The 252023-nt window shown below is 41.3% G+C and overlaps 5 protein-coding genes across 7 annotated transcripts; 2 read left to right on the top strand and 3 right to left on the bottom strand.

Annotated features, from left to right (window-relative positions):
• Positions 1–9682: 9682 nt before the first annotated feature.
• Positions 9683–55940, bottom strand: NCAPG (non-SMC condensin I complex subunit G; the record flags this gene model as incomplete). The annotated part of the gene is made up of 21 exons (XM_082837571.1): positions 9683–10056; positions 10971–11046; positions 13287–13370; positions 13738–13876; positions 14102–14263; positions 16756–16930; positions 17203–17384; positions 24949–25176; positions 30936–31055; positions 33492–33602; positions 36279–36458; positions 36786–36875; positions 38071–38194; positions 38792–38932; positions 42697–42846; positions 43309–43501; positions 44511–44595; positions 51992–52137; positions 53897–54125; positions 54638–54841; positions 55830–55940. The coding sequence occupies 21 exons, from the start codon at positions 55938–55940 to the stop codon at positions 9957–9959; spliced, it is 3030 nt and encodes a 1009-aa protein (XP_082693697.1). The 3' UTR covers positions 9683–9956.
• A 303-nt stretch (positions 55941–56243) lies between these two features.
• DCAF16 (DDB1 and CUL4 associated factor 16) lies at positions 56244–68362 on the top strand. The gene is made up of 2 exons (XM_082838599.1): positions 56244–56394; positions 65363–68362. Exon 2 carries the CDS (start codon positions 65988–65990, stop codon positions 66636–66638), a length of 651 nt encoding a protein of 216 aa, XP_082694725.1. The 5' UTR covers positions 56244–56394; positions 65363–65987; the 3' UTR covers positions 66639–68362.
• Positions 68363–84941: 16579 nt separating this feature from the next.
• On the top strand, positions 84942–199143 carry FAM184B (family with sequence similarity 184 member B; the record flags this gene model as incomplete). 3 transcript variants are annotated; one of them, XM_082838230.1, is made up of 18 exons in its annotated part: positions 84942–85088; positions 132858–133610; positions 134373–134508; positions 135653–135792; positions 136357–136563; positions 145282–145392; positions 147224–147331; positions 162783–162889; positions 174890–175019; positions 175820–176011; positions 183084–183237; positions 186178–186341; positions 189152–189330; positions 190978–191124; positions 193216–193333; positions 195008–195112; positions 195940–196139; positions 197968–199143. In XM_082838230.1, 18 exons carry the CDS (start codon positions 84942–84944, stop codon positions 198059–198061), a joined length of 3192 nt encoding a protein of 1063 aa, XP_082694356.1. In that variant the 3' UTR covers positions 198062–199143. The 3 variants fall into 3 exon arrangements, with proteins under 3 accessions (XP_082694356.1, XP_082694357.1, XP_082694358.1); XM_082838231.1 differs by lacking the exon at positions 175820–176011; XM_082838232.1 differs by lacking the exons at positions 162783–162889; positions 174890–175019; positions 175820–176011.
• Positions 198512–205334, bottom strand: MED28 (mediator complex subunit 28; the record flags this gene model as incomplete). The annotated part of the gene is made up of 4 exons (XM_082838233.1): positions 198512–200720; positions 202013–202125; positions 203098–203164; positions 205176–205334. 4 exons carry the CDS (start codon positions 205332–205334, stop codon positions 200523–200525), a joined length of 537 nt encoding a protein of 178 aa, XP_082694359.1. The 3' UTR covers positions 198512–200522.
• Positions 205335–209261: 3927 nt separating this feature from the next.
• LAP3 (leucine aminopeptidase 3) lies at positions 209262–234129 on the bottom strand. The gene is made up of 13 exons (XM_082837569.1): positions 233948–234129; positions 231455–231570; positions 230092–230146; positions 229526–229631; positions 227688–227847; positions 226214–226378; positions 223379–223537; positions 218578–218702; positions 217286–217374; positions 216300–216402; positions 212206–212285; positions 210297–210406; positions 209262–209838 (listed from the first exon to the last, which is right to left on the bottom strand). Exons 1-13 carry the CDS (start codon positions 234047–234049, stop codon positions 209649–209651), a joined length of 1560 nt encoding a protein of 519 aa, XP_082693695.1. The 5' UTR covers positions 234050–234129; the 3' UTR covers positions 209262–209648.
• Positions 234130–252023: the final 17894 nt, after the last annotated feature.

The raw sequence follows: 252023 nt of genomic DNA, 5'->3' as shown, positions 1-252023 counted from the left end.
ACATTTGTTCTAAGTCATGCCAGGTTCGGTGATCTTTTACAGTTAGTTGGCATTATTTTAGATAAACAACTTGCTAATTGCTTTTACTTTCATATTAGTACTGAAGTTTTCTATTTTATTTTTATAAAGGTATGCGAATCACATGTAGTTACTGAATATTTGAATACAGTACTGCTTTAGGCACAGTTGTGTTGTACTAATTTAATATACAAGTTCACTGAGAAATTCAGGGATCCCTACAAGGCCAAGAATCATTTCTAAGTCACGTAGCAATGCAAACTGTTCATTGATTCCTGGAGAGAATTTGTTTTGTACCTTTGATCTGACTGCAATCTCCTTCATTCCATTCAACTAAAAATTCAGGTAGATTATCTCATTTCTCAGTAGAAATGATTCAGTTCTAAATGTTTTCTTTTGAATTCTTGATTACCATGGTTTGCTCTCTGATAATCATGGTAGCACTTACTAATTAAGCACAGACTATGCACCATGTGTTAATCTTTCTTTTTTTTTTAACATCTTTATTGGAGTATAATTGCTTTACAATGGTGTGTTAGTTTCTGCTTTTTAACAAAGTGAATCAGCTATACATATACATATATCCCCATATCTTCTCCCTCTTGCGTCTCCCTCCCACCCACCCTATCTCACCCCTCTAGGTGGTCACAAAGCACCAAGCCCATCTGCCTGTGCTGTGCTGCTGCTTCCTACTAGCTATCTGTTTTACATTTGGTAGTGTATATATGTCCATGCCACTCTCTCGCTTTGTCCCAGCTTTACCCTTCCCCCTCCCTGTGTCCTCAAGGCCATTCTCTACATCTGCATCTTTATACCTGTCTTGCCCCTAGGTTCTTCTTTTTTTTTTTTAGATTCCATATATACGTGATAGCATACAATATTTCTTTTTCTCTTTCTGACTTACTTCACTCTATATGACAGACTCTAGGTCCATCCACCTCACTAGAAATAACTCACTAGAAATGGCTGAGTAATATTCCATTGTATATATGTGCCGCATCTTCTTTATCCATTCATCTGTCCATGGACACTTAGGTTGCTTCCATGTCCTGGCTATTGTAAATAGTGCTGCAATGAACATTGTGGTACATGACCCTTTTTGAATTATGGTTTTCTCAGGGTATATATGCCCAGTAGTGGGATTGCTGGGTCATGTGGTAGTTCTGTTTTTAGTTTTTTAAGGAACTCCATACTGTTCTCCATAGTGGCTGTATCAGTTTACATTCCCACCAACAGTGTAGGAGGGTTCCCTTTTCTCCACACCCTCTCCAGCATTTATTGTTTGTAGATTTTTTGATGATGGCCATTCTGACTGGTGTGAGGTGATATCTCATTGTAGTTTTGATTTGCATTTCTCTAATGATTAGTGATGTTGAGCATCCTTTCATGTGTTTGTTGGCAATCTGTATACGTGCTAATCTTTTATTGAAAAAGTAATTTTCCTAAAATTGGTTGCAGTAAAATTGCAAATCTAGGACTCTAATCCGAGACTCTCAGATTTCCAAGTCTTGCTCTTAACCACCAGGTTCTTCTGCTCCTCCAGTAACCACATCAAATAATCAAAAGCAAGTCAGAAAAAAATGGCTGACTTAAAATCTCCCCCTTAACAATCTGTCAAAGCCTTTAAATTCATCCATGTCTTACCAAACGGAAATTTTACTCTTGAGATAAATTAAGTCTTTTAAAAAAACCAAAAAACTTGTACAACCTAACTCTTAGAGAGTTCGCCAACAAGAGAAAGGATCTATTTGGTCGTGTTAGACCTCATGGTTCACTAGTGGACCATGTTTACCTGGCTACATTGTATGGCTTTTTTACGTTTGATCCCCTTTAAGCCCAGAGATTCAAAATTAAACTGTCATATTATTATCTGACTATACAAATTATAGGAACAAACTAGTATGGTGAACATTGTAGAAACAAATCATACACATTATCTGCCATACTTTATTCCCACACATGTAATTTTTTATTTTGATTTTTGTTATTAGTACTAACATTTATTGACTCCTTACTATGTGTCCAGCTGGGCACATTACATGCATTCTCTATGCCAGGTGCTTTATCTACATCAACTCCTTTAATAATCACATTACCCTTAAGATGGTGGTATTCTATCTTCACTATCCAGTTAAATTGAAGCTTAGAGGCTAAGGAATGTACACTCAGCGGTGAGTGATTTGATTCAGGATCAGAACTCAGGCTCTAAAGTCTCCCTCTGTCCCACTTTCCTAAAATCCTCATCCCTAAAGACCTATTTCAAATGTTTTTCCCCCTCATCTCCCCACTTCTGGGATTCATCTTTCCCTTCTCTGTAATCCCTTTGCCCTTAGCTACTCCTTTTTTTACTGCTTTTAATTCTGGTAACTTATGAATACTTTTTCCCCACTGTCTCCTTACCAAGCTGCAAAACCCTTGAAGACAGATACCATCACAGTCTTTTATATTCCTAACATATTAGGTAGGTACTGGTTAAGGATTTAACTTTACTTAACAGCGGACCTTGCTGATGAACACATGCCAGCTCCGTATAGAAGTGAAACATTTTGCTCTGTGGCATGGTCCTCTATACTGGCCTCCTAGAACCTAAGAACCATCACATTTAGGGTCCAGTAGACCAATGACTTCATTTTTATAACTTCTTATTACATCCAAAACATGGGAATACACTTGTCTACTTCAGGAAGGTTCTCTGCTCTAGTTTTGCAAACTGACAACCATATCATGATATTTGGTCAGATTTGTAGAGAGATCAGGGTCAAAGACAGTGCTGAGTTACAACTATTCAGTAAACTTTTTACTGAATTAACAGTAATTAATTCAGTTAATTATTTCCAAAGGAAAATAAACCAGTCACCCACTGGCAATAAGTTCAAATTCGATGGTTTCAGCGACATTATAGCAACTATTCAAATTCCAAATCCTATATCAGAATTGTTTATCCATGCATACAACTGAGTTCTTTCTCTCTTTGAAAAGATAAACTGTGTTCCCTGAAACCCTTAACCTAAAGAATAGTTTTATGGTAGCTCTCATGTCAGTCTCTGCCCTAACGTTTTTTTTCTTTTTTCACACTGAGAAATTAAAAGTATGACTGGCAGCCCCCTCTTTAGTTAAACATAAAGAAAAGTCATGCTCTAAACATATAGGTCTCCTGGATAAGGTTATGGTCGTAGGCCAGACATGTGGCGTATGTTAAGTATTCTAAAGAAATAGATAAATGGATATTAACACGAAGGGAGAATCATGACAGAATCACAAACCAAGAGTCAGTGTGCAGGATAGTGTAAGTAGATCACAGACCCTGAAGACTCACTTAGTTGTGTGACCTTGGGTCAGTCATTTTACTTCTTTGAGCCTCAGTGGATGATTGTTAGAACTTAATCAGGTAATGTGAAAATGGCTTTTAGCATAGGACCTGGCATATAGCAACTGCTCTACAAATGCTATTTTCGGACCTGTCTTGATCACACTAAAATTTGTTTCCTGCAGTGTGGCTCATCTTAAGTTTATTGTCTGTATGACAGAAATGAACTATCACATATCTCCAGTAATAAGTAAAACAAGTTTAAATTATAAGTTGTATATATTAAAAATTATTTTTGTTAGAATTATCAGTATCATTACTTTAAATCACAGATGATGATTGTTTGGATTTTCATAACTCACAAATGATTTTTATCTTTGATACTTTCCAAATGCACATATTCTATAAACTTTCATTCAGATGGTGGAGAGGGGCTTTGTCTTAGGGTGAGTGAAATTACTGGAGTATTGAAAATAGGCTGAGCTGTCTGCCATAATCATTGCAGGCACCCTTTGCCCTTATTCAGCCTCACTTGCCATCTGGGTTCCTGGATGGTAGAGATAGAGTTAGAAGGGGACTTACTTCGGATAAGTACCTCTCTCCAGCTTCTTCCCCCTTTCACCAAAGTATGTGCGTTTGCATTTGTTTATAGCTCCATATGCTTATTAAAGCATGTTAACTGACTCTAATTAGATCATCAGAAACATGTAAGCAGGGAAGATGTCATTTACTTTTGTTTTTCTACAGATGAGGAAAGTGAGGCTGAAGGAGGCTAAGGTTACATGTCCAAGGTCATAAGGCTGCTTATTAATATTGTCAGAACTGGAACCTGGGTCCTTACATTATTTTCCCCAATTCTTTACTCTCAAGAGTACCACTGGATACACTATTGCTGGGCTTTCATTAGAATCCTGGATATGGACATATAAAGCCACTTTATCAGATGATTCAAATGCTGCTCCTTAAGCTTTTTAATCATGATGTAAAACAGAGAAGCCATGAAATAAAAGACTGATAAATTTGATGATATAAAATTTAAAATGGATTCATGACAAACTCACTGTAAGCAGATACAAACAACAAATAAACTAGGCAGGGTGGGGAGGGGTGGGATTCGATTAATCCCACCCCTGTGGATTAATCACACAGAACACAGGATTAATTCTTAACTGCCTGGCAATACGAGAGAAGTCATCGTCTCAACTGGCAACACAGAAAAGGAAATACAAATGGCTTCAAGATATGAAAATAAGTGTACTGAGAAGAGAAATGCAAATTAAGCCAGGGCATACAGTTTTTTAAGCTTCCCTAAATTTTATTATACATTGTTATAAGAGTTTGAGGGAAGACATTTTCATATATCATTGGTCAGAGTGTAAAAATGTACACAGTCTGTGAAGGGAATTTCGGTAATATCTATCAAAATTTTTAAAGCACCCGTTGACCCAGCCATGCCAATCCTAGACATCAGTCCTGAAGATGTACTTGCACATATACTTAAAGAGACACACATAAGAATATTCAATACATTGATATTTTTAAGCAAAAGATTGGAATAGCCCAAAAGTTTGTCAGTTGAAGACTGGCTAAGTCAATTATGACATAGCCGTAGAATGGAGTTCTATGTAGCTATTAAAAGAATCAAATATTCATTGTACAAATAATATGGAACAATCTCCAAAATATATAAGCAAGATACAGAACAGTATTCAGAATTGTGTAGGGGGAAAGGAGATATTTGAAACAGACATATATACATATATATCAATGCAGAGAGACTATCTGGAATAATACACAAGAAATTGGCAACAGTAGTTGCTCCTGGAAGAGGGGCTAGGAGCAGTGAGAGACTTCATTGTATAACATTTTGTAGTTATCTATTTTTAATTTTGCAAATTTATTACCTATTTTTAAAACATGAAAAAAAAATCATTGTTTAAAAAATACATTAAGTTGATGAACATTAATCTTTCACTTGGTACAAATGTATATGATTCTGTGACAAATTTCTAACATTAAACCTAACTAGTCAAAATTTTAATTTCCAAATATAAAGGTATATTTGTTAAAAATTCCTGTAGACTGCAAATTTTTTGAAAGCGTGGACTATATCTTCATCTTTGTATCCAAAAGTGCTTTCTGATGGGTATTCAAAAACTGTTAATTTGATTGGTAGAGAAGATGGAATTGAAAAGTGCTCTGGTAAGTACTGGATTATAATTAGAGATCGAGATTCTTATATTAGTTCTCATACATCTGGTTGGTTAGAACACTCTGAAAAATAGCAGTTTATTTTTCTATTTTCCTATATCTTAGTTTCCCTATCATCTCTTTTAAAAAAAAAAGCGGGGAAGTGGGGACTAGAAAGGTCACTTCTAGCTCTGCTGTTCTAATGCCTCTGGTTCTAGCACTTCAAGATCAGTAGTGCCCAAACTTCAAACACCAGCTAGTTTTGTTTTTGTAGGTATATATTTATGAATTAAACATGTCAATCTGTATATTGGTACTAACAACATTTAGTTCTTTTTCTTGACTATTTTCTTCCCATGCATGTGTATAGTTTTGTGCATCCCTGGCATTTGTGTTCCCAAATTTGGAGTACACTCTCTAGAAAAGTAACTTTAAAAGTCTTTAAAGTATTGAAAAGAACAATAGTGTAGTTACTGAATAGTATTCTCTGATGAATACACCTTTGTCAATCAAATAGCAAACAGAAAACAGAAAAAAAAATCGTTTTTAGGACTATGATTTGTTGCTCCATGCCGTTGTTTTATTGTAGAGTCTGATGCCTGATATACTTACCTACCAAGCTACCTCAATTAATATCATTGTATTTTTATAGCTTGCTTTAGAGTTTCTCAAAGAGTCATACATCAGACTTTCTTGTTTTGAAAATACAAATAAAAATATGAAGACTAGCAGTCCTTGGAGGAAGGAAAAAACATTACTGTTGTTATTGATCATATCTCTAGGTTTTGGATATTTTTTTAATGATGATTTACTATTTTTGATGAACAATCTTTTAAGCTGTCATTTTGTTTCATTATTTATAAAAATTGAAACCATGTCATTCGGTGGAACTGGGACTGTTTGGGGAGAACTCAACTCAGTGAAAATATAATGGCTGTTAAAATATGGTTTAACAGGTTAAATCTCTGGCTTATTGAATGGCAAGTGAGTCAGTTGTTTGAAGTTGTAAGGAGAGAAGTCTGGATGCTGCTGCCATTTACCAACTCTAATAAGCCACTAAAATACTACACAACTCAGCTTCCTCTTTACGAGTGGGAAGGATCATTGACCTGCGGTTGAAGAAAGCTTAGGAATGATGTAGTCTAACTGAACTAATCAGTCGTGTCAAATGAGCTAATGTATAGCAAGCTATTAAATCATTTCTAAACGTAAGGATTCACATTGGAAGATGTGAATTGACTTTAATATTACACATGTGGAGTGGCTAGCTATCCTTTGGACTCTCAAGTTTCTGTGGTTTTAGAGAAGATTCTCATCAGAGAGCTAGTAGACAGGCATAAGGGAAAGAGCAAGGACTGTATTCCAGTTCCAGCCCATTCGACTTTATTTGTACTGGAACTCTGTGACTCACTTTTATCGTTTCTTATGAGCTTACAGTATACCAACCTTGCTTGGTGGTTATGAAATTTGAGATTATGCATGTGAATGTGCCTAGAATATGGTAGGCATTCAACAAAGGTTAATTCCTTCTTGTCTCAAAGAGGCTGTGATCCTGGTCCGTTAAAGGAAAAGTTAAAAGAAAGGTTGAATCCGGCCAAGCTCAGTAGGTTAAATATCCTTTCTGATGTACACTGATGAAATCTGTATATGCTAATTTTGTCCAGTGGTATCTGAGTGACCTCTCAATTACCTGTGTTGAATTCAGTTCATTAAGGAGACAGGAGCTAAAGAAAACCCATCAATCATCTCTATTGTTTAGAGGTCTGAACAATAAAACTACTGAATTTTCTTTTACAAGGTTGATAGTTTCTTTGAAATTAAAGTAAAAACTAAAGTGCTTTACACTTTTTTTTTTCCAGCATGCTACAAGTGAAAACTGATGAGAAAGTGAATTTGTCTGATGGGAATACAGCAAGTTGCCCTTTGAGCCCCATTAAGATGTGCCTTAATCGTCCCATTGAATGGAATCTGAATTTGACAGCAGCATCTCTAGCGAGCTGTACAGTTCATAACCAAAATCTCAAAAGTGAAGAGAAATAGGTTGCAGTTCTTCTTGCACTATCCTTATTTTGTACGTCAACATTCTTCCTGCTGATAAGCATTTATCGATTGATTTTGAAATATTTCTAGTCTTGTGATTTGTCTATATATTAAATCATTAGCATTAATCATTTTGATTATATTCTTTGTATGTCTTTTTACATGTTTTACACCAGACCATTGTGGAATTTTGCAGTACAAATGGATTTTTGAAGTTTCTCTTTTTAATGGTATTTTGTGAATTTTTTACTCCCTAAGTTTAAATATATAATTGTCCCCAGTTTTATTTCCGTGCACAATGTCTTAATATATAATGCATTGTGAGATTTAGAAGGCTAGTATTGTAAAGATTTGTGATTACCTGACCCATGAACAGTTGTATAACAGGTGGATACCAACTACCTCGAAGCAAATTGGTAAAAGGCAAAGGTATCTCTTAGAAGTATATCTCTTTCAAAGTTATATATGTATAGAAAAATTGATCATAGTTTATCATCAAGTAGCATGTTTCCATTCATAAGGAGAATTTGAACTGATCAGTTATTTCTCTGTACTTTTAAACCTATGAAGTCTGGGTTTTAAGAGCAATGGCACAATTGCATGTTGACTCTTCAGCAAATCTGTGCCTCTTGCAGATAAGAATACTGTTTGGTTTTCTTAAGTTATCCATTTTGAATGAAAAATGGTAAATGGATTTACATCCATTGATTTTACTGTATTTTAGCCATTTATTTTAAAGTGTAAAGGGATGTCCTAAAATGAGGATAATATTCCTTACCTCTTTAGTAGTACAAAAGCATAGCTTTTGTGATTGGCTTGTGTGATTGTGTCCAAAACTTGAATAGTAAGAATACTCAAAGTCTGATGCTTAATTTTTCCCATGGCTGAGAAGGAAAGCTTTGGTATGGTGGTCCATGTAAAGTATGTAAGAACATGGCTCCTTCCCTTTGGATTGCCTGGCTATGGGTTAAATGGGATTTAGTTTAGTGTGTTTCTAAAGACTTTTACTTATGGCACATTTTGTGTACCTTCTAAGTCCTTATTTCTCCCAGCCTACCCCAACCCCCAAATTATTTTTAAAAAGACAGGGATTTAACAAAAAGGCTTACGTAAGGAATTTGAAGCACAGGAAAAGACACAGAGCCAACAGAATGAGAAACAATCATCTATTTTTCATTGTTTTATATCACCACCATATCTGCCTTTTCCTTTTTCTTAATAAGCATTCTTTGTAACCTTCAGACTCCTTTTATATTTCTAAGTTTTATAAAGCACATATACATATGTAATGTAGCAATTTGGCTCAAAAAAGCACAGCATTCTTACTTTAGCTCCATCTTAGAACATCACCTTAAATGGCCTCTGGTAAATAAACCTAAAAAAGCACAATTATTATTAAAACCAATGTATTAGATCTGATGTTAGGGTATTTCTGTTCTGAATAATAGAGATGATTATCAGAGGAGTAAAAGGTGTTTGGTTGGGAGTTACAGAAGGAAAGAGGACTGATTTGACACAGTTTTAAGTTTCTTAAGTCAGGCCAGTGCCAATTCAGAAAATAAATTTACAGTGAAGAAATAGTGCTCATTCACACATTAGTATATAGTGGACTTCCTGTCACATTCTTTTCCTACTAGTATTTTCTATTACCCACAATAAATATTTTGTTATGCCAAAAACATAGAGAACTCCATGATTAATATGTATATGTGAACATTTCCCTAACCCAGGAACCATCGCAACATAAGCAAACTTGGGCTCTTATATGCAAACATTCTATGAAAAAAATTACTCATGCATGTAGCATTATCAAAATATTTTTAAGTGTAAGAATCACAAAATTATCAAAATGATAACTGTTGAACTTGGATGCTGGGGACTTTGGTTCATTATACTAGTCTTTCCTGGAAGTAAGCTCCTCTCTAGCCAGTTTGTGGTACTTCATTTGCCCTTAAGATGTCGTTTTTAAAATGTGTTCTGAGGTGTTTTTATCTATGTTGGATCTGCCACATCTAAGTCAAACTTTTCAAATGCAAGTTACCAGCTAGTTACATTTAAAAGTTGTCTATAATGCCATGATATTAAATGTGAGAACTCATAAGCATCACCTGGGAAGGCTGTTAAAAAGCAGGTTCCTGGGCCCACCTTAGATTCTGATTAAATCCATGACTGATGGAGATGGTCTGTGGAGCACACTGATGGACGCTGTCTCACTGCTTCAATACAGGCTAAAGTAATGTGGAATCACACAGCAGGAAGTTCTACAAGAATCAGACTTCTTCTAATTTTCATACAAGGGTAACTTTATTAAAGCAAAGAAATGAATATAATTTTAAAGGACATTTTTCAAAGGACTCCACCTCCATCATATCTTCTCCTAATTTTTATCTTCACTGAGAAATTATGCAAGGTTAAGTTTACTTTTTTCTAGTGCTGCCGTCTTTGCTCGTCTTGGTAGTCTCATCTTCATTTCTGATTCTGGCTCTGGAACTTCATGATCACTAAACAGATGTTGAAATACACCAATTTAAATACAAGCTTTAAAAACAGTTTATTTATAAATAAAACTTTGTTTCTGTCATTCTATCCGTGTGTGATTGATATCCTGATTCCATTAAGCTTAAAACTAAAATCTCTAAACCAAAAAACACCGATTGGCTATCCAGCAAAGTGAACCATGGAAAACCTAACTAATTTTTTTTTATATCTACATGGAACCTGGTATTATACAGAAAAAAGCAAAAAACAAAAACCCAAACTTCTATAATGAAGCTTGTAATTAAACAGGAACCATAACAACTGCCCAAGAGTTTTTTTGGAAACTCAAGTAGTGAAAAAATAAGTTCTATTTATTTAGGCAATACATTCTTAAAACACTGTAAACAGCAAGCTTCCCCAAAAGATACTTTAATTAAAACTTGATCTAAAGTTACAAACTGAAAATATATACATTTTACCTATGAATGAATGAATGCAAGACAGCTGTAAACAGCTTCCAACAATGGCTTATTGGCAGAAACCAAAAATAAACTATATAATATCATCCAAATTATAGGCAGAATTATTCTATCATTATAAATGTAGAAAATCTGAATCTCAATAGTTTGCAAATTCAAGTTCAGAGAAGTCATACATACATGATCTTATAATTAGAGGAATACATGGAAATACAATTTGAAAGAACATAAAGATAACTACCTAGTACTAAAAGCCATGTCAACGAACAGGAAAAGCACACAAGCCAGAGGAAGTCAAATGCTCTTAGATACATAATCTAAAAAGCTGTAAATTTTCACGGATTATCTTGTTAAATAATCACAGTATAAACAAACTACAATTTTTTTTTTTTACTTCTAGACATTTTTTTTTAAATGACAATAAACCTCTTTACATATTGCAGATGTGCATGGCATACCTTTCAGAGTCAGCCTCAGCCTCAACAGTCTGACGTCTCCTGTTCGTTCTAGCTGAAGCTATCACTTTTCTCCGTCCTTAAAGACAGTATATAAATCATTATCAAAATCTATTATCAATTGCTCATTTTTAACCTGTTTTCTGGGCTACCCAAATCCTTTATTTTTCCCTCTTCAACACCCTTTCCTCCTAGTTCCCAGCCACCTTGATACAAATGATCAACACCATGGAGAAAAGGAACCCCAGCAAGATCAAAATTTTACTACTTTCTTTTGTAAGCTCTTATAATAGGCAAGGGAAAAGATGGAAATTGAGTTATAGGTGGCAAATTTTGTTAAATTTATTTGGGGGAAAGAAGCATGTGAAAAATGTTATATAAAGGAAGTACCTCATAGCACAAGGTATATGGAGAACCTAATGAAAATTAAGGTTAAAAAGAGAGATTAAGCCCATAAAACAGATCCTAAATAAATAGAACTTTAATCAGTAAGGTATAGTTTATTATAAAATATTCGAACATATACATGGTCAATTCAAATGTGTGTTCTAAAACATTTCAGTATAAAAATTAAAGCCCTTTATATGCTGGGGGGTTACAAAAATTCTAGCTAGAAATTCACAAGGTTAAGCAGTGAAGTGGCCTGTGATGCTCATTTATGATAATAAAACAGCATATATAAATGAAGTTTGAGCTATTAAAAAAAAAAGAGGTGTAGTTCTTATACCTGATTAAAAGCAATCTGATCAAAAGCAGATTATTCAGTATGATCATTTGGTTGAAATTTATATACCCTACTTATTCAAGTGAGACTTTTTCTTTCTGTTTTCTTCCAACTGTACATATTTGCTTGTAAACTTCTAATGCAGTTATACCCAAGAAAACATCCAACAATATGGGACTAATGTGAAACAGTTAGCCAGCAATTAGCATTTAAATAACTGATTGGCTACAAAACAATATTACTTTTTTCCATTTAGAAAAAAATTAAGTCTACACAGAAAAGGGCCTCAAAAAATATTTTTCAAGGATTAAAATAATGGTTGGTTCATAGGTGGAATTATTAGCATTCTTTTGATTAGTTTGCTTGGATGTGTTTTCTGATTCTTCTGTAATAAGCATGCATTGCTTTTGTAATAAGAAAATAATAAAAGATTAAAAAGACCTTGAATTTCACATTTTTTTTTCTAAGTGATCCCCTAATAGTCAACATTTACTTTATTCCAGCAAATCCCCTATTGTTGGATATCCCTTTGAAAATAAATTTATGTTGGGAAAATATGAAATAAAACGGAAAACAGAAGCCCAGAAATATACTAGGAGGATAAAAGGGACAAAAATGCTTAATAATATAAAGGATAGACCACAAACAACTGATAATATAAATATAAAATCATTGTTCATCATTTGATAATAAAAATCTTAATTTAACCCAAATAGTCCTTTGCAGTATGATCTTTTGCATCATATTTCTTTCAATCAAAAGCACTTGAAGCAACACTGATGTCTTTTAGACACAAAGCAAAACCTAATATCAGCTAAAACAAATCAAAAAGAAAGTTAAGGATACTGAAGACAATGAATGATCTTTATACCTATCTAAGGAAACAAAGTATTTCACTGGATAACAAAACTGAAAAGTTTTATTATAAGGTTAGTCAATCCAGGGGACTTCCCTGGTGGCGCAGGGGTTAAGAATCCACCCACCAATGTGGGCGACATGGGTTCAAGCCCTGGTCCAGGAATATCCCACATGCCGCGGAGCAACTAAGCCCGTGTGCCACAACTACTGAGCCTGCGCTCTAGAGCCTGCAAGCCACAACTACTGAAGCTCGCGCGCCTACAGCCCATGCTCCACAACGAGAAGACACCACAATGAGAACCCCGCACACCGCAACGAAAAGTAGCCCCCACTCGACGCAACTAGAGAAAAGCCTGCATGCAGCAATGAAAACCCAATGTAGCCAAAAATAAATAAATAAATTGAAAAAAAAAAAAAAAAGAATCCGCCTGCCAATGCAGGAAACATGGGTTTAATCCCTGGTCTGGGAAGATCCCACATGCCGCAGAGCAACTAAGCCCAGGCGCCACAACTACTGAGCCTGCACTCTAGAGCCTGCACACCGCAACTACTGAGCCCACACACAACTGCTGAAGCCCACGTGCCTCAAGCCCGTGCTCGGCAACAAGAGAAGCCCCCACTCACTGCAACTGGAGAAAGCCCATGTGCAGCAACGAAGAATCTAATGCAACCAAAACTAAATAATTAAATAAATAAATAAATTTATTTTAAAAAAAGCTAGTCAATCCATATATTACCTCTGTTGGTCTTTTGCTGAGTGGATTTCATTCGGGTTGCTTTTACATCCTTGACAGGAGTTATATATACTTCTTTGTTGTTTTCTATTAAAGGAAATACTACAATTATTAATGAACTAAATTAAAAGTAGCCTCATGAAATACTTTAAATGATCAAATCAAAGACAACCAGTCTCAATAGCAGCTATTGAAAATTTATCATAAATAAGTGTTCCAAAAAAATGTGAACACTGGAAAATAAGCAAACAAAACTCTTAGGAACATAGTATGCATGGTTATATGGTGAGTGAACACTTCTCAGTAATACACTTTCCTGAGGGGATTTAATTAGAAAAACTTTTCTTCCATTTCTGACATACAATCACATATATGTTAGAGGAGGAAAACAATGTATCTCAGTAAAGATGAAAAGGACAGAATCTTAAAAATACTCAGGTTAGTATGTCATTACCATCTTCACTTTGAAAAACAGCTGTAGTTGTGTTGTCATCCTGTGCCGCTACAACTTGGTCACCATGTTCTTTATTTCCTTTTTCTAACTGAACCTTGATTTTCTCCAAAGCTCTCACACACATTCTATCTTTTACTTGCTGTAACAGAAAACTTTTTTTAATGCAGCATTTTCTAATCTTCTTTCAAAAACGCTATATACTGATAATACAACATTCTAAAAATTCTATTAAATTTATGAAGGAAATATTTACTTCAAATGAACAAAGTCACAGCATACTAATGTATGCATAAATTAATAGAATCATGTAAATTCTACTTTGATAAAAATTTATACACATTAAGAGTAACTAGAAACTACTTACCTCCAGAATCTCATTCAGCAGAACCAGAAGATCTTTAGCAAGACTGCTAGTGAGTTCTAAAGAACTCAAGGCTTTCGTATAGACCCGAATTTCTGGTGAATATGGACATGTTAGGATCTCATTGCAAATTTTTATAGCCAGATTGTCATGAACTGTCAAGGCCTGGAAAATCAAGAGAAAAATCCTTGTCAATTGAAATGGTATGATTACAATACAGTCTGACACATCTATCATTTCCAACTAATTATCTTGACATAATCCAAAATGTCTAAAACAAAATTATCATAGTCCTACCCATGTGAGCTCCCCTTCTTGTAGAGTGGATGCCATGGTACAGGGCTCAGATCCATCTGCTTTACTACTGACCATTCATTCTCCAGGCTACCACGAGTTATGGAGGCTAAAAGTTCCCAGGTGCAGAACTGATCCAAGCTGAAGACAACGGGCTCTGCCTAAGGTCACACCTTCCCCGCAACAGTTAGTCCACATTCAATAACTGGCAGATGTACAGGTACAACAGCCTAGCCTTGTTTCAATTCTGGACAAAGCAAAGAACTATCCCAATTCTGGAACTTCTGTGAGATCAGCTGGGACCTTAAGACTGCATGACAGGGCTTCCCTGGTGGCGCAGTGGTTGAGAGTCAGCCTGCCGATGCAGGGGACACGGGTTCGTGCCCCAGTCCAGGAAGATCCCACATGCCACGGAGCGGCTAGATTCATGAGCCATGGCTACTGAGCCTGCGCATCTGGAGCCTGTGCTCCGCAACAGGAGAGGCCACAACAGTGAGAGGCCCGTGTACCACAAAAAAAAAAAAAAGACTGCATGACAGTTCAACTTCTTCCTCTGCCCAATCTATTTCCCTCACTCCTCCAAGATGCTGATCATGAGAGTACGCCCTAATGTCAACAGCTTCTTTGAAGTCTTCTGTCACCCACACTTAGGACCTCAGAGTTATCTTGGATTCCTCCATCTCCCTTGCCTCACACAAAGTTCGTTCTTCTAGGCTTTTCTACCCGTAATTTTTTTTCTATGTCAATTTCTACTACTTTTTTCTGTCTACTTTCTACTACTACTACTACTATTATTCTTTTTCTGTAAGCTTTTATCTCCTAATTATATCAACTTTTAACTGCCCTCTTTATTAATATTCTCTCCCTATTCCTCTTACCAATTCACCTCACCTAATGAAACTGACCACCAAATTAATCTGCCTAATAAGTAACTGTCATCCCATTAACCCTTTCATTATACCCTTTCATTATACGCCCTGCAAACAGAGTCAACTCCAAATTCCCTATCCTAATGTTCTTCCCTAAGGATCCCTGTCAGGATCCTTAGCTGACAGATTTTTTCCACAGTTCCCCAACATGACTTGTACTACCAGCTACATTTAATCACCTTTACTAAAAGTCTTTCTCTCTATCCAAACCACTCCCCAAATCCCAACAAGGTCTAAGTGAATTTTACTCAGTGAGATTTAAAACTAGTAATGCTGTACTCATCACCCATACCACATGAAACCTGCCATCTTCTAAAGCGCTAAAGCACTTAGTAGCTATATCACTGACCCTTACTATATTTTGCCTTAATATCCATTGTAATCTTCTTTCCAATAACATGTAACATAGTAACTCAAATGAAGTATGCAGTCACTAAGTAACAAAACAGAAGACCAATATTTTCAACTTAATCAGCTGGCATCTGAAATAATTAACACATTAATTTTCAATATGGTGAATGTTTGATCAAATGATATTAAAGGGTTAAAAACCAGCTACATGTAATTTGTGGGAGAGTATGCACTTACTATATCTTCTTTGAATTAAAAACAAAACTAAGCCCGAGGTGAGTTTCAATCTTTGAATTCTCCTTCCTTGTATCAGAAACAGAGCAGGTAAGCCAACAACTGAGGACTCAATGAGTCCTACATAACAGGTCATTATTCAGAATGATTAACAGCCAGAACTAGGTGGGGAGGGGGTAGTAAGGATGATGAATTTTCGGTAACTTCTTTTCAGTAGCAAAAATGTTAGCACTGATTACTTCTATTTTTATATGATTATCTCCCCATTTCCCAAAAGATTTTTTAAAAAATTATAGTTGATCTACAATATTATATTAGTTTCAGGTGCACAAGAGAGTGATTCAATATTTTTATAGATTATACTCCATTTCAAGTTATTATAAAAAAATGGCTACATTTCCCTGTGCTGTACAGTAATCCTTGTACAGTAATCCTTGTAGTTTATTTTATACATAGTAGTTTATGTCTCTTAATCTCCTATCTCTATCTTGTCCCTCTCCCCTCCCCTTCCCTACTAGTAACCACTAGTTTGTCCTCTATAACTGTGTGTCTGTTTTGTTATATTCATTCATTTGTTTTACTTTTTAGGGTCTGCATGTAAGTGATAACAGAGTATTTGTCTTTCTCTGACTTACTTCACAAAGCATAATACCCTCTAGGTCCACCCACATAGTTGCAAAAGATCTTTTTCTTTTTCTTGCTTTGTGTTATGTGCTACCATATAAACTAGAAATCTCAAGATCTATATGTAGCTTCTCACTATTTCAAAGAATCTGTGAGAGGGGTTATTTTACCAAAGCATGCTAGTTACCATCCCTAGACCATCCACAGGCTAACATACTCACCTACCTGATAATCTTGGGAATTCTTGGCCTGAGGATTTAATCCACTTGGTCTTGTCAAATCTACAAGTAACTCAGCAACATTAGTGATGTCTATTTCAGCTAAAGGAGAAGATGCAGGGGCATTGGCCAGTATTTGTAGAGTTGGAAGAAAGGCTTCTTCAAAACATTCCTGGTTAGTCCTATTGAAAAACAATTTGAGGTATGTTGGCAAAGAAAAAACATGATTCTTTAAAAAGCAGCAACAACATTATATATTAAATGCACCCCACCAAGATAGAGTACATATTCATCTAGGAAAGAGCCAAATGATTCAGGTAGATAGAATCTAAGTAAGTTCTTCACTTACCACTGAAGAAAAAGAACATTAACAACAAAATACTATAGATATGACTCATAGGGAGCCTGAATTTAAATTCAAGTTAGATTTTGATTTATCGATATGACTAAATACCTGCTTGCATAAGCAAACATTGGGAAGAACACGCCTAGGCAATGTCGAAGTCGAACATCCTCTTCAGTCACAGGATTGTACCATAACAAGACAAGACGAGAAAGAATCCTGCTGCTGACCAAAAGCCCAGAGAACATCAGCTTGGCTAGTCCTTCTGCAGCTCCTGTCCTGAGTTCAGACACCTATTAAAAATGACTTTCATTTAAAAGAAATTTTTTATTTGTATTTCCTTTTTAAGCCTTACACTGTAGCCCAAAATAAGTATTTGTACATAAACTATCCAAAATCATTCCTGTTATTATGAATTATTTTAAAGGCATATAAAAAGATTTTGTTTTTTCCTTTTAGGTTAAGGCTATGTGACAAATTATTAGTCTAGCTATGAAAACTTCAATTCCTTTTAAACTCTTTAGAAAAACCAAAAGATCTTATAATATTGTGAAACCAGAAATCAAAACTATATGTATTAAACACTTATCATGGTGCTAAGATATAGAAAACCTTCAGTAATGGTCTCTGCCATCAGAGGTGCCTATAAATGAAAGCTCCAGAGGTGGGTGTGGCAATGTGTGTGAATAATAGGTAAAATGTGAATAGAACGTGTACAAGTAGAAAAAGGCATTCCTAGAAAGAGAAACCAAAACAAACCTAGAGAAGAAAATGGAAAAGATGTAGTGGTATTCAAATGCAGGTACAGGTATAAGAGTAGTAATTAAAAATATTGGTTATTGAGCCTGAATTAAATTCAAGCCTCTGACACTTCCTAGCTGCATGATCTGATCCTGTGCATATTACTTAATTTCTTTGTGCCTCACTTTTTCCATATACAAAAAAAAAGGGATAATAAAACTACTTATCAAAAAACACAAAGAAATAATACATGTAAAGCTCTAAGGAGTGCTATCTACACAGTAAATCCTCAACAAATGTCAGTGATTATTATTATTGATGGAAAGTAAGTTTGCTCAGTGATCAGATTAGAGAGACCTCGAAAATTAGGTAAAGAAATATGGTTGAAGATTTTTGAAAGGGTAGGGAGATAAGATTTGAATGAGATTTCAGGAAAATTATCTAGACAGGCCATAATCTGGGAATGAAAGACAAGTCTAAACTAGAGGGGACAGGAGGAAAAACAGAGGAATGAGCAGATACAAGAACTATTTCAGAAATTTTTCAAAACTCAAAAATAAGAAGAAAAATGTAGAGGTTGATAAGATTAATAAGTGCCAGGGTACTGGCATGTGCTTTCCACATACAAACTCATTTAGGGCTCACAACAACCATGAGAGCAGAGACTTTGTTCCACTCAGCATTGAACTCTCAAGAGCATATAATGACCGGCACATAAATAGCTCTCAAATATTTGTTGACTAAATTAAAGAATTATCCCACTGAATAGGCATCATTATTTCCATTTTAAAGATAAGGAAACAGGACAGAGACAGTAAATACCTTATTGAAGATTCACAGACATTACCAGAACACAAATCTTTAAGTCTCCAACTCCAAAGGCTGCATGCCCTCTGTCTTTTTAAAAATTTCTAATATGGGAATTTTAATTGGGACAGGACTGCAAGTCTTTAAAGCATGTGAAAAACTATTATTTATGGTCCAGAGGACAGTCAAGGAAGTCAAGATTTTTTAGTGTTTATGACAAAAATAAAATCAAAGCCACAGAATCTAGTTTAGCCAAAAGAAGATTAAAGTACCTGCACTATTTAAAAAAACAAAAACCATTCATCTACTGTCAAACAGTTTTCATGTGCAACAGTTTTCCATCTATGCAATGTCAGCAAGCCCACAGCACTGGACAACTGCCAATGAGAAGTCAGTCTATCACTTGGCTAATAACTCAAAATTTAAGAAAATACTGATACAATTATACTCCAATAAAGAAAAAAGAAAATACTGATAAGGAAGGACTTATTTCCACTATTCTGCAGTCCAAATGTGAAGTAAAAAACTGTTACAATATACAAAAGACATTAAATATTGATTTAAAAAAGGTCAATCCATCAAAGAGATAATTATAAACATATACACAACAAACAACAGAGCCCCAAAATATATGAACATACACTGACAGAATTGCAGGGAGAAATAGACAGCTCTATAATAATAACTGAAGACTTCAATACTCCACTTTCTGTAATAGATAGAACAACTAGACAGACCAATAAGGAAATAGAGGACTTGAACACCACCATAAACGAACTAGAACTACCAAACATATAGAACGCTCCACCCCAAAATAGCAGACTACACATTCTTCAGGTGCACATGGAACATTCTCAAGAACAGAGGCTATATTAGGCCCAAAACAAGTCTTAATAAATTCATAAAGAATGACATTATACAAAATATCTTCTCCAACTACAATGGAATACACCTGAAAAGCAACAAGAGACGAAAACTGTAAAATTCACAAGTCTGTAAATTAAACAATACACTCTTCTTACACACCAAAGGTCAAAGAAGTCATCAAAATGGAAATTAGAAAATAATTAGATGGGGGCTTCCCTGGTGGTGCAATGGTTAAGAATCCGCCTGTCAATGCTGGGGACATGGGTTCGAGCCCTGGTCTGGGAAGATCCCACATGCCACAGAGCAACTAAGCCTGTGTGCCACAACTACTGAGCCTGCACTCTAGAGCCCATAAGCCACAACTACTGAGCCTGCAAGCTACAACTACTGAAGCATGCGTGCCTAGAGCCCGAGCTTGCAACAAGAGAAGACACCACAATGAGAAGCCCGCGTACCACAACGAAGAGTAGCCCCCGCTCGCTGCAGCTAGAGAAAGCCTGAGCACAATAACAAAGATCCAAAGCAGCCAAAAAAAAAAAAAGAAAATAATTAGATGAATAAAAATGAAAATGCAACAAACAAAAACTAATGGTGTGCATCGAAAACAGTGTTCAGAGGGAAATTTATAGCAGTAAATGCCTACATTTAAAAAAAAAATCTCAAATCAATAACTTTACACTTTAAAGAACTAAAAAAGAGATAGAAAATCGGGGGTGGGCCGGAGAGAATCAATGAAACCAGAAGTTGGTTCTTTGAAAAGATGAACACAATTGAAAAACCTTGAGTTAGACTAACAAAGAAAAAAAGACGATGCAAACAACTAAAATCAGAAATAAAAGCAGCAACATTACAACTGACCTTACAGAAATAAAAAGGATTATAAACGAATAATAAGAACTGAATACCAACAAATTAAACAACCTAGATGAAATGAACCAGTTCCTAGAAACACACAAATTACAAAAATAGACTCAAGAAGAAATAGAAAATCTGAACAGACCTATAACAATAAACAGATTGAATAAGGAAATTAGAAACCTCTCCAAAAGAAAAGTCCAAGACCAGATGTGTTCACTAGTAAATTCTACCAAATATTTAAAGAAGACTTGACACCAATCTTTCTCAAAGTCTTCGAAAACAATAGAAGAGGAGAAAACAACTCCTATCTCAGTTTATGAGGTCAGTATTACACTGATGCCAAAGGCAGACAAAGACCAATACAAGGAAACTACAGACCAATTTCCCTTATGAATACAGATGTAAAAATCTTTAATAAATTACTAGCAAATGGAATCCAACAACATATTAAAAAGATTATACACCATAACCAAGTGGGATTTATCCAAGGAATGCAAGGGTGGTTCAACATAAGAAAATCAAGCAATGTAATGTACCATAGCAATTAAAAAAAAAAATCATGGGCTTCCCTGGTGGCACAGTGGTTGAGAGTCCGCCTGCCAATACAGGGGACACAGGTTCGTGCCCCGGTCTGGGAAGATCCCACATGCCACGGAGTGGCTAGGCCTGTGAGCCATGGCCGCTGAGCCTGCACATCCGGAGCCTGTGCTCCGCAACGGGAGAGGCCACAACAGGGAGAGGCCACAACAGTGAGAGGCCCGCGTACGGCAAAAAAAAAAAAAAAAATCACATAATCATTTCAATTGATGTAGAAAAACCATTTGACAAAATTAAACATGCTTTTATGACTGGAAAAAAAAAACAGAAGATAACTTCTACATCATACTCAATGGTTAAAGACTGAAAACTTTCCCCCTAAGATCAGAAACAAGACAAGGATGCCTGCTTTAACCACTGCTATTCAAGATTGTACAGCAAGTTCTAGCCAGAGAAATTAGGCAAGAAAAACAAATAAAAGACATTCAAATTGCAAAGGAAGAATTAAAACTGTCTCTTCACAGATGACTTGGTCTTATAGAAAAAATCCCAAAGAATACACACACACACACACACACACACACACACACACACACACACGGAAACTATTGTACAAGAGCTAACAAATGAATGCAGCCAAGTTGCAGGATATGAAATCAAATCCACACACAAAACAGTTGAGTTTCTATACAACAAGAATGAACAATCCAAAAAAGGAAATTAAGAAAACAATTCCATTTACAATAGCAACCAAAATAAAATATATAGGAATAAATTTCATCAAGGAAGTAAAAAACATGTACCCTGAAAACTATATACCATTTCTGAAAGAAATTAAAAATGACCTAAATAAATGTAAAGATATTCTAGTTCATGGATTGGAAAACATAACATTAAGATGGCAATACTGCCCAATGCAATCTACATATTCAATGCAATCCCTATCAAAATTCCAATAGACTTTTTTCCAGAAATGGAAAAGCCAATCCTCAAATTCATAAGGAACTGCAAGATACCCCAAATAGCCAAGACAATACTGAAAATAAAGAACCAAAGTTGGAAAACTCAACTTCCTGATTTCAAAACTTACTATGAAGTTACATGAATCAAAACAGTCAGGTAATGGCACAAGGGTGGACACAAACAATGGAAAAGAATTGAGAGTCTAGAAATAAACCCATATTCCTATGATCAATTGATTCTCTCACCCTCCACAATGGTGCTAAAACAATTCAATAGGAAAAGAATAGTCTCTTCAACTAACGGTGCTCAGACAACTGGATGTCCACAGGCAAACCAATGAAGTTGGACCTCTACCTCACACCATGTACAAATATTAGCTGAAAATGCACCAATCCACCTAAATTAAAAGCTAAAGGAGTAAAACTTTTAGAAGAAAACAGAGATAAATTTTCATGACTTTTGATTTGGCAATGTATTCTTAGATATAACACCAAAAGCACAAGCAGCAAAAGGAAAGATAAATTAGTCTTCATCAAAATTTAAAACTTTTTAAAAATCTAAGGACATTATTAACAAACTGAAAAGACAACCTATAGGAGAAAATATTTGCATATCAGTTATCTGATAAGGATCTACTACCCAGAATATACAAAGAATTCAGAAGGATACCCCAATTTAAAAATGAGCAAAGGATTTGAATACATATTTCTCCAAACAAGGTATACAAATAGCCAAAAAGCACATGTAGATACTCATCATTAGTTATTAGGGAAAGGCAATTCAAAACAAGATGGCTAAAATTTTTACTAACAATTTTTTCTTATTAATAAAACAAAATTATTTTAAAATAACAAGTGTTGATAAGGATGGAACCCTGTTCTTTGTTGGTGGGAATGTAAAATGGTTCAGCTGCTATGGAAAACAGTTTGGCAAGTCCTCAAAAAGTTAAAGAAATTACCACATGAAATCATGAAACGCCTACAAAAAACAGGATAGTCAGCTCCTTAACATAGGTAACAAAAGCAAAAATAAACACATGGGACTATATCAAACTGAAAACCTTCTGCACAGCAAAGGAAACTATCAACAAAATGAAAAAGCAACCTATGGAATGGGAGAAAATATTTGCAAATTATATATCTGATAAGGGATTAATATCCAAAATTATATATAAAGAATTCATATAACACAATAGCAAAAAGCAAATAATTTGATTAAAAAATGGTCAGAGGAATTGATAAACATTTTTCCAAAGAAGACATACAAATGGCTGACAGATACATGAAAAGCTGCTCAATATCACTAATCATCAGGGAAACGCAAATCAATACTACAATGAGATATCACCTCACACTGTTAGAATGGCTTTATCAAAAAGACACAAGAAGTGTTGGTAAGGATGTGGCGAAAAGGGAACCTTAGTGCAGTGTTGGTGGGAATGTAAACTGGTACAGTCATTTTGGAAGGCAGAATGAAGTTCCTCAAAAAATTAAAAACACAATCCAATTTGGGTGTATATATCCAAAGGAAATGAAAATAGAATCTCAAAGAGATATCTGCATGCCCATGTTCATTGTAGCATTATTTACAAGAGCTAAGATATGGAAACAACCCACGTATCAATCAATGAATGAATAAAGAAGATGTGAGATATATAGTGCAATATTATTCAGCCATAAAAGGAAGGAAATCCTGCCATTTGCAACAACAGGGGTAGACCCTGAGAACATTATGCTAAGTGAAACAGCCTGACAAAGACAGACAAATACTGCATGATATGACATATGCAGAATCTTTTTAAAAGTCAAACTCATAGAAACAGAGTAGAAAAAATGGTTGCCACAGACTGGTGGGTGGGTGAAATATGGAAAAGGGTATACTATCAGTTCTATTATACCTAAAAAAAAATAAAAAGAAAAGAAAAAAAAGAATAAGTTCTAGACACCAAATGTAAAACATGGTGACTAGCTGATAACACTACTGTATTACTGAAATTTGCTGAGAGAACTTAAATGTTCTCACTCAAAAAAAAAAAAAAAAAGATAAATATGTGAGGATGTATTAATTAACTAGTTGGGATAGGGATCAGGGGTAAAATCCTAAAAACCACAAAAAAGGATTAATATATGACCTAGTAACCCCACTTCTAGAAATATACCCCAAAGAATTGAAAATAGCTACTCAGACAAATACATCTTCATAGCAGCACTATTCACAATAGCCAAAAGGTGGAAACAGCCCAAATATCTTTCAATGGATGAATGGCTAAACAAATTCTGGTATATACATAAAATGGAATATTATTCTGCCATAAGAAGGCTTGTGATATAAGCCACAACAGTCTTGAAAACAAGCTAAGTGAAAGAAAGCAGACACAAAGCCACATATTTTCTGATTCCATTTATAGGAAATATCCAGAAGAGTTACATCCATAGAGACAAAATGCAAATTGGTAGTTGTTAGGGGCTGGTGGTAGGGGAAATAGGGAGCAACTGCTTAATGGGTAGTTTCCTTTTGGGATAATGAAAATGTTTTAAAAATCAGAGGCAGTGGTTACACTATATTTTTAATGTACTAAATGTCAATGAATTGTTCACTCTAAAATTGTTAATGTAATGTCAATTTCACCTCAACAAAAAAACATAAAAATTTTATAATTTAAATGTTTACATATGCTATAAAAATGTAGTTCATGAGTACCCTAAGGAAAGAGATCTAATCCCATATCATATCTTAGAACTTCTACCCACCCAATGTAAGATTATTTTAAATTATTTCTTAAGACCCTTGGGGGGGAAACTTGTAAGTCACAGATCACAAAGACAGAGAAAAAAGATGAAAAAATAACCCCCCCCAACAGTCATTTCATTTTTGTTTACACTTCAATTCTCTACACAATGTAATTTGATAGTGAGAAATTAGATATATTAGAAGTGAAAGTAGGATTTAATTATAATATTCAAAAGGCAAATTTAAAAAAAATGTTAGCCAAGTTTAAACTTCAGCCTAAAAACTACAAAGAGGATAAACATATATATGCTGACAATTACCTTTCACAATAATAGGGCTATGATTATTTCTTACCTCGCTATCTAAAAAATCAGAAAGTAGTTTTAGAACATTCTTGGCTGTATCAGCCTCTTCTTCAGATTCTTTTGACTCTTGCTCTTCATTACTGTTTACTTCTGCACCTTCACTTTGAATAGCTTTGATTTTTTTCGTTTTAAATGGTTGAAATCCAAATGCCATCAGTTGGTCAAAGATTGCCTTTAAAGCACTTATTTTTATTGTCACATCATCAATTTGCAAAACCTAAATCGAAACATGCCCCACCAAAAGCAAATTAGGTATATTTTTATTGTTTATGCTACATAAAATTAACATATATCTTATTATTAATCGAACTGCAACAAGTGTCAAGTCTATATAATATTTTTTAAAACTTAAAAGTTTATTTTAGTTATTTTTTTATTTATACCATGACACTTTTATATTTCCTTCAGAAAAATTCTGTCTTCAGTCAAAAAAAATCCCTGAAGTCAAGCTGAATTATATTATTTGTTCCTTTTATATACAAAAAAGTATATGTTTAACTATGATTTTTTTATTTTTTTAAGATCTAGAAAAACTGTTCAATATATTGCAATTGTTTGGGGCCATCTATCAAGATAAAAACATTACATTCTAACCAATGAAAAGCATTCATTGGAACATCAGTACTCTTCTAGGTTATCAAGTTTCATTAAAGAAATTTTTCTTATTAGCTCAATAAATTCAGATTTCATTAATAGTGAATTCAGTTTTCATTGAACTGGACTTCTTTATAAAAGGAAGTGAACCATAAAACCCAGCAGTTTCTATGAGCCTATCCTGAATCCATAAAACCCAGCAGCTTGTATGAATCTATCCTGACTTAAGAAAACCAAATTCTTACATACCAAATTTCAAAGCCATGAAAAAATAGAGCTGAATATTTCTACTATGAAAAGATTTACTATATTTTTTAATACACTTAAATTTTGGTCACTGATAAGCTACTTGGCTATACAGCTTAGCCCATAGAATGAAGAAAAATCACCCACAAGTTGGTCAAATGAATGAATCGAGAAAAATGGCTCAAAATTACAAAACTTTGAAGGAAATTTCAAGACACATCTATTACATACTTTCTTATGGCAAGACTTGCAAATCTGCCAAAGCCAAATGCTTATTTATAAGAATGTACTGTCATGACTATTCACTACAAATTCTAAACATGCTACTCTCAACAGCATCTTGGTTTTCCTTGTCCTTCTCAGTCCCTCACTGGCTAGCAATAGCTCTCAATATTGGATATTTATTTAAGATTTCTAAATGAAATAATTTCCCTCTCCTGCCTTTCTAACAAGTGTGGATATATTTCTTAAGTCAATTTCTATTACTAAAACTTGATTAAAAAAAAAACTGATTTCTTACTCCCCCAAAATACTGCTCTTTTCCCTTAATCTAAAATCTTCCAATGATAGCTCTGAAAAAACCTTTATAAAGATAAATAATTGAATCTACTCAGTGGTTAAATTCTTTTGATTGCGAACCCCTTTGAGGACCTAATAAGAGCCCACCTCAAAATAACAGTCAAAATATAGGCAAAATTCCACAAACAATTTATTTTACTGCATTTGTATCTGGTATCATTCACATTTTTTTTTTTTTTTTTTTTGTGGTACGCGGGCCTCTCACTGTTGTGGCCTCTCCCGTTGTGGAGCACAGGCTCCGGACGCGCAGGCTCAGCGGCCATGGCTCACAGGCCTAACCGCTTCGCGGCATGTGGGATCTTCCCAGACCAGGGCACAAACCCGTGTCCCCTGCATTGGCAGGCGGACTCTCAACCACTGTGCCACCAGGAAAGCCCCTAAACTTTCATTTTTAAAAATTTTAATTCTATGACAAGGCTGCTATTAACTGTTTTGATTTGAAATTAAGGTAAAATTATGGAATGGTCTTGATAAGAAACATTCATTTATTTTTCACATGAACTTGATTTTGACAATTCTTTTTCACTACAGAAAATTATATAGGAGCAAACAGTATCAAGGCTCCTATAGCTCCGTCAAATGGGGTATGAGTTAGTATTAAATAGCTTCCTAATGCTCCAGGACACTTGTAAGCATTAAATTCATATTAATTTCTTCTGTCTGAAATGACCAAAACACTTATTATTGATGTTATGTCAGCAAAAATTAAAAGGATCAAAATCCACATTTCATCTTTAAAAGTCAAGTGAATTTATGTGTCTTTGGAAAGAGTTCTATGGTATTTCTTTTGCTGCAGTACTAGAAATTTTATATAGTTGTCTAACTCTAATCTCCTCTACTTGAAAACAACAACTTCTCAATACAATTTTTCAGAAGTACTCATAATGGTATATAGGGTATCTTAATGAACATTTTACCACATTTGTAGAGTAAAAAGCGCTATACTTAATAAGCTAGACATAAATGAACCCTTCACTATCAAATTTTCTAGTAAGATTTTTCTTCCACTTAAATAAAAAGTAATGACCAGGGGTCAATCTAGCATTTAATGACCCATCCTCTAGAAAACCAGGAAATTGAAATAGAGAACTTACTGGTTTAATTTCTTAGCAAAACCTCTTTGAAAATGTAGTATTTTATTTCCTGGGCACCTATAAAGCCAATAGATTTCAAAATAGTAAACAAGACTCCCTTTAGAATTACTACCAGAATCACTCATGCCAGTACCTGCTGATATAAATAGTAATGACTTTGTATAACACAGGGAGATTCATTCATTCATCCTGGAGCAAAACCAGATGTATGGCCAAGCACTATAAATGATTCATCTGGACAAAGTACCAAGATTTTTCTTCCAGTTTCTTTGAAAAGAAACTGTACACCATTTTAAAGATAATACTTGACATTCTAAGTTTCCAAAAGGATCTCACAATAATAGAAATTTTTCTCTGATAACAAGCATGGGATGATAAATATAAACAAAGCACTGTCAGGAATTTAATCGTTGCACATTAAATGAACTGATTAGATGTCAAGTACTCCAAAAAAGGAAATTACAACAAAAAGAAATTTCTGAGGACTGCCTTTTGACAAAAGTATGGTTTAATTTTCTTCCTTTGATACAAGTCACAAACAGTTTGACCATTTCCAGAACACATGACTTCCCCAATTTCTCCCTAATTGTATGTTTTCTTTTTCTTGGCAATGTCATATGCAACATTAAAGGATGCTTCAAGATAAGGATTTTATGTTGGGGGAAAATTCAACTATTGGTTGAGTCTTTTAATATAATCTTCATAAAAATGATAATCCATGTTGTCATGTGTTATTTTCATGTTGAACATGCAAAGCACTCCCATTCACCTGTTGGCAAGCAATTTGCACTAAAATTCCTTGCAGCTTTTTTATCCCATTACGTTTGACAACACCAAGAGGCTACATGAATCACACTGTCTTTTTACAGGGGGAGGTGGAGGGAAGTATATTTTCCAAATAAAACTAGGCCCAAAAATGTTAAAAACATGTCCAAAGGAGTTAAAAAGTCAAATGCATTCTACTGATACACTAGACTTAATCCCCTCTTGTCTACTCAGTAGCACTCTAGCAACTGCCCTCTCTTCCCTATATTGTTTTTTTCCTTTCAAATGGGTCATTCTCATTAGGATTCAAACAGGCTGTAATTTTCTCCATCCTAAAATAATTCAAACCAAACCAAAAACTCTTTTTACCCCATATCCTCTCTTGCTACCACTCCATTTCTCCATTACTCCTAACAAAATAAAATCTTGAAAGAGTAGTATACACTGGCTGTCTCCAATTCCTCTCCCATAATTCTCTTTGGACCACTCCAACAGGCTTTGCCCTGTGCATAAACTAAGGCACATGAAAGTCACCAAACACTTCCTTACTTGCCAAAAATGGTCAACAATGAATCCTTATTAACCTGTCACCAGCATTAGACAGTTAGGTCACCCTGGCCTCTCTAAAATACCATCTTCACTTGCCTTCTAGGACATCACACTCTCCCCTAACTATCTACTTCACCTTGGTCTTTACTGGTTCCTTTTCATCTCTCTTACCTTAAATGTTACCTGAGGCCTAGGGAACTATAAAGTTGAGATCTCCTCTCCAACTATACTCATTTGTCAGGTAACATCCAGTTTCTAGGCATTGGATACTATTATAGAATAAAGACTTCCAGATTCCTCTCCCCAGCCTGGGCCTCTCTCCTATCTCCAAACCCACTTAAAAATGCCTATTCAATATATCCACTTGTACCTCAAACTTCAAACTTACCATGTCCAAAACTGAACTCCTTACCTCACCTATCTGCCGTAAAACCTGTTATTCTGTTTTCCCCATCACAGGAAAGGGCAATTCCATCTTTCCAGTTATTCTGGCCAAAATCCTGTTTTCTTCCACTTCTTTCTCTCACACGCCACATCAAATTTATCAGCAAATTCTATAGACATTGTCTTCAAACTTAAATTACCATCACTTCTCATGACCCCAATAATCACAACACTGGTCCAGGTCATCATCACCTCTTTCCTGGATTATTGCAATAGCTTCCTTATGAGTATCCTTCCTTCCATACTGTATCCCTATAGTTACTATAAGGGATCTGCAAACTATGACTCATGGGCCAGTTTGTTGCCTGTTTTTATACAGCCTCCAAGTTAGGAATAATTGTACATTTTTCAATGGTTAAAAAATAATATCTCATTATATGCTAAAATTATAAGAAATTTAAGTATCAGTGTCCATAAATACAAGTTTTACTGATCTACAACTACGCTTATTCAATTATGTATCATCTATGGATGTTTTCATACTACCACAGCAAAGCAGTAGTTGAGACAGACCATATGGCCTGCAAAGTCTACAATATTTACTCTCTAGACCTTTAGAAAAAAGGTTTGCCAACCAACCCATGGTCTAACCAACACTATATCCAGTCACAGCATAAAAATCCCCTACTCAAAATCTTCCAATTCTGGGACTTCCCTGGTGGTCTAGTGGTTAAGAATCCACCTTCCAATGCAGGGGATGCAGGTTTGATCCCTGGTTGGGGAACTAAGATCCCACATGCCGCGGGGCAACTAAGCCCTTGTGTTCTAGAGCCCTCAGGCCACAATTAGAGAGCCCGTGTGCTCCAACGCCCGCACACCACAACTAGAGAGAAGGCTGCATGCTGCAATGAAGAGCCCATGCCACAACAAAAGATCCCACATGCCGCTACTAAGACCCGACACAACCAAATAAATAAATTTTTTTAAAAAAAAGAAAATAAAAACTACCAATTCTTTCCCATCTCATTCACTGTGAAGGCTACATCTTTACAGACTAGAAATCCCTAGAAGACATGGATGACCAGCTGCCTGCAAATCATTTCTCCTACTATTCTCCTCTTTGCTCAATCTGGCCTAGCCATATGAGCTCCCGCGCCTTTAATATGTGAAGCAGTGTCCTACTGATGGACCCCTTCCCCTGCTCTTTCCTCTCTTTGGAAACCTCTTACCCAGATCTACAAAGTTCATTCTCACTTCCCTCTGGTAACAGCCCAAATTTTGACTTATTAGTGAGGTCTTTCTAAACCAAACTGCTCCTTTTCCCTATTTCCAGTCCTCATTCCCCTTCTCTGCTTTATTTTTTTCCATCTGACATACTACATATTGTTTATTTTTCATTGTGTATTTCCTCTTCTAAAATGTAAGCTCCATTAGGACAGCAACTTTTATGTTTTTCATTACCTATCTTATTGTTTTCTAAAGTCTATAATAATGCTGGGCATATAATATACACTCAATAAATATTTGCTATATGATTAATTTTTTAAATACCTTAAATAATTGACATTTCATCTTTCTTCTACAAAAAAGTTTTAATAACAAAAAAATCAAAACATAAAAACTGAGCCCTTAAAAGTCATCCATAATCATCATCGTCAACAAGCCCTGGAATCAATTAAACTTAATAACACTAGCAAAATCACCACAGATTGAGTATTTATCTCAAGAAGTATAATTAAGATTTTAATCACAAGATAAATCCTACCTGCAATAGTAATACAAAGTGTTTACTTGCAAAGTCCTGATTCTGTAGTCCACAGCATCCCAAGCACAAAACAGCCAGATTTCTTACTGTAGGATGAACACTTATTATTCCAGGAAGAATCTAAAATGAATTAGAAATTAAAATAATTTTGACTAGGATAAGAAATTTACAATAGTATATTTTAAAAAATGCAAATTTCTGTATGATTTTGCAGACCTACTCTATTTCCATGTAGTCTATTAACCCAAAAAAGTCAACTTTTGGTTTAAAAAAAGGTAAATATTAAATCAGTAAAACAGAAGAATACAGTCAGAGCAAAATATAGTCTGATCATGAGATACCTTCCCTCCACCTGCCGAAACTGACTCAATGGCTTCCCAATGCTCATAGAAAAGATAAAACCCCTTAACATAATATATGATACACCTCATTCTGTAGTCTTTCCCAGTATCACCTTATACCATGCTATCTCTTGCTCTCTGTTTATTCAATTGAGCTGATTTCAACGCCTCCCATTCAGTGCTGTCCACTAGAAATATAATGCAAGCCAAGTATGTCATTTAAAATTTTTTTAGTAGCCACATTAAAGTGAAAAGAAAAAGATGAAATTAATTTTAATACATTTTATTTTACTCAATATAGACAAAATATTATCAATACAACATGTAATCAATGTTAAAAAATTGAGATTTGTTTTTTAGCTGTGGCTTTTTTCATGTTTATAAAAAATTGAGATAATCTCTGTTGTCTGTACTAAGTGTTTGAAACCCAATGTAGTTTTACATTTATAAATATGTATAAATATATATATATATTTGGACTAGATTTAATAGCCACAGGTTTTTAATATCCACATGTGGCTGGTGGCTACCATACTGAAGAGAGTAGGTCTAGATCATTCTTCCCTCTTTGTCACATAGTTAACGTCTAACTCAAACATCACCTCAAGGTCACCTTCCATAAACAGATGAAATCTCATTATCATAAATTCACATATGACCATAAAGCTCTTCTTCATAGCAACTATCAATGGCATAAGCTTTCACTTGTTTATTTGATTGATGCCCCCCCTCACTTGACCGGAAGATCCAAAAAGGGCAGTCTATATGTGTTCTGTACACCATGTGCACTCTGTCCCCAGCACTGGGTGTATAGATGTTCAATAAATATTTGTTCACTTAATATATGATTTTTATTTAAAGCACAGTAATTTCATTAAAATATTATAACTCCTATATTTAAATACCTTACTCACTTACATCCCTCTATAGTCTCTTTCAATCTTTAGAAAGATTGTTTTTATATACTTAAAATCATTATGACCATTCAATTTTGTGTTCTTTCTTCCCTCAATAGTGTTTCCCCACATATATATGTAAGTCTTCATATTTACTACTTCAATTGTGCAATTAATTATACCATCATTTATCATTCTCTTGCAATAGAACCAGACATAAAGTATACAAGCAGAACTTTAACAGTATCACTTTTCACTAGACATCTGCTTTGTTAAAAATAAAACTAAATTCTAACGGTTTAACAGATCTAGTTTTAATCAGCTCTGGACTGTTATAAACAATAATTGGTTTTCTTTACTACATTTAGAAACTCATGACAATCCAAGGAACTAGATTTTAGATCACATTCATTGGCTGTTTTTCACTAATCCCAAGTAAAAACAATTTGGGGAGAATCCTGGAAGAGGTTGGATACATTCAAAATTTGCTTTGGATAAGTAGCACTATTAAAAAGAATACTCTAAAGCTGCATGTCTAATACTGTCGCCATTAACCACATGTGGCTACTGAACACTTGAAATATGACTAGTCCAGATTGAGATTGTGCTTTAAGACTTAGTATGAAGAATAGAATGTAAAATATCGCAATAAAATATTGATTAAATGATGAAATTATAATATTTGGGGTATACTGGGTTAAATATATTAAAATATATTTAAATTAATGTATATTAGAATTAATTTCACATTTCTTTTTAATTTTTAAATGTGGCTACTAGAAAATTTAAAGTTGCATGTGGTTTGCATTATATTTCTATCAGACAACGTGGTTCTAAAGGCTTGTGGTATTTATATCCCTCTGGTCAGTAAAATGGAGATTACCTATGAAGGGTTACTTTAGTAAAGTCCTTAAATATATAATAATAAACAAATTCCCTTCACAGGGCTTACAATGTAAACTTCTTCTCAGTCTTTCTACACAGCAAGATTCTGGTACTTAAATATTCCTTATGTACCTCAGTATTTCCTCTTACTATTCAAAAAATGAAGATATTCTGCATCTCTTTCCAGCATAAAATAATTTTTTCAAATTTTCTAAAGGAATAATTATAACTTATATATCAGGTCATTTACATGCATTATCTTAATCTAATCCTCACAATATGAAGCAGCCACTGTATTACTTTTTCTTTTTTACCATTTATATTTATCAGATGTTTAAAATCGTCTTTTCATTCTTTTGAACCCCAAGGAACATATTACTTATAAAATGATGAAGGCGCGAGCTAAAATAAAGCCTCAAAGTGCACCAACATACCAAAGATTCAATGATGCCATTCATGGTTGCACCTATACCTGTTGAAGTGCACATCTGTTTCAACAGTTCATAGCACAAAATAAGACACTTCTGTAGTGTTTCAGCATCATTCTAAAATGAAACACAAAATATTCAGCATTAGTAAAAATATATTCTGCCCATCCCTTAAATGTTTACTTTCTCCAGGCTTTTTGTCCAAGATATGTTGTCTCTATACACACTCCCTGCACAACCTTATCCAGTCACAAAACTTAGCATTTATAAGCTGGTTCAACTATTTTCTAAGTTTCAGATTCATATATAAAACTGCCATAAGACATTTCCTCTTGTATGGTCCACAGGCTTCCCAAACTCAAAATGGCCAAAAGGGAACTAACCAATCATTACCCAAATTCCTCCTCCTGTGCTACCTCCATAAATTTCACTGCCATCTACCCAGCTGTCCAAACCAAAAGACCTAGGATACATTCTTGACTCACTCTTCTCCTTGTTACTAATTCTTAAATACTTCTCAAATCCATCACTTCTTTCCATATCCACCATCATTATCTTGTTCAGACTGCACTCATCTCAATCCTACATTACTGTTAACAGTCTTCAAACTAGCATGCCTGCCTGCAATTCATTTCCTGAGTAACAGTGATCTTTATAAGACATAAATCTCATCTTTAGTGGTTCACCATGATCTTTGGGTAAGGGACAATTTTTAAAATATTGTTTATACAAGGCCTTACATGAATTGGCCCTTAATTTCTTCCCCCCAGATTTATCTCTTATCTCTCCACCTCAATTCTTTAGTCATGTGGACCTGAAGTTTTTAAACACAACAGGCACTCTTTAACTTCTAGGCCTTCACACACGTCATTCCATCTGCCTATAACATTCCCTTAACAACTCACTGAGGAGAGATGACACAGAGTGCATTAAAAGCACAATCAAAGCCACTTGCCTGGGTTTGAATCCTGCCTCTACCATTTACTATCTGTATAACTTCAGGCAAGTTACTTGCCTTCTATAAAGTAAGGATAATTGTACCAATTCCATTAGGTCATAATGAGAATCAAATGAATTTATACTAGTGAATACCACAAAAAAAGGATCCTGTAACTACTTGCTTATATTATTTTTATTCAAATCTCAAGCTGAAACATTTCTTTTGGGGAAGCCAATACCACCCTCTCCATAAAACTCCTATACTTACCTGAACATAGCATTTATTATACTATACTGTAATTATACTGTAATAGATTTATAACCCTTAAAATAGGACAAATGAACAGATAAATGGTCAAAGCAGGTAAAGTTAAACAGATAATAATAACCATGATAGATCACCCTAGTTAAAATTTTCCTAATTCAGACCTGCAGTTTATATCATTTTTCAGTTTATATTTTCATTTTTCACTTTAAATTTGCTCCTCAAATTTAAGAGCCTATAACGATCCACTGACTTGGTCAAACAAAAGAAATAAGCTACTTAGCTATGAAAATAAAATTCAGGCATACCCACTGGGAAGGTAGGGTGTTAGAGCAGGGATATCTATGGCTGCAGAGCTCAAGGACATAACATAACTTACAAAACTCTCCTGTATAGTAAACTCTTCCCTATCCAGCATTCTCTTTCTAAGAATAATCAGCACTTCCCAAACCAAAACTACAGTAATAAATGATGTTTACTACAAAAGGCAAGATCCTAAAAGACCTCCTGAATTAAAGTTAATAGCAAATATTATAGTAATTGATACCATTTTACCTTACATTAAAATAATATTCACGTATCAAATACAACTAAGTTAATTAAAAAAGACTGCTGAAACGAAGCTTTAAATGTTATTAGATATATGTTTAGTATTTCTTTTTTTAAAAATTTTTATTGGAGTATAGTTGGTTTACAATGTTGTTAGTTTCAGGTGCACAGCAAAGTGAATCAGTTATACATATACATATATCCACTCTTTTTTTTTTTTTTTTAAGATTCTTTTCCCATATAGGTCATTAGAGTATTGAGTAGAGTTCCCTGTGCTTTACAGCAGGTTCTTATTAGTTATCTATTTTATACAGTATTTCATTTAAAATAACAAAGTTACTTAGCTTTTTCTAAAAACAAAAGAGTAATTAAACTTTAAAAAAATATGTGTATAATTGCACTGTTACTATAGAAATTCTTTTCCTAGCAGTGGAAAGGTCATGAGTCTTCCACAAATAAGTGAAAGATGCATTTTCCTTTTCTAAACCATTCAAGACAAACAAAACAGAACAAAACAAAGAGAAGGAAACCACTGGAAAGCAGGTTTCCTTGGCAAGGAAGAAAGACTTCAGATTCTAGGGATTAGCATGACAAGGGAGCAAATCAAATAAAGTCTTAGCTACAATAATTAAAGTTCATTAAAGCCTTTCGAAGTCCAAAATAGAAAGGAACAGGCGGAAAAATATTATTTTTGTATTAGTTCATGGTATTGTTAAAAATCCCTCCTAGGGCTTCCCTGGTGGCGCAGCGGTTGAAAGTCCTCCTGCCGATGCAGGGGACACGGGTTCCTGCCCCGGTCTGGGAAGGTCCCACATGCCGCGGAGCAGCTGGGCCCGTGAGCCATGGCCGCTGAGCCTGCGCGTCTGGAGCCTGTGCTCCGCAAGGGGAGAGGCCACAATGGTGAGAGGCCCGCGTACCACCAAAAAAAAAAAAAAAAATCCCTCCTAAGTGAATATATTCCAGCAGCTGAGTTAAGAAAACAAGGTTTAGTTGAGATGATTAACAGTAGCTGAAATTTAATATGAAAAATGTATCTATACCTTCTCTATGTGGACTTCTTTAATTTCAAGTTGCTCTGTCTCTTTCAATAGGTTTATTTTGGCATCTTCTAATGCTTTTACTTCTTCTTTTAATTCTGATGCTTGATTAAAATCCTGTAAGTTAATGCAATTTTCCAAAGCTGCTTTTGCCTCAATAAGTTTAACTTTTATTTCAGCCATCTAAGAAAAGATATAAATTGTGTAAACACCAAACAAAAACTATTAATGTGAAATCTGTAGCAAACTGAAGAGTATTATTTAAAACCATTTCAACCATCTAGAAGTTAAGCAGTCAGGTACATACAGAAAAAGTGGTAGTCTTCCTGAAACAGAGACTGGCAAATCTTTCAGACTGACATAATCTGATAACATTTTAGATACTCTTATATAGTTTAATAGTTAACCAATAATTTGACTTTGTGCAATTTTGGAAATGTACAAGAAGAAATAAAAGACTTGCACAACTACAACATACTCAAGCATTTCTTTAATTTAGAAGACAGTTACCTTGAGTTCCTTCTTTCTTGCATCAGCTGGATCATTATTAATACCAACAGTAACAATGGGTGCCCGAATCTCTGAGATAATTTCTGTAACCTGATAAGTTATAATTCAGAATACATGCTTTAATATATGTTATATATCAGAAAATGACATCGAACTGTTATACAAAACTCCAAACTGTATCCACAATCTCTTGAAAAATAGAGCAAAATATACAAGCAAAAATGGCACACATTCTATTTGCTAGACAATTTTAGAAAAAAAATGACCAAACAATACATCTGACTAAAAACTCTTAAGATTATGGGAAGGTAAATAGGCACATAGACACTGAAGATAAATTCTCTTTCATATAGTGCTTTGAAACAGAAAAAATGAAAAGAGCATCTAATCTTAGCCACCATAAAACTAAAATTTTCTGCCTAAAATCCTCAACTCCCTCCCTTGTTCAGCTCCAATGGAAGGGGAATATAAAAAATTAGAATACTCTTTTATTCTTCCTTTGGGTATACAAGGCATAAATAATGACAGCAGATTAAACACTTTTCTTTCAGAGCCACTAGGCATCGGGGTTGGCCAATTCAGGAAAAAGCTGCATCCCAAAGGAAGGTACCTTAAGCAGGTGCTGGATAACCACTAACTGGGGATGTTGTAGAAAGAATTTATGTTATGTATATCTATATAAGGAAGGAGTGGAAAAGACAACCTTTGAATTAACTCGCAACTCCAAGACTATACGATTTTATGAAAATCAACGATACAGGCCTCTCTTTTTGGGCTACCCCAGAGAAAATAACACTTGAATATAGTAAAATAATAGATAATATTTATTTCTGTATTTACCAAGCACTTTATGAACATTGCTTCATTGAACAATGAAAGATAAATTTCATTGTTCTGATTTTGCAGACAGGTAAAAATTCTAAATTAAATAACTCAGGCAAAGCCACAAATCGAGAAAGCGTCCGAGGGGATTTGAACCCAGGTATGTATAAATTCAGTCGGCCCTCAAACCTTCTAGCAACCAATGCCTATATGTCACCTCTTCCCTAACCTGCTCCATTTCAAACTGATTCAACACAATGATAGATATGGTAAAAGAAAGGAGATATTTTTTAAAATGTGTGTGTGAGAGAGATTTGGTTTTAAGAAGTTTAAAGACTTGATAAAGAGACAAAACTAAAACAAAAGCAATTAAAGCCAAAAGTACTGAAAAGAGAATAAGACAACCCTCAATGTTATTGACCAAAATCTTTTATTTTTATCAAGAATGAAGAAAATTACTTACAATCTGTGTTCTCTTATTATCATCTATAATAATGTGGAGCAGTCTCTCAACAAGAAAAGAAATTAGGGATATTGGGGTGGTGGGTAGAGTAAGAATCTCCTGTAAGATAGCCAGCAGTCGTTTCCTGCATTCCAAAAGAACTATTTTAATTTCAGTACAAGAGTAGAAACACATTATATCTCTAACGTTTCACCTATTCTGCAGACTTAATTACAGACTTAATTTGTCTTCTTTTTTATATTTATCACTATAGGTACAAAAATATATGTACAGACTTTAGACCAAAATTCACATTCTGAAAAAAAATTTATAAATGGCCCTATAATCTTTCATAAATCAACATGATGAAATGACAAAATACCATAAGTGAATCAAATCTTTTAGACTGTATTTATTAGAGAGGACTAGTAATACTAATAGAAACTTTTAAGCAAAAACTTGCAATTTTATTGATTTATTCTCAAGGAACTGAATTAGAAACTTATATTTCCATATATACATATATTCATATAGAGAGAGAGAAATTAGGAGAAAGAGAGACAGTATATAAATATATTTCCTCTTACATACTCCATATATATTATATAAGAGGAAAGAGAACACTTCATATAACACTTTAGGGAGCTAGGTTAAATATATTTAATCATATTGTAACAAGACTATATTTCAACACATAAAATTAGAAGCGCAAATAAGAACAAGGGTTTACATTTAAATGTACCTTCCTCCTTCTTCATTGGTATCCAAAAACTTGATAATTAGAATCAATTGTTGACCTATAAACTCTTTTGTCATCAAATTGCCAATATAAGAAAAATCACCTCTCTGTTCTTCATTAACAACCGGAATGCTCTGAATATAACTAAAACAAGCACAATTAATAAGATGTAGAATCTGTTTAGAAACATTAAACATTAAACAGCTCCCCATTAAGTCAGAAAAGGTCATTTTCTGCTCATATCAGTCCAAATATACGGATATTTATACCATGTTATACTAATCCAGATCTACAGAGTAACTTCTGTGTTATTGTCATGAACTTCTGTGAACTTACTGGCTTGATTCAAAAGAATTTGGAAAATATATTTTCATTAAAGATTCAAATTTCCTATGGGAAATTTTCAAAAGGTACATATTTGTATCTCTCAAAATAACTATTTCAATGTCACTAGTATTCTCAATTATAAAGTTCTAAATCCCGTCTCCAAAATCCAATTATTCAGAAAGAGCTAGTCTTCCCTCATCATCCTTAATTAACCATTATTTTGTTTAAAAGAATAGTAGTAGAAATAGTAATTACATAAGTAATGCATGAATACAACGACCTTTTTAAAAAAATCAGAAAAATATAGATAGCTTCATGAATTTGTAGTACCATTGCTTAGGGGCCCTACTAATCTCTATATTGTTCTTATTTTAGTGTAGGTGCTACTAAGCAAGCACCGTCAACTACCCTTTTATTTTTACTATCACTGCCCAAATTAAAGCCTTTTACAACCCTCACCTAGATAACATTCGAGTGTCTACCAGAAGGTCTCCTTTTTTGTGTGGAACAAAAATAGCTGCTTAAAAACAGAATTAAGAGTTTAAGTAGAATTAAGAGTTTAAACCTATACAACTAGGTGCCTTTAGGTTGGAAGTAATACATGAAATGATAATCCTGATGAAAAATGTCATTTTAAATTGTCAACAAAAATCAAGTTATAAACACTGCAGAATAATGATGAATAAATGAACTGACTCATAAAATGACAGCCAAGAGTAAATAAAAGCTCATAAATCTCTGGCAATGATATTAGGACCTTCAAGGCCATCAGCCACCCTTTGGATTCTAGCAGGAAACTAAACAAAAGCTACAAAACTGATAATTATCAAAATCAATAAATCAGTAGAGTTACTGATTTCTGACAAGCTAAGAAACCTTCACTCACCTTTGAATCCCTCCTACTTCTCCATCCCAGCTTTAGCACAATGCATAGTATCAAGACTTTGAATTTATTTTTAAAAATACCTAAAGAGTAGTTGTTTCATTAATAATTACAAATCCTGAACTGCATAAATACAACTTAAAATCGACCTACCAATTTTAATTACCATGAAATCGTCTCTTTCCAACCATTTTTAAAGGTAGTCATTATAATGAAGAGACCACTCAAGAAAGTCTTTTTTTAAACTCTCTAAGAATTTAAGGTAGATTTCTTAAAATTCTATTAGTGTCCCTTTTTCTTACTCAAATTTGATAGGCCTCATTTAACATCCCCAATTTCTCTCTTTATGTGAACACCTCAATTAACAGGAAATCATTTTGTATCAGCATTCTGAGTCATTAACTCTTCCTGCTACAAAATGTCTGAGAATACACTTGAGATTATCAAGAAACAATTTTTCCATTTAATTTTGTCTCTGTTCTTGAGAAAACGAATCCTATCTAGTGACACTGCTCCAAAAAGAAAATCATCCTATTTCTTAAGTATTCTTTCAATAATTAAATATGATCTTTAAAGTTTTCCTTTTTATATGTGAAAAAAACAAGTTGATCCAAGTAACTTATTTCAAAACTCACAGATTAAGTGACAAAGGAAATATAAGAATCCCTGACCTCTTAAAGTTAGAGGAACCAAGCTCTTTACATGTCAATTTTCAGTAACTAAGAATTAATCAATCTGTGAACCAGTCTTTGAGATGCTCACCCTCTGTTATTTAAATATAATATTTAACATTTCCTCATATTTTCTTATATTTTTTCAATCTTCTATGAGCACTTATTACTTTTATATAAACATATATTATTAAGCATTGCATCAAAATTCATTCCTTTTGGGTACATTTCAACATGGCCCAAACACCATTATAATGAATACTCCAGTTAAATATTAAAGCCTGAAATAATTACCCTTAAAACTCTAAGTAGATTCCCACGTTTTTCATGTTACTATGAGCTCAAGCTATAAGTCTCCATATTGGCTCACATTTAAGATATTTATGGATTCAATGTTTTGCATACAAAATTCAAATACGTTCTTAGCTTCGCTCCCTAACTTATATGTGGGGCCATTATACACAAAAGCAGGACACTATATTTCACACCAAGAGAATTCAGGCCCATAATCCATATTATACGTAAAGCTTTTTAAAAAATGCATCAAAATCATGAAGTTAAAAATCTACACACCAATATCTATTGAAAAAATATATAACCTTTGGCCCAGCAATTCCACTTCTGGGAATCAACCCTACAAAATCCCAAACATACATAAAAATGTAAAGAAAATTTAAAACACCTTCATCAGTGAAAACTGAAAATACCCTAAATGTCCATCAGTAGAAAAGTAAATTAAACATTATCACCGTACTATGGAGTGATAGGCTGTTATTAAGATTGCGATAGATTTGTACTGATATGTACCAATATAATGATCTCAGATAGTAGTCGAAAAAAACCAAAAATATGTATAATGTGTTATATTTTTAAAAACCATGCACTTAGTATATGTGTATGTGAATGTAGAGAAAGAGGGTTGAAAGTGTATACCCCAAATTGTTTAGATGTTAACTCTAAGGAGATTAATGGGATTGAGGAATTAGGAGTAAGAGGAAATACCGCATTTTTATTCTGTATACTTCTGTATTTGAATTTTGACAAAAATGCATTCATGTTTTACTTGTACAATTTTACTTGTATAATTTTGCGGTATGCGGGCCTCTCACTGTTGTGGCCTCTCCTGTTGCGGCGCGCAGGCTCAGCGGCCATGGCTCACAGGCCCAGCCGCTCCGCAGCATGTGGGATCTTCCCGGACCGGGGCATGAACCCACGTCCCCTGCATCGGCAGGCGGACTCTCAACCACTGTGCCACCAGGGAAACCCTACTTGTATAATTTTAAAGTGAACCAAGTAGAAACTAGAGTAATTCAAATAATTTAAGAAAAAGATATTTTGAAAAAACTTTTTAAAAAACAAAAGCCAAACCGTAACAGTTTTAATTAATACTAAAACTGGCCAGAGGTCCACCCTGTCAGTTGGAAAACTGTGGCCCATGCACCAGAGAGAGCCTGCTGCTTGTTTTTGTACAGGCTGCAAGCTAAGATTTTTACATCTTTAAATGATATATATATATGTAAATATATGTGTAAAAATTATATGAAATTCAAATTTTAGTGTCCATAAAAGTTGATGAAAGATTGATCAGAAAACAATCACACTTATTCATTACATATTTTCTGTGGCTGCTCTTGCAGTACCACAGCAGAACTGAGTCGTTGCGACAGAGCATGGTCCACAGACTCTAAAATATTTACCGTCTGGCACTTAGAAAAAGTTTGCCAACCAATTTCAAAGAGCAACACATCATCATCAACTTTATGGAGAAATGTTCATCATTACATCTTACCAGTTTTAAGGAAATGTCCCAAAACATATTGACTTTGGTCTTTCAGTATACTGACCAGCACAGGATATTCTTTAGAAAGACTCAATGTGTATACCTATTTATCCTTGCCTGTCCAAAAAAATGGTTTTCAACTTATTCTCAATCAAGCATTGCTTTGAGGGAGGGGGCTGGAAAGTTAATACACACAACAACACAAGTACAACACAAGTACATCCCAAACCAAAGAAAACAATTTTACCTTAGTAAATACTCAGCATATACTACAGGCTCTGGCAAAATCTGCTCTAAAAATTCTTCACCTTCATCTCCTTTTGATCTCAAATATTCACAAAGGACACGCCAATACAAAGCAATTTCAGGAGTTAATGTATCTGCTGGAATCAATTTCCTTCATTTAAAAGGGAGACAGAATGTATCTTAATATCCAGTAAAAATATGAACTGAGTAGAAAAGTGGGAATAAGCAGACTTGATTTATAACCACCATCATTTTAACTGCAGAGTCATTAACTTATCCACACAAAAGAGAATGAAAATATTTAAACCAAAAGAGAAAAAAAAAATCAAATGAGCAAACACAATAGGGATCCATGCTGTTGGACTTTCCATGGTAAGCTAATGCAAAAATCAAAGTAACAAAACAAAACAAAAAACGCAGCTAAAGTAGTCTATGATAAAGTAGTGAGTTCTAACACAAGGAGGAAAAAAAGGGAAAAAAGACATCCACCAGACTAAAGAAAAGACATGTAGATAAAAAGTACTGATACAATCTTAAGTAATGCAGAAGAGGACTAATTTTAATTGCAGAGGTTCATCCGTATCATATTTCAAATAATGAATACTTTACATACCTGCCATCATTATTTTTACAGATTTCTGCCAGTTCATTAAGAGGAGTCACTGAAAATAAGGCATTGAGAACAGAGACTGCCACTTCAGAAGAATTTTCCACATCTAACCGATGAAGCAACTCTAATATACTTCCTTCAGTGAAACGTAACCAGCCTTGGAGAAGATGCTTCTGCACTGCTTGTTTCACAGCATCTGTTAAGTCATTTGAAACACAGGTGAACAAAGTCTCCCTCTAGCTTCCATTTCCTATATTTTGTCTGTTTTAATTAACTCTTATCAGATCAATGTTAACTAAGTCCACATTTACTAGAAAAATGGGACCAGACAGAGGCAAAACAACGCATACTAAAGAAAAACTTAAAAGTACAATGATATTGTAAAAAGTGAAAAGTCACTGTGATGCTCACTTCCATATGAAAATGGAATAGGTCAGAACCAAATATACAACCACTACCACAGCCTACAAAAATATTTTTGCATTCCTTCTCCCCTGAGTTCACTGGGCTTCAGGTACTAGTCTAGACTATATATAACACCTATTATTTTACTTGTTGCCTGACTTCATCCATTTATTACATGATTGATATGTGCAGTAGTGAATCATACAGGCATATGATTGAAAAACCTTATTCTTAGTTTTTAAAGTCATCCTAGTCATTAGTCCTTCAAACTCATGTTTTCTTGCTACAGCAAAATTAAGCCATCTTAACCTTCTCATGGGGTTTGGAAATTTAAAATATATCATTCTTCATATCATTGCTATAAGTTGATTCTCCAGCTGTAACAAAGAGAAAAGGTGGGGGGGACTAGAAAAATTATACTGGTCTGACCATTTCTAATTGTTTCGGATACACAGAACACATTCATAGGAGGATATACACAAAAGGGATAAGACAGCATTTTTTTTAAAGGAAGCGAAAGCGGTGAAAAAGAGATCCTGCCCTACTTCTGATGTTATTTTTATAGCCTTAAGCTTTAGTTTCTCCACACATAAAACACAGAAAAATTAAAACAAACTGCTACTTCTAAGTACCAAGACCTTTAACCCTAGAAAATGTATTCTATACAATACACGTAGATAAACTTTGACAGGCTGTGGGAATGATAGGCTTACCTGACCTAATTTAGGACACTCTCCTAAACCTTTTAAATCTAACCTCAAAATCTACTAATGTTTTGTCTATAATGATATCTAACTTACCTGATCTGTCATTAAGACCTTGTTGAAGGAGCATTACTCTCTGAGCAATGGACATAGCTCTCATGTGAACCTTTTCAGCTAAAACCTTAAAGAGATGATAATAAAAAAATGGCCATTAAACTCAATATAATTTATGTATTTTATAACTAGTAATATCTCCTTCACCTAAGAAAATTATCCAGAATTTCCAAAAAAATTAATATCTGGTAACACATTAATGCAGTAAGATTCTACCTAAATTATCTACACTCTCCGTCCATAAAAATCTCAATTGAATTATTATGTGCCAAATATTTTTCAAAAGTATTTTAAGAGGGATTACGGCAGGGAAGATGGTGGAAGAGTAAGACACAGAGATCACCTACTTCCCCACAGATACATCAGAAATACATCTACACGTGGAACAACTCCTACAGAACATCTACTGAACGCTGGCAGAAGACCTCAGACCTCCCAAAAGGCAAGAAACTCCCCCACGTATCTGGGGAGAGCAAAAGAAAAAATAAACAGAGACAAAAGAATAGGGACGGGACCTGCATCAGTGGGAGGGAGCTGTGAAGGAGGAAAGTCTTCCACACACTAGGAAGCCCCTTTGAGGGCGGAGACGGCGGGTGGCGGAGGGGGGAAACTTCGGAGCCACGGAGGAGAGCACAGCAACAGGGGTGCGAAGGGCAAAGCGGAGAGACTCCCGCACAGAGAATCGGTGTTCACCGGCACTCACTAGCCCAAGAGTCTTGTCTGCTCACCCGCCGGGGCCAGGGCTGGGAGCTGAGACTCGGACTTCGGTCGGAACGCAGGGAGAGGACTGGGGTTGGCGGCGTGAACGCAGCCTGCAGGGGTTAGTGCACCACAGCTAACCAGAAGGGAGTCCGGGGAAAAGTCTGGACCTGCCGAAGAGGCAAGAGACTTTTTCTTCCCTCTTTGCTTCCTGGTACGCGGGGAGAGGCGATTAAGAATGCTGCTTAAAGGAGCGCCAGAAATGGGTGCGAGCCGCGGCTAACAACGCGGACCCCAAAGATGGGCATGAGACGCTAAGGCGGCTGCTGCTGCCGCCACCAAGAAGCCTGAGTGCGAGCACAGGTCACTATACAACCCTCCCTTCCCTTCCGGGGAGCCTGTGCAGCCCGCCACTGCCAGGGTTTCGTGATCCAGGGACAACTTCCCCGGGAGAACGCACGGCGCGCCTCAGGCGGGTACCACGTCACGCTGGCCTCTGCCGCCGCAGGCTCGCCCCGCACTCCATACTGATCCCTCCCCCCGGCCTGAGTGAGCCAGAGCCCCCGAATCAGCAGCTCCTTTAACCCCGTCCTGTCTGAGCGAAGAACAGATGCCCTCCAGCGACCTACACGGAGAGGCGGGGCCAAATCCACAGCTGAGCCCTGGGAGCTGTGCAAACAAAGAGAGAAAGGTAAATCTCTCCCAGCACCCTCAGGAGCAGGGATTAAATCTCCACAATCAACTTGATGTACCCTGCATCTGTGGAATACCTGAATAGACAACGAATCATCCCAAATTGAGGAGGTGGCCTTTGAGGCCAAGATTTATTATTTTTTCCCCTTTTCCTCTTTTTGTGAGTGTGTATGTGTATGCTTCTGTGTGAGATTTTGTCTGTAGAGCTTTGCTTTCACCATTTATCCTATGGTTCTATCCGTCCGTTTTTTTTTTTTCCTTTTTAAAAATTTTTTTCTTAATAATTATTTTTTATTTTAATAGCTTTATTTTATTTTATCTTACTTTATTTTATTTTCTTTTATCCTCTTTCTTTCTACTTTTTCTCCCTTTTATTCTGAGCTGTGGCTCTTGGTGCTGCAGCCAGGAGTCAGTGCTGTGCCTCTGAGGTGGGAGAGCCAACTTCAGGACACTGGTCCACAAGAGACCTCCCAGCTCCATGTAATATCAAATGGCGAAAATCTCCCAGGGATCTCCATCTCAACACCAACACCCAGCTTCACTCAAAGACCAGCAAGCTACAGTGCTGGACACCCTATGCCAAACAACTAGCAAGACAGGAACACAACCCCACCCATTAGCAGAGAGGCTGCCTAAAATCATAAGAAGTCCACAGACACCCCAAAACACACCACCAGACATGGACCTGCCCACCAGAAAGACAAGATCCAGCCTCATTCACCAGAACACAGGCACTAGTCCCCTCCACCAGGAAGCCTACAAAACCCACTGAACCAACATCAGCCACTGGGGAGAGACACCAAAAACAATGGGAACTATGAACCTGCAGCCTGCAAAAAGGAGACCCCAAACACAGTAAGATAAGCAAAATGAGAAGATAGAAAAACACACAGCAGATGAAGGAGCAAGATAAAAACCCACCAGACCTAACAAATGAAGAGGAAATAGGCAGTCTACCTGAAAAAGAATTCAGAATAATGATAGTAAAGATGATCCAAAATCTTGGAAATAGAATAGAGAAAATGCAAGAAACATTTAACAAGGACGTAGAAGAACTAAAGATGAAACAAGCAACGATGAACAACACAATAAATGAAATTAAAAATACTCTAGAAGGGATCAATAGCAGAATAACTGAGGCAGAAGAACGGATAAGTGATTAGGAAGATAAAACAGTGGAAATAACTACTGCAGAGCAGAATAGAGAAAAAAGAATGAAAAGAACTGAGGACAGTCTCAGAGACCTCTGGGACAATATTAAACGCACCAACATTCAAATCACAAGGGTTCCAGAAGAAGAAGAGAAAAAGAAAGGGACTGAGAAAATATTTGAAGAGATTATAGCTGAAAACTTCCCTAATATGGGAAAGGAAATAGTCAAGTCCAGGAAGCACAGAGAGTCCCATACAGGGTAAATCCAAGGAGAAACACGCCAAGACACAAATTAATCAAACTGTCAAAAATAAAATACAAAGAAAACATATTAAAAGCAGCAAGGGAAAAACAACAAATAACACACAAGGGAATCCCCGTAAGGTTAAGAGCTGATCTTACAGCAGAAATTCTGCAAGCCAGAAGGGACTGGCAAGACATATTTAAAGTGATGAAAGAGAAAAACCTACAACCAAGATTACTCTAACCAGCAAGGATCTCACTCAGATTTGATGGAGAAATTAAAACCTTTACAGACAAGCAAAAGCTGACAGAGTTCAGCACCACCAAACCAGCTTTACAACAAATGCTAAAGGACCTTCTCTAGGCAAGAAACACAAGAGAAGGAAAAGACCTACAATAACAAACCCAAAACAATTAAGAAAATAAGAACAGGAACATACATGTCGTTAATTACCTTAAATGTAAATGGATTAAATGCTCCCACCAAAAGACACAGACTGGCTGAATGGATACAAAAACAAGACCCATATATATGCTGTCTACAAGAGACCCACTTCAGACCTATGGACACATACAGACTGAAAGTGAGGGAATGGAGAAAGGTACTCCATGCAAATGGAAATCAGAAGAAAGCTGGAGTAGCAATTCTCATATCAGACAAAATAGACTTTAAAATAAAGACTATTAGAAGAGACAAAGAAGGACACTACATAATGATCAAGGGAGCGATCCAAGAAGAAAATATAACAATTGTAAATATTTATGCACCCAACATAGGAGCACCTCCATGCATAAGGCAAATACTAACAGCCATAAAAGGGGAAATCGACAGTAACACAATCATAGTAGGGGACTTTAACACCCCACTTTCACCAATGGACAGATCACCCAAAATGAAAATAAATAAGGAAACACAAGCTTTAAAGGATACATTAAACAAATGGACTTAATTGATAATTTATAGGACATTCCATCCAAAAACAACAGAATACACGTTTTTCTCAAGTGCTCATGGAACATTCTCCAGGATAGATCATATCTTGGGTCACAAATCAAGCCTTGGTAAATTTAAGAAAATTGAAATTGTATCAAGTATCTTTTCCAATCACAATGCTATGAGACTAGATATCAATTACAGGAAAAGAGCTGTAAAAAATATAAACACATGGAGGCTAAACAATACACTACTTAATAACGAAGTGATCACTGAAGAAATCAAAGAGGAAATCAAAAAATACCTAGAAACAAATGACAATGGAGACATGATGACCCAAAACCTATGGGATGCAGCAAAAGCAGTTCTAAGAGGGAAATTTATAGCAATACAACCCTACCATAAGAAACAGGAAACATCTCGAATAAACAACCTAACCTTGCACCTAAAGCAACTAGAGAAAGAAGAACAAAAAAACCCCAAAGTTAGCAGAAGGAAAGAAATCATAAAGATTAGAGCAGAAATAAATGAAAAAGAAATGAAGGAAACGATAACAAAGATCAATAAAACTAAAAGCTGGTTCTTTGGGAAGACAAACAAAATTGATAAACCATTAGCCAGACTCATCAAGAAAAAAGGGGAGAAGACTCAAATCAATAGAATTAGGAATGAAAAAGGAGAAGTAACAACTTACACTGCAGAAATATAAAAGATCATAAGACATTACTACAAGCAACTCTATGCCAATAAAATGGACAACCTGGAAGAAAGAGACAAATTCTTAGAAATGCACAACCTCCAAGACTGAACCAGGAAGAAATAGAAAATATGAACAGACCAATCACAAGCACTGAAATTGAAAGTGTGATTAAAAATCTTCCAACAAACTAAAGTCCAGGACCAGATGGCTTCACAGGCGAATTCTATCAAACATTTAGAGAAGAGGTAACACCTATCCTTCTCAAACTCTTCCAAAATATAGCAGAGGGAGGAACACTCCCAAACTCATTCTACAAGGCCACCATCACCCTGATACCAAAACCGGACAAGGATGTCACAAAGAAAGAAAACTACAGGCCAATATCACTGATGAACATAGATGCAGAAATCCTCAACAAAATACTAGCAAACAGAATCCAACAGCACATTAAAAGGATCATACACCATGATCAAGTGGGGTTTATTCCAGGAATGCAAGGATTCTTCAATATACGCAGATCAATCAATGTGATACACCATATTAACAAACTGAAGGAGAAAAACCATAGGATCATCTCAATAGATGCAGAGAAAGCTTTCAACAAAATTCAACACCCATTTATGATAAAAACCCTGCAGAAAGTAGGCATAGAGGGAATTTTCCTCAACATAATAAAGGCCATATATGACAAACCAACAGCCAACATCGTCCTCAATGGTGAAAAACTGAAAGCATTTCCACTAAGATCAGGAACAAGACAAGGTTGCCCACTCTCACCACTCTTATTCAACATAGTTTTGGAAGTTTTAGCTACAGCAATCAGAGAAGAAAAGGAAATAAAAGGAATCCAAATCGGAAAAGAAGAAGTAAAGCTGTCACTGTTTGCAGATGACATGATCCTATACATAGAGAATCCTAAAGATGCTACCAGAAAACTACTAGAGCTAATCAATGAATTTGGTAATGTAGCAGGATACAAAATTAATTCACAGAAATCTCCGGCATTCCTATACACCAATGATGAAAAATCTGAAAGTGAAATCAAGAAAACACCCCATTTACCATTGCAACAAAAAGAATAAAATACCTAGGAGTAAACCTACCTAAGGAGACAAAAGACCTGTATGCAGAAAATTAAAAGACACTGTTGAAAGAAATTAAAGATGATACAAATAGATGCAGAGATATCATGTTCTTGGATTGGAAGAACCAACATTGTGAAAATGACTCTACTACCCAAAGCAATCTACAGATTCAATGCAGTCCCTATCAAATTACCACTGGCATTTTTCACAGAACTAGAACAAAAAACTTCACAATTTGTATGGAAACACAAAAGACCCCAAATAGCCAAAGCAATCTTGAGAACGAGAAACGGATCTGGAGAAATCAGGCTCCCTGACTTCAGACTATACTACAAAGCTACAGTAATCAAGACAGTATGGTACTGGCACAGAAACAGAAAGATAGATCAATGTAACAGGATAGAAAGCCCAGAAATAAACCCACACACATATGGTCACCTTGTCTTTGATAAAGAAGGCAGGAATGTACAGTGGAGAAAGGACAGCCTCTTCAATAAGTGGTGCTGAGAAAAATGGACAGGTACACGTAAAAGTATGAGATTAGAACACTCCCTAACACCATACACAAAAATAAGCTCAAAATGGATTAAAGACCTAAACATAAGGCCAGACACTATAAAACCCTTAGAGGAAAACATAGGCAGAACACTCTATGACATAAATCACAGCAAGATCCTTTTTGACCCACCTCCTAGGAAATGGAAATAAAAACAAAAACAAACAAATGGGACCTAATGAAACTTCAAAGCTTTTGCACAGCAAAGGAAACCGTAAACAAGATGAAAAGACAACCCTCAGAATGGGAGAAAATATTTGCAAATGAAGCAACTGACAAAGGATTAATCTCCAAAATTTACAAGCAGCTCATGCTGCTCAATAACAAAAAAACAAACAACCCAATCCAAAAATGGGCGGAAAACCGAAACAGACATTTCTCCAAAGAAGATATACAGATTGCCAACAAACACATGAAAGAATGCTCAACATCATTAATCATTAGAGAAATGCAAATCAAAACTACAATGAGATATCATCTCACACCAGTCAGAATGGCCATCATCAAAAAATCTAGAAACAATAAATGCTGGAGAGGGTGTGGAGAAAAGGGAACACTCTTGCACTGCTGGTGGGAATGTGAATTGGTACAGCCACTGTGGAGAACAGTATGGAGGTTTCTTAAAAAACTACAAATAGAACTACCATATGACCCAGCAATCCCACTACTGGGCATATACCCTGAGAAAACCATAATTCAAAAAGAGTCATGTACCAAAATGTTCATTGCAGCTCTACTTACAACAGCCAGGAGATGGAAACAACCTAAGTGTCCATTATCGGATGTATGCACAAAGATGATGTGGCACATGTATACAATGGAATATTACTCAACCATAAAAAGAAATGGAATTGAGTGATTTGTAATGAGGTGGATGGACGTAGAGTCTGTCATACAGAGTGAAGTAAGTCAGAGGGAGAAAGACAGATACCGTATGTTGACATATATATATGGAACTTAAGAAAAAGAAAATGTCATGAAGAACCTAGGGGTAAGAGAGGAATAAAGACACAGACCTACTAGAGAATGGACTTGAGGATATGGGGATGGGGAAGGGTAAGCTGTGACAAAGCGAGAGTGTGGCATGGACATATATACACTACCAAATGTAAAATAGATAGCTAGTGGGAAGCAGCCGCATAGCACAGGGAGATCAACTCGGTGCTTTGTGACCACCTAGAGGGGTGGGATAGGGAGGGTGGGAGGGAGGGAGACACAAGAGGGAAGAGATATGGGAACATATGTATATGTATAACTGATTCACTTTGTTATAAAGCAGAAACTAACACACCATTGTCAAGCAATTATACTCCAATAAAGATGTTTAAAAAAAAAGTATTTTAAGAATACAGCTTCTTGTCTTTTAAGAACATGTCTATATAAGATATTGGACTTATTTACCTGATAAGCCAGCTTTCTGACAGCCTCTTTCACATCCTTGGTGCGCCCTACAATTTTTGGCAAAGTCTTTGCTGATGGCGCAATACATGATAACACTGCCCGCCTAACTTCTGGATTTGAATCATTTTCAATCAAAGTAGCATATGCTAAAAATAGAGCAATACATTTTAGTACGCTAACAACATATTATTTAGTTAGCCATAGTCATAGATAACCCACATTTTGATATTTAATCTTTAAAATGATAAAAATCATTTTTTAGTCTTACACATTTAATTTTAGCTGAAGATTTTTTTCTGCCAACATCCCTTAAAAAGGACAGAATTAGAAATTAGTCAATGGACTAGGCAGGAAGGCTAAAACTGAAAATAAATAACCCTAAAGATCATGGAAAATCCATCATTCAGATTATGTCTTTGCTACTCTTTAAGATTTAGAAACAAGTCTAGGATGGAAGCCAGTTTATTTTAAACGGATATGGCTTTATAAAGAGCTCAGTATTTTGATTTTTAATGAATCCTAAAAAGAAATAACTTCTGATCTTATCATTGAACAAAACTCATTTCCTGTATTTAAATATTTATTCACCTCTATTTCTCAGATTTTCCCATGCTTTATAATCAAGTATATGTTGACTACTAAACATATATGTTTCACATATTATTATGCCCCTCATTTAACACCAAAAAATACCAACTACCACCAGTTATCAAAATTATAAAGGTAGTAACAGGGACAAAGAGAAAAACAAACCAGAAGAGTTCCCAAAATAAACCTAGGCATATATGGAAAACTGGAATATGACTATCTTTATGAGCCCAGAGGTAGAGAAAGATTTCTTAAATAAAAGAAAGTGCAAATCATACAGGAAGAGACTGGTAATTCTGACATTAGGAATTTCTGCCCCAAAAAAGACATAGTGAAGACAGTGAAATAATCCATCGAAAGCAGGAAGATCTAACAATTCATATAACCCAAGGATTTCCCTTCAGAATATATAAAGAACCCCAATTAATAAGACAAACCAATAGAAAAATGAGAACACGTTAATAGGCATTATACAGAAGAAACAAAATTGGCTGCTAAATATATGAAAAGATGCATAACAATGACATATGATACACACAACCTGATTAACAAAAATTTAAAAATCTGACAGTACCAAACACTAGAGAGGATATGGCTCAATGAACAAGTTTATGCACTGTTATTGGAAATATAAATTGATAAATGTTTTGTAGAACACTTGTACCTCATCTAATAAAGCTGAATGCACATATCCCAACAAGTCCACCCTTAGGTACATATCCTAGAAAAACTGTGCACCAGAAGCCATGTACTGTGTAAGAAAGTTCATAGCAACGACACTGTATTTTAAGAGGAAAATAACTGGAAACAACTAGAAGGTCCATCAATAATAGAAACAATAAAATTGTCTTACATTCATACAATAGAACAGTATATCAGTAATGTATCAACATGGATGAATGTTACAATGAGAAATAATGTTGAGAGCACAGAAAAATATAGTATGATCCACAAAACATACAAAATGATACGCAAAACTTAAACATTATTTAGAAGTATATACATGTGGTTAACTGTTTAAACAAACAAACAAAAGGGAACCCAAAATTCAAGATATTCGTTAATTCAGAGGGAGAGTAATATAACTAGAAAGGGACATAAGATAGGCTTCAGAGGTATTGATGATGCTCTATTTATTTTTAGGTTGGATGGTGGCTACTTGGGTATTTTTTTTAATCATATATTTTTACATACATGTATGTGTGTGTGTATATATAAACTATGCTCTTCCATAATATTTCATAATAAGAAAATTCATCTGCTGAGAATTTAACAAAGTCAGTGAAACTGAAAAAGGATTTAAGGAGCTATACATACCATTAACCACCAGGCATTCATCATCTTTGGGATCCTGAAGGCGTGAAAGAGCAAGAACTGCCTGTATCCTTACATTTGGAATTTTATCTTTCAATCTAATAAGCATGGCTTCATTAATTTTATCAAACAAATCATCATCAATCTGGGCATTTTCTGGCATATTTCCCAAGAGCTTGTTTATGAGCTGGCACACTCTAAATCTAACTGCATTGCTGTTTGCTTCATGAGACTAAAACAGAAACAAAACAAAATTTATTCCAAGTCACATACCATTACTAAATAATGACATACCATTTGAATTCTATGTTTAGAATTCAAGAATTTATAGCAATAATTCATTCCTTGCAGAAAAACTATAATGCTACCTTGATCCATATATACATGCTAAATACACATTACATAACATAAAAGTCTCAAAATACACAGTCTAAAGTATCTGCTAAATTACAAGAGCATATTCCTCTTCGGAGGAACTCTTTACTTTTGAACTAGAGAACCCATTTCAAACAAATGTATGTAAGAACTGGTTTAGAATGGTCATTAAAAATTTAATGCTGGAGTTTTTAAAAGTTCACTTTTTAATCTTAATGACAGTTCTAATATTTCCTATAAAAGGCAGATTCGTTCAGACATTTTCTCAATTACCAGATATTCATTCTCTAAGATATACAAACTCCCATGGCCCTTTTAAAATAGTAAAATTTTCTACAATATTCCCTCGAAATTCTAGTTTTCGTATACCTTTAATAGAAAAGTAAACAAATAATTTAAAATGCCACCATCTTCCTCTTCTTCATCATCTTCCATATCTGATTGGTGAAATGAAGTAACAAACTTTGCTGCAAATTCTATTATCCTCTCCACAGCTGGTTCTCGTTTATAGACCACCATAGCATATTTAAGGTAATTAACAAACTCCTCATAAAAACCTGTTTTGTCATCCACCTGAAAGAGAAAAGAAACCCTTCACAAACTGCAGGGATAAAATCCTTTTTTCTCAACATTACTCTAAGACACTGAAAACACCAGCCCTAACGCAAACAAACTAAAATCATTATTTAGTAAACTCTCAATTATCCAAACCATCAAAGGGGAAATAAATTTGCACTAATTTCTCTCCAGAGAAACTTATTTCTCCCAGGAAGAAAACAAACATGAATTTTGACAGTGAAAGGACTCCTCTGATTTTTTTTTTTTAACACCCTTGAATTCTCAATATGATGCCTTGGTACCAGTTTAGTAAAAATCTGCTTCTTCATGAACAACCCAAAATCAACCACAGCGTTTGCATTTTACCGTATTACCCTTAATATTACACAGCAATTTCCTTTTGATATAACTCACATCCTACCTCATATCCTCAAGCCCTATACTGACTTACAATTTTTCTCGGACCTCAAGATAATTTATTCTCCCGAAATTCATGGTCCTATTCTTCTTGAGGTTTCATTTAAAAACGAAACAAACAGTAAATTCATGGTCCTATTCTTCTTGAAGTTTCATTTAAAAACGAAACAAACAGTATTTACATGACTAAGAAGAGCCAAGTCCTAACGATTAATTTGCTAATTGGTGATTTGATACAATTTAACAGTGGGGCGAGGTTTACGTAATTAAATGTGGGCGGTGATCTGAGGGACAACACCGCGTTCAGGATCCACGCTGCGGCCCTACACTAGATGCCCGGTCGCCACGGTACGCGCAAACTCTTCTCCAAGTTCACCGCCAGTGGATTAACGGTCCGCGCCGGAGGCCGCTGGGAAGAGGCGGGGGGGAGGGGAGGGTTTGCCTCTCCGAACCAGGTCGTGAAAGTTAAGGAGGTTGAAGTCTTGGTGCGCGGAGTCGGGAAGGTCGCGGGAAGCCCCCGGGAGAGGCCAGGCCGAGCCGGGGAAGGGAGGGGCGGGGGCCCGGTGCCGCGGGCCGCATCGCTTACCGAGTGGTAGGTGCGGCTCAGCGCCACCACCAGCTTCGCCTGGTTCTGGTGCGGCTGCTGCGCCAGCTGGAAGGCCTCCTTAATCGGCAGCAGCCTCTTCTCCGCCCCCATGGCGCCGGGACCCTGTCCTGACGAAGCCTGTCAGCGCTCGGCTTCAGCTGACCGACTGACCACGGTCAGGGACTCCACAGGTACGCTTCAGTCTCCAGTCTGCAGGCGGCCGACAGCCGAGGGCGTGGTAACCGCCAAAGCGTTCAAATAACTCCCGCGGGAGAAGGAAATACGCGAGACTATCGCGAGAGTTTAGAGCGGCGAGAGTGGGAAGAGATGGGACCACCCCCCTCAACCCCACCGATGGGGCGCTTGCGCTTAGGGTCTTTTAAACCGTTTTCCGAGTGGGAAGTGGCGTTTCTAAGAGGAGGAGGAGTTGGCGCTCCCGGAAGTGGTATCCACCGGAGTGCGAGCCTTACGGCGGAGTGACTGTTGGATCAGAGCTGGTGGCGCCAGGCTTAGTCGTGTCTTGAGGCTGGGAGTGAGGCGAGGAAGAAGAACGGATCCTTCTTGGGTGAGAAAGGGAATCTGCTGAGGGGACGAATCCCTGCCCCCGCTGAAGGGGAGGAGGGATTCGTTCGGAGATCCGTCAAGAAGGGAGAGCTAGGGAGTGCTGGGCGGCGGCCTGGTTTCTACTGGAAGGGAGGATGTTCCGAGGTCTCCAGATGGAGGCGGGCCGCAGTATTTTTAAGCCTTAGGTCCGCGTCTGGTGGAGAGTCTGCAAACGTGTAAGGCAGTATGGGAAGAGAGGCACGGGTTAATTTAGGTACAGCTTGTTCTAGATGTACCGGCTTTCGAGGCCTGTTTACAGAGGTGCATAACGGCAATGTTTTCAACACAGAATGGAAAAAGAGTTTAGGGTAATGGTAAGATAAAGAAATTTGGAGTGCCTTCCGGCAGGAACTAAGTCTTTAGTTAAACTGTTCTTTAATGGAATTATTTGAGACAATTATTAACATCTAAAGAAATAGATTACAAAGCAGCCTGTACGCCTTTTTTCCTGTTGAACTACCTTTCCTCCCTAGCAGCAATGGATTTTCTGAACTTACTGTTAATTTTTATGTATTAATGATATCTGAATAAATCTCTGAATAAGTATCTTGTATTGTTTTCATGTTCTAACATTATATGAATGATCCTATGTATGCAACTTGCTTTTTTCACTCAGTATTATTTTTGAGGTTTATTCATATTGATATTTTCATAACCATAACAACACCTTTTGGACCCATCCATTGTCGAGGAAAAATTAACCAATGGTTGATCTAGGAAAGAAATGGAGAATTTTATTCAAGCCAACCTGAGGGTTATAACCTGTGAGACAATCTTTCAGGAAGCTCAGGACTGTCCTGCCCTTTTGAGGTCTTAAGCACAGTAATATATGGGGGATTTTTTGTTTTTTTTTGTTTTTGCGGTACGCGGGCCTCTCACTGTTGTGGCCTCTCCCGTTGTGGAGCACAGGCGCCGGACGCGCAGGCTCAGCCGCCATGGCTTACGGGCCCAACCGCTCCGCGGCATGTGGGATCTTCCCGGACCGGGGCACGAACCCGTGTCCCCTGCATCGGCAGGCGGACTCTCAACCACTGCGCCACCAGGGAAGCCCAGTAATATATGTTTTTGAGACAAAGGGTTATACGTCAAATGACGTATTATTGACAGTTTACACAATCCAGATCTATAGTTACAAAGAGTAGTAGGTCATGGGTCATCTTGACTCCTTACAAGATTAAGAAGGAAGGTTATCTCCTAAGGAGGTTTGGTTAGTGCAGATACACAACACACACTAAAGGGGAGGGAGGAGGCCCAAAACAGGCAGAGAAAAATTTTATGTTTAAATTTTTCTTGTCTTGCCATAAAGTATGAATTTTATTTCATCACCTTATATGCCAAGACACTGTTCTAAGCACTTTACTTCATTTAATCCTTAGGCACAACCCTTGTAAATTCTTTCCGTCTTTTTAAGAAGAGGAAACTGAGGTACATATAGGTTGCTCTAGAATTCTATTGTATGAGCATGCCATAATTTATTCATCTATTCTCTTCATAGTCCTAATTCCTGAAACATTGCAGGTATTCAAATGCTAGTTAAAATAGTAAATATGGTAGCAGCAATAGTAAATATTGGGTTGCCCATAATTTCAAAATTATCAAAATGTCTAATTTCTGAAAAGGCAAGAGGGGTGGGTATTTTAGGTTAATCAGCTAGAGGGAAAGCAGAGGTTTAAGAGTGCATGGAATATAGTCGATAACATTTATAATCTCACTATAGCTAAAATGTAGAATACCTAGACAGCTGTGGTGAAAGAAACCTAGAACGGGCATTAATTTTTTAACCAGCTATATCCAAAGTATCATTTCAACATGTACTCAACATAAATTATATTGATGAGATAATTTACATTCTTTTTTTTCCTATTAAGTCTTTGGAATTGGGAATTATTTTACACTAGCTACATTTCAAACTGCTCAATAAACATGGGGCTAGTGACTACAGTATTAGATAGTGTAGAACTATTCTTACTTTGGGAACCACTGAATATACCATTTGTTTTTCATGTAAAATCAACTGGTGAACTAAAAGTTAGAACAAACTAATATTTGGAGAAATTTTTCTTATTTTGTGGCCTTTAATTGCTCAGCTCTCCTTATGCTTTGGGTGCCTGCTACCTTTGTTGCTTTGTTTAACTGTGAAATTTCTAACAATATTATTTCATTTACCATATTTTATTTGGTTACCCACAAATGAGAGGTGACTTCATACCATTTTGTCGTTACTGAGGGATGAGGCATCTGGCCACCAGAGGTCAGCCTAAGTATATTTTGACCATCTTGGGCAGGGGGGATTAATAACATGTTTTTGTTCAGTATTTTTGGAACATTATCTGAAAAGTTAAAAAAAAAGATACTAGATTACAAAAATGGCAGCCTTTGGAATGGAAGAAAATATTTTCAAGCCATATATCCTGTAAGATGTTAATATCAAAAATATATAAGGACTCATATAATTCAGTAGCAAAAAAATTAATAATAACCTGCTTTAAAAATGAGCAAAGGACCTGAATAGACATTTTTCCAGAGAACACCTACAAATGGCCAACATGTATATGAAAAGGAGCTCAACATCACTTATCATCAGGGAAATGCAAATCACAACCACAATAAGGTATCACTTCACACCTGTCAGGATGGCTGTTATCAAAAAGTCAGAAGATAACAAGTGTTGGTGAGGATTAGGACCCTTAAACACATTGGTGGGAAACAATATGGAGGTTCCTCAAAAAAGTAAAAATAGAGCTATCATATGATCCAGCAATCCCCCTTCTTGGTATATATTCAAAGGATAAAATTACTATCTCAAAGATATATCTGCATTCCCATGTTTATTGCAGCATTATTCACATCTTAACCTTGGTTAAGATTGGAACCAAGATATGGAAATAATCTAAGTGTCCATCAATGAATGAATGAATAAAGAAGATGTGACATTTATATACATACACAATTAAGTCTTTAAAAAGAAGGAAATCCTGCAACTTACAACAACATGGGTCAACCTGGAGGACATTCTGCCATGTGAAATAAACCAGACACAGAAAGACAAATACTGTATGATCCCACTTATATGTGGAATCTTAAAAAGTTGAACTCATAGTAATAAAGAGTAGAATGGGAGTTATCAGTGGCTAGCGGGTGGAGGAAATAGATATCAAAGCATACAGACTTTCTGGAGACCTAATGTACATCATAATGACTATAGTTGATCATGTATACTTGAAATTTGCTGAGAATAGATCTCGAGTGTTATCATCACATGCAAAAAAAACACATATAGTAACTGTGAGGTGATGGGTATGTTAATTAGCTTGATTGTGTAACCATTTCACAGTGAATACGTATATCAAAGCATCACATTGTACATGTTAAATATATGTAATTTGTTAATTATACCTCGATAAAACTGGTAAAAAAAAAAAGATGCTATATTAAGCTTAAACTCACTGCCTTTAGGTTACCTGTGTCTTGACTTTTTCTCTAAATGCTATAGGGAAAAGAACACACTGTAGCAACTAAACTAAGCAAACTAACTAATTCGTATGGTAAGGCTATTTAGTTCTGAAATTACAGAAAAATGGTTCTTTCAAAGTAAATTATGCATGGGAGTGTACAGAGTAAGTGGTTAATTCACTTTTGATATGAGGGTATTATTACTCATGGAATGTAAAGAGGTAACAGTGATGGGTTCACTCTAGAATTTACATATGCCTTCAAAGAAACTTTGTTTTATTTTTGCTTAACAAAAAAAAGTAGGGTGAGCCTTTTAAAGAATGCTTTGAGCAACATAATTACTGAAGTATAGCCAATCAATAATCATGCAAATGGAATCTGGTTGAAATGAAAATAGTAAAAATATAAGAGGACAGAAGAATTAAAAGCTAACCCCTGGGGACTTCCCTGGTGGTGCAGTGGTTAAGAATCCGCCTGCCAATGCAGGGGACACAGGTTCGAGCCCTGGTCCGGGAAGATCACACATGCCGCGGAGCAACGAGCCCGTGCGCCACAACTACTGAGCCTGTGCTCTAGAGCCCGGGAGCCACAACTACTGACCCCGTGCTCCGCAACAAGAGAAGCCACCACAATGAGAAGCCCACGCACCACACCGAAGAGTAGCCCCCGCTCGCCACACTGAAGAAAGCCCGGGTGCAGCAACAAAGACCCAACACAACCAAAAATAAATAATTAATTAGTTTTTTTAAAAAAGTTAACACCTGTCTCAATAAAATACGGTATGTTTTAAATTTTCCTTTTGTTTTCAGATTGAAGTAGGTAATAATATTATAAACCTTTTAAAGTATTTGCACTCATGTTCTTAAAGATGAAGTTATAAGCCGTGACCTTTATGTTGCTTTAGTAGCATTATCTTTGTTGATCTTGTTTAAAAAAATTATTTCATTTGTCTTTGTACAACATACTACCAAATCACCTGAATATAATTTAGGAATTTTTGTCTCCCTAGAATAAAAGTGAAACATGCTTGTATAGTTACTTACAGCAGGCCTTCATCATTCTCTCATTAATTTTTCCAAAAAATTTGCTAAGCCCCTAATACGTGCCAGACACTGCAGAGAACTAAATTAGATAAAGAATGAGTAGAAGCCAGAGAAATGTTTTTTAGAGGAATAGTACCGACACGAAGCCAGACCATATCCACTTCAGTGTGTATTTGAAACTAGAGATGTTTGCTAACTTTCATTTTGGAAATCATTCCTACATGATGGCATGAGTGGGATCTTGATATTTTGGTTTTGCTTTTTTCGTTCAGACCTATGCCTTTAGTCCATCCACGTTGCTATGTATACTTCTAATGTGCTTTTAACACATGTTAACCTATCCACTCCTCCAGTAATGGAAGCCTGGAATGCTTCTATTTCTTTACCATCAAAGATGACTCCCCAGAGTACATGTTGGTCTTATGGAGAATTTCTCTGCTATATATACCCAAGAGTGGAATTCCTACATCATGAGTTGTGCAAATAGTTTGACTAAGTAGTGCTGCCAGATTGCTCTTCAGAAAGGTTACCCCAGTCTGTAATCCCACCAGTAGTGCTGGTTTCTAAGGGAGTTCCTTTAGTCCCCTCACGAACACTTGGCTTTTTCCAGCTTTCTGATTTTTACCAAAATAATAGAATAATGTGATATCTATTTACTCATCATATAGTTAATGGCCTGTGGATTTTCTCTTCTGTAAATTGGATATTTTTGTCCTTTGTCCATTTCTTTATTGAGACTGCTACCTTTTTGGTTGCTGTTGATTTGTAGTTAACTTTGTTCTTGATGTGTTTAGTTCAATCCAAAAATACTAATTTTGATGTGATTGAATTCATCGTATTTTGGTCTTGTGCATTATGTTTTTTTAAGAAGTGCTTCTCTGGCCCTAAGTCACAAAGATATTCTCCTGCATTATATTCTATTAACTATATAGTTTTACAATTCTCATTTAGGTCTTTAACCTGTCATGAGTCCTCCTTTGTATGTGGCATTATATAGTTATACAGTTTTATTTTTCTTCATGTAATGAGCCAGTTTTTACCAATATTACTATATACTAAATGCATTCATTCCCCCTTGATTTATGTGCCAACTTTACTGTATACTACATTCTTAAGTCTTATGTGGCTCTATTTCTGAGCTTTGTTCCATTGGACTATTTGTTCTTATACTAACCACCCTACTTTAATTTCTGTGGCTTCTGTAACATGTGTAATAATATGTGTTAATATCTTGTAGGCCATGATATTTACTTTACTCTTGTGCTTAAATAGTTTGTTTAGCTATATGTGGAATTTTATTCTTAACATATTGGAATTGTACAAATTAATTTGGAAAAAAGTTCTTTATAATATTCATTGTTCCATCCAAGAGCATGGAATGTCTGTCTATTTTAAATCATCTATGTCCTTCATTAGAATTTTACAGTCTTCTTCATAGAGGTCTCGCATATTATTGATTAGTTCTTAAATCCTTTATAGGTTTTTTATTTTGCCCCTATTGTGCAAGTGATGTATGTAATACATTTCATGGTTAGTATTGCTGGTGTTAAGAGTGCCTGGGGTCAAATCCTGATTCTATCACTTAGTAGATATATGACCTTGGACAGGTAGCTTAAGCCTCATGTATAAAATGGGGTCAATAAAAGTACCTATCTTATAGGATTGTTAGGAGAATTTTAAATGAGTTAACATTTGTGCAGTTCCTAGAATAGTACCTGGAAAATTTTAAGAGCTATATAAATAAATTAATGAATAGTCATAGGTTAATCTCAGATCCAGGAACTTTGTTGAACTCTTTTATTAGCTCTAATAGTTTATAAGTTAGGCTTTTTTTAATGTTAGATGACCATATCATCTGTAAATTAGTAGTTTTATATCTTTTTTCCAGTTCTCACACCTTTTTTAAAAAAAACATTGATTAGGACTTTGGTACTTTGTTACACTGGTACTTTGTTACACAATATCAGTCCTTACATCCTTATCTAATTTCTTTTTTTTAATTAATTTATTTATTTTTGGCTGCGTTGGGTCTTTGTTGCTGCGCTCAGGCTTTCTCTAGTTGTGGCGAACGGGGGCTATTCTTCCTTGTGGAGCACGGGCTCTAGGCGCGCGGGCTCTAGAGCTCAGGCTCAGTTGTCATGGCGCACGGGCTAAGTTGCTCCGCGGCATGTGGGATCTTCCTGGACCACAGATAGAACCCTTGTCCCTTGCATTGAGAGGCGGATTCCTAACGACTGCACCACCAGGGAATTCCCTAATTTCATTTTTAAAGGGAATATATCTGAAGTTTCTCATTTAGAATATTTGCTGAAAGTTTTTCATAGATAATTTTTACCTTGTTGAGAAAGTAACTTTCTCTTCCTAGTTTGGTAAGAGCATTTTGTTTTTTAAAACATAAATAGGTGTTGATCAAGAACCAAGAACGGTTAAATGTCCATAGTTAATAAAATTATCTATTTTATTGCTGTAGTGACTTATATTTATAAATTTTATGAAGTTGAGATATTCTTGCTTTCCTACGATAAGCTCTATATGATTGTGACATTCTTTTTTTCTTTAATACACTATTACATTTTGTTAGGTAATATTTGAAATTTTTGCAAGTGAAATGAGCCTTTCTTATTTGCTTCATCTCTAGATTTGGAATTAATATTTTATTATCCTCATAAAAGGAGTTTTATGCTATTTTTCTTTTTTCTGGAACAATTTATATAAAATATGTATTAATTTCCTTGGAAGTTTAGTGGAACTCTCTTATAAAACCATTTGCACCTGGTGTTTTTAATAGGTTGTTACCTTTTGAGTTTCTTTAATACTGGTCTGTTTTATTCAAGTTATCTATTTCTTCCTGTACAAATTTTAGTATTTTATATTCTTCTAGAATTTAGCCATTTTATCTAGGTTTTCACATTTTAGCATATATTATGTTTTTAATTTTGGGGGGGTATTTTAAAATCTCTTTCCTGATAACTCTCACCAGTTTTGTTTTTCTTATTCATATTTTCAGAAAACCGTCTTTCAGTTTTATCACTCTATTATTCTTTTATATACTATTTAATTTTTGCCTTTATTATTTCCTTTCAGCTTATTTTGCTGTTGCGCTTTTCCATTGTCTTGAATTGAATGCTTAACTTGTGCGTATTTAAACTTCCTTGTTTCCTCATCAGTGTATTTAAAGCTATAAATTTCTTCTAGGCACTGGTTTGGCCATACCCCACAAATTTTTGCTTGTGAGGTTATATTATTATTCAGTTTTATATCTAATATCTTTTATGATTTCCATTTTATTGATTCATGAGCTATTTAGTTTCCTAACAGGATTACTTTTAACTAACCTTTAATATCTACTTTTATTGCATTATGGTTAGAGAATTTAGTCTAAATGAAATTGACCCTTTGGAATCTAGTTATACTTTATAACCTAATGCATGAACTATTTGTGTGTGTGTGTGTGTGTATGTGTGTACTTAATATCTGTTCTGTTTGGTATAGAGTTTTGTATACTTAAATAATATAATACCTAAAGTATATTAATATTTTAACTTTTTCAGAATGCTTGTATCCCTGCTTATATTCCCCTGTCAGTTCTATTAGTTGTTACTAGAGAAATTTTGAGGATGTGCCTTTAGGGTCATAGATGTTTATGATGAGTGTATCACTTTCATTGTTTTCCTTTTACTAGTATTATCATCAGTCTTTGTCCCTTATATTTTTTTGCCTTGAAATATTTCTTGTTGGATATTAAGATTGCTGTCCCAGCTTTGTTCTGGTCCACAGTTACCTGATATATATTTTTTCATATTTTTAGCTTTGACCTTTTTTGGTTCTTTTTGCTTTAAAATATCTTTTGTTAGCAGCATATTGTTAAATCTTGTTTTGTTTGGTTGATCCAGTCTGAGTGTCTGCCTTTGAATTGTCAGTTTAAGCTGTTTATATTCATTTTAACTCCTGCTATATTAAGATTTATACCTGCCATCTTCCCTCATTATCTGTAGAGTATGGTCATAGCACCACAACCTCTGGGGTCCCAGCAAGAGTTCTACAACCAGCTCTACAACCAGCACAGGTCCCCTAGAAGTAATCCCAACAAGCACCTCTAAAGATAAAAAAGATATCTTTTATAGCTCCCTATTTGGAGTTTGGAGCATAAGGGATCTGCTCTTTCCTGGGCTAGAACTGCATGATAAAAAAACTAGCCCAGATATGTACCAACAAAAGATTAAAGTGGCCCCAGGTTCTTCTTCCCAATTTTGTCTTGGTAGGATCCATTCCCAGTAGGAAACTCTGCCTAAACTTATGTGCTAGAGATGGGAAAGCTGATAAGGCTTCTTGCTCAACACCATGTGCTTGGATAGTCTATGAAGTTAGATGGATAATAATGTTACCCAGTGCTTTCAGGCTTTAATATCATGTCTCTAGTCTTCTCATTCACAGGTTAAGGCTACCTTTCCAGATAGTCCAACAACTAAGTCACCAGTTTCCAAGGACATTTGCACCACCTATGGAAAACATCAGATCCGTGCACACCAGACAGATCCTTGACACCTCGTCCCACCATCTCTCTGCGCAAAAGTTGCTGCACCAGCGGACAAAGAAGGCGACCACTGAGTTTCTTTTTATTATGAAATAGATATAATATCTCTGCCAGCAAAAAAGAGTACACAAAGTGTCTCTTCATAATTTCACAACCAGTTGAGACCATGCTAAGAAAATCAGCTTGCCTAGATGAGGACCCCTTCTCTTCTTGGGTAGCCAGGATTTGAAGGAGAGACTCTGACCTGTGCCACTGGTAAGTGACTAAATTTTACACACTGAACTGGTCCTGAGAACTGAGCTGTCTTCTTTGTAAGTGAAGAATATACAACATAATCTTGAAGAACTGCACAGTGGTGCAAGCCAGAGGCATACTGTGTGTGTGTAACAGACTGAGAAACAGACAAATGAATCCTATTGAAAGGATTTCTCATCTTCTGCTTCTATTTGCCAGTGTTAGTGTTTTACTGGCTTAGATTGTTACCTTTTTCTGTTACCTTTTTTTCTATACTGTTGTTCTATTCTAATGGGTCCTAGAAATCCCTCTCCTGACCCCTTATCAGAATCAGAAAGTGAGGAAGAAGAAAATGCTAACTACCTAAATGAGAGTTCTGGGGAAGAGTGGGATTCCTCTGAAGAAGAGGACCCTGTGGTGCCCAACCTAACACCTCTTGAGAGTCTTGCCTGGCAGGTTAAGTGCCTTTTAAAATATTCTACAACTTGGAAACCTTTAAATCCTAATTCCTGGTTGTATCATGCTAAACTCTTGGATGCTAGCACACCAGTCCATATACTACGAGAGATAGGACTAAGACTCTCCCATTGCTCCCATTGTGTACCCAAACTGGAACCGATTCCTGAATGGCCTCCTCTAGCTTCTTGTGGAGTCCCACCTTTTCAAAAGCCCCTTATGAGTCCCAGCCGGCTTTCTAGAGATCATGCCACTCTAAATGGGGCACTGCAATTTGCCACCAAACAGTTAAGCCGAACATTGAGTAGAGCCACTCCCATACCTGAGTACCTAAAACAAATTCCTAATTCATGTGTTTCTGGTTGTTGCTGTGGCTGGTTAACTAAAACAGTTAAGGAAACGACCCGCACTGAACCCATCAACACTACTTACTCCTACACTGACTTCCAAAAGGCAGTTAACAAACTCCTAACTGCATCACTATAAAGATCCACCATTCCTTCTCATATCTCTCGTGTTGCCAGTTGAGAAAGGAATACAGTTACACAGCCCACAGTTGAGGAACTAACAAACATCCTCTCAACCAAACTGTCCTGATATGCCAAAATACGATCAAGTACTGAATATAATACCCAAGAGTCCTGTAACTCCAGTACAGAAGATGTGCATTGTGAGCATTCACTTTGAAAGACCCTGTGGTTAAAATGAGAACTTCAGTAGAGAATTAGTCAAAAGGGACCTTATTACAAGAGATAAGTTGACTATTCTCCACACTTAGTTCTCCCCGCAGTTTGCTCTGCCTGTCTAATGGACTTAACTAGATACCTAATTATTAATGGGAAGGAAAAGGAGGCCACTACCCCATTTGTTACCCAACTTTCAGAATAGCCATTGTGGAAAGTGGTAAGTTAGCTACTCCCAGTAACACCTTTCTGAGCATACTTTTCTCTGATACTCATTTCTAGGGAGGTAGCTGAGTTAAATTGAATAACTAGATAAAAGAAAATGGTGGGAATATGGATTTATCTCCCTCTTTTTATATTGGTAGACCTATATATGGCACCCTTTAGGAGTTCCTGTTTTGGGGGGAGGGAGTGCAGTAGTGTAGTAGTAGTCTACACTGCTCCAAACCTATTATGGAACCTGCAGTTACGGCATAAACATTTTATAGGCTCCCACCAGGCAGTCTCTAGCTAAAGTGGCTTATAAGATCATACCTGGGGATTAAACAGACACCTGTTCCATAGGCAATTATATTTCCTGCATCTTGGCATCCAGACCTTAGTCAAGAGCAAATAAAACCCATTCCAAAGACCAATGGGAAAAAATTAAGAGAGCATTTATGTTAGTGGATTAAAGTATTTCATCTGTATGATGTTCCCTGGAGCAGTACTTCATGCACTTTCCATGTCCATTGCAAACTTTTCAGGAACTTTACTGCAGAAATTCTCAGCCTAATACAGTCTGAAGTTGAAGAGTTTTTTAGCATCATTGTTTTCCTACATCTAGCTTTAGATTTTTTTTTTCTGGCTGAATAGAAAGCATATGTACCCTTGTAAATGAATCTTGCTGTGTTTATTTAGATGAGTCAAAACGTAGAAATCAACATACATAAAATGCATGAGACCAGTAAGTCTTTTCACACACCTACAATAAAGAGTGAAACCTTTGTGTGATCCTGGTTGACTGGGCATCTAAAGGGAATCAGAAAACAGATTGTTAAAGATATATATCTCTCCTTATTTTAGTTTTGCTTTTTCCTGTTCTCCATAATTAAGTGCTGTATACAGTGTGGCATCAAAAAATTGAAGCATTAATGGAATCACAAATTCTATAAATGTATAGCAACTTTAAGGAGAGAGGAGAATGTTTATAACCTAATGAGTAGTTTCTGCTGAACCTTAGTTGTCTCCTCTTAAGGAAAAAGGAGGGAATTATAGTAGGTAGAAAAAAATACTTGTTAATGGAAAACTTGTTACTGAACTGAAACCATATAATGTTAGTGTAACTGAATGTATCAGTAACTGTTCCTATGTAGATGTTCTATGAAGTTGGTTTTTAAAATGTTACAAAAACCTGTTTCTTTCTTTGTTTCTTTTTTTTCTTTTTTTTTTTTTTTAGGGGAAGGTGGGAAGAGGTAGAGGGGTCTAAAAATTAAAATCTGTTGATGTTTATGTAACCATCATATGTTCCTGTGTGTGTGTGTGTGTGTGTGTAAAAGTGCCTTGTTCATGAACACATTTTTGCTGTTCATTCCCAAAGGAAGCCTTTCCCCAGCTTCCCAGCTGAATAAACCAACAGCTTTGTACATGCTGAACAGAATATGGTCATTTATTCTTCACAAATGAAATAGATTCTGCTTTGCTTAAGGCATATTCAACATTCACCAAGTGCTGAATAGAGTCCATAGAGATACAGTGTATCTGATAGGAGGTGACTTGGCAGCTCTAGAAAAGAAACATACTTGAAGAGGGAAGTGTCAGATATGTAGTCAAGACCCAGATTTGAACCCATTTGTTTGTATATAAGTAATTCCAGGTTGCACAAAATGATTGATAGATACCTAAATAAGCCTTAAGCCTTTACTTCTTTTTGTGCGCCATGGTGTGGGGTTAGGGGTGAATTTACCACTTTCACACTCTCCCTCCATGGGCCTTTGGTTAAATGCCGTCCCCATAATTAGGATAAAGAAGGATGAATTTATTCCCTATTTATAGAAATATGTATCAAAAGAGTAAGGAAACAGAATTTCTAAACCAACAGACATCAATGTTATTTAAAGGTATTGTTCTGTCTTGGTGCAGATAGTCTCTTTTTCTTGAAGCAGTCCAGATACCTTGAGCCCAGAAGACCATAAACATGTTTTTTTAAGCCCATCAGCTTCCTAACAGAAGAAATCTAGACATGGCAGGAGGAGGGCAGATGTTAGGTCACCTTTAGGGAATTATTTTGCTGAGACTCCAGTCACAACTATCCATCTAAAACATTTTCTCTATGGTGAAAACAGTGTTTTGTTATTAGAGTAGATTCTTAAAGCAGTTAGGACCTTAGAAGTCACTTGGGTTGTTTTCTTACTGAAAACATAAATTCTCTTACATAATAAATGATTTTCTACTTTTGGCTGCATTGTTAGAGAATTCAGTATCTTTTGGAGCAGCCCATTAGTTTTAAATAGAAATTTAGTCATTTAATAACATTATGGAGTGCCTACTATAATCCAGACACTCACTGGGAGTGCAAAATTAAATCAGATGATATACATAAGAAATCAGTTTTAAAATAAATTGAACCAATGTGAATTACCCCAAGGCTTTTGGCCATTGATGCTCATTTACTGTGAGCTAGGGTCACAGAATATAAGCTTACTCCTTACACTGACCATTAAATATTTGAAAATGAGACAGTCATCGAAGTGTAGTGGGAATTCAGATGGAGAGCACACTCCAACAATTAAACCCCCCAAGAGGTAGTCAGCTAAGGGAATACATAAAATAAATAGGTATTTTATACACAGATTTAAATTGTATATACTAAATTCACAAGGCAGTAGCACACAAAGATCAGGACCAGAAGTGTTATGCTCATATGGCTGGGGTATGTATAAAAGCCCAGAAAGTCTGGATAACTACTCAGACTTCATGAGACAACTTTATACAAGCTGCTGGCACATAAGTTCTACTAATGAGTGGTATCCATTGGACTGAGGAAAATTGAAGGAGCTACACTAACTGACACCAACCACCAGGTATTTCTTCTGTGTCTACTTGCCGTCATCAAAAGGAAAATCTCTGTGGTGTATCTTTGCCAGTTTTGGACAAAATTTAGTTAATGGCTACATGTTTAAGTGTGATCCTTGTATATAATCGTCTAATCTCTTTCTATTGGTGGCAGCAGTGGGATTATATACTATACAATTTTTGGATATGAGACTAAGGAAAGGGAGAGGGTAAAGGTATCACAGTGATCTGATCTACCCAGCTCCTCTTAGCTGTAAGAGCTATGCCAGCCCTTCTCAATAAGGTATGGAAAAAGAATACTTGATTTTAAAATAATGATTTAAAATAACAATGTAGCAGGCAGACAGTACTAGAGTTGCTTCTAAACTGTGGAGTCAGTTTAAAATATAGCCTCCAATGAAGAACCGTTATCAAATGTACTAGGAATATACATGTTTCATTTAAAATGTCAATCCTGAATTAACTTATATTCAATTGCTTAAAGCAATTAGGACTTTAGAAGTCACTTGGGTTGTTTTCTTACTGAAAACATAAATTCTCTTACATAATAAATGATTTTCTACTTTTGGCTCCATTGTTAGAGAATTCAATATTTTTGGAGCAGCCCATTAGTTTTAAATAGAAATTTAAATCACTTTTATTCCAGCCCACACGTGACATAAAATGTAATCCATTTAATTCCAAGAGAATTTTGTTAATTTCTAAAAAGAAATATTCAAAAATAAACTTTTGTGGCACAGTGTAAAAATCCTTTCAACTCACATCTTCACTCAGGTTAAAAAAAAAAACCCTTAATATTATGTATAAATGCAAAAATATCTTACCCCATCTCAAGGACCACTTTCAGGGCTTGGGTTGAATCAGAGAACAAGCCTGTAAGCAACGAACATTGAAACTGAGGCAGAAGCGGGGCATTGGTGAAAGCCAGTCCTCTACCTTCTTCTAAGACCTGAATACTGTGGCTTTTGCCTTTTTTTTTCCCTACATATTGAGCATAGACCTTTGTGAGGAACCTCTCCCCTCATCCCCTGCAGCTGCTGCATATGGTTGATCATTTCTTATTTCTCATTGACAACAGCTCATTATAAACCTGGAAATGACCTTCCACAGCTGGGCAGTATTTACCAAAGTCATAACTAATGTTCATCTGTTTTCTTTTTTAATCTTATAGCACCCGTTGAAATGACACTATGAAAGACACTTTAAGATAATTTCCAGAGGTGAGGAATCTGAAGATGAGAAAAATTAAGTGACTTGTCCAATTCAATACAAAGTATTTAAATATTTGAGTCTATTAATAACCCACTTAAGACATGATAATGTATATAACACTGTACAGTGAACAATAAACAATTCAAGCTCAAAAAAATGTTAGTGACAGCTTAGGGTTGGAGCATAAAACAGTAAGTAGTCTGGAATTTGGGTAGTTTATCTGGGAAGAAATAGATGACCCTGAAACATGATATGAAAATTCCTGAAATCATTTGGAAAGTTATGCTGTATTTCCAAGCATAGGACATAACCAGTATTCACCTAGGAGACAGGATCCCAGCCAGCCTAACAAGATTGTAACTGAGTTCCTAGTATACACAGAAACTGAGCTGGTATGGTATCAAACTAGATATCAACAGAAACCAGATGAAACAGTCTTAAAATATTACAGCTTATAAATGAAGGAGCTAGTAATATTTTATTGGGGGGAAATTATTGTATTTGGGTTAACTACTAAACCCGTGCTTAATGCTCCCCTTCAATCCATGGTGTCAGCTTATGAGACCTGACACTCCAATACATCAACTGATATCTTGCTGTGTGTGTATTATCTAGGTCTGGTTGGGGCAACTTTGTTTGGGAGGTGCACAAATAATTGGAACTGTCCAAGAGTATGGCCATCGTCCATCAAAAAAGACCCTAGATTGGCTTTATGATTGAACCCTGAGCAACCAAAATGGCTTGATAGAGTGGCACAGCTCTGGTGACACAAGGGGCTGACCACACTACCTAGAGAATCCAAGTTCCTATAGTAATTGAAAGCATTAATTTTGGCCACAGCCAAGGCATTGTACATTGCAAAGTGGGTGCATATGGGGTTGCCCATGGCTACCTGCCTGGTAGTAATGTAGACTTGCCCGGTGGCTTGAATAGCTTTGGTCCAGATCCCAGTTTCCTTCTTTAAACCCAGTTTTTCTATGTTGGTCACTTTCTACTTATGATATACTGTTTAAGTAAATGTGTTGGATTGCCAGACTTAGCAAAAATACAGGATGCCCAAGTAAATTTGAATTTCAGATAAACAATGAAATAGGGGCCATACTTATTCGAGGAAAAATAATTAATTATTTGAAATTCAAATTTATCTGGCATCCCATATTTTATCTGGCAACCCTATGAATGTGTGAGTAACACTGATTAAATTTGGATTGTAGTCTTGTAGTTGTTCCCAGGGAACACTGGTTCTTTCCATTGTGTTGTATTTTTATCTGCGAATACTTGATGCAGGAAGAGAGAGGCTAACACATAGTTGACCCAAGATTAGAACTGTTGTTAAGAGATAAAAGAGGAAGGTCAATTGAGATATGAGCGCTTTTATAGGAGACACATTGTCTTTGGCTAAAATTATCACATAGCCATTAAAACATTTCCAGACGTACAAATTTTCAAAATGATGTCTCAGTAATAGGTAGTTTGGGGGTTTGTTGTTTTTCGTGTGTATTTTAAAGTTACTTTCTCTTTTACCCTGAAGGGAAAGATTAAGTGCACTACTTTTTTTTTTTAACATCTTTTTTTGTTTTGTTTTTGTTCTTTTTTGTTGTTTTTTTCTAACATCTTTATTGGAGTATAATTGCTTTACAATGTTGTGTTAGTTTCTGCTGTATAACAAAGTGAATCAGCTATATATATACATATATCGCCATATCCCCTCCCTCGTGCGCCTCCCTCCCACCCTCCCTATCCCACCCCTCTAGATGGACACAAAGCACTGAGCTGATCTCCCTGTGCTACGCAGCTGCTTCCCACTATTTTACATTTGGTAGCACTACTTTCTATTTTTTTTTTTAATACTTGATAGGTAGCACAGTTCTCACAGCCACTCTTCATTGCAGAAAAGGTCCACAAATTTGGAACACCTATCTTTTCCTTCCAGAACCCCCCAAAGAGTCAAGGATTTGGGGGCACAAGGTACCCTGGGAGGTGAAGTTGAGGAGCAAAGTTGAAAATAAGGGAATTATTTGAAAGTTTATTTTTGTTCTCCCTTTGTAGCCAGGCAGCTTTCCCTTTTTCTAGCAGAAGGCTAGAGGCTTATTCTCTGGAGAAATTGAACCAAATGGATCAGAACTGGGGCCTGGGCGGGGGGGAGAATGGTGGTGGTAGTGAGGTGCTATTCTGAAAACAGGATGATTGAGAGAAGGTCAGTATTCTGAACATTATAATCCTTCAGTGCCCTTTCACCACCTCACTACAGAATCTGGTAGCTGGGCTTATCCCCAGCCCTGACCAGCCCATCTGAAAAGATGGACAATTTAAAAAACAGTTTGCCACTTGATTATTTGTTACAGTGAAACCCAGAGTTCACAGCCCTGCTCATTCATACGTGGCTTTCAGTCCCTTGAAGTCATGATAAGCTGATAGCCAAGGATCACTAGACATTTGAAGATACGTTCAACAATGAAAGATGAAGACCAAAACAATTAAAAGTACCTAAAACAAAAAAAACTGAAAATGAGGCAGAAAACATAAAGCTCTCAAAGATGCTATGATATTTTCAGAAACATAGAATATATTACACCCATGAAAATTAAGAATAGGGTGCTATAAAAGATGAACAATCAGTAAATAATAAGAATATTGGAAAAATAGGAGAGCCAAAATTAAATACGAAATAGATGTGTTGGGAGATAAGCTGAAGAAATTTCAGAAATTGGAACAAAAAAGCAGAGGTGAAAAATAGCAAAGAAAAAAGAAAGAAGATCAGAATGGGATGCAACATCTGATTAATAAGATCTCCAACATGAGAGAACAGAGAAAGGAGGTGAGGATAAAAAATTAAAGAACATTTCCCAAAAATGTAAGACATCTGGTTCCTAAATTAAAAGGATCCACTGAGTGCACGGTACAATGAATTAAAACACACACACACACGCACATGCACACGCACACACACAAAGGCATATGATGATATTTCAGGATGCCAGGGTTAAAGATCCTAAAAGTTTCCACAGGGGGAAAACAGGGTTACATAAAAGGATGTTTTCAGAATGGCATTTTGACTCCTTGGTAGCAACACTAGAAGATGGCAGAAAACTATGAAAGCAAGGTCTTCAAATCTAAGAGGAAAAATGATTTCCAATCTAGTATTCTCTCTAGAATATAGACAGTCCAATCAAGTATGGGGCTAAAGTAAAGGTTAGGCTAGCACAGTCTCAAAATTTTATCCTACCATGTACCCTTTTTTAGGAGGCTACTGGAGGATGTGCTTCACCAAAACAAAGGAGTAATCTAAGTAAGAAGACATGAGATCCTGAAAATATACGATCTCACAAAGGAATGCCATGAAAGAAAGTCCCACGATGACTGCCGTGTCAAGTAAGTAGAGTGGGGATCTCAGGAAGCAGGTCTCTAGGAAACTTAGAACAAAGTGTGTGAGTACATGGAACGTGTAAAAAATGCAACAGATGTTGGGACAAGGGAAAAAAATTTAAAGATAAGTACAAGGGTAACTAGAATAATGATAAAATGAAGCAATTCGAAGTACACCAAATACAAATTTTTGGATGAGTGTCTCTGTGTCACAAAAATATATCTGCAAATTTTATTTTTTAAAATGTAATCATTCTGTTACAATTTCAGTAGTCAGATTTTAGAAGTTTGACATTAAAAATATAGGAAAACTAGTATTGTCAGCGATTAGATTGCTCCTTCAGGCATCATACACCACAATTGCAATAGGTGCTCACCTTCAATAAGATGTGCACTGCGGAAGACTTCTTCAGAAAAACTTGTGTTCAGTGACTTGTTTTGTAAAAGGAACTATGCCCCTTGCTTAAGCAAATCTCAAACTTTTTAAAGAAATGATGCATAATACATAGCAATCATTTCAACCAGCTTTTTGTTTAAATTTTAGCCTCTGTAGACTCAAAAGCATAAGGAGTTATTTACTTCTTTACAAATAATATTCTGAAATTTCATATTTTCATCTTCTGTACTGTTTTTGCTATCAGGATATAGTTATTCCCATATAATGCTTTAGATTTTTTTTCTATGTATTATGATTGAGGTTTTTTCCCTATACTTTGTTTATATTAATATTATATAACTTAATAAATTTTGATCTAACTGCAAATAATTATGTGTGGTGATGTGGTTTTTTCTCTGTCATCCAATCTATTGAGTAAACCTTGCCAGGACAATTTGTCCATGTGCCTTTTTTTTTTTTTTCTTTTTTTAAGTAAGGGATAATCATACCTACACTAAAATACATAAAGTGCAATAATCATTAAGTGTACTTGATTTTTCACATAATGCATACTCTCATATTAAGATGTATACACTCAGATTAAAGTATAAAAAATTTCTGATTCCCTAGTGCCCTTTTCCCTGTTTATACCTCCCCCAGAAATAACCACTCATCTCTTCTAAAGATTGATTAATTTTGCTTGTTCTCAACTTTATGTGAATGAACTCATCCAGTATGTATTGTTTTACACTTGGCTTCTTTCATCAACATAATATCTGCGATTCATCCAGGAGTTTGCACGTATCCATGATTCAGTTTTTTAAATTGCTGTAGACTATCCCATTGTATGAATATGCCATAATTCTTTTATTCATTTACCTGTTAGATGGCATTTGAGTTCTTTACAATTTGCGGCTATTACAAATAAAGCTGCAATTAAACATTCTTCTGTGTTTTTTGTGGCTGTAGGCACTCATTCCTTTAGGGAATGAGCCAGACTGCTGTGTCATAGAGTAAAACTGCCAAACACTTTCCAAAGTGATTGTATCATTTTACATTCTCACTAGCAATGTATGAAAGTTCCAGTTGCTTCACATCCTTACAAACACTTGTTATTGTCAGTCCCTAATTTTACCGATTCTGTTATTGTATAGTAGTATCTCATCGTGGCTTTAATTTACGTTTCCATGATTTGCAATATTGAGTACCTTTTCATATGCTTCTTGTCCTTTCAGATACCTCTTTTGAAAGTACTTTTTCAAGTCTTTTGCCCACTTGTAAATTATGCTATCTTTTTCTTAATGATGTGTTCTTTACATATTTAGTATACAAGGTTGTTTGTCAGATATATGTATGTGTGTTACAAGTATCTTCTACCAGTCTATGCCTTTTATTTTTACTTTCTTAATGGTATGTTATGAGTGGAAGTTTTAAATTTTTATAAAATCCAGTTTATCAGGTTATTTTTCTATTATTGTTAGTGCTCTAACAAATCTTTGCCAACCTGAATGTTATGAATATATTCTTCTATGTTGTGTTTTTTTTGAAGCCTTATAGTTTTAGCTTTCACATTTAAGTCTGTGATCCATCTCAAGTTAATTTTGTATATGATATGAGGTAGAAGCGGAATTATCTTTATTAAAATATTCTTATTACAACTGACATTTTGAAATTTAATGACTGAAAACAATACTTTAGGTATCTCATTTTTCTCTATTACTATCTTCTTTTTATTTTTTGGTAACCTTTACATTTATTTTATCCAGGTTAAAGGTCATTTATCATAGATGTGGTTTATATATCTTTGGAGTTTGTCCTTTTCATGAAATCTGAGGTAGGAGAGTTGACATTCCATTTTTCAGTTATCCTCAAAAGACTGAAGAATTCCCAAATTGGACTTTTTCTTGAAAATTAATTATCTAAATGGTATAAATTAACTAAAATCTAATACTAGTTCTTTGTCTAAAATTTTGAATTTTAGTATACCAATTCTACAGCTATTGGAATTATAAACAATTGAATCTATTATTCTGCCTTGCACTGTTATTTAAATGTTTTTATACATTTAAGGTATTCTTCTAGACGTTATCTAGTCTAATAATGTTCGTGTTCATCTGTTTCCCTGTTATTCAGCTACCAGAATGTTCTCAATATCTGTTTCTGTACATAAAATTAACAGTTTTCAAATCAATTATTTGCAGCACTTTACTTTTGCAATACATACACATGGTATCTGACCTGATTAATAGAATTTCAGTGCATAAAATACATTCATTCAGTTGGTCATTCAGCAAATATTTACTGAGCATCTACAGAGTGCCAAGTACTATTCTAAGCCCTAGGGCTTTAGCAGTCAACAAAAAGACAAAAATTTCTGCCTTCATGGAGCTTACATTTCAGTGTGATTTTTTCACTTCAATTTATATCCCAAATGTTTACCTGTACTAGAAAATATATATTCAGATATTAACAGTAAGTCTGAATTATTTGTAATAGATAATTCTGTGTCCATCATATTGTGTGCTCCCCTTTTCAGAGTGTAGAGTTCTTATGAGAAATTGCTACCCAGCCAGGAATTATATTTCCAGACCCCCTTATATCTTAGTCAGTTCTCGCCTATAATCAGTTTTTGCCAATGACTACAGAGTTGGTATGTCAAGTCCAGGCCCCAAGGTATTTTAGAAATGGATATACCTTCTCTATATTCTTTTTGCCTTTTACTGGCTGGATGCAGATGACTATGTGGTCCTGGAGGATCTTGGAGCACAGATAGAAATAGCCAACTGCTGATTCACTTTAGATAGGAAGGGGGTCCAAAGACAAGTAACTCAGACTTTCATGTGAGCAAAAAAATAAACTCTACTGTGTTAAGCTACTGAAATGTAGGGTTTGTTTATTTTAGCAATTAACATTACCGTAACTAATATACTTGCCTTGTTAATAATACAGATGTTGTTAATCTGAATAGGTGCAATGTTCATCTGGAAAAAAGGACCATTATCATTGATCTGGTACAATTTCAGAGTTGCCAGAAATGATAGTGAAAGAGGTAGTCAGCTCTTCAGCCTCCCAAAGGGCAAGGCCAAAGCCTAAGAGCAGGTTTTTGCTGAATACTGAAACCAACACACACTTAAATCTATCCTTAGCAGTTAGCGAATTAAAAAAGAAGACAAAGAAGGATTGTGTAAGAAAGTAGGAGTAATTTTGAGCACACTTTGGCCCATGAACCATATTTACATTGTTATCATATTAAGTGATTACTATTGGAATTCTGATAAAACTGAGGAATGTGGAAGGGATATGGTGTAGGAAAACCACATCCTTCCTCATTCAGTATGGTAGTAAGTGTAAAATGTGTCAGAAAATTAAATATACACATGCTTTTTATGCTCATGTAGGAATAGAATTTGTTGCTTCTGCAGGAGTGGAACCAGTGACTAGAAACAGAGGTGGAATGAAGTCATTTCATTTTTTCACTCTTGAATATTGTACCATATGAATAATTACCTATTTAAAAATACATATAGAAATGCAACATTTTATGATTAGCTTGTGAGAATTGATTGGTATCAAGGAAGATATAACTTTACTGAATTTCAACAAAATTTGAGCAAAATCCTTTATGAAAATTGGTGTATGGGATTGCAAAATTGATAACCATAATTTAGTAAGTAACTTTAATAATATCCATCCCTTGAACCTGTGAAGTTTCATATGTTTTCAGTTATAGCAGCTATTAAAATCAATGTTGAAATAAACTGAACTTAGAATTAGACCTCTGAATCACAATATCCTAAAATGATAAATCAAGATTTTTTAAAATGTTGAAGCATATTCAATTAAATTGCTTCATCTAAAATACTATATCACAATATATTAATAATATATACCAAAATTTTTGTCAAATTAACAATAATTTGTCATATTTTCTTTAATTCATCTGTTAACTTTCTCTTTTGGGTATATTTTACAGTGTATATAAAATATTAGTACAGTACAATCATAGGTCAAGAAGTACATTATTGGAATGCATGCTCAAAAAGTTTCTTCTGATCAGTTGCTGAATCAAAGTTTAGAGAGGTCTGCTGTATACTAAGTGCCATGAGAGCTCAGGGAGAGCATCTCTGACTGGAGTAGTCAGGTCAGGGCTCCCTCAGAGTGCTACCTGAGCTGAGACATGAAGGCTGATAGGATGTGAATAGGAGAAAGGATGAGGAGGACGTAATAAAGCAGGACGACATAGAGGGAACTGTTAAGGCTTATTTGAGACATTAAAGCAATTCTCAAACTGGGGTCTGGTACCATCCACAACAGCATCACTGAAGTGATTGTTTAAAATGCCTTACTCAGACCTGAATCAAAATTTCTGATGAAGGAGTCAGAATTATTCATTTTTATCAAGCTCATGATAATTTTTATGTTTACCAAAATTTGAGAAATTCTAAATCCATGTACATATTCTAGGTGATACTTGGATTTGTATTGCAGAGACACCAGATGACCTTAAAAAACAAAAACAAAACAAAACAAACAAAAACAGTGGTCAATTCAGGAAAGGGAAATTGAAAAACGACTTGGCTAGGTTGAAAAATTGAACCATAGGTCATTCTATTACCACTACTTAATTCAGTTAAAAAACTTTTTCGTTTCCATTAAGTAGAGAGCACTCTACTGCTGTGTAATAAAGAGAATTTAAAAGCATCAGTTCCATTCCTTTTTCGAGTTTTGGAGAGTTCTATTGTTTATTTACCTTTGAACTCTAGAAAAAGACCAGAAAGGCAGCAGTATTGAGTGGCCAGATTCCCTTTCTGCCTGTTTAAAGTGAAGTCAAATGTACTTTGCAAACTGGCTGTTAAATGTTTCAGGTATTGGAAAGACTACTTGTGCGATTAACTGCTCTTAGCCCATGTACTCAACTCTTCTTTTATCCCTGTGCTTCACACCTCTGTTACCACAAGCAGGATTTTCAGGTATGAAGATGAGAATAATGACTACCAGTGCTCGCATTACTAGACTCATCGCCCACTAGCTGCTTCCAAAACAATTTGTGGCACTCATGGTGATCATATCAATATTTAATATAATCTGGCTAAAATTTTGCCACCAAACATTTTATTCCAAAATATGAGAAAAGATAAACAGATTTACCTATGTAAAAATTCAAGATATTCATAGAGCATAAGAAACGTAAATTGCTAACTGGGGGAAATGTTTGCAATATGTATGATAAGTAAAGTGCTCAAAGCCCCTGCAAAGAAAGATCTTGTAATAAGTTTTAAAAAATGATTAAAGACAATTTTGGTGATACAAACTTTAGCACTTTATGAAGTAGAATAAAATGGGGTGGAAGGCAGGAAGCTTTTATAGGATAAAGAATAAAGAACAAGGAAGAGAAAAATAGAAAATATCTGATTGGCTGGGGTCACCTAGTCAACCTTGTTTAGAGTAAGAAGAAACTAAGTAGAGAGCCCAGAGCTGGCTTGGTGTTTGGGGATTGGCTGACTGGATATACTGTGTTTCTGGTCGCACAGAGCATTACAGGGACACAAAAATTATCTAGGTGTTGGTTTGCTGACATGGCACCCTACACAGTAGCAGCCCTATCTTGGGTCTAGAAAGTTACTTCAACATATAGAAGACAGCCAGACAAAAAGAGTGCACAAAAAGTTTAATTCCAATGACTGATCAATTTGTGGAAAGGTGTTTTAACAGCCCTACTAGTAATCAAACAAATGGTGTAGGGGAGACGCTCTTCCCCTTTTAAATTGGAAGATATTTCAAGATCACAAGCATGGGAAAACACACATTTTTGAGCACTATTAATGAGTATAATTTGGAATAACTATTCCAGAACAGTATAGAATATATAAAGATTTAAAATTTGCATACTCTTTGAAACCAGTTTATTCTAGGATTTACTCCTATGGAAATACTTGCACATCTGTGCAAAGATCCGTGTATAATGTCGTGTAGGAAGTTTTCCTGATGCAATGGTAATCTCCAAACACACTACCAGACAGACTATCCCAGATGTCATGGACAGCAAATCCTTACAGCCCAAATTAAGATGCTCAAATCCCATGGTTTACTGAATCACTTTTAAACAGAAGTCAATTGGAAAGTATAGTGAAGGTTAAGACATTTAGGACAGGGTGCCAGGGAGGTGGAGGACCACATTACCAGAATCCTGGGGTATGCAGTGTTGTTGTCCTGTCTGCTGCAGCAGCCTTGACTTCTGAACGTGCAGGGTTTTGTTCTGTTTTGTTTTGTTTTGTTTTTTGCGGTACGCGGGCCTCTCACTGTTGTGGCCTCTCCCGTTGCGGAGCACAGGCTGCAGACGCACAGGCTCAGCGGCCATGGCTCCGTGGCATGTGGGATCCTCCCGGACCGGGGCACGAACCCGTGTCCCCTGCATCGGCAGGCGGACTCTCAACCACTGCGCCACCAGGGAAGCCCTGAAAGTTCAGTTTTGAGAACCACAGTTGAAATTGAAAGAGGGGCTCAGCAGGTGGAGGATGCCTAGAGTCAATACGTGCTTGCTCTGTTAGAAATGTGCAAAGGCATGTATGCCTGGATAACGGCCTGCTGAGAGCCATGTTTTTTATCTGTGTTTCTGGGGCAGGACATTCACGGGGCCAGAATGAGTGTCAACAAATGGCATTTTAGGGATGATACAGCTGTCAGCCTGAAGGTGGCATTATCTTTACCTTACATCTTTGGTCTTTCCATCTTTTTCCACCCATTAGTAACACTCTTGTTCGTTCCCTCCTTTTTACATATATTCCATTCTGTCTTTATCCTGTCTTACAGTATACTCTGTACTTAACACATTTTAAGAATTCTATCCAACATAAGTTTCATATATCCTTTTTGGTTTTCCTGTCCTTTAGAACAGAATTGAATATTCTCATAATACAGCAAACATTATAAACATATATGAAGCATTTTGCTTAAAATATAAAAAAATAAAAGAATTGTTCAATAATGGGTGGGGTAAATATGTTGTATATAATGGAATACTGGCTGTTTAAAATGGGAATGTAGATTGTTATTGGCAAAAGGAAAATAAGATTGAGTGAATAGGGTTCAAAAACATTATTACAGTATCTCAGTTATTTTAAAATACATATACGTACTTAACATTTTCTAGGTGTTTTCAGAGAGATGTCTAGAAGAATCTTCAAAATATTAACAGCAATTTTCTTTGAGTGTGGGACTTGGGGTGATTTTTGCTTTCTTCTTATACCCATTTTTTGTATTATTACAGGTGAGATTGAGGAGAGGGGTAACTAAAAGAAGCTTATATGTTTATAATCTAAAGAAAAAACAAATTGATTGTAGTTTTAAAAAGTTTCGGATTGCCAGCACTGTGCTCTGGGAAGAACAGCCTTTGAAGTTGGATAGACTCAGATCCATTTACTAGCTGTGTAAAATTGGGTGTTTAGCCTCCCTTAGCTTCAATTTTCTAGTCTGTAGAATGAGAATAATAAGTGCCTTAGTGGGGGTGAGAACATGTGCAAAGAGCATGGCATAATTCCAAGACCACATTAGTGAGCTAATAAATGCCCTGTATTAGACAAAGCACATAGTCCTCTTCTGCCCTCTATTTCACTCCTGATAGTGTGAAAAGACCTACTAGTCACGGTGCTAGAAAACCCCAGCAAACTGCAAAGGACTCTTTGCAAGACAGGCCAGCTTGTGGTACCTTGATTATAGTAACTGCAGTCCAGCAAAGCCTGATAAGGGAATCTGCTTTCCCCACTGTCTGCCACTATAAAGTTGCAAGTATAATATATCCAACTGGAAAATGTTTTGGCCCCCAGACTTAATAAGATCATAATTAAATAACTAAAACTTGGAGTTAGAAAGCAGTCTTACTAAACTTTAGTGTGTATAAGATCATCAAGAGCAGTGGTTCTCAATCCTGTTCACACCCAATATCACCTTTTCTATAATGTTCATGGTATTATCTTGAAATTCATAGATAATTTTTTAAATTAGTAAACACATTTTAAAACTCAGTATAATTTCTTGACAGTAATAGAAAGGAGAAATAAAAGGAAAGCAATTATAATTAAATCATTTCAGTATGGAAATGCTCTGGCTTGATTAACTTTATGACATAATGTAGTACTCAGATGCTTGCACATATTGGCAGACTCACCATGAACGTGGCAGTTACAATACAAGTGTGTCGTATCAGCAACCAAATATGAGCCACAAAGCCACTGATGATGTGATTTTCCACAGAGGAGAACAACTTTTGATAAAGTTCTGAATCAAAAAGGCTAATTTTCTTCTAGTTTACAAAGTGGTTGAATTCCTGTAAAATGTATTATATATTAAAACCCTGCAGAAAATACTCTAAATTTGGAATTAAGTAGGACGCTCGTTTAAAATGTGGATTCTGGATCCTCACCTCCAGAGATTCTGACTCATGGAATCTAAGATAGGACCAAGAGTCTACATCAACATCCTGGCAGTGATTCTGATTCAGGCATTCTGTTTTCTAATTGAATTGGGGGAAGGGGTAGTTGTCCTGGAGAGGGAACCTAAGAGGATAAACTAGGAACCAAAACCCAGGTTGGCTATGCCTATGAAGTATAATGTATTGGGGTGAAAGTAAGGAATTTAGAATAGGAATATCTCTGTTTCAGACACAACTCTGCTACTTGTAATTGCCTTGCTTGGTACAAGTTTTCTGTATTTCCTCATCTATAAAAATGGGTAGTGTGGAGGGATGGGATCGTGGTTTCTGAGACCCCTTGAGGTTTGCTTGGTTTTTTTCAAGATTATTAAAACTTCTGATATAAAGCAGTTTGTAAAATGAAATATATTAACCATGCAAATTGCTTATTATTTTGATGCTGTTATTCACACTTTAGGAAATTCCGATCAGGATGTTGTCACTTTCCCCAAAGCCCACTGTTTGAAACCAGAAAAAGCAAGTCACAAAGAAATTTGGCCCGCTAACCCCTCCACTCACCAAACAAACGAAAACCACACAAGCTCGTAATCCAAAGACTTGACAGGATTCTGGCTCCCGGTGGCCGGTGGCCAGGTGTGTGGCTGAGTCGCTTCACTTTCCCTGGGATCGGTTTGCTCAGACTTTCAGCTCCATTTGTTACTCACCTACTCCTTCATTCCTCTTCGCTTCCTCCTTTCCCACACCTGTCACCATCCTTTCTACCCGTCTTTGACTTTTTTCTCTGCTTTCTTACACTACACATTCCCTCACTACGTACTCTGCACTTTCTCGTCCCAGATTTCGGTCACCAGCTCCTCGGCAGCCCTTTTGGCTTCTTCCCTTTGGTAATCTCCTGCAATTCTCCCGCAACGTCCGGGGTCCTTCTTAAAATGGGGGAAGGGGGGCTCCCACCCTCAGCCCAGGCAGGGGCCCAAAACGTATGCCCGGGTCCCCGCACCTCCTTGCGTCCCCGCGACTCGCTTTCCCCTCCCCGCCCCTCTCTCGGCACCCCGCCCCCCCCACCCCCAGCCCTCAGCCCTCAGCGCCCAGCTCCGAGGCTCCGGAGTCGCTGGCTGAGTGCACCCGTCAAGGTGCCCGGTCTCTCGCCATCCATTCGCCAGCAGCACGTCGCCAGGGGTCCCTTCCCCACACCAAACGCCCCAGCTGCCCGAGGCTGAGGCCGGCTCTTCTTTCTCCTTGGCCTGGGATGCCCACCACGGGCGGGGTCCGTCGCCACTGAGTCCGGAGCCCGGCGCCACCCACGTGTCCCAGAGCGCCGCGCCTGGCCGGCGCAAACCTCTCCAAGGCCACTGGCTTCTCGTCGCTGAAGCTGATTGCAGGCGAAACCCGCACGGGCCCGGGAGCTGCGCGCGGGTCACGAGCGGCACGTGCGGTTTCTCGGCGCTTCGCCGCAGGGTGCGGGTGCCCGCAGAGCCAGCAAGCAAGCGAGGGCCGGAGGAGGAAGGGTGGGCGCGCGGGAGCCACGCGGTGGCGCGGGCGGCGGGACTGCAGTGCCACCTCTCCCGAGAAAGCCCACACACTCACACGCCCGCGCGCGCAAGCACCTACACACCGTGGGCATCGAGAAGCCGAGCCATCGAGAGGCTTTGAGTGCCTGACGCGTTTCAGCGATGGCTTCTGCCCTCAACAGCAAAATTCACGCTCCCGGGACTTGCCCGGGCTCCAAAGCCGATGCCGGAGGTGGCGCCGACTGGAGAATGGACTGTGATCCCGAGATGCACGTGAAAATGTGCAAGAAGATCGCCCAGCTCACCAAGGTAACGTGAGGCGCTGCAGGCCGGCCAGCTGCGCGTCCGGGGCGCCCCGGGCCGGGGAGGGAGTGCGGACGCGCCCGAGGGAGGCCCAGGCAGAATCCGAGCTGAAACTTTGCCTCGGAGGCCAACCCGGAAGGGAAGCGGTCCTAAATCTTGGTGACCTTCTGGAGACACCATCCTAAAGCAGCTGAGAGAAAGGATCCTTGCCAAGGAAACTCCTACAACCTCCACGCTGAGCAGGTGGCCTGTGCTCCCAGGGTGGGAATGTGAATCGAGTTGAATCAGTGCTGTGTGTGTGTGTGGGGGGGGGGGGGGGGGGGAATTGCAGGCTCTGCTCAAGTGATGGTGCCTGGAATGTTGTGATTTCATTCATCGCCGTACTTTACAGGCGGGGAGGAGGTCATGTGGGCTATTTAAACATTTGATTCATTTGTTGAGCGCCAGCAGCTTGCGTGTCACCGTAGTAAACCTGGAAGGCAGCCCAGGGGACTTACTATCAAACTGGGTACAGAGCATAAATGGGGAAGTGAACGATTCACCATTTAATTACTGGATTACAAAGGACCTCGGGAGGTCAGCCCCTCCATCTCCCTACCTCATCCCAGAGCCCTGATTGAACCTCCAGGAACTGTGATGTCTTCCTTATGAAGACCAGCAAGAAGATGGACACCCTGTCCTTTGTTAGCCCACTGCAGCTTCCCAATTAGGAGCTCCTTGTGGTAGGTTCCCCTCCTGTGCCTGTTGTGTAGACGGGAAAACAACATCCCTCTCTGTCTTTTATACAAGGTCCCGAGTGCCTGAATTTAGCTAGTTGCCTTGGGGTTTCCTTTCAATCTCATAATAATTACTCCTGATAACATGCCTGCTAGTGGAACGTCCGGTCCAGGTTCTGAGTATGGGACATACTCTTTTCCCCAACTATCTTCCTCCCACTTCCCACACCCACTTTTTTGTGGGATCACAGGCATTTTCCTCCCTGACTATTTTTCCAGAAGGAAGAGAGCACAGAGACCTGGAATTGGACACCAGCTGCCTTCTCCTATCCCTCCCATTAACTTCTCCACATTTTTTGCAAATGAGCCGGTATCCAAACAGTGATCTCTCTCTCTTTTTTTTTTTTTTGCGGTACGCGGGGCTCTCACCGCTGTGGCCTCTCCCGTTGTGGAGCACAGGCCTCGGACGCGCAGGCTCCGCGGCCATGGCTCACGGGCCCAGCCGCTCTGCAGCATGTGGGATCTTCCCAGACCGGGGTACGAACCCGCATCCCCGGCATCGGCAGGCGGACTCTCAACCACTGTGCCACCAGGGAAGCCCAGTGATCTCTTTAGTCAAGGATGGAAACGGGGAATGGAGATACTCCTTGGAGGCCTTGGCATGTGCTGCTTGGCACCCCAGATCTAATCTGGAGTCATCCAAATAGTGACATCGACCCAGAAAGGTACTGATTTGAGGCGCTGCGCACAGTATAAGGCATCTTCATCTTCAAAGAACCTAAAATATTTTTGGAGAAACAAGGTTGGAGAGAAACCTAAAAGACACTGCTCTGTAATCAGTTGCTAAATTGGATGTTTCAAGTTGTGAGTGCTATAGAAGTAGAAACAAAGGATAAGTCATTATGGGTAAGAACATTTAGGAGAGACTTTATGGAGGAGATGAACCCTGAACTCAGTTTGAATTTATGGAGTGCCTATTGTGTGCCAGGTGCTGTGCTCAATATTGATGGCATAAAACTGAGTAAGATAGGAACCCTGCCCTTGTGATGAGACAAATGCATAAACAGATCATTTCAATATAATGTGGTAATGGTAGTCATTCTGCCCATTAATATTGATATTTTGGCACAATTATGATGTGCCAGGCACTGAAGGAAACGGCAGTGACGAAAGCAGCCATGATCCCTAGTGCATAGTAGGCAGTGTTTCTCAAAGTATATTCTGCATTAGAAATCACAGTTGATTCTTATTATGTAGGGCCCCTCTTTACCATTTTTCATGCTAATTGTTTAAATTAGACATTTTTAATATTGATATTGATATGCCACCTTTCTTTTGGCTACCTTTTGTATGTGATGTTTTCCATCTCTTTATATTTAATCTTTCTGTAAGTTTTATTTTAGTTGTATCTCTGATAGGTGAATTTAATCCATGTGCGTTTACTGTGATAACTAACATATTGGGACTTATTCTTCCATCATATTTTGTGTTTTTCATTTACCATCCTGGATTAGTTAAATGATCTATATTCCCTCATTTTCCACTGCTGGTTTGAGCACTTCTGGCATTATTCCTATTCTTCTCAGCCTTGTCTTTTATTTTTCCACATACATTTTTTTTTTTTTTTTTTTGCGGTATGCGGGCCTCTCACTGTTGTGGCCTCTCCTGTTGCGCAGCACAGGTTCTGGACGCGCAGGCCCTGTGGCCATGGCTCACAGGCCCAGCCGCTCCGCAGCATGTGGGATCTTCCCGGACTGGGGCACGAATCCGTGTCCCCTGCATCAGCAGGCGGACTCTCAACCACTGCGTCACCAGGGAAGCCCCTCCACATACGTATTTAACTATAGTTTTTCTAACAAAGTTATCACATAATTCTTTCTCCCTACAAAAGAGCTTTGCATACTTTACCCATTTAACAGCCCTCCCCTTTCCCATCTTGTCATTGTTGTCTAAAGTTTTTTACCTTTTAAAATTTACAATCGTTTTTATACTTGAGTTCGTTAAATTTACTGACATTTCACCAATTCTTCTAGTCCCTATTTTTTTCTTGAATCCACAGCCTTCTCTTTCGGTTCACTTTTCTTCTAGCTGAAGTTCATCATTTAATAGTTCTTTCCGTAGGGGTCTTGGTGGGGTAAGAAATTCTTTGTATATTTGAAAATGTCTGTATTTTGCCCTCACTGTTGGATGGTTGTTTACTTGGGTATAAAATTAGTGATGGGACTTCCCTGGTGGTGCAGTGGTTAAGAATCCGCCTGCCAATGCAGGGGACATGGGGTCAATCCCTGGTCCGGGAAGATCCCCCCACATGCTGTGGAGCAACTAAACCCGTGCGCCTCAACTACTGAGCCTGTGCTCTAGAGACTGCGCATGCCACAACTACTGAAGCCCGCACACCTAGAGCCCGTGCTCTGCAAGAGAAGCCACCACAATGAGAAGCACATGCACCCCAATGAGGAGTAGCCCCGCTTGCTGCAACTAGAGGAAGCCCACGCACAGCAACAAAGGCCCAACACACCCCAAAATAAATAAATAAAATAAATTAAAAAAAATTTCTAGTGAACAGCTATTTTCTCATAGCACAGTGTTGATAGTGTTCTATTGTCTTCAGATACTAATTGCTGCTGGTAAAAATCCTATTGCCAATCAAATTTTCATTCCTTTGTAGATAATCTGCCTTTTCTATTGGTAGCATTTGTGTATGTGTATTTTGACGTTTAGCAGTTTCATTAGAACTCTCTAGTTGGTAGTGAATGTACTTTCTATTGAAGACTCAGGTGCTCTCTTTAATTCTGGAAAATTATCAATGATTTTGTGTTCAGATATTGTTTCTCTGTCATTGCCTCCATTCAGTTTTCTGCAACTGCCATTAGGTGAGTTAAGGTCGCCTCTCCATCCATATCCTAAAATGTTATTAAAGATCTTTTTGTCTCTATTGTATCCTGGTGAATTCCTTAATCCTGTCTTCCTATTTCCCAATCCTCTAAATAATATGTCCAATCCAGAGTTTTTCCCATCTATTAAGTTTTATTTATTTTTAACATTTATTTATTTATTTATTTTTGTCTGTGTTGGGTCTTCGTTGCTGCACGCGGGCTTTCTCTAGTTCTGGAGAACTGGGGCTACTCTCTGTTGCGGTGTGTGAGCTTCTCATTGTGGTGGCTTCTCTTGTTGCAGAGCACGGGCTCTAGGGGAATGGGCTTCAATAGTTGTGGCATGCAGGCTCAGTAGTTGTGGCTCGTGGGCTCTAGAGCACAGGCTCAGTAGTTGTGGCGCACGGGCTTAGTTGCTCTGAGGCATGTGGGATCTTCCCGGACCAGGGATCGAACATTTGTCCCCTGCATTGGCAGGCAGATTCTTAACCACTGCGCCACCAGGGAAGCCCCATCTATTAAGTTTTAGAATTACATTTTTCATTTCTAAGATTGCTGTTCTTGCTTCCTTTCGTCTGATTTTGATAACTTCTTAATTTTTATGGCTTTATTGAAGTATAATTTACATACCATAAAATTCATCTAAACATACAATTCACCATCTTTTAGTAAATTTACAGAGTTGCTGCTCCATAACCATAATCCAGTTTTAGGACATTTCTATCACCATCCTTTGTATCCATTTGTAGTCAGTCCCTGTTCCTACCCCAATGCCAGGCAACCACTGATCTACTTTCTGTCTTCATAAATTTATCCTTTCCATTTATATCAGTGAAACGATACAACATGTATTTCCATCTGGCTTTTTTCACTTAGTTGCTAAATCTCAGCATCATGTTTTTGAGGTTCATCAATTGTTGTAGCATATGTCATTCATTCATTGCCTTTTATTACTCAGTAGTATCGCATTGTATGGATACACCATTTTCTGATGATCACATTCGCCAGTTAATAGGCACTTGGATTGTTTCCACCCTGGGGCTATTATGAATCACGCTGCTACAAACATTACATTCCTGCGCACACATTTTTGTTACTCTTGGGTAACAAAATTACTCTTGGGAATGGGATTGTTGGGTTGTATAGTAAATTTATGTTTGACTTTCTAAGAAACTGCCAGATGACTTTCCGAAGTGACTGTACCCTCTTACATTTTCCAGCCTACTTTTCCAGGAGGATCAAGTACCACCCCAGGCACCCAGTTCTCAAATACAGTGAAGTGCACTTCTCCCTTTCCTCCTCTGTGCACTCACTTCCCTCTGATATTTCCTCTCCTGAAATGACTTCATCTCTATAAGTTGAATTCTACTTATCTTTTAAGTCTCACTTCCCCCAAGACAAATCTTTGAAAAAAATCTCACTTTTGTAATTAATCATGTATTCATTAATCACTAATTGTATACTCGTTATTTCTTTCTTATTGATCTGTTTTTCCAGAAGTTTGTACAATGTCTGCCACATAGTAGACCCTCAGTAAGCTTGTTAAATTTAAAGTTTCTGCCTACGGATTTGGTTAATATTTCTTTCATCATGCTTATCCATCTGATATTGTAGTTGATTTGTATATAGTATGTCCCTTAAGATAATAAGCTCCTTAATTTATTCACAATCCTTTGCACCTGGTAAACACTCATTATGTGGGGTTTTGGGGGGGGTTGTTTTTTATATTTATTTTTGGCTGTGTTGGGTCTTCATTGCTGCACACAGGCTTTCTCTAGTTGCGGTGAGTGGGGACTACTCTTCGTTGTGGTGTGCGGGCTTCTCATTGCTGTGGCTTTTCTTGTTGCAGAGCATGGGCTCTAGGCACGTGGGCTTAGTAGTTGTGGCTCGTGGCCTCTAGAGCGCAGGCTCAGTAGCTGTGGCACACAGGTTTAGTTGCTCTGCGCCATGTGGGATCTTCCCAGACTACGGCTCGAGCCCGTGTCCCCTGCATTGGCAGGCAGATTCTCAACCACTGCGCCACCAGGGGCGCCCTCATTATGTGTTAGTGTAGCAAATAAATATTCATTTACACGGTGGTCCAAACTCCAGGATGCACATTAAAATCACCTGGAGAGATTTTAAAAACACACCAGTGAGACGATAACTAAATGCAATGCCTGATCCTAGACTGGGTTGTATCCTGGAGGTAAAAATGCTACAAGGAGATGATTGGGTCAGTTGACAAATTGAATATGATGATAGAGAAAATTTAAGTATTCGTATCAATGTTAAAGCTCCTGGCGTTGACAAGTATACCATGGCTGTGCAAGAAAAATATCCTATTCTAAGAAAATGTACCTTGAACTTATTTTTAAGGAGGTGAGTGTGATGTCTTACTCTCAAAGAATTTTATTTTATAAATAAAATAGAGAAAATAAAAATAGAGAGCAAATGATAAAACAAATGGGACAGAATGTTAAAAATAGGTGAATCTAGGTAAATGGTATGTGATGTTCTTTGTACTATTCTTTTTCTGGCAGGTTTTTTCCTAAGTTTGAAATTATTTCTAAATAAAAGTTAGAAACAAACAAAAGGAATACAATGCCCCGGGCTCCATCTCAGAAGGAGAGGAGAGAGAGGTGACAGGCACTGCTATTTTCTGAAGCCCCTTAAGATCTCTAATGTTCACACATTGTTGAGAACCACCAGTTTAGAACAACTAAAGGTTTAAACAGTAGAGTGGGCACAGAGGAGTTAATTGGGAGAACAGGAGGTTCCAAATCCATTTCCCCTTAAAGTCTGTGAGATGCTTTGGTCTTGAAAGCATCAGGCATGTTTGCCCAGCCCTGTCCCTGGGCCCGTTCAGCCAGTCCCTGCTTTTGCACCTGCCCAGAAATCTCCAGCTGATTTTTCCTTTTGTAGGTCTCTCCACATCCTCATATCCAGAAGCGTTGGCATCCCTCATACCCAGAGATTCCCCAATTCCCATTTTCAAGGTGGGGTGGCGTGTCTTGCTCCCCAAATACAAGTTTAGCCAAGACCCTTTTATATTAGAACATGAAAATGAGTGGGAAAGCACGTGTTCCCTCTCCATAAAGCCTCCCTTGAACTGAAGGCTGACTCTTGGGAGCCCAGCCCACAAGCATGACTCCATATACCCGTGGGACAACCTCTCATCTGGAGCAGTTTGAGGAAAAGTACCCAGGAGGCAATGAGAGTCCTCTTAGTGCCAGAAGCTGCCAAGCTGAAAGTATAAGAAGTAAGATAACCCCGACAGACCCCCTCCGTCACCCTTCCTAAATGATGTCTGCCAGGATCTCGGAAGACCCTGTAAGGGCTACGGTGGAATCAAGTGCCTGCAACTTCTGCACATTAGTAACGCCTTATGATTCCCTAGTATTTGTGTCCTTTGCACAGCCTTTGACATACTTACTCATACTCTGTGTGCACAGCAGTTCTGCATGGCAAGGAGACGAGCATCATCTCTAATTGAGAGAATTAATATCTGAGACCCAAGAAAGGGCCAGTATTCTTGCCTGACATCACATTAGGATGTAGTGACAGAACCAGGGCATCCAGAACCCAGTGTTAGGTGTGTGTGTGAGGGTGATGCTTCTTCCCTGGTCATCCTTGTGTTTCCGTAACCTCTCTCAATCATCTTTAGTGCTCTTTCCCAGGTGAGGGAAAATGTAGATCTAAGCAGTGAGGCTGAGGGCTGGAGCTGGGTCTGCAGAGCTCTTTCCTCTTTCTCCCTTGTTTCTTATGGAGTGATCTGCCCATAGACGCACACATTCTTCTCTGTCAGCCGTGCCGTCGATTTTACAGGGGTAGGTGTGGTTCCGGGAGGAAGAAATGCCGTGGCCCAGTATTGTGACTAGGTGGGTAAATATCAGGAATGCAGCCTGCCCGTAGGTATGTCACATTCTTTAATATTATATCGGTAATGTGTTATTTTGGTCTCAAAACAGCCTCACGCCTTGGTCTTGTATTTCAATTCGTTCGTTGGAGAAGAAGGATTTTGTTTATTGGGCTTTCCTAAAGACCCACCACACAGATCTTAGGATGAATTCCGTTTTGAGGAATTTGGTAAAGTGTTATAGTAAAAACGAATTCTGTCACTGGGAGAGCATCCTCACCCGAGAGCAGGGGACCTCTGAGTTGCAGTGTAGCACTTATTTGTAGATCCTTCCTTCCTTCCTTCCGTGGGAGGTTCTGGAATTCAGAGTCACCACTCCCAGCACAGTAGCACAACCAGACCAAGCGAACTGTGTCTCCCCACGTTCCAGAACCTTACTGAGGTCTATGGAGACACATTAGCGGGGACAGTCATATTGGATGTTGAGGGGAGATAGTGGATTGTTTAGGGATGGGGTAGGGGGACTGCTGTTATGGAGAATAGACCCTGAGTATAAAATCAGAAATATTAAGGAAAAGAATTATAATTTCTACTCCAGGTTATCTTTTAAATGAATTTAAACTTGATTTATCTCTAGAGGGGTGCTTCTTACTCTTATTTATATTAATAAATATAAAAGAAAATTAAATGTGAATAAAAATGAGGTCACCTGGAGACCTAACAATTTGGGGGTTACTCTTGGAACGCTCTTACTCGTGATCCCTGGATGGCTGATATCAGCTAAAATGCTGTCTCTTCAGAGAGACTTTGGTGACTTTCCAGTCCAAAGGGGCCAACCTGCTTTATCTGTAATTGAGAAAAATAGTCCTTTCTTCCTTGGTGATTTGTTGTGAGGGTTCACTAACTTAAGGAATGTAAGTGGAGCATCTCACCCGGCGGAGGGACTATTGTAAGCCTGATAGATGTTGCTTTCCCTTCCCTTGCTGAGCTAGAAGAATTGCAGAGGGGCAGGACCACTGCCCAGTTGTCAAAACCGGCAACTAGGAACAAAGCCAGGCCTTCCCTGGACTGAGAGGCCAGGGCAGTGTCCCAGGCAGTAGGAGTGACACTTACTGCCACACGAGTCCTCAGCAGCAGGCTGCCACTTGAGCCCTGTGTTTTTATGGCTTGAAGTTGTGGAAGTTTCATTGCACCCACTGACTCCCTTAGTTTCTCTGAAAATACCCTCCTGCCTGCAGGAGGCTGCGTAGGGACAGATGTTTAAACAGTTCCATACCAGTTTGCTTTAGGATTCTAGATTTGAAAACTGCAGATCTGTTTTAACAGGCCCTCTCTGTTGGAATCTTTTAATTTAACAAAGTGACGCATAGGGTGTACAGACAGCTATCTCACAGAAATCTTTTTGCCATCAAACAGGATGAAGTACACCTTAAATTGGGTGTCTTTGAACCCTACTAAGATGCCTCTACTTTTGCGTAACCATTCTGATCTCTGCACTTCCCCCCAGCCTTGCTCCAATCCTTTCTCCACACAGCAGCCAGAGTGATACTAAAATTGAATCATGCCCTCCTACACTGCTGTAGAATGTTGCAGCTGCTTTGGAAAACAGTCTGGTGATTCCTCAAGTAATTAACAGAGAGTTATCATATGAGCCAGAAATTCCATGCCTAGGTATAAACCCAAGAGAAATTAACTTGTACACAGTATTCAGAGCAACATTATTCATAATAGCCAAAAAGCCAGAAATAAATGAAATGTCCATCAACCGAAGACTGGATAAATAAAATATGGTACAAAGTACAATGGGGGTAGTGACTGAGGGATGCAAGGTTTCTCTTTGAGTCATGAGAATATTCTTCAGTTGACTCTAGTGATAGTGACACAACTCTGTGAATATACTGAAAGCCATTGAATTGTACAGTTTAAATGGGTGAATTGTATGGTCTCAAGAATGATATCTCAGTTAAGCTGTTAACATTAAAAGAAACGAAGACAAACTGAATTTCCTCTTGTTTGAATCCAGTTCTGAAGCAAGTCCTGATGACTTTACCCCAATGAGTCAGTCCACCTCCCTTCCGCATTTCTGCCTCCGCCCTGGTCCAAGCTTCCTTCCCCTCTGGCCCCCAACCCCTGCTGCGGCCTCCTCGTGGTCTACCCTTGCCCCCCGCTCACAGCGGCAAGAATTATCTTATACAGTATAAACCAGAGCGTGCCATTCTTCCGTTTAGAACCCACAAATGGCTTCTCATTTCACTTGGAATAAAATGGGTTCACCTAAACTAAATTCTTTAATATGGTCCCTTGACGTGGCTGCTGCCTACTTCTCAGCATCATCTCCTTGGCCACACTGGCCTTCTTTCAGGCTTTCAGATGTGCCAGGCTTTTGCCACCTGGAGCCTTTGTCCTCGTGGTTTCTTCAGCCTGCTCCTGGCTTGGTTCAGATGTCTTCAGGGAGGGCCTCCTTGCTCACCTAGACCATGAGATTTCCTCAGCTGCATCTGCTGTTTCCATTTTTTTCCTCTATCTGTTAATCTATTTATGGCCTTCTCTTCCCCACTAAGGAAGTTCCTTGAGGGCAGAAATTTCTGTCTGCTCTGTTCTCTCCTATACCCCCTGGTGCCTAGAACAGTGCCTGGTTAGTGATCGGTGCCCAGCAAGTGTTCGTGGATGGACTAAATGAACAAAACCCTTCCTGGACCTCCCGCGGCTCCTAGGATAAAATAGCACATTTCAGACACAGCCTAGGTACAGTCGTCTTATGGGAGAGTGGGAAGGCTCCTTTCTCAAGGCCAGAACTCAGGAGGTGCTAGCATCTAATTTCTAGTTTTCTGAGCACAGTGGAGAACTGGCATATCTGACAAATAAGTGGACATCCCCCATGCCCTCCCAGGCCAACATCTGACTTAGTCACTCCCAGCACCTGACCACAGACACAGGGTTGGACCAAACTTGGTGCCTCCATGTGGTCAGATCCACATTCCTTCAGAACACTAGAATTACGAGGTAGAATAAAAACAGCGGTGACCAATCATACACAGAAATTACAACCATTTTAGAAAAATCAAGAATACAGAGAAGCAAAAAGAAAAAGATTTTAAAGTATCCCCAAACCCATAATAACTACAGTGATGCAATAACTAATACCATTTTTTGCAGAGCCTACTATCTGATTTCTCATACAAATATAGACATGTGATTTTTAAAAAGAGTTATATCACACATAACTATTGTGCTAGCTGGGTTTTTTCCCCTTCACGGTAAATCTAGAACCCTTCAACACAATTTTTAATGGTTGTGTCAATAGTCCATTGTATAAATGTTGCATAATTTAACTTCTTTCATTTATGACACACTTACTGAGTGCCTTTTATGTGCCAGGTAAAATCCCTTATCTCATGGACCTTACAGAGAGAAGTAGAAAGCAGCTCTCAAATACAATAGAAGCCCTCCTATTCAATGTCATGTGAGCATTTTGAATAATTGAAAATGAAAACTATAAAAGAAAAAAACCTAACATACATAACTTTTTAAACTTAAAACAGGTGTCAGCACTGAGTTCCAGTGGGCAGGTGCAAACAGTTGTTAATTAAGGAAGGGAGGGGATGCAAGACAAGGGAGGAACAGTCAAGAGAAACAATAGTACAGCCTTGGGGCAGGGTCCTGGTTCCCATCAAGGGATACACACAACAATATCTTGGAGCTGTTTTGCAGAAACTGAAACCTCCACAAGGTGGGAGAAGTTAACTGTGTGCTGCCCACAAGCAAGTAGACCCAAGACTTTTTGGAGCCAGAAGGTTGATGATATTGACTCCCACTTACCTCACCACCCACCGATCAGAAGAATGTCCACCAGCTGATCATGCCCTCTTTGAACCATTACTATAACACTTCTCGCTGTACCCTACAGGTTGGGACACACAGTTCTGAGGGCATTAGCTTGCTGTGGCCCCTTTTGCCTGGCAAAGCAATGAAACTATTATTTTCTACTTCACCCAAAATTAAAAAAAAAAAGGGTCAGCAAACCATGTCCCAGGCCAAATCAGTCCGCTGCCCATTTTTATATGGCTTGTGAGTCAAGGATGGTTTTTACATTTTGAAAAAAAATACAAAATAAGACCAATATTTGGTGACACATGAAAAGTACATGAAATTCAAATTTAGTGTCCAAAATAAAGTTTTATTGGGACACAGCCATGCACGTTCACTTAGAGATTGTCTTGGGTAGCTTTTGTGCTAAAATGGCAGATTTGAAACATTGTGACAGAGACTGACTAAAGCCTAAAATAATTACTGCCTGGCCCTTTACAGAAAAAAAGTGTGAGGATCTCTAATTAAAACATGTGGGTGTTTTGGTGGCACAGTGGTTGAGAGTCTGCCTGCCGGCACAGTGGTTGAGAGTCCGCCTGCCGGCACAGTGGTTGAGAGTCCGCCTGCCGATGCAGGGGACACGGGTTCGTGCCCCGGTCCAGGAAGATCCCACATGCCGTGGAGCGGCTGGGCCCGTGCGCCTTGACGGCTGAGCCTGCGCGTCCGGAGCCTGTGCTCTGCAATGGGAGAGGCCACAACAGTGAGAGGCCCGCGGACCGCAAAAAAAAAAAAAAAAAAAAACCAAAAACATGTGGGTGAATACTCATTCACTAATCATTTCATGTGAGGCTCAGTTTCAATTCTTTGGGACGGCCTGCTGATTGACATTTACCTTATTTGTCTTGTATAAACTACAGCTATAGTTAGAGTGACCTTTTAATTAATCATCCAAACTGAGACACTTCTGAGAATTAAAGGGGGCACTAAACCTATTTATTTAAAAAAAGTAAATAGGTTTCAGGTGTACAGCATTATAATTCAACATCTGTGTACACTACCAAGTGATCACACCACAAGTATAGTTGCCATTCATCACCATACATTTGACCCCCTTCACCCTTTCACCCACCCCCAACCCTTTTCCCCCGGTAACCACTAATCTGTTCTCTGTGCCTATGAGTTTGCTTTTGTTTTATTTTGTTTGTTTTTGTTTTTTTAGATTCCAGATGTGAGTGAAATCATACAGTATTTGTTTTTCTCCATCTGACTTATTTCACTTAACATAATACCTTCAAGGTCCATCCGTGTTGTCCCAAGTGGCAGGATTTCATTCTTTATTATGGCTGAATAGTATTCCACTGTGTGTGTGTGTGTGTGTGTGTGTGTGTGTGTGTGTGTGTGTGTGTGTGTGTGTATCCATCTTCTTTATCCATTCATTCATTTATGGACACTTAGGTTGTTTCTATATCTTGGCTATTGTAAACAATGCTGCAGTGAACATCGGGGTGCATATATCTTTTCAGATTAATGTCTTCATGTTCTTCAGGTAAATACCCAGAAGTGGAATAGCTGGGTCATGTGGTAGTTCTGTTCTTAATTTTTTGAGGAATCTCATACTGTTTTCCACAGTGGCTGCACCAGTTTACAGTCCCACCAACAGTGGGTTCCCTTTTCTCCACATCCTCACCAATATTTATTTCTTGTCTATTCAATAATAGCCATTCTAACAGGTGTGAGATGATATCTCATTGTGATTTTGATTTCCCTAGTAATTAACGATGGCGAACATCTTTCCATGTGCCTGTTGGCTACCTGTATGTCTTCTTTGGAAAAATGTCTATTCAGAGCCTCTGCTCATTTTTAAAATCAGGGTTTTTTTTTGTTGTTGAGTTGTATGAGTTCTTTATGTATTTTGGATATTAATCCCGTATCAGATATATGATTTGCAATTATTTTCTCCCATTCAGTAGGTTGCCTTTTCATTTTGATGTTGGTTTCCTTTGCTATGCAGAAGCTCTTTAGTTTGATGTAGTTCCATTTGCTTATTTTTGCTTTTGTTTCCCTTGTCTTTAGAGTCACATCCACAAAAACATCACTAAGGTCCATGTTAATGAGGTTATCGCCTATGTTTTCTTCTAGGAATTTTATGGTTTCAGGTCTTACATTCAAGGCTTTAATCTATTTTGACTTAATTTTTGTGTATGGTGTAAGATAGTATCTAGTCTCATTCTTTTGCGTGTGGCTGTCCAGTTTCCCCAACACCATTTATTGAAGAGACTGTGCTTTCTCAACTATGTATTCTTTGCTTCTTTGTTGTAAATTAATTGTCTATATATGTATGGATTTATTTATGGGCTCTCAATTCTGTTCCATTGATCTGTATGTCTGTTTTTGTGACAGTACCATATGTTTTGATTACTATAGCTTTGTAGTATAGTTTGAAATCAGGGAGTGTGTTACCTCCAGCTTTGTTCTTCTTTCTCAAGTCTGTTTTGCTATTTGGGATCTTTTGTGCTTCCATACAAATTTTAGAATTATTTGTTGTAGCTCTGTGCAATATGCCATTGGAATTTTGACAGGGATTGCATTGAATCTGTAGTTTGCTTTGGATAGATTGGACATTTTAACAATGTTAATTCTTTCAATCCATGAACATGGAATATCTTTCCATTTATTTGTCTTCAATTTCTTTTGTCAATGTCTTATAGTTTTCAGTGTACAAGTCTTTCACCTCTGTGGTTAAATTTATCCCTAGGTATTTTATTCTCTTTGATGCAGTTGTGAATGGGATCATTTTCTTAATTTCTGTTTCTGTTAGTTCATTATTAGTGTACAGAAAAGCTATAGATTTCTGTATATTGACTTTGTATCCTGAGACTATACTGAATTCATTTATTAGTTCTAACAGTTTTTTGATGGAGTCTTTAGGGTTTTCTATATGTAACATCGTGTCATCTGCAAATAATGACAGTTTTTTTCCTCCCTTTCTTATTTGGATGCCTTTTATTCCTTTTTCTTTCCTAATTGCTAATGTCTATGTTGAATAAAAGTGGCAAGAGTGGGCATCCTTGTCTTGTTCCTGATCGTAGAGGAAAAACTGAAAGCTTTTCACCATTGATAAAGTTCTGTTGGTTTAAACCACAAGTTTGTAGTGACTTGTTATAGTAGCCATGGGAATTGGGTCCATTGGCTAACTTTCACAATATCCTCTTCATCATTACCAAAGACTTCTTCCTTCTCAGACCCTAGTGAGGTTCTTGCCTCTGATAATTGTCAGAATCAACTAGTGAGCATTTTTAACAAAAATTGAGACCAGTGCATCAAAACCTTTGGGTGGGGCTCAGGCAATTATGCGTTTTAAAAGCTCCACTGGTGACTGTGACTTTAGCCTGACTCTAAAATCACTGCAACGGGTCCTTGGCCTTTGGTCTATATAATATGTCCAGGTCTGTTGCCTGGCCCTGGACTTGCTCTGTCTGGTAGCAGAGAGACTGTGTGTTTGTCTTATTTCTTCTGCTTCTCTAGGAGCTCTTTAGGCCAGTGCTGTTCAAATGTTAGTATTAAACACAAATGGCTAGGCCCACCTGCAACATTTCTTATTCATTTGATCATGGGTGAGGCCTGAGAATTTGCATTTTAAACAAGCTCAGGTGATGTTGTGGACTACAGTTTGAGAAAGCCTTTAGGATCATCAGGGCTCTCTCTTTTGCCTTCCTCATATTTGAACTTCCAGAAGCTTCTAGCATAGTGTCCTGCTCTCAATAATATTAATAATAGGGGCTGAATTACTTAGAACTGTGAAACCCTTGATGACAAGGACCTTGCCTTATAACTTTTAAATATATCTTTAGCACCTCCATTAATGCCAGGACACAGGGGGTGACAGTAGGAGACATATTAAACGGTGGGTGCACCAGCAAATCTCCCATCTATAAGGGATGCTAATGCATCTCTGGGTGCCATCACATCACAAGAAATTCAGAAGGATGCCAAAATGGCAAAAAAAAAGACCCTGAAGAGAGATATTGTGCACGCCTCAGTGGCTGTTTCCAGTTTAGGTGTGACTTGGAAGAGGTTGTGAAACAATGAGGAGCACAATAAAATGCTTTGTGAAGGAGGACACCACTGGTTAACCTCAAGGCTTCAGTTTTGCTGAGTAAATATGCAGGTTTGGGGCTAGAGCTGAATTGCTCCAGACAGTAAAAGAAAGATTAATCTCCCCTCAGCAGTTCTGCTCCATCCTTTTCCTCATGTTGCGTTCAGTCTCTTAAATAGGCATTGACCAATTGCAGGTTTGAAGGAATGATAGATGTTAGCCTGCTAGTTTACCCACGTGTCTTGGTCTAGCTTTGCAGTCTGCTGATGATTTTGTTATGATTAGGATTACAGAAGCATTTGTGGGTAGAGTAAGGATCATGCAGATAGGATGTGGTGGGTGGGTTGCATGAGGAGTGATAGCTTCATATTTTGAAGACAAAGTTTATTTAGATCATAGTTTTGGTTAAGCCAAACTAATTTCAAGGAAGTGAAAAAGAAGCTGTCACTGGTTTTCATCTATTTTCTTCCCAGGGTGCTCTGCCCAGGGTGCTCTGCCCTTGAGAAGCATACCCCTCAAACATCTGCTTTTCCTTGCACTTGCAAGCTCATTAATGGCCGTTTCCCAGAGAGAGACCCAGAAATAGCCAATTCCATTAAAAGGCTTATCATTAAGTACAATACAGCTCTTTATGTGGGAGGATGGCCTCTGAATAAGAGTCCATTAGGGCTGTGGGCTAGAAAAATGGGTCAGCTTTTTTTTAAGGGAGAAATTAATTCAGCAAGCAAGAGCCAGAAATACTGTGACATTCATCCTGTACAGCTTTTCCTTTTCACGCTGCCAAAGTGCGTCTGTCCAGACCTGCTATTCCTGTCCTCAGGCCCCTGGAGCAGGGCCCATTTGTCCTGAGGAAGCCAGTGAATTGTATGGTGACAGCCTAAATAAACATGAGCAAGGAGATCAGAACTGAGTATAGGGTGTGTGTGTGTGTGTGCGTGTGTGTGTGTGCACGCGCGTGTGCGTGTGAGCACACGCACCCTGAATATAATCTAAACCAAGAAAACAAAAGTTAATCAGTAACTTATTCGCTGACCTCTTTCCCCTTTGCTAGGTCCTAATGTCAGTTTCATGAGAGATGGCTCATAGCCAAGTCCATGTGGTGCTGTCCCCAAAGAAGAGCTGAAAAAAAGAAGCTTGTTTCCAGTATAGGAGGCAAATGCTTGAAAGGACGGTCCAGTGTCCAGTCTCCTCCTGCTAACTTAGGCAAGCTGATTCACAGGGTGTGGTGGGCCCTTGGTAGCTGCGGTCAACAGGCGGAGGAAGAACTAGAGCTGAACAAGTGGGAGCTGGGGAATAAGCATCCTGTTGAGAGTAGCCAGGGACACAGTGTCCAAGAAGTACAGAAAACACAGGAATGAATCAGGCACATATCTGCAGTGGGAGAGCTGGTCAGCTGTGTGGGCCAGGACAGTGAAGGGTTCCAGAAGGTGGATGATTCAGAATTCAGAAGAGCTGCGAGTCAGAAGTGGATGTTCTGCCCAAATTCAGCAGGATGCCCTGCTAGTAGGTTATGGACATGAAGACTCAACTCTACAGAAGGAGGGAATTGGCAGAGTGGCAGGTTCTTGGCAAACAACATAGAAAATTTAACAAACTTGTAAGACATTCAAGGAGGAGATGTCTTGTAGGACATTGTTGTCTAGTTGTGCTAGATTGGATTTTGCATTATTGTTCAGTAAATATTCACTCACTCTTATTGCCCTCCCCTACCCAAAGAGCAGAGTCTGTCCTCATCCCATCCATGATGGGCTTCTTGAGATTTGCTTTGGTCTGTGGAATGTTAGAGAGCGTGAACACAGGCAGAGGCCTTAAATATGCTCGTGCAGTTTGGTGATCACCATGAGAAAAGCATGTGCTGATTGGCCTCTGCCCCTACAGCCTAGTGCTAGTAAGCAGACCCGAATCCAGCTCACAGCCTCAAGCCAAGCCCAGACAATACAAGACCTGAAATGCAGGGCAGATCCACTCAGCCAAGCCCAACCACGGTTACCCTACATGAGAATAAATGCTTCTTGTTGTAAGTCATTGAGTTTTGGGGGTAGTTTGTTATGCAGCATTATTGTGGGCAGTCCCTGACTAAGACAGAAGGGCTAGAACTCAGAAAAGATATCTCAACTAGAGATGCAGTTTTAGGAATTATCAACTCCTAGGGGTTAGTCCATTTATTTGTTTATTTACTCATTCACTCAGCAAATATTTGGTATGAGCTGATTCTAGGCTGGGTACTTATTCATTGATATGGAGGAGATTGTCCAAGATCCTCATGGAAATAGGTCTCTTGGTATCTTTCCCAGGGAGAATTTGCCGAGTAAGAAAATTCTATCAAAAACAGAACCTTGGGGATTGCTAGCCCATGAAAGAGAGTTTGAGAAAGAGCCTTCTGAGAGGTACCAGGAGACACAGGTGAAGGTGGTGTTTCATCTGGGAGAAGAAGCCTTCAAGAGGGAGCATTGACTGGTGGTTGGTGCAAAGAGGGAAGATGGGTTGAGGCCTAAAAAAAATGTCATTATGAATAGTCATTGGTGGCCTGGGTGTCTTTAGAGTGATGGGCCAGGGTTGGGAGAGCCTGGTGCTGAGAGCCATGTGTTGGCTTCTGTATTAGTCAGCTTGGGCTGACGTAACAAAATGCCAAAGACTCCATGACTTAAACATCAGAAATTTATCTTCTCACAGCTCTGGAGGCTTGAAGTTCAAGATCAAGGTGCCGATAGTGTTGGTTTTTGGTGAGGGGTCTCTTCCTGGCTTGTAGACAGCATCCTCTCACTCTGTCCCCACATGGCCTTTCCTCTGCACACATGTGGAAAGAAAGAGATCTATGGTGTCTCTTCCTCTTTTTATAAAACACCAGTCCTATCAGATTAGGATACCACCCTTATGACCTAATTTAACCTTAATTACCTCCTTAATTGCCCTCTCTCCAAATACAGTCACACTGAGGGTTAGGGCTTCAACACAGGAATTTGGGAGGGAACACAATTTAGTCCATAACAGCATCAGGAGACTTGGTTCTGTTTCCAGCCTTACCACTGCCTAGGCCACCCCTTGAACTTTCCCCAGGACTCCCTGTCATGATCTAAAAGGCACAGCAGCCACCTTACCTACCTGCCTCAAGGTTGCTGCAAGGAGAAAGTGAAATAAATTCCTTGTATCTCTGGGGCAAGTCAGGGGTACAGTCAACGTTTACTTAGTTGCAAAAGGGATCCTGGATAACCACCCCTACCAAATTCTATCCTCCCTTTCCCTGTGGGTCCTGGATGGGCATCTGTTTTCGTGTTGGCTTTTCATGCCTCTTCGCTGCTGCTGCTGGTTGCCTTCTCCATCTGTCCTCCTTGGGAAGAGAGGCTCCTCAGAATTTGTATATGAATTCTTTATGAACTGAGCATGTCATGAAATTCTGAGATGTTTACAGGGCGCAATGTGATGCAGGGAAAGAGCCCTAGCTATGCAGTCAGCCAGGCCTGGATTCACATCATGGGCCTGCCACAGACTGTCTGGAGCCTTAGAAAGTTATCTAACAGATTCCTTAGATTCCTCACCTGACGAATATTGGAAGGAGTGCCCACCTTGGTGTGTAGAGATGGCAACTAAATGACATAGTAAATGGATGAAAAACACACCAGCGAATGGATGAAAATTTTCATGGCTTAACTTTAAGAACCTAGATGCCTGGTATCCAACTTTGAGCTGCTTGCTGAGCTATGATGCTGTGCAGTGTGACACCCCTCCCAACGATGCAGGCTAGTCCTACCCCTGTAGAGATGGTCCTTGGGAAAGTAAAGGTGTCCAGGCAGTGTCCACCACTTGGCAATGTCTGCAGAGGCAGGACAGCACATCAGGGCAGTGAGCTGATCCCTAAAGAGAATGAGTCCAGTGGAAGCAAGGATGTGGAGCTAGAGGAGACTGGGACAAACAAAAGCCAGTCCCATGAAAACCCAAAAGGTTGATGGTGCTGAATGTTTACTGGAGGTTCAAGTCACATTTCCTTTGAATCTCAAGGACAGGAAAGGATGCAAGCAACCTGTGTCCATCAACAGATGAGTCGATAAAGAAGATGTGGTATATATGTGTGGTATATATATATGTGGTACACACACACACACACACACACACACACACACACACACACACACACACACACACACACAGGGAATATTACTCGGCCATAAAAAAGGATGAAATTCTGCCATTTGACAGTATGGATGGACCTAGAGGGTATTATGCTTAGTGAAATAAGTCAGACAGAGATAGTCAAATACTTTATGTTATCACTTATTTGTGGAATCTAAAAAATAAAACAAACAAATGAATAAAACGAAACAGAAGCAGACTCACAGATATAGAGAACAAACTAGTATTATCAGTGGGGAGAGGGAAGAGAGGAAGGGCAAGATAGCAGTAGGGGATTAAAAGACACAAACTACTATATATAAAATAAATAAACTACAAGGACAGATTGTACAGCACAGGGAATATAGCCAATATCTTATAATAAATTTAAATGGAGTATAATCTATTAAAATACACTATTTGTACACCCGAAACTAATATAATATTGTAAATCAACTATACTTCAATAAAAAATGGATAGGATAGGGCTTCCCTGGTGGCGCAGTGGTTGAGAGTCCACCTGCCGATGCAGGGGACACGGGTTCGTGTCCCGGTCTGGGAAGATCCCACGTGCCATGGAGCGGCTGGGCCTGTGAGCCATGGCCGCTGAGCCTGTGCATCCGGAGCCTGTGCTCCGCAACGGGAGAGGCCACGACAGTGAGAGGCCTGCGTACCACAAAAAAAAAAAAAAAAGGATAGGATAGGATGCCCAAGCTGATGTGAGGCTTATATTGCCTCTGAGGAAAGATAGACTGAGTTTGGTCACAGCTTCAGAAGTTTGCTCTGTAAATCACCTCCAATGCCTTGGTGGTTGTGGTACTTAACAGTTCATAGTGCTGCAGAAGATCTGTGTCATCTGCACATTTCAAGTATATTTACCCCAAAAGGTGTTAGAACTCAGTTGAATTCATTCATTCCTTCCCATATTTCCAATGTGTCTAAAACTATCTCCTCTCTATAACACAGAACAGCATTGACCAATTTCATGGCAACGTTTTTGAAGGTAGAGCTTGGGGTGGAACCTTGGCAGTTTTATGAAATATTTCACACATATAAAAATGCATAATACCTATATGGAAGGTACAAAGAATAATGATAAAATAAGCACATGTATTTACTATTCAGCTAAAGCAACAAGACATTATCAATTACTGTGTCCCTCCCTAACTGTATTTCTTCTCCTCCCCAGAGGTAACCACTGACCAAACTTTTGTATTTGTCAATTCTCTTGCTTCTCTTTAGGGTTTGCTACATTTATCTAAACACTAGTAAACAATATTTGGGTTTTCTCTTTTATAAGATTTTTATATAAATGGTATATTCTTCTGGAACTTTTATTATTACTTAATATTGAGAGTTTCATTTTTAAAAAGGATAAACTGAGTTTAAATGCATTGTTGTTACACCTGGGGGAGTTCTGAATAGGCCAAAAGAGGCTGAGCCACTTTGTCTCCACCTTTTTCCAACTACCTTTTATTCCCCTTTGTATTAGGCTTACTTGACTTTTTTACTCCGTTAAATCAGGTAAACCATCTGAGCGGAGAGAAAATGAAGTCCAGCAGCGCCACCAGCATGCAGCGTAGGGAGCCACAGAAAGGAGGAGGGTGTCGTTGTGATCCCTGAGCTGTGCACAGCTGTCGCTCAGGCACCTCCTCCCACTAAATGCCATTTAACGGCCCCCGAGAATCTTATTTATCACCCCTTTCGCTTCACTGTGGGAGTACCCTCACTTATGCAATAAAAATGACAAGTCACCCTCTGCAGATGCTTTCAACAGGCACTAGAGGTCAAAGCCGTCTCTTCCTCTTGCCTTGGAAAAAATGGTACCTGTCACATTTCTGAAACAGATACAAAAACAAAAAAACCCAGCCTTCGAAATTATCTTCACACCAGACAGCTCCTTGGCCACAGAGAGGCAGCTTTCTGGCTTGTTGGTTCTAGGATGCATGCGCCCATACTGAAACCAATTATGGGCTATTTGAAATTTCAGTCAAATATACTGCAGTCGCCGATACTGAATAAATGATCACTAATGGCTAAACTGACGCTAAGATCATCATGAGATAGTGCTGCTTCTAAAAGTATATAGCCTAAGTCCCTTTTTTTTTTATATCATGGCCTTCCTCTTTTATTTTTTTTAATTTTTGCTTTATTTATTTACTTATTTATTTTTGGCTGCATTGGGTCTTCATTGCTGCCCACGGGCTTTCTCTAGCTGTGGACAACACGGGCTACTCTTCGTTGCGGTCCCCGGGCTTCTCATTGCAGTGGCTTCTCGTTGCGGAGCGCAGGCTCTAGGCACGCACAGGCTTCAGCAGTTGTGGCTTACGGGTTCCAGGCTCAGTAGTTGTGGCGCAAGGGCTCAGTTGCTCTGCGGCATGTGGGATCTTCCCGGACCAGGGCTCGAACCCGTGTCCCCTGCATTGAGAGGCGGATTCTTAACCACTGGAGCTAGCGATGACCTGGAGATGATTTAGTCATTCTCCCAGTTCACACACTAGAGACTAGGGAAGCTAAGGGGCTTCTCCGAGGTCACACAGCTGGTTAGTAGCAGGGGAGGGTTAGTTGGAGGGAGAACATTAGTTTTGGTTTTGGTGTGTTGAGTTTGGAGGTCCTGTGAGACATCCCAGTCAGGTGTCAAGGAAATAGTTGGATATTTTTGATGGTCCTTTAGGAGAGAGGTCAGGGTTTGAGTTATAGATTTGAGGGTGGACAATGTTGAACATTTCACTCACATATTTCAACCCTGATTCTGATGTGTGCTGCAGAGGCTGGAAAGCTTAGAATTATATTTCTCAGAATTCCTTACTGCTGGATTTCTTGATGTGATTTTGGCGATACCAATCATGTGCTCCCCAACAAGACATTTATTGTCATTTTATATAAATTTTGCCATGAAAATTTCAAGTATTGATATATACAACATTTCAGTGTACTGTTTCCCTGTTGCCCAGTTTCAAAAATGACTAACATATGTTAACTTTGCCTCCTTTGGACCCATATCTACTCCCTACTTCTGTATTATTTTAAAGCAATCTCAGAAGTATTTCATCCATAAATATTTAAGTGTCTATCTTTGGAAGATAAGTATTCTTTTTTTATAGCATATCCTTAATACCATTATCACACTGAAAAAATTAACAGTAAATCCTCAGTATCACAAAATATCTGTTCTGTGTTCACATTTCACCCATGTTTTCTTCTGGTAGTTGTATTGTTTCATAGTGTTGTCTGATAAAATTTTTACGATTTTCTTTTCAAATCGGGATTCAAGTAAGGATTTATATATTGCAGCTCAACTGGTTGATACGTCTTTTAGGTTTCTCTTTTTTTTTTTTTTTTTTTTTGCGGTACGCGGGCCTCTCACTGTTGTGGCCTCTCCCGTTGCGGAGCACAGGCTCCGGACACGCAGGCTTAGCGGCCATGGCTCACAGGCCTAGCCGCTCTGCGGCCTGTGGGATCTTCCCGGACCGGGGCACGAACCTGTGTCCCCTGCATCGGCAGGAGGACTCTCAACCACTGCACCACCAGGGAAGCCCATCTCATTGTAGTTTTGATTTGCATTTCTCTAATGATGAGTGATGTTGAGCATCCTTTCATGTGTTTGTTGGCAATCTGTATGTCTTCTTTGAAGAAATGCATATTAGGTCTTCTGCCCGTATTTGGATTGGGTTGTTCTGGTTTTTTCATATTGAGCTGCATGAGCTGCTTGTCAGTTTTTAAAGGCCTCCAGGGAGTGACAGCCAAAACGCTCTCTGGGCAGCCAATCCCAGCATTTAATAACCTCCTCTGAATTACATGATTGTATAAATCATTGACAGCAAGAGAGCGGGCTTTAGTAAGTGGGAAAATTGCCTTATTTTTAAAATAATGCTGTGTTCCATTTAAATACATTTATGAACTTTTTATTTGAGTAAAATATACATACAGAGCAGTTTTAAAATCCTGTTTTAATAAAACTTGGTCCTAAAATTTCAAGCTGACTTATTTATTCCTAAAACATTTTTGAATTCCATTTTGTGCTAGGACCTGGGTTAGGAATAACCTGATGGGACCCCTGGTAGATGAGGAGACAGATTCTGATGGGTGTGACATAACGGAGGGGTGAAGAGGAACCCACAGGAGGGACCCCAGTGGAGTGGGTGGGGAAGGATGAAACGTCAGGGTAGGGATCAAACAGGTGTGAGAGGAAACAGCACCAAAAGCCCAGCTACCAAAGTTGAAAGGACATTTTGGTTTTGCTGACTGAAGGACGAGCAAGCAAATTAAAACCCTGTGAGCAAATTAGGCGTAGCTGCTCCCTTCAAGGGCAAATCGCTGAGGTTAAGAGAGGAACTCAGGAGTCGGTCACACTACCTGCCAGTGGAAAAAACGTGCATTGCTTTCATTTTCACTGTTCTTTTAATTTTAACAAGTGCAGCTATCTTGGATTCGGTATAGGCCAAAGCTTTTTTGCAGTGATACTAGATTTATGAGTGCGGTCCTATATATCAGTTTGGGAATTCATCTGCAATTCTCATTTACATGCCTGACTTGTAGAAAGTGTCTTTATTTCTTTTTACTTTTATAACATTTACAAGTTTTATGTCGTAGACAGTTGGGATACCCTGGGCATCCTCTTGAGGTCTAATTTTGGGGATGTCTGTGAAATGGAGCCACACTTAAAATGTGAATGTGGCCTGCTGAGATCTCCAGAGGTTCCTTTCCTCTTTAAGAATGTGGCTCTCTGTGAGCAAAACAAAACCCAGAAAGAGTTGTCGTTATTCACTTGTTCATCTGTCTAGTTACCCACTGCCCCTCCATTCCCCTGTCCCATTCACTCACTCACCCACCCTCCCATCCATATTCTTCATCACTTTCTCACCCATGCAGCTTCTGCCCAGCCCCTCCTCTATCTGTCTGCCCTTCTCCCCACTTTCCTATCCATTTACTCACCCATCTATCCATGTCAGACATGGGTTCGAAATCTCTCTTGAAACTCCACTTCCCAAACCCTTGTTCTTTCTCTTGTACTGCGATGCTCTCCTCCCAGCAAGGTATGGTAGCACTAGTTCCATCAGCTTCTAGCTCCCCCAGTTACTGGTATTGGACACCTCCAGGCTCAGTTCTGCCCACTCTGAGCTAGGAAACACAGAGCCAGTCATTGTGTGTCAAGAGCTTCTGTTACTTTCCATGGTGGCCTTGGAAGTCATCTACTTCCCTGAGCTCCTGGCCTCTGAGGAAGAGCTTCCATCCCACTATTCCTCTACCTTTCTGGACCTGCTTGCCTGGTTCTGTAGGGTCAGAATCAGCTCTCCAAACTCCCTGATTTCACCACATCTCTTAGGTACTGTGTTTGGGGCTCCCAGATAGCCAGTTAGGATGCAATTGTGGAAGACACAACAGTCTTAAAAGTTTAGAGGTATGTTATCTCACATAACAAGAAGTCAGGAGGTAGAGCCTCTCCGTGGCTGGTAATTCAGTGTCTCAAGGATGTCACCACAGGCCACGTGCTTGCCATCTTCTCCGTCCTCTGCATATCAACACTTTCCTCCTTCAGAGTTTCTCAGTGGCTGTCGCAGTTCCAGGCAACACACAAAGACAAGACAACATCTCCTGAAGAGGAAGGGCATTTTCTCCTTTGTGCTTCTTTTTATTTATAAGGAAATCTTTCCCAGAGGTCCTTCAGATGTCTCCTTGGGTCTCCTTGGCCAGGACTGAGTTCCACACCCAAATCAAAGTGAGTCATTGATAAAGGAGAAAATACTGTAAGGCCTGGTTTAGACCAGGCATAATTCACCCTCTGAGCCCATGGGAGGGGACAGCTGAACAAAATTGGGGTTTTCTTGCCAAGGAAGAAAGCAGGAAAGGGTGTTGGGTAGGCACTATCAGGTCTGAGATACTGAAGATCAAAAGTTTAACACTGGAACGGAAACTTGGACTAACAGAGCTCTGTGTTTCTCATTAGTCAGGGGCTATTTTCTTCCCAGGGGACATTGGGTTCTCAGTTAGGGGCTATTCCTCACCCCCTGGAGGACATTAGGCAACATCTGAAGCCAATTTTGGTTGTCACAATGGAGTAGAGGAGAGCTGCTGGCATCTAGTGGGTCAAGGCCAGGGGTGCTGCGATGTCAAAAGTGCCGAGGTTGAGAAACCTTCCATTAAAAATATGAGAAGATGAAGCATGATGAAAGAATAAAGCTGTATTTATTTTTGTTTGTTTGTTTTTGTTTAATTAATTAATTTATTTTTGGCTGCATTGGGTCTCATTGCTGCGCATGGGCTTTCTCTAGTTGGGGCGAGCAGGGGCTACTCTTCATTGCGGTGTGCGGACTTCTCATTGCGGTGGCTTCTCTTGTTGCAGAGCACGGGCTCTAGGCGCACGGGCTTCAGTAATTGTGGCTCGCGGGCTCAGTAGTTGTGCCACAGGGGCTTAGTTGCTCCACAGCATGTGAGATCTTCCCGGACCAGGGATCGAACCTGTGTCCCCTGCATTGGCAGGCAGATTCTTAACCACTGCACCACCAGGGAAGTCCCTAAAGCTGCATTTATGAACGTTAATTAAAATGATTTAGCCCACTTTTTACACATCTGTGATACTTATTTGTAATGTCTTAGTGGCATCTCTGGGAATTGAGGTTCTAGGGATTAAAACAGGACCATGGGAAGTAAGTCAACAATTTTTGCCAACAAACTTGTAAAGGTTAAAGAAGAGGAAACACACAATAGTGAGGGTGTGGTGATGCAAACATTTGTTTAGCCTGGTGGCAGTATGAAATGGTCCCACTGTTCTCAAAAGCAGCTTGACAATGTGTTGATAACTCTTAAAAATGTTCTTATTCTTTCATCCTCAAATTCTGCTTCTGAGAATTCATTCTAAGGGGAAAATCCAAAGTATGAAAAAAAACTTTAATGCAAATCTTTATTCTAAGCACCATTATTCATAAGAAACATTGAAAATGACTTAAATTTCCAGCGATAGGTGTATATAGCAATAAAATATAGAGGTACGTGATGGAATTTTATGTCCACATTAAGCATGATGTTTAGGAAGAAAAAAATCACTCATAATGGTAAATGCAAAAATGAAGAAATGAAATTGATTACATACCATGATCATAGTTATGAAAATAAATAACTTAAAGCATATACATATAAAAGCAACCTGGCAAGAAACACATCAGAATGTTAGCGAGACTATTTCTTTGTACCAGTGGGGATACAGGTGATTTTTATTCTTCTTTTGACTTCTTTAAGGTAATGCGACCATGTTTATTTTGGCTTATTATGTTCAAGGCAACAAATGCTGAATCTATAGGTTGTACTAACAATTCAATATTTAGATCTGTTTCTGTTGTGGGTTCTTTTTTTTCTGATCCCTTCTGTCTTCCTTTTTCCTTTCCTCTCAAGGACTCCTGAACTGTGGTACCTTGACTGTAAGAGACTTAAAGATGCACTTCAGAGCACGCTTAAACCTCTGAAATTGTAGAATATATGTACTCCTTTTTTCTTTTTTTAAAAAAGGGTCTTTTAATTGGGAGTAATTTTTTTTAAGATGTTGGGGGTGGGAGTTTATTAATTTATTTATTTTTGCTGGGTTGGGTCTTCGTTTCTGTGCAAGGGCTTTCTCTAGTTGTGGCAAGCGGAGGCCACTCTTCATCACGGTGCGCGGGCCTCTCACTATCGCAGCCTCTATTGTTGCGGAGCACAGGCTCAGTAGTTGTGGCTCACAGGCCTAGTTGCTCTGCAGCATGTGGGATCCTCCCAGACCAGGGCTCGAACCCGTGTCCCCTGCATTAGCAGGCAGATTCTCAACCACTGCACCACCAGGGAAGCCCCAGGAGTAATTTTTAAATAATTGTTCTTTTGATTTATTTTTACCTTGATCATGTACTATTTTGATAACAAAAAATAAAATGATTTTTAAAAAATTATACAGGGGATTGAAGTGTAAGGGACAAAACCATATGTCAAACCCAAGGACGACTATGGATCAGCTCTAGGGACTATAAGGGGACCAAAGGATCCTCACTTCTGAACAGGGATCAAGGGGCTCAGATGCCCTCACTGATAGTTGAGTCCTTTGCATCAGGTTAACCTTGAGAGACAGTGGGGGGTTTCCAAATTAGACGCTCGCTCCTGGGGCTGTGAGATGCCCCAGAATACAGCACACGCCTCAGGGAGCCAGAGCAGAGGTCCCACAGCTTCACAGAGAGCCTCTGATCAAGTGCCATTCTAAATTCTGGCACGTGTTATGCCATGGAAGAAAAAACAAATAGCATTTACTACTTCTGACTCTTTCTTAACCTTCTGTTGACATTGTGTTTTATCTAGGTAAGAGGGCTGTTCCCTAAACTTCTGAAGTGATGTTCTCTGTCAATATCACAGATGTTGAAAATAAAGTCCAAGGTGGTAACTGAGTTAAAGCAGAAGGTCCATATTCCCTCCCGTAGTCTTCCCTTCCATTGCTGACCAAATCCAGGACTCCTCGGCTCCCCTGCCTAATGTGACCTAAGCATACTGGGAGTGCCTTCACCATGTTATTGGCTGGGGGACAAATTCCTTCTTATTTTTTATGACCTGCTGCAAGAAATCATCACCTATGAGAAATCATCTTGGAGCACCCTGCCCCCCACCATGCAGAGTTAATGACTCTGCATAGCTCCACACAGCATACTATAGGTTCTCAGTAAATAATTATTGTAAAACTTAAGAAAAATACAAATTTACTTTATCGTAGGTTCTCATTTCTCAGAGTTACTCCATGACCTACCAGCATCAGTCACTAGGGAGTTTGATGAAAAGGCAGATTCCCAGGGGCTACCACCCTCCTCTTGAGTGAAGCTGTTTTGGGGTTGGGTCCAGGAATCTGCCTTTTATAAGGTACCCCCAGGGGCCTCTTCTGCACACTGAAGTATAAGAACAATTGGTTAAGGCAAAACGATGCTTCAAGCCATGTGTAGAGTTTTCAACCAGTCCCTGAAATGTTTATAGCCATTTGAAACTTTGCCCAGAATTATTTTCCTTGTTTGTTAAGATATTACCAAAAGGCTGGGATAAAAATCAAAAAGAGCAATGATCATAGGCCCCAAATAGTTGTAGATTAGAGATCTAGATGGTCAGCCCTCTTTCTCTTCTTTCATCAAACAGGTGTAACCTTGTAGAATCTCCCAAATAGGTGGAATTTTAGAGCTAGAAGGGACCCCAGAAATCCAGTCCAAGTTACAGATGAGAAATAGAGTTTTGACATGTGTGTCCGTTTGGATCTTCCAAAAAATGAACGGCAAGACAAATTTAGATGTGCAAGAGATTTATGGGGAGAAGAGTCTGAAGAGTAATGGGAGAAGAAACAGGAGTAGACAGGCAGCACCTGCTGACCATGCTTCAGGTCTGACACCTGTGAGAGGCAAGAGGGAAGGACTGGGTAGAAAAACCTACAGACTACAGTCCCGCTAAGAAAGAGTCCTGGGCAGGCCGATGAAGAGCTCCTGAGCAGAGAGGGAACATTAGAGGAGTCTTGTGTTGGATAGAAATAGCCCAGCCTTGTTCCTCCCCCTGGGCTTGGTTGTTGGCTAGACGCAGCTTGGGGGGATCATTGCCTTGGCAGGACTGTGATCGTGAATCTCAAGGTATCAACTGGCTGTACTCCTCACCTCAGGTTCTCAGGAAAAGAGACCTGAACAGCCGACCCCACCACATGCTCCATATCGCAGTTAGTACAGAACAAGGACTAAACTTTCATCCAGAATTCTTTCTGGATTTTTCTACAGAGCATTATTCCTTTAACTTCTTGATGCATCCCACATCCCCAACTGTTGTAGGTTTGAACTTAATCTTGTGGATTCTAGAACTAGACCTCATGAGGGGTGGAGAAGGCAAGACTAACTGTCAAGTAAGAAAAGGAAAGGGAGAGATGCAGAGGGGATTTAAGGTCTTTGTGGGTAAGAGTGAGACAGCTGAGTACGGTCATAGTTGGTCTATTTGTCTATCCAGCAAGCTTTCCATTTCCCTCCTTTGGAGAACTCTTCCCCCTTTCCACATGGTTCTCAGAGGGCTCTCAATCTTGGTGCTCTACTTCCCATCCCAGCCAGGAGTACTTGACCTAGGCTGGGGGAATCCTTTGGATTGATATTCAGTCATTAGGGGAGAGAAATTCTCTTTTTGCTGGAATAGCAAAACTGTGATTGCAGGAACTAGGGCAGCTGATCGTGGTGGTCTTTCTTGTTCTATGGGGAGAGGAGCTCTGCTGAACTGAGACAAGCAGAAGTCAGCAGAGATGAGAGGTGAGTAGAGAGAGTGTGAGTCATGCGTGCTCTGAGGCCTTGCCTGGCTCCTATACCTCTTCCTTCCATTCTCGGAGGTCCTTCCCAGACACATGGGAAGTGTGCTCCCTTTTACCTGGTACTTACCTAGTGTACCTGGTACACTAGGCAGATTCTAACATAGCCCCAAATTCCCAGCCCCTGGTATATATACACCTTCTTTTAGTTATTCAATCAAACACCAATCTAGATTTCTCTGGAAGGGGTTTTGCAGTTGCAATTAAGGTTCCAAGTAATCTGATCACATGAGCCCCGAAAGCCCCATCAGAGATTGCAGATGGAGAAATCAGAGAGACTTGAAATGTGAGAAAAACTCAGTGAGGGAGATGGGGGAGCCATGTAGCAAGGAACGCAGGTGACTTCTAGGAGCTGAGAGCAGTCCCAGATGACAGTCTTAAGATCACAAGGAACTGAATTATGCCAACAGCCTGAATTAGATGGGAGACACATTTCTCCCCAAATCCTCCAGATGAGAACTCAGCAGGCAACGCCTCAGTTTCATTCAGCCCTTGAGCAAGAACCTAGCCACGCCATACTGGTCAGTTTGTGGTAATTTCTTTATCAACAGTAGAAAATAAGCGTACTTGGATTTGCTTTGCTTACACCTGAAGAAGTCCCGACTGAACGCTGGGGAGAACGTGGACCCCCTTCAGCCAGTGGAGACTCTACAGACTGTTGTTCTTCACTCTGCTTTCCTTGGGTATAAATCTGCTCGCAGTGGCAGCTGTTGTTGACTAGTGTGACGGAAGAATCCAAAAATACATTTTGATGGGGACAGAGGGAGCACGAAATGGCTCTTGGTCTGAAGCGGTCTGGGGAGGAAGATCACCAAAGGAATGAAGAGGGAGGGGAGGGGGCTTCCCTGGTGGCGCAGTGGTTGAGAGTCCGCCTGCCGATGCAGGGGACGCGGGTTCGTGCCCCGGTCCGGGAGGATCCCACATGCCGCGGAGCGGCTGGGCCCGTGAGCCATGGCCGCTGAGCCTGCGCGTCCGGAGCCTGTGCTCCGCAACGGGAGAGGCCACAACAGTGAGAGACCCGCGTACGTCAGAAGAAAAAAAGAGGGCGGAAAAGGCTGGTGGGACCCAGAAGAGACACGTGTCCTGATGAATCTCCCTGCTTCCACCATTCTCAACAGCAGCCAGAGTGATCTTTATAAAACGTGGATCAGATCACACTCTGAGCTCTCCAGGGCTTCCCCTTTCACACAGGGTAAAAACCAAAATTCTTCAAGGAGACACGGGTCCTCCACGACCTGGTCCTGTCACCTCTCCTGCCTGCTCCTTGCCCACACCACTCACTCTGCCCCAGCCACGCTGGCCTCCTTGCTGCTCCACAGCCCAACGCACATTCTTGTGTCTCTAGGACTCTGCTCTTAAACCTCTGCTGGGAGGGCTTTTCCCTGATACCCTTCATTCTTCACTCTTTCGTGTCCATCTGCTCTTCACTCAAATGTTACTTTCTCAGTGAAGCCTTCCTTCACTGCCTTGTGTAAAATTTTAACTCCATCCCCCCCCCAAATATTCCTTCCTTGCTTTATTCTTTTCTTTTTTTTAGCATTTATCACATCCTACAAGATTGTTAATTTCACATGTTTGTTGTCTGACTCTCTCACTAAAAAGTCAGCTTCATGCACACAAGGATTTGAGTCTGTTTTGAGCATGCTGGACCCCCTGTACTGAGTACCGTGCCTAGTATATTTGCTAAATGATTGACCGAAAAGGGGATGTGTGCATAAGGAGAGATATATTTTACTTCGTAAGGGTGATTTCTTTCCCCTTAAAAGAAATTGGTGGTGAGTAATGTGATCCAGCAATCCCACTCCAGGACATATATCCAGAAAAGATGAAAACTTTAATTCTAAAAGATACAGGCACCCCAATATTCATAGCAGCACTATTTACAATAGCCAAGACATGGAAGCAACCTAAGTGTCCATCAACAGATGAATGGATAAAGAAGATATGGTGTATATAAACCATGGAATATTACTCAGTCATAAAAAAAGAATGAAATAATGCCATTTGCAGCAACATGAATGGATCTAAAGATTGTCATACTAAGTGAAGTAAGTCAGACAGAAAAAGACAAAAACCATATGATATCACTTATATGTGGAATCTCAAATATAACACAAATGAACTTATTTACAAAACAAAAACTGACTCACAGATGTAGGAAACAAACTTACAGTTACTGAAGGGGAAGGTGTGGGAAGGATAACTTGGGAGTATGGGATTAACAGATACATACTGCTGTATATAAAATAAATAATCAACAAGGATTTACAGTATAGCAGGGAACTATATTCAATGTCTTATAATAAACTATAATGGAATAGAATTTTAAAAGAATATAGATATATACATATGTATAACCAAGTCACTTTGCTGTACACCTGAAACTAACATAGTATTGTAAATCAACTATACTTCAATTTAAAAAAAACAAAGAAATTGGTGGTGGGTATATTTTTAAGAAAACTAGTGAGTTGGCCATTTATTCCCTTTAGCTACAAAAGTCCAGGACAGCAGACCATATGGTTTTGCAGTTTGCTTTGCATATGGAGCTGACAGTAAAGACTGCTGTGATAAAAAAGAAATATTGCCAGCCCGACCTCAGGACTCTTCCAAAAGCAAGATTATGTGTGTTATTTCAAGAAGTGAGGGGTGTAAACAACAGCTCAACTGGATCTTAAAAGCTACAGTGAAAAATCCCTAGCAACTCCCAAAATAATCCCTGAAATATAAATAGCTACATATATTTTATGTATATATGCATAATATTCATTTTTATTGTGTTGGTGGTGTGGGCCATTTAATACAAACCCATTTGTTTATGATTCATCAGACACTTCTCATGAGCACAGATTTTGTGCCAGATACAATGCAAGGTACAGGAGATATAAAAGTGAGCAAAATAAATGGGCTTTTAATTACTTGGGATTAGGTTCAGCTACGTATAACAGAAAAACCCAAACAGATGAGAAGTGTATTACTCCCTTACATAAAAGAGGACCAGAAGTATACAATCAGAGGTTGGGATGGAAGATTCATGCTGTAGGGAGCCAGGCTTTTGTATCTTTCTGCTCTGCCTTGCCGGCTGCAAAGCTTCATTCTTGATGTCTCCTCATGGTCCAAGATGACTGCTAGAGCTCCAGCCATGGCAACTCCATGACAACCCCATCAGAAGGATGGGGTTCTATCAGTAGCCAGCCAAGGATACCTACTCGTCCCTTTGGCCAGGGGTGAGAGTCTCTCACAGATGGTGGGTGGGATATTACATTTTCTGGGAAAATAAAGTAGTCACCACCCTGTATCCTGCCATCATGTCATCTTGCATCACTTCATGGTTGTTTTACATATTTGTTACTAAATTGTGAGTTTCCTGGGGCAGGGACCATGGCTTCTATATCTTCACATCCCTCCACCCCAGCACGGTGATGGATGAAGGGAAGGGCTTCTATAAATGGAAGTTATTGAATTGAAGGTGAATATGAGTCAAATAAGAGAGTAACAAATTCTGTAGATAACACCTGAGGAGAGAAAGTGGGACTTCCTGGGAGTCTCACGGGTTCCAACTTTAGGCTCTTCTGAGACCCATTATCTCTCTCATGAGGGACTTTGAGATTCAGTGAAAGGAACACTGAAAATCAAGAGATAAAGGCCCCATTGTGGCTCTTCCACACAAGCTGTGTGATGGTGTAGAAATCAGTAGACTCCTGGGCCAAAGTTGCCTTATTTATGAAATGAAAAAATGGTCTTTGTGGTATCTTGCTTATAATCTTAAAATTCTAAGAATATAGTCTTTCTTTTTGACATTTTACTGGCTCCTTTTGAATCTCTGTTCAACATTTGAGCAATGTCACAATCTGGTCTCATTTTTAAAGGTCATTGTATTTATCTGGCACCGCTTAGAAATTCTATGGTAACCTTTTCAATTTAAACCAAAGACTCAATTTAGAGAAAAAGAACATGGGACTGAAAATCAGGGGACAAGCTCTAGTTTCCATTCTGCCCTAATGGGATGAAGGATGTTGGCAAGATTGCTTAAAATCTCTGAGCCCAGGCATCCTCATTTGTGTATAACATAGCTGGTATAGATTTGGTAAAAGGCAAGATTGTAACTTTCTAAGGTACTGGCACAGGGGAAACAGCCTGTCTCTCTTTTTTCCTGTTAGTAATAGAACCATCTATATTCTAGCTAAGCACAAGGCAGCCCAGCCAGAGACTGCATCTCCCTGACTCCTTTTTGGCTCTGAGATTAAGTGTAGGCCTATGGGTGCTGAGAGAAGTGATATATACATCTTCCAGTTCATCCCCAACCTCAGCACAAGCTGCTCACCCTGGACCTCTTCTATGATGCTAATAGTAACAACCATAGCAATGACCTTGGGCCCAGTAAATGGAACACTCTAGTGAGGCAAGGGATGAAGGGGCCCTAAAGTAGAGTAATCACAAGGAAGGTGGTTTGGAAGAAATGATTCCAGACATTTTTAGGAAGTACAGAGAGCAGGCGTGCCTTCAACTCTATGAAAGCCAAATGCTCTTTCTATTGTCGCACGTTCATTCCCAGGAGAAGTTTATTCGAGGTTGAGTTGAAGAGCTTATTTCTGAAAGCAGAGAGTGGCTGCAACCAACATGGCCTGTGGCTTGCAGCTCCCTGTCACCCATATCGAAGCTTCAAGCAGCACCTTGCACACCTCGTTACACCCACAGCAGCAACAAGACTACCTTAAACTCCTCCTCCACTTTTTCTGCTATTAAGTTCACATGATTTTGTTTGTATCTGTAGTTATAGATTTTGATGCTCCTACCTGGAGTACTTCTCTGTTAAAGTATTTCCTGTGAGAGGTATTAAGATTTCTTTGTATTGAGTTTTTAAAGAATTTTTTGTATTGGTTTTGTTCACAAAGGAAGTATTGCAACACATATGCATAAATATTGACCAGGTTGGCTCACCAAGGGAGCTAGCCCTAGTCTTTGTGTTCCAAGAAGCTGTAAGCAAGTCATTGGAGCTTCAAAATATGGTCCCTCATCTTTTTTTGTTTGTTTTTGTTTTTTGGTTTGGGGTTTGTTTTTTTGTTTTTTTGTTTTTTTGCAGTACGCAGGCCTCTTACTGTTGTGGCCTCTCACTGTTGTAACCTCTCCCGTTGCGGAGCACAGGCTCCGGACGCGCAGGCTCAGCGGCCATGGCTCACGGGCCCAGCCGCTCCGTGGCATGTGGGATCTTCCCAGACCGGGGCACGAACCCGTGTCCCCTGCATCGGCAGGCAGACTCTCAACCACTGCGCCACCAGGGAAGCCCCGGTTTTGGGGTTTTTTTAAAGCTTTTAAAAAAAAATTTTTATTGGAGTATAGTTGATTTACAATGTTGTGCTAGTTTAAGGTGTACAGCAAAGTGAATCAGTTATACATATATCCACTCATCTTATGCAGAGGGTGATACTCCCTGGAAGGCAGGCGGGCCTGTATCTGTGAGTGCTGGCCTCCGCTAGTGAGAGGAGGGGCTCTCAGTAAGAGCCTTCTGAAGAGACTGCCCTTACCTTTCAGCTAAGTCTCAGTCTAAACAAGTTTGGGAGACAGTTGAACTTCAATTACTCAGAAGCTTATGCCTCACAGCTCAGTGCCATGTGCAGCTAGGTGTCTAGCAATGGCTGTCTGATGGGTAATGATGAGATTTTCTTTAAAAAAATGAGTATCTTGGCCTCCATTCCAAGCCCATTTGCTTGCAGGAGCCCAGCCTTGTTTGGGACCTGTTTTAACCCATTTCCATAAAGAAAGGAACAGCAATCACAAGACCTCTGCTCTTCCCAGGAGTTTCAGCACCCAAATTCAGGACTTCCTTCTTAAGGTTTAGCTAGTCCTCTGTTCTGACTTGGTGCCAGGAGAGTTGGAGCTGCCTCATGTGCAGGGACATGAGTCAAGCAGTGACCTTGGCCTATGCATGTTCTGGCATCCCAGGATGCTATGCTTCTGAGGTGGGGTAGCATGGACACCCCCCGACCCGCTCCAGTCATGCCAGCTGGAGAATCCACTGGACTCTTCCGTCTCCCCTACCCCACACCTAGTGAGTCTCTGCCCTGCCACTCTTGCTGATTGGCCACTCTTGAACCCACACCCCTTCCCATTTCCCCTGCTCTGACTCCAGCTCACCCCGAGCTCATCCCCCTGCCTCCCACAGTTTTCTCCCTGCCCCATCGCATCTGGACTCCACACTGAAGTCAGGGCAGTGGTCCCCAAACTTATGAAATGGAGAATGTCTTAATCAAGATTCTCCAGAGGGACAGGGCCAATAGGATATATATGTAGAAAGAGATTCCTTATGAGAAAGTGTCTCATGTGACTATGGAGCAGAAAGGTCCCACAGTGTACCATCTGCAAGTTGGAGACCCATGGGAACTGGTGGTGCAAATTCCAGTCTGAGTCTAAAGGCCTGAGAACCAGGAGAACCGATGGTGTAAATCCTAATCTGAGGGCAAGAGAAGACTGACATCCCATCTCAAGCTGTCAGAGAGTGAATTCTCCCTGACCCAGGCTTTTGTTCTATCCAGACCCCCACTGGATATTGGATGAGGCCCACCCACACTGGGGAGGGCAATCTGCCTTACTCAGTTGACAGATTCAAATGTTAATCTCATCCAGAAACACAGACACACCCAGAATAATATTAACCAGATATCCGGGCCCCATGTGGCCCAGTCAAGTTGCCTTGTAAAATTAAACATTATGGAGAGTTTTATTCCCTGTAATTTCAGAGAGGTAGAATCTTGTAAGAAAAGCTTCCTGCGTGGCATAGAAGCCACAGTTCCTCAAAGTATGCACCCATATGCTTTTAGAGCCTGAAGCCCTGGGCAGCCGAGTGTTAAAAAAATGTAGGTCCTGGCCTCTCCATGCCCCAGCCGTACCACATCAGGATCTCAGGGCAAGGTATGGGAGTCTGCATGATCACCATGTGCTATGTAAACAGGATAAAGTCTAAACTCCTTAACATGGATGCTGGACCCTTGAGTGTCTGACCCCTGCCCACCTGTCCAGTGCTGGGTCATGCTGTCCTCCCCGTCTTGCCAATGCCCCTCACCAGGCTCTGGCCAGGAGGACTCCCCTTGCATGTCCCCTCCCAGTCCCCCCTATTTCATGCCTTTGTGCTACTTCTTGCTCCTGGCACTCCCCCTACCTGTATTTTCTTCTCCTTTCTCTTCACCTGGATGACATTTGCTCATCTTTTCATACCCAACTCAAGTATCCTCTGCACTCTGATGCCTCTCTGCTTGGATAAAGAGATTTTTCATTCATTCAACAAATAGTTACAGAGTCCTTTTCACACGCCAGGCACTGTTCTGGGATCTAGTAGTGGACGCAACAGACAAAAGAACCTACCCGCGTATAACTCATACTCTAGAGAGGAAGACCAATAAGCAAATCGAAAAAAAAACAACATGTAAAATATATGATATGTCAGATAAAGGTGACATGGAGAAAAATAAAGCAGGAAAAAGTATGAGGAGAGCAATGATTTGGGGGGTAATCAGCGCGGGTCTCACTGATAAGGTGGCAAATGAGGAGAAACCCAAAGGAGAATGGTCCTCCCAGAAGAGGCAACAATATACACGGAGATGCAGTGAGAGAGTGAGTGTGCTTGGCATGATTGAGGCACGGCAAGGATGTCCATGTGGTTGGAGTGGAGGGAGTGAGAAAGAGAAGAAGATGAGGTGAGCTCAGAAAGGGCCTGGGGAGCCAGAATATGTAACCCCCTTCTGGTTGCCGTAGGCTCTGACATTTTCTGCGTGGTTAGTCATCAGAAGGTTTTGAGCAGTGGGGAGACATGATTTGACTGACTTTTTTTTTTTTTTTTTTGACTGACTTTTAACAGACTTTAGATGGCAAGGTAGAAACAAGGGTTGAGGCCATTGTAATGGTCGAAGTGAGAGGTGCTCATGACTCAGATTAAGGGCAGGATGGGATGGTGAGAAGGGGCGAGATTCAGGATTGGCTGATGGAGTGGATTTAGGATGTCAGAGACAGATTTGAGGCAGAGACGGCTCTAAACTTTTTTTAACTGTCTTTTTTTAATGTGATAAAATATAAATGACATAAAATTTACCATTTTTAAGTGTACAGTTCAATGACATTAAGTACATTCACACTGTTGTGCAACTGTCACCACCATCTGTCTCTAGAACTTTTTCATCTTCCCAAACTAAAACTCTCTACTTGTGAAACACTGACTCCCCAGAACCCCCTCCCCCCAGCCCCTGGCAACCACCATTCTACTTTCTATCTCTGTGAATTTTGCTACTCTAGGTACCTCATACAAGTGGAATCATACACCGCATTTGTCCATTTGTGACCGGTTTATTTCACTTAGCTTAAGACCTTCAAGGTTCATCCATGTTGTTGCATGTGTCCGAATTTTTTTCTTTTTAAGGCTGAGTAATATATCATTGTAAGTATATACCACATTTTGTTTATCCATTTATCTATCAATGGACACTTGGGTTGTTTCTACCTTTTGGCTAGTGTAAATAATGCTGTGAACATGGGTGTACAAATATCTATTCAAGTTCCCGCTTTCAATTATTGGAATTGAAATTCCAGAAGTGGAATTGCTGGATCACATGGTAATTCTACGTTTAATTTTTTGAGGAGCCACCATACCATTTTCCATAGCAGCTGAACCATTTTACATTCCCACTAGCAGTGCGCAAGGGTTGCAATTTCTCCACATCCTCATCAACACTTATTTTTTGTTTTTTGATGATCATCATCCTAATGGGCATGAAGTGGTACCTCATTGCAGTTTTTTTTTTAATTTTTTAAAATTTTAAATTTTATATTGGAGTATAGTTGATTAGCAATGTTGTGTTAGTTTCAGGTGTACAACAAAGTGATTCTCATTGCAGTTTTGATTTGCATTTCCCAAATAATTAGTGATGTTCAGCATCTTTTCATGTATTTATTGATAGCCTCCAAAATTTGACGTAAGCAGCTGGAAGAAGGGGGTTGCTATGGAGCGAGATGGGGAATAACGTGGGAAGAGCAGGTTTTGAAGGAAAAATCCCCAGAATTAAATCTGAGGTGCATGTTAGATAGAGGAGATATTGGTAAGCAACAGGACATGAATCTGACATTCAGGTGACAGGTCCAGCCTGGACACATAAATTGGACAGTCATTAGCAAAAAAAAAGCATACATAAAATCATGAAATTGAATGAGATCCCAAGAAAGTGTTTGTAGAGATGCGAAAGTCCGAGGCCCAAGTTCTGAGGCCCTCCTATTTGAAGGATGAGAGGTGAGGAAGAACTAGCCAATCAGATGAGAAGGAGTGGTCAGTGGTCAGTAGTAGGGAAGCCAAGTGAAGACAAAGTTTCGAGGAGAAGAAAGTGATTTCTTATGTCAAATGCTGCTGAATAGTTAAACAGATAGATTGAGAATTTTCTGTTGCTTTAGCAACTTGGATGTCATTAGTGAAACAGTGACTGTTGTTTTGGTGGATTAGTGAGGTTGAAAGCCTGACTGGAGAGGGTTCAAGAGAGAAGTGGAGGTGAGGAATTAGTGACAATGGGTATTAACAAAGTATTTGAGGAGTTTGCTATAAAGACATGCAGAAAAGTGGGAGATGTGGGATCAAAAGAAAGATTTTTGTTAATGATAAAAATTATAATACACTTATATGTTGATGGGAGTGATCCATTAATGATGATGCAGGAAGGAAGGGAGAGAATTACTGGAGCAATGTGATCCTTCCCTGTGACCCTTGTGCCTTTCTCTAGAAGATTTCTAGCAAAGCACCTCAAATACCACTGAATGTACTAATTGGCTTACTTGTCTCTCTCTTTTCATGTGTTAGTCAGGTTTTCTTGCGATAATGCTGTGTAACAAACAACCCTAAAAATCTCAGCAGCCTACAAGAGCAGTGCTTTATCTCCTGCTTAGGTTGGCTGCTGTACAGCTGCTCTCTACTGGGCTTGGCTGAGCCAAGCTAACTCCAGCCTTTGGGTTGGGGTCCAGCCTGTTCCACGTGTCTCTCATTTTGGAACCCATGGCTACCCTAAATGTACTCTTCTAGAAGCAGAGCAAGCCAAAACACATAAACACACTTAAAGCCTCTGTTTGCAACAAGTTCACTCTCATTCCATTGGCCAAAGCAAGTCACAGGCAAGCCCAAAAGGAAGGAAATGTAAATGCTGTCCACAGACTGGAAGGGCTATAGCAAGGAAGGAAAAAATGGAGAAACAGGGCAATCTACCACGTTCTGCTAACCTATAAGCCCCTCAACAGAATGATCTTATTTGTTCTGTTTTTCTAGTGCCTAGCACCATGCTGAGCGTGTAGTAGATGCTATAAAAATATTGAATGAAAGAATATCACCAGGTTTTTTCTAAACAAGCTAATTGTTCTATTTCTTTTAATTTTTGGATCCAAAAGGATTTGGGTTTCAATCCCAGCATCTGCACTTTTTAACATTATTTTATTTTATTATTTATTTTTAACATTGTCTTTTGGCAATAATAGTAAAAACAATAGCAGTCAGAATTTCTCGAGTGTTTACTCTGTGCTAGGAATGCTGCTAATGGTTTTACGTTCTGTATGTCATTTTAATCTCCAAACAAATCTATGAGGTAGGCATTGATCTCCCCATGTTATAGATGAGGTGACAGAGTCAGAGAGGTTCAATAACTCCCTCAAGCTAGAGAGAGGTGGAGCTACAATGTGAACCCAGGTCCAGCAGGATCCAAAGCCTCCTTTTAAGCACCATGCTCTGTCCCTCCTAGATGTTCAATTAACCCCACCCAATGTCAAACAGGAAGAAGCATGAGAATGTCCACTTTGTAAAATTGTTAGATTTATTGACAAATAATATGTATATCACCTGGCCCAGAGAAGTTATACTCTGGGCACTCAATAAATATTATTTCCTGTTTTCCTTTTCCATTTCACTTCTGACTCCTGCTGCCAGACTCGATGGAAACTTTCCGTACGATCTGATGCTCAGAAACCATTCATTATAGCTCTGTTAAACCTACAATACTTGACCCCTAAGACCTTAACAGGCCCGCTGCAGAAATTTTCTCTGAACTCACACCATTAGCAGTGAATTTCTAAAACCCTTGGGAAGACATTGCAACTTGCTCAGTATTTCTCTTGGCTCCTGAATTATTCATGTCCCTTGATGGATTCTGAAGTTGGCCTCCTCCTGAGGGAGAAGATTCACAAATAAGGCTTGGGTCAGTCACTTTGAAGTTTCAGTTGAGTAGGTGGTGACTGAAAGAAATCAAGCAGGTGGCAGCGGAAAGGTTGCCAAGTGACCTGTGAGTCATCAGGCCCAGGAGAAGGGTGGGTATGCTCAAAATCTTCTCAACAATTTCAGACTTGAGGGTGGGGTAGGGTGGGGAGGTAGAGCAGATTGTGTCTCCAAAAAACAAGCGACGTTCCTTTTGAGGGCATAGTGTGAGAAAAGAGAAGACAAAAACATTTAATAAGTACCTACTATGTGCCAACAACTAAAAGACGTAATCCTATTTGATCCTCAAAAAAACAGGTCTGGGTTATCTCTCTTTTACAGGCAAGAAACTGAGGCTTCAAGAAGTGAAATAACTTAAGCAATTTTTAAAAGATCAGAGTTGAGAAGTATATGTATCAAACAGCTAGTTTGTCTGTGAATGACAGAAAACCCAGTGCAATCCTGTTGGAATCACTGCAGGGCTGGCATGGTCTTCCACTGTGTCAGAGACCCCGGTTCCTCTTATCTTATTGTCCTGCCAACCTTAGCCTGTGGCATCCCCTTCATGGTTCAAGATGAACGCTTGAAAATAGAAGATTCATCTCGGAAGAAATAATGACACATCTGCTTATATCCAACTAGGCAAGACTTGGTCACTTAGCTGCTCCAAGTTAGAAGGGAGGCTGAGGAATGTGGCAGTGTGCCCACAGACAAGTTAAGGTTCTATTTCTAAGGACAAAGGAGAGAAACAGATCTTGGGTCCACCAGCAATCTCTGTTACCAGGAAGTTAAATCTAGGTCTCTCTCACTCCAGAGGACCCCTACTCCACCAGTTCTACTATACTGCCTTCCCTAAGAGGAGTGCCATTGCCACAGAAGTCTCCATCAGGCTTAAAGTGCCCTGTGGACAACCATAATAGGAACAGCCAGATCCCATAGGTGCTTACGGTGAGCCAGGCATTATGTGATGTGCCGTATAGCACTGTCTCATTTTATCCTTCAGTAACCTCATGAAGCAGGAACTTTATTCTCCCCATTGTACAGATGAGGAGACTGAGGCCCAGTGAGATTATATGGCATGCCCAAGGTCACACAGAGCAGATAGCATCTGGATCGATATGTTGTATGGCATCCATGCAATGGCAAAGAGGATCTGCACTCAGGCAGTGTAGACTCCAAAGCCTAGTCTTTTACTTGTTATGCTTGTCTGTTTCATGTGTGTTCCCACTTCAGGGCCTCTACGCCTGCAGGTCTCTCTTCTGGAATCCTATTCGTTCAATCTCTTGCCACCCCTTACAAAGTTCTCGTTCAGTCTAACAGGAAACACACTGAGAGTCTGGATCAGGCCAGCCATTGTGCTAAGTGCTTGGGGAACTAAAGAATATATCAGCTGAGGTCCCTATGCTTATGAAGCTCACATTTTACTTTGACATCCAGCATCTAAATGTCCATACTATGATATGAAAGGGCCGTAACAACCAAGTGGTTCACAGTGCACTGGAGGACAGATGAATGGGATAAGTTTCTATTATCTGGAGGGAGCTAAAGGACACTTTACATAGGAGGTGAAATTCTTTATGCTTTCCCCCAGCTGTTCCAAGTAAAACTCATTTATCTTGAGTTATACCATTTCTTCTGTTTCTTTTCCTTTCTACTAAATCTTCTCATCTGCCTTTCTCTAGTGCCCTCCATGTTACTTTGATCCTGTTTGCCCATCTACTCATCTGCCTACTCTATCCCTATTCCCTTCACCAGTGGTTTTGGGGAAGAATGGCACACATTCTTAATCTCCCCTTCCCCAACCTCCATTCTCTCTTTAACCACACCAGTCTGCTTCTGCCCCCAATACTATACCAAGAATGACCAAATGCTCTGGCTTTTTCCCAGCCTGCAGTTAAAAGTCCAAGTCCTTTTCTCTGGACAGAAGGTAATATTCATTATGTAGTTATTGGGTATCTGGTGTCTCTATGCAATATCTCATGTAGCCCTCAATGTAGCCTTAGGAGGTTGGTGCTATTGTTAATCCGATTTTACTGTTAGGAAACTGAGCTCCAGACAGGTTGAATCACATGACCCAGGTCACCAGCTAAGAGACAGTGAAGCTAGGACTTCAGCTGAGTTTGGCTGGTTCTGGAGTCCAAGTCCTTAATCATTACTCCTTCAAAAAAAACAGGAGAGGGGCTTCCCTGGTGGCACAGTGGTTGAGAGTCCGCCTGCCGATGCAGGGGACATGGGTTCGTGCCCCGGTCCGGGAAGATCCCACATGCCGCGGAGCGGCTGGGCCCGTGAGCCATGGCCGCTGAGCCTGCGCGTCCGGAGCCTGTGCTCCACAATGGGAGAGGCCACAGCAGTGAGAGGCCTGCGTACCGCAAAAAAAAAAAAAAAAACCAGGAGATAACTATGCTAGGAGAGTAGCAGTGGGCCAGGATTTAGGGTCGTAGCCCTGAGAAACATGGTAGAAAATTGAAATAACCCTTGTGGAAAAAAAGAATAGGGAATTACTACGACAACTCAATTAAATGTTATCCGCATGGAGAGCACAGATGAGGTTGGAAATCTTAAGTACCAGTTAGTATTATTTGACAAGAGCTGAGGTGGGTGGGTTGATCTGGTGTTCATAATATGAAGGATGTGAGGCTAAAGATGAGGTGGGCAGGTGATTTGAAGATGTCAATAAGAAGGTAGTTGACATGATTGGTTGTGGCTTTAAAGGAGAGAAATTAAGGTAAAAAGAGACTATTGGGCTAGGGGAAGAAGGAGGGCAAGCTCAGAGATCAAGGTTGTGGGAATGAGGAAGTGGAGAGAGTGGAAAAAGATGAGACTGACTTGAGAATAGGCAAGATGACCCAACAGAGTAGTGCCAGGAGTGCCCTTGCCATGGGCACAGTTGTGAACATTCACAAATATCTCCATGTTGTTCAGGGAAATGAGTTTGATGCTTTTGAACTGAAGAATTCTAATACAAATTCTTCATATCAGTTTTATGATGGAAAATGGCATCTCTCCCCACCTACGGCTGGGAGAGGAGACACCTCTTTCATCTCTTTCCTAAGATTCTATACTAACTGTGAAGATTAGTTTTTTAAGACCAAGCTCTGGAATTTCATTTGTTGCATTCATAAGCAAAAATTGGACCTCAAGATTACCAGGAGGAAGGGAAAAAAAGAGTAAGGAAAATTTTATTTAATAACACCGAAGTAAACATATTGATGATCTTCCACAGAGAAACAACTTAATGTCTATCAGCAGGTAATGGAGAAATAATTCATAGCACATCCATATGATATGGCATAGGAAGTAGCCAAAAATAAAAATGAGGAATCTCTTTATATATAGAAATGGCATAATCTCCAAGATATCTATGAAATAAAAAAAAAATCATGGTGCATATGAATGTATATGTGTATAAAAAAGGATGGTGACTAAAATATGATATGAATAATAACGTATCATACTTTCCAGGTTATGCCTACATACCCTTGGAGTAACCTTCTAAGGAAGGTCAGGAGATGGTGGGTCTGGCACGTCTAGAAAGCCAAAAGTTCTGAAACCAGATCTCAGCCTAAGAGAACAGTTTGGGCAGGTCTTTGGTGGGGATTGTTTGGGGACTTTAATTGCAAGACACCACGAATAAAAGTGTACATGCCAAAGTGCCTTGAGCCTCGAGCCTAGTGTGAGACCCTCTCTGCTACCTCCAGCCTGAAATCTGGTCTTGTGTTAATTCAAGGGTGTGCCCATGGGGAGCATTTTCACAGACAGGGCAGACTCACATGAGTGAATGCTGGAAAAAGCTGAAGTCCTTTAGACCCTGATCCAGGCGACATGGTTCTCACTCAAATGGGTACAATGTTTGGGTTCTTTCTTCATTAAGTGCTTTAGTGGCATCAGAATATACTGGATCTCCATCGAAGTTTTCTGTTGTACAGGTATAGTGAATATAGGAACCGCAGTTCCCAAGATCACCACCACCACCACTCATTTATTTTATCCTCAATGGAATAACCAATGCCAAATTTCACGGAATAAACTTTACAAGGATGTTTTGTTCTTCACCGTGAGAAAACCCCATTTACGTTAAGATTTGATCTGCCACAGCTTGACTCCACTGAAAATAAAAGTCAATCTTTTTTTATCAGTTGGGGTGTCAGGTTGCAGAAAAGTTAACATAGCACACCTGAGACTGCTTATCCTTAGAATGGTCTGTTTGCAAAATTGACGCTAGGCTGGCGTCTGGGAACGTGGATTTCCAGAGAGTTCCCATCACCCACACTAATAAGAACATCTCAGCAGGCCTTAACTGTTTGTGCAAACAATGTGATTTATGTGAGCAGTTTCCTTCTGGGAGTCTGGAATTCTGGTAATGCCGAGAAGAAGTTGTCTACCCGACTGGTCCCCAATAAAAACCTTGCTACGTCTTCAATGAGCTCCTTTGGTAGGCAGTATTTCACATGTGTTGTCACACCCCCTTGCTGGGGAAATTAAGCAAGTCCTGTGTGACTCCACTCGCGGAGGATTCTTGCAAGCTTTCACCTCGTTTCCTCCAGACTCCCCCCTGACCTCCACCACTGCCAAGCTCGTTTTTCCGCTTGCTGATTTTGCTTTGTATCCTTTCTCTATGATTAATCATAGCCATGAGTATGACTATATGCTGAGTCCTGTGAGTTCTCCCAGGGTGATCATGGCTGCGGTAACAAATAAATGTCAAGACTTCAGAGGCTCAACACAATAGTCTATTTCTTGTTCGTGTAGAGGTCAAGGCCAGTGCTCCTGGTGGGCAGGTGGCCTTCTACTCAGTCACTGAGGACCCAGGCACCTTCCATCTTGCACTCCACAGTAAGTTTGCAGTTGGAAAAAGAGACGGGAAAGGACATGCCTCCTTCTTAACCCTCCCCTTAACCCTAACCCCAGCGTTGGCCCTGAGATGACGCACATCCACCTCTGGCCACATTCCATTGGCAATCACTAGTCATATGGTTCCATCTAGATGCAAGGGGACTAGGAAACGTGGTCTCTGCTTGGTGGCTGTTTCTCTGCAGCAACTCTGTGGAAAGAAAGCATGAATCTTTGATGACCAGCAATAGTACGTAATAGATACTTATCATGAACCTGTCGTGGCTCAACTTCATACCAAGTGCTATGATACAACACAAAGAAGTCATATTGTTCTTACCCACATGAAGGTTGACATGTAAAAGGGAACGGGTCACCCCCAAGGATGAGGAGACAAGGCTCCCTTTTTCTGGGAAGTTGTCTTTTCTACTAGACCCTCCCTCTGTATTTTCCTAGTAAGTGGTGCTGATCCCTCACATAGCACTTAGTGCATTGAAACTGACCTATTCTTGTCAGACTCTCCTGACCAATTATAATATTTTTGAGGTCGCAATGTCAGTTGCCTTATTTTTTTTTTTAATTTTTTTTTTTTTTTTGCGGTACGCGGGCCTCTCACTGTTGGGGCCTCTCCCGTTGCGGAGCACAGGCTCCGGACGCGCAGGCTCAGCAGCCATGGCTCACGGGCCCAGCCGCTCGGCGGCATGTGGGATCTTCCCAGACCGGGGCACGAACCCGTGTCCCCTGCATCGGCAGGCGGGCTGTCAACCACTGCGCCACCAGGGAAGCCCTCAGTTGCCTTACTGATCAGCACATATTCCTAGTGCTCAGCACGGAACATGGTACATCTGAGATATTCAGTAAATGCGTAAATGAATGAATGTTCAAGAGGGATGGTGAGATACAGTGCAGTACCATGCTGTGAGCACAGGTTATTCAAATCTTCTTATCCCTTGTGACCTTGAAAAAGTTGCTTAATTTCTCTGAACCTCAATGTTTCATTCTTAGAATGGGGAGAAAAATACCAACTTTGCAGGGCTGCCATGAGGATTTTCTGAGATTCTGAATGTGTATTCAGCACCTAGCCCTCAAGTTATGGAGAACAGTTTTTCACCATGGAGTACGATGTTAGCTGTGGGTTTTTCATAGATGCCCTTTATTGGGTTGAGGGAGTTCCCTTCTCTTTCTAGTTTGGTCAGTGTTTTTGTTACGAAGAAGTATTGGATTTTGTCAAATGGTTTTCCTGTGTCTGTTGAAACAATCTTGTGGGTTTTGTCCTTTATGTTATTCACGTGGTGTGTCACATTGATTTTTTTTTTCTTTACTATTTTCGGTTTTCTGTTTATTCTGTCTTTTTTTTTTTAAATATTGAGGCATAGTTGCTTTACAATGTTCTGTTAGCTTCTGCTGTACAGTGAAGTGAATCAGCTATATGTATACCTATATCCCCTCCCTCTTGGACTCCCTCCTTCTCTGCCCGCCCCCTGCCCCCATCCCACCCATCTAGGTCGTCACAGAGCACAGAGCTGAGCTCCCTGCGCTATAGGGCAGGTTCCCACTAGCTCTCTATTTTGCACATAGTAGTGTATATATGTCAATCCCATTCTAAGATGTTAAATCAACTTTGCACTCTTGGGATAAATCCCACTTGGTCATGGTGTGGAATCCTTTTTTTACATTGCTGGATTCTACTTTCTAGTGTTTTGTTGTATTTTGTTTTGGTTTGGTTTTGAGGGGCTCTTTTTTGCGGCCCAGATTGTTTCAGACCCTTCACTGGATTCCCATGGTGCTTCCCAGAGGTCCCAATGGAACTCCTTACCGGTTTCTCCTGAGGACAGTTTCTAATCACTTCCACTCAAATCCTCTTCTCAGGTGCAGCTCGTGGGGATCAGCCTACCTCACGGCAGGGTCACGGCCCTCTCCGGTCACGTGGCCCCTCAATCACACCCACGCCCCTCCCACTAACCCGGCTCTGCGAATTCTCCCACAGGTGATCTATACCCTCAACACCCGCCAGGACGAGGCCGAGGCGGGCATGGAGGCGCTGCGTGAGGCCCACCAGGAGGAGCTGCGGAAGGCGGTGGCCGAGACGGACGCCAGGCTCCTGCAGGCGCAGGGCCGCGCGGGCGAGGAGGCCCTGAGGCAGCGCGTCCAGGCCCTGGAGAGCGCCCTGGAGCTGCAGAAGCGGCTGACGCAGGAGGCGCTGGCCCGGTCGGCCGCGTGCAGGCTGGAGACCCAGGAGAGGGAGCTGAGGGTGGAGGCCGAGCACGCCGAGCGGGTGCTCACCCTCTCCAAGGAGATGCTGGAGCTCAAGGCCGACTACGAGAAGAGGCTCCGGCACATGAGCGGCCACGAGGCGCCCGGGTGGGGCGGGCTCGCCCAGGAGGGTCCCAAGCCCCAGGCCGAGCCGGGCTGCGGCACCGAAATGCGGGAGGTCCTGCTGGAAGTGGAGCGGCTGCGAGCGGAGAACCAGCAGCTGAGCAAGGACTATGCTCGGAAGGCTGAGGAGCTGCAGGCCACGTACGAGCGGGAGAACGAGGCCGTCCAGCAGGCCATGCAGCAGTCGGTGAGCGAGGCCCTGTGGCAGTGGCAGGAGAAGGAGACCGACCTCCGGAAGAACTTCCAGGCCCAGGAGGCGGCCCTGCAGGCCCAGGTCCGGAAGCTAGAAGGGGATCTGGAGCACAGAGGCCGCAAGATAAGTGACCTGAAGAAGTACGCCCAGAAGCTGAAGGACCGCATTCAGGTAAAGCAGGGACTCTTCCTACCTTCCAAATGGGAGACTAAGCATGGCCCCTAGTGTCGAACACCTGCCGTGTGTCACGCACTGTGCGAAGCCCTTGACTTCTGCCAGAGCGAGCATTATTACCTCTATGGAGTTCAACCACATTCATTCAGCAAGTGTGTGTGCAGCACCTACCATGTGCCAGGCCGGGGCTGTGGGCAGGAGACACACGGTGAGCCGGCCTTGATCCCTGTCCTCTGAGAGCTGAGAGACTTACAATTTAGAGATGAGAGGATAAAACTGAAATTGAGAAGCTTAAGGATGGGCCTAGCTGGTCACACAGCTACAAAGTGTTTGAACTCAATTCAGCCTAGTTCTAAACCCCCCACTCACTCCATAACAACTTGCTGTCCTAACATCCTTGGGACTTTGTATTTGTGGAAAGCCAGACCATTGACCAGTCAGTTACATGAGGCCCACAGACTCACAGAGCCCCATCTCTAAAAGTAGCAGCAGCTAGTATCCTTCATACTCCCTGAGCATTTTTTTTTCCATCCCAGACACTTTATCTCATTTGATCCTCACTACAGAAAGGTTAAATAACTTGCCAGAAGTCACACAACCAATCAGAGGATGAGTAGGGATTTGATGAACCCTGAGCCACTGAATTCCAGAGATTAAAGGCATATGCTGTGCACTTACCCACTTTGCAGATCTGATGTACATAGGATGTCTTTACCCAGAACTGTAACAAGAGAAATGAGACCCTTTCTGTCTGTTTAGGACCTGGATGTGCAGCTCAAGGAGGCTCGACAGGAGAATTCAGAGTTGAAAAGCACTGCAGAAAAACTTGGGGAGAAGCTGGCTGTTGCCAAAGACAGACTAATGTTGCAGGAGTGTCATGTGACACAGAAAAGCGGTGAGATGTCCGGAACTATTTCCTTACACAGCAAAGGTTGGCCTGACGCTGCTTGCAGCCTTGAGACTGTTGAGGGAGCAGAGTGGAGGGCAGGGCTATTTGATCTGACCTGCCTGGTGGGCAAGTCCCATCCATGCAGGACACAAGTGAGCCGACATCCAGAGCTGCCGCAGGTCAGGTATTTAAAAGGCATGATGCAAAAGGATGTCTGGTCCCCCAGAAAGTTCTCCACCAGATCCACCATAGTGCCTGAACTTCTCAGCTCTGGCTTTTCCCCAGACTTAGACAACGCTTTATACTCTAACATCATTCACACAGTGATGTTACTGGGTGTTCCCAATAATGTTGTGAGTTAGGTATCGTCAGTACTCCATGTCACAGATGAAGACATGAGGCTGAGAAAGTTAGCGTGGCTAGCTCAAGGCCAGCCAGCTGCCTGGTGATAGAGGTGGTGTTTGAGTCTCAGATTATCTGACTCCAAAGTGCTTTCCACTGAGCTCCCTCATCAGAAAGTGCTTGAGTATGTACAGTGTCATCAGCTTGACACTGGGAGATATAACAAAGGCACAAAACATAGGCTCTGCCTCTAGGGAGTTTATGGGACTGCTACTTTACAGCCCACAGCATGCCTTGCTATCATGGGTGCGGCCCAGGCAGCAGTGAGGTGTCTGGGAAAGAAGAAATCACCTCGGGCTGGAAAGTACGAGTTGGAACCAGAGGGTATGGAGGGTTTCCAGCAGTGGTCTCAGAAGTAGGGCATATGGGAAGAAACTGAGCAATTGTAACTATATTTATTTTTTGTCTTATACTTGAAATCTCTTTATTTAAATCCTTTGAATGTACATATATCCAGGAACGTCCTCAATTTCTTTTTAAACTATGGAAAGCACAGTCAAATAAATTTGAAGATGACTAGTTTAAGAACGGAGAGCCGGACAACTGTTTGAACTCAAGATGCTACTTAGGCAAAGGTGACAATCACCACTTGGACCCTGCTTGATGCCAGAAGGCCATGGAGCAGGGATTACATAGGGGAGTCAAGGGCAAAATAGTTGAATAGCAGAATGGCAACCCAACTGCAGAGGCCTCAGGCATGAGGCCAAGGCCAAGGGCATTCCCAATGATGTTGACACTGTACTTGCAGATGACATGAAGACTGAGAGGGTTTCAGAGAATAAAGTCCTAGGGAAAGAGAATGATTTGGAAGCCTGCAGTCTCCATCCTCAGCAGGATCAGAACTTTCCCAAGGAGTGTCCATGCACGAAAGGAGGCACAGATACACAGGTACTGTCTGACTCAGTCCTGGGGATGGAGCAGTCACAGGGGGACTCTGCTGGAATGAGCTTCAGATGGAGGCCAGCCCCAAACCATGACAGGTCCACTTGGAAGCAACAGGTCCCATAGTTTCAGGGGTGCATGCATGGGTGTGAAGTTCCAGCCAACGTCCTGCCAACTGCATGTCATTGTATGTCAAGCCAGGAGACTGAGAATGTAGCAGAATTCCCCCAACTCCTTATCATTAGCTCCTGGGAAACTGGAAGCTTGCTTAAGATTCCTGCTATATGTTCCCAGTCAAAACAAAGAAAACATTTTTTAGAAACTGCCATAGTATGGGCTGGAATATCTGATCCTATGACAATAGATACACTACTCCAAAAAGCCCTTTTCCGATGGTGGATAAAGTGAAGTCTCTTACAGATATCAAACGTGATTTTATAAACTTTATTGTACCTTGTGATACATGCTTTGAAATCAGTAATCAACATTGTAGAAGTTACACAAAAGAGAAATGGTGATCTCCTCCTCTCCCCACCCTGGCAGTCTTACAAGCCCTTTTTCTTTTTATAGACCAAGAAAGAGGCATGTATTGAGACAGAATGTATGAAGCAAAAATATGAAGAAGACCTTCGTAAAATCAAAGATCAGACAGAAAAGGAGAAGAAACATCGCAAAGACCAGCTGGTGAAGCGCCTAGAAGACTTGGTGAAGAAGCACATGGTGGAAATCCAATTAGTTCGCTCATCAGTGGAAGCTGAGAGGCAGAGGCTACAGAAGGTGAGATCCCCTTTCAGAGATACCGTTCCATTTGTTTTTCCTTGCCTCTACCTCCCTTCTTTCCTCTTTTGTTTCTTTTTTCCTTCCTCAAACATTTACTGAGCTCCTGTTGTATATAGATCTCAGCTAGTTCTCTGATCAGAGGGAGTTCACAGTCTTCAGGAGGAGACAGGGCACCCCAGGGCCGTGAGACAATAGGGCCTAGAGTTGTTGACATGGGGTGGAATTGTGTCATATGAGTGTTTAACTTAGGGAAATTCAAATCCTCTAATCTGCAAAAACAGAGAGAAATAACATGAAGTGAACACGCAGGCCTGGCAGACTGCCTGGATTCAAATCCCAGCTCTGCCACCCTCTAGCTCTGTGACCACAGAAAGTTATTTAACCTGGACTCCTCACAGGGAAACTCTGCGGGGGCCCCAAGTTACTCATTTATAAAACAGATGGTGATAATAGCACCTCACAGAGTAGCTGCGAGGATTGCATGAGGTAATCCACGTGTGAAAAAACGAAGCACATCATAGTGCCTGGGGCCTAAGAGGCATTAGGTAGATGAAGGTAATTAATTAACCAGTGGGAGAGAAGTTTCTCAGCCTCTGAGTACTGTTCCAACATCCCACCAAAGGGGGCGTTTTCTGCTGAGAGGGAATGCAAAGCATCATCCCTCATGTTTGCTGAGGAAAGCAAATAACATGTATATGAATGCTTTAGGAAAAGAGTGAAGTATATCAGTATTATTGTGAGCATAGGTGGTGCTTTAATTATTATAAGAAGGCTTCTTTCTAATCTAAGAACTTGCATTATCACTATGAGTTTTCACTGAAAGATAATCATATATCACTGAGGAATACAATGTGTGGTGGTGAAGAGTAGTAGATACTCAATAAATATGTGTTGGATAAATAAATGAACTTAAGAAAGTCTAGTCCTGGGTCCAAGTCCTGACTCTTTCACTGGCTTTACTACCACGGACACGTCACTTAATCTTTCTGAAACCTGATTTTGAAAATAAGGATAAATACTTTGGGGGCTTGTTATATGAATTAAATATGGTGGTTTTTAAATTATTTATTTATTTATTTACTTTGGGCTTCGTTGGGTCTTCATTGCTGCACGCGGGCTTTCTCTAGTTGCAGTGAGCAGGGGCTACTCTTCATTGTGGTGCACGGGCCTCTCATTGCGGTGGCTTCTCTTGTTGCGGAGCACGGGCTCTAGGTGCACGGGCTTCAGTAGTCGTGGCCCTCAGGCTCTAGAGTGCAGACTCAGAAATTGTGGCGCACAGGCTTAGTTGCTCCGTGGCACGTGGGATCTTCCTGGACCAAGGCTCGAACCCGTGTCCCCTGCATTGGCTGGCGGATTCTTAACCACTGGGCCACCAGGGAAGCCCCTAAATATGGTTTTATATATAAACTCTTATCTCAGTGTACAACATGTAGCAAAAGTTTGATAAACGGTGGCTGTGATTAGTTACCATGTGCATTAGATGACATCATGTGTGATAATATTATTTAGTGTCCACTATACTTTATAAAGCACTTTATTCTTATGAACACATTTAATCCTCCCAACAGGATTACAAAATGAGTGTTCATATCCCCATTTCAGAGATGAGAAAACTGAGGCTCAAAGATGTTATGTATCCACTCACACAGACAGTGAGTGGTGCAGCTACATTAAAACCTGACAGCCTGACTCCAGAGGCCATGGTTTCCCATCCCTGCACAGAGAGGGAAGCAGCTGTATTGAAAGCACTTTCCTCCCTATGAGCAGTGACAGGTTGCACAAATCCAATCCTCATTGGAGGAAACCTGAAGTCACTTTCCATCGTGAGCCACAATCAATGGGAGGGACAGTAGCTCTCCCAGAGCTACAGGTTGCCCTGGTAACCTGTCAGCCAAGCCTGACTCTGAGTGTAGAAATCCCACTTCAGCTTTAATCAGGGGCATGGATCCATTTGGGAAATGAATCATGTAGAAATAAATTGCATTTCCTCCTGGTTTTTTATTTTCTTTTTAAAAATTATGGTCATTTCTACAAACTGAGGATATAAGTTATATAAATTAGGCCATGCAGACTACAGGAAGGTAAACACTTGAAGAGGTCCCAGATCTGGTGTTCATGGACTAAAAATAGATACCGGTTTCCCCTCTAGAGTTAAGAGCACACTGTTCCTTTGGGCCCTTGAGTATAAGTATGTTGTGTATCCTGAATGCTACCTTAACCTGAAAAAGACACCACAGGAGATGGGCTGGAGTTCACCCAGACAGTTTATCTGCCTTTCCTGTCTGTAGGATTAGATGATATTACAACTTAATCTTCACAGACAGAGCAGAGTACGTGTCCTATAATTAGCACTTGCCCACGTTGATACCTAGGAGAGTGTGGAAAGATTTATTGAGTCCTCACTGAGCTGTTCTAGACACTGCTGCGTTCTACACCTCATTTGTATCACTTAGGATTCTGGGTGGCAAGCATCACAAACCCACCCTGGGCGGTTTAGGTAAGAAAGGAATTTAGTAAAGGGTAATGAAAAGCTTTCTGGAAAACCAGGGAACTGGGCTTGGCAAACTACTCAGTGATGAAGACACCCTTGCTGCCATGTCTGAGCCCAGACCTTCTGTTTACACAGCTGACACCACCAACACTGGGCCCTGGATGTTGCCTGCAGAACTGCAGTGTCCAATATGGTAGCCTCTTGACACATGTCGTTATTTACATTTAAATCAATTACAATTAAATAATATTTTAAATTCAGTTCCTCAGTGGAACTCGCCACATTTCAAGAGCTCAATTGCCATATGTGGCTAGTGGCTCCCAGATTGGATAGCACAGTGTTGAGGGATTTCTACACATTAGCTACATGATATTTTAGAACATTTCTATCGTCACGGAAAGTTCCGTCAGTCAGAGCTGCTGTAGAATGGCTGCCCCTGCTGCCCCTGGGAAGTTCAGTTGCCAGATCCTTTATGAGTCCAGCTTGTACGTATCGATGGCTTCCAATTCAAAATCCGGGGTGGGTGTGTCTGATTGGTCACATGCCTTGATCACATGCCTCAATCACATGCCCATGCCCTCATCACAAGGGAGTCTGGGGAGGTAAGTCTGACATTTTCTGGTTCTGTGGTGGAAAGATGGCTCTGATGTATCAGATAGAGAATTTCCCAAACATTCAGAGAAGGATCAGAGGCTGGGCAGCCAAAAGGAACAACAGCTCTCCACTCCATGATTTAATTCTTACCTCAGCCCTGTAGGCAGGGGTTGTTTTCCCATTTCACAGATGAGGAACCTGGGAAATGAAGTCACTTGAGTATCACATGAATTGGGTGTGAGTCAGGGATGCCTTGACTCCAAAGCCACTAACTTTTGCCCTCTGTCTATGTAGCAGAACAGAATAAACATTGTCCTGGACCTTGGAGAGCAGCCTTCAGGTCTTCACCCTGCCAATATCCATTTATGGTTTATTTATCATTCATTGAATGCATGCTTGGTGTTTTGAGCAATGCAGGGATACACGAATCAGCCATGCCTACAGGGAGCTCACAGTCTGGAAGGAGGAACAAGACATGCACTGAAACCATCTGTCAAGTCTGGGTGTAAGAAGTGCTGTGCTGGGGAAGCAGCCACGTTGTCACCTTGAAGAAGTCACCCCAAACCATTCTAGGCCTCTGCTTTCTAATTTCAGTAATAATGTGAATGTGAATGATTTTGTCTAATTCTTTTCAACTTTTTATTTCTATCAACTCCAAAAATACTCTTCATTATTGAGAAATAGGTTGCTTAATTTCCAAATATTTGGAACCTTTCCAGATGTCTCTTTGTTATTGATTTCTAATTTAGTTCTCTTGTGATCAAAGAACAGATTCTGTTCTTTCCTTTTCAATTAGCTCATATTATTGTATGGCCCAGGGATGGTCTATCTTGATGAATGGTCCAGGTGCCCTTGAAAAGAATATGGATCTGCTGCTCTTGAGTGGAGTGTTTCATAAATGATAATTAGGTTAAGTTGGTTGATAGTGTTGTTCAAGTATCTTATTTCCTTACTAATTTTTTCTCTATTTGTTCTGTTGATTATTGAGAGAGGAGTATTGAAATATCAAATTTAAGTCAGTTTTTATATTTTCCCTTTTAGTCCTGTCAGTTTTTGCTTTAGATAAATTCAAACTTATTTATGAGGTACATACACATTTAGGCTTATTATGTCTTCTCAATGAATTGGCCCCTTACTCATTATGGAATATTCCTTGTCCTGAAGTCTACTTTGATAAAAATACAGACATTCTATCATTTTTGTGGTTAGTGTTACAGTCTATTTTAATCCATTCCTTTACTTTTAACCTACCTGTGTCTTTCTAGTCAAAGTGCGTTTGTATTGGGTTGGCCAAAAAGTTCGTTTGGGATCCATAAGATGTTACAAAACCTGAACGAACTTTTTGGCCAACCCAGATAGGATAGCTGGATTTTCTGTTTTATTCAGCTTGGCAGTCTGATTTTTGAGGGTCATTTAGACCATTTACATTCAATGTAATTATCATTAAGTCTACCATATTGCTGAGGTTTTTTTTCTTTTTGTCACATCTTTTTTTCTTTTTGCCTGTTTTCCTGTTTATTTTTGATTACTTGAATATATAGCTTTTGGTATTCCCTTTTTTTTTTTTTTTTTTTTGGCGGTATGCCGGCCTCTCACTGTTGTGGCCTCTCCTGTTGCGGAGCACAGGCTCTGGACGCGCAGGCTCAGCGACCATGGCTCACGAGCCCAGCCGCTCCGCGGCATGTGGGATCCTCCCGGACTGGGGCACGAACCCGCGTCCCCTGCATCGGCAGGCAGACCCTCAACCACTGCGCCACCAGGGAAGCCCTGGTATTCCCTTTTTTATCTTCACTAGTGACTTGTTAGATATTCTTCTTTTGGGGAGAGGATGGTGTGCCATGGTTGCTGTAGGATTTACAACATGGACTTTATCATTGTCTGCCATCGAATAATATGATGTTACTTCATACATATTGTGTTGCTGTAAGGTTTGTATGGAGAAGCAATACATATATACTTCACTGTATAAACCTTACAGCAACACACTATTTTTATTTAGCCTTTCCTAACCTTTGTGAAATTGTTGTCATATGTTTTATTTTACATATGTTATAAACTCTACATCACTTTTCTATTTCCTTAAATAGTCAATTATCTCTCAGAGAGAATTTTTAAATGAGAAAACTAAAGTCTTTTATATTTTCTAATTTACCATTGCTACCCTCTTCATTCCTTTGGCATATTCAAGCACCCCATCTGGTATCATTTTCTTTTGGCCTGAAGAACTTCCTTTAATGTTTCTTGTAGTGTCAGTCTGCTCACAGCAAATTCTCTCAGTGTTTATATGTCTGAAAATGTCTTTATTTTGCCTTCATTTTTGAAGGTTATTTTGCTGGATATAGAATTCTAGGTTAACAGTTTGTTTTCTTTCAGCACTTTAAAGATGCTGTTCAACTTTTTAAAATTTTTGGTTTGTATTTTCCTCAGATGAAAAGTTGGTAGCCACTCTCATCTGTTCTCCCCTGTGCATAGTGTATCTTTTTGTTTTCTGATTGCTTTTAAGACTTTTTTTCTTTATCATATCACAATTTGATTATGATATGTCATGGTGTGATATTCTTTGTGTTTTTCTGTTTGGGGTTCTGTTTGGACGTCTTGGGTCTGTAGGTTATAGTTTTTTTCTGTATTCAGATTTTTAAATTGAAGTGTAGTTTATTTGCAATGTTTTGCTGTGGGTTATAGTTTTTATACAGTATGGAAATTTTAAGATCATTATCTCTTCTGCCTTCCCCTTCTGAGTGACATTTCAGGCTTTGTACTGGTTTACTGTTTCAGCTACACCAGGAACTTTACTACAAATACATACCAAAGAGTGATTTTTTCTTCTTGAAAAAAATTAACGTGTTTTCCTTTAAAATGCCAACTGAAATCTCTGCTTGGTGATTTCCTGTGGCTGCTTATTTGTTGTTCCCGTCACAGTGGCTCCCTTATGTGTCTTTTCTTAAACTGCCAGTAATTGTGGACAATCTAGACAAGAAAGCAGAAAAAGGGTGGGAGTCCTGCTTTTGCCTCTTACCAGCCATTGGATTTGCTTCATGTGAAATGGATGCAATAAAGCCTTTTTCCATAAGTATTATGAGAGTTAAATGAGAACAGAGCTTATGAAAGTACTCTGTGAATCCTGTAAATTCATAGCCCATGGAGCCTTCTTCCAGGGGTGGGATGCAGCAATTTATATATCTGAAAGCACTCATCTCCTTCTTTTTCCTCATGTTCTTGTCTTTTTAGTTGTTTTTTCTCTTTCCACGAGTTAGGAAGAGAATGTTAACGCTTCCTGTTGAAATCCTCAAGGTCACTTGAGGAAATTTGTGGGGAAATTTTTTCCCTCTAGGTCCATTTGTCAAGGCAACAGCTGAAGCTGTGATTGATTACATATACCCTAGGACGTTAGGCTGTGCAAGATTAGAAATAGCCACTGCTTTATGCTAAGCATCTTTCTCGCAGGGCGTTTCCACTGTGCTGTTACAGCGAACATGCCTTGGCAGAGTTAGCGAGTGTCTGCACCAATAAGCATGTTAAACAAAACTTCTGTTCAATAAAAGATTCTGTGAATGAGGGACTAAATAATGAAGTAAAAAAAAAATCAGAATCTTTGCTGAGGAGACGGCCTTATTTCTGATGGTTGCTTAAGTTATCTCAACTTGTTTTAAACAAAAAATTTATCTATCATCTTCAGAAAATGAACTCTCCAAAGCAACAAGTCCTGCAAAAGGAGATGGTGGATTTACTGAAGACACTATACATTGGCCTAAGTGTCCACATCATGCGACCCTTACAATCTAATCCCAGCCCTCTTTTCTTCTCTTTTAAATGACTGACCCCAGGGACAATGTGAAGCGCCACCCCAGGGCCACTGGCCTGGCCTGGGGCTGGCCTCATAGAAAGTGTAAAGGTGTCATCCAGATGATCAGTAGCAGCATCTTTTTAGATGATCAGGTTAGAAATCCAGGAGTCAGAAATCCAGAAATCCATAATTTCTCTGTCATCCCTCACATTCGATCAGCCATAAAGTCCATTCATTCTGCAGTTGACCCTTGAACGACGTGGGAGTTAATCCAAGTATAAGTTATAGTAGGCCCTTTGTATCTGCAGTTCCTCCACATCCACAGGTTCAACCAACCACAGACTGTGTAGTACTGTAGTACTTACTGTTGAAAAATGTCCACGTATAACTGGACCCATGCAGGCAGGGAAGAAGCACAGCCAGGGGGTCATCCTTTGCAGAGTTTGGATCTTGACTCTTCTGCTTACGGGCTGCATGGCCTTGGGCAAGTTATTTAACCTCTTCAAGCTTCATTTCTTCATCTGTATAATGAGCTTTATCAATACTACCTAGCTCATAGGGTTTTCATAAGGATCAACGAGATGATCTGTGAAAAGTGCCCAGAAAATGGTACACACTCAGTAAATGTCAACTGCTAATATGTCATCTACTTCCAGTTAGACCATAAAGGTCTGTAATCAATTATCACCATCCAGCATGGTATCTACTGCGTTATAGCTGTTGAGTTTGCTGCCTATCTCTTTCACGCAAATGTGAGCTCCTGGTGTGTAAGCATATTGTCTGTTTTTATCCCCAGCTTCAAGAACAGTGCCAAGCACATGGTAGGTCTCAATAAATATTTGTTGAACAAATAAATGACTTAATATCTACCTAAAATTCAGCTATGAGGAACAGAATATTTCATCCACTGCTCTAGACACTTGAAAAATTTCCCCAGATATTAAGCTAGATCAGAAAGCATAAGCATCTGTAAGAATAGTACTACTTAGCATTTATCGATCCCTTACTATGTACCTAGAACTGTGCTAAGCATGTAAGTAATGCATTGAATCACAGAGAGGTTAGGAAATGTGCCCAAGATCACACAGTTAAAATGCAGCTGCACCACTCACATGGGCTCCAGAATGTTCTTTTATCTGGATCTGCTTTGTGCTGAGACTGTGAGGCTGTGGGGAGGGACCATGGAGGAAGCAGCCCTATGAATCCCATCATTTTGGCTAAAGTAAGGATGCTGTTGAGAAGGCCAAAGAAGAAATTTCATTCTGCTTTTGGTATTTCCCTGCAACTGAGGGTGTAGTTGGCTTTTTGATTTATAGAACCATGAGAACTTTGTCAGTAATGAGCATTCTGTTTTCTTATTTGACACTACAAAACTTAAAGCCAGGAGTTTACTCTGCCCCCAGTCCCCCACCCCCCCACCCCCAGTATATATTCGACTTTGTGGTGTGAATTTAGCACCTGTTTTCTTTGGACTTTCTCATGTATTTCTAATTTATGTTTTCTTTTTTCTTTTTTTTTTTTTTTTGTGGTACGCGGGCCTCTCACTGTTGTGGCCTCTCCCGTTGCGGAGCACAGGCTCCGGATGCGCAGGCTCAGCGGCCATGGCTCACGGGCCCAGCCGCTCCGCGGCATGTGGGATCTTCCTGGACCGGGGCGCGAACCCGCGTCCCCTGCATCGGCAGGCGGACTCTCAACCACTGCGCCACCAGGGAAGCCCTCATTTATGTTTTCTTATAGTAGTTTATGACTCTTGTGAGTTTCTTTGAACCCCTTTGGGAATAAGGCAGGGTGTGTCCTGTCCATGTTTTCGTGGCTTGTGTGGTTAACTCTTCCATTCATCATTTAGGAAGTAGAAGCACAGTTGGAGGAAGTGAAGAAGAAATCAGAAAATGAAATAAAGCATCTGCAAGAAGAGAAAGAGGCCCTAAGCGTGAAGCTCCAGAATTCACTGCTTGAGGTACGTCCCGAATAAAAGCTGTTCTTGGAATGATGGTTCTGGGCTCCAGGAGTTTTTGATGAACTGAGATGCTAGGAATCTTGGGAAGCTTCCCTGACCTCCTTACATTTAGCATCCTTGGAAGGAAGAAAAAGACTTCATCCTGACAGGAAGGCTGTCTCAGGGGCATAAATTCAGCTGCAGATAAGAGAGCCTGATTTATAGAGGCTTAACAAAGAGGCACTTAATGTCACACATAAAAGAGGGAGGCAGGAGGCTGCTGGTGTTGATTCTGTGGCTAAATGATATCAGGCCTGGAAAATCTGCAAACATCTTGGTCCTGCCCTCTCGCCACCCCTGGCTGTGTTATCAGTGTCCTGGGCATTAGATACTTCTGCCTTCCTGGGCTCTTTTCTTTATCAAAAAGAATTAAAAATTATAATTTGTAACTGCACTGTTATAAAGGTGAATATGGCCAGGCTGCAGTTTTTTATTCTGATTCTGAAAGAAATGAAAATATTTTCATGGCCCCTAAATGCATCGTAGGTTCCTAGCACTGCACGTAGGAGAAGTTGGCTCAGATTCCCCTTGGCTGTGAGAATGACTGTCACTGTTCTAGTTGTCATGCCCCAAGTTAAAGCAGGAAAGAAGGAGGGGCAGGGATGACCAGGCCTGCCCACTTCATCAGGAAAACAGAAGCATGCGCAGAACCCCCCAGCTGACTCCTACTCCCATTGGTAATATCTGTGCCACGTGGCCAGCCTGGGAAAGCAAGGATTTAGCCGTCAGGCCTCCCTGGTGGAGGCAGGCAAGGAGAGCAGGGTAAGGAATGGATGTAAACCAGCTGAACAATGGAGTTTTCTTCTTGGGCCCACTTGTCCAAACCACCGAGGGACCAAGTTCAAAGTTTAAAGGCGTTATGGACAGTGTTACTAGGGAGAAGAACTTGCCACTGACGGACTCCTATTCATCCTTCAGTGCCCTTAACACTGTGCTGGAACTCCCTGGGCAGAGTTTATTGCTGTAAGTTCTCTGCGGTAGTACCTACCTCATAGTAATTGTTAGGAGAATTAAAAGAGTTAATACTGTAAAATGCTTAGGTCTGTGCCTGGCACAGAGCAAACACACCATTAATGATGCTCTTATATACTGTACATGTGTCTACTGAATGTTATTGTGATTGTAAACATGCATCTGTCTGCTCCATAAGATGACAGCTCCTTGAAGGCAGGGACGATATTTTATGATCTTACCATCTTGCTCTCACTCTGTCCCATCTCCCCACTTCACACCTGAGGAGCTGCCTGAGGAGTACTAGTTTTAGCAACATCTGAGGTTCCTTTATGGTTATTGACCTTGTTCTTCTCAAAGTCTAGAGCAGGGAAACCAGACCGTTTAATTGACACTCTACAATTAGTTAATAATAATCATAATTAAGGCTTTATAATTTAATAGCAGCTTTTAGCCACTCTTCTCTCATATTATCTGTATAATTCTTAAATATTGTTCCTTTTCTTTACCAACTAACTTTGTAAAAACGAAATAGGGTGGCCTTCCAGGAATGGTATGAAAACTAATGGAAACCATGCTACAGCCCTGGTATAGTTATGTGGATGTGAATAATTTAAAGAGAAGTGTGGAATATTGTGAACCTGCCAGGCTCATCTTCTTCTGGAGAGACGAAGCAACTAGCTAATTAGAAATGGCCTCTCTAGAAGCGTGTCTGGGATTTGTCTAGTGGGGCACAGTCCCCAGAACTGATTGACCCAAGGGAATGGGTCCCAGATTAATGACCACAGCCGGGTGATAGGACTTTGTTTCATTGCTGAATGTTTCTATTCTTCCGTTTTAGGTTTTAAGGCTGGAAGAATTTATCCAGCAGAATACTGTACGTCCCCCGAGAGGCAATGAACGGCCCCAAGAATTGGACTGCCAACAAGGCAACATTTTAGAGACCCAGGTAACCTCTAGCTTTTTCTGCTTTAACTAAGGATATTTTTCTTCTTCTTTTCAGCACTTTGGTGTCCCCAGTGACACATGCTGGCATTAATGGGCTCTTTTATTTCCCCCCTTAGAGCTGCCAAAATGCCTGAAATAAAAAATCATTATAAAATCAATTTGCAAAAACCACGACAAAAATAGAGTTCTGAGTAATTATCCACATGGTTTGAAAAAGAACAGGGCTTGTCAGATGACTCTTCTCTCCCTCTCTGATTGCAGCCTGGCTGGCAGATCAAGGGGCACTGGACTAGAGTGGGGTCTTTGGTTCTGCCCAGCAAGAAGCGTAACAGTAATCATAACTCCCCCTCAAATGCATGTTGAGAAGCTTGGGTTGTTTCACCATGAAACTCGGCTCTCATCCGACCCTCCTGGGTCTAGACCATGATCCCTCCATGAGCTTAGTTCTAGAGAGAAGTACAGACCCCTCCTACATAGAGTTGCAGGAGGAACCTTGATGAGTATCAATTCCACTTGATTCAACTCAACATGCATGTTATTCTTTCATTCTGCAGTCATCTGTGAAATACATAACAAGTGCCAGCCTCTGAGCTACATGCTACACGGGAGAAAAATATATAAACAAATAGCTTTAACACAATGTGGACATTTAGTAATAAAACTAAACATCTGGTGCTGTGTTTTCTATTAGGCAACTGTTATGTACTTTACAGTATAGTTTAAGTTAATTAATTTATTTATTTTATACAGCAGGTTCTTATTAGTTTTTTATTTTATACATATTGGTGTATATATGTTGTCAATCCCAATCTCCTGATTCATCCCACCACCATCACCCCCGCCCCACCGCTTTCCCCCATTGGTGTCCATACATTTGTTCTCTACATCTGTGTCTCTATTTCTGCCCTGCAAACCGGTTCACCTATACCATTTTTCTAGGTTCCACATATATGCGTTAATATACAATATTTGTTTTTCTCTTTCTGACTTACTTCACTCTGTATGACAGTCTCTAGGTCCATCCACGTCTCTACAAATGACCCAGTTTCGTTCCTTTTTATGGCTAATATTCCACTGTATATATGTACTAACAACTTCTTTATCCATTCCTCTGTTGATGGGCATTTAGGTTGCTTCCATGACCTGGCTATCGTAAATAGAGCTGCAATGAACATTGGGGTGCATGTGTCTTTTTGAATTATGGTTTTCTCTGGGTATATGCCCAGTAGTGGGATTGCTGTGTCATATGGTAACTCTATTTTTAGTTTTTTAAGGAACCTCCATACTGTTCTCCATAGTGTCTGTATCAATTTACATTCCCACCAACAGTGCAAGAGGTTTCCCTTTTCTCCACACCCTCTCCAGCATTTGTTGTTTGCAGATTTTCTGAGGATGCCCATTCTAACTGGTGTGAGATGATACCTCATGGTAGTTTTGATTTACATTTCTCTAATAATTAGTGATGATGAACAGCTTTTCATGTGCCTCTTGGCCATCTGTATGTCTTCTTTGGAGAAATGTCTATTTAGGTCTTCTGCCCATTTTTGGATTGGGTTGTGTGTTTCTTTAATATTGAGCTGCATGAGCTGTTTATATATTTTGGAGATTAATCCTTTGTCCGTTGATTTGTTTGCAAATATTTTCTCCCATTCTGAGGGTTATCTTTTCCTCTTGTTTATAGTTTCCTTTGCTGTGCAAGCTTTGAAGTTTCATTAGGTCCCATTTGTTTATTTTTGTTTTTATTTCCCTTACTGTGGGAGGTGGGTCAAAAAAGATCTTGCTGTGATTTATGTCACAGAGTGTTCTTCCTATGTTTTTCTGTAAGAGTTTTATAGTGGCTGGTCTTACATTTAGGTCTTTGATCTATTTTGAGTTTATTTTTGTGTATGGTGTTAGGGAGTGTTCTAATTTCATTCTTTTACATGTATCTGTCCAGTTTTCCCAGCACCATTTATTGAAGGGACTTTCTTTTCTCCATTGAATATCCTTGCTTCCTTTGTCATAGATTAGTTGACCATAGGTGCGTGGGTTTATCTCTGGGCTTTCTATCTTGTTTCATTGATCTGTATTTCTGTTTTCATGCCAGTACCATATTGTCTGGTTTACTGTAGCTTTGTAGTATACTCTGAAGTCAGGGAGTCTGATTCCTCCAGCTCCGTTTTTTTCCCCTCAAGATTGCATTGGCTATTCAGGGTCTTTTGTGTCTCCATACAAATTTTAAGATTTTTTGTTCTGCTTCTGTAAAAACTGCCATTGGTAATTTGATAGTGATTGCATTGAATCTTTAGATTGCTTTGGGTAGTATTCATTTTCACAATATTGATTCTTCCAGTCCAAGAACATGGTATATCTCTCCATCTGTTTGTGTCATCTTTGGTTTCTTTCATCAGTGTCTTATACTTTTCTGAGTACAGGTTTTTTACCTCCTTAGGTAGGTTTATTCCTAAGTATTTTATTCTTTTTGTTGCAGTGGTGAATGGGATTGTTTCCTTAATTTCTCTTTCTGATCTTTCATTGTTAGTGTATAGGAATGCAAGAGATTTCTGTACATTAATTTTGTATCCTGAAACTTTACCAAATTCATTGATAAGCTCTCGTAGTTTTCTGGTGGCATCTTTAGGATTATCTTTATATAACATCATGTCATCTGCAAACAGTGACAGTTTTACTTCTTCTTTTCCAATTTGGATTCCTTTTATTTCTTTTTCTTCTGTGATTGCTGTGGCTAGGACTTCCAAAACTATGTTGAATAATAGTGGCGAGAGTGGACATCCTTGTTTTGTTCCTGATCTTAGAGGAAATGCTTTCAGTTTTTCACCATTGAGAATGAGGTTTGCTACGGGTTTGCTGTATATGGCCTTTATTATGTTGAGGTAGGTTCCCTCTGTGTCCACTTTCTGGAGAGTTTTTATGATAAATGGGTGTTGAATTTGGTCAAAGGCTTTTTCTGCAACTATTGAGATGATCATATGGTTTTTATTCTTCTATTTGTTAATATGGTGTATCACATTGATTGATTTGCATATATTGAAGAATCCTTGCATCCCTGGGATAAATTCCACTTGATCATGGTGTATGATCCTTTTAATATGTTGTTGGATTCTGTGTGCTAGTATTTTGTTGAGGATTTTTGCATCTATATTAATCAGTAATATTGGTCTGTAATTTTCTTTTTTTGTAGTATCTTTTTCCGGTTTTGGTATCAGGGTGATGGTGGCCTTATAGAATGAGTTTGGAAGTGTTCCTTCCTTTGCAGTTTTTTGGAAGAGTTTGAAAAGGATGGCTGTTAGCTCTTCTCTAAATGTCTGAGAGAATTCACCTGTGAAGCCATCTGGTCCTGGACTTTTGTTTGTTGGAAGATTTTTAATCACAGTTTCAATTTCATTACTTGTGATTGGTCTGTTCATATTTTCTGTTTCTTCCTGGTTCAATCTTGGAAGGTTATACCTTTCCAAGAATTTGTCTATTTCTTCCAGGTTGTCCATTTTATTGGCATAGAGTTGCTTGTAGTAGTCTCTTATGATGCTTTGTATTTCTGTGCTGTCCATTGTAACTTCTCCTTTTTCATTTCTAATTTTATTGATTTGAGTCCTCTCCCTCTTTTTCTTGATGAGTCTGGCTAAAGGTTTATCAATTTTGTTTATCTTCTCAAAGAACCAGCTTTTAGTTTTATTGATCTTTGCTATTATTTTCTTTGTTTCTATTTCATTTATTTCTGCTCTGATCTTTATGATTTCTTTCCTTCTGCTAACTTTGGGTTTTGTTTTTTCTTCTTTCTCTAGTTCCTTTAGGTGTAAGTTTAGATTGTTTATTTGAGATTTTTCTTGTTTCTTGAGGTAGGATTGTATTGCTATAAATTTCCCTCTTAAACTGCTTTTGCTGCATCCCATAGGTTTTGGATCGTCGTGTTTTTGTTGTCATTTGTCTCTAGGTATTTTCTGATTTCCTCTTTAATTTCTTTGGTGATCTCTTGGTTATTTAGTAATGTATTATTTAGCCTCCGTGTGTGTGTGTTTTTTTTATGTTTTTTTCCCCCTGTAATTGATTTCTAATCTCATAGCATTGTGCTCGGAAAAGATGCTTGATATGATTTCAGTTTTCTTAAATTTACCAAGGCTTGATTTGTTGATCCAAGATGTGATCTATTGTGGAGAATGTTCTGTGTGCACTTGAGAAGAAAGTGTAATCTGCTGGTTTTGGATGGAATGTCCCATATATATCAGTTAAATATATCTGATCTATTGTGTCATTTAAAGTTTGTGTTTTCTTATTAATTTTCTGTCTGGATGATCTGTCCATTGGTGTAAGTGAGGTGTTAAAGTCCCCCAATATTATTGTGTTACTGTCTATTTCCTCTTTTATAGCTGTTGGCATTTGCCTTATGTATTGAGATGCTCCTATGTTGGGTGTATATATATTTAGAATTGTTACATCTTCTTCTTGGATTGATCCCTTGGTCATTATGTGGTGTCCTTGCTTGTCTTTTGTAACATTCTTTATTTTAAAGTCATTTTATCTGATATGAGTATTGCTACTCCAGCTTTCTTTAGATTTCCATTTGCATGGAATATCTTTTTCCATCCTCTCACTTTCAGTCTGTATGTGTCCCTAGGTCTGAAGTGGGTCTCTTGTAGATAGCATATATTTGGGTCTTGTTTTTATATCCATTCAGCAAGCCTGTGTCTTTTGGTTGGAGCATTTAATCCATTCACATTTAAGGTAATTATCGATATGTATGTTCCTATTACCATTTTCTTAATTGTTTTCAGTTTGTTTTTGTAGGTCCTTTGCTTCTCTTGTGTTTCCCGCCTAGAGAAGGTCCTTTAGCATTTGTTGTAGAGCTGGTTTGGTGGTGCTGAATTCTCTTAACTTTTGCTTGTCTCTAAAGCTTTTGATTTCTCCATCAAATCTGAATGAGATCCTTGCCAGGTAGAGTAATCTTGGTTGTAGTTTCTTCCCTTTCATCACTTTAAATATATTGTGCCACTCCCTTCTGGCTTGTAGAGTTTTTGCTAAGAAATCAGCTGTTAACCTTATGGGAGTTCCCTTGTATGTTATTTGTCATCTTTCCATTGTTGCTTTTGATAATCTTTCTTTGTCTTTAATTCTTGTCAGTTAGATTATTATGTGTCTCTCCTTGGGTTTATCCTGCCTGGGACTCTCTGTGCTTCCTGGACTTAGGTGGCTATTTCCTTTCCCACGTTAGGGAAGTTTTTGACTATAATCTCTTCAAATATTTTCTCAGGTCCCTTCTCTCTCTCTTCTCCTTCTGGGACCCCTATAATGTGAATGTTGGTGCGTTTAATCTTCTCCCAGAGGTCTCTTAGGCTGTCTTCATTTCTTTTCATCCTTTTTTCTTTATTCTGTTCTGTGGCAGTGAATTCCACCATTCTGTCTTCCAGATCACTTATCCGTTCTTCTGCCTCAGTTATTCTGCTATTGATTCCTTCTAGTGTATTTTTCATTGCATTTATTGTATTGTTCATCTCTGTTTATTTAATTCTTCTAGGTGTTTGTTCTTTAATTCTTCTAGGTGTTTGTTAAACATTTCTTGTATCTTCTCGATCTTTGCCTCCATTCTTTTTCCAAGGTCCTGGACCATCTTCACTATCATTATTCTGAATTCTTTTTCTGGAAGATTGCCTATCTCCACTTCATTTAATTGTTTTTCTGGGGTTTTATCTTGTTCATTCATCTGGTACATAGTCCTCTGCCTTTTCATTTTGTCTATCTTTCTGTGAACATGGTTTTCATTCCACAGGCTGCTGGACTGTAGTTCTTCTTGCTTCTGCTGTCTGCCCTCTGGTGGATGAGGTTATCTAAGAGGCTTGTGCAAGTTTCCTGCTGGGAGGGACTGGTGGTGGGTAGAACTGGGTGTTGCTCTGGTGGGTAGAGCTCAGTAAAACTTTAATCTGCTTGTCTGTTGACAAGTGGAGCTGAGTTCCCTCCCTGTTGGTTGTTTGGCCTGAGGGGACCCAGCACTGGAGCCTACCCGGGCTCTTTGGTGGGGCTAATGGTGGACTCTGGGAGGGCTCACGCCAATCAGTATTTCCCAGAACTTCTGCTGCCAGTGTCCTTGTCCGTGCGGTGAGCCACAGCCACCTCCCGCCTCTGCAGGAGACTCTCCAACACTAGCAGGTAGGTCTGGTTCAGTCTCCTATGGGGTCACTGCTCCTTCCCCCTGGGTCCTGATGTGCACACTACTTTGTGTGTACCCTCCAAGAGTGGAGTCTCTCTTTCCCCCAGTCCTGTCCAAGTCCTGAAATCAAATCCTATTAGCCTTCAAAGTCTGATTCTCTGGGAATTCCTCCTCCCATTGCCAGACCCCCAGGTTGGGGAGCCTGACATGGGGCTCAGAACCTTCACTCCAGTGGGCGGACTTCTGTGGTATAATTGTTCTCCAGTTTGTGAGTCACCCACCCAGCGGTTACGGGATTTGATTTTATTGTGATGCCGCCCTTCCTACTGTCTCATTGCAGCTTCTCCTTTGTCTTTGGATGTGGAGTATCTTTTTTGGTGAGTTCCAGTATCTTACTGTTGATGATTGTTCAGCAGTTAGTTGTGATTCCGGTGCTCTTGCAAGAGGGAGAGAGCACACGTCCTTCTGCTCCACCATCTTGAACCAATCTCCTAGTCTGTTCTTTTAAACTGGGTTTTCTTTTCAAAAAGATAACCTACCTACAAAGCACAGAATTCATAAGGTGCATAAAGGTATACAGTGAAAAGCGTGCCCCCTCCCCCAGTTCCCTGTTTTATCTTGTTTTACCCCTTCTTGTATCTCCTTTCATATGGTGCATATGCAGGCATCATTATGAATATATTATTTTCTTCTGAAAATGATAGAATTCTCTCCTTCACTCTGCTTTTTTCTAAACTTAAATTTTTATAGCTTGGTGATTGTAACACAGCAGTACACTTCCATATCAACTTCATTTTTTTAAAAAAAGAGCAACTGTCTAGTGTTCCCTTGAACAGAAAAACTGTAATGCATGTACCTTTTCCCTTATGATGAATTTTTTGGTTTGTTTCTAATTTTTCACTATAGATAATACTTAAATGGATAACACTGTAGAGGGATACAGTGTAGCATAGTGGTTAAGCGAGCTGTCCCCTGAACCTGATGCCTGGTTTCTTACTGGCTAAAGAATCTTGGACAATTGATTTAAAGTCTCTTTGCTTGAGCTTCTTCGCCTGTAAAATGGGTCTGATGATAGTACCTACCTCCCAGGGTTTTTGTGAGGACTAAAGGAATTAATATATAAGCAGTGATGAAAACAGCACCCAGCACGTGTAAATGCTCCGTAGGTGCTAACTCTTACCATCGTAGCATTTGCTGGGTCCAGCGGTATGAGTGGCTTTAACTTTGATAGATTTGCTGCATTGCCTTCCATCAAGGTTGTCAGTGTACCCCCACGGCAGCACGTGCAAGTGCCTGTTTCCCCACAACCTTGCCAACACAGCAGGTTACACAACTTTCTGAACTTGATCAATCAGAGAACATTTGTAATTTAATTCAGATATTTTTGGCAAGCCAACTCTATATCAGCCAAGTGAGTCAAACCTTTGCTGAGGCCCTGGAGGTGCAAAGTCCAGGCTCATGCAGAAGGTGTGTGAGCAGCACACTGCAGTGTGGTGAACCCTGCACCCACGTGGGACGCGACAAAGGTTGTTCTTTGCTGTTCTGCCAAAGCATTTCAGTGAGTCAAGAGAGATATAAATAATAAGGCCAACTGAGAGCAGACTTTTCACTCCACCCCCAGAATATGAAGAGGGAGGGTTGCCAACCCTGGGTATGGCTCTGTCCCCGTCATAGACAGCTGAGACTCCACTGAGCCGTTTGTCCTGGTCTCTGATGTCTAGTCTCCTTGATTCTCTTAGGTTCACAATGTTCTTCATTGGTTTTCAGAAAGCCATGTCAGTCTTGGTAATTCTAAAGGAAACTTTTTTCCTGGAAGTTTCTGGTGCCTGGGTCACAGTGAACCGGGGGCAGAGAAGGGGCAAATTTTTCATAGATTCCTGCCTGCACCGTCTCCAGAAGAAAAAGGAGAGTCATTTGTGGTCATTATTAATCAAGTCATTTCGCCTCAACAAGTATTTATGAGTGCTATCACTGTGCAAGGCACAGGGCTGGATGCCAGGGTGAGTGAGGCCCAATCCTGGTCCTTGGAGAGCTCCATTTCAAATGCAGGAAGTAAATATTATGTAATTATCTCTCTGAGATCAGTTTCCTTACTACTCCTAGTGGCAAACATAGATCAAGTACCAATAATGTAGTGCAGTACACAGTCCCACAACAACCCTATGAGGCAAGTGTTATTTATTTATTTATTATTATTATTTTTTAATTTGGCCCGTGCCGGGTCTCAGTTGTGGCATGTGGGATCTTTGCACGCGGGATCTTCGTTGCGGCATGCGAACTCTTAGTTGCGGCATGTGGGATCTAGTTCCCTGATCAGGGATCAAACCCGGGACCCCTGCACTGGGAGTGCAGAGTCTTAGCCACTGGTCCACCAGGGAAGTCCCAAGGCAAGTGTTATTATTATCCTTGCTTTACAGATAGGGAGACTGAGGCCCAAAGAGCAGCACCAGGGCCCAAACCACGATTCCATACCGCTTCTCATTAGTAACGTGGCAGTGATAGTCCCTGCCCTCCACCCCTCCAGAGACTTGTAATGAACAGAAGAAAGCACATGAAGGCACTTTTCAAAACTGTTATAGAGTCTATAAATGTAAGGTGACTTTGTAGTATCTATTACAGTCCCCTGTAATCATTTCAGCAAAACCCCATTGCATTAGGTGTTCTATTTTAAGATGTACGTAATGCTACCTTTGAAAGATTGTCAAATGAACTTGAGAATGACTTTCAATATTTCCTTCCAGGAGATTTCCTGGGCATAGGTATTCCTTTAAAATAGAAACAATCTAGGTGAGGTTCATTGCCTAGAAGATGAAAGATGAAGACCTAATGTGAACGTGGGTTTAAAATAACCAGCCATTTGCTTGGGGGGAGTTGGGAGGAGGCTTTTGCAGTGGATGGTTGGAGGAGAAGCAGAGTTATTTATTTTTCTGTGCACACTTTAACAATGGAGAGAGCCCTGGGCAGAACCTGAGAAATGCCTGATGGGGAACCCAAGAGTGTGAATTAGGGGCAATTAACTCAGAATCCACCGAGAGTGGCTCAGGGTTGGTCCTGGGAGGAACTCACTGGGATCGCAAGCAGACAAACAGAAAAGGGAGGTTGGAGAGTCCGCTCCATTTGGAATTCAGAGAAATGAGTATTGACGGGCTTGAAAGTGCTCTTTCAGCCAACTGTTCATTTCCGTGGTCAAGTCCGTTTGAGGAATATTCAGATGGCATCCCAGCTCCTTTTGAATGATGCACTTTGACCCAAAACACCAAGTACAGAAGGAGGGTGGGTGAAGGAAGGGAATGTTTTTGCCATTTATATGGTCTGTTGGTCCCCTCTGCTGAACCATTAGTTTGTTGAAATCAAGAACTGTATCTCATTAATCTTTATCCTTCCAGCACTTAACATACCTGAATGAGGCAGATGTTTACACTTCCTTGTACATTAACTGATCCATGACATGACAACTGAATGAATGGGACTGAGGGTGCCATTCTGAGTTAGATTAGGAACACCTTCAAAAATTAACCTTGGCCAGAGGATGATTTAGAAGAACACTGGGGTCCTTCAGTTACTTGCGGGGAGGGGGAGGATTCATCTCCCTTTTGGGAGGAAGGATGCTCTTGTCTCTGGTGTCATGGGGGCTGGAAACAACTGAACAGAAACAGAAAAGATTACCGAGTTTACCTCCCTGTTGATTTGGGAAACAGCCTTCATCTCTCAGGTTGATTTTGAGTGTCTCTTTTTAGATACTTCTCAGCAGCACTTTTGTACCACCCAGTCTGAACTCACCCAGTTAGGCCCTGACACTGGCAGCTGGCGATCATGCTAACAGCACGGCCGAGTGCCAGTGCAGTCACATGGAATGACACGAATGGTAGTGGGACGACCCAGGAGTCTAGTCCTGTGCTGTTCTCCAGTGGCTGTGTGACCTGAGACAAGTCGCTAGACTTCTCTGATTTTAGATCCTGCTCTATAACACAAGGATGGGGGTGTCTTTCCTGCCCACCTCACTGAGTTGCAGGCATCCATGAGTTAATGTATGGAAATGGATGAATGCTATGTAGTGGGGGGCTGGTGTAGCCATCCGAGTGCATCATCAGCCTTTTTAAGCATTTTCCATCCTCTCCTGTTTCTGGACTCCTGCCCAGGATGCCTTTAAATATATCAGTGGTTGACAAGGTAGCCCAGAAATTATATCCTGCACTTTCTCTTTCATGTTCTTCACAGTGGCTCAGAGTACATTTGAACTTCTTTTTCATCTCCATAATAACTGTTGTGAGATATTTGCCAATTATTCATGTTGCTTTAAGTTCCTTCTCCCTCTTTCCTTGATCAGTCTTACTACATGTTTGATGTGTCTTTTCAAAAAGCCAGCTTTCAGGTATGTTGGTCAGATCTATCTTTTTCTATGTCATTAATTTTGTCTTTCATGCCTCTTTCCTTCTACTTACTTTGGGTTTATTATGTTATCCTTTTTCTAACTTCTTAAATGTTCTCTAATAAATACATTTAAGGCTATCAATTTCCCTCTAAGTATATATCTTTAGCTGTATCCCAGAGTTTTGAAGTTTGTCTCATTTTTAAACCTACTTTCTTATTGTTTTCTAATTTTATTGCATTGTCATTAGATAATATGGTCTGTAGAATGTCAACACTCTGAACTATGTTGAGATTTGCTTTGTAGCCTGCTGTGGGGTCAGTTTTTTTTAATGTTTCCTATGTGAGAGCAAAGAAGTAGTCTCAGTTTGGTTGTTAAAGTTTATATATTTGAATTCTAGTTCTGTGCTATATTCACTGTATGACCTAGGGCAAGGTACATGTCCTCTCCTGCTTCAGTTTCATCACCTTTAAAATGGAATGATTCACACCTCAGAGAGTTGAGGGCCTGGTGCACACTAAGCATCATATAAACATCAGCAGTGATTACTATTCTTTTTAGCTATTAGGCTTAGCTTATTAATCTTGTTCAAATCTTGCCTATCCTCGCTTGTTTTGTGCACCTGATGTATGAGTCTCTGAGAGGCATGCATTAAAATCTCCCGCTATAAATTTGCTTATTTCTCCCTACATTTCTGTACATTTTGCCTTATGTTTTCAGTCTCTGTTGTTAGGTGTCTACAATTTCATTATTAGAGCTTTTTAGTGAATGATTCCTTTTACCAGGGTAGAGATGTTCATGTTGAATTGAGCCAATTCTTTTTTTTTTTTTTTTTTTCTTTGCTGTACGTGGGCCTCTCCCTGTTGTGGCCTTTCCCGTTGTGGAGCACAGGCTCCGGACGCGCAGGTTCAGCGGCCATGGCTCACGGGCCCAGCTGCTCCACGGCATGTGGGGTCTTCCCGGACCGGGGCACGAACCCGCATCCCCTGCATTGGCAGGCGGACCCTCAACCACTGCGCCACCAGGGAAGCCCAAGCCAATTCCTATTTATTGTGATTGCTGGTACCATTTAGATTGTTTTGGCCACATATTTTGTGCTTTCTTTTTACTAAAATTTCCTTGTAACCTTCCATTTTCCTTTTGAAACCTGGACCTAATTAACTTTGGTCATCATATATGTATTTATAGTGTAGTATTATGCTATTCTGATTTTTTTTTGTTCCATATTTACTGTGCAATTTTCCCCACATTATACAGAACATGTGTTTATAACAGTTGTCTCACAAAGCTCTTTTGCTTAGATTATGATCTTTGCTTCTGGGCTTTATAAGAATTGGAGAGCTCCAAGATAATTCAATGCCCAAAATACCTGAAAGTACAAGGCAAAGGTGGTCCTTTTAGCCTCAGGTCCACGTGGAGGTTGTAAGCTGGTCAGTGACATCATTTTTGAAAGTGCACAACAATGAACCAAACTCACTGGGTCCTGCACCTAGAGCATGTCAACCAGTTAGACTTCAGTGTCCAGTTACAAACACTGAAGACAGAGGATTCAGGCAATGGAAAATGGCCATGCTGAACGTTCTTAGTTACTGGCTGTAGGACTTATAACAATTTGAAAACTATATCTGGGATTACTTTTACCCTCATTTATCTTCCAGGATGGGAGAGAGAGAACACTTCTATAACTAATACAAAGCAGAAAAACTTTTGTCTGTTTCATTTATTGCTGTGTCCTGGAACAGTGCCTGGAACGTAGTAAATGACCACTAAATATTGTGAACAAATTATGGTACCAAAATAATTGTTATGGGAACTTTGAGAAGAAAGAGGGTAATTGCAACAAAAGAGATTGTGAAGGCTTCATGGAGGAAGTGACAGTTGAGTAGAGCTTTGAAGGATAAATGGGGTCTGGAGATTAAAGAGTGTGCATCAGTTAGGGTTTGACCAGAGGAACAAATTACTAGAAATGATGTAGAATATGGAATTCCTTTTGGGAAATAACCTGACACAATTGTGGGAGCCAGCTAAATACTTTATCTTCAACTGTTGCTCTGGAATCTGGTGTGGGGCTTAAAGTGGGCCTAAAGCAGGGCAGGCAGCCAGAAGGAAAGAAGGACAGATGTAGAATGGGGAAGACCAAGGGCGAATGCAACCCTGAAACTGAGGTGGAACAGCGTCAGTTTCTGAGGCTGACGAAGCTCCAGCTTTGGTGATACGTGTGACCTGTGGGAGAGTCTGGCATCCTTCATCGTAGAGCCAAACATGCCCTTGGCCCAGGACACGGAGAAGCCTAGGGATGGTCCAGCAGGAGGCAGAAGAGCTGAGAGCTCCCAAACTGCCCGGTCCACCAAGCTGAGCCAGCAGATTGGTGACGGTGAGCGTGAGCTCCAGCCACCCCTGGCGCCCTGCATCAGGCATCCAGAGGCTTAGAAAGATAAAGCGTGATGCTTTGTGCTCATCTTCCAGACCTTGCACAAAGTCAGCTGGCCCAGAGTATGCAGGGAAGGGATTCCTGGGAAATGTAGCTCTGACTTAACTACGTTGGCTCAGAACACATCACCCGCAAAGGGAAGACAAGGGCTTAGGTAGAATGGCTGTGGAGGCAGAATGGCCCCTTAGCCTCTAACAAGCTGTGCTGCTGGGCACTCTGGACAGGTCCTCCGAGCAGGGGTGGACAGTCACTTCCCAAATGCCCCGCCACCCTGATTCTTCGGAGGGGTCCAACATGGGATCAAGATTTTGTCCTACTTAGAGACACCACAAAGTTCTCAGAACTTAAGAATTATGAAGGCACTAAGGGCTCCTGAGCAGAGCTGGAAGACACCCAAAGTTTGGGCCACAGCCATCCCTACACCCACACCTTCCAGCCGCGTGCCCTGCAGATTTCTGACGAGAAGTGCAGTTAGTCCCAGCTGTTGCCCCCAGGGGACGTGATGGGAACGTGGGGTGAGTGTGGGAGAAAATGGTCCTCCTGCTGTCCTAGAGTGGCCCATGAGTTATTTGGGTTTATTTATGTCATGTTTACCGAGCGTAACCACGTGCCACACACTGTCCTCGGAACCAGGAAAACATGGTGAAACAGAGCAGAGTCCCTGCCCTCATGGGGCTTACCTTCCAGTGAGGGAACCAGAATAAAAAAGTAGACAATTAACGTCACCGGAAAACAAACAGTGAGGTCGTACAGCAAGGTGGGAAAAAGAAAGTGAGAGGGGGTGTTATTTTAGAGAAGGGTAGTCAGAGAATAACCCTGGGGAATGTTATTTTGAGTACTTACTGTGTAGCTAATACTGTTCCAAGGATGTTACATTCGTTTACATTTACATGCATTTAATCCTCACGACAACCTAAGTAATTTTCCCAAAGTTACATCATCAATAAGAAGAACTGGGATTTAAACACAGGCAGTCTGCTGCCAGAGCCCAAGCTTTAAACAAGGGAAAGATTCTTGGTGGTGGTGACTGAAGTGAGGAAGCACATAAATATCACAGGGTAGAGCATTGCAGGCAGTGGAAACAACCAGTGCAAAGGCCCTGTAGCAGGTACGTGCTTGTCGTTTGGAGGAAGTGAGACCAAGTGTTCAGTTCTGGACATGTGACAGTTTTGAGAAGCTTATTAAGCATCCAAGAGATATCTGGAGGGCAGTTGGATATACAAGTCCAGACTTTAGGGGGAAACTTGGAAATAGAGATAAATTTGTTTGTCATCAGTATCCATGGAATTAGATGAGACACTAGGGAGTGAGAGAGAAAAGAGAAGTCCAAGGACTGAGGTCTAGGGCAGGGGAGGAGGAGGTTTTAGCAGAGGAGACCGAAAAGGAGCAGCTGCAAGAGAGGCGGAAACCCAGGAGAGGGGGCTGCATGGAGGAGGGAGTGATCAGATATTTCCAATTCTGCAGAGAGGTCCCGTTAGCTGAGGCCCGAGGAGTGACCATTGGATTTGGCAACGTGGAGGTCATCATTGGCCTTGACACTGGTGGCCTTTCATAGACATTAGAGTACACGGAAGGCAACCAAAGCAGTTTCATTCTGTGTCAAGTGGGGAGGGGAGCCCAAGGCCCCATCTTCCAGCCTCAGCCTTGTCCCTCTCACCCCCGAGGGCATCTCCCAGGGGTGGAGCACAGTTTGAAAACCACAGATGTCACCAACCCCTTTGTTTTACAGCTGATGAAGCTCAGGTCCAGAAAAAACAGACAAGACTGGCTCAAGGCCAGGCACATAGTTAGCAGGAAGCCCAGGTTGCAATTTATTATTATTTAATGAGATTTCTCAACAAAGAAATCTGTCCTAGCCTGTCTTACCCTGTTTTCCATGGACAGTGGTTACTGTAACAAGTAGAAGAATCAAAATAAGAAAGTCTTCACCTTTCTATCTCTGCAGAAAGGGGAAATGATAACAGACAAATTCAACCTCATAGAAAATTCCGAAGCCTCATGATTACCTCATGGTTTCCACATTGTCCTCCCACCATACCCCATTTCTCGAAGCTTCTGGTCAAGTTCCATGTTTTCTGATCCTGTGTGATAGGATGTAGCAGACTGCCACCTGTAAAATGCGTATAATAATAATACCAGTTGCTCCCACTTACAGACCAGTGGCTGTTGCTGGCACTGTTCTCAGATCCCCACAGCAGGGTCAGATTCGCCAATGGCATTTCGTTTCCACTCCTCACTGGTGGGAACCGTGAACAAGCTGCTTCCTCGCTCCGCGGTTTAATTTCGTCAGCTGCTTGATATGCTTGGTAGACTGGAAACAGGACACAGGGATAAGGGCTGACACTGCTCCTAAGCGAGGCAGGGGGCTCAGCACTGAATCATCACAGGCCTGCGAGCTGGGCACTGCCACTGGATTGCAGGGGGCTCTTTCTCCTCCACCCTCTGGTTTGATAAACCACAAATTGACTCAGAGAACTGTACGTCGTCTCATCTTGCAACTGTTTTTGCCTTAGGATCCATGCTTGAGGCCGAATGAACCCTCTCAGACTCTGCGCAGAGGAGAAGAGTTTCAAGATAAGTTAGCAGCTGAAGAAGGAACCAACAGCGATGAAGAGGAAAGGTACAGGAGGACAGGCAGGCTTCTGAGGGCTCCAGTTAATGAGGACTCAGACTTGGAAGGATTCATTCATTCATTCATTCTGTCCTCACGTGTTTATCACCGCCCCCTGCATGACGCTTAGGGAGGGAACAGACATGTCTTGTATGCCTCCAGCACAGCTACGGACTTTACCTGAATTATCGTATTTAATTGTCACAACAACCCAGAGGGACCCTTTTGTATATTAAGAACCTGAAACTCAAAAGGGTTAATAAATTGCCCCAAATTCAGACAGACCTGGACTGGCCCCAAACCTCTGCTCCCTATTCTTCCAAGTGTTCTTAACTAAGTAAGGGAGATGAGGGAGCTTAGTCACTGAGTGGAAATCTCCCACCTTTATCACCTATATTAGTCAGCTTTTGCTGTTGTAACCAACATTCCCCAAATATCGGTGGTTTTAGCTCATAGGTCAGCTATCTTTATTCTTGGCTCTGCCAAGCTCTGCTATTTTTATGAGCTTGGCTCCTGACTGAGAGTCAGCTATTATTGCTCTGCCCCAAACCATGGGTAGAGTTTAAGTCTGCTCAGATGCCTTCCCATGCTGGGACTGAGACTGATGGATTAGCCCCTCCAGGGCATGTTGTTGTCATGGTAAAGGGAGGAAACTCAAAAAAGCTGATGGAAACATGCAGTGCCTCTTAAAGCCTACACTCAGAACTGCATTCTCTCATTTTTACCCACATTCCATCGGCCAAAGAAAGTCACATGACCAAAACTAATATCCCTAGGCAGAGGAGAATATGCTTGCCACATGTCTTAGTTAGCTTGGGCTGCTATAACAAAATACCATACAATAGAAGAAGTTTATTTCTCACAGTTCTGGAGGCTGGGGAGTCCAAGGTCAAGGTGCTGGTCCATTCAGTTCCTGGTGAGAACTCTCTTCCTGGTTTGCACATGGCCATCTTCTTGTGTCCTCACATGGTGAAGAGAAAGGTGGCAGACAGTGTGGGAGGAGGTCTCTCTTGTGTCTCTTCTTATAAGGACGCTAATCTCACCATGAGGGCTCCACTGGCCTGACCTAGTTACCTCCCATGGCCTTATTTCCAGATACCACCAATGGTGATTGGAGCTTCAACATGTAAATTTGGGGAGACACAATTCAATCCATAGCATCACACAAGGCAGAGGAAGGGGAGTGAATATTTGCTGAACAATAATGATCTGTCACACCACCTCACAAGATTCTGATACAGTGGGTCTGGGTACATCCCAGCCCTATGTCTTTTGAGAAAGCTTCCCAGGTGATTCTGAGGCCACCACAGTTATAATCCACTGCCCCACACTAATCAATGGCTATGTGGGGTCCTGACAGATGACATGGAAGCCATGCTACCACCTGGCAGCTCTTCAAGTAGTTGGTTGCCATAGTCCATTCGGACTGCTTAGCAGTGGCTTATGAGCAACAGAAATTTATTTCTATGGTTCTGGAGGCTGGAAAGCCGAAGGTCAAGGTGATGGCAGGTTCTGTGTCTGGTGAGGGCTCACTTTCTAGCTTATAGAAGGCATCTTTTCACTGTGTCTTCACAAGGTGGAAGGGCAAGGGAGTTTTCTAGGGTCTGTTTTATAAAGGCACTAATCCCATTCATGGAGGTTTCACCCTCATGACCTAATCACTTTCCAAAGCCCTCATTTCTTTTTTTTTCTTTTTCTCTTTTTTTTAAATGGGTATTCACATTTATTTATTTATTTATTGAATTTTATTTTTTTTTTATACAGCAGGTTCTTATTAGTTATCCATTTTATACATATTAGTGTATACATGTCAATCCCAATCTCCCAATTCATCCCACCACCACCCCCCACTGCCACTTTCCTGCTTTGGTGTCCATATGTTTGTTCTGTACATATGTATCTCAGTTTCTGCCCTGCAAAAATTGTACCATTTTTCTAGGTTCCACATATATGCATTAATATACTATATTTGTTTTTCTCTTTCTGACTTCATTCTGTATGACAGTCTCTAGATACATCCACGTCTCTACAAATGACTCAATATCGTTCCTTTTTGTGGCTGAGTAATATTCCATTGTATATATGTACCACATCTTCTTTATCCACTCATCTGTCTGGACACTTAGGTTGCTTCCATGTCCTGGCTATTGTAAATAGTGCTGCAATGAACATTGGGGTGCATGTGTCTTTTTGAATTATGGTTTTTTCTGGGTGTGTGCCCAGTAGTGGGATTGCTGGGTCATATGGTAGTTCTGTTTTTAGTTTTTTAAGGAACCTCCATACTGTTCTCCATAGTGGCTGTATCAATTTACATTCCCACCAACAGTGCAAGAGGGTTCCCTTTTCTCTGCACCCTCTCCAGCATTTATTGTTTGTAGATTTTCTGATGATGCCCATTCTGACTGGTGTGAGGTGATACCTCATGGTAGTTTTGATTTGCATTTCTCTAATAATTAGTGATGTTGAGCAGCTTTTCATGTGCTTCTTGGCCATCTGTATGTCTTCTTTGGAGAAATGTCTATTTAGGTCTTCTGCCCATTTTTGGATTGAGTTGTTTGTTGTTTGTTTTTTTAATATTGAGCTGCATGAGCTGTTTATATATTTTGGAGATTAATCCTTTGTCCGTTGATTCATTTGCAAATATTTTCTCCCATTCTGAGGATTGTCTTTTCGTCTTGTTTGTAGTTTCCTTTGTTTTGCAAAAGCTTTTAAGTTTCATTAGGTCCCATTTGTTTATTTTTGTTTTTATTTCCATTATTCCTTTGTCATAGATTAGTTGACCATACGTGCATGGGTTTATCTCTGGGCTTTCTATCCTGTTCCATTGATCTATATTTCTGTTTTTGTGCCGGTACCGTATTGTCTTGATTACTGTAGCTTTGTAGTATAGTCTGAAGTCAGGGAATCTGATTCCTCCAGCTCCGTTCTTTTCCCTCAAGACTGCTTTGGCTATTCGGGATCTTTTGTGTATCCATACAAATTTTAAGATTTTTTTGTTCTAGGTCTGTAAAGAATCCAAAGGCCTCATTTCTTAATACCATTATATTGGGCAATAGGCTTCAAAATATGAATTTTGAGGGGACAGAAACACTTATAGCATTGAGGAAGCAGAGCCTACACTCCTAAATCATATCAATGGCAGTGTCGGGTACCCTGTAGTCCAGTGAACTCTTCAGCTAATAATACTTCCACAGGTCCCTCCAGATTCTGTCTCAGGATCTATGAGGTGTAGAACCATAGAAGTTAAAGAGCACAGACTCTGGAGTCAGGCCTCCAGACTAAATCCTGGTACTGTCACTTACCACTGGCATCCACAAATCTTGTCCTGTTTAAAACTCACAATTCCAAAGGGAAAGAAATAATCTTTACTGTGAAAATACTGGCAGGAATTTGAAAGAGTTTTCTAAGGGGCCCAGCTTGGGGCACATGTACATCTCTGAGCCAGTCTTTCTGGCCAAGGAGCTGCCTGGCTCTGATTGGCCAGGTATGTGTCACATGCCCTTCCCTGGGGCCAGCTAATGATGAGGGCAGAGTTAGCTGCACCCAAACCCTGTGGACTAAACAGGACCACCATGGAAAGAGGAAAGGCTTCCTCAAGGAGAAGATGCTGGGCAGAGCAACAGCAGTGGTGGTCACAACAGACTTGTCTTTTTCTCCCACATAGCTATATTGATAAAGGGGTTCCTCAACTATAGAACAAAATGAGGAGGTGTGGGGTCTGTAAGCTTCTTCCACAGTGGTTTTAGTGGGAGTGTAAGGACTAAGCAGTGATGAGAAAGGAATAGAAAGATCCAAGGTTAGAGGCTGCAGGACAGAACAAACGCATTGGCTCCTTTAAGGGGTGAGGCTGCGTATTCAGTAGTTAACCCCTTGAAGGATGCTTGTCAGGAAACTTTTGGCATGGTGGCTGTAAGAGGGAGGTGGCTTTTCCAGTGGCTGTTGATTTAAGGTGGGGGGTAGCAGGTCACAATCAACTTCAAAGGGAGCATGGGGAGTCAGGAGAGTTAGCTATGGCTTGCTTTGTGAGAGATGGTAGGATAAGATCAGGTTTTTAGGATATGAGGGAATTTGGGGCAATAAAATGGAGTAAGAGAGGGGAATTCCCATTAGTGGTGTTCCAGGGAATAATGATGATGATGAAAATAACAAATATTTACTGAATGGTGGATTAACCCATTTCATCTTCATTAGGTAGACACCATTATTGAAGTACTTCATTTTATTTTCTTTTTTAAAATATTTATTTATTTATTTATGCCTGCGTTGGGTCTTTGCTGCTGCGCACGGGCTTTCTCTAGCTGTGGCAAGCTGGGGCTACTCTTCATTGTGATGCGCGGGCTTCTCATTGCAGTGGCTTCTCTTGTTGCAGAGCACGGGCTCTAGGCTCATGGGCTTCAGTAGTTGTGGCATGCGGGCTCAGTAGTTGTGGCTTACGGGCTCTAGAGCGCAGGCTCAGTAGTTGTGGCACACGGGCTTAGTTGCTCCATGTCATGTGGGATCTTCCCAGACCAAGGCTCGAACCCATGTCCCCTGCATTGGCAGGCGGATTCTTAGCCACTGCACCACCCGCAAAGTCCCTGAAGTACTTCATTTTACAGATGAGGGAAACTGAAGAACAAGAGAGGTTAAGTAACTTGCCCATCTACTTACACTGCCAGTAGATGGTAGGATCCAGATGATAGTTTCTCTGGCTCCAGAACTCACGCTTTTAACTACATCTCAACTTAGGGCAGCTGTTCTTATGTGCCACATGAAGTTCCACAGTTTTTCTACTTTTCCAAGGTCACTCTCTCCTTTAATACTCAATAATAAGGACTGAAACTTCCACTTCCAGGCATGACAGGGTAACTGGTACTAGACTTTCCCTCTTTCTGTAAACAACTATAAACTGAGCAAAATATATGAGACAGCTCTTTTGAGTAATAGGACAATATGCAGAGAAGGACCATGTCCTTCAGAAGGGAAACATGAGTTGAATCCCATAATCACCCCACATTTGCTCCTGTCTCTCTCCCTGGGGACAGTGCCAACCACAGTGCAGAGAATTGGAGGCAAGCTGAGCTGAGCAGGCAGATGTCAGGGCTCAGGGCTGCCAAAGCAGCTAGACTTTGTAAGGTAGGATACCAGAAGAGAGGATCCTATGTGGGGGGGATAGAGGGCAGAAATCTATGAGAGTTTTCTATAGGTCCTTGCCAGGGGCTTGAGTGAGCATGTACAAGATGAGACTCCATGAGGCCTAGGAGTGTGCTGCTGCCATGGTGCTGAGGAAAATGAAGATACCAGAGATTCAATGCTAGCAGACATTGGAGTCTCAGCTCAGCCAGAATAAAAAAGCCTTTCTGAGCTCTCTGAGCATTTAGTTGAGACCTCAGAAAAGTAACACTTTAGGAGTAAGAAACATACCCTATAGGGTAAGGGCCACACCCTAGAACAAAGGACAATGTTGAAATATACCTGCTCTAACAAAAGACAAATCCAAGCATAAAAGGATCAGAAAGAGCCTTCAGTAATTTAACTGGCTGTCATAACAAAACTAAACACTTTTGAAAGGAATTCATAATACAGACTCCCTACATTGTATTATCCACAATATTGAGCATTTGATGAAAACATTATGAGACATGGAAGGAAGCAGAACAGTGCGACCTGTAATCAAGAAAAAGACCAGCCAATAAAGCTGCAAATGACCTAGATATTGGAATTAGCAGACAAGGACTTGAAAGCAGTTGTATGAGCTATGTTCAGGGACATAAAGGAAAAGATTGTTATAATGAGTGAACAAATAGGGAATTTCAGCAGAGAAATGAAAACCTTGAAACTAACGGAAATTCTAAAACTGTAAAGTACAATATCCATAATGAAAACCTCATTGGATGGGCTTAACAGCAAATTAAAACCATGAAAGAAAAGTTAGTGGCTTGAAGACAGATCAGTAGAAACTGTCTTGTTCAGAGAATTAGGGGAAAAAAAGATTTTTTAAAAATGAAGAGATTCTTCCTGACTCGTGGGACAATGTGAAATGGTCTAATATGCATGTATTTGGAGCCCAAGAGAAAAAAGGGAAAGAAAATAGAGGAGGAAAAAATATTTGGAAAAATAATGACTGAAAATTCCCCCAAACTGGTGTGGGACATCAATTTACATACTCAAGAAGCTCAGTGAACTCCCCACAGAATAAATCCAAAGATAACAATGCCTGGGTACACCACAGAAAATCTGCTGAAAAAAAAAATATCCCCCCCCCAAATCTTAAAGCAATCAGCTTTTTAAAAAGACAAATTACAGGACTTCCCTGGTGGCGCAGTGGTTGAAAGTCTGCCTGCCAATACAGGGGACACGGGTTCGTGCCCCAGTCCAGGAAGATCCCACATGCCGTGGAGCGGCTAGGCCGGTGAGCCATGGCCATTGAGCCTGCGTGTCCGGAGCCTGTGCTCTGCAATGGGAGAGGCCACAACAGTGAGAGGCCCACGTACCGGAAAAAAAAAAAGACAAATTACATACAGGGGACAGGTGACTTTTCATAAATACTAATGACAATTGACTTCTCGTCAGCTTTCCAGCCTTATTTTCTTCTGAAAGCCAGAAAACTATGGAACAATATCATTAAAGTACGAAAAGGAAAAAAAAAAACCTGTCAAGTCCAAATTTTAAATCCAGTGAAAACATCCTTCAAAAATGAGACTGAAATAGAACATTTTCAGGTATATAAAAGCTAAGAGAATTTTTCACCAGCTAAGCTGCAGTATGATAAACGGCAATGGAATTTATTAAAGCTGAAAGGAAATTACACCAACTTTAAACATGGATCTACAGGAGAAAACGAAGAGCATCAGAAATGGTAAATGTATAGGTAAATATAAAAAACTACTGTTTTTCCTTAATTTCTTTAAAAGACATCTAACAGCTTAATAATAATAAAAAAAACATTGTATTATGGAGTTCATAATGCATGTAGTTGAATAATATATGACCACACTAGCACAAAGAACAGGGATTAATGGAATTACTGTGTTATAAGGGACTTATATAAAGAGGTGAAATATTAACTCTTAAGTAGGCTGTGATAAGTTAAGGATAGAAATTGTAATCCATAGAGCCACATTAAACATGAATACAAAGAAGAGCTAAAATAAATCCAATAAAAGAACTAAAATGTAATCCTAAAAAATGTTTGTCAGGTAAGAAGATAGAAAAAGAAGAACAGAGAAACAATAAGAAAAAGGATTGGGCAAATAGAAAACAAATAGGAAGATATAGATTTAAACCCAACCATTTCAATAATTACTATGTAAATGAAACAAAGACATCAGTAAAAAGAAAGAGATTGCCAGAGAGGATAAAAAGATAAGACATTACTATATGCTGTCTGCAAGAGAGATATTTAAGCATAAAGACACTGTTATTGGCTGAATTGTGCCCCACCCCCCAAATTCATATGTTGAGGCCCTAACCCCCAATATGTTAGAATGTGAATGTATTTAGAGATAGGGCTTTAAATAGATGATTGAGTTAAATGGGGTCATTAGATTGGCCCTCACCCAATATGTCCTTATAAGAAGAGGAGATTAGCACACTGGTAATGCCAACAGAGGGACAATCACATGGGGACACAAGGTGAAGGAAGATAGCTATCTGCAAACTTCAGAAGAATAGAAGCCTTAGAAGAAGGCTTAGTGAAACCAAACCTGCTGACACCTTGATCGTGGACTTCAAGCCTTCAGAAGTATGAGGAAATGAGTTTCTGCTTTTTAAGCAACCCAGTCTGTGGTATTTTGCATGCCAGCCCTAATACAGGCACAGATAGGTTTGAAAGTAAAAGGGTAGGAATAGACATACCATGCAAATATGAAACATAAGGAAGCTAATGTGGCTATATTCATATCACAGTAGACTTCAGAACAGGGAGTATTACCAGGGATTAAAATGGGATATTTCATAAGGGTAAAGGGGTCAATTCACCTGGAGGACATAACAATCCTGAATCTGTATTACCTAATAACAAAGCTTTAAAAATAATGAAGCAAATACTGAGAGAACTAAAGGGAGAAATTCTCAATCACATTTGGAGATTTTGACACCCTTTTCTGAGTATTTGATTGAATGATTAAACTAATATCAGCAAGGACATAGAAGATTTGAACTACACTTTTAACTAACTTAATCTAATTGATACCTATAGACAATATGCTGAACAACTACAGAATAAATTTTTGTCAAGGCACCTAAAACATTCACCAATATAGACAAACTAATATTCTTCATGAATGCAAAATCCTCAACAAAATGTTTGAAAATAAAATCAAGCAATATATAAAAAGAATAATACATCATGACCAAGTAGAATTTATCCCAGGAATGCGTGGTTGGTTTAACATTTGAATGGTAATCATGTAATTCATCACATTAAAAAATAAAGGGAAAAAAGAATCACATCGGGACTTCCCTGGTGGCGCAGTGGTTAAGAATCCACCTCCCAGTGCAGGGGACACAGGTTCAAGTCCTGGTCCAGGAAGATCCCACATGCTACGGAGCAACTAAGTCCTTGCACCACAACTACTGAACCTGTGCTCTAGAGCCCGTGAGCCACAACTGCTGAGCCCGAGTGCCACAACTACTGAAGCCCGCATGCCTAGAGCCCATGCTCTGCAACAAGAGAAGCCACCCAATGAGAAGCCCATGAACCGCAATGAAGAGTAGGCCCTGCTCGCCGCAACTAGAGAAAAGCCCACGCACAGCAACAAAGACCCAAGGCAGCCAAAAATAAAAATAAATAAATAATTTTTTTTAAATTATTAAAAAAAAGAATCATATCAATAGACGTACAAAAGCATTCGACAAAATTTAACATCTTTTCGTGATAAAAACTCTTCAGTCCATGAATAGAAGAGAATTTCTTCAACCTGAAAAAGATCATCTATGATAAACTATGTAAACATGCATAATGGTGAAATGTTGAACACATTCCTCCTAAAATTTGAAACAAGGCAAAAATTCTGCTTTCACTACTTAACATTGTCATGAAGGTCCTAGCCAGTCCTATAAAGCAAGAAAAAGAGCTACAAATTAGAAAGGAAGAATAAAAGTATATTTATTTATAGACAGAATGATCATGATTGAAATATTCAATGTTGTTAAGATCTTAATTTACTCTGAATTGAGCTATAGACTCAGTTCAATCCCATATAAAATCCCAATAGCCCTATTTGTAGGAATAAATAAGCTGTTCTGAATATTGATATGGAAAAGCAAAGGACCTAGATAAAAGAAGAATCTTGAAGAACATAGCTGGAGGACTCAGGCTTTCCTGATTTTAAGACATTATGAAGAGTAATAAAGACTATATGGTAGCAGTATATAGATAGACAAATAGGTCAATGAAAAACAATGAAGGTTCTGGAAATAGACCTGCACAAAGATGTTAGATTAATTTTTCTTAAAGGTGCTGAGGCAATTTAATAGGGAGAGGAAAAGTTTTTCAACGAATGGTGTTGGAACTGGATAAACATATGAGAGGAAATAAACTTCAACCTCTACCTCACCCCATGCATAAAAATTAATTTGAGATGTTCCTTAGATCTAAACATAAAGTTAAAACTATAATACATAGGAAAATATCTTTGAAAATTTGGGGTAGGAAATGATTTCTTAGGACATGAAAATACTAATCATCAAAAACAATTGATAAATTGGTCTTCATCAAAATTAAAATGTATGCTCATTAAAAAAATGCCAGTGAGAAAATGAATAGACAAGCCACAGACCTATAAATCAACAATAAAAAGACAAGCATATTTTTTAAATGGACAAAATATTTGAATAGACACTTCCATAAAAAAGATATATGAATGGCCCATAAGCACATGAATATGTACTCAACATCATTAGTCATTAGTGAAGTGCAACTTAAAACCAAAAGGAAATACCATTTCCCACCTACCAGAATGGCTAAAATTAAAAGACTGACAGCACAAAATGTTGGCAATGATGTAGAGTGATTGGAACTCTCATGCATTGCTCCTGGGAATGTGAAATGGTACAACCACTTTGGAAAACCATTTGATAGTTTCCTAAAAAATTAAGCATATACCTACCAGCAATTCCAATTCTAGGTATTTAAGCAAAAGAAATGGGAACATATATCCACAAAAATATTTGTACAAGGATGTTTCTAACAGCTTTATTCATAATAATCCAGAAGTGAAAACAGCTGTAATGTTGTTTATCAGTAGGAAAATGGATACACAAATCATGGTGTATTCATGTAATGAAATACTACTCAGCAGCCAAAAGTATGAACTACTGACATTTGCAACAATGTGGTTGAATTCCAGAGACATTATGTAGTACCAGGTGATTCTGTTTGTGTGATGCTTAAGATCAGGCAAAACTAATCTATGGTGATGGAAATCAAAGCGTTGGCTGCCTGTGGATGGTGGATTGACTGGAAGAGGGTGCAGGGAAGTTTTTGGGTAATGAAAATGTTCTATATTTTGATTGGGGTGTTGCTTTTATGGTTGTGTGTATTTGTCAAAACTCATTGAACTGTACACATAATTTCAATAATGTAAACTTTACCTCAATAAAACATTTTTTAAAATAATAACTGAGCCCTGGGAGAAAGTCTGGTCCCCTCCCCAGGGAAAGTTTACCTGTTCCACACATCCAGCCTGGTAGTGTCACTTATCATTCTTGCTCTAGACTGCTTCACTGTCTATCACCTCTGGCTTCTCCTAACCAGGGCTCAGACCAAGGTATCTCCCCTTTATTGTTCCTTAAATATGGTTATGTTTAGCATAGCTTCCAAAAGTTTGAGGATAACCTAAGAGAATTAGGATGCAGAGAAAGAAAACTTCTCAATTTACTAAATGTTTGATTAATTTTTATGTGATTATTAACTATGTGCCAGACATAATGTTAAGCATTTTTTAAGATATTTACTCTATTAAGCTTTATAACAATCTATGTGAAAGGTACTATTATTAACCCCGTGTTATGGAAGAGGAAACCCAGACACTTTGAAGAGCTCAGCCAAGGTCACATAACCAGTGTAGTAGAGCTGGAATTTGAACCTGGGCAATCTGGCTCAAGTGTCCATGCTCTTAACCACTTTGCTATGCTGCCCTTAGCATCCTGCCCTTCCTTTCAAGGGTCCCCTCTGTCCATGTTGCTGGGCCTTTTCACCTCTGCCAAGCCAGAGTCCTTATCATGGCCTTTCTTCGCAGTCCAGGGCCCTAACTCCCTAACCTCTGGTCCTCTGGCCTGATGTCTTTGCCAGAGGAAGCAAAACGTCATTGAGTCCCAGCAATCTTGGCAGAGATGCCCACCATGTGGCATCCTTTTGCACTGTTAAACAGGATAAATACTTAACTTTACAATCTCAACCAATCACATTTGAATTTCTCAGCTGGTTTAAAAGCCCAGAACTGAGTACAGGAAAGTCTCCTCCAAAAATATTTGTCAGCATCTCTTCTAGAATACAGAAACTACTGGAGCTTTAAACCAGCGTTTTCTTGTTCTTGCTACACATACGAAAAGGCCTATTTATAATCCTCCTATCTATAGCTGGGAACAGCCAGTAAAAGTTTTGAGTGTGCTTTGAAAAGTGTAAAGTACTGTATTCAAGTAAAGCATCATTGTTTTGTTATTTTTTTCCATATGCAGGAGAAGTTGTGAAATTAGACCACAGAGACCTCTTCTTTTGAAGCCCCCAGGGACCCCATATAAGTAACTCTAAGCTCTCAGTCATTCTGACAATTAATCATCATTTATTAAGCACCCACTAAAACAGATGCCGGGTGATTCCAGCTGAATCTTGACAGTATCCCAAGTGCAATAGCACTGAGAATTTGTAGTCAAGTGGCTTTTTAAAGTCCAAGTGAGATGTCTCTCATTCAACTAGCCGCCATCGGAGCTCCCTCCCCCCAGCCAGAGTGGCTGAGATGCTATCAGGGTGACCATGTCATTTCCAGCCTGGGATCTTTTGTGATTTTGGCCTCCATATCTTCAAAGGATCAAAGTGCCCCTCAAGGAGGGAGGTGACCTGCAGCCTCTGCTGGGCTCTTTGCCGAAGGAGAAGGCACCGGAAATCCAGCGTCTGCAGGAGGAGTGGCAGAGCCAGAAGGCCAAATTGCAAGCCCAGGTAGAAGGACAGCCGTGGTGGGGATGCACCCTCATCCTGAGTGAGACCCTACCTCTTCCTTAGTCTTGCAGACAACCTTGGAGATGCATGCAGGGCCTGATTCTTGTTCAAGCTGGGGAGGGTATTCCAGGTCCAGGGCGAGGTGGGATTCTTGGTTCTGTTTATTTATTCATTCAACACCTGCTATGGCTCATGAGCGCCTGCTAGGAGCCAGGCACTCTTCTAGGTGCTTGGATATCGTCAGTGAACAAACCAGACAAAAGTCCTGCATTACAGAGCTTGTATTTTAGCAGAGGAGGTGGATACAGACAAAAAATACTAGACAGGAAATAAGCAAAGCACATAGTATATTAGAACATGTTAAGGGCTTCAGGAAAAAGAAGAAACAGCAGGATGAAGGAGATTTGGAGGCTGTCTGGTGATGAGGGTGCGTATAATGCCAAATAGGGTTGTCAGGGAAAGCTTCTGTAAGAAAGTGAGGTTTGGGCACGGGGGGTGCACGCAAGGGAGGCTGCTGTGTAGACCTTTGGAGGGTTTTCTGGTCTCTTGATTTCTCTTGGGTGGCATACGTTCCAGCCCTTCTTCCCTGTTCCCTGGCATCCATGGCTCTAGCTGAGGAGCCCCCAGGAGAGCTGGCTGTCCCCGGATTCTTTACGCTTGCAGCTTCTACCCCTCTCAGAGTTCCCTTGGATAGAGGAGGCTCAGCTGGGCTGCGGAGACGTTCAGAAAGCTTTTATATTTAAAGAAAATCCCAGGCGGGGTGAGGGGCACAGCCTGAGGTCGGATGCTCTGGCGGGCAGGTCTTGCAGATGCAGCAGGCTCTGGAGCAGTGCACCAGCAACTACAGGGAGGACCTGCGGGCACTCAAGCAGCTCTCCGACCGCGAGCTCCAGGAGAGCGTCCAGCAGAATCAGGTGGCGAAAGCTCAGCTCGAGGCCGCCCACCAGCGAGCGCTCCGCATGCTCGAGAAGGCCAAAAACCAGGAAGTCAAGGTAAGGGTGCTAACGATGACGTCCACTAACTACTACCGAGCACTTGCTGTGCAAGCACCTGCTCGGCGATTTATGAGGTGCCTTATGTACATTATCTCCAGTCCCCACAATCATCTTACGAGGTCATTATTATCATATTCTCTTTCTGGATGAGGAAAGAGGCTCAGAGAGGTTCAGTAACTTGCTCAGGGTCACACAGCTAGTAAGTGGCAAGACAAGGATTCAGACTCAGGTCCCTTGAGCTTCTGGTACTGCTTTTCCCCATCTTCCCATGATCTTGATATTGTAAGAACAACTTGCTTTCATGACTTGGGCAATGTTATGCATGATGTGTGCTAAGGAGTCAGGCTCAGCCTGGCAGCTGAAAAGAGGAGGGCAACCCAGAGTTGAGAAAGACCAGCTCAGCAGAAATAGACCTTCCGAAGGGCTTGGAAAACAATGATGACCTCGGCGATGTGTAATCAGCAGGGAGGATCAGGCACCTTTCACCTGTCACCTCTACCTTCTGCTTTCTCAGAAGGCCTTCCCTCCCTGCTGTCTCAGGAGATGGGCTCCTACTCTTACTGTTACAGATAGCACACTGTCACCACGGGCTTCACACAGCGGGCTGGCTTCACACGCTAATTCCCTCTTTATATGATCAAATTCACCAAACTGGAAGCCCCTTGAAGCCAGGAACCATCTCCACCTGTCCATTACCGAATCCTCTCCTAGCTCATAGTAGCTAGGTACTCAAGGGTCTCACTGAATTAAAGCCTCAAGTTTAATTTCCCCTTCTATAAATTGGGGATATTGAGACCCACTTCTTTGAGATGTCAAGATGATTAAATGAAAAAACGTGGGAGTTCTGGTTTTAAGGTGGCAAAATAAAGACTTCTGAATTCTTTCCTATTGGAAATGCTGTAAAAAACCAGTAAAGACACACAGCAGAAGCATATTCTGTTCAGATGAAGCTGGGAGACATCTGTACCCTTGAACCACAATATATGAGGACAGGAAACAAATGGAGACATAGTATATGACCGTGCAGAGCAGAGAGGCTCAAACCAAGGTGCCTGAAGACAGAGAAGGACGAGAATCAAGCTGACAGTGGAACTCAGAGAAGCCAGGAATTGGAGGCACCAGTTGAAACAGAAGGCAAGAGTGAGGTGGAGGGTATGACTCACCTAGAAGCCCAGATTCCCAGCTTACCCAGCACAGTCAGCCAATTACCTCTGTCTTATTTAAGGACAAGAGATTGGGGTGGGGGGCAGCGATCCCTGGGTAAACTAAGCCAGAGAGACTCTGAATTAGGAAGTACCAGTCACAGAGGCTGGGATGAGGCTTGCATCTGAGACTAAGTTTAGGTGAAAATCTGTGTACTGAACCATTCGGTGGACTACAGTCACCTCTGTCACACCCCCAGCAATGCTTTCTCTGCTCAGCTCCAGAAAACAAGCAGCTAGAACCGAGATCCCCAGAGGAACTCACCATCCAACAGATGCCCCCCTGCTGCACCACCCCAGGTACAGATGGAGTTTCTGATTATCCTTCAGTGCCCACTCTTAAATATGAAGAGACAGCAGAAGATTACTAAACTTGCGAGGAAGTCTCTAATGGGAGAGTGGGAATCCAAGATTATCAAGAGGAAAAGAATGAACTCAGAGGAAATGGCTAATGTGGGGAACAGAAAAAAAAATTCAATGAGGATTGATATCCTCAGAATTAAGAGATTAGATTTGCATCCATGAAACAAGGACAACATGTTATTTGCAAAGGAGGGGGCAATTAGAGCAAGAAAGAGTTCTTTTAAAATAAAAAACAGGATAGCAGAAAACTTAAAAATCAGTAAATGAGTTGAAATATAGAAAATGAAGAAACCTTCCAGACAGCAAAGTAGAAAGACAAAGAAATGGATGATGGGAGAGAAGGAACCAGAAGTGTAGAAACACAATCCAGGAGGCTGATATCTAGCAAATAGGAGTTCCAGAAAGAGATCATGGAGGGGAGGAGATTTTCAAAGAAATAACAGAATGAAATTCCTATAAGGAAATGAAAAAGACCCGACCCAGGCTTGTCTTGAAACTTCAGAACACCAAGGAAACAGAAGAAATTCTAAAAGCTCCCAACGAGGAAAATTGGTACCAGCCTCAAAGTACTTGAATCCACATGTCATCAGACATCTCAACAGCAACAGGGAAGCAAGAAGATCATGAAGCAATTTTGAGAAATTCAATTAAAACCATTAGCAAGAGTGAAAATTGAATAAAAATATATCAGACAAATGAAATATTAGGACATTTACCTTCTGTTATCAGTTTATGCCTCTCAGCTCTTGATGCCTGCTTGCGATAATGATCTGGATTCTTTAAGCATTTCTCCTCCTTTACAGAGAGCACAGTGTTAAGCTTTGTCAGTAGAAGGCGCCGGAGGCACCTTGCAGGAAGAAGGAGGCTTCTCTTCCTGGTTCCGGCAGTTGCATTTTTGCTCTGTTTCTGGCTTCTGTTGCACAGTTGAACAGAGTTCTGGGTGTGTGAGGACATCAGGTGATACTCCCCCAGTGACTTCATGGTGATCTCGTAGCCCTGGTCCAGGCCCAGTGACTACCATCCTGTGGCCTGCCGATGTGGACACCACAGACTCCATCCTCACACCTGCACACCCTGACTCTTTCTGGGCTCCTGCCTGTTGGCTGCTGTTGCCTGCACCCCAGAAGTTTGTTTCTTGCAACGCTCCCAAGGCAAACACTGTTCCCTCTGGCCCTCATACCTGCATTGGTGCCCCCGTTCCCTCTGGGCACCTGCCTGTCTGTGGCTCACCAGCGCTGTGGAGGGTTACTCCTGCTTGACTCTGGCCTGGGCAACCTGGTGGTCTCCATCTGTGAGCTGCCACCACACCTTCTCCAACAAGGTCTGGATCCCAGGCTGGGGAAGGGCTCCCTCTTCCAAGCTTTCCCTTTCTTGAATGCTCTCCCTCAGCCTCAGGATACCCTTCAGAGTTCTCTTTGCATCTTTACAGTTACTCTTCTATCAGAGCTTAATAGTTCTTTAGATTCAGTTTCCCTTGTTTAAATTACTGTGTGGTTTCTGTCTCCTGTTGGACCCATACATCTTCCATACACTTTTCCTTAGAAAGTTCCTTGAAGAATATCCCACCAAAACAAGGGAGCAAATCAAGAAAGAGGAAAGAAAAGGGATCCAGGCTACAGAGAATCCAACACAGGAGAAGGAAGGTTTTAGGAGCCCAGGTATGCCACTGGCTGAGGGAACAACTCAGTCTAGACTGGAGCATGATGACTGAGGGCTCTTGAAGAGATGCCTCCGAGGAAAAATAGACCTGGTGGTTTCTCTGACCGATTTGGCCATGTGAAAGATTGTAGTGAAAGTATTTTACAAAGCTTTTAGAGGTTGTAGGAAGACTTAGCCAAATATCCAAAGAAAACTAAGCAAATTAAAAATGCAGTAGTTATTAATGCAAGGAAAAACAAAACTATGTATAAGGTAGATTTTAATATTATAGTTCATTTAGCTCAGCAGTAAATGGTACTTACTCACAAGAAGGATAAATACTGAATATATTTTACTGTATTTAAAAAAGCAAGATAACTGTATATAAGGAATGGAAGGGGAAGAATGTATGAGACCAAAATCCTCATCCACCATAATGGGAAGACAATTCATAATTTCTAAAATAATCAAGATAGAGTGGGGCTTCCCTGGTGGCGCAGTGGTTGAGAGTCCGCCTGCCGATGCAGGGGACGTGGGTTCGTGCTCCGGTCCGGGAGGATCCCACATGCCGCGGAGCGGCTGGGCCTGTGAGCCATGGCCGCTGAGCCTGCGCATCCAGAGCCTGTGCTCCGCAGTGGGAGAGGCCACAACAGTGAGAGGCCCGCATACTGCAAAAAAAAAAAAAAAAAAGAGAGCAGAAGGAAGGTACTATCTTGTTAATGGCGGTAAATATCAGAAGAAAGAACTACAGGAGTTGCCAGTGGCTGCCTCCAGTGGGCAGGATGCAGAAGGAGGAAGAAAGAGGGCTAAGAGGTGCTGGTTTTCCTTTTTTGAAAATATTATTTGATTCTTTATACTATGTGCATGTATTGCCCCAATAAAAATATAAAATAGGCTTTTTAAAAAAAGAAAAGAAAAAAGAAATGAGATCATGCAATGTGGACTGCTTGGCACTTAGTAGGTGTTCAAAATTTGTGAGTTCTGGGACTTCCCTGGTAGCACAGGGGTTAAGAATCTGCCTGCCAATGCAGGGGACACGGGTTCAAGCCCTGGTCCAAGAAGTTCCCACATGCTGCGGAGCAACTAAGCCCATGCGCCACAACTACTGAGCCTGTGAGCCACAACTACTGAAGCCCGTGTGCCTAGAGCCCATGCTCTGCAACAAGAGAAGCCACCGCAATGAGAAGTCCGTGCACGGCAATGAAGAGTAGCCCCCGCTCGCCACAACTAGAGAAAGCCCACACGCAGCAATGGAGACCCAATGTAGCCAAAAATAAATAAATAAATAAATTTATAAAATTTGTGAGTTCCTTTTCTTCCTTTATTCTCTTAAATCTTTTTCCAGGTTGGCTTGCAATCTATAAGGGCTCAGGCTGCCGAGATTCCCAGGTTATTTGCTGCTGGGTGGGTTGGCCTGAGCTTTACCCCTCCAGGCTTTAGGCCTCAATCTCCTGCAGGAGGCAGAGGAAGCACAGAGGGCTGGCCCACCTGCAAGGGAGGTGTCCCAGGGCCTCCAACTGATTGGAGGAAGGAAGATCTGGTGGTGGGAGAGGGGGAGGGTGCTCTGCCCATTGGGGGGACCCTGCAGTTCTAAGCCCCAGTCCCTGGTCACCCTGGAACCAGATTCACGGGGTCTTTATTGCTGGCTCCAGTCTGCATGGGATGGTTCCAGAATGAGACAAAAGAGACAGGTTGCAGTTCTCGTTGGAGATGGCAGACATCTGGTCATTCCTAACACAGGATAGTGATTAAGAGTGGGATGCCTGGGTTCAAATCCTGGGTCTGCCACTTAGGAGGAAAGAGAGCTTAGGCTTCCTTGTGCCTCAGGTTCCTCATTCATAAAATGATGGCTAATAGTATGTACCACATAGGACCACTGAGAGCGTCAAAAGAGATAATCCACGTAAAGTGCTTAGAACAGTACATGACTGAATAAGAGCTTGTCTTAGTCTGTTCGGGCTGCTCTAACAGAATAACACAGGCTGAGTGGCTTATAAACAACAGAAATTTACTTCCCACAGTTCTGGAGGCTAGAAGTCCAAGTCTCAGACTCGGACAGATATGGGGTGTGTTGAGAGCCTGCTTCCTGGCTCATAGATGGCCATCTTCTCACTATAACCTTACATGGCGGAAGAGGAAGGGAGCTCTCTCTGAGGTCTCTTGTATAAGGGCACTAATCCCATTCACGAGGGCTCCACCATCACGACCTAAGCACCTCCCAGAGGCCCCACCTCCTAATTCCATCACATTGGGGAATAGGTTTCAACATATGAATTTTGGGGGTGGGGGGACACGAACATTCAGTCCATAGAAGAGCTCAATTTTAAGAAGATCCACTCTTCTTACTCATGCTCATTTATTGAGCATTTACCTTGAGCTACCATCGTGCTGAACTCGGGAAATACGAAGATGATTAATACAGTCTGCCCATAAAGAGCTCACCTCTAAGGGGAAAGGCAGCCACTCAAACAGGTTGCTGTAATTCAGTAAATTGGAGCCATGAGATGGCCGCGCATGGTATTTTGGGAGCACAGGGGAAGGAGACTTTATATAGGATGGAACATGGAGAGTTGGGGGTGAAGTCAGGCCGCTTAGGAGGCCCCAAACCAGCCACAACAAGAGCAAGGCAAACAAGAGGCTAGAGCAATTTGCCAGGGATGAGTGTCTGACTTGATATAAAATCTGGCAGCTAAACCCTGCATGGTCTTCACTGCCAAGGGCTTCTGAGCCAGAAGGCAGGCAGGGCTGACCTGAAGACGCCGGGTCAGAGTGAGAGAGTTTGGCTCCATCTTTTACAAACCTTTGCTTCAATCTCTCCATTCACATTCCCCGAGGGATAAAAAGGTCACCAGTTGGAGTTCTCTGAGCCTTGCAGCAAGTGCAAGAGGAGGAGAGTATCGGAGAGTTTGAAAAGTGCAAGACTTTTCTGTCTTATTAAACTCAACAGGGGATGACTGAGTTTCCCACGAGAGGAGTTAAGACCGTTTTTCCCCATTTGCTGGGGAGCAGCAAAGCAAAGACGCTGCGGTCTTCAGGTAGCTGCCTTGCCTGCTCACCCCTAATGGGAGCCTCATGCATTTGCCGCAGTCCTATTTCTCATTGTTCCCAGGGGCTGCATGAGGGAGCGGGTAGGGCTTGGGCCCTGGACGCCGCCGCCCATGGGTCACACTCCTGCCCCCGCCACTACCTGTCTTCAGTCATGGTGCTTCACCTTTCCGAGCTGCTTTCCTCCTGATCCTGCATCTTTTCTGTGTGACCTTGGGAAAGCTAATTCATCCCTCCCAGCCTCAGTTTCCTCACCTGAAAAGTGGTATGTGATACTGGAACTCTCTGTTGCCAAAAAAAAAAGAGAAACTATTAGTTTCTTACTGCTGCTGTAGCAAAATTACCACAAACTTGGTGGCCGAACACAGCACAAATTTATTATCTGACAGTTCTGGAAGCCGGAAGTCAGAAATCCTAAAATCAAGGTGTTGGCAGGGCTGTGTCCCTTCTAAGGGCCCTATAGGGGAGAACGTGTTTTCGTGCTTTTCCTATAGCCAGTGTCTGTCTGTCTCTTTCCTGCTCTCTTCCTCCTAACACCAAATTCCCAACGATTGGCCCAGCTTGGAACAGGTGTCCACTCTGGTCCAGTCAGCTGTGAACAGGGGTTAGGTTCACACAGCACAAAATGGCTGCTGTGGCCAGGCCATCACTGTCATTCCAGATGGGCAGGGGAGCATTCGCTGTAGCCTGATAAGCCCTCCATCAGGGAGTGGCGAGTGCTCAGGGCGGGGGCCCCAGCACAGAGGAGGAGCTAGGCAAAAGGGACAGGTCTCCCCTCTGTGCCCACTTCCATGCCTCCTTCCTCCCACTTTTGCCCACAGGCCACAGAGGAGCACTTGAAGAAGGAATCCAGCCGCAGCCTCCAGATCCAGCACCAGGCGCACCGGCTAGAGCTACAGGCCTTGGAGGAGAAGGCCCAGCAAGAGCCCCAGGGAGAGCTGGAGAGGATGCAGGCTCAGCAGGCGCTGTTGCTAGGTACGCAGCCAGCTGTGCACCCAGCAGGGTTCACACGCGGACACCAGGGGCAGCAGGGGGCCCAGGGGTAGGGGCCGGGGTGACTCTCCCGGCTCTGACACCAACAAGATGTGAGATGTGGGACAGGTTGCCCTCAGCCTCATTTTCCTTTTCTATAAAGTGGAGTTACACTTGTCCTTCCATCATAGAAGCATTGTATGGATTTGATGAGATATTAAATATAAAATGCTTAGCGTATAGCATGAGCCCAGTGAGTGCAGTTAATATCATCGTCATTACTGAACATAAGCCAGATCTCTGAGCCTTCGTGAGAGTTTCATGAGATAACCTCAAACGCTCATTTCTGAAGATTTCTGCAAATTTGGGGACTTAGGCCCCCAGGCTCCTTGCTGTTCCCTGTCCCCGCATTATCCCCAGCATGAAACTCACCTCCTCTTCAGTTTCTACAGCAAAAACCTGTCACACAAAGCATTCTAGAAGTTTCCAGAGGCAGTAAAGATCTCCAGAGCTAAATTGTCTGGGCTTGAAGTCTGACTCCAGTGCTCACTAGCTGTGTGACCTCAGGCGAGTTACTTAACTGCTCTGTGATGCAGTTGCTCATCTGTAAAATGGGAATAATAATAGTATCCACCTCACTGGGCTGTTATTAGAATTATGTGAGTATATACATGGGAAGAATAGAGCCTGGTACATGGTAAATGCTATGTAAATGTTCACTGTCATTATTGTTGAATATTCCAACTTTGCACGGCTGACTCTAAGGGCCTCTCTCCATTTTTGTAGATTATCTCTCTCCCTCATTTTCTCTTTTACTCTCATCTTCTTTTTCACTCTTAAGAGCAAGACCAATGCCCTCCTTATTTCATGCCTAGCATGCAAGACCATATTGACCTTTTTCTTTTTTTTTTTTTTTTTTTGCGGTACGCGGGCCTCTCACTGCTGTGGCCTCTCCCATTGCGGAGCTCCGGACGCGCAGGCTCAGCGGCCATGGTTCACAGGCCCAGCCGCTCCGCAGCATGTGAGATCCTCCCGGACCGGGACACGAACCCGTGTCCCCTGCATCAGCAGGCGGACTCTCATCCACTGCGCCACCAGGGAAGCCCCATATTGACCTTTTAAAATATTTCTTCAATCCCAGACAGGGCTCTCCTTAAGAGAATTCTGGGAAGAGCATTTTCTTTACCTCCATAAGTGAATAAGTTCTACCTGCTGCTTGGTTGAGTTTTCATTATACAGTATGTCCTGTTCACTGCATGTCAGCACGTCAGCTCTGCACGTTTCCGGATGAAGAGGAGAGAGAGAGAGTCCCACAGATTTCCTAGTTAGCAGCTACCCTGGAATGAGGCGGCCGTGTGGGAAATGCTAAAGTTAGCAGCATCTAAAGGAAACGTGGGCTTCACTGGTATGAAGCATCAGAATACATTAAACTTTTCTATGTGTTTAAATACTGTCCTTTTCAGAGAACCTTAGTAAACTTATGGGAAATCTTTTACAACTGATACGCTTTCACAATATCATTAATTTTCACTCTAAACATCATTTATTTGTTCTACAAATATATGTTGAGCACTTGCTTTGTACTACAGCCTGTACTGGGTATCTTATGGCCTCTAGGATTATTGGAACAATGTTTCAAAAGTAATTTGCAATAACTAAAATATGGTCTCTGAAGTCCATAATAGAAAATAAAGTATCAAGTTTACTAGCACTTGAAAATCATCTTCTCTTTAAAATTTAATAGCTCGGACTTCCATGGTGGCGCAGTGGTTAAGAAACCGCCTGCCAATGCAGGGGACACAGGTTTGAGCCCTGGTCCGGGAAGATCCCACATGCCGCGGAGCACCTAAGCCCATGTGCCACAGCTACTGAGCCTGCGCTCTAGGGCCCGTGAGCCACAACTACTGCAGCCCACGTGCCTAGAGCCCGTGCTCTGCAACAAGAGAAGCCACTGCAATGAAAACCCTGCACGCGGCAACAAAGGGTAGCCCCCACTCGCCGCAACCAGAGAAAGCCCACGCACAGCAACAAAGACCCAATGCAGCCAAAAAATAAATAAATTAATTAATTAATAGCTCACTGAATAGTGTCTACTCCATCAGAGAATATTCTTTTTGAAATGATTGTTTTCTTTGCCTTTTGATCATGCTGGTAAGCGTTACACTATCAGAAATCACCTGCTAACCTCAGAGGAGAAATTCAAGTTTCTGGCTGTACTGGTCCCTGAGTTAAGGAGGGCATGTACATTTCTCCTGAATGATTCTGGTTTTAATCATGATCCTGTTGGGATGACATGACATCTCCCACCTTCACAATCCAGCTGGGACCTTACATCCATGAGAAGTAGAACCTGTGCATGTTTTGTCTCCTTAAGTATTGGCACAAATACCAACATTTCCGATTTGAGACCCGCACCCCCAGAAGAGGCCACTGGGTCATTTGCTAATTCCCTGTTCTTCTTAGTTTTCTGACTTGGTGCTGAGGTCAGGTGTTGCCTCGGGGTTCAGCTCTGGACCCAGGCTGTCGCACCCTGACCCACCACCCGTCCTAACTAACCAGCAATGGCGAAGCAGGTGGTCCCAAGGGAAGAAGAACCATGGAAAGTGTTGAATCCTGACTCTACCGCTTATTAGCAGGGTGGCTCTGGGCTACCTACTCAGCTTCTCTGAGGCTCTGTTCCCTCGTCATAAAATGGGAGGGATAATACTGGATAGGATGGTAGTAGGGCTTAACTGAGAACAGTTTTCAAGGGTTTAGCACATTTAGTGCTCTATACATGGTATTGTTGTTACTGTTCTCTTGAAATACGTAAGTAAGTTTGGGGAACTCGAACCAGCGCCTGCAGCAGCTCCCCACTGCAGCCCACCCCAGAGACTGTGGTCCCTGCAGAAGAGACTTTGGCCTCACCGTGCTCCTGACTTTCCGATGCTCTTCCTTTTGCAGAGGCCCTGAGGCAGGAGCTGGCGGAGCAGCGGGCTGCCTGCTCTGAGCATCAGAAGGACTTGGAAGCGCTGCAGGCTGAGCTGAGGGCCCTGGGCAGTGTGGGCAAGCGACAGGCCATCAGCCAGTGTCCAGGGGACATCGAGGACCGTGCCAGCACTGCAGAGGTCAGCACCCCTGCCCTGCCCATGCCACACCCTTCTTGGAGCAGTGTCAGGGAGAGGCTCTGGGTGCTCGGTCACCCCCTGTCTGAAGGGGGAAAGACCCTCTCTTTCCACAGGCCTGGAGGGGACACGATGAGCCTGCAGGCTCCCATCTTTGGAAAGCAAAAACAAGTTTTAAGTGCAGTGTGTTATTTTAAATGCAGATGCAGTGGGATCTCAGGGTGTTGGTGCCAGACAGGGTCCGTCCTGTAGACCTGCAGAGAGCTTTTCAGAACACCTCCCCAGACAGACTCCCTGTCTAGACCTCCCTGTTCCTGTGAGGACAGGTGAGCTTGTCACCAAAGGTCAGTGCTGACTCTCCTTGAACTTTCTGGTCCGACTCGGCCCATCATCCCCCTCCTTGCCCTCCATAATTCCTACCTTGCTGGGTAGCACAGGGACCTCCTAACAACCCAGGCATCTCTCCCTAGCCCACCACATACGGCTTCAGGTATTCATCTAAAGTGCATCTGTGTAAAGCCTTCAGTGGCTCCCCACTGCTATGAGAATAAGCTCCCAATGGTCAGTCTGGCATTGAAAAGCCTTTACCCACTGGCTGCATATCCCCCTCTGCTCTAAATGCAGGCTCTGCATCCTGCCTCACTGCCTTTGCATATACCCTGCCCCTGCCTGGGACCCCTTCCTCCCTCTCCAGTGCCCAGCTGATCCTTCAGTGCCCCGTCGATCCCTCCATGCTACGGGCCTCCCCTGCACACCCGTGACCTCTCTACCTTCTGGGCTCCTGGAGCACTTCCTGTTGCAATAGCTCAGCTGGCACCCGCCTCTCCTGCCTGTCCTGTTGGAGACCCGTCGCTTCATGGATGCCCTTGTTTCCTCGCCTGGACTAGGCATCCTTTGAGAACAAGCCATGTCTGCTTCATCTCGTCCCCCAGCCCCACCCCCAGTGCTCGGCACACAGCTCTGCACACAGCAGAGTCTCCACCAGGGTGTGCAGACGGCCACGATTAGTTGGTGTCCCAGCCCTGCTGAAGATCACAGGAACATGGGGATGGTTCATTCCAGATTTTGCTGGTACTGAGAACCTGAAGACGATTTCTGTGTTTAATGAGAATTATTAACAAATGATGTATCATGATGAATTCAGCTCGGCTGGTGAAGTCTAGCAGAGGGAAAACAGAATATGATCCATTAAATGTTCTAAGTTGATGGAGGACACCTGGACCTGTGGAAGGAGATAGGGGGAGTGTGGGATGGTGACAGCTGGTGGCCCTCTGCAATGAATGACAGACTTGCCTGAGGGCTATGGATAGAGAACCCGGGCTGGGTAGATGAGACAGTACCTGGTCATCCACATCCAATCCTCACCTACACCTCACTGGAGGGAAGCTCTGAACCCTCCGGGAGGAACAGCAAGGCCCTGAGTGATATCCCACACAGAGAAGAAGTATATCCACAAGAAGTAACAGCCCCAGGCAGCAGGAGTGAAAGGGGGGTGCAATGTCAGGATGCATTCCCAGCGTGGCCACCACTGCAGGTAAGTGGTGTTGCATCCACTGGGATCTTCTGAGGAGCCCCATGAAATAATTCTCAAAGCTGTCGCAGCCAAGTACAGAGGGGGATGCACTTATCCAGCAGCTTCTCTCTCCCACTAGTCAAGGGTGGTCCCACAGGACTTTAACCAGGCTCTTCATGTCATGCAGGTGTGAGTGCCAGGTGGTGCCCATGGGCATCCCACACTATGCAAACCCCAGGGCTGGAAGCAAGAGGTACAGGGCCTAGGCCACACATGCTCCCTGTGCAATGCTGTCCAGTCTTTGGAAGGAACAGATGCACAAACCTTCAGGCATGTTTGCATGGACTTGAAAACTGCTACATTCACTAATCGGGGATTAACCCTGACCCCATTTAATGGTGGATATCAGTCTTTGTATTTCTGTCGGAACCATTGACATTCAAGCATCATTTCGCAGCAAGCATTCATTTGGCACCTGCTGAATCCCAGCCACTGTGCTAGGTGCTATAGGATTGGGAAGATGAAGAGGACATGGCTCCTTCCCGGAACAGCTGCTGGTCTGGTGGAGGAAACCAGCATTTCAACAAATCAGTGCACTTCATTATAACCTCCACACGGAGAGGATCTAGCTCTCAGAGAAGAGAAAGCTTGTCGCCTCTCCCCTGAGGGGTTGAGAAGGCATCACCAAGGCAGGAATGGTTGGGTGTGGAAGGCACCCTAGGTAAAGAGACGGGCAAGGGCAAGTGCGGGGCAGTGGATTACAACTGTGGTGGCCTTAGAGTCACCTGGGAAGCTTTTTCAAAAGACACAGGGCTGGGATGTACCCAGACCCGCTGTATCAGAATCCTGTGAGGTGATGTGACAGATTGTTATTGTTCAGCAGACATTCACTCTCCCCTTCCTCTGCCCTGTGTGGTTTCGCCCCAAATTCACATGTTGAAGCCCTAACCACCAATATGATGGAATTTGGGAATGAGACCTTTGGGGGGTAATTAGTGAATTAGTGTCCTAACAAGAAGCAGCTCAGAGACATCCGACCCCCTCCCCCCCCACTCCACACAGGTGCAGTGTTGGGCTTGTTTTAATTTAAGCCACATTCTTGGCTCACCAGCATTATTAGACTTTTTGAGGCCCACATTTGGCCAACTCTCAAAGCAGAAAACTTTAAGAGACTAGACGTGAGCTCCTGAATCAGGAGCCCGATCTGGGTTCCAGGCTGGGTCTTTGCCGCGGCACATCTCTGGCCCTTGTCTGCCATTGCGCCTCCTGCAAACGGCTCTTCTGGCTGCTCTCTCCCTAGGAGGGGGGCGGTCCGGGCCAGGCGGGCTCCCCGACGAGCAAGGGCGCCGCCGAGCAGGAGCCGAGCGAGGGATGCGGCCTCTGGGAGGAGAACTCGCAGCTCCAGGAAACAGTGCGGCGGCTGCGGGCCGAGGTGGAACAGCAGCGGCAGGAGGCGCTGCAGCTCCGCGATCAGCGCAGGTAGGTCTGCGGGTCGGGGGCTTCTCTCCTTTGCCCCTTGGCGAGCCTCTGGGATCTAAGATTGGGTTGCACCCTTGGCATCTTCCCAAAGAAAGGTCTCCCAAGTACGCCAGCACTTCACTGATGTTACTCCTTTGACCCATGGAAAGTATCAGTGGTCTAGGAATTCTAGATCTCGAAACGCCTAGGGTTAGCCCTGAAATGGGGGGAGGGGTACCCTGTTTCCCTACAGATCAGAGAATCTATGGAATCAAACTTAACGATGCCAAAAGTATCCTCAAAACTAGCCTTAGGGAGTCAGTGCAGTGGAATAGTTAAGACAGTTCTGTTTGCTCTTAACTAGCTGTGTGACCTTGGGCGAGTCTGCGAATCTCTCCAAGACCCTGCCCTTACTTGTAAAAAGTAGAAACCACCACCCCTTCTCAGGGCTGTTGTAGAATGCAGTGAAATGTATAGGAAGATGCTTAGCACTGACCCTGGTACTCGGTAAGTTGTGGTGGCAACTCTGATTTCCTTGTCCAGGCTGGATAGCCCTTTATCAAGTCCTGAATTCATGGCCTTTTTTTCCCTGGCTGGAAAGTTTATAACTACAACTTTAATTTCATTAATAGATATAGGACTTTTCAAGTTATCTGTTTCTTCCTGAGTGAGCTTTGGTAGTTTGTATCTTTGAAGGCATTTGTCCATTTCATCCCAGAGTTTGAATGTTCCAGTCCCTGGCGTAAAGTTCACGTGAAAGTAGGCCTGAGGCCCATCTGAGAAACAGCCATGAATCCACCTGGCCAAGGTGGAGCACCTTAAATTCAGTTGGAGACTCACCATGTGACACTGGAATAAGGAGACTGGACCAGAGTAGGGGCTCCTAACCATTTCCGATTATAGCCCCCTCCAGGTGAGGAAAACGATGTCCCTTTCCTGGAGAAGGATATCATCACACAAAAATATGCATGTACTTTCAGAAGGTGTCAGGCCCCCTGAGGCTGGTCTGAGGATCCCTTAGTGCCCCACCCCAAGGTTAAGAAAAGTGATAGCTGATGTTCGAACATACGCTTTCTGCCACGGGCTGTTCTGGACATGAATTAACATAGTTCATCCTTTCAATAACCCTGTAAGGTAGCCACTGTTGTCAGATGGAGAAACTGAGCAGAGCGTAGCTCGCCCAAAGTCACGCAGCTAGGAGGTGATGGGGGAGGCCGCGGAGGGACGCAGGCAGCCTGGCTCTAAACAGTGTTCTCCTAATCCCTCTCCCATCCTGCCTCCCCACCCTGGACCGCTGGACTCCCAGCTCTCAGAGTCCACAACGTTTGGTAATTCCGATACAGAATCTCAGCCTCCAGGCCTACCCACCTCCCCCAAGTGAAAGGAGTGCTTTCTGGGACTCCTCTCCTGAGCTCTCCTCCACCCCTTCCCCCAGAAGGCTGCCCTTTGTGCTCAGGTTTCTCCTTCATGGAATGCTGGGGTGGAAGGTACTGAGAAGAGGTTCCACAAGCTGGACCCCACAATGCAGAGACCCCGGATCTCCTTCCCACTGTGTCCTGACCTTGATTCTGCAGGCCACCCAGCAGAGTGGGGAGAAACTCCAGTGCCCTAGAGGTTCAGTCCCTAGAGCCTGGACAAGCCCAGCTGTGCTTCCACCCCGCCCCACAGGCTGCTGGAAGAGGATCAGCAAGCCCAGCGGGCCCGGGAGGTGGAGATGCTACGCCAGGAACACCGGAAGGAGATGCAGGCCATGGTGGCCGATTTCAGCAGTGCTCAAGCGCAGCTCCAGGCCCGGCTGGCTGCCCTGGAAACCGAGTAAGTGAAGACTTGGCCCCAGGTTGGAAGGGACTAGTAGATGTACCGTTTTATTAGGGGGACCTCATCCTAGTGTCCCCAGGACTCTCCTAGTTTTTTTTTTTGTTTGCGGTATGCGGGCCTCTCACTGTCGTGGCCTCTCCCGCTGCGGAGCACAGGCGGGCGCACAGGCTCAGCGGCCATGGCTCACGGGCCCAGCCGCTCCGCAGCATGTGGGATCCTCCCAGACCGGGGCACAAACCCGCATCCCCTGCATCGGCAGGCGGACTCTCAACCACCGTGCCACCAGGGAAGCCCTCTCCTAGTTTTAAAACTAGAAGTCCCGGGTTCCAGAAGCGCCTCAGTTCCAGGCAAACTGGGATGGTTGGCCACCCGTCTTTTTATGAGACTGCATTCCTGTCTTGTGCAGGGTACTGGGAATCTGTGAGGAATGAGCATGGTTTGACCCTCACACACAGAAGATCAGGGCTACTTTTTTATGAGCATTTCCACCTTCTAATGTGCACCATCTCATTTAATCTTCACATCAGTTCTTCAGGGTGGAAACCATTATTCCCAAGGATTGATTAAGAAAGCAAGGGCCCCTCGTGCAAGCATTCATTTATTCATTCAGCAAATATTTGTTAAGGGCCTACTGTGTGCCTTGCACTGTTTTAGGCTCTGGAGTTACAATGGGAATAAAACAAAGACTGTGCTCTCATAGCGCTCACAAATTCTAGATGGGGATTCTGACAAAGAAATAAGCAAACAAATATTTAACTTCATATCAGGTAATGAAAGTACCTGAAGGTACTAGAAGGAAAACAGGATCAGTGTCTAGAATGCCAAGGGTGGGCAAGGAGGTGACATTTAAGCAGAAAGAGGAGAGGAAATGAGAGAGCCATCTGGACAAAGAGCATTCCAAGCAGCCCAAACAGCAAGTGCAAGGGCCCTGGGGCCCGCCTCCCAAGACCAAACAGCCAGAAAGCTTAAGTGGAATGAGTGAGAGAGTGATGATAGGAACTGAGGTTGGCAAGGTAGCTGGGAGGGGTGGAGGAGATGCTGCACTGAGCAGGAAGGGGTTTGGGTGTATTCGGATGGAGTGCACTGGGAAGCCCTTGTAAGGCTTTGAGCATGACTGACATGGTCTGAGATACCTTTTAACAGGGTCACTTCTGACTGCTGAGAGGAGAAGAGACTGGGAGGTCGGGGTTAGTTACAGGGAGATCAGGGCAAGCAGCACTAAGTAAATTTAAACGTCGCCTGTCTGACCCTTAACTTGTGCTCTTAAAAACTGTCCTCCACTGGCTCCAATACGAAGCAAATCATCCAGAATCTGGAGTGGAATGTTTTACCAGCTACTGTCTAATGGGTTCTTAGCACGTGCTGGGCATGCATGATCTCACTGAATCCTCACAACCACCCAGTTTCACACCCATATTAAAGAAGGAACTGAGTCTCACGGGCAAAATGCCCAAGATTACATAGCTAGAAAAGAGCAGAGCTGGGATAAAAGCCCAAGTCATCTCACCCCAAAGCCCTGGCCTCTTATCAACTACAGTCAGTAGATCACCGGCAGCCCTCACCTTCTCTCGCCCACCATCTGGAGGTTATTTCTCTCCAGCTTCACACTGAAAGGGCGGTGGTACCAGCTGCCCTGCTGCTTTGTGGAACTAGCTCATGCCATGCTCTCTGGCTGCCTGCAGGTGGGGCGGGAGCCACATCTGTACTGGCATAACCTGCTGGCCTTGGTGTGGGTGGGGACCGTTTCCGGCTGAGGCCTCTTCTCCCAAACTTCGCTGGTTCTTGAAGCCCCACTGAATGTGGCATCAGTGTGCACACACAGGCCTTTGGGTCCTGGGCCCTACAGAACCTGGGGGAACTGACAAGTGTCAGAATGGGAGTTGCAGTCCTGGGCTCCACCTTGAGCTCTGCAGCCAACTCACTGGGTGGCCCTGGGCAGGCTCTCTGGGCCTCAGTTTCCCGTTTGGTGAACAGAGAGTGGCCAGCCAGGCCAAGCAACATAGCAGCGTCCCCATCATGTCCACCTCTTCTCCCTCCTTGCGGTTGAGTCATTGCAGCATGGGCTAACTGCATGCCTGCTCCAAACAGACTGAAAGATTCCGGAGAGAAGCCAGGGAAGGGGGAGTCGAGGCCGGAGGACGTTCAGCTCATAGGCCGTCTGCAGACCCGCCTGAAGGAGAGGGAGGAGATCATCAAGCAGCTCACGGTGAGGCTGTCCAGGGTATTCGCTTTAGCCTAGCACTTCCATGGGTGCCTAAAACTGTAATCCTGATAACCCCAAAACCACCTTACAAAAGGCCCTTGGTTATTTTCCCCTATTATATAAAAAAATACATGCTCACTAAAAAAAATTAACACAGGAAAGTAGAAGGCAAAAAAAAAAAAAATCACTCTCAAGTCCCACACCATCTGCCTGATGTTGGTATTGGTTTGGTTTTTTCAACCTACAGCATTTGGGAAAATCTAGAATGGTTTCCACCTCACACTCATGTCTCCTCACACTTTAACCATTGCTTTAGGCTTTTGCCCAGCCTTCCTGTGCTCCATGCTTTGGTTGAAAGTTCTCTGTAAGCCAGTTCCCAGTGGCTTACATTCAGCTCTGGGGACTTTGGGTGATACACTTGCTCCCGTCAGCGTGGTCCACGCGGGTCAGCTAATTAGCCACATCAGAAGACCAGCCTCTTCCTGCCATCTCTACCTTCACCACCTTGGTCCAGGCTCTGCTGCCTCTCATGCATGACGGAGAGTCCACTGGTCTCCCCACTCACTCCAGCCTCACCCCACTCTGTTGACCTCACAGCGACCAGAGTACTCCTATAAAAATGTAATTCGGACCACAACATGGCTCTGTTCAGTACCTCCTGTGGCTCCCTGTCCTGAGAGTAAAATCCATGGTCTTATGGTGGTTCACACAGCCACACATCCTCCCACAATACACATGCACACTTGTATCTCACGCCCATCCTTGTACCCTCCTGCTCCCCAGTCACGTTGCTTCATGTCAAGATAAAGACGAAAACTTAACCACCAACTGAAAATTAGATGATACTGATAAGGAATTGCTTGTTTGCTAAGTGTGACAAAGGTACTGTGGTTATCTTTTTAAAAAGAGTCCTTATCTCTTAGAAACACTTATCAATGTTTTTTTGTTTTTTGGGTTTTTTTGGCTGCGTTGGGTCTCCGTTGCTGCGCGCGGGCTTTCTCTAGTTGCGGCGAGAGGGGGCTACTCTTCGTTGCGGTGTGCAGACTTCTCACTGCAGTGGTTTCTCTTGTTGCGGAGCACGGGCTCTAGGCCCGCAGGCTTCAGTAGTTGTCGCGCATGGGCTTAGTTGCTCCGCGGCATGTGGGATCTTCCTGGACCAGGGCTCGCACCCATGTCCCCTGCATTGGCAGGCGGATTCTTAACCAGTGTGCCACCAGGGAAGCCCTCAATGTTTTTACAGATGAAATTATACAACAACTGAAACTTGCTTTAGAAACAATACAGCAGGAAAGAAAAAAGTGGAGAATGACACAGGTAAAGAAGATTGGCCATATAGTGATTGTACTGGGTGTTTCGTTTTCTTTGTCTTAACTAATAACTTTCTGCAGTAGATTCTGCTCAGATCCTGAGAGTACCTGGATCTCTGACTTCCCTAAGGCATTCCAAAAAAGCACGCCCTTTCCTTCACAAGGGGTGCTGGGGACACAAAGGCCCCAGAAATAAAGGTGCTTCCTCAAAGCTTCAGTGGGTGGCAGCTCGATTCCCACTGACTTCCCCTCCCTTCCCTGGTCTTTCCTCCTCTCTGTAGTCTGCTCTCACACAGCCATCTTCCTTCAAATTAAACTCAGTGTGCTGGGTAGTTAGGCTCATTTAGACTCAGTTGTATTGTTTTTCCAGGAGGAGAGAAGATTTCACTACGCAGCATTCCCCAGCGCCGTGTCCCATCGGAATCGGTCCTTCTCTTTCAATCCTCGCCCAGGGTATTTGACCCCTTCCATGAAGGTAAATTGGTCCTGCTGGTTTCAATGCATTACATAATTCTGCTGGCTTTGTTTTTCCCAAAGGTAATGGCAGCTTATTTATCAATTGCCCAGCATTCATTTAGACAAATATTCATTGAAAATAAGACCCCCAGGAAATGGCCCAAATTATTAATAAACAGTATTTATATCTGGCTAGGCAGATTATGTGTTTTTTATGAGATTTTTTAATTTTCCAAACTTTTTATATATAAATGTGTCACTATTAATAATGGCTATATCTGGGTGATAGGAAAGAGAGAGAAAAGAGCAGGAATCCTTCACTGTAACTTTTTTCCTTTTACAAAAATTTTTGGAATTTATTACAGTGAGAATATTCACGTCCAAATCTCTCATCTGCTATCACAAAATCCTAAAGTGCTTAAAAATTTGTGTTTTTTTTGTAACTCATAGGACAGTAAACCTAACCCAAGCTGAATTCATGTAAGCTCATTTATAACTTTTATATATCGCTCTTGGTGTGACAAAATGTAAGTTTCACTCCAGAAATATTAATGTGTTTGAGGACAAGGTGGGCCCAGCTTCTGCTGGGGGTGTTATATAGCCTTTTAAAATCTAAAACAAGATTTTAAATTAAAAATCACATTTGTCACCAGAAGTTTTGGATAAGAGATTGTGAGCCTGTGTTTTTTTAAAGCACAAAGTGGATTGGAAGAAAAAATGCTTTAAAAACAAACATGTAAGTTATTGCCTCCTTGCTCATATAATTTTGGTTGGGCAGGCCTTATCTACTTTTACAACAATGCCTCTTTGGGTGGTACTAACGGGCCTTTCCTTTAATACCAACAGAAAAAGAAGATGGAGGAAGTGCCCAGCCGAGTGGTCAGTGTGCCAAACCTCGCTTCCTATGCTAAGAACTTTCTGAGTGGCGACCTGAGCTCCAGGATCAACACTCCTCCGATAACTAAGTCACCCAGCTTGGACCCAGGCCCCAGCTGTGGCCAGCCTTACAAACCCACCCCATCTCTAGATGTAAAAACTGCCACAAGGTAGGGGGCCAAAGCTATGATTCCATTTTCCCATGGTCAGGAGGGAAATTAGTATTCCTTTCTGGTACCTGTTAAATACCCAGCATTTGGGCCAATACAAAGGGTAACGAAACAAGCCCTGCCTTGGAAAAATTACAACCCAGCCGAAAAGGAAGATATGTAAGAGAAGGGAAATAGGTCATTCTTTAGAGGAGGCACTATTCCTGATACCAAATTCCAGAAAACTTTTTTTTTTTTCCCCATGGATGATTAGACAGGGGACATTGAATCACTTAGCTGACCACTTCAGAGTGGGTCACACAGAAGATGGACTCATCATCTGGCCTTGAGTCTGGATTCCAATTCTCATCCTCGTTGTTAGCTTGCTTGGCTTTGGGCAGCTCACCTGACTTCTCTGAGTCTGTTTCCTCACCTCTAAAATGAAGATAATACAGCACCTACCTCATTAGACTCATGTGAGACTGAAGGAATTAATCCATAGGACATGCTTAGCACAAGACCTGGCACAGAAGCATTCAGTAATTTTCCACTATTATAATTAAGGTTATTTCTCAAGATTCATTGTATAATCTTGTAATTTTAAGGCCTCTTAATCTGTGGGTTTGGTTGATCATGCATGATGATCTCTGATACTGCCTTATTTTTCCAGAAGCCCTTACAGCTTCTGGAAATGTGCGATTTCCCCTTTGTTTATTGATTCCTTCCTGTCCAGCCTTCCGTTCAGAGCGGTATCTTTAATTCTGGGCTTTGAAGTTTGCATTTCTGAAAGGGCCCCTTCTGAAATGTTCCTTTTCCAAAGGCCCTGCCTCCCCAAGGCTATTTGGACAAATGTGAGTGTGGAGCTGGAAGGACTTGCTGTCAGTCATTGAACGAGTCCAGCCCTTTGTGTCACAGCTGAGGAAACTGAGGCCTGGAGCCCCAAGCACACGGTCTGTTAACTGCCAGAGCCAGCCTGACTGGCTACAGTTCATCTCATTATCACACACCTCTGTTTAAAGCTGTGTTCCCACTGTTTGTTTTAAAGATTTATTTTATTTATTTTTGGCTGCATTAGGTCTTAAGTTGCGGCACGCGGGACCCTTGTTGAGGCGTGCGGGATCTTCTGTTGCAGCGTGCAGCCTTCTCTGTTAGTTGTGGCATGCGGGTTTTCTCTATTTTGGTGCGCAGGCTCCAGGGCCCGTGGGCTCTGTAGTTTGCGGCATGTGGGCTCTTGTTGAGGCGCCGAGCTCAGTAGTTGTGGCACGCAGGATTAGTTGCCCTGCAGCGTATGGGATCTTAGTTCCTTGACCAGGGATCAAACCTGTGTCCCCCGCATTGTAAGGCAGGTTCTTTATCACTGGACCACGGGGAAAGTCCCCCCACTGTTTTATAAGAAGCTTCACAAACGCAGTTAGAGACCGTTCAGACAGATATACACTGTACTTTCTTACCTACCGTCTCCCCTTTTCAATTTATTAGGCTAATTTCACAACCTCATTGAAATGCCAGAGCACATCAGATAACTTTTGAAGAAGCCATAAAGTGTAATACTGTATTGATTAACCATTTCTTCTTTTACCTGTTTTTGGAGGGGGTTGTTTAATTTGTGCCTGAAATAAACAGTACATGTTGCAAAATATGTGGCATGTGGGATCTTCCCAGACCGGGGCACGAACCTGTGTCCCCTGCATCGGCAGGCAGACTCTCAACCACTGTGCCACCAGGGAAGCCCTAGTATCTTTTTAAGAGTAAAGAAGCAGTTATCTTTCCCTAAAAAGATAGTAGAGTATTAAGTTGTTTATTGAATAATTTTCAAAACCATCTAAGAAAACGTTTTGTTTGTTTTTAGGACACAAGATGATGAACCAGCCCAGCCCACAGAAGTCCAGCAGAAGCAGGGCTCAGCCCACCAGGAATGGTTTACCAAATATTTTTCTTTCTAAACTGATCCTTAAGCTGATCATAAAGTGGACATTTGAAACACATTTCTTTTGAAGCATCTGATTGAAGGAATGAACTAAAAAGCCAACCAACCAAATAACTTGCTTGTAATATGATTTACATACATAGCTAAAACAAATTCTTGCATTAACATTTCATACTGTTTCATTGTGACATTAAGATAAAACAAGCCAATGTTATCAGAAAGTGCCCATAGGGAAATATTATTGTTACTGATGACCTACCCATGGTATTTCTAGTGTCCATAAGACAGCAATCCGCATTGTGGAATATCAGACTTTGTGATTTCCATGGTCTACTTTTAAAGTGGTTTCATTTTCCTAGGACACTGGTCACCTTCACTTGAAAAGTGTTTCTATGTAAATGATGTAATTCCAAAATACACATGTAACCTCAATAGGTAGAGGAATAAAACAAAGCTCAAAATAACCAGGAAAGCCAATTTTAAAAAACCAAAGAAAACAAAACTACTAGGAATGGACTATAGCAGACCTTGGCACACTTGGATCAAATATTTTGACTTCCTAGGTCCAGGACATGAAGATGATTACAGAGGGCATAACAGCTACCTCAAAGAGGCTTTTTGAAGTTTAAGCAAAATATGGGTAATGATACTAATCGTGAATTGGAATTAAGCCTTGCCAGGATTTTTCTGTGAATAACTGAGCCTCACCCCATCATACATCTCAACTTCAATGACTGTAGCATCAACTTGGTCATTTGTGATAGTTTCTAGATTATTCTTTGAAGTGAAAGATCTACTGAACCTCTAGTCTTGCCTCATGGTGCATTGCTTCCCCACTGCATGGATGCTCAGCAGATTAAAGGGAACTGGGAATGGCCATTCACAATGCTGACCTCGCTGTCAGTCCACGCTGAGCTGTCTGACCCTCTGATGGAGCGGTGCAATTTGACAAGAGCCAGTACAACTTTTAGTGGTCAAAATATGTTCTCAATCCTTTGGTGCTGGCCCAGCAAGTGGCCCATAAACAGTTGTCTCTTCTATGCACCATCAAATCTTTGCTCTTTGAATAAAACTTTATAAACAACTGGGCAATAAAAATGGTTGTGATTTGTATTAATTTTCCAAAGAAAGGTGAAATTAGATGAAGGCTGAACTTGGAAATAGGAAGCGCACATTAACCTCAGTCAGATCATCAATAAAACGTAGCTGCGGTGCTTTGTGACCGCCTAGAGGAGTGGGATAGGAAGGGTGGGAGACGCAAGAGGGAAGAGATATGGGGATATATGTATATGTATAGCTGATTCACTTTGTTATAAAGCAGAAACTAACACACCATTGTAAAGCAATTATACTCCAATACAGATGTTAAAAATAATTAATTAGAATAAAATAAAAAAATAAAACGTAGCTGCTCACGCACTTATGTCATTTTGAGAGAAATGCAATTACAACTCAGACTCACAATTTAAAAGTAAATTTACTACCTAATCAAAACATATGGCCCAATAACATAAATTTTTAAATATCACTGCTCCTACCCTCCCCCAAAAGTAAATGAACACTACACAAAATATAAACTCACCCCAAATAAAAGTCAACATTAAGGGGGCTTCCCTGGTGGCGCAGTGGTTGACAGTCTGCCTGCCGATGCAGGGGACACGGGTTCGTGCCCCAGTCCGGGAAGATTCCACATGCTGCGGAGCGGCTGGGCCCGTGGGCCATGGCCGCTGAGCCTGCGCGTCTGGAGCCTGTGCTCCGCAACGGGAGAGGCCACAGCAGTGAGAGGTCCGCATACCGCAAAAAAAAAAAAAAAAGAAGTCAACATTAAGGATACTGCTGGATTCCTATAGCACTAGTTACTGCAGTACAGTAACAGTTATTACACTAACCTATGATATTATAATCCTCTTCCAACCTATTTACAAAATATCCTCATTCTGAGGTTCTGGAAGTGTTACATCGTTGCATTAGACTCCTCTTCTTTAGGTAGTTCAGTCTTGAAAAACAGCAAATTTACATATTTTTATATACTGCCACTGATAGGTAAATTATCATAAAAGGCCTACAACCAAAATCCTCATCCTTTGATATGCAGATCAGATCATACAAGCTTTTCCCCTCAGATCATACAAAATAATCTAAAACTGGAAACAGAGAGATAAACACTCATACAAAAATAAAAACAAGCAGCAAAAAACAAAAACATAAAAAGGAATCTGTAAACGGCATCATATTAACAGTCTTAAATTTGCTAAAGACGATACACTTGGTTTACCAAAGCAATAAGCATTTTATAAAGTACTCCAGAAATAACGCTTATAAAAATAGGGGGAAATTTTTAGATGAGAGCGCAAAACTAAATCATCTCACTCTCTGGCAAAGAGTTCTCCCAAAATGTCATGTCTACAAGAAGTGAGGTTTGGCAAAACTGTGTCTGGGCTGACTCAGCCACCAGCTCATGTTCAGGTGGCTTCTCCTCAGGTTTGCTTCATTGGTGCAGGGATATTTGCAGATGCCTGCTCGAGGTAGGCCAGGGAACCCTGAGGGATGTCGGCTGGCTTTTTGTGCTGCATGTTGATGTCCTCCAGCACCTGCTGCCAATGTCTCAGTTTTGTTAAGTGCTTCTGGACCAGAGCATCCTTTCGCTGTAATTCGTTCCTCAGTTCCGAGACATCCTACAAACGAAAGCAATGAAGTCAGAGTAAACTCACAAAACATGAACATAGTTTCTGATTAGTTAAGAGCACTAAGAAGTAAATTCAAAACAGAGAACCAACTGAACCATAGTGGGCTGATTACTCTGCTTGGCTGCATACTTTGAATAACCCAAAACAATTCTTCTCATGAAAGATGCCTGCTTAACAGTTTTTATTTTTAATTCATGTTCTTTTAGTAAGTAATACACACATTACAAAATTCCAAAGTACCAAAGGACAGCCAAAAAGAAGTCAGTCTCTTTCCCATCCTGGTCTCCAGGCACTCAGTATATCTCTCTATCCAAAGGCTACTGTGAGAAGAATCTAAAACACTGAGAATCTGAAACATATGTTAACTGTTTTAAAAGAATCCACAGCCACTGTTCTATCATTTCAGATTATTAAGTGTTAAAATCTCATTTTCAAGAGCTTTTTAATGAGTAACAGTATTAAAATCCTATATTAAGACCTGGCCTTGAACACACCTAGACTGTCACTCAGGTATTCAAATCAGGAAATGATCTGATAATGGTGAATTGTAAGAATATCATCTTCTTACCATTCACCTTCCCAACAGCTGGTAGCAAAGAATAAAATGAACATTTTGACTAATTGCTCAGCTTGTGGGAGGAGTTATTTTAAAAACTGCTAAAAAAAATAATCATCCCAATTTTAGTATTTCCCACTGGGGGCATCACTGTGTTTTGGGCAGGAAGATTCTTCCCTCTTCCACACTGCAGGGGGCAGGCCCTGGCCCTACCCACTAAATGCCATTAATGACAACCTCAACAGACTTCCAAATACTCTGGTTTCAAACAACTGAGATAAATGAAATCCTGAGTTTCAAGAAGCCTGGGACAGAACATTTACTTTTTGGTTCCTTGAACAAAATTGCCTAGAGCCCTTCCTGTGTGTAAGGCACCAGGGACACACATATCAGTTCCTGTTCAAAATGAGTTTATCATCTACATTAATGGCTTTTCAACCTTTCAAGCAGAACCTTTTCTTTTTTTTTTCTTAAAAGAAAATTCTTCCATGAAAGCCAGTGTATGAAATGAGTAAAAGCCGACAGCTGCTGTGTTTGAAGCACTGCTTTCCACCTCTGACCCCCAGGTCCAGGTTGTCATGAACACTGACAACCAACATTTTACATTCAAGCTATGAAGCCCCACTATAACTAATGGGTAAATGGAGCATCTCATTTAAAGCATGAATGGAATTTTGACAACATTTGCTCTTCCTTAAACTTAGGGAGAGAACTCAGCTTGTACCTCTTTGATAACTTGCTCTGGTTTCTGGACAGATAACTGCAATCTTTTTTGTAGGAAAAAACATTCTGTCTGTCTCGCAATATCTAGAAATTTCTGGATACACTGATCAACACCTTAAAAAAAAAAGACCAAAGTATTAAATTAAGGAAAACACTAGACACATATATCTCTCTCATAAATCAACAGTTGGAATATCAAAACAGCACCTTCTTGTAGATGTAATCGGGGATTTTAATCCTGCCCACAGCAATATTACTGACCTCAACCCCCTATGTGTTAAGCAACATTAACTAGCAGATAATCTGTGCTTTTACCAGGTGAATAAGAAACCGAACTACAACGCAAAAGTTCTTCTGAAGAAAGACAATCCAGAGAGTCAACAATTAACATCATGATTTCCAGTTAAAATGAAACATTTAAAACACAGTACAAAGAAATCAGAAGTACCTCTCTCGGGACAGAACTTGGGTGAGGAAGGGGAAGCAAAAAATTTAGTTCTTTATTTTTTTAAAAAGACACAGAGGATTTCTTTTTAAATTTACTTATTTATCTTTGGCTGTGTCGGGGCTTCGTTGCACGCAGGCTTTTTCTAGTTGCAGCGAGCAGGGGCTACTGTTCGTTGCGGTGTGCAGGCTTCTCATTGTGGTGGCTTCTCTTGCTGCGGAGCACGGGCTCTAGGCGCACGGGCTCAGTAGTTCTGGCTTGTGGGCTCTAGAGCGCAGGCTCAGTAGTTGTGGTGCACAGGCTTAGCTGCTCCGCTGCATGTGGGATCTTCCCGGAACAGGGCTCGAACCCGTGTCCCCTGCATTGGCAGGCAGATTCTTAACCACTGCACCACCAGGGAAGCCCAACTTAGTTCTTTAAAAAGCAGTACACACTATTGGTCATCTTTGTCTTGGTACCAATATGAAAAGCTCATTCATTACAAGTGGCTTATTATGAGTGACATAAGATGTCAATAAACTGAACAAAGAACCAGCAGTATGTAGAGATTACAAAAATCTTATTCCCTGGAAAAGTTCTCTTAGGATACAAGCGGGACTGAAACACATCAAGTGTAAAATCAGCAATGAGGGAATTCTTACCAGTTCGAATTTCTTCCTGATCTGTACCATTGACATAATCCTGACTCACCAGAGAAGCAAAACAAGCCTGTGTGATCAAAACATATTACAAAAGAAAAAAATGTCATTCACACATCAAGAATCTTACTTTAGAGTAAGAAATAACTTCTCTTGATGGAAAACAAAGGCTGAGCCGAGTCTCGCGAGAAGACTAGATGGGTGATCCAGGTAGCACCTCTCCCCATCCTTTTCACTTGGCTAATTCCCAATGCCCGCCTGGGTTTCATGTTTTCTGGGAAGCCTTCCTTGACAGCCATGCCCAGATGTGCTCTCAGAGTATCCCGGGTTTCTTCTATCAGAGCACTGATCCCACAGCACAGCAGCTGCCTGCTATCTATCTGTTTTTTCCACTGCACAGTCATGAGCTCCTTGAAGGCAGGAACTGTTTTCTGTGTATTCTTAGCACCCAGGACAGGTCCTGACACATAACAGGCTCCTTCACTGTTTCACAAATATTCATCAAGCACTTGCTATCTGCTACCACTGGATTAGCACTACAGATACAATGAGAGGAGAGGAGGGCAAAACAGGTGTTCTCTGACTTCACGGAGCCTGATGTAGTGTGCTACAAAGAGCAGCAAGGCAAGGTCGATGCGGAAGTGATGTGTGAGCTGGGGGAGGGACCTGGAAGCCCAAAGAGAAAACGAACAACACAAGCAGAAGGTCTCTTGTGGCCAGAGTACGAAGAGATGGGTCTGGAGCAGAGACGTGAACATGCAGAGCTAGGAAGACCACAGCACTTCTTGGGCTATCCCCACAGCCACAGCTATCCACTAAAGGGTTTTAAGCATTAGAGTGCTGGTGGTCAGCTGCGGACTTTTTTCTACAGGGCCAGTGTTTCAGCAAGAGCTCATGATGAGAGCCACCTCCCCTCTCAGTGCTAGATGCCACTCTAAAAGTTTCCTTTATGGTTTAGCCCCACCCCAAAGGCGTCTCATCCTCCTCCCAGACGGAAGAGATTTCTGTTCTTTAAATCTGTTGTCTCCAAACTTTTGAATGTACACGCCACCAGCAAAAGCATTTTGTCCATGCAGCCCCAATAACACGTTCATTTACAAACTATGTTTATCAACTACTCTGCTATTATATACAGTATAAATGTCACACGACTAGGATTTAAAATGTAGAAAAGGTAATTCCAGTTACAAGTTATTTTATTTCCACACGTTAATGGCTCATCTTCCACTTTAGAGACCACAGGAAGCCATCTTATTTCTAAGCACTTATTTTGTACCTCTCCTTTTTCTGCTATCACTCCCCATCTTCTTTGGTACAGGGTTAATGCTTGAGCAGAACTCAGAGTTTGGGTCACCTCTGCCTCTCTCCTCACCCCCCAGCTTTCCTCCTCCTTCCTCGGTCCTGAGTACCAACTTCCCCACAGTAACTTTTTTTTTTTTTTTTTTGGTACGCGGACCTCTCACCGCTGTGGCCTCTCCCGCCGCGGAGCACAGGCTCCGGACGTGCAGGCTCAGCGGCCACGGCCCACGGGCCCAGCCGCTCCGCGGCATGCGGGACCCTCCCGGACCGGGGCACGAACCCGTGTCCCCCGCACCGGCAGGCGGACTCCCAACCACTGCGCCACCAGGGAAACCCCTCCCACAGTAACTTTTAAATAACTCCCAGCTCCAAAGTCCCACTACTTTAGGACCGTTTAAGGGTGGAGCCCAACGGAAAGGATACAGGACATAGGAGTGGACGCTACAGTCCGGAGAGGATGAGCACGTACTAAACACGCAGGGACGCGGGAAAGGATACTCAGGGATGGAACCAAGGATGGGGTGGGACGGGAACAACCCACTGAAAACCTAGAAGAGTCCCACGGTTGGGGGCTGACAAACTTCAAGTCCACGTGGTTCCAGAAATGTCAAGTTTAGGCATCTCTGCCAGCCAACCAGAGAATTCCGGCCACCATTCAATTTGAAGACTAATGCAAGAGACTAACGTGCAGGTATCGCCGAAAGAGAGAAGCTGCGCGCGCGCAGCATACGCTTCAGAAAAGAAGGGAGGCTGGGAACAGAGACGCCCACGTCTTATCTTACCTCGAACGATGACTCCAACTCGTCCACCAAGGTACTGTTAGAAGTCCTCGGAACGCCTGGTGTGGCCTGAAGAAGCGAAGCCTGGGCCAAGAGGCCCGGCGGGGGTGGCGGAGGTCCCGGTGGCTGCCCGGAGAACATGCCTCCTAGTGGAGCCGCCATTTCTAAAATGGCGGCTAAGAGGCTCACTGCGCCTGCGCGGGAGCTGGGGCCGCGGGTCACGTGATGTTGTTGGTCACGTGATGTTGTTGAGTGCACGTTGGCGTCTGTTGGACGCCCGGGAAAGCTATTGTTTGGTGCTTCGTGCCCTCTTCTTTCCGTTACGCAGGCAAGCTGGCTTTTACTTTTGCTTTTTTAACTTGAGAATTGAAGGCTTTGATAGGGTTTAACACAGTTGTGTGAAGAGGAGAATCAGTAACCACGGTGGGGCGAGCCCTCTGGCGGAGTCAGGATATTCCTGTACCAGCCCCGCCTTTGCTCTCAACTCTTGAAATGACTTTGGCCCAGTTGCTTTCTCTGGGCTCGGTTTACCCGTTGGTAGAAGGGAGGTGCTCATCCATCCCACAAACATTTATTGAGAGCGCACTGTGTGCCAATTACTGATCCAGTCACTGTAGCGGGAATAAAGAGGAAACATGTCCCCTAAATTTTCCTTTGGGAGATACAGGTAACAAAACCGGCTTAACATTGTTGAGGCTCCCTGTCTTATGTGCTGGGAGCTATTTGCTTTAGATATTTATGGTTACATCAAAGAAAGTCACTATGCTAATCTTTTTTTAAAAACATTTGCTTATTCAACTTTTCAGAAGCTAAATATTTTTTCATTATAATTAACTTTACAGTTATCATCCAGCATATCTGTTGAGCCTTCCATGTCCCAGGCTCTATTTACTGATCTGAGGGTTATAGCAATCACCCCAAGTTTCTGCCCTTGGAGAGTTTACCATTGTTTTGTGGGAGAGAGATCAATAAACATGTACATATATAGAGTGAAATCATGTAGAGATAAGTGCCAAGAAGGAAAATAAAGCCCAGTAAGGGGATGACTAATGTTGGATTTTATTTAGTTTTTTTTTGGCTGCATTGGGTCTTCATTGCTGCATGCGGGTGTTCTCTAGTTGTGGTCAGTGGAGGCCGCTCTTCGTTGTGGTGCAGGGGCTTCTCATTGCAGTGGCTTCTCTTGTTGTGGAGCGTGGGGTCTAGGGTGTGCAAGCTCAGTAGCTGTGGCGCACGGATGGGCTTAGTTGCTCCGTGGCATGTGGGATCTTCCTGGACCCGGGATTAAACCCGTATCCCCTGCGTTGGCAGGCGGATTCTTAACCACTGTGCCACCAGGGAAGTCCCAAGTGATGGATTTTAGATGGGTGGTTGGAGAAGGCCTCTCTCAGGAGATCTGCACTGGAGTGACTAGAGTAAAGTTTAATTAGGAAAGTTTTCTAGACGGGGGGGGGGGGGGGGGGGGGCCTTGAAGAAGGAAACTGCCTGGCATATTTAAGGAGCTACAGAGAGGCAGGCCAGCAGGGCCAGAGTGAGTGAGGCAGGCATAAGTAAGGGAAAAACAGAGGCTTCCCATTGCCAGTCAGGTCTCAGATCAAAAGTCACCTTCCCAGCGTCAGTCTGATTGGACCCACACTCCCAGCCATTTCACCCTGTTTAATTTTCTTTACAGCACTGGAACACTTACCTGAAATTATCTTGTTCATTTTTCTTCTTCACTGACTAAGTTGCCTTGCAGACATGCACACACGCACACAACACGCAAAGTGGAAAACAAGATCTATGTGATCAGGGCCTGCCTGTCTTGTTCACCTGTATTCCCAACACCCAGAACTGTGCCTGGCATAAAATAGACATAATAAATATTTAATTGAACACAAATAGAATGCCATGAGGGAACTTAGTGTACTCCAGCAGTTCTCAAACGTTTTTGGACTCCTTTACACTCCTAAAAAATTATTGAGGACTCCAAATGTTTTTGTTTATGTGAGTTATGTTGGGCAATATTTACCTATTAATTAAAAATAATAGGTAAATATTAAAACAGAATTTTAAAAATATATTCATGTAAAAATAAGCCGATTATGTTACCATAAATAATATTTTAATTAAAAATGTAACTATTGTATGTAATGAAAAACAGAGGCGTGGAACCATTTTACATTTTACTCCTGGGTTTCCAATGGCCATAGGGCTGCTTGAATTCTGGATTTCTTACTTCAGCTATCTTTTAACACTACTGTATTCTAAACCGCTGCTTTGGATTTGCTGCTCTCTGAAGCCACGGCTCTCTCAAGCCCTGCCTTGTCCTTAGTGATTTAGATGCAGATTATACCACCAGTCTCTGGAACATCATTCTAAGGATCCACCAAGGTTTTGTGAGTACCTGGTAGCCAGATGCACCAGCAGTGGCAACTAAATTTCATCTCAACCAGATTAGATAAGCACAAGAATCTAGGACTACAACCATGGCTTTTGTATCTCACACTCTAGTAACACAAGAGTTCTATTGTTCTTTTACTTATAAAAAGCCTTTGATAGAAAGGTCAAATCCCTATTTGGTCTTCTGAGAATCACACAGAAGAAATCTAAATGTTTTTAGTTTCCTTTCATAAGCCGGTAATTCCACCTCTCCGTTTCCATCTTTCCTGCTGAAGTAGCTTCTGGATATAGATACCCAGAGGAACCTGTGTTTACACACTATTCCTGCCCGATTTTAATTAATTTAAATTCAGGTTATTTATTAACATGGATATGCATGTCCATTGTCATTTCCTCTCTAAAAGCCAGTTTAGACACATAATATCCATTTACATGTCAAGTTTTTAAAATATTAAATGTTAAAAATAACTCCAATTAAAAAAAACTGTCAAACGTTGTCAAAGTCTTAAAAAAATAGATCCTATTTGTGGGTAATTTGATTCACCCAATACAAATGTAGCAGAAATTTAACCCCAGGGCTTCCCTGGTGGCGCAGTGGTTAAGAATCCGCCTGCCAATGCAGGGGACACGGGTTCGAGCCCTGGTCCGGAAAGATCCCACATGCTGTGGAGCAACTAAGCCTGCACCCAACTATTGAGCCTGAGCTCTTGAGCCCGCGCGCCACAACTACTGAAGTTTGCACACGCAGAGCCCGTGCTCAAGAGAAGACCTAGCTCGCTGCAACTAGAGAAAGCCCGCGCACAGCAACAAAGACCCAATGCAGCCCAAAAAATAAATAAAATAAATTTATAAAATATAATAAAAATACTTAAAAAAAAAAATTTAAACCCAGGCAGTCTGCCTCCAGAGCTGGCATTCTTAATTGTTCCACTGCAATGCTTTCAGTTCAGGGACTTGAATGGATGTGGAATTTATTTGGAAATACTGAAAGAAGAAGACCATAAAAGGGACTGTCAATGGGTAAACTATTTGCTTACCACCTGGAACTAAAACCAATCAAAATTCCACTTGTGCAGATTTAGAAGGAAGCTCTAGGACTTCCCTGGTGGCGCAGTGGTTAAGAATCCGCCTGCCAAGGCAGGGGACGCGGGTTTGAGCCCTGGTCCGGGAAGACCCCACATGCCACGGAGCAACAAAGCCTGTGCGCCACAACTACTGAGCCTGTGCTCTAGGGCCCGCGTGCCACAGCTACATTGCCCAGGTGTCATAATTACTGAAGCTTGCGTGCCTAGAGCCAGCTCCCTGCAACAAGAGAAGCCTCCGCAATGAGAAGCCCCTGCTCGCCGCAACTAAAGAAAGCCCGCGGGCAGCAACAAAGACCCAACACAGCCAAAAATAAAATAAATAAATAAATTTATTTTTTTTAAAAAAAAGAAAGCTCTACTGCTTTCTGCTCTCCCACTTATTAGCTTGGTGACATCGCTGGCATGTTACTAACCCCCATCTTGTGCCTCATTTTCCTCATCTGTAATGTGGGGATAATAGTACCGCCTCACAAACTCATAAGCTCATCACTGAGTGCCCCAAAGTGATCATTAACATTGAAATCCAACTTAATTACTTAGTTCATATAACACAGCCAGAAGAGACAAGTTATAGCATCACTGGGTTTATAATAATATATAAGTAAATCAGAGCCACACCAGGGAGCACAAGAAGTTGGATTTATTGTTTCTGACAACTGCATAGCAACTTTTAGTTTGCTCATATTCCCAGCATCACAAATCTGAAATACAATTTTGCTCCTCAGTTACAAACATATACTCTGAAAAGTGATTAGGTAGCTTTTAAAAAATCATCATTATTCATTTAAGAGAGAGTATCTTAAAAATCTTTGCCAAGCAAGATATTAGCTTTACCTTTATAAATCTCTGCATAAAATGAAAAACAAATCAAGGCATACAAATTTCATTTTGTTCTATGTTTTTAAATACCATCCTTTGTTTCCCTTAAAAGATTTTGATCTATTCATTCAAAAGTATTCTGAAGCTCTACTGCCTGTGTAAGACAGAATGAAGGCATTTTAGAGCATCTGAACTAAGCACTGTCTTGACTGAACCGAAGCAGGAACTCAATCAGGGTCCTCGTGGGCCTCCCAGCCATGCCTTTGCGCAGATAAGGAACCTCATCTTTGTTGGTCATCACACCTGCTATGTCTAAATGCGCCCACTTAGGATGAGTCACGAATTCTTTCAGAAACGCTGCAGCCGTACATGCTCCTGCAGATCTGAAGGGGAAGACAATAATCAACATTTAACCCCGTGTAAATGTGCACTGAACGTTCTATTAAGATCCTCCATTCCTGCTAAGTGGCTTCTATGGCCAGAGAGCAAAGTCAAGCTAATGAGACCTCTTAAGATGTTAACCCAGAAACCACTTTCAAGATTTTCAGACATGGCTTTAAGCATAAAGGATAAATTCTTTCTCCTACGGTAATGACCATATTTGCATCTCATTCCCTTACCATTTGCTTAAAATGACCTTTAGATTTGAAAACATGCAAGATTTTGAGAACCAGTTGGGAAATACCTTGAAAATAAAAGACAGAAATTAGTGCTTACAAGCACTACATCAAAAGAAAATTGGACAGCTAAACCTTTTGTGAAAGAGGATTAAACTGAAAATGGTCATTCTGGCAACCAATGATGACTGTAAAAATGTACTTTTATAGCTTATTTTACATACCTATATTTTCCAATGTTATTGACATCAGCAAGCTGGCAATCTACAACCTGTCTTGTGTAATGTTCAAAGAGAGGCATCCTCCAGACACGGTCTCCTGTTTCAATGCTGGCCTAAAGAACAAATAGGTATGCTAGTTGGCGGAGGAGATGAAGCAGGTTCTGACCTGTTACTCTAAGACATGATGCAATACAACAGATTCCAGAATTATTTCAGTTAGTTAAAAGGTTTACTTAAGAATTATAAAAGGAGCCAGGAATGTTGTCAAACAGTCCCGCAAATTTGTAGGGCATTTGCTAAAATCGTCAAACTAATATTATGGGTCTCAGTTTAAATGAATAAGCTGGTAACCTGTAGCACAGACAGGCTTTGCTGGTTTGATTTGGCCAGATCTCCTAAGATAACGTGACCTCATTAATTCATGTAATCATTTACACATTCATTCATCCATCCATCCATCACCTACTGAACTGCTGAGCACCAAGGTGTTGGGGATATAAAGACACTTAATAACTGAGCCATCAAAGGGCCCACAGGCTAGTAGGAGAAACGGATAAAGGTTGTTTTAATACACTGTGGTCAAAGGTGAGAGCCAAAAGTGAAAAGTCAGGAAGCAGCAATGTAAGCTGCTGTTTTGAGACTTGAGTAGTTATCAGAGGAACCCACCAAGGGTTGAAAGCAACTGCCTCCAGGAAAAGAGGCTGTAGGCTGTATAGACGCTGACTGTCATTTCAGTGTTTATGTACATATAACTTGAATTTTTTAAAGAAAATTAAATTAAAACAAAATCAAAACCAACAATGACCTTGCGGGTGGTAGCGAGGGACACTGGACACTGGGTGCCTGGCACAGAAGAGAGGCCCCACAGCCTACCTGAAAGGAGACAAGGGGGCTGAGCTTCTCCCTGAGGCTGGGGACGGTAGAGGGGGCTTCACAAATGGTGAGATGACAGAGGTGAAAGGGAAGCAGTTTAGGGTGGAAGGGCAGTTTAGGACCTTAAACCACATCAAGAATGTATTCAGGGACATTTTGTATTTGTTTCTGCTGGCACATAGTAAGCTCGCATTAATTACTTGTTGAAAGAATGAGGTGCCAGATGGAGCTGTTTCATAGCCAAGCGGGATGCACAGGGGCTGGGCCGCAGGAGAGATGGGAGCTCAGCAGAGAGGTGCCAGCTGAAGCCAGGGGAGTAGACGGGCTTTCCGGTGAGGACCATGCAGAGTCAGAACATGTGGCCCGGGACTGAAGGCAACCAAAGGGGCAGACAAAGGAAAAAGCTGGCCAAGGAGGCTGAAACAGAAGTCAGCGAGGAAGGAAACCAGAAAAGATTATCGTGGAAGCCAAGAGCAGGGTGTCACCAAGACACCAGAGGTACACGCTGCCTCTGGACAAGCTAAAGGAGGCTAACAGAGTGGCGTCGCTGGGCAAAGCTGATGGCAGCGAGAGCGGGGGGCGGGTGGTGGTGACGGGAAACTGTTTGGAAGAGGCTGCTGTGAAAGGGCTGGGAGGAGGCACAGAGCACAGCTGCAGAAGTCGTCCTTCTCACCACCCGCGAAGGGACAAGGGACGCGGGTGAGCCCTATCTACATGCTCCCCTACTTGACTCATGACCCGTATTCCTTAAAAGGCCATTCCTTCTTCTACAAAGCTGTCCTTGTAACCTTTTCTACATCAGGGATATTTTAAAGTTATTTTCACTTCATCCTGAAGCTGCTGGAGGAGAGGAGGAATATAGCATCATACCCATAATTTTGGAGCATTTATAGAAAACCACACTGAATCGAGTTTATTGAATTTTCATTTCAAAGGCAAATCTACAACATAAAAATCACTTTAATGAAGAAATATAGCATTCTAAGGCTAGAGTAATTAAATCATCTCCATAATCTAGGTCTGTATGTGTTATTCTTACCTCAAATAGTTTGTTCCACAGCCAGGAAGAATTGGTAAAGACCCCAGTGGCACCAGACCCCAAAGCTATGTCCATGGCACCTGCAAGACACAGCCCTTCAGGTCAGCGTTCAGTCTCTTCCGGCGAGACAGGTTTCTCTGCTGCTATGCAGACCAAAACTTTAGCCATTACCCTATTTTAATGTCTCCCTCATTTTAGAAAATAGATGATGTTGGGAAATCCTTGCTGTATATATTTAATGTCTTTCTAGTTTCTCAAGCTAGAATTCACCTTCAATTATTAAGGAAAATGAAAAAAAAGCAAACATCAAATATCACCAATAATCTCATCCCAGGGATAACCACCACATATTTTTAATATTTCTTTCCAGATTTCTTCTAAACTTAAAAAAGAAACATAATTAAGACCACACTGTACATGTCCAATAGGTGCTCTTCCTCTTATGCTTTAAACGTTTATTCTTTTATAAACAAATTCGTTGAAAGTATTCTTAATGACTTTAAAAGCCCACTGGGTAGAGGTACGGGCATACCTCGTTTTATTACACTTTGCTTTACTGCATTTTGCAGATACTGCATTTTTCACAAACTGAAGGTTTGTGGCAACCCTGTGTCAAGTAAGCCTATCAGAGCCATTTTTCCAACAGCATTTGCTTACTTCGTGTCTCTGTGTCACATTTTGGTAATTCATGCGATGTTTGATACTTTTTCATTATTTGTTATGGTGATCTGTGATCAGTCTTCTTTGATGTTACTACTGTGACTCGCAGAAGGCTTAAATGATGGTTAATTAGCATTTTTCAGCAATAAAGTATTTTTAAATTAAGGTATGTACATTGTGTTTTTAAACATAATGCTACTGCACGCATAACAGACTACAGTGTAGTATAAACATAACGGTGACCCATATGTAAAAACCTGTGATTCCACATGACATGTGGGCAACTCTGTTTGGGTCCTTGTCCCTTGGGGTTTTGTTACTCTACCTCCCAATTATATCTCAAACCGATTCACTTCCCTTCACCATGACCGCTACCACCATCATCTACCACTGGACTATGGTAATACTTTAAAAAAACAAACAACAAAAAAAAACCTTATTGTCAAAAACTTCAAATATACACAAAGCAAAGAGAATAATGTAATGGACATACAAGTAAGACCCATTAACCACCACAAACAATTATCAAGTCACAGGCAAACTTGTTTCACCTACACTCTCAGACCTGACAGATTATTCTGAAGCTAAACGCAGACACTCATCCTTAACAGACACACTTACACATCCACCGGAGTCAACAACCAAACACCATTCACCAGCCCACCTGGCCTGCCAGCGTCTCCTCGGCCCTTCTCCCTTGCACTCAGCACGCTGCCGGCCAGGGACCCTTTCACAGGGCAAATGTGATCCCACAGTCTCCACTCTTAGCTTCCTGCTGCACTTGGCTCCAGACTAAATCCTGCAACACGCCAAGGCCAGTGGGGGACTGGTGCCTATCAGCACACAGGTCCCGAAAGTCCCCACCCAGCCATGCTCTGCTCCTCTCGGCCCCATTCACCGCTGCCCCCCCCCCCCCACACACACCTCAAGAGGTGCCTTCGCTCTCCCCCCTCCACCCGCTAACGCCGCCTCCTTCAGATCCCAGCTCAAGCAGCACTTCTCAGACAAGATGCCTGACATCTCAGACCTGTCAAATCCCCAGATGCACCGGCTCTCACAGACTCCTTTTCTCACCGCTCCTCTGTGCTGGTCAGTGTGAGGATCTGCTGAATGCCCCGCCCCATGGGACGCAGGCCTCACCTCTGTCCTGACCCACCTCTGTATCCCCAGCCATCTGAAGGGATTAAACACAGGCCGACTGTGTCAACAATCATTCATGGCATCCCCTATATCCCAGATACTACGATGGTTGCTGGTTACTCACTGCCTATGGTCTGTCTATATGATTGCGGGGATACACACTCATTAATGCTTTACTTTTCAAGTTAGTGGCTTTTTCCATACTTATTCACTTGTCCTCAAAACATTCCTATCAGCCCTGTAAGAGTCTTGCATCAGTGTGTGAATTTCTCAAAGAGAAGATGAGCACTGACTGCAAACAAGAATGTGATGTGATATCCGCTCTTAAAGGAAGAGAAAATGGGAGACAAATATTTAATGTGATCCAACAGGGATCATGGCTCTAGAGATGATTTCATTACATACTTCAGAAAATAATCTATTTTCTACATAATTACAGAACTAGTACCACCACCAACTTCGGAATTACCATTATCGGGGGAATACCTTCCATTTTCTTTTACAAGGTACTTTTGAAGCTGTATACTGAGGTGCTAACTCATCAGTGTTACCAGAATTTCTCAGAGTATGGAAGGAACATCAAAGCTCCAAGGAAGGTGCTGATGTCACCACTCTCGTTCCATCCTAAATCACAGGCATTAAGAAAATGAGAGGTACCACGACTGAACGGCACGCCCTGAGCAGTCGCTGCTCCTACACTCTGCTACAGGCCTACCCTTCAAAGGTCAGTAACATCAGTCCAGTCTCTACCAACCAGGCACAACAACCCGTATCACCTTATTTAATTTTCACAGGCACCCCTCCTGCCAATGACGTGCTATTATACCCCTTTTACAGACGAGACAACTGAGACATTGTCAAAGTCACATGCTATTAAGAGGCAGGACAAATTATTTTCTCCTTCTAAAGACTACGTTCCTCCTCCTGCTATGAACTTGGGGTTGGAAACTGTTTCTCATCCTCCCCCTTTGAATCCCAGCTCCTGGAACTCAAGAAGGGGCTCAGTAAGTTATTTAGGGAACTAAAATGAGCCATCAACAGCCTTCAGCAAGGACAACGGCTGGGGTGATTTGAAGGCTCCCCCATCAGGTTGCCCTTAGTTACTTGGAACCAACTTTCCCACCTTCTCACACCCTCAGGCTTGGAAAAAAAAAAGAGGGTGGAGGGCTGTGATTCCTCATTTACAGAAAGGGTGTACTATCACCCACCTCAGCACTGCCCCTCAAACACCAGCCCCAGAACCTCTGTTGTTCAGCTTAAAATGTTTGCTGAACTGAAAAGGGAGACAAAAGACCATAAAAATACTATAATGCCAGCTTGAAAAGAGGATTCTTAGCATATAAATCTGTGGACTATTGTTAGAAACACATAAAAGAGAAACATGAACTGACTTCTCTTAAAGTAAAGGCTCACGTGACCAGGGGAAGAATTAAAACCAAAGGATAAAAAATGATCTGAATTTTAATCTTAAAAAAGATGGAGACAGAATGAATTCCTAAAAAGAGAACTGTTGGATAAAAGATTATGAACACTGGGTTTCTGCAGTAAGGCAATGCCCACTGTCGTCCCTTTAGGCATTTACTCCTACTCTACAGAGCCGGTGGTGTTGCCTGCCGCGTGCAGGCGCTGCATTAAAGAGGCTTTCCAGAAACTCCCTCCAGTCTTCACAACTCTGAGAGACGAACAGACTTGTCCCCAGGTACTGATGCTCGGGGGTGTCAGGGAATCAGCCCAAGGCTGGTGGACTAGGAAGTAGCACAGCTGGAAGCCACCCCTGGGTTGGCCTTAAAGCCAGCAAGCTTCACACAACACATTACATGGCCCCGCCTCCGCTACATGAGGACCTTGCCACCTCCATCCCCAGTGTTATATTTCTGTATAACCTCAAGTACACAAAGTTCAGAAAACACTTAGGGGGCATTAGATGCGTTACGATTAATAAAAATAACTACTGATTTTGGAATTTATCACTAATCTTTTCAGACCTGTATCAAACAGCAATCGTAACAGAAAACATCGCTAGTATCATTCATAGACGTCGTCGCTGTGGATGGGCTGACCTGACCCACTTGCTATTTCTTTACTTAAAGGTACAGCCTGGGATGTTTCAAAACAACAAGGCTAATATTCAAAGCAGTTTACAACTGCAGAACAATTCCTCTGGTGACAGATATTTGAATGCAAATGGAGCGAGCCAGGTTTCAGCAAAATAATGCCCTGAGTACAATGTGTGCACTCAATGCCAACAAATGAGACCTTCTTCAAACAAAAGCAGGAAAAGCACGTTGTCTGACCTGTCAAGGTGGCGGCATTGATGATGACCTTTGGGTTAAAAGTGTGTGCGTAGCAGAGCGCATCAGCCAGGATGAGTCTCCCCTCGGCATCAGTGTTATCCACCTGCAAACAGGAAGGTCAAAAGAAAAAAAAAGGGTAAGATGATACAAATAATGAACATAAAACCTAGACACAGCTATGTTCAATTTAAAAGAAAACGCTGGTGTGATGTTTGTCATCGAGTATCAAAAACATACTACCATTAGAATGGGAATAGTATATTTACTCTGAAGAGCAAATGTAATTTAATAATCCCTGTATCAGAGCTGATAACCAAATGCTGATGACTTTGGAGGCTGAAATAAAGAGAAGTGTCTGGTTCACTTTACTATTAAGTTTATAACAGGAAGGGAAAAAAATATCAAGATTTCTGAAAACAAAAAGGCTAAAGAGTTTAGGAAAGAGACATCGAAGCAGCAGCCTGGATCTCCAGACCGGAGAACTCTTGCAACTTCAGCAACTTCATATCTATTATATCCTTTTCTTTTAAATAGAGGCTCAGTCGTTATGGGCAGTGTGTGTGTACATGCATACACGTGCCCAGCAGACGACCTGCTGCCACATCCCCAGATGCAGCACCCATGATGCAGAATGCGTTTTCCACTCGAATGAGTTGCTAAATGGAAAAAATTATCACGTCGAAGGTGAATCTAGAAAACAGCCTGCACTTTTACTGCTTTTCCCTGTTCTGCAGGGTTGGCTGCAAATTCGTGGTAATTTGTGTGTACAGCATTCAGGAAGTAGGAGGAATAGTAAGGTAGGAAAAACAATCTTAAAGTTCCCATGAAGAAGTACTTTTGACTGTATGAAAAGCTACTCATAATAAAGGCACTGGCCTTCCCTACAGAGCCAGTGCTCTGCACTCGTTCAAGATGTGTTGATGTGGCTATGCTGGGAGTCTTTCAGAAAGAGCAGAACTCAGAGGCTGTGTCTTCTACCTACAAACCTGTATGGTCTTCCCGTTTTTGGCTCTAACAACATCCCCAGGCTTGTTGGCCTTCCCGCTGGGCATATTTTCACAAAGAGGGGCCAAACCTGTCAAAAAAAGAATATATGAAGGAACATGGAGTGTGCTAGGTCCAAATACACCACCCATGGGACCTAGGTCATCAGCGGGCCCTCAATAGATGCCAGTCACAGACACCACTTCGACCAAGTGATCGAGTTTAGCAACACCAGTGACCCAGGTGACATTATGCGCACCAGCAACAGGAAATACACGTCATTCTCTCCAAAGAAGTCTAACCTGATTCTATTGTGAAGAAATAACCAAATAAATCCGAACTGTAGGACATGGCAAGACGACCTTGAACCTTTAAAAACTGCCAGTGTCATGAAAGAAAAAAAATGGGGGCAGGAATAGGCTCTAGATTAAAGAAAACAAAAGAGCCATGGTGACCACACGCAAGGGGTGATCCTTGAGTGGCTCCAAGATTTCAAATACAAATAGAAATAAATAAATGCGTGTGTGTATAGACAGATAAAACAAACATTTTTTTGACAACTGGGCAGTTTGAATTTGGTTACTGTATCAACCCCTGGAAATGATAATGGTATTGTCATTACACAGAATGCCCTTGTTCTTAGGAGACACAAGCAGAAGTATTCAGGGGTGACGTGTCGTGATGTCTGAGACTCACTTTCAAACAGTTCAGCAAAAATGGAGGAGGAGAGGGAGGGGGCATGTCAGACAGACCCGGGCTGCAGTCCTCCCTTCCCATGCAGTGGAAGTGACACTGCGCAAGTCATTCGACCTCAGTCCCCGCTCCCAGCTCCCCCTGACACATGGCAAACCCCCAGCATTGTGTCTTGCATCCTGCACTACAAAAATCGCCTGCGTACTGAGCACTTTTTCTGTCCCAGGCATTTTCTGCATGTCGAGGCACTTAATCAGCCACAACCCTATGAGGTAATCGCTACCCTGACTACTGACTGAGCATTTTCCATTGGAGTTAACCGCAAACTTGACATTACGTGCCCCTGACTGCTAACCACTTTTTGCAGAAGTAAAACAAATCAATTCTAGTTACAGCCCACAACGCAGAATACATTTAACTCTGCCAGTTCAGACAAGATAACACCTATCTCAGCTAAACAAACATCTTCCACTTGATGAAAACCTATTTAAAAACCATTTCTTGATCTTTTCAGATTAGAGGAAACCATGTTTGTTGTCTCCGTTCTACCATTTGACAGGATCCCAGAAGCTCTCCAAGACACCCTCCCTCTCCCGCGCACCTACGACGTTGATGGGCAGGTCGAGCTTGGCAGCAGACACGATGGCTGAACAGATAGTGGCGGCTCCTCCCATGTCAGCCCTCATGAGGTCCATGTTTGCCGCCGCCTTGATGGAGATGCCACCACTGGGGGGAAAAGGACAAGGTACCATGTTAACAGCAAAGAAGGGGGCCAGGACCATTTCCCTAAAAAGAACGTGTAAGCTGAGGGTAAACTACCACATACAAACGCCAAGAAATTTCCAAATTGGGAATCAATGATTTCAGCATTGAAGAAGATAATATTGTGGTTTTTATAAAAGACACAAAATAATTCCAGAAATACAGGTGGGTATGTGAACTCATTTTATTTCTGTATGAATGAAATTTAAGCAGTGCCACTGGAAACATGACTACATCATGCAGTCAACACGGCTCAAATCCCATCTGAACTCCTGACACCTAGGTAGATTTGTCTTTTCAGCAAATTTTATGAATGGATCAACTTATTGAACCTGAACGTCACAAGCTGTTGGGGAAAGCTGACAAGCTCACAGAAGACCGGGAGGACCCCTTTCAACTCCTAGGAAGACACGAGAGAACTCGTTCTGACACCCCCAAGGTGTGCTGGATCCTGCAGACAGCAAAATACAACCCAGGCACGAGGAAGATGCTAGCCCAAAGCCTCGAGACAGTGCCCAAACACAAGAGCTGAGAAAGGTTTCAATTACCAAGAAACGCAAGCCACCGCCCCAAACAGACTTCCTGAACTAACTAGTGACTTTTCTGCTTCCGGTTTATAAGAACCCAGAGCCACTGGCTCTGCAGGCTGGGCAATGAGCCAGGGGTTTCTACTCTGAGTTCTAATTGGATTCTGCTGCTGACTTGCCTTGGTGAGAGAGTCAACTCCTTGCTCTGACATCTGCTCACCTTAGAAATCAGGTCCTAATTCTCATTCACCTCCAAAGCAGTTGATATTTAAATCTATTTTTTAAAAATTTATTTATTTTATTTATTTATTTTTGGCTGCATTGGGTCTTTGTTGCTGTGCGTGGGCTTTCTCTAGTTGCGGTGAGCAGGGGCTACTCTTCGTTGTGGTGCGCAGGCTTCTCATTGCGGTGGCTTCTCTTGTTGTGAAGCACGGGCTCTAGCAGTGTGGGTTTCAGTAGTTGTGGCTCGCGGGCTCTAGAGCGCAGGCTCAGTAGCTGAGACGCACGGGCTTAGTTGCTCCACGTCATGTGGGATCTTCCCGGACCAGGGCACGAACCCGCATCCCCTGCATTGGCAGGCGGACTCTCAACCACTGCGCCACCAGGGAAGCCCGGCAGGTGGATTCTTAACCACTGTGACACCAGGGTAGCCCTGCACTTGATATTTAGATGGCTGTCATTTACACCTAGAATTAAAGATTATCCACTGGCTCAGAATAAGAAAAGAAGTACACTCCTGGTCCAAGAAGTCCAGACATAACCCCATGGGGGCAAGGAGAGCAAGCTGGTGCATGAGGTTGTCCTCCTATCTACTTCTAGGCCACTTCTGCTCAGGGGGTTCCACTCTGTGTATAGGACTATCATTCTAAATAACCATTAGTCAAAGGTCAGCAGTTATCTCTACTCACCTTTTAGATTCCCCTCCAATCCATCCATTTCTTTTCTCCTGCATCCATCCAAGTTGAGGCTACCACCATCAGTCATTCAGATGTTTCCCTGGCTCCTATATATATTCAGATGTCCCTAAGCAGTCTTACCCCTTCACTTCATTACCCATACAACTACCAAACTTTTACAAATAGATGCAAAAAACAAAACAAACCAAACAAAAGAACCTCAATGCTTTTTATAAGCATACACAAAAATTAAAATGGATCACAGCCTTAAAAGCTAAAACCATAGACTTGTCAAAGAAAACACAGACTTGGCATAGGCAATAATTTCTTAAACAGGGCAAAAAAAGTATGAACTATAAAATTAAAAACTGATAATTATACCTCATTAAAATTAAAAACTGCTCTTCGAAAGGCACCACTTCAAAAAATGAAAAGGCAAGCCTCACAGTGGAAAAAAAAATATTTTCAACGCATCTGTCTGAAAAAATGACTTGTATCTAGAATGTATTTTTTAAAAACTTATAACTCAGTAAGACAAACACTCCTATAATAAAGGGCAAAAGATCTGGACACTTCATGAAAGAAGATGTACCAATGGCTAATAAGCACATAAAAAATGCTAAACATCATTAGTCAGAGAAATGCAAAGTAAACCTCAAAGAAATACCACTACACACTCCCTGAGTGGCTAGAACTAGAAAGACGGACACCATAAAAAGCTGGGGAGGATGGAGAACAACTAGAACCTTGTACACTGGTGGTGGGAATGCAAAATGGTATAAGAACCTTGGAAAACTTTGGTAGTTTCTTATAAAGTTAAACATGCAGTTATTACACAACTCAACTCTCCTTTCCTAGGTGTTTAACTAAGAGAAAGATAAACATATACACACATAAAGGCTTCTAGATGATACTGGCTTTATTACTAATAACTCAAAACTGGAACAACCCAAATTTCCCTCAGCAATGACTGGATAAACAAATTTTGGTATTTCCATACAACGGAATATGACTCAGTGATATAAAGGAACAGATTACTGATATGACCACAACATGGTTAAATCTCAAAGATAATATGCTGAGAAAGAGGCCAGGCATAAAAGATTCCACATAAATGAATTTCTGGAAGAGGCAGAACTAATCTACAATAACAGAAAGATGACTGGTTGTCTGAGGTGGGGTAGGGGAGAGGACGACTGCAGAAGAGCATCCCCCCAAAATTCCCCAAGGGAGTTTTTGGGGTGTCAGGGAAATGTTCTGTTTTCATGACAGAGGTGGTTTGCTGCATGGGTGCACACGGTTGTTAAGCTCATTGAACTGAACACGTAATGGGTGGACTTTACTGTATGTGTTAACTCTCACGTCATTCTTTCCCTCTGCTAGACACCCCTCAGTTACTTCCAACTGTTCAGAGTCCAAAATCTAACCAGGCCCAGAACAACCCAGCTTCTGCCTATCTCTCCAGCTGTGCCTCATCCCTTCCCCCAGTCACGTTCTGTCACGGCCACTCTGGCATGCTTTCAGTACCAGGAATTTCCCCTCTTCCTTCCCACCCGCAGCCTCCGCCGGGCTCTTTCCCTGCCCTACTCCCCGCAGAACTAACTCCCTTATCCTTCACATCTTAAGCTAAAACTGTCATTCCTTCTAGGAAGCCTTCTCTAAACCCAGAAGACTAGGTCAGGCCTACTTGCTTCATATTACCATAGCAAAAAATTCAAGTACAGATTTAAATGAACAATAAACTTCACCCTAAGCATAAACGTTTCAATTAAGATATTAGCTCATGATAGTATAAAACCATCACAATTAGCAAGATGTTTAAAAACAGCTTTCATTCTCTTATTTTTATCTGCTGTAGTGTTCTATTTATTTTTATTTTTTTATTTTCTTGGTTGCATCACGCGGCTTATGGAATCTTGGTTCCCCAACCGGGGGTCGAACCCAGGCCCCAGCAGTGCAAGCGCCAAGTACTAACCACTGGACCGCCAGGGAATTCCCTGCTGTAGTGTTTTATAATACAAACTTTAATACAACAGTATATGCATGTAACATAAATTAATATGCGTATTTTGAGTGGTATGAGCTCGAATCTTTTACTGATGGGCTACATAACGAAGATCGTTTGGAGACCAATGCTTTAAAGGAGAGAACGTGAACCAGTGGATGGAAAACACAGGAGGCATTACAATCTGCTAGTACAAGGAAGACCAGCCTGGAGGCCAGATCTGCCCAGGACAGAGGCATCACAGTGCCTAGAAACACTCCTGTAAGGGTGGGATTCATTCACGTTTCAGATGGAATTCCTGAATGGGTGCAAAAACATACTAGGGGACATCAAGATTTTATGATCTCTAGCAGCATTTTCCAAAGCAGTTTCTATGAACCTTGATTTCCTGAGATAAACGTTCCCTTCAAAAGGAAATTAAGATGTCAACTATATTTATATTTCAATTTAAAAAAAAGGAAATTTAGAAAATGCTGTATTTTATACCCCCAAGAAGTCCTGTAGTTGAAACAAAATAAAAAACAATTTGTTTTATCTAACCTAGTTTTTTGATCAAGTACTCCTTTTCAAATCTCACATTTAATTAGCAACCCAGAAACTAGTATTCAGTAGCAAATGCTTTCCATGGGAAATACTGACTCAGATCATCTTTTCGAACTCAGCTTCTCCCTGGTTGAAATAACCAGAGACAGCTTCCAATGCTAAGGAACACTTATGGTTTAAGGAGATTAATGAAAGCTAGACTGGTCAGCAAAAAAAGTAATCTCAAGTAAGCAAAGGGAAGACAGCATGATCTACTTGGAAAGCTGCCTCACCACTATCTACTTGGAAATCCTTAACATCCACACAGGAGAATCAAAGAGCATGATGGAAATATTTTAAGACATTTTAAACACACAGCTGAGTTTGACTTCCCATTCTATTAGTTATGGGGCTTTGAACAAATTATTTAACCTGAGTCATGGTTTCCTTACCTGAAGAATGTCTGCAATGCCTAGCTCCTAGGCGTAAGATCAGGGCTAATATATGTAAAATGCCTAGTAGAGCCTCTGACACACAGTAGGTGTTTTGTAAGTGGCAGCCTAATATATTTAAAGTTACATATAAGATCTGACCAAACACCATGCTTCTGAACCATATTACACACCAAATAATACAACAGCATACAAAGCATTCACCAAAATACAAAGCATGGATGCAGTAAAGAAGTACCTGTCAAAGGTAATCCCCTTCCCAACAAACACCAAGGGAGGTTCACTTGCATTGGGGCTGCCTTTGTAGTGAATTTCCAGGAAGACTGGAGGCTCTTCAGACCCTTTGGCCACACTGAGGAATGATCCCATTTCCTGTTCCTCAATCCAAGGCTTGGGTCTATAGAGCAGAAAAGGGAAGGAGTAAATACATGTTGCTATCTCCATTTCAATAACTTAGAATAACTCATCCGTGTGTAAAAAAGTATAACAGACAAGCTCTAAATACAGACACGTTAATGCTTCAATTATCACCTCCTATCTGCTTTCTGTATATTCTTGGGAGAGTCACTTGATTCTGAGTCTGTTTCCTCATCTATAAAATGAGATCAATGACACCTCCATCAAAAGATTAGCTATAGAATTACTAAGAGAATTCATGTATGGTATGCAATACAACGTCAGGTAATAGTGCATAGTCAATAAACAATTATTACTTGATTTTTTTCCCCAAGCCACTCACGTATTTCTAAAGTTTTAATTTAAAGATGAAATTAGGAAGGCTCTGAGACCATAAAGGGTACTCAAAGATAGCTGAGGAGTCCACTGATTTATTTTTGGTACTTCTGAAAAAGACAAAGCAATAGCCAACCAACCAATCAACAAACAAAGAAACAACAAAACTACACTCCATTGATTAGACTGAACTACCTATTTCTTTGCTTTTATAGAATTGCTGGAATTCCATCTTTTTAATGTTGTCACACTATTTCTCACAGTTTGAGATGTCTGATTGAAGTGGGAAAACTAGTTATTACTTAATAAACACGGGATCAATGGGGATAATTTAATGGGAATAGTCCTTAGTGCCAACCAGAAGACAGATGCCACATCGCTATTCCTCCTAGGCTGGAGGCCCAAAAGGGCTTTGTATTGCTTTCTGGCCACAGTAACTAGGCCAGGGGAGAAATCCTACCCTGCTACAGACAGACCAGAAACAACCTCATTCAAGGAACGCTCCTCCCGCACCTGCCTAGACACTTGTTGAAACTATTAATCTAGGACGTCACTGTAGAGAGAGGGCCACCCAACTTCAGAGGGAAAAGAATATAAAAATGGAAGGTATGACAATTAAAAAAAAAAACGCTTCAAAAGAAGCGAGGCCATATAATGTGGGCACTTTTACTCACAAATCCAGTACTTGATGTTTTATTAAAGTCATGCCCTTCTGGAAGTACAGTCTGTATTTCTTTGATTTACACCCACCTACGCTAGAGCGTGTTTGACACAGCTGCCTCCGTTTAAGGGCTACATTCCGCCCGGCTGACCTGCCTCATCTCTGGCCGACTTCCCTTTGCTCCACCTCAAGCCATGCAGTTTCCCAAGGCCACTGCATAGGTACTCCTGCCCCGCTCTCCTGTCTGTTCACTTCTAAGCCACCTCCCTGACTCTGCTTAGGCACCACTTTTGTTGGCAAGCCATTTCGACTCTTCCACAATCCTCCCTGGCTCTCTGCCCCTGTAGCATCCCCTGCACAGCCATTTCCCTGCCTATTCCTTCCTGCAAGGTCCTCAGTTGTCTGAGGACAAGAACCATCACCACGCACCTTTGTATGCTAAGTTCCCAGGCACACAGGAGGTGCCCTTACCGATAATGTGAGGCCACACAGCCACAGTCTGCTGACACGACATAGCTCTGGTGTCTCCCTAAATAAATCAAGGAATAGTCTTTACCAAGACACCTTTGTAGAGACTAAACATTGCTACAGAATATATAGCAACCATTCCAGAAATTTTATCAAGCTCCAATACTACATTTTCTATAGATTATACATTTCCTTCGCTCTATCTAGACCACAGGGGTTTTCCTGAAAACTGCGAACTCTACTCACAACTAAATAGTGAAGAATCCTTTTAAATGGAAGTGCCCTTGAGAAGCAACTTTGATAGTAAAGGATTCTTTAGGTAAAGCAAATATCTGTGGATTTACTTTAATCATAAATCCCCAAATACTCAGACTTGGTTTGCTTAAAGGGTTACGGGGAGCCTGGAGGGGCAGCCTTTTACATCCAACAGCCTGGCTGCTGACAACGAACCTGAGGACGGTCTGGGAACACCAGTTCTGGTTATTTGATCTAGCTAACGGAATCTACCAGGTAGAGATTCTCATTCTATGCCAAGGAGGGCGTGCTCTGTTCTTCACTTACGTCAAAAAGAGAAAAGACAGAAAGGATTCACCAAAACAAAATACAATCTGCACACTCCTCAAAAAGGTTAAGAGTTAACCATTCAATGCAATAATTCAACTCCTAGGCATATGCCCAAGAGATAGGAAAACATACATCCACATAAAACCTTATAAACAAATGCTCACAACAGCATTATTCAGAGTCCAAAAGGTATAAACAACCCATATGTCCATGAACTGATGGCCAAGGGGGAGAGGGAAATGAGGAGTGACTGTTAATGGGTACAAGGTTCCTTTTACGGGGTAATGAAAATGATCTAAAATTAGCTGTGGTGGTGGTAGCACAACTCTGTGAATACACTAGAAATTACTGAATTGCGTACTTTACATGAGTGAATTGTACATTCCATGAATTATATTTCCATAGAGCTGCTACAAAACACACACACATGTGCAGTGTGCAGTCACAACACTCTCAAAAGCAAAGCAAGGTATGATGGGAGAGACCTCAAACTGAGCCCTTACCCCCACTTGTATGTGGCTGCTGGTGGGTGACCTCACCTCTCCAGTCTCAAGTTAATTCTCCGAAGAGCGAGAGAGCTGGATTTTAGGATCTCTGAGGCTCCGTCTGCCTCTAGCCATAAGAGTCTATGACAGAATCCTGAATTACCTGATGTGGACCTCTGTTTTACTACTAGCACTTCTGAGATTCTTCTCAATAATTTCCGCAAATTTGGTTGGCGTCATCTCATTGGCAGGCGTCTCCATCAGGTGGCGCGCCAGGTTCTGCCCAGAAGCGAAGAGGACTCCCCTTTGCCAGGCCTCCTGATCCCCACTGGCAAAAGCAAGCACAAGGTCATCGTCAGACAGCCTCTGCGGAACACTCCCCACAGCCCAGCTAGGAGGGCTCCTGCCGAAGACGACCAGTGAAACGTGATGCACACGGGGACCCGGATTTATTCTTTGGGATCTGATCCAGGGGGGCAGCTGTTATGGTTTATGAAGTGTTGGAAAACATGACCCCCCCCCAGAGCTGAGCTAGAGGAAACCTAGAATCCTCACCTCACCTGTTGGCCTGAGGGACCTCTGGAGCCCTCAATCTACCCCCCAAATCTGACGGCAGAGGCTTCCACAGAAAGGCCTCTTTTACACTCCTCCAGGGTGTGACTACAGAGCAAGCTCCCCTTGCTCAGTCCTGCCGGGGAACGGAAGGCCTCCCGCCTTCCCCCTGCCTGGGTCGGGACCCTGAACTCCAACCCACCAGAGGGCAGGGCCGGCTTCAGGAGACAAAGGACGTGGGTGAGCTCTCCACGACCCTGGCTCTTCTCCTGCACGACAGGAATTGACACGGCGCATGGACAGGCAGGACAACACTCATCACTTACGGAGTTCACCACGGGACACACCCTTGATGGGTTTTGTCTTGCGATCGATCGTAAAAGCCCCATGAAATCCGAGCCACAACTCTACTCAACCAATGAGGAAAATGAAGCAGAGAGAGACTTCAGTCACTTCACTGAGGTCACCCAGCCAGGAAGTGGGAGGCAGATTCAAAGCCAGGCTGACTGGTCGCAGGGCCCTCATTCTTACCCACTACATCACAGCTGCCAACCACCTGGAGGGACCCCCGCTGTCCTCCCAGCACCGTCTCCTGAGGGTCCCACACTGTCTGCTCCTGAACACAGAATAGGGCTGGAGTGTAGCTGGTGCTCAATAAATCTGCTCAAAGATGAGTCTCCCCACTAGACTAGGAGGGCAAGGGCCGGATCCCTGCGTCTGCGTATCTCTGGCGTTTAGTACAGGGCCCGCAGGCACTGGGTAGATGGAAATGATCTGCATCAAAACCTGCTGGGACCCGTCTGTCATCTTGTTCCCTCCCTCCTCAGGGAGCCAACCAGGTATGGTTTCCTAGGAACCAGCAAGCACGGAGGGGTCTAGAGAGTCAGGGGGGAAACACACACAGGACGAAAGCCAGGAGCAGAATGGAGGCACAGTCACCAAACTCCTAAAATGGCTAAGGCCATGGGAGAGCCACAGACAAGCTGCACGGCAGTGCCCAATGCTAAAAGGCAGGTAGCTCATGTCCAAAAGGCCCTGCCATCAGCACGCAGGGAATGGGCCTGGTCCTCGTTTTGTTCCATCACCTTCCATGGAGCTTCACTGACACGGCCACCTTCTTTTTCTGCTTCAGGTCGTCATACTCATAGAGCCCAAGCATCGCTCCTTCCGCAGCCGCCTGGGCGTCTCCGCAGGGGTCCACCTCCACGGACGAGATCTCCAGGTCCTGAACCTGTCTGCACCCCGCTTCACAGGGACAGAGGAACCAGAAAACCGGAGTCAGTCAGGGACACCTCTGAGGGCAGAAGGCAGAGGCCTGGGGTGGGGTCCTGAGAAAACATCAGAACTGGAGTTCAAATCCTGGCCCTGACACTTGACTTTTCTGAGCCTCCACTTCCCCTTCTGTAGAGTGAGGACGAGCACACACCTCACAGAGGGTGGGAGGACAGACTGATGGATAAAATGACTAGTCTAGCACCTCACAAAGCGGGCCCTCAAGAAGTGGCTGCTATCACTAGTATCACTTCTGAGACACTAGGGTTTCCTGATGAAGCGTCCCAATCGCCGGGAGCTTGCCACATTAAAAATGACATAGAAGGGCTTCCCTAGGGGCACAGTGGTTGAGAGTCCGCCTGCCGATGCAGGGGACGCGGGTTCGTGCCCCGGTCCGGGAAGATCCCACATGCCGTGGAGCGGCTGGGCCCCGTGAGCCATGGCCGCTGAGCCTGCGCATCCGGAGCCTGTGCTCCACAATGGGAGAGGCCTGCATACCGCAAAAAAAAAAAAAAAAAAAAAAAAAAAAATGACATAGAAGTGATAACACTGAAATTACACCCAAGGAACTGAGCAAAGTCCATTATTAATACAGCATTTTTTAAGATCAGGTCAGCAAAATCTCCCTAATAAAAGTTATGAAATAATCTCCGAACATGAACTTTGAAAGTACATTTAACAAGCAAATATGATATACACGGGGTCAAAGATCAATCAAGCTAATTATCACCACCTCAGCAATGGTTTCAAAGCATCTTTAACCACAGTCTCCGTGGTGACGGCCTTGTCCTGCCGCTCAGCTCTGAAGAGACCCAATGGCACCTACCTCAACTTTTGAACTGTCCACGTGACGAAACTGGGACAGGCTTGCACCTTTGGTAACTAGTGATACAAGCATCCTGCCCTTGGCATCCATTTTCTCTGATTTGTAAATATGATGACTCCACGTGATTTAAAATTTGAGCAACGGACTTCCCTGGTGGCACAGTGGTTAAGAATCTGCCTGCCAATGCAGGGGACATGGGTTCCAGCCCTGGCCCGGGAAGATCCCACATGCCGCGGAGCAACTAAGCCCGTGCGCCACCACTACTGAGCCTGCGCTCTACAGCCCGCGAGCTACAACTACTGAAGCCCGCGTGCCCTAGAGCCCATGCTCCACAACAAGAGAAGCCAGCGCAGTGAGAAGCCGCGCACCACAACGAAGAGTAGCCCCCACTCGCCACAACTAGAGAAAGCCTGTGCGCAGCAACGAAGACCCAACACAGCCAAAAATAAATTAAAAATAAATAAATAAATAAAAATAATAAAATAAAATAAAATTTGGGCAACATGAGGGCTGCATTCCAAAAAAGGAAAAAAATCACCCACCAGGACTTTCTGGCAAAACAGAGCTCTAAGGCCGATACTGCAAGAGGGAACAAGTGGTCCTGAAACCCCCAGACACAAGCTAAAGAAATATAAAAATAAAATTCCACAAGCTAACCTTCTGTATCTAAAGTAAAGCCAAGCATGTTAGGTAAGGGAAACTGAATATCTGTTCAGAGTTATTTGTGTGAACGTGAGGGGATGGTGATGGAAAGAGGGGAGACATAATCTGACCGAGTGATCCTTAGGAATCTTTACCAACATTAAAATTCAAAAGTTAAAGAACCTGCTGCAGCGGCCCTGATGTTCTCCTTGCCTCCGTGCCAGTTTTCCTGTTCGTCGACTCCGGCCGTCCTTTTGCCGAGGCCAACCACCACCACGCTGGGGAAGTCCTGTTCCAAAAGATACATGAAATCAGCTGCTTTATGTCTTTAAAGCATCCACTTCCAGCACGAAATGGCACAGGAGCTTGCACACAACCCCCTAAAGCGCTGCACGGGACAAAACCACGAAGTTTGCTTGCTTTATTTTTGTAAGCCCTGTTAGCTTGGTTAAATTTTGTAACTGTGTGTTGCAAAGGGAGAGCGAGGATAATCCTGCAAATAACTCTGCTGTGTAAGACAGGGCCACTGAACCAAGAAAGCCTGCAGACTGAGGAATACAAGAGATGCAGTACTTTTTGACAACAACTCGCCTCTTTACAATGTTAACCAATACTTGCGGCTTATTCCTGGGATAAAACGAACACATAATCCGATACAAAATTTTCTGCCTGACTGGTCAGCCACAGTACTTGGCACATACAGGTGCTAACTCAGGGTTTGTCACATAAACCTTATTTTCACCTCATACCTCATGCAGACCATAAAAGGTTCGGGTTTTGCCTGCCTTCAGGGGTGGTCCAGATCTGCAACAAGAAGAAACAGTTGTTTTAAAAATTATAGTTTGCTCTGCTCCATTAAAAAGTGACATAAACAAACCTTCAGCATTATTACAGTATGCTCTGATGCTTCTGCAAATTTGCTACACTTATGTTTTTATCAAATACAGAATTCTCTCAGGCCAGATTTCTCAGATGCAGCACTTCTAATTCTATCTCAAAAACTTCCAGATTAGATTTAATGCCAACTACAGAAAGCGATGCCGTGGATGGGTAATGGAGGGGAGAGCTGAGCACTGGATGGAGGCTGACCTCAATCTTAAACCTCATAAAAGACGCAAGACACCAACCTAAGTGGCTGACTTGACGGCAGTGTGTTCAACCTGCAGGTTTTTTGTGATTTATCTACAGATGGGATACCGGGCAATTTAAAAACAAAGCAGGTGGCAACGCACAATTACAGCCGGAGGACCGGATGCCCTGGTACCTCGCAGTCAGGAAGGCCAGGCTGTTCTGTACTCGTACAGGTTAGCTTTGGGGTTAATGAACTAATCAAGGCAGCTGAAAGAGCTGCCTACTGGTGAAGGACTGGTATAAATTGACAGGCGCTGCAAATTCTGTCATTCAATAATTAGACAATTACTCTAATTATTAGACTACACCTATCAGATGCTAATAGGCTATCTGTAATCCAAATAATATACAGTTGCAGTGGCCTATGCTGTCACCTCTGTGTCTGTTAAATGTGGCCGGCAGCTCAGAAGGACTTGGAAACCCCAATGCTTCCCTACCTTCCCCAGACCCTGGCTAATCCAAGAGTGGTTAGAATCTCAGGCCCCACCCAGATTTACTGAACTGGAATGTGCATTCTAACTACACCCCCAGGCGATTCACATGTCATTTAAGATCTGAGAAGCCCTTGAAACTCAACGCTTGCAGCCTCCTCAGCCTATTCTGAACCAGCCCAGGCTGTTCCCCACAAGTGAAGGGGAGTTAAAGAGGTAGAGAGATGGAAGGTGGGAAGGGGGTGGGGAGAAACAAACCGGAGCCAGGAGGGTGGGCTGAGGAAATATGGTACTTTCCAGATCCTTCTGGGTCAGCCTCTCACAGAAGTCTGTGGTTTGGTTGAAGCGGCCTGACTTCCCAGAACTGTGGACCCACCCAATACTGAAACTGAAGTACCAATGTGCATTCCACAGACACATACTTCCACTGAGAAGATCCCAGCCAGTGTATTTCCATGCATTTTCATCCACTAATAATAAAGCACAGAAAAGATATTCTCTTTCACTTTCAGGGCATTTTAAAAACTGGAACCCACAGATGAATACTTACATGTTCAAGATTTCTCTCAGCTTTCCAGACACCAATTTATTAAAATTCTCTCCTGCACTTGTAAACTGGGGCACATCATCTTCTTTTTCTTTGCTATAGACTCCTAAAACAAGGCCCTGAAAACAAGAGAAAAGGTGAATACAATTAGAGTAGATCCCTGAGAGGGACTCAAGGGTTCCCAAATTCCAGAAAGGGCTAATCATTTCAACAAAACCGTGTCCCCCTCAAGGACAGAAGAACAAGTCCAAAACAGCAGCAGGTGCTGGGCAGTCAGCTACAATCACATACTGCCTAAATGTTTCAAACTCCTGCCGATGCAAGAGCGCAATTACTACCTGTCCTGGTCTTGATGGTCCCTCCCAAGAGCTTTCACAACATTGAGGGCTTCCTTCACTTTCAAATAAAGAAGAGCAGAAAGGTGCTTTAAGAAAACAATTCCATTGTAATGAAGTCAGATCTGGAAGGGGTTCAGAACATGCCACCCCAAAATATGCCACTCTGGCATATTGATTACTTTGAGGTGCAGGCAGCTGAGAAAAAGCAGATGCAGGAAGGGCTCTCTGACCACCCCCCCCCCTTCCTATCTAAAAGCTGGTCATGAAATTTCCCATGAGAACGCTTCTCTCCCTGTACCAGGAAGAGAACATTCTTATCACCATAGACTGGGAGTCAACACCCAACAAACCTACTAAAATAACCCTTATCCTCCCTTTGTTTCCCCCATATATTTCCCTGTCTCTCAACTTAATGCCCCCAGGCTCCTTTGCCTTATCACATCCCCACAATTTCCCCATCTCTGTTTAAAAAGGTATATAAGCTTTCGGGCCTATAGGCTTCTTCGGGTCTTCATTTCCCTTTTGAAGATTCCCATGTACACATAAAAATATGAAATAAAACTTGTATGCCTTTCTCCTGTTAATCTGTTTTATGTCCATTTCATTCTTAGGTGCAGCCCTAGAACCTTGGAGAGTAGAAGTAAGTTCTTCCTCCCCTACAAGCTTCAAATGCAAATCTGCAATACTCATTCCAATAAAGTCAATGGCTGTACTTGCCAATACTAACACGTACTCTGGCCAACTCATAGGCTGGAAGAAAGGAAAAGGATGCACCTTCACCGGGAGGGTCGGGCCAGAGCATTCTGTCCAGCACTTAGCGGCTTATCCTTTCATCTCCTTAAGCTCCAGGCCCCAAACATGTGAAATAAGGAAGTAAACCTAGGAATCACTATTTGCCTTTGCACAGCAATTTATGACTTTAAAAATGTGTTCTGACTTAGGGCACCTCTGTGAGGTGGAAAGAAAAGTAGTCTTCTTCGCATCTGATGGATAAGGAAACTGAAACCTGGTTTGACATAGTAGCCCGTGTGCAACAGAACTGGTCAAGAATCCAGATGCCTTCCCTCAGGTCCTCTGTCCTTTCTACAGAATCACACTGGTACTTAGACCAAATCATGTCCTGTCCTTTCCATCAAAGAAAAATAGGCTTCCTCGGGGTTGGTAACCTTCCCAGGTTCTAACTTACCCAGACTGCCCACTGTCTGGGATTCCAGGGAACCAAGTAGGGAACTGATCAGACAGAACACGGATGTTACCTGAGTAGGATCCATTTCCATAGTGTTGAACAGACTAGGGGACAAGCTTCTGGTCCCTCGGCCATCTGTGATTCAGGGAGAGGTCTGAGCTCAAGCCCCATCTAGAACACTCCTAGCCAGGCACAGTCTTTCTGGTCCTCAAGCGTTACTCCCACACATGTGCTCCTTCCGCCAAGCCGTTCCCCTTTTCCAGATCCCCCGCGACCGAACAGTGACCCTCTTCACAATGTTTTGGAGCTCAGTTAGATGGAGGAGGCGCCTCTTCTGCAGGACACTTCTAATCTCACGAACAGATGGGTCTCCCTGCAAAGCCCTTTTCCCTAGAGAGACATTTTTCTCTAGAAACCCTTCTAGTCAGTTTACTCCGAGAGCCTGTGTCTTCCTGGCCTTTAACTTCAGCGGGGGAGGGAGGTCTTGGTGTGGAAGCCGGGGCCCGTGATTGGCCGACTCTGGGACCCTAGAGGGCATTTCACCTCACCAAACTTGGGCATCCTCCTAGCTAAGGTGGGAACAATCCTGGCGCCGTCCTTCCCTGGGTTACTGCGAGGACTAAACAAAATAATGAAATAAGGGCACGGCACAGAGTGGGAGCTCAGGAAACGGGAGCTACGGCTATCATTTCCTCGCGCGCAGAGTTCGGGTCCTAGCACTTTCAAGCAAGAGAAAGAAGAGCGCATCCTCGGCACTAGCCGGCTGGAAAATACTGGGGGGGGGGGGGGTCTGCAGCCCCGCGCAGCCCGCTGCCAACGCCGAGCTCCGCAAAGACACGAAACGTTTCTTTCTAGCCAATGTCTGTAACTCGGCTCAGAAGCCCGGAACAACGCGGCCCTGACCTGACCCGAAGTCCCCGTGGCCCGCGGGCAAGACTCGCGGCGGCTCCGGAGCGAGCCGCGGCCTCTCACCTTCGTCATGTGTGCGGCGGCTGGACCGGGTCCCCAGAAATGCTTCACGCTCAGATGTCGGACGGCGAGTCTCGCGGCAGCCGGAAGAGGCAGCAAGAACATCTTTTCGGCTCGGCCCCCCCGCACCGCCCTCCACCGAGCACGTGGCGCAAGGAGGGCGAGTGCGCGCCTGGGAGCCCAGCCTTCCGGGTTGGGGGTGGGTAAGGGGGGGGTAGGTGGGCGGAGGGCGCGCGCCTAGGGGGCGGGGAAGGTGCCAGAGGGCGTGCCGGGCGTGCGCCAGGGGCGTGGCGGGAGGGCGTCGGGGGCCGGGGCTGTCGGGCGAGGGCCAGCGCGGGCGCGGTAGGGCTCGGGCGCGGACAAGCCTGCGTGCGCCCAAGGGGCGGGGCGGGCCGACTGGGCGGTACTGGGATAGACGCGAGACTGTGGCGGGCGCTCAGGGCGTGCAAGTGCGGACTGAGACGAAGAGGCGGGGCTCTTAGAGAAACGCTCTAGAGAGGGGCGGAGTCGCTGTTATGCTGTACCACGAGGGGCGGGGTTGGAGGCGGGGCACCGGGGAGAAAGAGGGGAGAAGCAGCCTTATAGCAGAGCTCTAGCTGGGAAGAGAAGACCCTACTGCTGAGTAATTTTTATTACTTTCCTTTTCTTGAACTTGCATCTGGTCCAAGGGTTCAGCATGGTAAGGCAGTTAGCCCAAATACTGTTTTTTGAAAAGAGAAGCTTTGCGAATAGCGCTCAGTGTTTTAATATATATATTTTAAAGGGGTCTTACATTTTTTATTGTAAAAAGATACATGGTTGAATGGAACTTGGAGAACACGATGAAGTACAAAGAGGGATACGAAAGCCGTCCTTAATGTTACACCAGTGTCTGAACCCAATTTTAGCTGGATCTTTGATTTTAGCTAGGGGCGCGGGGTAGGCGGGGTACCCCAACTGAAGTGAGTCAAGTCCTGGTCTCAGTCGCGGGAAGGAGAGAATGTCTGTTTCACTGAGCAAAGGCTGGACGCAGCAGAGATTTGACTGTCCATTCTTGAAGGTTGGGCTAGTTGGGGGTGGTAGGTCCTCTTTGACTTCCTTTAGATAGTTGAAGAGGAATTGCATCATAAACCCAACAAAATTCACCTATGTTCATTTAAGAGAAATTTTGTATTCACGTTATAGCTGTTTTCTCGTTCCAACGAACTCATGCTACAGTTTCCATAACCAGAAACTTGCTAAAACGTGTCCCCCAACCTTCTGTGGGAGTGGTGAGGAGGAGGGCTGTGTGAGCTTCAGAGGTGACAGTGCTGCAGAGCCATCGGTTACATTTGTGACTATCTCCTTTTAGCAAATTCTGTTCCCTTCATTTTATTTATTTGCTGCTCCTGCCAGGGAGAATTTGCTTCCTGCCATAGCCTCATTTACTTTTCACTTTGCTTCAAGGACCACACCATTTACATTTTCACATGCCTAAATAGAATAAGGGAGAAATAAATGTCAAAGCCCCCAGATAACTTTTGTCCTTACTGAACAATATTTTTGACCACTTTGGGATGCAAGATTTAGCCATCCATCAAACCCTGAGTTTACAAAGTGTTTAGTATGTTTTTCTGTTAGAAACCATGGAGTGCAACAGAATTTAAAAGGGTCCCTGGCCTCAAAGACTTTCTTATCTAGTAGAGGTAGGATATATCATGACTGTAAAGAGATAAAAATAGACAGTTTCATACAGTTATAAGTGCATATGCTTCAGTTCTTTCTGTCCCCTTCTTTGCTTGACTGAGACTTTGGTGCCATGTCCTCCAGGAAACCTTCACTGACATTCCACATCTGGGTTATGTGCCCTCCCTTTGCTCCCAAAGCAGCCTGTCTCAAAGTGCTGATCCCCTGTATTCTCCCTGGTTCCCCTAGGCATCTTGGGAGCCACGGCTCTCATCTCTGAGCTCCCAGTGCCTAGATCTAGAGTTTAGACTGTGACTGCCACCTATACGTGTTCATAAAATATTTGAATGAATGCATGATCAGGGTCTACTGGATGCGGCAGGGTTAATTAAAGAACAGAATAGTTCCCGATTGTGGCCATCAAATAATAAAAACAAAAACAGAAAAAGCTTGGGCTTCCCTGGCGGCGCAGTGGTTGAGAGTCTGCCTGCCGATGCAGGGGACATGGGTTCGTGCCCCGGTCCGGGAAGATCCCACATGCCGCGGAGCGGCTGGGCCCGTGAGCCATGGCTGCTGAGGCTGCGCGTCCGGAGCCTGTGCTCCGCAATGGGAGAGGCCACAACAGTGAGAGGCCCACATACCGAAAAAAAAAAAAAAACAGAAAAAGCTTGAAAGGAGCCAGTAGAATGTAAAGGATATAGATGGTTGAGGAGGACATCAGGATATAGAGGAGTGTGTGGGAGGCCGTTGGTTTGGCTTACGGTGTAGGGATCAGTCTTGCCTGGATGAAAAGGTTATAAAAGACAGTGATGCTGGATTAAAGAGGATTTTGAAAGGCTAGAAGAGTTTATTATTGATATGGGAGTCAACATGGAATCAACAATGTTTTTTGTAGAAGCTGGGAGAGGTAAAATCTATGTTTTAGTACAGTTAATAGAGGTTGGAGTTAAGGATGAAGAAAAACCAAGCAGTATAGGGAGAGATGTGGTTTGGTGGAAAACTATGTACTGTCCAGAGAGATTTGAGATGACTCCTGTGGGTAAACTGATTCAGATTCTACGAAATTCTTTCACAACTCTGTAAATTGTTGTACATTGCAACACAAGTCTTGTCTGTCGGTATGTAGATTATATCCTGTCTAGTAGAAGTGTGTGTGTGTGTGTGTGTGGCAGGGAGGGGGGACCAGTCTTGTCTCCATTTGCACAATCATTTCAATATTCCTGATCTATAAATGTATCAGTTCTCAGAATTCTCTTTTGAACCAGTGATAACAATTGTTTTCTCCATGAGCTAAAGAAAATCTTTAACATGTGTTCATTTTTGTATCTGTATGAGTCTTGATTTTAACTTTTTTGGAAAATTATCTTTTCATAGCAGGTAAGCTGGCTGGAGACATGAGTTCTTGCTTGTTTGTTTGTTTTTTCCTTATTTATTTTTTATACAACAGGTTCTTATTAGTTATCTATTTTATACATATTAGTGTATACATGTCAATCCCAATCTCCCAATTCATCCCACCACCATCACCGCCCCCCCCCCGCCACCCTGCTTTCCCCCTTTGGTGTCCATATGTTTGTTCTCTGCATCTGTGTCTCTATTTCTGCCTAGCAAACCAGTTCATCTGTACCATATTTCTAGATTCCACATATATGCGTTAATATACGATATTTGTTTTTCTCTTTCTGACTTACTTCACTCTGTATGACAGTCTCTAGGTCCATCCACGTCTCTACAAATGACCCAATTTCGTTCCTTTCTATGGCTGAGTAATATTCCATTGTATATATGTACCACATCTTCTTTATCCATTTGTCTGTCGATGGGCATCTAGGCTGCTTCCATGTCCTGGCTATTGTAAATAGAGCTGCAATGAACACTGTGGTACATGACTCTTTTTGAATTATGGTCTTCTCAGGGTATATGCACAGTAGTGGAATTGCTGGGTCATATGGTAATTCTACTTTTAGTTTTTTAAGGAACCTCCATACTGTTCTCCATAGTGGCTGTATCAATTACATTCACACCAACAGGGCAAGAGAGTTCCCTTTTCTCCACACCCTCTCCAGCATTTGTTGTTTGTAGATTTTCTGAGGATGCCCATTCTAACTGGTGTGAGGTAATACCTCATTGTAGTTTTGATTTGCATTTCTCTAATAATTAGTGTGTTGAGCAGCTTTTCATGTGCCTCTTGGCCATCTGTATGTCTTCTTTGGAGAAATGTCTATTTAGGTCTTCTGCCCATTTTTGGATTGGGTTGTTTTTTTAATATTGAGCTGCATGAGCTGTTTATATATTTTGGAGATGAATCCTTTGTCCTTTGATTTGTTTGCAAATATTTTCTCCCATTCTGAGGGTTGTCTTTTCATCTTGTTTATAGTTTCCTTTGCTATGCCAAAGCTTTTAAGTTTCATTAGGTCCCATTTATTTATTTTTGTTTTTATTTCCATTGCTCTAGGAGGTGGGTCAAAAAAGATCTTGCTGTGATTTATGTCAAAGAGTGTTCTGGGGGCTTCCCTGGTGGCGCAGTGGTTGAGAGTCCGCCTGCCGATGCAGGGGACACGGGTTTGTGCCCTGGTCCGGGAAGATCCCACATGCCGCGGAGCGGCTGGGCCTGTGAGCCATGGCCGCTGAGCCTGCGTGTCCAGAGCCTGTGCTCCGCAACAGGAGAGGCCACGGCATTGGGAGGCCCGTGTACCGCAAAAAAAAAAAGAGTGTTCTGCCTGTTTTCCTCTAAGAGTTTTATAGTGTCTTGTCTTACATTTAGGCCTTTAATCCATTTTGAGTTTATTTTTGTGTATGGTGTTAGAGAGTGTTCTAATTTCATTGTTTTATATGTAGCTGTCCAGTTTTCCCAGCAGCACTTATTGAAGAGATGGAGGCATGAGTTTTTGATGGAACTTGCCAGATGACTCCATTTGGGAACTGGACCACAGAATCAGCTAGATACAGCTTATGAAACTGGCAAAACATACACCCCTAGCCTGTTAAGGGCCCTAACACTTCCCACTTGCTTAGGAAGAAAGAAGCTGTGAAGGTGATGGGGAGTTTAATTATAAATGCTGACTCTCAAGTAACAGTGGGACACTGGAGGGGAAAATAGATGGAAAAAAGTCCAGTGGGAGCTTCAGATGATGATGCAGATGCTCCCGGGGTGAGCTGAACAGCAGGAGTCTGGCGATTTCCCTAAAGGAGCCATCACAGAACAGAACAAGCAAAGCGAAAGGACAGAGCCTGTGGAAGACGCCCTCTGTCAGGAGATGCAAGAACCCTAGAAAGAGGAAAAGTAGGGAGTGGTTGGGGAGAGGCAAGAAGAGATTCGTCTTATCAACATTCATGAGTAACAGTTATTCAGCACTTCCAGGGTCACCCTGGGCAGACTAATAATTCAACACTGCTTCTAGCTGATTTGTTTAAAATATCAACATTTGAGAGGGAAGGAAGGAACAGTTTCTAGTGATAAAAATTGTTTATCTCTTGCTATGTTCAAATTAAGGGAGTTGCCACACGTATTAACCATAAAATAACATCTTAACTTGCTTGAAATCATTTTATACTTTTTTCCCCAAATCATAACCGAAGAACGTTCATCACTCTCAGTCACTGAAGATGGAGGTAACCTCCACACCACGGTAGAGTCTGTGAGTTGTCCCCCAGTATTGTTCTCCCCCTTTTTCTCTAGTATTGACAGCTTTAGTCAGGCACATCACCATCAAAATAAAACTATATTTTCCAGTCTCTTTTGCTGGTAGGGTGGTTGTGTGACTAGCTTCCAGCTAATGGGAGGGAGTGGAAGTGAAATGTGAATGTGTAACTTCCAAAGCATGGCCCTTCTTCATGCCTACATTCATTTAAAAATAATTGTAGAGCATCTACTAAGTACCAGCCAATGTTCTAGGCATTTGGGAATCCATCAGTGTATAAAAGAGATAACGATCCTTGCTTCTGTGGAGCTTATATTCTAGTGGGAGGCGTCAAACAATAAATGGAATGAATAGCTAAATTATATGGCATGTTAGAAGATAAGTGGTATAGAAAAAAGCAAAGGTGGGGCAGGGTAAGGGGCTTGAGAGCAGTGAGGGAGCGGATGTGTTGTACTGTTCCATAGGGTGGTCAAGTAGGTCTCATTGAGAAAATTACCTGAGCGCAGCCTTGAAGGAACTGAGTGAGGGGATGAGCTCTGTGGATATCAGGGGGAAAAGATTTCCTGGCCTAGAGAACAGCCATTGCAAAGGCCCTGAGGCTGGAGCATGGGAGGAATCCAGTGTGGCAGGAGTGGAGCGAGTGAGAGAGAGAGCAGAAGATGAGCTCATGGATGGATGGGGACAGCGAAAGCTGACCATGTGGGAGCCACGGGCCACATTAAGGGCTTTTATTCTGAGTGCAGTGGTAGCCCTGGGAGGATTACTCTGGTCTCTGGGTTAAGAACAGCCTGCAGGGAGCAAGGTGGAAACAATGAGACCAGTTAGGCTATTGCAATAATGTAGGGAAGAGTTGACAGTGGCTCAGACTAGGGCGCTAGGTGGAGGTGTTGAGACGTTGTCAGACTCTGGGTGTATTTTTAGAGAGCCATTAGAACTTTTCCATGGACTGGAGGTTGGGTGGTTGGATGTGAGAGAAAGAAGAGTCAAAGATGACTCTAAGTTTTGGCCTGAGCAGCTGTAAGGAAGGTGCCATCAGCTAGAAAGACTGTGGGTGGAGCAGAGTTGCAGAGACTGGTCAGGGGTGTGAGACATCCATTAGACCTCCAGGTGGAGAGGTGGAGGCAGAAGCGTGATCGATGAGTCTGGAGTTCAGGAGAAAGTTCTGGGCTGGAGGTATAAATTTGGCAGTCATTGGTATGAAGATGGTACCTAAAGCCATGGGTCCATGAAAAGAAAGAATGCAGCTAAGAAAAAAAAAAAAAGGTAAAGGGCCAAAGACTAAGCTGCAGCTTCCTCCAACACAAAGATGTTGGAACAAAGAAAAAGAATCAGCACAGAGAATGAAATGTATCAACCAGTGGGGCAGGAGGAAAACCAAAAGAGTAGTTCTTTGAGAAAAAAAAGCCTTAAGATTTCTATAAAATGGAATGGTGAACCTACTTCTCCCCCTTCTTCCCTTCTCTCTCACTGGAATGCAGCCACAATGATAGGAGACAGAGCAGCATTATTTTAAACCATAAGACATGGGGGAGCTGGGTCACCAACAGCATGTGGCCAGTGAATCATTTCTGGATTATTAACATCCTGACTGTGACTTTCTTTAGGCCACTGTTATTTTGACCTTTGTTAGAGCAGCTGACCTTGAATTCTAACTAATACACACAGATAACATCACAAAGTTTTGCTCAAGACATGTATTTAATTCCCTGACCCTGGTTTCAAGCTAGCTAGTACAATAAATAGAGGATATTCCATTGTATTTGTCACGAAAGAGACTTTCATTCACACCTCTATGACAACACTTACCACTCCTTGTTTGCAATTTTGCTCTGTTTAAATTAGGAATGCTTTCAGCTGCAAGCAGCAAAATATTTGACTAACAGTGGCATAAACAAATAGTTTGTTTTTCTCATCTAACAACGAGACCAGAGAGAGATTTTTCCAGGTGTTAGTTTAGCTGCTTACTGATGCCTCTGCTGTTCTTGCTCTTTGCTTGGCTTGTGTTCATGGTTGCATGTGGGTTCAGGCATTGTATCCACACTCAGGGCAACAGGAAGCCAGAAGAGTGGCACCAGCCACATCTGTCTTTTGTCTGAAGAGCAAAAACTTTCCCAGGAGCCCCCAAAGTGGACTTCCACTTACTTGTCATTGGCCGGTACTGTGTCATATGGCTACTCCAAGATGCAAGAGATGGGAAGTATTTATTTTTCCCAGCTTCTTTATTTTTTCTTTCAGTTTTATTGAGATATAAATGACATACAGCACCATATAAGTTTAAGGTATACCAACTAATGAATTGACTTACATGTATTGTGAAATAATTACCACAATAAGTTCAGTTAACATCCATCATCTTGTAGAGATACAAAAAAAGAAAAAGAAAGAAAAAGGTTTTATCCTTCTGATACGAACTTTTAGGATTTATTCTCTTAGCGACTTTCAAATATACCATACAGTTAACATACAGTGTTAACTATAGTCACTTTGTGCATTTCATCCCCAAGTCTTATAAATGGAAGTTTGTATTGTACCTTTCGATAATCTTCATCCAATTCCCCCACCCTTCATCCCCTACTCTGGTAACCACAAGTCTGATCTCTTTTTCTATGAGTTTAGTGGGTTTTTTTTTTTAAAGACATATGAGATCATACATTATATGTTGTTCTCTGACTTATTTCACTTAGCATAAGCCTTCAAAGTCCATCCATGTTGTTGCAAATGTCAGGATTCCTTTTTTATGACTGAATATATATATATACACATTTATATATACATATTTATATATACATAAAATTCACATCTCCTTTATCCATTTATCTGTTGATGGACACTTAGGTTGTTTCCGTGCCTTGGCTATTATAAATAATGCTGCAATGAATATGGAGGTATCTCTTCAACACAATGATTTCATTCCCTCCTGATATATACCCAGAAGTGGAATTGCTGGATCTTTCCCATTTTCTATAGCAGAAGCAGAGAAGAGGGGTGGGGGATGGGAATGGATGTTGTGATAACCAACCACTGGTGTTTAATACCCCCTTCCTGACAAGACTTTGCACTCCTTGACGGTGTGAACTCTATCATCTATCTATCTATCTATCTATCTATCTATCTATCTATCTATCATCTATCTGTCTACATCTGTTTATCTATCCATCTACTATTTATTTGTCATCTATCTATCTATCTAATTTTATTTTTTGTATTCCTAGTGCCAAGAACATGTTGGTTTATGGAACATAAAATATCGGGAGTGAGATCTATCAGAAAGGAGTTACAGGAGAAAAATAGCACTGATGGTGGTTCCACGCAGGCAACAGAAGCAACCCTGGCTGATTCAGCAGAGGAGTTTATTGAAAGGGAGGCTTGAGGGCTGAAGAAAAGACCCGAGGGGCAGAGCTTCTAGAAACAATGCCCTAGACCTGCCACAGGCCTGATCGGACGAGACAACTGCCCCATCTTCCCCACTCAGGCCCCACCGCCACGGTTGATACTCCTGGCACCCCTGCACCATGAATTCCATCTTGCAGCTCCCCTGCACCATGAATCCCATCTTGCAGCCACTGCTACCTCTGAACATCAGGTGCCTCTGCTTCCAAACCACCAGCAACTCTGATGCCACGGGAGCCTCCCTCCTCAGGTTTCTCGCCTCTGAATTGGAATCTGCTGAGGGTGCCACTGACTGACTGGCAGAGCTAGGTATGTGCCAGCCCCCATGCTGGGAGAGCCAGGCATCGGGCTGCTCCTGAGGGAGAGGGGTTCCCGAGGTGGGTCATTCCCTAAACAGAAGAGGAGCGGGTAAGAGGTGCTGGGAAACCAGCAAACACGAGAGATGTCCACCACCAGTACTTCTAGATGAGACGTTTAACAGCCACCAAAGGAGACAAACAGGAAGGTAGCTGAAAGAGGCCAGAGGCACAAATAGTTGTTTTTTTTTTTTATGGTTAGAAATTATTTTAAATGAATCATTTCATACATCAGAAGAATAATTATAATGTATATGCCACCTATAAAGCATAGCAATAAATCAGACACCTGTGAACCCAATACTTAACCTGAGACTAGAAATTTCCAATTCCATTAAAGTTATTGTTGCACTTCTTCCTCATCTTGTTTCTGAGCTTTATAAAAGGGTATTTATACTAGATATAGCTTTCTGTGATGTTATTGCCTTAATATTGTATTTCTAAGATTCATCCATATTGCTCTATGTATGTACAGTTGGATCACTTTCCTTAATATGTAATTAGCATGTGACTACCAGAATGTATTTTTCATCCTCCCATCAGTCGACATTTGGCTTGCTTCTAGCATCTATTACAAACAATGGTGCTGTGAAAAAAAATTTAAACATGTCTCCTGAATGACGAATTCAAAAATTCCTTTAGAAAGAAAAGTAGGGGTAGAATTGCTGGGAGGTAGGGTATAAATGCTTAAATTTGTGAGACAATATCAAATTGTTTTCCTTTTGCCAGCAGTGTATAAGAGTCCTAATTTTACCACATTCTTCTCATCCCTTGATTTTGCTAGATTTTTTTGCCAATCTAATTGGATGCATGTGAAGTAGGATCTCATTGTGATTTTAATTTCAAATGAGGTGAGCATCTTTACATAGATTTATTCACAATTTCCATTTCCTCTTCTGTGAAATGCTAGTGCCTTTTACCCATTTATCATTTGGTAGTTTGTCTCTTAAAATTGGTTTATAATTCTTTATATATATTGGACACTATTCTTTGCCAGTTAGATTTGTTGTAAATATGCCCCCTCCAGTTTGTGGCTTGTTTTCTCCCTTTCATCTTTTTGATGAACAGATGTGGGAGTAGAGTCAGAATTCCAGACTCAGAATTTCAGTAGAGTCTGAACTTCTGAAAGCTGGTGACATGCCTGAGGACCGTTGACACACATGCTCCAGTAAAACAAAGGAATACACACGGAGCCTGAGACAGAAAAATATTTCCACATAAGGTGATAAGTCCACCACAGGCCCATGTGGGTTCTTTATCTCTAGGTTAGGAAGTGTTCCAAGCCCAAGGCCCATTCTTACATGGTCAAGCTTGGGTTGAAACAATGCATGTACAAGATTGCCTTTCCCAATGTTTAGTGCAGAGTTTTCATCCTTGAGGTCATCTGGCTACTGAAATGTCAGCCATCACCTCTACCTTCCAGATAAGAGGAAGGGTAAAGACAAAGGTCAAATCACCCTCCCTTCCAGCTGAGTCATCCCCTTTGGAGTGATGCGCGGAGATTGGAAGCTCCACTCAACGTTTTGCGTAATTCCATTGTCCATCCCTATCTGTAAGGAAGGCTGATACCCAGGATAAGATTTGAGTTCTAAAACTAACAAAGAAAGGGAGCCTGGATGTTGTGGGCAACAAGCAATGTCTGCCCACATAGTAATTGCTACCCCTCAGGTCCCAGCTCAAAGTTCATTTCCCAAAGACATTCTTTTTTTGTTTTTTGTTTTTTGGAGGCGTGGCATTTGGGATCTTAGTTTCCTGACTGAGGATCGAACCCACGCCCCCCTGCAGTGGAAGTGTGGAGACTTAACCAGTGGACCACCAGGGAAGTCCCAAAAGGCATTCTTTCTTGATGCCCCTCCTTAGATCAAGTTCCCTTTGGCTATACTTCGTTGCAGTGTGCGGGCTTCTCATTGTGGTGGCTTCTCTTGTTAAGGCGCACGGGCTCTAGGCGTGTGGGCTTCAGTAGTTGTGGCACATGGGCTCAGTAGTTGTGGCTCGCAGTCTGTAGAGCACAGACTCAGTAGTTGTGGCACACGGGCTTAGTTGCTCCACGACGTGTGGGATTTTCCCGGACCAGGGATCGAACCCATGTCCCCTGCATCGGCAGGCAGATTCTTAACCACTGCACCACCAGGGAAGCCCTGGCGGTACTCTTTAACACTGTAGAGAAGATAAAATTTCCCCTCTACCTTTTTAGGGTCTCTGGCTAGACCTAAAAATTAAGCTGACATGACAGACTAACAGGAGGAAAGTATACAAATTTTATTTAGTCATTTTTACACGTGCATAGGAGGCTTCACGAGGAAAATGAAGACCCAAAGAAGCAGTTAGGGCTGAGAGCTTATATACTGGGTTGTTAATGTTGAAATCAATGCAGCTGCACTGTGTATTATGTATGTTGGGTAAATTCATTGTCATGTACAAATCTAAGCTTAGTGTTCTAAAATCATATATGTGAATTTTATGTTTTAATAAAGTAGTCCTACAAGACACATTCCAATTGGAAGGAATCTCATGTGCAAAGATCACTGACAAATTTCTTTTCTGAATGAGATAATAGCTACTATATATTAAGAATCTACTATGAGCAGAACGTATGCTTAACATAGATTTTTTAACATTGATCTTTTTTCCTATCTCCTGTCTTTTCGTTCTACAAATTTCTTATTTCTGCTATCAAATATTTTAATATTTGATTTTAAATATCCAAGAGCTCTTTCTTTTCTCATTGATGCAATATTTACTATTATTTTCTATACATATTAATTACACGTTCTCTGAAGTTTCTTCTGCTCTCTGAATTGTCTCTGTTTCCTCTGAGTCCCTATTTCTTCTTTGTTTGTTTTGGTCTTTGACTTTAATGTTGGTGGATTTCCTCAAATGCCTGCTGATCTTTGGCTGTCTAATAATATTTAAAAGTGGAACACTGAAAGTCTAAGTGGAACTGCATGAGAAGACTGTGGCAATTCGTAGCCATCACCTTAGGGTGATTAGGTAGCACCCTGTCATTTCATTGTGACATCCCCAAATGTCAAAATTTGTAAGCTTTTCCTCTTGGATCCTTTTTCCTCAAAAAGGATCCTTTGGAACTTCCTAGTGGCACAGTGAAGAATCCGCCTGCCAATGCAGGGGACATGGGTTCAAGCCCTGGTCTGGGAAGATCCCACATGCCACGGAGCAACCAAGTCCATGTGCCACAACTACTGAGCCTGCACTCTAGAGCCCATGAGCCACAACTACTGAAGCCCGTGTGCCTAGAGCCCGTGCTCCAAAACAAGAGAATCCACCTCATGAGAAGCCTGCACACCACAATGAAGAGTAGCCCCCGGGCCCCGCAACTAGAGGAAGACTGCGCTCAGCAACAAAGACCCAGTGCAGCCAAAAATAAATAAAATTTAAAAAAGAAAAAAAGGATCCTTCAGTTGCTCCTCTGTCCTTCAAGAGCCTGACTGCTAGTATTTTGGAAGCAAGTCAGAAGGAATGTCTTGACTCATATAATTCAGTCCATAGATTTTTGACTTAGTTTATCTATTTTTATTTAGGTGTCTCCTTCCCCCAGTTGGACTTGGGACCCCAACATCTGGAGCATCTCTGACTCAACCCCTTTCGAGAAAATCCAGTCTTCTGCTAAGTTGGAGATGTATTTATGTGGGGGAGAATGAATATAATATGTAAAGATCTATTGAAATATTATTTCAGGTCTCAGATTATATTTTCTTCATTTCTATGTAATTTGCTCTCATGATTGCTCTGTCAATTAAGAATTAAGAGGATGGCTCTCAATGTAACTGGATCACAGACTGAATAGTTTATTACTCCTCAGTCCACTGGAATAGAATTTCACTATGTGTAATGATTCACTTGTTCAGCAAATGTTTATTGAATGTCTACTTTGTGTCAGGCCCTAATGTAGGTGCTGGGGATATAACAATGAACAAGACAGGCAAGAGTGATCTGAGTTATATGAGCCCCAGATTCTACCTATTCACTTCTTCCATTCACTTCATAAATATTTTGAGGGCTCACGATATGACAGGTAATGAGCTGAGCTCTGGGGATACAAGATAAATAAGAGACACAATCTCTGCCTTCACTCAGCACATCATGCAGTGAGGAAAACAACTCAGCAAGGCAATGCCAAGGTTGTGTGCTGAGTGAGGGCTGTGACTGGGGAAATAAAGGAGAATTACGAGCAGAGAGTAGGGGACTCTTCCCTGATTCATGAGTCAGGAGAGTTCTCCCAGAGAAATGAACACTGCAGCTGAGACCTCTACAATGAGCAGGACTGATACAGGTGATGAGAATGAGTGTGAGGGGCTTGCGGAAAGACAAGAGTATGTGGATGGTCTTTCAAGGAACAGAAAGAAGGTCAATGTGGCTGCAGTGTACACAGTGAGGGAATGATGGGAGCTGGACAGGTAAGCAGGGTCCAGTGGTAAAAGACTTTTGTTGTACCCTGGGGAAAGTTGATGGTGGCTTGTACCATGTGGTGGCTAAAGCAAAATAAAGAAGTGGAGAATTACCTTCATGTAGAATCAAGATGACTTAGCAATGGACTGGATTTGCAGAGTGAGAGAAGTGAAGTTTCAGAGACGACTCCTGGATTTCTAGCTTAAGCAACAAGGTGGATATGCTTCTTTTAACTGAGACTGAGGACCCAGGAGGAGAAGCAGTCCTGGTGGGGGTTAAGGAAAGAGGCAGTAGAGAAAACAATTCCATTTTACACAAGATGAAGGACTTTGAGACATCCAAGTGGAAATATGCAGTAGGCAGCTAGATGTGTGGGTCTGGAGCTCAGTTGAGACATCCTGGCTAAAGATACTGATTTTGCAAACATTAGCATATAGCTGGAATGAAACCAGGGGAAAGGGTGAAATTGCCCAAGGAGAGTACATGTTCTTAGGGGATATGAGGGCCACATACACAGTCTTAAGCAAGTCAGATGCTTATGGGACAGGTAAAGGAAAAGAGACTGAGAAGAAGCAGCCCAAGAGGAAGGAGGTAAACATACTGATTAGATGACAAGAGTGGTCCATGTGGTCAGGTGCTGCTGAAAGGTCACTCAGCAAGAATAAGGACTGGGAAGAATCCAGTGGATCATGCAAAGTAGAGACGATTATTTACCCTGGCCAGAGCAGTTTCAAAGGTTTCTTCCATCCTCAGCAGATCCTGTAAAAGTGTAGGTTAGATCACGTTGATCTGTTCAAAACTCACCAAGGTCTTCATATTCTCTCACCTTTCAGACTGCAGTGTTGGACAAGTGATCTGGTCTCTCCACTTCCAACCAGTTATCTCCTGGACCTCATCTCCTTTGACTCTCCCTCCCCCATCAGACTTGCCTCCTTGCTCTTTTTGCAACAGCCAGGATGGCTCCCACCACAAGGCCTTTGCATTGGCTGTTTGCTCTACCAGGAATAACGCTCCCAGACTTCTTTCAAACTCAATCCCTTGTTTCCTTCAGGTCTTTGCTCAAATGTTACCTTCCAGTGCGGCATTACCTGACACTCTATTTAAATCACATTTATTTCCACTCAAGTGCTATCCCTCTTTCCAACTTTGTCTTCAAAGCATTTATCACTATTGAACATACTTTCTGTTTTACTTACTTACTTTATTTATTGTCTGTCTCCCCACCTTCCCCCAAATGTAAGCTACATGAAGGAAGAGATTTTGTTCACTCATAGGTCCCAAGAACCTAGAACAGTGCCTACAGCATAATAGGCACTTAACAAGTATTTGATGAATAAATTAGTGAATCGAGCAATGGTGTAGAAAAAGGTAGACATGGAGAATATAAGTTAAAGAAAATATTTTCAGGACTTCCCTGGTTGTCCAGTGGTTAAAACTTCATGCTTCCACTGCAGGGAACACAGATTCAATATCTGGTCTGGGAAGTTCCACATGCCACGTGGTGCGGCAAAAAAAAAAAAAAAGTAAACATTTTCAATAAATTTAGCTGCAAAGAAGTGGAGAAGGATGTTGTTGTACTTGGAGGGGAACATGGGGTCTAGGGAAATTTATATGTTTTTATCTGTTTAGTGTACACTGATATTTTTTCTTTCGAAAAAATTACTGGTTCACGGAAAGTTGGAAAGAAAGTACAGAGAGTTTCCATTTACCCTTCACCCAGTTTTGCCAATGGTTACTTCTACAGCTATGTAACTACAGTACAATATCAAAACCAGGGAGATGACATTGGTATAACATGTGCATATAAGTCTATGCTACTTTATCACATGTGCAGATTTGTGTAACCACTACTGAAATCAAGATACAAAACTATTCCAGCACCAAAAATATCTCCCTCATGCCATCCCTCCTCCATCCTTAACCCTTGACAACCATGACTTTGTTCTCCATCTGTGTAATTTTGTCATTTCTAGAACGTTATATAAATGGAATCATATAGTACGTAACTTTTTGAGATTTTATTTTATTTTATTATTTTTTTTTGCGGTACGCAGGCCCTCACTGTTGTGGCCTCTCCCGTTGCGGAGCACAGGCTCCGGACGCGCAGGCTCAGCGGCCATGGCTCATGGGCCCAGCCGCTCCGCGGCATGTGGGATCTTCCCGGACCGGGGCACGAACCCGTGTCCCCTGCATCGGCAGGCGGACCCTCAACCACTGCGCCACCAGGGAAGCCCTCTGAGATTGTTTTTTCTCACTCATCCTATGCTCTTGAGATCCATCTATGCTGTTGTGTGTACCAAGAGTTCATTCCTTTTTATTGCTGAATAGTACTCCATGGTATGGATGTACCACAGGAGTTTTTAGCCATTCACCCACTGAAAGATATTTTCATTGTTTCCAGTTTTTATCTGTTCCAAATAAAGCTGTTATGAACATTTGTGTATGGGTTTTTGTGTGAACATAAGTTTCATTTCTCTGGAATAAATGCCCAGGAGTATGGTCACTGGGTTTTATGATACATGTATATTTCACTTTTTAAGACATGTCAAACTGTTTTCTAGAGAGGCTGTACTATTTTATTTATTTACTTTTAATTAATTAATTTAGTTATTTTTGGCTGCTTTGGGCCTTCGTTGCTGAGTGTGGGCTTTCTCTAGTTGCTGCGAATGGGGGCTACTCTTCGTTGCGGTGCGTGGGCTTCTCATTGCGGTGGCTTCTCTTGTGGAGCACGGGATCTAGGCATGCGAGCTTCAGTAGTTGTGGCTCACCAGCTCTATAGCTCAGGCTCAGTAGTTGTGGTGCACGGGCTTAGTTGCTCCGCGGCATGTGGGATCTTCCCGAACCATGGCTTGAACCCGTGTCCCCTACACTGGCAGGCGGATTCTTAACCACTGCGCCACTAGGGAAGTCCAGCTGTACTATTTTAAATTCCTCATGGTCTTTTTTTTTAAAAGGTGGGGCGATGTAAAGCCTGTTTGGGTGTTCTGGGGAGGAGCCAGCCCCCAGGAAGTGGAAGGATGCAGAGGAGAGAGCTGAGTCCAGAGGAAGCAAGTGAACATGGAGTGAGGTAAAGAGATGCTCCTTCCTCTGGAGGGTGTGCACTAGTTACCTGCTGAAGAAGGAGCGAGGTCGGACGCTGGTGGCTTTATGGGTTTGATGGCAGGAACTTAATGGCTTCTCTTCTGATTAAACAGTGAATGAAGGCCATGCTGAGAGTGAAGTGTTTTGACATCAAAGGTCTTTGTGGTCACGCTAGGTTGGGAAATGTTTCTTAATGTCACAGCCTACTTATTAGCACATTAAAAGTTTAGAAAAATCCTAGGGTAGAAAAGAGACCAGTCATACTCTGTGGCTTGAACAAATGAATTTATGTGGTGAAGAATTAATTTTGTTTTGCTCTCCACATGTATTTCTAAACCCTCCTCACAATTCCCCCACACCAACCCCCAAAGAACAATTTTTCTCTTCACACCAATTTGGAAAGCTCTGGTATAGAATATAGCTACAATGGAACATTGCATGTATTCCATGCAATACATGGAATTTCACCCTCTCCACGAGAGTCATACGTCCAAATTTAAATATGTGTAGGATCAGAAATTAATGATCAGATTTTTAGTAAAATCTTCTAATATGTAAAAAGTATTCCAGTATAATTTAGTTGTTGCACTAATTATGCCAAGCTGATATTTAAAAATGAATTAACATTCTTAGATGAACGCTTGATTTATTATAAAAGTAGAACAGTGGAGAAATGGAGAAAGAGCAATCTTTTAAATAAACAAAGTCCTTCGATTTCAATAAATGAAGCTGGATATCCATAAGGGAAAAAGGGAGTATTGACCCTTACCTCATTTCAAACACAAAAATCATTTACAAGTAAACGTGAAAACTAAAACAATAGAACTCCTAGGAGATAACATCGGAGATTATTTTGATGAATTTGAAGGTAGGCAAAGATTTCTTAAGTAGAGTACAAAGAGCACTAACAATAAAGGAAATGGTTGATGAATTCAATTACATTAAAATTAAGAACTCCTGTTCAACAGAAAGACATTAAGAGAGTGAAAAGACAAACCATATTACCGGAAAAGACATTTGCTATCCATGTAATCAGCAAAGGATTTGTATCTAGAATAAATAAATACTGTAAACCAGTTATAGACAGACAGTGCAGACTGAAAACTGGACTATAGAGCTGGACTGTTACTGAGTCCAACTTCGCTCTGCTTGCCGCACGACAGGCCAATAAATCGGGAGAGGAGGTGTTGGGGCAAGGCATAGAGACTTTATTTGGAAAGCAAGCGGACAGAGAAGATGGCAGACTAGTGTCTCAAAAGAACCATCTTATTGGGGTTTGGAGGCCAATTTCTTTTATAGAACAGGGAGGGGGAGGAGGTGGAGAAGTAAAGTATAAAGGCCATAAGTCTTGCAAATATCTCCTGGAATGGCCAGCCTCAGGGATGGGATGTGTTAATTTCTTTTTTTCTTGCAGCCATTCACAGGTGGACAGGGTCAGGATGCTTCCCTGAACAAAGGCACTTAGGTTTACCGTTCAGGCCGAGGGGCAGTGTTCCCTGAGGCAGGCCATTATGTATAGACAGTATCCTTTTAGTGAACAAAAGCAATGGGAAGCAAAGG

This window comes from Leucopleurus acutus, assembly GCF_964270905.1.
Source record: "Leucopleurus acutus genome assembly, chromosome: 4".
Classification (NCBI taxonomy): Eukaryota; Metazoa; Chordata; class Mammalia; order Artiodactyla; family Delphinidae; genus Leucopleurus; species Leucopleurus acutus.
The sequence above is the reverse complement of the archived record's forward strand: the minus strand, read 5'-3'. Positions and strand labels throughout refer to the sequence as shown.

Excerpts from the sequence above, each read along its gene's own strand:
- DCAF16 (XM_082838599.1), top strand. The coding sequence starts at position 65,988 with ATGGGTCCTAGAAATCCCTCTCCTGACCCCTTATCAGAATCAGAAAGT.
- LAP3 (XM_082837569.1), bottom strand. The coding sequence starts at position 234,049 with ATGTTCTTGCTGCCTCTTCCGGCTGCCGCGAGACTCGCCGTCCGACAT. Across the intron at positions 227,848-229,525 it reads CATCAGGGCCGCTGCAGCAG|CGGGGTGCAGACAGGTTCAG; the intron begins GTTCTTTAACTT and ends GTCCCTGTGAAG. Across the intron at positions 217,375-218,577 it reads CCTGCCCATCAACGTCGTAG|GTTTGGCCCCTCTTTGTGAA; the intron begins GTGCGCGGGAGA and ends TTTTTTTGACAG.